The 288,358-nt window shown below is 41.9% G+C and overlaps 5 protein-coding genes across 17 annotated transcripts; all 5 read left to right on the top strand.

Moving 5' to 3' along the window:
• The first annotated feature begins 37,504 nt into the window (after positions 1-37,504).
• On the top strand, positions 37,505-42,288 carry LOC126354456 (cuticle protein 16.5-like). Its single transcript, XM_050004152.1, has 2 exons — positions 37,505-37,562; positions 41,962-42,288. Exons 1-2 carry the CDS (start codon positions 37,554-37,556, stop codon positions 42,226-42,228), a joined length of 276 nt encoding a protein of 91 aa, XP_049860109.1. The 5' UTR covers positions 37,505-37,553; the 3' UTR covers positions 42,229-42,288.
• Positions 42,289-72,199: 29,911 nt separating this feature from the next.
• Positions 72,200-150,531, top strand: LOC126355155 (cuticle protein 16.5-like). Of its 3 annotated transcripts, none has more exons than XM_050005359.1 (2): positions 72,200-72,231; positions 75,162-75,489. In XM_050005359.1, the coding sequence occupies exons 1-2, from the start codon at positions 72,223-72,225 to the stop codon at positions 75,426-75,428; spliced, it is 276 nt and encodes a 91-aa protein (XP_049861316.1). In that variant the 5' UTR covers positions 72,200-72,222; the 3' UTR covers positions 75,429-75,489. The 3 variants fall into 3 exon arrangements, with proteins under 3 accessions (XP_049861316.1, XP_049861319.1, XP_049861317.1); XM_050005362.1 differs by lacking the exon at positions 75,162-75,489 and adding an exon at positions 150,235-150,531 and having other exon boundaries at positions 72,213-72,231; XM_050005360.1 differs by lacking the exons at positions 72,200-72,231; positions 75,162-75,489 and adding exons at positions 148,827-148,845; positions 150,235-150,531.
• LOC126355153 (cuticle protein 16.5-like) lies at positions 99,413-269,972 on the top strand. Of its 11 annotated transcripts, none has more exons than XR_007565467.1 (2): positions 99,413-99,453; positions 102,007-102,109. XR_007565467.1 is itself a non-coding variant. In XM_050005356.1 (2 exons), exons 1-2 carry the CDS (start codon positions 99,445-99,447, stop codon positions 269,911-269,913), a joined length of 273 nt encoding a protein of 90 aa, XP_049861313.1. In that variant the 5' UTR covers positions 99,441-99,444; the 3' UTR covers positions 269,914-269,972. The 11 variants fall into 11 exon arrangements, 10 of the variants coding, with proteins under 10 accessions (XP_049861313.1, XP_049861314.1, XP_049861312.1 ...); XM_050005356.1 differs by lacking the exon at positions 102,007-102,109 and adding an exon at positions 269,650-269,972 and having other exon boundaries at positions 99,441-99,453; XM_050005357.1 differs by lacking the exons at positions 99,413-99,453; positions 102,007-102,109 and adding exons at positions 170,030-170,048; positions 171,251-171,546.
• Positions 123,122-126,174, top strand: LOC126355156 (cuticle protein 16.5-like). Its single transcript, XM_050005363.1, has 2 exons — positions 123,122-123,156; positions 125,608-126,174. The coding sequence occupies exons 1-2, from the start codon at positions 123,148-123,150 to the stop codon at positions 125,872-125,874; spliced, it is 276 nt and encodes a 91-aa protein (XP_049861320.1). The 5' UTR covers positions 123,122-123,147; the 3' UTR covers positions 125,875-126,174.
• On the top strand, positions 198,792-201,330 carry LOC126355154 (cuticle protein 21-like). The gene is made up of 2 exons (XM_050005358.1): positions 198,792-198,828; positions 200,972-201,330. The coding sequence occupies exons 1-2, from the start codon at positions 198,820-198,822 to the stop codon at positions 201,242-201,244; spliced, it is 282 nt and encodes a 93-aa protein (XP_049861315.1). The 5' UTR covers positions 198,792-198,819; the 3' UTR covers positions 201,245-201,330.
• Positions 269,973-288,358: the final 18,386 nt, after the last annotated feature.

Raw genomic sequence — 288,358 nt, 5'->3', positions numbered from 1 at the left:
ATTGGGAGCAATCAAATGAAAACGAGACAGATGAAAAAAAATCAAGCAAACTGTTTATTATTTTAATAATAATCGACATAATTGTGAATAGATTTATCCTACTGTGAGACAAGACAGTTAATGAAATTTCCTGGCAGAGTGCTCTACTAGAGAGCACTTGTCCGCGAAAGGCAAAGGTCCGAGTTTGAGTCTCCTTCCGGCACACAGTTTTAATCTGCCAGGAGGTTTCATATCAGCTGCTGAGTGAAAATCTCATTCTCAAGACAGTTAATGCTTTCATAGAAATATGAGTGCTGTTGCCTACGGATCAGTGACTGTACCCAAACGTGCACCTCTTCGTCTGAAGCAAACCGAAGGCCACGAGTTTCTTTCTTCAGTGTTATAAACATATGGAAAACGGTGGTGACAGATCTGGACCGTATGGAGAAAGTCTAAGGGCTTCCCAGCAAAACTTCCGCAGCGTAGTCGATGCAGCCTTGGCAACATGTGGGCAACCGCAAACATTTTTCCATGAAAGCATTGATTGCCCTGTCTTACAGACGGATAAATGCATTTACAGTTACGGCGATTACTTCTTAAATAATAAACAGTTCACTTTTTTCTCTCTGTCTTGTTCTCATTTAACAACTCCTTGCAGGTATTGTCAAAATGGGATATTTTAGTTTTATTCATGCTCAGGGATGAAATCTGTTTCCAGTTGCGTGTAATATTCGTTTAAATGACAGAGAAATGTCCACTCCATTTATTCGACTTCAGAAAAGAAAAAATTAGAGAAGCCTGACATTGTCAGGAAGGTTTATTAAATGGCTTGGTTCAAATGGCTCTGAGCACTATAGGACTTAACATCTGAGGTCATCAAGCCCCTAGAACTTAGAACTACTTAAACCTAACTAACCTAAGGACATCACACACATCCATGCCCGAGGCAGGATTCGAACCTGCGACCGTAGTGGTCACGCGGTTCCAGACTCAAGCGCCTAGCGCCTAGAACCACACTGCCAACCGACTTCACATAGTTCAAAATGTGAAAAAGAGGTGAATCTGCATTGGAAAGCGTCATCAGCTGCCGTCAAGCAAAACATACATTCGTAAATACCAAGACCGTTATTTTCTTCATAGTCAACCAATAATATGCATTCGTTAATACCAAGAAAATATAGTCTTGGTATTTACGATTGAGTGTTGTTGCATGACTACAGCTGATGATGCTTTCCAATGCGTGTTTACCACTTTTTCACATTCTGAACTATCTGAAGATGGTTGTATTTAGCAGCTGAAAGTATTTATCTTATTTCAGTTTTCTTAGGAATATTGCTGCCCAAACATTTTATCCTTTAAAAATCTTTTTATTTAATAAAAAACAAAAAACTAACATATGGTCACATCGGGAGAATAGGGTGGTTGGAAAATTATCTTGAACTGGCGCACTTTCTCCATAGGAATAGCCAATCCGCGAGAAACGTGCATACTCTTGATCCAAGAGCACCTTTTAACTGATTGATTTTGACCTCTTCTGCGTTTCGCCACTATGCTAGCGGACCGGCGCATTTCCCCTGTTTTGCTCTTTTCCAGTCACTTAAATTTCCGTTGTTGACACTGAGAAGTATTACTGTGGGGTATAATGATGAATCCACTTCTCATCTACAGTTTGAACGTATTATAAGCTACCAACACATTAATCTACTTGTACTTTATTTGGAAGAGGTATGCCGTAATATTTCCTACTCTTCCAGTCGGCTGTAAAGATCATAATGACGTACATGCGTTTTGTCCTACGTTTGTTGCACCCAGGTGCACGACCTGTAACTGTAAAAAAAAGACGATGGCTAATTCAAGTTGCAATTTGCTTGCCAATCTTCTTCGTGCAAGAGGAAAGGCGTTAAAACATTATGCAGTGGTACTATAGAATCTTAGTTACGTAGGAATGTAATCGTATGATGTAATTGTAATACAAGCAGCCAGTTACAACAGCTGAACTCAATACTCGAGTTCGCGAATTTTGGTTCATGCTCGTTATCCGGCAGGAGATGGTAGGGCGAATTATTTCGAGGAATTTCTGTTTGATTGCGGCGAGCAGACGTATCAGGTTATTGAGCTTTTACCAGGAACCGCGGAGCAATTATGAGGCACAGGTAATGCGAGTGGAATGGAGTACGAGTTAGAGGAGAATTACTTCGCAGTACACATCTTTCGTACAAATGACAACGGCTGTCTACTGCTGTACAAAACACATGTGTATTGTGTACAATACAAGATGTTGTGGAACAAGATGGGTGCAACAAACGTAGGACAAAACGCATGTACGTCATTATGATCTTTACAGCCGACTAGAAGAGTAGGAAATATTACGGCATACCTCTTCGAAATAAAGTACAGGTAGATTAATGTGTTGGTTGCTTATAATACGTTCAAACTGTAGTGAGAGGTGGATTAATAAAAAAATAGACAAACGTCAGGACAGTGGTTTCAATGCTTCAGGATTTATACATAGCCTCATACCTTGAGTGTAGGTTAGGTTAGGTTAGGATAGGTTTGCAATGCACAGAAAGTTCATCCAACTATGTGTAACTGTCAGTAAAGTTCTACTTCGAGATGTTGTTCAACTTGCGCTCAACATTGGCTTGAATGTTGTAATATTTCTGGCCTTGCAGCCATCATATTCAGCTACTCTCAGCTCTTCTTCGAGCAGTTCAGATGGCAGCAGTGGGAAGATGACATAACATGGTGAGTGGTACCGGTGACAGACGGTTTGTTCGATTCGTGAGAAAGACGGCCTATATTGTGCTTTTCCTCCTTTACTGGCTGCTGCGTTCGGAAGCAGCGAGCCGAAATGATAAACTTATGTTTTTAATATTAGGAAAACTAAACAGTGAATTTACTTGCATGTTATACAAAAGCATCTCTTAATAGCATGCTACCATTCTTTTATTTCAAAAGTGTTAATAACCAGTAAAACTGCTAAACTAAAAGGCGGACGAAGGATTTCGGAGATCTTCGGATCTTTTCTAACGTGGATGGCGGGCGATCAGAGCTGATTCTGCAGTCTCGGAAGGCAGAAGACATGTCTATCTTGGTCGGCATCGGTTAAGAACTTAATTAGCAGTCTGCGGTTATTTGGGCATGTAACTGAAAACAATTTGATAATAATCACGCAAATACGCAGTTCGTTGTTAAGTTTATTTTCTTTGAAATTGTGAAGAAAGAAAATTATTTGTGAGTCGTAAAGTGGACTATAACTGTGGAGTTCCTTGTTTTCTACACCCTCAAGATAACGGATTCACGACCAACGTGCTGTCTTCTGCGAGTGTACAACAGCTGCAGAATACTGCAGTTTGGTTCAAATGGCTCTGAGCACTATGGGACTCAACTGCTGTGGTCATTAGTCCCCTAGAACTTAGAACTAATTAAACCTAACTAACCTAAGGACATCACACACATCCATGCCCGAGGCAGGATTCGAACCTGCGACGGTAGCAGTCGCGCGGTTCCGGACTGAGCGCCTAGAACCGCGAGAACACCGCGGCCGGCTGCAGTTTGGTGAACATTAATTAGAACTTATGCATTCCACTCAGGGCAGTGAAAGCAAACAGGCATCTCGCTTGTACTGCCATCTTAATACAAATGAGATCAGTGACACGTCATCTGCGGCAACACAGAGGTGGCATGAAGGGGTTTATCATAGGCACATAAATTCCTCTCACCCACTATCTCTCTCTCCCTCTCTTTCCACTTGCCGTAACGACAGTTATGTTGTCAAAGCATAGACCCTTAATGTGTATTTCTGAACTATGTCGTCTTACGGTAGATCCGTATTGATAACATCAAATCTCGTCACACGTGATGTTTTTTCTGTATTCAAGGTGTGCGAGACAAACAACTGACTTACTTTTCTCATCTTCAGAACATTCTGGAGAATGTCTTGAACACTTCATTTAAGATGATGGTCCAAGGCGATTTGTGGCACAACAAAGTCGACACACTACCGCCGCACATGCGCTAATTAGCACTGCCTGCTCATGGCTTAGTCGATTCCATTTCCGTTGTTTACAGTTTTTAGTTCAAACTACTACCGTAGTTATTCCAGCAGATTGGCATAAACTCCAGGAATAAACTCAGTCTCTGAGTTTTTCGGACTGACGGTGTATACCATTCGGACTACAAAAAATACTTGAGGCATGGTGACTGATGATAGCAACTGACTCAACAGAAATCGAGTGAAACTCATGGGTATTGGTTGCTTTACGGAGGCTGTGAATGTTAACTAGAGGACAACACAAGGTTCGAGTCCTCCCTCAGGCATGGATGTGTGTGTTTGTCCTTAGGATAATTTAGATTAAATAGTGTCTAAGCTTAGGGACTGATAACCTTAGCAGTTAAGTCTCATAAGATTTCACACACATTTGAACATTTTTGAACAACTCAATGTTTAGTCCACGTACATTAACAATTGACGCCATCCGAGGCTTAGGCGGACACCGACACGTACAGAATCCCGGCACATTCTATAGCGGAGCATAACACATTTCACATGGCTAACAACGATATAAGATCGTCCTCAGTGCACACACGTCGCCCTTTATTGTATATTCTTGGTGCGGAGGAAACTCTCGCTCCTATGATGCTTCGTGTGTCGGCAGCACTGGTGACCCTGCACCTTTAACGACTACAAAATTATTTATATCGTTGTTAGTTGAAGACCTACAACTGTCCGCTCTCTAAGTAATGCGCACTATGTTTATATTGGAATTAAATTCTCATCCCGATAACTTTTAAACTTTAAATTGTCTAAACCATGTTATTTAGTGACATATTAGACACATTATATACTGTTTTGTGCGCTAGCCAAAGTACATAGAAGCTAAAAGAGATAAAATCCCAGACCAAAACTTCGGTTTGTATCGATTCAGGTACCCAAGGCAGCCACCTCGCCAAAAGTGATAGTATATGAGTGACATGTGTGTCCGAACGTCCCGTGCATTATATCAGAGATCATGCTGGCCTCTTCTAGCCTCCCTAAGTCGATTAATCGTGGCCTGATGAATACAAACATTATGTGAATCGCGATGCCATCAGTATGACTAAATGTTACACAGCGGCTGTACAGTCTGTCGATCTGTTAATATTTTCCATCCACGTCCAAATAACCTGCAGTTAAGAAACAATTCATGCACTGTGGACGGTGAGCATCAGATTCACGTGCTACAGGAATGGCTCTAAATCGCCGACCTAGAGTTCGCTTCTATGTACACTCACTTTTAACGGGCCACAGATCCTGAAGATTTTCAAAATAATAACAATATAGGCCTAGTGTTATTGTAGTATGAATACCTTCTATATAGTCTGCATATATCAACACGCTTACTACATCGATTCACTACAGCTTTCCAAGATATTGCAATTCTGATGAATCCAAAATCTGACAATAATTTGTCCAAAATTTGAGAAATATCTGTATGTTGCAGCTGTTTTAAGAACTACAAACATGTATAACTATTTAAAAAAGAAATAGAGGTTGTGGAATAATGTTTATTAACCTACAAACGAAGTGTTTCGCCCGGATAGAGCATCATCAGGTTATGTTAGAAGATCAGAAATTTTCTTTCAAAAAGCGTCCGTCATTAAGGCATGATGACGCATAAAATATACTAAAACTCAACCGCATGGAGGCGGCAACAAGAATAGCAGGGTAGAACAGGACCTCGCGCGCAAACTGTTAACAGCCGCACACCGCAATGGCCCTAGAGGCCTGACCGCATTCAGATAAAGTGTGCATATTCATATGGGTAGCTGTGTGAATACTGCCGGGTCTCTGGGGCGAGGCCCTGCTCTACGCTGCTGTGCCTGTCGTCGCCTCTGTGAGGTTGCATTTTAGCATGTTTTATGCCGGAATCATACCTTGCTGACGGATGCTCTTTCGCAGACAATTTCTGATCTTTTATCATAACCTGATGATCTCCTATCCGGGAGAAATTCGTCGTTCTTAAGTTAAGAAGAAACATTCTGCAACCTATGACAGTTTTTTTTCTAGTAGTAGCAATGGAACGTTGCTGTACCACTAAGCCAAGAAGGAAAGTAATAATTTTAACCTTTTATAACTTTGACAAACTCGTAATTAATGGGTACAAAATAGAGGTAAGCAAACACCATCACCACGTACGTCTGAGACTGCGGACACTGATGTGCATATTGCGCCTATGCGGGCATATAAATGCTGTATTTCAATGATATTCCCACGTTGGAGACAGCAAATCTTTCTGTTGTTTTTTCTCTTGCCTTCCCTCAACATTCTGTTCTTCACCGGCTCTATCTGTGGACTCACGACCCGTGTCAGATTCGTTGTTAGCTACCTGCTGGCTAGAAAGTTTTCTACACGCACTCAGTCCACCAAACCAGTTCACTTGGACTAACCCACAAGAACGGCAGAGAAACGTTTTAACCGAGATTTTCAATTCGTTGTAAACTCTTAATGTTTTATGGACCCTTAGTTCTGACGATACTGTGTTATCCGTAATTTTACATGGAAATTAACGGATGATTACCACCCTCTCCTCTAGATCCGCAACTGATAAATTGATATTAGAGCCCAATTTCATGCATTTTTTGATGCTCATCTTCATTTACAGGACCTTCAGATCTAGCTGCAGCAAGAGTACTTTAAGTCACCTAAACCCTCGAAGGCTGCTGCTCCTGTACGACAGTTGGAGTACTTTTTAATAAAATTTAGCAATATCGATCATTATATCAGTCAGGCACCGCGCTACTGCTACGGTCGCTGGTTCGAATCCTGCCTCGGGCATGGATATGTGTGTGATGACCTCAGATGTTAAGTCCCATAGTGCTTAGAGCCAATTTTTTATCATTATATTACAAAAGAATCTTACTTGCACATTAGCACTAATAAGAGTTAATGTCCATAATTTTCTGGTAGCAGTATTCTTTCAGTAGCTTTCTTTTCATGTCGAGTTATTTATACTACAACGAACATTTTACACTCACTAAGTTTGAGAAAAAATTGTCTATGATTGTGTCTTTAAGTGTCTCATATGATCCATACTTCCAATATACATTTTTATTTATAGTTATCTTGTGGTAGGTCTCTTCTTGTTCGCGTTTCCTTCCTAAAATGTAATAAGGAAATGTAGTTCTGCCATGAACAAACAAGATGGCGGAACAAATGAACGTCACACAAACAATGTTAGGAAGCTCTACTCAGCCACCCTGTTGAAGCATGAAAACGAGACATCTAGAAAAAGTAGGTACACACAACTACATACATAGTCCGCCGCTCTCCTCAGCAGTCACCATTTCAAAAAGCCTATTCACAGTCACCATATGGTCAACAAATTTTGAAAAACTAGTAGTACAAGTAAAAAAAAATAAAATAAAAGTAAGTAAAAAAGTAAAATAATGAATCTTTGTTTACATCACAACATAACGACAGTAGTGCTGGAAAAAGAGAAAAAAAGTGTCGATAACATCATATTAGGCCTAAAATTTGAAAAAATTTCAGGTATCAGACAGTGAACTGAACACTAATATGTAATACTGAGATATATTAAAATTTTCCCTTTTAATATTTATGTCTATAGTTTTATTAATGTAAATACGTGTAGTGTAAACTCACAAACTGGTATGCATTATAATTCATACATTCTGTATGTATTATTTTACAGAGAATAAATGAACTCAGTGAAAATGGAGAAACTTCTGCGAAACATGTTTCAGTATTAAAACAAGAAAAATTAAGTATTTTCAAGGCAGAACCACATTCCCTTATTAAATATTTATTTATCTTTATTTTCATGCTTTTGTCTTAATTCATGGGAACCACTTCATTTCTCTGTGTCTGGTATCAAGGGAGGCAGTAATGGGAAGTATGGCTAAGAGAATAAGGTTGCCAACAATAACTTTCCTGTCTGCAGAGTTGGTTGAGGTGGACCAGATCGAACTTGTCTCCTTTCTTTATAAAGGGTCTTGTCAGGTGATACGTGGCGCCTGACGTTTAGCATGAGTATGCACTTAACAAGCTGTGCTTGCAAAGAAATCTTTATAGGGCGCACAGAATTACTGAAGAATATCACCAACGTACACATGTTGCAGGATCCTGGAGTGCATTCGAAGTCCAAACATTGTGATACCCTACAAAAGTGTCAACGCGGATTCAGGGAAAGCCACTCAGCAGAGATTGTTTTACCCATTAGCATATCAGCAAAACAATGGTTCCAGGTAAATAGGAATATTCGACATTCCTAGGTTTCCGAAAGGCATTCGACACTGCACTACAATGTTGGTCCTGTAACCAATAACTACCATATGGAGTATCTTCACAAGTAATCTAGTGGCTTAGCGAAAACTTGTCTAATAGAACCCATTACATATGGGCGAAATGAAGGTAAAATTGTTCAAACAAATTTTGGGCTTGCAGCCGGTCGTCGTTCAGTACTTTGCACGATATTTCAACTGGGCACCTGCCACTCATCTTCAGGTGAGCCGTCGCAGACTGGCGAAAACGTCTTTTTTTCTTTATTGTGATTTCATTCCTCTGCCCCATATGGGCAGGGGAGGGCTGTCAGCGGCACAATCTGCCGCTCTTCAGCCGAGAGACACAACAACTAAAAGAAGAAAAAAAGATACATACATAAGGAGATAAAAAATGGCAACATAAAACAGAGTAAGGTGAGAAAATGGAGGTAAAATATACACTGACATGGTGACATTCATGGGGGACAGTTAAAAATGTCACTAGAAAGTTAAAAACACAGTTGGCCATTCTTTAAACACAGAGAAGACACTGAATGCGCAGGCACAGGTTAAAAGTCGGCCACAGTAATAAAAACACCCTTGAACAAAACACTTAAAACCCACTTGGAGCACACACGACGAAGAATAAAACTGCCAGGTGGGACCTGCCGAGGGAAAAGGTCAGAGAGTATGGAAAAGGAGGAGAGAGCATGGGGCAGCTGGGGAAGCGGCGGGATGAAGAGAGGAGGGGCATCAGTGGGTTCACGAAGAGGCAGGAGAGGCGGGAGAGGAAGAGGGAAGACAGGGCAGGAGGGAGTGCAGAGTCATTGGAAGGAGGCACAACTGATGGAGGGGGAGTAGGAGCGGAAGCCGCTCAGAAGGAGGGAGGGGGAGGAAAGGGATCCCTGAGGAGGAGGCAGGAAGATGGAGTTAGAGTTGGTAGGAAGGGTAGATGTCAGGGCGAAACTCATCATCCGGGAGGGGTAGATAGTGGAAGTTGTGTTGGGAAAGGAGATGGAGGATGTGGAGATGGAGAGAGGGTGGGACACAACGGTAAAGGCGCGGCAACTGGGTGGAGGTGGAGAGGATGGGAGAAAGCAGGGGGTGAGGGGGATCAAGGCGACGGACAATATATAGTGTGTGGATGTGTTCAAGGAAAAGGAGAAGGTGGGGGAAGGGGATGAGATAATAGAGGATGCGCGTGGGGGATGAAAGGCAGATGCGGAAGGTGAGGTGGAGCGCATGGCGTTCGAGGATTTGGAGGGCTTTATAGAACCGGGGAGGGGCGGAAATCCAAGCGACGGTGGCATAACAGAGGATGGGGCGGATCAAGGATTTGTAGGTGTGAAGGATGGTGGAAGGATGCAGACCCCACGTCCAACCGGACAGGAAGTCCGAGGCGGTTGTGAGCTTTGTTATGGATGGTAAGGAGATGGGGAGTCCAGGTGAGGTGGCGGTCGAGTGTGAGGCCAAGGAAGTTGAGAGTAGGAGTGAGGTGGATAGGACGGTCATAAATGGTGAGGTAGAAATCATGGAGGCGGAAGGAGCGGGTGGTGCGGCCGATGATGATCGCCTGGGTCTTGGAGGGATTAACACGGACGAACCGCTGGTTGCACCAAGCGGTGAATTGGTCAAGGTGGGTTTGGAGGGTACGTTGGGACCGTTGAAGGGTAGGATAAATTGCTAGGAAGGCGGTGTCATCAGCGAACTGGAGAAGATGAACAGGAGGGGCAGGTTTTGGCATATCAGCAGTGTACAGGATATAGAGGAGAGGGGAAAGGACAGAACCTTGGGGCACGCCGGCAGAGGGTAGAAAGTACAGGAGTTGGAATTGCGAAAACGTCCTCTGTTCCCCAATATATAGCGTACTGTAACTATTCTGCGCATGCGTCGAAAACTTTATAGTTGAACCACACTGCCCACCGGCAGCGCCCTCGCTGGTGGAATAGTGGAATTCAGTCACCCTCTGCGTTGCTGTTTGCCACGGCCGTCGACGCATTCTGTAGTCTTCGATTTGAGCAAATAATGGAGATGATGGGATTCCATGCACTGTCCAGCCGGTAGCCGCTGTCACGGTTTAACAGATTTTCTGCCAGTCGTATTTCTACAGATTCTTTAATAATGGAGTCCCAGAAATACGTTGCTGTGGACAAAATCATTGCTAAAATTGTTAGTAAGGAAATAAGTCTCTCGTAGGGGATGCAAGGGGTTTTTATAACGTTGTAACTAAGACCTCGAAAAAATAAATTCGATACACGCTGAATCCACTCGTGAAAGTGAGTAAGAAACGCGCTGGATACGCCATTAGAAAATGGCGCAAACCACTGATACACTACATTGGTGTACAAAAACATGGAATCATCGGAAACACATTACTACGTCTAATACACTGAAAGAAAGCCGTTAACATTCAAAACAGCCTCCAGTCGTCTTGGAAAGGATAAGTACAGATCCTGTATGACTTTAAAAGGAATATAATGCGACTGTACCTGCACAATAGTGGAAAGTTCAATTAACGACGATGGAGGTGGATAGCAATCGCGCACCCTTCTCTCCAAAGTAGATGACGCTCATAAGATGATACTCATATCAGTCCTTGATGATACTGCTTCCGTGAATAGGGGTCCTCTCCTCTTCAAACACCGAATCACGGTTAGAGAATAAATGTGCCATAGGATTGACCCGATCAGCCAAAATGGTCATAGAATAGTTGCCAGTAATGTGAACTTCCAGAGTAACTGTAGGGTCCATGGAATACCACCACATCACTGCCCAAATCACCACTGAACTCCCACCATATTCAATTTTGGGACGTGAACTCGGCTAGAAGTTGGAAACAGTATCGAAGAAGGCTCGTGCGACCATATGACATTATTCCATTGCAACAGAGTTCATGGTTTATGGCTTCAGCACCACGTTTCCTGCACCATTTGCCCCACTGAGGACTGGTTTTGGAATTCCAGTTCGCCCTGCAATTGCCTGATTGTGGAGCGTTGTTTTGGAGCTGAGAAGGCGCGCGAGCGCTATATCGAGTTCTACAGTAACTTTATCAGCTGCCATCTTCTTACTTCGGTTGCAATCCTCTTCAATGATAGTCTGTCGTAATCACTCAACACACACTTTTGTCCTCGTTTTGGATTTTCCTGTATGTAGTATTAATCTTCGATGCCAGGTCTATTGAAACACTGAACACTTCGCTTACCTTGTTTAAGGAACCATTCACCATATGAGCGCCAACAATTTGCCCACGTTTGAATGCACTGTGCTCCCACATAATACACTCACAAGAACACACGACATTGGTTCGAGCACGACTGACACTTGCAACCTATTCAGAACATTGCACAGCTGACTCTCGTGGCCAAATACCACAGCATCCTCATTTATGTTCAAGGATGCATTTCCATATTTTTGTCAACTATCGTATGTTATGACACTCACATGGTCACATGCATTATCGACAGGTGGTGTTGAACAATAGCTTCAGTACATTGGAAGGAGAGAAAGCATTGGTCGTATTTTTTGTTTTATTAACCGCAAAATCGATTTTAGGTCACTTAGTGAGCATCCTCTGTGCTGTAATATACCATGTAAATTGGTAGGCACTGGTGTCAGCAAGCGTAGATACACCTGAGTGTATGTGATCGCTCTAAGCTTGTTGACACCAGTGCCTACCAATTTACATTGTATATTACAGCACAGAGGATGCTCACTAAGTGACAGAAAATCGATTTTGCGGTTAATAAAACAAAAAAAAAAAAACGACCAATGCTGTCTCTCCTTCCAAGTATTTCCATTATCTGGTCGTGGTGCACAGGACACTCGATGGAGTCGCCAATCAATAAAATTCAGTATCTTGCTTGTATCATGTATTTGCAATTTTATAAGCATATATAAATCATTCTTTAGAGTGTCAAGCTACAATTCGTGTTCTGTACTTTAATGGTAGCAACGCTGCAAGAACCCATCTGTGAGGTGGTGAAAGTGAAGGGTAACCGTCATTTCGCACAGGGTATAACACTTCCGTCTGCTACTGCTGCACCATAACCTTAACGTTGTAGGCAGGTCGTGAAATAAAACTATCTTGCTAAAGCAATTATGGTATAAAGCAACAGAGCAGTGTTACCCTCTGAGAGGAATTTTGTTATGTTGACCGTGTTGTACCTAATAGAGGTGGCTTATCGGGATTGAAAGTCAGAATTACGTAAATATTTGAACAGTAACAAACAAGTTTTGCCTATCTGCACTGTTTAACGGATAAAGAAAACGGTCGTCAGCCTAACTAGGCAAGAGAATGATTAACATTCTCGTTCAATAAAATAGTTATTAATAACTTTAATGGATAAACACAACCTATACTTTGTCAAACGCGAGTGCAGTGAACTCTGACACATACATATGTTTACGGTAAGATTGAAACTAACAGAGCTGCACAAACTATTTGCAAAATTATAACAGATACCGAAACACTCTATTACTTTCAGGACTTAAAACTGAATGCTTTTTATAACATTACTATTAACATTCACTGCAGGATCATAAATTGGACATAGGTTAAGTCTCTCTCACTTAAATATTTTACTATTTGAAATGGAAGTGAATTGGAATCCACTAACAGGTTGCTTCTGACAATCATTTGAATAAAGAAATTACTGTTTTCATAAGTAATGGTCTTCCCATTACTTGTTACCTAGCACTAGCATAATAGACAAACTGTGGATCCTGTTATACTATTAATATGCATTTCCAATACACAAGGGAGACAAACAATTAGTAATCATGAACAAATAATTTTCTACTATTGCAGTTTTCCGCTTTCACTGCAGTGAAACACAACGTTGACAAAAATGCAAGAAACTGACTCATCTTTTAAAATTTACTACAAGTAGCATTATGATCATTGACTAAGTAAAACTTTATAATCCTCAATTTTAAGGACTTTAAGTTATAAAAGGAACAGCAAATTTTACTTTCAAGTAAATGATTAAGTAGGTGACTTTGAAACTTCACAAAACTACATTTACTGCCTCCCACAATTTCATTAAATCCACAGTAAATCTGAATATGCCCTTCTCATCAAAGATCAAATAACGTTATGTAATTAACTGTCTAACTTCGAGGCTTTCATTTTTTCCACAAAATAGGACAGTCGGTAATCGTAATTCAAATGGAAAGGAACCTGGGAGGTGTTGTGATGGGAAAAATCAAGGTATGTACATAAATTCAGTTATACGTTACCTTATATTTGTGCACACTAAATCGCCCAATAAGCTGATCCTTCACTGTACATTATTATAGCATCCGGATACAGTGATTGCGCAATGTGGTGGCAACTGCATATTGGTAGGTGGATTTGCAGGCAGAATTGCTGGACTCTGTCCCTTCTTGGTGGCGATGATAGATACCAATTCCAGAATCGTTCCAGCTATTTATCCATCCATCCGAGGCTTTGGAAAATAGCAGGAAAAGCCTCTCTCGGAACCAGCACAATATGCAACTATTACATGGCAGTGCAGAGTTTGATAGCTCGTCCCCAACTCGTAGCTCGTCCCCGACTGACTCTCAGTTCCACCTTTTCTACTTAGGCCAACCACAATTTGCGCGAGCTACCCAGTTCCGTTCCCGAGGGGAACCACAACAACTTTTATATACAGAATAACTAAGAACCCAAAGTGAGGATTAGCAGTTTACATAAAAGGAAACAAACATTTTAAATAGAACAGAACATTTCCACATATTAGTATTTCTACAAAAAATTATTCACACAGAAATTACAATTATGTATAGTAAGTTTTGTTCCCTCCAAATGGGACAAAGAATTTAAATGACAGATATACTGCACTTCATAGAATCAAATCGTGACATAAAATTTTTAACAAAGTAAGGAGTATACAATTAGGTGTTATCTATTCAATGAAACACATTTACAGAAGATCAACGATGTAACATTAAATAAAACAAAAGCAAAATAAATCAGAAGAGCACTAGAGTTATTGTGTTACAATGGTTTATGTGGTTGAGAGGCTTCCAGAGTTGTCAGACTAGTCTGACGGGCAGACCCTCTTACTGTGAAGAACCGGGTATGGCAAGAGTAGTGGAGGTCCTAGCGCACGAAGACCAGCATATCACATTTGAGGCGATAGTGGAAACAGTGAAAATCAGTCGTTGATCAGTTTTCAACGTCTTGAATGTTCTGAACCTTACAAAGACCGTCGTCGTCTGGGTTTCGCGTCTGCTCATACTCTTTCAAATGTTCGTCGAACTAAGACAGCAGCAGAAGTATTGCCACTTTCGATCATGTCTTCAGCAGCGTAATCGCCGTGGACTAGTGCTGGTTGTATCACTATGATTCCTCGACAACAAGTATCGGAAACTTAAGAATTCACCACCGATGAAAAAATGAAAGACCAAACCATCAACAGGAAAGGTTATGTAGAATGTTTTTTTGGGACTGCCATGCCATCATCAGGAAAGGTTATGTCGATCATTTTTTTGGGACTGCCATGGTATGGTACTAACCGATTACGCTTGTAATGGACAAACCTTCGTAAGAGCATGCTACCGAAAGTTACGGGAGGCCAGCTAGTCGAAGCGTCTTGAGAAATTGTATAGGCGGTATAATCGAGTGTTTTCCTTTCACGACAAAGTCCCAGTTCGCTCCGCCCATCCCATTTCGTTCCGCACAGGACGCTGCTACACGTGCTACTCACCTGGCCAAACAAATTTTGCCTCACCTTCATATTTTCGTGACATGGCAAATAGACATAACTTCTTCCTGTTTCTTCGAATCAAGAAGACATCGCATCATAGACATTTACACATTAATCACACGGTGATTTTCGAGCTGAAACGTTTTCTGTATAGCAACCAAAGTCTCCGATTTGTTATCCAACGTTGGGAAAAGTGTGTTTCATTGACGGGTGAATATACAGAGGAGGACTAACAGCACTTTTATGGTCGTAGCTGGATAAAAAGAACTCCAATATTACCCTACGTATGTTGGATGCAGTCCACATTTTAACACTAACATATTTTATTGTTGCCCGATATTCGTTTTTACTGTCATTACTAAACGTGTGACATGAATCACTTAGCTATGTGTCATAAAGCTTTGTGTCTGTTCAAAAAGTTAAACAGAATTATTAAAAGTTTCACACCTACCAACAGTGAAGGTCATAACAGATGTACCCACTACTTTTTGGAACATGAGGAGGCTAAGGAGGTACCGACTATTCTCCACGCATACTGCCTGGTGTTAATACAGTCAAATACTTCCGCCTTTAAACATCAATAACAATAATTATCATAAATTATTTACACTTATTCGACACAAAGTAACTGCTTATTTCTGAGTATTTTTTTACCTGATGAAACATATCTTCATTATATTGTCGTATCAGTTACGTACCAGTCTTTTACTTTCTCTTGTTGCGCAGCTAAACTGCGTGCTTTGGCACGAGTTTTGACGTATACCTCCGCTGTTTAAAGGACCTACTGTAACGTAATAGATCTTTAGAAATCCGTTGAGGATACGTTTCAAACCTGACGTAAAGAATGCAAACGACATTTCGCCTTGAGCAGTAATGAATACAACATGCCGTGTCCACAGCTAGCTGTCAGACTTAACAAATGAATAGTGACTGCGGGGTATAATGCGAAGAATACACCATTAAATTATTGTGTGACCTGGGCTTTACAGGATCTGAAATTAACTACACAGAGCTGTCGAATTCCAACACGAACTAGAAGACGTTTCTGTCTTATTCGTTGCGTAATACGACTTACTCAGAAACAATCTACATTCTCATGTGATATCTGAACGACAGAGCTGATGCAAAATATTCCCTTGTGTACAATAGGTAGATAGCATCCCTCCCAATAGCTTTATGCGGTTGGACTGAAATGTGAATTATTTGCACGTCAATTTGACGATTGTTGCATGTTGACTTCTTAGAATTGCGACTTCAATGGTCTTTAGTGTACTTTAGATCTTCTTCATATTAAACACCTCCGCCAGTCTGCTGATTGAGAGTAATCACACTGTAATATCATCATTAAATTCTGACACTGTTTGCTGACCTCTGCACTTGCAACAGTCTTCAGCAGTTTCATTTTGGTAAGCTAATGTAGCATTTTACTCTTCACTCGGAAAAGAATCCATATCTAAAGACTATAAAGTTTCACAGATCACACCAATAAACAAGAAAGGAAAACAGATGTAATCCGATGAATTACAGACTTATAACTGATATCCTTTTACAACATAGTTTTGAAACATTTACTATGTTCCAACATTGTAATGTTCAAATACTCTTGTGCAGTGCAGGAGCAGACGACATATTGATCAAAACATCTGTGTAAGTGAAAATATTAGCCAGCCCAAGATGGAATGGTAGCCTGAAACCAGTTATGGCACTGAAATAAAACGTTTTAAAAAGTATTCGTGGTTGGCTGCGTCACTCACCAACTACTGTGATACACCCCGAACAAAACGATGTAGTGATACACAACCAGCATAGCTTCAGAAAATGTACTCTGAAACACAGTTGTCCCTTTCTTCACTCGTAGTAGTGATGCATTCGACAGGGTATCTCAGACTGGTTCTATATTTCTAGATATTCAGAAAGGTTTTGACACCACTCCTCACAAGCGCTTTCTTATCAGATTACATCACTAAGGAATGTCGTCTCTGTTGTGTGACTAATTTTGCTGTCAGAAAAGTCGCATTGGGTGTAATTGATAGGAGGTTATCAAGTGAAACGAAAGTGAAATCCATAAACGATTCAGTAGATATCTGAACAGCCCTCTCACGTTATGGTGTGAAAAATGGTAACTAATCGTAAACAATAAAAAGTGTGAGGTCCTCAACATAGCTAAAAAATTCCATCGAAGTTTGGTTACACCGTAAATCACATAAATTTATAGGCTGTCGATTCAACCTAATACATAGCGAGTACAACAACGAACAACTTAAAACAGAACCATTCTGTGGAGAAGGCGAACCAAAGACTCGGTTGTATTGGTGGGACACTTAGAAGATGCAGCAAATCTTCTAAGATTTATGTTCCTCCTCTGAAGTACTGCTGTGTGGTATGGAATCTTTGACGGAAGATAGAAAAGTTCACAGAAGGGTAGTGAATGTTGTACTATCGAGGAATGCGGGACAGATTATCGGGGATGCGATACGTGGGTTGGGGTGGTTATCATTTAAACAAAGGGGATTTTCGTAGCAGTGAGGTCTTTCCACTAAATTTCAATTATCACTTTCCTCCCTCGTATGCGAAATTATTTTGTTGAGCAGCATCTACATAGAGGATATTGCACTAATAATGTTTCAATATCAACATTTTACTTTACTGTATGTGTTGTTTTTTTAGTGTTTGTATATTTTTGTCCACACCTGTACTGTGTCAACGGGTTGTGCCACTACCTGAAATGTAAAATAAGAGAAATCAGAGGTCGCACAGAAGGATTCAGGAGTTCATGTTTACCATGTGCTTTTCGAGAGTGGAGCAGTTGGGAAGTAGTCTGAAAGTGTAAGTACGGAAAACTGCAACCAGTCAATTTCTTTAAACAATTGTTTTGTCCGTAAGCGTGTTTTCCAAAACTTTCAGGTTCATCTACAGGTGGTGCGTAGAAGATTACACGACTATTTCATAGCGTAATAATCGGTGCTGGCTCTGTGGCAAGAAGATGGCGCATGCTTTAATGTATCGCTGAGAGCAGTGTTTATATGGCAATTATTTGTATACAACACTACTCAGGGTGATAGGACAAACCATGTTCCATCTTCTTGTCAACATTACGCTACGCACCACCTGAACATGTCCCTGAAAAGGTTCAAAAACCTGTTATGGAATAAACAGATATTTCAAATAAGTGGCTGGTTGCAGTTTTCTAAAAAGAAAAGAAAAAGGAGTCACCGGTTCTTAAGCATCCGTAACGCATAAACTTAACTAATCCGCAAGTGGTAACTGCAGAGTAGTCATGTAGACGTAGATGTGGGGTAGCGTTTCGTACACCATCTTAATAGTGGCCGTCACCACTGTTATTTCATTCAATGTAGGGGATATTTTTCTGTAGAACCTTAATACTACATACTTAACTTTTACTGGATCAGGCCCAACGAACTGCATGCTGCTACAACTTTCTTTTGCATCACCTTACGTGCATCACTGCCATCTGCCATCCATCCGCATTTATAGCTGACGGTTGCATGTCTTCAAACTGGCTATCCATCCACCTCTGCCTTGGCACTGACGGGTTTCCGTGACAACCTGTTGTCTTCTATCTGGGCTACATATGCAGAAAACTGTAATTGCTTGCATCTTATGATTCCTGATATAATAATACCTTGATACAATTCGTCGCTCGTCACGTGTTGGAGCAAGGTTTTATATAGACGAATCTTGCATTTGAACTAAATGTTTCTTTCGACATCAAGTACATGTGTCACTCATCACTAAAGTTAATGGATCTTCTGGAATACACTGAGCCACATTGACACTGTGACAACTAAACTGAGATCGAAGGACATGGAGATACGTGCTACACGTGGTACATCAGCGCGAGCCGTTCCACGTGCCTGCATGTGTGGGCTGAGGTATCCTAGATCTGACCAGATGCTTTATTCAAAACATTTAGGAATCACTGAGATAAATATGCCGCAGCGAACGCATTAGATGATATTAAGCGTGGCCTGAGCATCGACAAATTATCCACAATTTGACCAAAGTTTATGTGTGTTGGGTCGGTAGTTGTGGCTTCAGTTCGTTAGTGGAAGTCCTCAGACGTTCTCCGAGGTCCCTTTTCCATGTGACGCTTCAGCCTTCCTTAGACAATGTGCGAATACTGTTTTTGGTTCGTCAAGGTTATCTGTAACAATATTAACATTTGGCTTTCCGCTCAATGACGACAAACGACGCCGTGTATTGTGGGGTGTATGGCGAAGGGGTATCGATTTTGGAATCCCCGCTGGAAAATATCGACAACAACCGGCTACCCAGCGGCTCCAGTAACTAAATTGGACAGTACAATGGATGTGTCAGTCACCCGTTAGCAATAGTTTGGTGTCAATCTGGAGTACACCATGAAGAAAAGAAGATGGAGTTGTCAGAACAGGATCCCTTCAACTTCTCCGGTCCGAGAAATAAGTGACAGAGTGAGGTTAGTATGAAGTAATTGAAATATTTTAATTGCAGAACTATCCAAGCTTCATCAGTTACTAATGTATCTGATCTCCTTGTAACAGAACCGTCTGTTTCGACTCCCAAATAACTAAATGTTACGACTCTCCTCCTGTGGAAATTGCAACTTTCCTGTGGTCACCTAACTTCTACAAACGTACCTATATTGGGCTGTGCGTTATTTATATCGAAAATTTGTATAAAAAATAGGCCATTTTCATCCTACGGCTCTAAGGAAAAATTTGCACCCTTCGTTACCGGAAGTGAAGAATGTTGCAATTAATACCTCTTCTTTGCTAAAAAACCAAAGGGAAAGTCGAACTGAAAACTGCCGATAAGGCAAATGAGAGTATTAAAGTCTAAAAATATAGAAACTTACATTCCTTCTTTTGTTGACCACAAATTAGGAGTAATCAGGAAAGTGGATAGATAGAGAACTCGAAGAAGAAGAGATTTTGGAGGTCGTGTACTCTCTCTTCCCCGTTATAGGTGTTAGGAGGTTTACGAAGATATATGGTAAAGAGAAAATTATCAGACTGAAGACCTGTTTGTTAACCTTCGACTACCAAACCTTTTCAGCCGTATCGATATCCGGCACCTCGTGCAGGCCTATTTCTCTCCCTTTCTTTCTCTGCCTCGTGATGACTGGGTGTTGTGTGATGTCCTTAGGTTAGTTAGGGTTAAGTAGTTCTAAGTTCTAGGTGACTGATGACCATAGATGTTAAGTCGCATAGTGCTCAGAGCCATTTTTTTGAACCATCTCTTTCTGCCTAAATTATGAAACCTACAAAAATATTGGAATAGAACTTAAGATCAGAAAACTCCAGTAGATAAAGCTTGCAACGAGAATTATTGATTAGTCAGCCTTTTATCTTCTTGTTATGCGAAACATGGTCCAAGTTTCAGCTGGCTGTTCGGTTTCAAAAGTATTTCACCATGAAGGTAGACCGTCTCGATGGCAATGGTGGTATTGCTGTATCGATAAAAAATTCGTCGCTGCATCAAACGTACCAGCTCAGTGTAAGAACCGATGATATCAAATTAGTTGCCGTGAAGGTACAATCTGCTCTCAAAATCTTAACAGTTGTCTCACTGTGTAAAGCTTCCAACTATAGCACCGTGAATGATAACTGGAAACACTTAATAAGCCGGCTTCGGTCTCACATCATAATAGGTACAGACCTGAACTCAGATCATGCAGCGTGCGGAGGTGACATGACAGACTGACACGGCAGGGCTTTGATGAAAATTATCGAAGACAATTATCTAGAGGCAGCCGACGGCGGGGCTCCTACTGTGGTGTAGTAACCTTTCCCTAGACGTTCTTCAGCACACAAATTATACACCTGCCTTACTGAACCTTTTAATTAGAAGCTTAAAACAAATTCAGTGAAAGCCCATCATCTTTCAATAAAGTTCCAGATGAATATAAACGCTGAGTCTACACAGGTATATTAAGCTAATAGGAAGCCATCTGGGAGAAATATACTGACGAAAATAATATTGCGCTAGTAGCGCCACTATGCGAATGCAAGTCAGGTTTGCTTTGCATACAAGGCGTAACGGTCGTGAATGTCACTTACCTTTGAGGCTAGACGTGGTGAGTTGATGTTAGTCAAGAATGCCTTCAAGGCGACAAAGTCGCAACTATGAATAACTCATTGCGTTCGAACGAGGCCGTGTAATAGAGATACAATGAGTTTGATATTCCTTCCGCGAGACTGCACAAAGGCTTGGTGGGAATGTAGCCACTGATATGACTGTTGGGAGTGGTGATGGTAGAATTTACGGTCGTAAGAAGACCGGGCTCCGGACGGCCACGTGGCACTACCGAGAGGGAAGACTATCGTGTTCGGCGTATGACTCTGGGGTATCCTAGTGCGCCTGCAGCAGCGTTCTGAACAGCAGCTGGCACCAAAGTGACACGACGAACTGTTATAAAGCAGTTACTTCAAGGACAGCTCCGAGTCAGACGGTCTGTAAGGTGGATTCCATTGGACAACATGGTTGTGGAGATAAAGCAGTGATTAGTATCATTAATCGATTATTCAAAAACAGTCTTAATCGCATTTATTATTATTATACCGCCAACCGGTTTCAGCCCGACGTAGGGGTCATCTTCTGGGCGTTTACGCCATTGGTCGACTGCTGGTGGTGTCACTCCTGTCTACATAACGGATGGTAACTATGGGGTGACACCACCAGCAGTCGACCAATGGCGTAAACGTCCAGAAGATGACCCCTACGTCGGTCTGAAACCGGTTAGCAGTATAATAATAATAAATGCGTTTAAGACTGTTTTTGAATAACTGAATTCCATTGACCCCAAACCACCTCCGTTTGCGACTTCAGTGGTGTCAAGCGAGAGCTCACTGGAGGACAAGCAGTTGACGGACAGTCGTAGTAAAAACAATGTTGTAAACTTATGTTTGATTAATTTTTATGGTATTTGCATAATTATAATTGTTTTATATGTGTAGTAATTAGCAGTGTCAGTGTTGTATGAGTGAAGAAGAACAGAAGTAAATGAAAATTGTTTTGTTTATTCACAAAGTACCAGTTAAACTATACAGGGGATTTACTATAATTAAATGTGCTGTCAGATTATGGTACTAATAAATCGTGAGTAGAACTCAAATTAATCGGTAATTTCAGAAGGAGTAATTTTATATTTGATACTTTTCTAAATTTATTTATTTAGAAATTGCCATAGAAAGAAATGTTTTACTATGATTGGTAATTGAAGTAAAGCGCGGGTTAGCGCAGGATAATACTGCAACCTGATTTGCTGTTTGTGATATCAGCCAATCAGAAAAATGCAGGCTCGCGCCAATATACGCTGGGAACAAAGCCTTTGGTGTAATCTAGGGAAGTCGGGACTGAGGGTTCGAACTAGTAACATCTCATTGAAAGCAGTTCCTACGAAAGTACTATGAAATCGTGGAAAAACGCTAATTACGAGTTCGCGAAGTAGTACAAAGCGTATTTAAGTGAACAGTATAGTGGAAGTCGTGTGGAAGTTCAGACGGAATATCAAAATTATTGCTTTTGACTGTTAGTTAAAACCGCGTGGCGTGTTGTGCTGTCTAAGACTGGAACAGGTATTACGTGTAGAGCAGAGTGCACAACATTTGAGAGAGCATTTTCATAACTCAACGATCTAGTGAACTCTATTAACTTCGGTAACGGGTGTAAATACCATAAACTGGCTACGTGTGTGATTGTGGATTGCGTATGAACTTTACATTGTGTTTCACTTAGTACGGACTTGGCAGTATTAACTGTGATCTTTATCATAAAAATACACCTGAAAATTTACATTTTCCAAGTTAAAACTCTTTTTTCAGTACTAGCCACATCCCGGTTACCGGACAATTCTATGTATGTTGCGACCTGCAGCAGACAGTAGTGGTCTAGTATTTTTTACTACAGCTTTTAGCTAGGCAAATGAACATTGCTGGACATGGCAGGGCGGCAAAAAGTAACGTACCGCGCTGCGTCACTTACATATGGTAACTAACAAATGTATTCTCGAAACTTCGTTACTCTACGTTAATTACTTTTTCGTGTTCAAATTTTTTCCCGTTAGTGTATAAGGGCACAACTCGACAAACACCCGAAACATACGACCTGACATATGGAAAAAACGAATGAGTCTTTAACTAACGCTTCGGAATTCGCTACGAATGTCAGCATTCCTAAGAAAAAAGAGTTTATAGTTACGAAGCAACGTTCCCCGCCCTGGTGGTATGACGAAAGATCTCGAAAAGTCGCAAAACGGAGAACTGTTTTGAAATCCTGTCAACAGACTTTTATCTTGGATAACTTCTTGGAATTGCGGGGAGAGATGAGCACGTTAATAACTTCCTGGAAAAACAGCCAACTGCCTTTCCCTCTTCCCACTATCACCGCCTGATTACAGGAATTTAGCGATACACTTGCTCCTCTCTCAGTGCCTTCCGTCTCCTATTGAAGCTGATCGATATCACATCTTGCTCCGTCCTTTTAGTCCAAGTATCATGGAGAAGAGATTGCAAAAATTAATACCATAAACCCCCCCCCCCCCCCCATGAACCATGGACCTTGCCGATGGTGCGGTGCCTTGCGTGCATCAGCGATACAGATAGCCGTACCGTAGGTGCAACCACAAATGAGAGGTAACTGTTGAGAGGCCAGACAAACGTGTGGTTCCTGAAGAGGGGCAGCAGCCTTTTCAGTAGTTGCAGAGGCAGCAGTCTGTATGATTGACTGATCTGGCCTTGTAACACTAACCAAAACGGCCTTGCTGTGTTGGTACTGCTTACGGTTGAAAGCGAGGGGAAACTACAGCCGTAATTTTTCCCGAGGCCATCCAGCTTTACTGTATGGTTAATGGTGATAGCGTCCTATTGCGTAAAATATTTCGGAGGTAAAATAGTCCCCCATTCGGATCTCCGGGGCGGGACTACTCAAGAGGATGTCGTTGTCAGGAGAAAGAAAACTGGCGTTCTACGGACCGGAGCGTGGAATGTAAGATCCCTTAATCAAGCAGGTAGGTTAGAAAATTTAAAAATGGAAATGGATAGGTTAAAGTTAGATATAGTGGGAATCAGTGAAACCGGAGCGTGGAATGTAAGATCCCTTAATCGAGCAGGTAGGTTAGAAAATTTAAAAATGGAAATGGATAGGTTAAAGTTAGATATAGTGGGAATCAGTGATGTTCGGTGGCAGGAGGAACAAGACTTCTGGTCAGGCGAATACAGGGTTACAAATACAAAGTCAAATAGGGGTAATGCAGGAGTTGGTTTAATAATGAATAAAAAATAGGAATGCGGGTAAACTACTACAAACAGCATAATGAACGCATTATTGTGCCCAACATACACACAAAGCCCACGTCTATTATAGTAGTACAAGTTTATATGCCAACTATCTCTGCAGATCACCAAGAAATTGAAGAAATGCATGATGAAATAAAAGAAATTATTCAGATAGTGAAGGAGACGAAATTTTAATAGTCTGGGTGACTGCAATTCGGTAGTAGGAAAAGAGAGAAAAGTAAACGTAGTAGGTGAATATGGATTGGGGCTAAGAAATGAAAGAGGAAGTTGTCTGGTAGAATTTTGCACAGAGAACAACTTAATCATAGCTAACACTTGGTTCAAGAATCATAAAAGAAGGTTGTATACATGGAAGAAGCCTGGAGATACTGACATATTTGAGATAGATAATATAACGGTAAGACAGAGATTTAGGAACCAGGTTTTAAATTGTAAGACATTTCCAGGGGCAGATGTGGACTCTGACCACAATCTATTGGTTATGAACTGTAGATTAAAACTGAAGAAACTGCAAAAAGGTGGGAATTTAAGGAGATGGGACCTGGATAAACTGACTAAACCAGAGGTTGTACAGAGTTTCAGGGAGAGCGTAAGGGAACAAATGGCAGGAATGGGGGAAAGAAATACAGGAGAAGACGAATGGGTAGCTCTGAGGGATGAAGTAGTGAAGGTAGCATAGGATCAAGTAGGTAAAAAGACGAGGGCTAGTAGAAATCCTTGGGCAACAGAAGAAATATTGAATTTAATTGATGAAAGGAGACAATATAGAAATGGAGTAAATGAAGCAGGCAGAAAGGAATACAAACGTCTTAAAAATAAGATCGACAGGAAGTGCAAAATGGCTAAACAGGCATGGCTGGAGGATAAATGTAAGGATATAGAGGCTTATCTCACTAGGGGTAACATAGATACTGCCTACAGGAAAATTAAAGAGACCTTTGGGCAAAAGATAACCACTTGTATGGATATCAAGAACTCAGATGGAAACCCAGTTCTAAGCAAAGAAGGGAAAGCACAAAGGTGGAAGGAGTATATAGAGGGTCTATAAAAGGGCGATGTACTTGAGGACAATATTATAGAAATGTAAGAGGATGTAGATGAAGATGAAATGGGAGATATGATACTACGTGAGAGTTTGACAGAGCACTGTAAGTCCTGAGTCTAAACAAGGCCCGGGAGTAGACAACATTCCATTAGAACTACTGACGGCCTTGGGAGAGCCAGTCATGACAAAACTCTACCATCTGGTGAGCAAGATGTATGGGACAGGCGAAATACCCTCAGAGTTCAAGAAGAATATAATAATTCCAATCCCAAAGAAAGCAGGTGTTGACAATTGTGAAAACTACCGAACTATCAGTTTAATAAGTCACAGCTGCAAAATACTAACGCGAATTCTTTACAGACGAATGGAAAAACTGGTAGATGCGGACGTCGGGGAGGATCAGTTTGGATTCCGCAGAAATGCTGGAAAACGTGAGGCAGTACTGACCTTACGACTTATCTTAGAAGAAAGATTAAGAAAAGGCAAACCTACGTTTCTCGCTTTTGTAGACTTAGAGAAAGCTTTTGACAATGTTGACTGGAATACTCTCTTTCAAATTCAGAAAGTGGCAGGGGTAAAATACAGGGAGCGAAAAGCTATTTACAATTTGTACAGAAACCAGATGGCAGTTATAAGAGTTGAGGGGCATGAAAGGGAAGCAGTGGTTGTTATGGGAGTGAGACAAGGTTGTAGCCTCTCCCCGATGTTATTCAATCTGTATATTGAGCAAGCAGTGAAGGAAACAAAAGAAAAATTTGGAGTAGGTATTAAAATCCATGGAGAAGAAATAAAAACTTTGAGGTTTGCCGGTGACATTGTAATTCTGTCAGATACAGCAAAGGACTTGGAAGAGCAGTTGAACGGAATGGATAATATCTTGAAGGGAGGATATAAGATGAACATCAACAAAAGCAAAACGAGGATAATGGAATGTAGTCGAATTAAGTCGGCTGATGTTGAGGGTATTAGATTAGTAAATGAGTCACTTAAAGTAGTAAAGGAGTTTTGCTATTTGGGGAGCAAAATAACGGATGATGGTCGAAGTAGAGAGGATATAAAATATAGACTGGGAATGGGAAGGAAATCGTTTCTGAAGAAGAGAAATTTGTTAATATCGAGTATAGATTTAAGTGTCACGAAGTCGTTTCTGAAAGTATTCGTACGGAGTGTAGCCATGTATGGATGTGAGACATGGACGATAAATAATGTAGACAAAAAGAGAATAGAAGCTTTCGAAATGTGGAGCTACAGAAGAATGGTGAAGATTAGATGAGTGGGTCACATAACTAGTGAGGAGGTGTTGAATAGGATTGGGGAGAAGAGAAGTTTGTGGCACAACTTGACTAGAAGGAGGCATCGGTTGGTAGGATATGTTCTGAGGCATGAAGGGATCACCAATTTAGTATTGGAGTGCAGCGTGGAGGGTAAAATCGTAGAGGGAGACCAAGAGATGAATACACCAAGGAGATTCAGAACGATTTAGGTTGCAGTAGGTACTGGGAGATGAAGAAGCTTACGCAGGATAGAGTAGCATGGAGAGCTGCATCAAACCAGTCTCAGGACTGAAGATCACAACAACAACAATACCATAAAACAAATAATAATAGCGTGTAGGGAACAAAATTTTAGAGAGAGTTACTTTTTGATAAAACTATATCGTAGATGTCGAACGCGGGGAAAAAAATACTCAAGTTGCAAGAAACCGTTTTTCTTAAACAAGTAAAAAGCTATAGCTCCGTATCTAAATGCGTTAAAAGATAAAGTCGTGGGGACTAAAAATATCTATCGATTGATTTTTTATCGATTGTGTTCTTACATTTCAAGAAATCCTGCAAATTGGTTGAAAGTCGGTTCTTTATAAATATTTAACGTTCCCATTGCCATCCCCGCTATTTACTCTAAGTATAGCCCACGGTTTGTCAAAATAAGACTTTTTCTGAAAATTTATAGAATACTAGTTATTTCATATATATCGATTTTGTCATGAAATGGCGCATCTGATAATTGGTTAGATGTTCTCTCTATATGGTCGTAGAACAACGATTTTAGAATCATTTTCTTCCAAGAAGTTGTGCTAACATTCTACTAAATAATTTTTACGACTTCACTAATTCCATTGATCACAAAAGATTTACGAAAAACTTGCAGTGTTCTTGGGCGTATTTTCTAAATATCTTAATTTTTATTGTACGAAAATAACTTTTAAAGAGAAATACTGCTGACATTTTTTTACGAATTTTAAAAAAAAGTAACAGCTGAGGTCATAAGTCCCCTAGAACTTAGAACTACTTAAACCTAACTAACTTAAGGACATCACACACATCCATGCCCGAGGCAGGATTCGAACCTGCGACCGAAGCGGTCGCGCGTTTCCAGACTGAACCGCCTAGAACCTCTCGGCGACTGCGGCAGGCACAAAACTGTAAAGTTACTTACTAGCATGATAGCGCAACTCTATGTAATAAAAAGAAGACTAACACCAGTACTGTAGGGCTATCCACTGAGAAGATCGGGAGTGCGTTTCCTTCAAAAATAGTTATATCTCGAAAAATAATTAATTTCACTTTTTTATTTTTTAAAGAAGTATTTTTTGACTTACCGGGGCAATACGTACAGTAAATAACGGGTACAGGAGTATGAATGTTGACTAACTGTAGAAAAACGTTACAATGATTTTTTTCATTGTATCTTGAAACGCAAGAAAGGAATCGATAGTTTCAAAAAAAGACTCGATAGACCTTTTTCAACCCCATGACTTTCTTCTTTAACGTTTCCTAACCGGAGCTATAGCGTTTTACTTATTTAAATCATTTTTTGCCACTACGCGGATTTTTTTGACCGTACTTGCCATTTCGGATTGAGTTCCCTGAACAAGCAATTCTATTTAAAATTTAATGTCCTGTACACTCAATTTTTTGTTTACACGTAATAATTTGTACAACTCAACGCTAGGTTGTTGCAGAATGCGTGGACTATTTCTCTCAGAAAGAACTACATGAAGCTGTTAAATCACGCAGTGACAGCTGGCCTGGAATCGGTATTATTCATTACTTCATGTTTGCGAATCTGCTCATCTAATCGGAAATTTGGTTTTGTAGAATTTTACGCAGTATTGGATGCAGCAGGACCCAATGGCAACATGGAAGACACAGGTAACAATTTCAATTCTGAAAAGTGGAAAAGTTCCAAATAAGGCCTCTAAATATCGATCGATTACAGTTTTGTCATGTGTTGCAAAAACCTTTGCATGTACTTCCTAGCTGGAGCGAGAAACTGGTATGGCAGCTTGAAAATATTAATTGGTACTTTGGAGTCAATACATATTCCGGAAATAAAAAGGGGCAATGGACGATCTATATTCGTTTGCTATGAAGATCATGTCGGCCCTGAAAACGATAGAAACGGTTGTCGCCATTTTTCTTAACGTTAAGTGATCGCCTCGTCCAGCTACCGATTCTCTTGGACAAAATGGCGGGATTCGAAATTCTTTCAAGGATGATTATGGTATCAACCCCTAGCAGCACACAGAAAAATCTATGTCAGATTCAAATTCAAATTATTCGGACCTTTTCTTGTCTCCCAGGGCTTGCCGCACGGTGCAGTGTTAAGCCCACTCTTGTATAGTCTCAAAGAACTCCTTAAGTGTGAGGTCGCAAAAGGCTAATGACGTTTGTATCATTCGAAAACGCACATATCCTTTACAATGCAAGCACAATATTGGCAGCTAATCGCAACAGGGGGCGGAACTGGCCCATGGTGGGTGCGGCATGGGGCTACGGAGTGCAGTTGAACTGCTTAATCGACGAGTAACTCACAACAGTGCTATAGTGCTGATGATTTGACACAAATCAGAGCAATCGCAACAATAAACAAAGCAAAAATTAGACTGTATCAACATCAGTTGCCGAAGTTGGCATCTCATCAGAAAGAAATCCAAAGAATTTCGCAGTGGAAAGAAGTGGCTGATGATACACTCCTGGAAATGGAAAAAAGAACACATTGACACCGGTGTGTCAGACCCACCATACTTGCTCCGGACACTGCGAGAGGGCTGTACAAGCAATGATCACACGCACGGCACAGCGGACACACCAGGAACCGCGGTGTTGGCCGTCGAATGGCGCTAGCTGCGCAACATTTGTGCACCGCCGCCGTCAGTGTCAGCCGGTTTGCCGTGGCATACGGAGCACCATCGCCGTCTTTAACACTTGTAGCATGCCGCGACAGCGTGGACGTGAACCGTATGTGCAGTTGACGGACTGAGCGAGGGCGTATAGTGGGCATGCGGGTGGCCGGGTGGACGTACCGCCGAATTGCTCAACACGTGGGGCGTGAGGTCTCCACAGTACATCGATGTTGTCGCCAGTGGTCGGTGGAAGGTGCACGTGCCCGTCGACCTGGGACGGGACCGCAGCGACGCACGGATGCACGCCAAGACCGTAGGATCCTACGCAGTGCCGTAGGGGACCGCACCGCCACTTCCCAGCAAATTAGGGACACTGTTGCTCCTGGGGTATCGGCGAGGACCATTCCCAACCGTCTCCATGAAGCTGGGCTACGGTCCCGCACACCGTTAGGCCGTCTCCCGCTCACGCCCCAACATCGTGCAGCCCGCCTCCAGTGGTGTCGCGACAGGCGTGAATGGAGGGACGAATGGAGACGTGTCGTCTTCAGCGATGAGAGTCGCTTCTGCCTTGGTGCCAATGATGGTCGTATGCGTGTTTGGCGCCGTGCAGGTGAGCGCCACAATCAGGACTGCATACGACCGAGGCACACAGGGCCAACATCCGGCATCAAGGTGTGGGGAGCGATCTCCTACACTGGCCGTACACCTCTGGTGATCATCGAGGGGACACTGAATAGTGCACGGTACATCCAAACCGTCATCGAACCCATCGTTCTACCATTCCTAGACCGGCAAGGGAACTTGCTGTTCCAACAGGACAATGCACGTCCGCATGTATCCCGTGCCACCCAACGTGCTCTAGAAGGTGTAAGTCAACTACCCTGGCCAGCAAGATCTGTGGATCTGTCCCCCATTGAGCATGTTTGGGACTGGATGAAGCGTCGTCTCACGCGGTCTGCACGTCCAGCACGAACGCTGGTCCATTTGAGGTGCCAGGTGGAAATGGCATGGCAAGCCGTTCCACAGGACTACATCCAGCATCTCTACGATCGTCTCCATGGGAGAATAGCAGCCTGCATTGCTGCGAAAGGTGGATATACACTGTACTAGTGCCGACATTGTGCATGCTCTGTTGCCTGTGTCTATGTGCCTGTGGTTCTGTTAGTGTGATCATGTGATGTATCTGACCCCAGGAATGTGTCAATAAAGTTTCCCCTTCCTGGGACAATGAATTCACGGTGTTCTTATTTCAATTTCCAGGAGTGTATATTAGCTTCTCTGCAAGATGAGTCAGTGGAATTTGTGATGCCGTATACGGTCCGCTACGCGGGTAATGAACATGAGGAGTACAGTGATCACGATACGTGCTTAACAAGGGAAAGTGATAATGAAATAGGTGCAGAGCCATGTAGTTCATCACACTTGTTGGGCAGGGAGCCAGAGATCTCGTCTTCAGTGAATCATAGTAAAGGACAATCGTTGTCCAAGGAGCTTGTACAAAAAATAATTACATACGTGGAAGATAATCCGCAGCATAGTAAAAAAAGAAACCTTATGAACAGATTTCGAATACGTTCGCAGCAATATGACTGTGTAATGCGTAAGAAAGATTACAGATATTCAAGGGAGGTCAAGTTTGACCGTTTCAAGGCTGCTCGATAAAACTTACAGGATGTGCATGATAGTGACCTACTACATTATGCACATCCAAATGCGCGTGACACTGATTACAGTGATTTCAAGGGAAGCAGTGGATGGTTTCAGAACCTCAGTGCTACAGAACTGGAAGGCGTAAGATAATGAAATTTCAAACAAAGCGTCAACTTGACGATGCACAGTTAAACCGCGGAATCGGCGCGAAAAACTGTAGATGAGATAAACAAACTTATCCCATCGTTTAATAAGGAATTTTTTTTTCAACTCCGATCAGCTGGGCTTTGAAATTCATGTGAAAGGAACGCTGAAAATTAGAGCTACCAAAAGAGTTGTATCGAGATCTACCAACAGCAAAGGCTTAATGCATTCGTATACAATTATACCTACTATTAATCTGGATGGTAAATTAGCTGTAATCTTATTTATTGTTCTGCGAGAAGGTGGAGATAGTCTGCCTCCTACTATACTTTTTTGTGTGGGTGATCTTGCAAGGGCGGTAGAGAATCTTTACGTCACAGGTAGCAACAATAGGAAAATGGACATAAGAGAACTATATTTGTGGAATGAGCACTGCTTTTGGCCAATAGCTGGTCAAAAAACTTTGCCTTTGCTTGATTCCTTGCCTGCGTATAAAAATCGTACTCCTTTAGAGCAAACTGTCCCTCCTGAAAAGTACGTAACATTGCTGTTCATACCACCTAGAACTACTGAACAAATTCAGCCACGAGTTGTTTGTTTATTCCTTGCATAAAAAATATGTTATCGCACTACCTGAAGCTACGCTTTAAAGGATAGCCGATTCCATGATAAGCTCGAAGATGGACTGTGTAGTGGACAGGGAGTCACAGCTCCTTACTCACCATGTACTAGAGGATTATTCGATCTCGACGAGATTGCGATTGTCTGGGTGTATAAGGTTTATCTCTCTAAAGGGCATAATCTTCACTGCACAGCCATTCGTAGCTGTCCCGAAGCAGTGCTTTCTACAATCACAAATTTCCTTTCAGTAGAGGCAGGGGACATGCCCTTCATAGTTAGACGCCAAATTCTTCTTCTTTTGCTTACGCCTTAGTCTCTCAGTTTTCGCAGGGTCGGGGTGGTTACAATCGGATTTGGCAAGGTTAGTTTGAAGGGGTGGCGGATGCCTTTCCTGCTGCCACCCCTTACCCCATGGGACGGAATCAGTGTACCCCAGCTGGTTGCGTCTAGTGTAAATCATGAAATAATGCGAACGTGTTGTGAATGTCTGCGAGTCGTGTAACTGAGGTGTCACGTGGGGATCAGTCGTGAATTCACTTAGTGGAATGTGGAAAACCGTCTAAAAACCACATCAAAGCTAGCTGGCACACTGGTCCTCGTCGTTAATCAGCGAGGCTGATTCGGTCCAAGACCGGCGCGCCTACCCGCGTCCAGGAAGCAGCGCAGTAGCGCTCTCGGCTAACTTGGAGGGTTCAGTTAGACGCCAAATGGTGTCCAATAACTTTCATTTTCAAAGCATGGCCTCCAGGGACAGTTCATATGTAAAAATAGACTGCACTTACGGATCATGGACTGTCTCCTACAGAAGATAAACATCCACTCGTTAGTACCAGCTGTGATTCGTGGTTTCCTATCACACGTTTTGTGCGATCGTCATTGCATTTGCCTTTATTTAAATATGATCCTGGCATACTCACCTGATAGATTTCAGTCTATTATTTTATTGTGACCAGCTCGGAAAGTGTTGATGTAAATTGCAATTTTAATGGTTTCGTTGCAAGTCAGTGGCCTGATTATATGTGTATGTATACCGACGGATCCTAAATTCCGCAAGAGGATTATACTGAATTTGCTTTTCTATGCCCTCAGCTCCAATTCTGTAAAGCCTTCAAACCGCCTAAAAGTGCTTCTATTTTTACAGTGGCACCTTTGGAAACACTCAGATTTGTATCTTCAACTCCCCTCTCAAAGACACTAATCGTGTCTGCCTGCCAGAGCGCCCATAAAAGTACTGAACACCGGAGATGTGATAGATCAACAATTCTGTATACATTGTATGTGCTTTTGGAATATGTTCGCAGTACATGGAGAGGGCCAACAATCCAGTTGCTGTGGGTGCATTACCACATAGGTATCCGGTAGATTAAGGAAGTTGACGTATTAGTGAAGCAAGCTGCCTATATAGGCAGTGTCCTTAATCTGAAATTGCCGTATACGGGCCTCTTACGTGAAATGACCGAGCGGTTCTAGTCGCTTCAGTCCGGAACCCCGCGACTGCTACGGTCGCAGGTTCGAATCCTGCCTCGGGCATGGATGTATGTAATGGCCTTAGGTTAATTAGGTTTAAGTAGTAAAAAGTTCTAGGGGATTGATGACCTCAGATTTTAAGTCCCATAGTGCTCAGAGCGATTTGAACCGTTTGAAGTCAAGAGCTACGGAAAACATTAAAGGCGGGAGGTGTTGTAAGTGTTCCAACAAACAAAAGGTGATTCTTTGCGGCATTACAATCACGACTTCCCTCAAAGCTGTTCTTACGAAGTCCCATTGCGACCGATCAACGATTTCCATCATCATTTTACTTAGCTTCAACTACGTCTCTTTTCCACTCCACTACATCGTATCAACATTTACAGCTCCCCAGCGTGTGAGTGTGCTTGCGAATCGCAAACTTATTTAAACTGCACCTTGTTTTCGAGTCCCGATTTTGACTGTGGAAACATTGTTGATTATGGAATACCAGGTCCCTCAATCAGCTTGTTGTCTTTTTGTGCGTAAGACAGTTGCCTAGATGAAGAAAAGTGGGAAAATTCTGTAGGCTTTGACGATGTGCATATTTAATTTTTATATGTTTCTTGTGATGAAATTTCATAAATGGTGTATTTTAAAAATCACAACTGTGTAATTTACTTCTAAATCTATTGGTTAACAATTTATTTTGAACAGAATTATAACAGGGATGGCTGTTATATCTGTGAATATGGACTCATGTATTCTCTTCATACAGTTCCGTGTACATTGTCACCATGTGTTTTAGGTGGCTAAACGTAGTTCACACTCTGGTTGCCAAATAAAAAGAAATAGTTGTAGTGTCATATCCCAGCTGTAGAGAAGATTCGGATGGCAAAATGTAATGGCAGACAGGAGCAGACGATAAAACACCACAGCTCAGAGTTACGGTCAGTTCGTGCTTTAAGACCTCTAGCACGTATCTCACGTGCTGTGACTAAAGAAGCCGCGGCAGCCTTTGAGTCACACATTACCTGTCACACTTTGTATCACCGACTTACAGATTTTACTCAGCATTCTCGGCTACCCGACGCTACCGTCAGCAAATATGCTGTTTTAGGGACCTAGAAATAATAAAATAGTGCCTTTTTCAGCCAAAAATTTCAAGAACTCTAGTAGCCATGATAAATGTTCACCATGTTCTCTCCTAGATTTGTGAGTTTTCAGAAAAGGAAGAGACTTTTAGGAAAGATGATGTTTTTGGCTGATATATTTTGGGTTTGTAATATCTTTTTAAATTGGTTTTTAGTTTATTTTATATTTCAGTGTCGCCTTAATGTCAAGGGTTTTGTGCTGATGGTGGCTTGAGCAATCATTTCTTTCACGCATGCTGAGGGTTTTCCATCACACATTCATGGTTGTGTATTGTCTTATTTCTAAGGTTCACCTTACAAGTTGCAGTGAAAAGTAAGTGATAACGAACGAATACCTTACTCAAAATCAAATATGTCTACCACCCAAGATAACTTGTAAACAAGAAGTGAATACAATAACTGTTACGAGATAGTCTTATGTTGCACAGGAAGAAGATTTTTTAATTAAAGACTAGTTTCAGACTGATTGTTCATTATAATTTCAGCCTGAGGAATAAAACAAAGTAGATGTTACAGTATACAGCAATAAGGTTTATAAAAATGCATTACAGTAACAACACAATCTCTACAACACTAATGATTTTCAGAAATTGATGACACAATTGTTTGACACCAGTCATAGAAGTGGAAATTGGCCATAACATCATTAAGTGTGATAGTAGAGGTCACGTTATATATTATCACACTTATTGATATTATAGTCGATGTTTCACATGTGTGACTGCTGTAATGCAAGACTTTCATCAACTAATTTTGAACAGTATTAATGTTATGGAGCCTATGTTTCTACTTTAATGCAATTTTATATACATTACTGCTATATACTGTAATATCTAGTGTATTTTATCCCTCAGACTCGTTTGGTAACGGACAAGTACTCCCGAACTTCATTGACAAATAAATGTTATTCCTTAGAATTAAAGAAGGTTCTTATAACAGTTATTGTAGTCACAAGAAAGTTGCCGACCAATTCCAACCACGGCCTGCGGAAAATACGGAAATAAGTGAATATAGAGTCTCACAGCAGACCATAAACTGACTCGGGTAAAGTTTCGTAATTAGAGGAAAACCAGCTCACTACTGGACTCTCTAGCCGGTAGTCTCCACAAAACAAAAAAGGGCAACGATTTAAAATCAGTAGGAAGTAGCACTCTCAGTTTTTCACAGAAAGAAGTGTAAATTAATTTAGTTTCAATTAAATGGCGCCGAGTCCACGTACTAGAATGAACACTCCCTAAAGCTAGAAGCTAGATCTGCGGTCTCATGTAAGGATTCTGATTTCGGAAGACGAGCACGCTCACAAAACCGAAACACTTACCTGACAAATCGGAAGGTGCCTAAGCATACTTCAGTTCCCATGTACGGGAACGCAGTTTCAAATAATTATAGCCAACATATTCGTCTCGTGAGAACCAGGAATTCGTTGATTATGGTAATTCTCATTTATTGTTCAGTCTCAGTTGCACATTTTAATTGTATGATCTAGTTCGATGAATCAGGATTATCTTCATATCTTCAAACAAAGAAAAATAAGTATTTACCCTCCTATATTTTATTATGAGCAGGAAAAAGAATTGTACAAATTGTACATAAATGTAGAATTTACATAAGCAGTTTCGTCAGCAACCCACCTTGTCTGTTCAGAAACTCATATTGGGGTACTATGTTTTGCAACTGTGGTCAATGTGTTGGATTTAGGGGAGAGGGGGTGATGTAGAAGGATAAATGGAGTGAGAGTGAGGAGAAAGGAAGCAGGGAGTGCTTCCTGGGAATGTCATGAGTATAACGAGAGAGTATTGCTGAAATTATGCAGTGAATAATTATGTAAAAATCCCCATTAAAATATAAAGGATGTAGAAAAGCGGGAATGTCAAATGTAAACGGGAAAAACCAGCAAAAGTATGAACTTCCTCATTTCCCGTTTTACCAGTTCACCTTTTGTCAACATATTTTAAAGCACCTCGTTTCAAACGATTCGATTCTCAAATTTTCCAGTTTTCACATGGCCCATTTTCATACAATTCTGCACACCAAGTGCACATTCTCGTAAACGTCGTCTCCAAATTCAGACTGACGCTTGGTACTAATTTATATTTCCTTTGAACACGAATGCTCTCTTAGTCTGTGATAGTCTGCTCTTTATGTTCTCTTTGCTTCGCCCGCCTCGTATTATTTTACTTCCAAGGTGGAAGAATTTTATCACTTCATGGGTTCTGCTTTTTCTTTGGTATTAAGTTTGCTGTTAACCTTATTCCTGCAACACCTTATTGTTTCCACATTTCTTCTGTTTAGGCTCCAACCATAGTGCACGCTCATTAGACATTCCATTCCATTTAACAGGTTCTACAATTCTTCTTCATATTTAAAGGTTACCAGTGTCATTGAGATCCTTTCACCCTTAATATTATCCCTATTGCTGCAACTTTCTTTTTATTTCAGCCCTTGCTTTGTCCACGTAACGATTAAACAGTGGTGGTGAAAGAATGTTTCCCTGTCTTGTATCCCTCCTAATCGAACCACTTCTTTCCTGGCCTTCCACATTTATTTTTCCCTCTTTCTTCTTGTACATGTTACACATTACTCAACTCTTCCAATAGCATACACATATTCGCTGAGAAGTTCTATATCTTGCGCCCGCTTTGCATTGTTGTACGCTGTTTGTAGGCTTACAAATGCGATAACCGTGTCTTGATTTGTCTAAAGTCTAGTGTCCATTATCAAGCACAAGCTCAGAACTGCCTCTTTGGTGCCTTCGCCTTTCCTAAAACCAAACTGATCGTCACCTAACAGATTCCCAAATTTCTTTTCGATTCTTCTGTGTATTTCTATAGTCGGTAGCTACGAAACGTGATAGTGTCACATTTCTGCACTTACTGTTGTTTGATGTAGTGACTGCATGGTACAAGCAACCGGTCTGTCACGAATAAGAGATCTGCCTAGGTGCCACGTAAGGATGCGTTCAAGTGACGTAACTCGCTGGCCGCCTACCAAGGCAGCGTTGCTGCCATCACCTGCGAGTGCAACACGGCACAGCGATGCGTGCCACGCCTCTCAGGCACCCTATAAAAGCTGCCCGTCCCTCTCAGTGGCCATTGTACTGTGCTCACAGACGTCGCAAACATGTTCAAGGTACGGCGCGCATACTGCTGTTCACTACTAGCTAAGTATTTGAGAAAACATCTCACTATCGCTGTTTACTGTAAGAAATCATCGTCCATTTAAATTCATATTCGGAACGTAGCATATTTTTCTATATATAATAAAACATACTGTAATATGAGTTGCTTCACGAGAAAGTATATTGGTTTCATGTGACACGTTTCAATTGATATGTATTCTAGATGCAATGTGCAGAGGGGCACTTTAGCGTAATGCAGCTTTTGAGTTTGCACTGTCTACTGTAAGATGGGTTTCTATCGTGTTAATGATGTCACTTTCTCATTCTGATGACGTATGTTTATGCGGTATAATATTTCCCAGGTCTGGCTGCATGCTTGAAGTGTCACAAGCACACCATCTCCTCCTCATATTCGTGGAACTTAGGGACCAAAAGACAACATCAATTATAGTAGTGATCCCTCCAGAGACATAGCCACGAAATGCAAAATTACTCTACGCTTGTGTTCCTCTAGTTTCAGCGAAAAAGTAGAGGTCTTGTGTTCTAGAAATTAAAATTTTCTTTCCAGTTTTGATAGATTCCTTAGCATCGATGCATCCAGGAATCCAAAAATTCTATGACCTCGATTAACAAATCAAAAGAACTGGTCACAGAACAAGATGAGCAGAAATCACATGATTTGAAATATGAAACTTTTCTGATATGATTCATAATCATTAAATGCCGCTGAAGCGTCTCCATTAACTATGTAAATCATCTAGAACACGCAAAAGATATTTCTTATGTTTGCCAGATAGCTATGAAAATATTTTAGACTGACTAAATATGGTTAAGGTTGAAAACAGTAAATTCTGTCTATAAAAATTTCATATGCATGAAGAAAGGAAAAATGTTCATTAAGTAACTTTACAGTTTTGACCATGATTGTTATTTAGCGCCGGCCGGAGTGGCAGTGCGGTTCCAGGCACTACAGTCTGGAGCCGAGCCACCGCTACGGTCGCAGGTTCGAATCCTGCCTCGGGCATGGATGTATGTGATCTCCTTAGGTTAGTTAGGTTTAATTAGTTCTAAGTTCTAGGCAACTGATGACCTCAGATGTTAAATCGCATAACGCCCAGAGCCGTTTTGTTATTCAGCAACCGTATTTATTTTAATGGCAAATTATACCATCAGCCTGACGTCCTGGCGATAGGTAACCCAGTGGTAGGGACCTTGGCCGAATTTTTCAGTTCGCTGAAAGAGACATTCTTCAACAAATTTTTTAGCTGCTGATATTGTTAATTTGTCTTATGTCTTACGCCCGGTACTTAGATGACTTTTGATCATATGGTTCCCTGGAAGGAATTCAGCATTTGTTTGAAATTCTTATTAGTTTTCACGAAAAAATTAGCTTCACTTCTGAGTTAGAAAATAGCGACCGTCAACTTCATTACTTGGACCTCAGTATTTCTATTGAAAACGACCGACGTAAAATTAAAATCTTCTGGGGCATTAGGCCGCTTCATATTTCCGTCTGAAATAATCGACGTTCCAACTCCTCTGCTGGCTAGAACACTATCAATAGTGGACGTCGAAGATCCCAGCAGAGGGGTCGAAACGTCGATTATTTTAGAGGGAAATACGACGTGGCTTAACAACTCAGAATATTTGAACCTTAGTGACAACGGCCACGAAAACATACAGACTTACATAACACGACAGGCTTTCTTTCAGTATTTGTCGAAAAGCCACCAATACAGATCAAATTGCGCTCACTGGTTCAGTGCATCCTGATTCCCATGAGGAAGCATATTTCCATTCAGCCATTCACCGTGCATTCTCCGTGCCTTTGTCACCTGACAAGTTTAATGAAGAGATGAAGAAAATAAAAACTATTGCAGTTAACAACGGCTGTGACCCCACGTTAGTTAACAAAAGTTGAAACTGACGTTAAAGTGACCACTTTAGGCAGCAGCGCAATTCCTTACAGTAAGTAGTATAAAAATGTTTCTCGTTTTCATTTTTAGGCCCTATTTCATGTAATATTCATCGTCTTCTGATTACAAAAAATGGATTCGGAATTGCCTTTCTCACGAACAATATCTCACAAAAAATTATATCTTCAGTCTCAAAACCACAGTTGCTCCGATACACAATTCAGGAGCGTATAAAATCACTTGTGATACGTGTCCAGTTTATAATATAGGACAAACCGGAAGCTATTTTAATGTCAGGTACGCAGAATATTTATTGGTAAATAGAGGCACTAATGTACACAATTCCACTTTTGCTGATCGTGTGCTAGTTTCCGGAAACAAACCGAAATGGGTTGAAGAAATTTCCATTATACGCAGTGACAGGAAATACCATAGGTCGATGTACTCGAAGAGAAAGATATTTTCAAGCATATTTCTAAGAACGATGGCTTCACCCTCAAAGAAGTACGTAACATAAATTTTTTCATTGGTTTCAATTCACTGCTTGCAGAATTTGGATTCCTCTAGTTTTAATATATTTTCCTGCTTCTGGTTAAAGTTACGTCTATGCAAATATTTTCTGGATTGTACAGCTGTTTGTAAAACTTTTTCTGTGTCATTTTGTCCTTAACGAAATATTAATTTCTGTAAACCCTAACAGATGGCTCTATCACACTTAATCTGCTTGACTTCTGTGTTATTTCAAAAAGACATTAAGCTATCTTTATATTTTGTTTTTTTTTAAATAAAGTGTTTTTTAATTTATATTTGTATAATGTTTCAAATGGGCACTTGTAACTGGACACAGCTCACAGGCAGCGCAATGTGAGCCACTGGGCGCAAAAGTCTGAGATTGTTCCCAGCTGGGTGCACGTGGCAAGGGCTACAACGTTTCGTTTTAATTTTGACTTGAGCATAACTGTTCCAAATTCTGACTATTGCTTTTTCCGTAAGTAACCTTTGTGCGTCATGAAAATTGTCATCGTGGTTAGTGTGTTTTTCGTCATACCTATGTATTATTTTTTAGGATTTAGCAACTGTTCGTTCTGATGAAGGCACCCCTTGTACTTGTCGAAACCTAGGTCATTGTACCTAACCTTTATGTGTAACAGGTTGGCTGTTTAATCTTATATTGATGTTAATGAACTTTGCTGTTTTGGTAGACACATGTGTAAACCAGCTCAACCTGTGAAACGAAAGGAAGAAATCAGTGTCACGCAACTGAAGACTAACGTCCATAAATTAAATTTGTTAGCCATCATAAACCACGCGACTACAAATGAAGCCTTATGATTTGTTTCATCGAGACTTTTGTATATCTTCAACAATCAGTCTTCTAAATCCGTTGTTGGAGACTTCCTCCAGTGGCACTTATTCTTTACAAACTGAAATAATTTGTTGAGAAAGACACGACTAAACAAGTCAGAAAATGAAACTTCCTGACAGATTAAAACTGTATGCCGGACCGAGACTCGAATTCGAGACCTTTGCCTTTCGCGTTCAAGAGCTGCACTATCTGAGCTACCCAAGCACGATTTGGAAGGCAGGAGAGGAGGTACTGGCAGAAATAAAGCTGTGAGGACGAGGTGTGCGTCGTCGTAGCTCAGCTTGTTCGGTCAGCGGGTTCGCTGCCCTCTGTGAAAAAAAAAAAAAACTGAGTCAAAGGCTCAACACTGAACTCGAACGGGTGTACCTGGAGACCTGCACCGAACAAATGCAACGAACAACACCGAAAAAAAAAGGTAGAACACTTTTCTGCGAAAGAGAAAGGTCCCGAGTCACGGGCCAGCATACAATTTTAATCTCTCAGGAAGTTGCATTTCAGCGCACACTCCGCTGCCGAGTGAAAATCTCATTCTGGAAGTCAGAAATAAATAAAATTCTTCTGAGTACGTGACAGTATTAAAGCGTAAAATTCTCCGTTGTTTCGGCCACTGCTGCAAATGGCCTTCCTCAGATTGTTTTTCATAACAGGTTGCAAAAACACTCTGACTAAGGCCATTTGCAACAGTGGCCGAAATGTCGAGAATTTTAAACATAGAAAATGCGGTCAGTACACAGAAATGTGTCAACGGCAGCGGAAACCTAAGCTTACGTGTCACAAGAAGATTAAAGGTGACAAATTAAAATAGTGTGCTGAACTGGGACACGAAGGGGGAGGCATACCAACCTTTCGTAAACCATACACTACCAGTTTAGCACTTAACAGCGCCTAGAACAGAGCTTAAACCATGCGCTTCAATAACACAACTTTCATTGAAACTAGAAATGAGCTCTGCTAGTTTATTGTAGCGTTTGTATAACGTTAGAGAAGAAAAGTGTTCTCAAACAAAGCAGCTTGATAGAAATGCATATGAGTGTGTATTGGAAAGAACTGTCATTACAGTTACTGTGCAGTCCCTTGAAATTGCCACGCATGTATGTGCACAGTACACTATAATGCTTTTGTCTACAGATTGTGCTGTTGTTGGTCGCTGTCGCGTGCTGCGTGAGCGCCGCCCCCAAGGCGGGCCTCGCCCCCCTGGCCTACTCCGCCCCCCTGGTGGCCGCCGCCCCCGTGGCCTACGCCGCCCCCGCGCCAGCCGTCGTGACGGCGCACAGCTCGCAGTACATCGCTCAGAACTTCAACGGACTCGCCGTGGCCGCCGCCGCCCCCGTCGTCGCCGCTGCCCCTGCATTTGCTGCTGCATACCATGCCGCCCCCGCCATCTATTTCAGATAATGGTTTTGTCTCTGACACAGCTTCTCTCACTAAAGTGAAATAAAGTTATTTGCTAAACAATGACTACTTTTATTTAATCTCCCTGCTGATAACATTTCGTTACGCTGTTATATACTAAACATTACAATCACACAACACACTAGCCTGCTATAGTAAACTGAAGAATAAATCTTTCCCAGATGAACGCTTCGCCAAGGCTGAACTTCCCGTGTAGGAGTGTAGTGTTATGAGTGTCGATTTACAAAGATTGTTTTAACGTGCGTTCTTTAGTAACTTTTGTTAGGTAATAACTTCTGTATTCCACACATTAATTTTTGTTTAATAATCACTCCACAGTCTTGTCCGAGAACTGTACCATCACTGGTTTGAGACGGTGTGATGCGGGATTGCCTTCATTACTGTGGGAGCTATTTAAGACATAGCTGGCCATAGAAAATGGAGACGCCTGCTCACTAGCTCCATCCAGAAGATAAAGAATTCTGAAAATCTTACCAGACAAGATCTAAGTCATGTCGTTACCTGATGATCGAAAGAAATCAATGAATTCAATGAACTTATAGTAAAGATTAAATGTGAGACTGACGGAAAGGTATTGGCAGTTAAATGAAATGCGATCGCGATGTATGGTCAGACTTCATTTAGGCTTACGAAATAAAGTTTCAACCATAAATTAAGCCGGAGGTATATCTAACGAGTAAGTGAATAGCAAAAAAGGCCAGTTCTTTTTGATTCACGTAAATCAGTCAACATATGAAAATTCATGACTGATTGAAACTCTCTTGATGGGAGTTTTCTTCCAGTTGATCATACGTTACACAGTTACTACGCCAACTAGAGAATTCTGAGGAAGGAGAGTATCAGTATATCAGATTAGGCGACGGCTAGCATAAACCAACTACTGTCTCTTTCCCTCTCCAGAAGTGATCACCTGAAAAGTGATTTGAAATGCCATACCAAAAAACACAGCATTGCAAGTGCACCGCGTGAGGAGAACGAGTATTTGTTTTCATTCCTGGTTACTTCAGCGCACTTGTAATCTTTATGAATGTTACATGTAGGGTTCTAAACATTCATGGTTGTGTCTGTTTGTTCTATATCGTGTCTCCCTACCACTTTCGCGCAACGACGCTCTGAGCGGGATTTTTAGGGAATTTACTAGTTTGAACCTGGGACCTGTTGCTGGCATGGAGACGCCAGACCACACATGACATGTAGAATTCAGAAGAGTTCAGTGAGACTAGCGATGATATAACCAAATACTTAATGATCTCAGCGTCAGCTCCACCTCACTCCCTGTAAAAGAATCTTAATACTAACTAAATTTAGTGGAAGGGGTTCAAGGTTTTCCTATTTTTAGTTAGCTGGTAAAATAACGCCGAAAAAGCAGTTAAGTTTATCACTGGAAATTTTATTCTACTCACAAAACATTGTTTATAAATTGCGCTATTGATAAAAGGAAGTGGTTTAATACAGGATGGTAAAAACCAACTGCGTTCAACAAAAATGTGAACGAATATTCCTTGAATTGGTTTCCAAGTCCTACAAAGGATCGAAGGATGACCTATGCCATATCACATCTATAATCTAGGTTTAAATTAAGTTTCACAAAAGAGAAAACTATCAAAATGGTCTACAGTGACCCTCAATTATCTTTAATTACTTATCTAACTTGTCGTAAATTACAGTGGCTTATGTGGCTTCTCAATAACTATATAACAGAAAAATCATCGCGTTTCAGATCTTTACTTCAAGTGGCAAATGTGAACACCATGAGTTTTAATTAACGATCGACACTAGTATTACGCAAAATGGGGTGTAACAGATGAGACTTCTGCAGTTCTGACTGAAGCCTTATGGGCTCAAAAATGCGGCATCGCGTGCGTTCATTACCTTGTCGGTGTTTAGGCAGCGTCAGGGCAGCGGCGGGCAGCACAGCTCCGCTCACCTCGCCATCTCGGAACTAACTCTTTCTTAACTTCTCCTTACTACAATTTACCGAAGTTGGTTTAAAAAACACCATCTGGCTATGTTTTCATCTGACCAGTCAGGGTCTCAATGTTAACCTTAAGCTCCGCCTACAAAAATTCAGTCTATCCAATGAGAAACGTTATACTTGTCGTGGTGGGGCAATGTTTTTAAAATTTACAACGTAACAGAGACGCGAAAAAGTCTCACTCTAAAACCTGCAGCTGGTGTGGTCCTTTTAGCGTTATCGTAAGATCTATACTTTTCTTCTGGAGGGCTCTATCTTTTAACATGGGCTCGGGGGTGGTCCTAACGTACCAGAGACGCGAAAAAGTCTCACGCTAAAACTTGTGGGTGGTAGTGGCCCTTTTTGTGTTATCGTAAGATCTATACTGTTTTCTGGAGGGCTCTAGCTTTAACATGGGCTGGGGGGGTGGTGCTTGACGTAACAGAGACGCACAACAGTCTCACGCTAAAACGTGCGGGTTGTGTGGCCGTAGTGGTTAGCTGGCGACGTGGGTGTCCAGTCCGTCCTTTATCGTATGGCCTTCTAGCTTAACACGGTTCTGCTCTCGGCTTCTGTCCTCGTTTCTCCCCTCGGAACTGCGTCTGTCTCACGGTGGGAAGGTACGACATGCATTTAGGCATTCTTGTGTTAGTCTGTGGTATTCCATTTGCTCATGTTACTCGTTTTACTTTGGTTAATTTAATGTCACGATTTATTCGGAGCTATGTGACATACTACTTGATTTGCTTATCATGTCAGGGTTTTCATGGAAGGTGTTGGATTTGCCTGACACCTTACAGGGTTCCGTACGTCAGTGGGTGAAAAGGGAACCGTTATTTGATCGCTACGTTCGCCATCCGTCTGTTTATCTCTCTGTCCAAGTATTAAAAACCCATTTTTTCAGGAACCGATAGACGTGAAGTGTTGAAATTTATGTCTTAAGCTAAGGTCTATGGTTAGTTGGTATTAGAATGAATGTAAGCTGCTAACTCAATGCAATCAAAAGATACGGCCGTGCCTATCACATACTTCAATATTCGAAAACCAACTCATCAAAATCTATAGCGCACTTCTGCTTGGCCTAGAATCAAGAAACTTGGAAAGAAGCAAGGTCTCGCAGTTATACACATTTTGTTCCCTCTGTCTGCTGAAAGACACATTAGAAAAAGACACGACAGCACCTTGTGATTTAACTAGTAGGTTCAGCACGATGAAGCAGCCATTTGTTAGACTCACTGTCAGCGACGTCTGGTTTTGCAAACGCCACAATGAGAAAACAGGTGGATCTTTCAATAGCTCTATTGCGTCAACTACAGATATTAAGTTGTGATGAAGGAGAAGGCTGCTGGCAAAATGATATTGTCTCGTATCAAAGTCACATTCTTAGCGGGGCTGCTGAAACACTTTAGTGAGGCGGTGTTCGGACCAGAGGTCGCCAGTTCAAATTCCTGTGATAACAGAAATTTCTAACGTAAGAATTTTAATATCAAGGAGGAGAGTAGCGGGACGTAAAGTTAATGTTCACGAGCCATGCACCGATGTCCTCCGCGAAATCATAGCCTTTCTACGATAGTGAGGGCGTCTGTCAGCAACTATACTGACTTTTTTGTTTCAGATGTTTATGTTAAACTATAGAGCTACTTCTACATTTACTGTATGGAAGCAGGTGTTGTGCCTTACAGTGCCTTGTTTCTCATAGTATTTTTATTTCACGCTAATCAATAATAACATGAACACACCTTCCAAGCCCTCTTTCCAACCGAAACAACACACTTGATGCCAGACTCGAAGTAGGTAACTGCATACTAAGATCGACCCCAGGACAGAAATACCACATTCGTTTCTATAGCTTGAGTGTGAGATGTTCTTCGATTTTAATACAAGATTATTCAAAACAGTGTCGATATTTCACCTCCATTACCGTAAAACTGAAACTAAGTTATTCTCTTAGCAGCGCGCACAGTGAAGTTCTGACATTACACTCACAGCCGCAGTTACTCATCATCATCCTCGACGAGTTACCAGTTCGACTATTTTATGAATTCGCAGCTGACATCAATAATACTCGAAATTAGCTTGAAATGACGTCTAAGAACAGAAAACCTTAACTGATAGCATCTCAGATGTTTTGATGATCAAAAAGCATTGCTGCTTTCGTTGAAAGAACTCGGGAGAAATATTACTGCACCGTTAACTACTCGAGTCCCAACGATGTTTGAAAAAAATTAAGTTACATTTTTTTCACTAAATCGAGCTTTATCGTCGTAATAATAAGAGTACAAGAAGAAACTGGCAAAAAGTAAGCAATAAAATGTTTTAAAGTTGTGATTTCACTTTTGAACCTCTGCGGCTTCGTTTTAAACCACCCATAATTTCATGACATGTATTTAGAGGCATTTCCCATGTCTCGAATCTTCCATAAACTCTTAAACCTAAAACAAACTATAGTACTTAATAACAATAAAAAATGGGGCATCTCTTCTGGACGCATTTCCATGTCTCAAATCTTTCATAAGCTCCTAATACCTAAAACAAATTATTTTGCTCAGTAACAAACAAATATGAGCCTAAATATAATAAATTTATATCGAAAGTACGCACTGAAATGGTTTCCTTCCGAAACCTTTCGTAACAGCAGTAGTACAACTCAAATTTACGTCACGATAACAATAGAAATAATTCAGTGTACCAATAATAATAATAATAATAATAATAATAGTAATACAATGGTGGTTTCAGGCTGAAACCATTCGTACACAAAGGGTTTAAAGTGCAAGTCTCGCAGTCAACACTTTACGCGGGACGTTTTTCTATGGTCCACATCGGAGGAGTGATGGCAAACATATTACAGTTCAATGCATCGGAATAACTCTAGATTCAGAGTGTGCGACACTGAAAATCTGAATGCCGTACTTTATGCCGTACTTTATGCGCTCCCGTCTGAGGTGAAAACTGACAAATAGAAAACAGACAAATATAATTTTTTGTGTTTTAATTTGCCAGTGGTGGTGTTCTTCTATCCATGATTTTGTAGGTGGGATGGGTTTCATGTTGTCGTTAATGAGATGATTAGTGACGGTCTAATTTTGCAGCTTGAGCAAGTACACCGTGCACCGTTCAACCGGAAAGTTTGCTGCTGGATAAAACAAACAGCTCCCCGCTATGGGACCTAAGTAAGGCTATGGCTATCGTCTGAGGTGTTGGGCCTTGTACCACATGGACGTAGTGTCTGAGGTTGTTGCCATGACTGAGCTCCTTGGCAGACCACGAGTTGATTAGTCATAAAACGGACGTGAGCTACCCATTACATAATTGACCTTGTGGCTAAGCTAAATCCCATTCTGGTTAGTATAATATGTGTGGCAGAGATTATCTTTAGGTGGCTCTTCATACTTAGAATCTTGTTGACATGGGTGAGTAATGTAAGCCTTCAAATGTTTTAGTACTGATAGTCTGTTGACGTTCTGAGTTACGGTACGGCACGTACTCGAGGCCCTTGTAGTACCACCGAAGTCTCTTCACATGTCACGTCGTATTTACGCACAAACCTATATGAAATAACCACAGAACGGGCGTTATCCTTTAGAATAATAGGTGCGGAAGATGTAATGAACGAGTATTCTCAATAGTAACTCACCCAATGTGATGAGAGCAATCATGCCAACATAAGTAACATTCGAAGATGGGAAACATAGGGCAACATACTGGAGCAGTCGTTTGAAGTGCAAAGTAATGTGTAGGAGTCACTGCTACCCGAGCTCGATTTGGGGACGCGGTGTCGTCCCTTGGCAGACCGCACAAAGCGATCCACTTAAACCAACCTGCACCCTGATTGTTCCAGAGTAAACTGCATCCTAATGTGACAAAGAGATGCTGTAGAGCTAACAATCAAGCGTCCTTCATGGTTGCCCCTGCCGAGTTTAATCACACCAACACAAACAGCAATTGATACTGATATAAATGCGAATGTAAAGCTGCTTTCAAGACTAAACCGCGCAACGGATTTCTATGAAATTCGTTATGGAGATAGCTTAAAACCTCCGACAAGAAAACAGAGTGCTATAGAAAATTTAATTGTCTTTACATCTACACCCATGGTCTAGAGGTAGCCTCTTCGACTAACAATGAAACCTCCTCGGTCCCGGCCTCGAACCGTGCATCTATCTACCAGCTGTCTTGTCAACGAGGGCAGAGGAGCGGTCAGAGGTTCAGGGCACACTCTTGTACATTTGTTGTAGGGAACTGCCCCTAAAAGACGAAAGAATCGGCAGCGATCAACGGCATGAGGACGCAGCAGGCAATGGAAACAATTGCATTAAAAACTCATAATGTGTATCCGCATAGTATATGGCCCGTCACTGAAAAATTGTCCTGATGATCTCTCAATTGGCAAAAGATTCCAGACTAGTCCCCCATTAGCAACTCCGGCAGGCAACTGTCTAATGGGAGGTGAGCATGGGAAAAAGATTGAATAACCAACGAAAGGTAACGTTCTACGGGTGGGTGCGTGGAAGTTTGAATGTGGTTGGGAAGCTACAAAATCTGACAAGGGAAATGTTAAGGCTCAATCTATATATAGTGTGGGTCAGTGAAGAGAAATGGAAAAAATACAAGTATTTTGGGACGACGAAAAAAAAGGGTAACGGTGTACGATTCGCTTCGAATAGGAAGACAGGGCAGAGAATGAGTTACCTTGAACAGCAGTGACAGGGCTGTTCTCATTAGATTCGACAGTAAACCAACAGAGAATACAATAGTTGATGAATATATGTCAAGGTCGCAGGGAGAAGTTGAGATAGAGAGTTGTTGTTGTTGTTGTTGTCTTCAGTCCTGAGACTGGTTTGATGCAGCTCTCCATGCTACTCTAAAAAATTTTCTCCAGCATAGTGATACATTCACGCATATACACACATTTCATAACTCTTAAAGTACGATTCTCGGTTTCCAACATCCTTTTCACAAATCAGAGTCCCTAACCACTACTCATTATTTCTTACCATATTACACTTATATATATTCGTCGACACTTCTTCAATATTTCATCATAACAGATACGTAGCATAACCAAATAACTCATATAGCATCAGCTTAAACATATCTCAGCAGCATAATTCACTTAGTCATCGTAATAATAACATCATAACACCTCAATTAAATTCTCAAAACCGTTGTAGCTTCCTCCAATAATTTCAAAACCTAAAAAAAATTCTCTGCTCATGTCAAAAGTGTCATCTACCTCAAACGTACTTTAAAAATCATGATCCCATACCAAATACATCATTCAAAGCTCTCATAGTATCACAATGGTTCTGGAAAAATATGAACAGTTCACAAAGTACAGAAAAAGTACAATTTCGTAAGTGTGAGGTTATCCAACTGTGTAATTACGTAAACATCTGTCACTGATGTAGTATAATAAATGTTTGTTTCTCTCAGTTAAATGATCAGATAGCTATGTAATTTATGTGTTAGATAAATATGGTACCGATGTGTAGAGTTGTATAAGCAAATACCATATTAGCTAGGCCTCCTTGTGCTTGCCAAACACATGGTACACAAAGTAAGCGTGTACCCCCCTGAGGATTAATGTAATTATATCCTCAGGTGTTACAGATTACAGCAATGGAATGAAATGTATCACAGAAAACCTTTGTATCATTTTACTTCAAATATCTTTAAAAATAAATGTTTTAAGCACAAAATTAATCACTCAAATACGTGTACTGTAGCGATAAACTGTGCGTCTTGTTGTAAGATAATTATGTGGAAGTGTCGTAGTTATCGTCCTTTGTAAACAAAGTTCTGCTGAAGTCAATGTACTTACCTCGTAATAAACGAAGTGAATTGCTTTGCGTATAAATATCTTAGTTATTACGCTTATTGCCGTGATGAAGAAAGTACTGTGCTGTAACGTATTGTTATGCTACAGAAAAGGCTGTCTCATTGTAGCTATACCACAAAGTTACTACTAAAACATGTTTTACTTTCCAGAATAATACAGAAAAACTGTGCAGATATAAAACAGATACAGTGCAAAAGCAACATTGTAAATTGTCACTCATTAGTAGCGTCGTGATAAAATCGTGCACAAGAACCAAATGCTAAGTCATCTTTAATCTCACAGAAAGTACTTCAAATAAAAAATGTCTTTTCAACTAAACCAAAATGTTGCATTAAAACCTCATTAACAGTATATGTTCTAAGTATGTAAGCCTTATATTCGTTACGCAGTCGTGCAACTAACAAGCAAGAATGTACAAATAACAACACTGTGTCGTCTGTCCACTATAACCATGCATTCGTAATTTCTGTTTAAAAATATTCCCTAGGTTCTAGACTGGATAGTTAACTTCAAAACATTGTTGCATGTTAACAGTTTCTCAGTGTGACAAAGCATACTAGAAATGTGAAATGAAATGTTTTATGGCTAAGACAAAGTTAAAAAGCAGATTATCTTTCAATAAATGGTTTTACATGTGAAATGTGGTGCAAACCTTTACTCTTCCTCAGTATGCAGCAAATCAACTTGAAGTCAATCATCATGTGGTATACGGCAGTAAAGAACACTGGAATTTTTCTCTGAGCCAGCCGGCGCACGCGGCTGCCTGCGTGCGCCGGCTGCCTGCGTTGCGAGTCATTGTCTGTTTCTTTGTTGGCGTGCGTCGTTATTGGGATTAAGTGACCTAACTTCTACAAATTTACCTTGCCGAGAGGGCCCTGCTCTGTTTGAATCCCGCCAGTTCTGCTGGAGTTCAGGTCTGTCGTTACGATCATAGTTTCCATATTGTCTGTTTCTCTGATTGTCTCTGTGATAGTCATTACCGCGGAGAGGTGATCTTTCCCTGTAATAATTACTACTCTGCCAACGGTTGTCATACGGGTGGTGTCCGTTTTGGTCACGATTTACGTTGTACGAATAGCCTTGTCGTGTATTATTTCTGTCATCGCGGAATTGTGACAGGTGTGACCTGTAATTGTTGTGTTCCTGTTTTCGCGTTCCGCGATTGTCAGTGTCAATTTCCAGTTCTTGTAACAGTCCCTGAAAAGCTTCAATGTCGTCTTTGCATCGTCCTGCTAAAATAATCTGTCATAAATGTTCAGGTAATTTGATTAAGCAAATGCGGGTGAGTTCTGAGGGGCTGTATGGGTTTGAAAGATACTGATTCTTATGTAACATGTCTTCAAAATATTTGAGAAGACTGGAAAATTCAGATTGTTCGAAATGTTTCATCATTATGATGCTATGCTTTACTCGGTCTTGTGTAGCTTGAGACCAATATGCTGAGAGGAAGGCATGATAAAATTCTCCTTCACTATGACAATCGTGAATGACCGATCGAATTCTTACAGCTGGTTCATTCTCCAAGTAGCCACACATAAATTCTAATCTGTGTTCTAATGACCAGTTGGGAGGAAAACAATGAGAGAATTGATGGAGCCACGCTTGTGGATGAATGTCGTTGCCAGAATTCTTAAATGTTTTGAATTTACGTGCAATAATGAACAGCTTATAGTCAAAATCATCGTGTTGGCGGGTTGCATGTCGGTCATTGTTACGTCGTTTCGGCGGTTCCATCTCAAAATTCGGTGTACTTTGCTTATTTCTTTCATAATCTCCAAAGTGCCCTGTGTTATTATTTTGTGGCGGTTCCGTATTTTTCTGTCCCTCTTCCCGTATTGGTGTGCGAGAGTCCTCTGAAATACATAATTCTTGTATTACCTGTGTCAGCTGATCTTGTACTTCCCGGATTTCTCTTTGGTGTTGCGTATTAATTTGATTCTGATTTTGTTTGAATTTCCTAATTTGTTCGAACACTTCTGTGTCATTAAAGACTACCGGTTTTGTGTCATTCAGATTATCATCTACCTTCGTAGATAAATTATTTAGCTGATCCGAAAGTTCAACTACTTTCTCTGATAATGAACTAATGTCCTCCATGTGTCTTTCTGAACCAATTTTCATAGTATCTACTGTGTCCTTTAAGTTTTCTTGAGTTTTTGCAAGTTGGGTAACCGAATCGGTAGATGCAACTGAGTCAATTTTAGCTTGCAAGGTCTCATGATTTTCATGAACAATTGTTTGCAGTTCTTTTATGGCTGCTTCGTGATTCTGTAATGCATTTTCATGCCGCGAAAAAATAGGTTGGAAATGCTCACAAATTTGTGTTTTTACGTCATTACAGGCTTTTTGACATTTCTATTCGATTTTATGTAATTCAGTAGTTAAATCTTCACGTGTTTGTTCAAGCGTATGTTCCACTGAGTCTAACTTTTGAAGCTTTTGCTCCATTGCGTCTAACTTTTGCTGTGTTTGTCTCTGATTTTGTTCCATTGTGTCTAACTTTTGAAGCTTTTGTCCCATTTGTTGCATTAATTGTAATAACAATGCACTGGTGTCTGAAACATGTTCCTTAGTCCTATTCGGCAATGCATTTGCACCGGCAATATTCGCAGTTTGAAAAACAGAAAATGTGTCTTGACTTATTTGAGAAAACGGTGAGGACGCATAACCTGAATCTACAGTATTTGCAATATTGTGTCCTGTCATTTCGGATTCCTGAGGCGAGCTGTTGCCGACCGATCGATCGATAACGCTTTCCTGTTTACTAATTGTTTCACTGCCTACACCATTATTTGCAACCCGCTCCATTTCCCTATGCACAATTACCAAATTACTACTTTGAACATTAGTTAATTCATTACATGGTGGCGCTAACACACTGCTTTCGTCTTCACTGTCATTTCTCAGTTTACTTTGGAGCCTAGTATTACGTTTTTCACACGCCATTATTGTCACAATATTTCACACGACAACACAAAAAAAGCATAATTTGAAAAGCAAAAATAAGAGAACACATTAACATATCACTGAAAATAATATCTAGTTAATTGCAAGCGCAGCTGCGAAATACTTTGTGCAAAACTACATGCATGCCACAAGTATTTTGCTGTACAATCATGAAAGACTGCAACTACAAAGGAAATTCTCTCTATGATTACGCGCCAGCAGTAAACAAAGGCTACACTAACTACAGAAACTACATGAAAAAATCAGAAGATTCCAGTGAGGTATCCTTGGCTAAGGGTCGACATATGAAACGTCCCCTTTGAACAATTATACAGGACTGTGCTTAAACTGACACACAATATTTTTAGCGCAACGCAATCTGACTTCCAAAAATCCCTACGAAAGAATGGCCCTGACTAACATTAACCTATACGTTTCACAAATCACTTACCTCACAAAAATCTTCGTTACTCAAGCTACTGCAATACAGCGAGCGCCACTACTGCCAGCTAAATAAAAGATTCAAACTACGGAAGTCACTAACTACTGAGGCACAGTTAGCAAATGAAAGATTTTAATAGAGAACAAACAATGTATTTCCTTAATAGTCATAATATATATAGCAGTTCATGACATTAATTCTTACAAATTTCAAAATTCCGCCATCTCTCTCCCCACGTCCACCACTGCTGGCGGCTCACCTCCAACTGCGCAACGCTACGCGCTGTTAGCATCCAGCTGCCGCTGCCCAACACTACAATGGCAGACAACAATGCAAACTAGCCACAGACTGCACACGGCACAGCCAGTGATTTTTATACAGAGCGCTACGTGGCGGCGGCGTTACCAATAAAAAAAACCTAAACAGCCTACTTCAGTTGTAGACAGGTGGACATCTCTTAAAAGGTATTCACAGAAGTTGGCAGGAAAAATTTCATACAAAGAAGGCAATTTCGAAGAAACCATGGATAACGGAAGAAGTGTGGTACTTCAGTTGACCGACGAAGGGAGAAAGTACAAAAATGTGATGGGAAATTAAGAAATACAGCAATACACTTAAAAGCGAAATAAAATGGAAGTGCAGAGGAGCTAAGAGGGTATGGCTGTATGAAAAAAATGAAGAAATTGAAAAAGAAATTATTGTAATAAAGACGTATATGAAAGTCATATATAACATACATAAAAGTCAAAACAGTCGTTGGTGAAATTAAAAGCAATGGTGGCAACATTAAGGGTGCAATTGAAATTTTATGTTAGCATAAGAGCCAACACTGTGTTACAAGTGGAGGCCGAAATGCACGCGTTTTAGCTCACGCACTCTGGCGTGAGGAGGGAAGAACTATACTGACGCGAGGAATCGAACATGACAAGGAATGAGAATTCAGAGAGCGGACGTAATTAGTTTGATACTTAACTATAAACCATTAATGATGAACGTCGCTCTTGACGGTACATGATACACAATGTTATCTGTTCAGAATACATCCTTGAAAATAGCAAAATTTGTGTGTAAGCGTTGCCAAGGGAAAGTGGCTTTTGGCCATTCAAAGAATTTCCGCAGTGGTGCTGATTTTTATATAGCACACACCTTGCAAGAAGAGCACATAATTGTAATCGCAGCATCGATTCCGTACCAAGTACAGTGCAAGTACGAGCAAGTTGTTTCGTTCTCACTATACCCCAATGTCCTTGGTGGAGAAGCTTTAAGACAGAGGACGGTCCGGACGTGGGATCACGACCCTGGACTGATCATTATCAGAACGCAACAGCAAAACACCTCCTCGAACTAAAAGTCTCTCCTATTGAGCAAAAAATCGGCGAACCCACGGGTCCCCGATCCGTGACTTAGACAAGGTCCATTTCATGGCAATAAAACACAGAACGGTAGCAAGGTCAAGGTCGGCAGTTGTGGCTGTAGCAACACGACGAAAATCAATCGGAAACGATTCGACCACGTCATCGGTTTCTGAATCAATGAACATGCAAGCAAGTTCGGAGGAATCGAATTCCCTATCCTCAGCAACAGGCAAATGGGACAACGCATCGGCGATTCCGTGCTTAGCAGTGGACTGATACATGATATCGTAGTGGTACTGCGACAGAAAAATGGACCAGAGAATGAATTTCTACGCTGTACGTGGAGGTACAGGCTTATTCGGATGAAAAAGCGATGTCTAAGGTTTGTGGTCTGTGAGTATGGTAAAGAGATGACCATACAAGAAGTCATGAAACTTTGTAACACCAAATACGAGACCCAATGCTTCTTTCTCGATCTGTGAATAATTTCTTTGCGTAGACGAGAGCAATTTGGGCGCAAAGGCAATAGGGCGATCGTACAAGCCATCTTTGTGCACAAGCACAGCATCGATCCCGAAATCCGATGCATCCACCATCAACAAAAGGGGCTTCTGGGGATCGAATGGCGTAAGGCAAGTATTGGAAAGCAATGCCAATTTCAACCGGCGAAAGGCGAGTTCGCATTCCGTCGTGCAGACGAACGGAACACATTTACGGCGTAAGCGATGAAGAGGATCTGAAATGGAAGAGGTATGTGGCACATATCTGTGATAATAGTTGATTTTTCCCAGCACACTCTATAGCTGCTTCAAATTTTCCATCGAAGGCAAGTTTTGTATGGCACGGAGGTGCGTGGGACTGGGATGTATGCCTTGGGCATTGAGTACATGTCCCAGGTATGGCAAGTCACTAGCAAAAAACACACATTTGTCCTTTCGTAAGCGAAGACCATTTTGTCGCAAGATCTGCAATAATGTTCTGAGATTGGCTAAATGTTCTTCTTCCGCCTTTAAGGAGATCACAATATCGTCCAGATAGCTTGCTGCAGTAGGGACCGACGCACAAACAGTTTGTAGATATTGCTGAAACAATGCAGGGGCGGATGCACACCCGAATGGCAGTCGTTTGAATCGATACAAATCAAGATGCGTGTTAACCACCAAAACGCGCTGGGATTCTTCGTCCACCGGTATTGCAAGTACGTATCTGCTAGGTCCAACTGGGAAAAATATGTGCCTGGGCACAGTTTGTCAAAAAGATCTTTCGGGAGGGGTAAAGGAAAAGTTGCAGTCACTATTTGTGCTTTCACTGTTGCCTTAAAGTCCACACGAAGTCTGTTTTCCCAAAGGATTTGACAAAATTACTAAGGGTGATGCCCAAAGAGAAGCCTGCACACGTTCAATTACACCTTGTGTTTCCAAATTGTGTAATGTTTTTGCGACCCCATCACGCAATGTGTGGGGAAAATTGCGCGCTCTGAAAAATTTCGGTTTCGCGTTTACTTTCAGTTCCAAATGTGCTTTATAGTTCTTAGCGCAACCGAGATCCGGGGGGCAAAAATGTCTGCAAATTCTTCATATAGACGGGAAACACTGTGTGAAGGCACAGTCTGGTTCACTGATAGGACCTGATTTACTATAGACAATTTAAACAACTGAAACGAATCGAAACCAAAGAAGTTCATTGTAGAAGAAGAATGAAGGACATAAAATGACACAAGTTTTGTTTGTCCTTTGTATGTTGCAAGAAGGCTGCACTGTCCTAAACAGGGATCTCTTGACCTGAATAGCTAGTTAACATTTGCGGCATGCAACGGATGTGTGCCCAGCAGTTTGTAAGTGTCTTGTTTGATCAGTGAAACTACAGCTCCGGTATCGAGCTGGAACAGTATCATTTTGCCGTTAATATCCAAGTCTACAAGAAGTTTATTCTCCTGCTGACGACAAGAGTGACTGTCTTGTGCAACGTGAACTGATACTGGTAAAAAATAACTTGCGACTTGACGGGAGTTCCGGCGATGTCGACGCACACTATTTGTGGGACGAACACAGTCACTGTTAGAGAGAGTGGCACTGGGCGGAGTGGAATGAGCGACATGAATTTCCATGGGCGAATTTTCGCGAGCCTGAGTATCCTTGGTTCAATTCCGATTCCGGCGGGAAGCAAAAGAGAATGGAATGGTTTGGAGTCCGATCTGAGCTGCTTCTGGCAAACACTCTGAACATGTCCTTTTTTGTTACAGTAAAAGCAAATAGCTTGGCATGACGGGCAATTCCACGCGAATGTTTAGTAGCGCACCGCGGGAATGATTTGAGCACTGCATTTGCTTGCCGGCGCGGCACACGTAGCTGAGAGCCTGGCGGCAGCGGCGCGGCTGGGCGCGAGGGCTGTTCACTGCTCCGTGCAGCTCGCCCGGCGGGCCGGTTAACCTGACACACTGCTGGCGAAGTTTCAAATGATTCCTGACCAAAGTCAAGTGTGTCCTGCCGATCCAATATGTCCATCACTTGTTGAAGGGAGGGATTGACTAGTTTCAAAATCTGTTCCCTTATACGAACATCAGAAACGTTCTGTGCAATTGCATCACGTACCATAGTATCTGAATATGGGAGTCCACATTGACACTCAAAGGCACAATCCCTAGTAAGGCCTTGCAAGATTGCAACCCACTCCCGATTAGTTTGACCTGCCGTACGTTTCGTATGAAAATAGGTATACCGTTTCACAACTACATTGACTGATTGTTTGAAATACGCATCTAATGCAGACAAAGTTTCTTCGTAGGACAGAGTTGCTACGTCGTGTCGGAGAAACAATTTGACTATCACGATGTAGGTTTGCACACTGACGGCGACAAAAGAAACAGCTGCCACTCGTTACGTTGAATACTGGGCGCGGCGAGATGGAATCCAAATTGGCGTGACCACTCTGTCCAGCTTTCCATTGCAGCATCAAAAGGTCTGAAGGTCGGTGCAACCGCGTGTTGTGGCTGCGTTAGCGGACCCAAGGGCATCTAGTAATGCATGCATCTGCTGATACTGTAAGCGATAAAATTCGGTCAGTACATCTGGAGATTAGGCGAAGCCATCACACAATGAAATCAGGGCAGTCTCAACGACATATGTCAGTATAGTTAAGAACACCGTTTTTACTCCTCGTGCCAATTTTGTGTTAGCAGAAGAGCCAACACGGTGTTACGAGTGGAGGCCGAAATGCACGCGTTTTAGCTCACGCACGCTGGCGTGAGGAGGGAAGAACTATACTGACGTGAGGTCTGGAACATGACAAGGAATGAGAATTCAGAAAGCGGACGTAATTAGTTTGATACTTAACTTTAATCCATTAATGATGAACGTCGCTCTTGACGGTACATGATTCACAATGTTATCTGTTCAGAATACATTCTTGAAGTTAGTAATTATAGTAACTGAATATGGCGCCTTGCTAGGTCGTAGCAAATGACATAGCTGAAGGTTATCCTAAACTGTCGTCTCTGCAAATGAGAGCGTATGAAGACAGTGAACCATCGCTAGAAAAGTTGGCTGTACAAATGCGGCGAGTGCTAGGGAGTCTCTCTAGTTACTAGACCTACCTCGTGGCAGCGCTCAGTCTGCAATTACTGATAGTGGCGACACGCGTCTCCGACGTATACTAACGAACCGCGGCCGATTTAAAGGCTACCACCTAGCAAGTGTGGTGTCTGGCGGTGACAACAGAGGAAATTCCCTTGTTAAACGCTCAGGAGGGAATGGATAGATGGAAAAAGTACATTGAAGACAAAAAGTACATTGAAGACGACTTGAAATCAAATAAGGCGGACGGTATGTAAAACAGTCCATCGGAATTTCTTAAAGTGGTGAGTAAATTGGCAACAAAGCGATTGTTTACGTTGGTGTGTACGATCCATAAGATTGACGAGACATTATCGAACTTCCGGGAAATCATCGTCCACCCTATTACAAAGATAGCAAGTGCTAACAAGTGCGACAATTGTCGTACAGTCAGCTTAACATCTCTAGCTCATGTATCTAAGTTGCTGACAGGGATAATATATTGAAGAATGGAAAAGAAAATGAAATACGTATTAGATGACGATTAGTTTGACTTTAAGAAAGGTAAAGGCAGCAGAGCGGCAATTTTGTCGTTGACGTTGATAATAGAAGCGAGACTAAATACAAATCAAGAGGCATTCATTTGTCGACCTAGAAAAAGCGTTCGACATGTGGCGTCGCAACTAGTGCGAGCGCACAGTTTTCTATCAAATATTTACTGTGAAATGTAGACAGACTGTAAAGTAGCCATCAGATTAGCATATGTGCTGTAGCGGGCAGATTACCGGTGTCCGTTCGTCTGACGTCACGACCATATGGCATGTCTGTACCGTGAGAATGTAAGACCTGTGCGCTAACTAGCCGCGTGTATAACGTGGAACTTTCATCTTTAATAACTTCTAACTGAGGAACCTGAGGAAATTAAAAGTTAATATACTAGTTTCTGTTATGAATAAAAATAAGTCATCCAAATTTGAGCTTTGAAACCTGCATATTTTGGAAATTAGAAAAATCTTACAGAAAACGCAAATTTCTACAATTTTCGAGTCTAAATAAATACCATTATGTATAGATCACCTTCAGTGACCATCCAACTATGAAACAAAATCACCTTCCGTGCTTTTGTATTTATTTTGAGAATTTTACTTTTAGAAATTCACCTATAACTTTGTTAAAACCATAAATGTTTTGAATTTTTGTGAACAGTTATTTTATATGAGTAGGTGAGAGTGAATGAGTGTGCTTGAGTGAATGAAAGAGGGACATTCGCCATTCTTTGCAAGTGTATAAAATCTAGGTTGGAACTCGCAAGTGTTCAGACGATGTAACCGTGGGAACAGAGTCGCCAGTGGTTCCCCATCTTAGTGAATGTCGGATGTCCAAGAGTGTATGGTATTGTACAAGCAGCCAGAACGTTCGCGAGTATTTAAATAATTTCTGGAAATAAAGTAAAGTCTAGTTTTCCTTTCGGTTTGTTAAATTATACAGTAAATTTTGTGTAACAAGAAATCATGACGTAAATGATTCAGAAGTCATGACTGGTGCGTGCTAGATTTTGGCGCGAGGCGCACCCAAAGAGTTAATTCTGATTGGCTGTGGGATGTGTGAGCCAATGAGATGCGAGGACGGTTAGCAGACTAGGAGAGTGAGTCGCGAGTGGATGAAGAGTCGCGAAGGAACTGTGATCGAGAAGAGACATGCTTGATGTGTCCTCGCGAATAATGTGTAAAATGAAGTCATAAAACGGCTTCATCGGTTCGGTACTGTGCGATTTGAGACTGGAAGAGTCCAGTAACGCGTAGTGTGAGTTTGAGCGAGTTGTGACTTTTCGTTCCGCGAAAGACGCGAGTAACTTTAATAATTAAAAGCGTGGCGGTACTTCGTAAACTTTTACTAAGTGCTTATGGCGAGCATTAACGTTAAAAAACGAACTATTATTGAACATCGACTGCAAACGTGTATGTTAGAAAATCGTCTGTGTTGCAGTTAAGTAAATTCCGTAACTTTGAAAGCTAATTCTGGCGGGGTTTGAGTGTGGATAGAATTGTGAACTGAACTTTCTTCAAACGTAGATTAGCGGGCTGATGATCAGGCTTAAAGACAATAAAGAGCTTAAATAGAATTACCAACTTCGCGTTCTCGTTTGAGTAAACAATTACTACCATTCCAATAACTCAATTTATTTAGGAAGATTGCTCATAGATTGTATTTCAGCAAACATGTATCGCGGCCTCCGGTGAGCGGCTATTAAATTGCAGTTTCTTCAACACTGCTTTTCTGCAATTTTTCCAGTAGCTGCTATCAGGAGAGGCGAGTGCAGCAACTACCTAAGAAACGAGGTAGGTGGATTTTCTTTCAGGGAAAGGAAACTGCGCGAGAAGAGCCTGACCCGTCGCAAGTGGTGCATCGGCCGGGAAATAAAAATAGTAAATTCCAGTGAATTTCAAAAAAAGCAGTAGTGACAATTACCGGACAATACAGAAGTGCTCGCTATGTGTAGGAACTGTGTAGCGTACAAATTGATATCGCCACGTGAATAGGAAGGACAGTGAAAGTGTCCGTGAACTGTAATGTGTTGTACGGAACGGAAGAATTTTTCGGTGACTACGCGCCGATTGGAATAGCAGTCTACGACGGCGTCTGGCAGACGACGAGCTACGGAGACTACGCAGAGGCGACGACAGCAGTGGCAGTTGGCAGCGTTGATTCGAGCGGGGGCCCGGAAACTGGTACAGCATTGCAGTGTATGGTGAACGGACCCGCAGTTTCATCTAGCAGCAACGCAGCACGCCGAAGCACAAAGTTAAGTACAGTGCTTTTGAAAACTTTGTGTGTTTGTGGAGTCAAACTGAGAAAAATGGCTGAGTTTCAACCAAGTGACAAAAAGGCGGAACTAAGTTGTGATAGTGGGATGGAGACAGGGGAAAATGACCCCATGAATTTTAGTTTAGACGTGTCTCAACCCAATTTCAGTAGTAGTTTGACTGATTCATCCTATGTTAATTATAGTTTGGAGTCAGATCCAAATATGTCAGTGCCCAGTGAGTTACAGTTACCCATGCCGGTAGTTAATGTTAATAGGGACATTGTATCAGCAAATGAGGGGGCGAAGGATAATGTCGCCAGTATGCTGATGAATCTATTAACTAAGATGAACGTGTTGGATTCCAATATGTCAAGTAAGATGGATTCCAGTATGTCAAAATTGGAAACTAATATGTCAAGTAAAATGGATTCAAAAATGTCTAAATTAGGATCTGATTTAAGTAATGAGGTGACTAAAATGGGCGCTGATTTAGATTCCAAAATATCCGATCTCAGAGACTGTTGGAAGCAAGATTTAGCAGTGCTCAGTAGTAAAGTAAATGTTGAAATACAGCAGGTTAAACTAGAATGTACAGAAAATATTGTTCAAGTGCAAAGTGAATTGACGACACGAATCGAACAGGTTACTGAGGATCAACAGCAATTCAAATCCCATGTTGATGCAGAATTAGATAAAGTATGTGAGCACATAAAAGTGGTAGAGAATTCCAATGAAATTAATCATGCCGCCTTAGAATGTAAAGTAAATGATACCAAAATTCGGTGTGAGAAACTTGGAGAGCAAGTTGTAAATAAGGTCAATAATTTAGAGACTCACATAAGCCATTTCAGTGAAAGTGTGAATGAGCAACTTTGTGGGCATGAATGCAGACTAACCAAAGTAGAACAGTGTGTTTCTAACCATAGTGGTAGTATAATTTCCAGTGGAATAATTGAATCTACCGAGGTTGCGTATGTTACCCACAGACAGTTTTTAAAATTTGACCCAAGTAAGAACATGCACCCCAGAGAATTTTGGAACGATTTTGAAGACGTTTTGCCGAAAGTATGGAGCGATAAACAAAAGATAGGCTTTATCACTTCAAATTTGATGGGAGAGGCCAGAGTATGGGGGAATTTAGCCTCTGAAAAATACGCGAAATTGTCAGAATTTAAATTAGCGTTCTTTGAGGAATACTGGGGAAAGAGAAAGCAGATGGATGTTCTTAATCGGTTCTGGTCGGGAGAGAAGTATGACCCCAAGAGAGAGGGCATCAAACGATTTGTTCAAAGGTGGGTAACAACTCTGTCCTACCTTAGTAATAAGTTAGAAACAGAACAGATCATATTAGGGGTAGAAAATAAGCTACCGTGGAACTGGAAAACTAAGATCATATCTGCGCCCCGAGATAACATTGACAAGTTCGTACAGTATTTAGAAAGGGTTGAATCCGTCCAAAAAGAAGAAGAAAACATGAGGAGGGAGCATCGCCCGCCTGCTAGGCAGAATGACAATCGCGCGGATGTAAACATTAATAGGATGGGTGTTCAGAGAGGCGGCGGATACCGTGGCAGTTCACGTGGTAGAGGAAGAACATATGTTAACAGGTTCAATGAACGCGAGCAGTATGACAGCGGCCGACAGATGTCAGGAGGTGAGGCGGTCAGCTGGAGGCATAGTGATGACGCACCGCGCTCGGAAAACCATTAATTGTCTACGAGTGTGCTGGCGATCGTAGGCAACAGCGTTTAAAGTTAAATCCGCTGGCAAAACCATTCATAAGAAAGCAGCCTGAACGACCACCTAACATAAATGTTGTTGCTACAAAATTTAGGGAGGATAACGTAAAACAGACAGAGATAGTAGCTTTAAGTCAAGTGGAGGTTAATGAACCAATTAACTGTAAGAATAATCATAAGAAGCCACTTATTGAAGAACTAAGTACTAGTTATAAGGGTAATAATCAGAAAGACATTATGCACAGTAAAACTAATGAAGAGCTGTCGGATAGGGGTGAGAACAGTAATAATGGCAGGGTTGTGACTGTGCTTGATAAGATAATTGATGTTGTAGATAGTTACGAAGAAGAGGATAGATTAGAGGAGGAGGTAGAGGTTAATGACGACGCCTTGGATAGGGTCGTAGAAAAGGAGGTTAATGAGAAAGAGGGGGAAACATTGGAAAAGTGTTTTGACTTAGCAATAGTGGATAGGCTAATAGGAGCTGCCACTAGAATTGAGGGTGATAATAAGCATGAAATAAACCCTGTAAGTGTGAATGTGATTGCCACCCAAAAGACAGGCTTCGAAAGGAGAGAAATTGTGCAAGATTTATTGGAGGAAGCAGAACCCAAAATAAATAAAGAGTACTTAGGGCAACCGATAGTAGAGCTAAGAGTATTAAATGAACCAGTTAAATGTTTGATAGATACTGGATCGGAAGTCTGTGCAGTATCCCAGAACTTGGTAAATGAACTCCCTAACAGTAAACAGATTGTTAAGATGCCAGTAAGTGGCTTGAACATTGTAGTAGCAACCGGTAAGACTAAGAAGACAGTAAAACAGGAAGTGTTTCTACCCATAGCATTTAAGGAAGTAGAAATAAGACAGAACTTCTTAGTTATAAATGGACTGAGTGTAGACATATTGGTGGGGGCTGACTTTTTGAATAAATATGAAGGATGGGTGAATTTTTCTACCAATGATGTTATTGTAAAAATTAAGGGTAAACTAATTACTATACCTTTCATCGGTAAGCAGCTATGTGAGGATCCTGAGCAGAATGATTTTCCTATATGTATTTGTAAAACAGAGAAATTCTTGGAGGGCTATAATGAGTACGGTGGCAAAAAAGTTGAGGATCCGTCTGAGCTTGTGAGTGTCAGAAATAGGATCGAGGAGAAATTACTAGAATTAATTGATATTGATGAAGCAAGGAAAAACGATTTAAGACAAATACTAGTCAAACATGCCGAGGTTTTCTCAGATCAACCAGGGCTAGTAAAGGATTATGAGTGTTTTTTGACAGTGCAGAAAGACGCTCATTTCTTCAAAAAACCATTTGCAATCCCAGAAATACCTCAGAGAGCTTTGCACTCTTTGCAGAGCTAAGTGCGTGACGAGCACTAGGTCTCGAGTCGTTTGACAATATTTCTTCCACTTTCTTTTCCGTATTGTCAACCTACCTCTTCTTTCATTCAGAACTAAAATTCTATCGTCTTTCCTTCTTCTCTATCGTAGTTTTTAAGTGATAAAGTGTTTAAGTAATGAGTAGGAAAGAACCTCAGTGCAGTATAGGTTAAGCGTAAGGAATGAGTGTAAGAGAAAATCAAAAAGGATTAAGATACCTCAGATAAGTAATAAGTCTCAGTAAAGTAAATGTTTGGCCTAAGGTGTGAGTAATGCCCTTAGAAAGGTAAAATAACTAAGAAATGTAAGAGCCTCAGAAAATATGGTGACGAACATTGAAGCTGTTTGTTAAGTAACAGAACGATATGTTAAGACGTAGCATTAAGCTAATGTTTAGGAAAGGAAATGGAGCAGTACAGCAAAACTGTCTGTTCAATGAAGTCAGAGCCTCAGGAGGTGATTTAGTGGTAAAATGAGTAAAGGTACAGTGCAACAAGGTTGACTGTCAAAGGGGTAAAGGAAGTTAAGTTAAAGGGACAGTGCAGCAGGACTGACTGTCTAATGAAGAGAAATATGTGAGAAAAGGAGAAAGAATGAGCATAGTGTTTGGCTAGCTCGATATTAGGAAAAAGTGAGGCTACGAAGGTGAGTAAATAAAAAGCTTAATGTTGGTAACCAGAGGTGGCGTTTGTTGGTAAACAGAGGAGATGTTTGTAAACAAAAGGAAGTGAGGCTACGAATGTAAACAGAGCTGAGGCGACGTTGGTAACTCAGGAGGTGGATGTATGTTAGAAAGTATGGGTAACGAGGTTTCGCAGATTAGTAGGAAACGCTTTAACAAATACTAACCTGAGTGTGTGAAGTATGAGTATGAGAGTTGTAAATTAAACCCGAATGTGACTAGAGAAAACCTGATGTTGACAAGAAATTGAAGTAACTCCAGATATGTGAGATGAGGAAAGTACCCATGACATCGATTCCATTTTTGACCAGAGACACACAAAGCTCCCCAAGTTTGTCGTAGAGATTAGTATAAGGATTGTAGTGTTGATAAATGAATAAGTAAATATGTATTTTTCAGTGTTTAATTTATGATACAGGACTACAGGAGATTGCCTGGAGACAGAATTGTAATATTGATAATTTTGTGTATATTTTATATTGTTGTGTATTGTACAGGAACTGGAGAGTCACCAGTGCTGGCGGAGATTTATTATGTATTTGTGAACTATTTGTAGGAATTGTTTTTCTTAGTATTTCTTATGTAACCATAACTTGTTTGATTATGAGATGAAGAAGTAATTAAAGAGTAAATGTGCCACTTCGGTACTGCATTAGGAAAGTCAATTCACTTTTCATTTAAAAAAAAAAAAAAAAAAAAAAAAAATTGAAAATTGTACTTACTGTAAAGTAAATTTTATCAAAAATATGAGACTTTAGAGTCAAGCAGATAGCGCCATTTATCGCTGCTGTAGGTTAAGACGTAGCAGTTAGAAAGGGAACTGAGGCCAGCTGATGTTTCAGGTGCGCCGAAGTAAACAGAGGTGGTAGCACGAGACTTGAAATGGACCTCCCAAGCAGGACCCGGTCGAACTACGAGTGCTATCAAAATCTTAAGTGTAAGTGGTAAAAAAAAAAGTGACGCTCACCATAGCGATAGTAGTGTTAGTGTGCGTGTGACGTACATCAAGATAGTATTTAGGTTTGTTTTCTCTTTCAGGAATTTGTAAATAGAATTTTGTAATCTAAAAAATTTTTTTTTGAATGATGATAAAAGTGCATGTTTAGATATAAGATGTTTTGTAGGTCGTCAGCCCTAGGTATAAGTGGATGATTGATGTACAGGAACTATAAATGTTAAATAGCTGTTTGAGTAAATCTTTAATAGAAATTTTTTTAGAAAACTAAAAGTTTGTCATGAATGAAAAAATTTAGTTTCCTCAGGAGGTGTGTGGCGTCGCAACTAGTGCGAGCGCACAGTTTTCTATCAAATATTTACTGTGAAATGTAGACAGACTGTAAAGTAGCCATCAGATTAGCATATGTGCTGTAGCGGGCAGATTACCGGTGTCCGTTCGTCTGACGTCACGACCATATGGCATGTCTGTACCGTGAGAATGTAAGACCTGTGCGCTAACTAGCCGCGTGTATAACGTGGAACTTTCATCTTTAATAACTTCTAACTGAGGAACCTGAGGAAATTAAAAGTTAATATACTAGTTTCTGTTATGAATAAAAATAAGTCATCCAAATTTGAGCTTTGAAACCTGCATATTTTGGAAATTAGAAAAATCTTACAGAAAACGCAAATTTCTACAATTTTCGAGTCTAAATAAATACCATTATGTATAGATCACCTTCAGTGACCATCCAACTATGAAACAAAATCACCTTCCGTGCTTTTGTATTTATTTTGAGAATTTTACTTTTAGAAATTCACCTATAACTTTGTTAAAACCATAAATGTTTTGAATTTTTGTGAACAGTTATTTTATATGAGTAGGTGAGAGTGAATGAGTGTGCTTGAGTGAATGAAAGAGGGACATTCGCCATTCTTTGCAAGTGTATAAAATCTAGGTTGGAACTCGCAAGTGTTCAGACGATGTAACCGTGGGAACAGAGTCGCCAGTGGTTCCCCATCTTAGTGAATGTCGGATGTCCAAGAGTGTATGGTATTGTACAAGCAGCCAGAACGTTCGCGAGTATTTAAATAATTTCTGGAAATAAAGTAAAGTCTAGTTTTCCTTTCGGTTTGTTAAATTATACAGTAAATTTTGTGTAACAAGAAATCATGACGTAAATGATTCAGAAGTCATGACTGGTGCGTGCTAGATTTTGGCGCGAGGCGCACCCAAAGAGTTAATTCTGATTGGCTGTGGGATGTGTGAGCCAATGAGATGCGAGGACGGTTAGCAGACTAGGAGAGTGAGTCGCGAGTGGATGAAGAGTCGCGAAGGAACTGTGATCGAGAAGAGACATGCTTGATGTGTCCTCGCGAATAATGTGTAAAATGAAGTCATAAAACGGCTTCATCGGTTCGGTACTGTGCGATTTGAGACTGGAAGAGTCCAGTAACGCGTAGTGTGAGTTTGAGCGAGTTGTGACTTTTCGTTCCGCGAAAGACGCGAGTAACTTTAATAATTAAAAGCGTGGCGGTACTTCGTAAACTTTTACTAAGTGCTTATGGCGAGCATTAACGTTAAAAAACGAACTATTATTGAACATCGACTGCAAACGTGTATGTTAGAAAATCGTCTGTGTTGCAGTTAAGTAAATTCCGTAACTTTGAAAGCTAATTCTGGCGGGGTTTGAGTGTGGATAGAATTGTGAACTGAACTTTCTTCAAACGTAGATTAGCGGGCTGATGATCAGGCTTAAAGACAATAAAGAGCTTAAATAGAATTACCAACTTCGCGTTCTCGTTTGAGTAAACAATTACTACCATTCCAATAACTCAATTTATTTAGGAAGATTGCTCATAGATTGTATTTCAGCAAACATGTATCGCGGCCTCCGGTGAGCGGCTATTAAATTGCAGTTTCTTCAACACTGCTTTTCTGCAATTTTTCCAGTAGCTGCTATCAGGAGAGGTGAGTGCAGCAACTACCTAAGAAACGAGGTAGGTGGATTTTCTTTCAGGGAAAGGAAACTGCGCGAGAAGAGCCTGACCCGTCGCAGACAGTGTCGAATGTTGCAAGACATTCGAAATTCTGAGGATAACTGGGGTAAGCTATAGGGAAAGACAGGTAATATACAGTGCATACAAGAGCCAAGACGGTACAGTAAGACTAGAAGACCAAGAACTAAATGCACTAATTAAAATGAAAAGTTCAAGAGTGGGATTAAAACTCAGGGTGAAAGGATATCAATGATAAGATTTGCTGATGACATTGCTAGCCTGAGTGAAAGTGGAAACGAATTACAGGTTAGGTTGAATGGAATGAACAGTCCAATGAGCCTGAAATATGGACTGATAGTAATTTGAAGAAGTAATGGGAGGCAGCAGAAATGAGAAAAGTGAGAAACTTAAGATTATAATTGTTGATCACAAAGTAAACGAAGTTAACGAATGCTGTTACCTATCTAGCAAAATAACCAATGATATACGGGGCCAGGAGGACATAGGAGGTAGACCAGCACTGGAGAAAAGGGTATCCTGGCCAGGAGAAGTCTGCTTGCGTCATACATAGGCCTATATTCGAGGAAGAAATTTCTGAGAATGTACGTTTGGAGCACAGCATTGTATGGAAGTAAACCATGGGCAGTGAGGAAACCAGAACACAAGAGAATCGAACCAACTGAGATTAGGCCTACAGAAGATGTTGAAAATTATGTGGATTCATAGTGTGATGAATGAGGAGGTTCTCCGAAGAATCGTCGAGAAAAGGAATATATGGTAAACACCGAAAAGAAGAGGGGGGCAAGATGGTAGGACATCTGTTAAGAAAACAGGCCATAACTCCTTGCTCTTACAAGGGGATGGATGTAGAGGGCAGTAACTGTGGAGGAAGACGGAGATTCAAATACATCCATTAAATGCTGAGGACGTAGGTTGCAACTGTTGCTTTGCGACAAGAAGTTTAACACAGGAGAGATATACGTGGCGGGCTGCATCAAATCAGTCAGAAGGCTGATGACTCAAACAAAATTTATACAAAAATAAAAACTATTCACATAAAATCTTTTTATATATTACTAATATTTTTTAATTTGATATACTAGAGTGGAATTCAGAGGATTGTTGCTCGGTGATAGGCGGATTTTTGTGTTTATAGATTATTCCGTGACAGAGCGAGACATCCTGCAATCATGTGTTCGTTTTCACGTCACACGCAATCGATTCGGCAGGATCCACATTCATTTTGGTATGCTTATTTGTTTTGTATGATAATTTGCAGTATGCCGTTCCAAGGGAGCGGCGTATTCAATATGTATCAGAAACAAATTACCCTTGTCATAAATGCAGTCAACAACGCATCAACGACATGAGCCTTCAAGAGATACTGTGATAACCGAGACTTAAGACATGAATAGAATGTGGCGTAATGAAAAAGGTGGTGTATGGTGTCGAAGGATGTAGGTGACGCGTGGTACTAACTGGAATTAAGGAATACGTGGAAGGGAGGACCAACCAATATAACATCCTTTCCACAAAACCTTTTTTTTAAACAATATATAAGCTGTGTTTTACAAATAATCGAAGCATTTAACCATGAAAATTCTTTGACCTTAAACTTTAAGTTCAATAAGCTTTTAATCTTTGAAAAGAAATCTGAAGTTCCGTATTGTAAAACTGCAAACAATATGACAATGATGACAAGACGGCCGGACCTGCAACCCGCCTGTTTTCGGACGTTTTGTTATTCCATGCCAGATGTGTTATTGTTATACCACGTTTTATAGCGGACGAACGGGATTAAAAGTATCCTTTGTCCGTTTCCTGGTTCTAAACTACCTCTCTACCAATTTTCAGCCAAATCGGTCCAGCCGTTCTTGAGTTATAAATAGTGTAACTAAAACGACTTATATATGGTTAAACACTTTTTACACAATGAACGAAATCCTTCAAGAAAGATTTTATTTTACTGAAGCACTCAGAGCGTACTAGGCCAAAACCATAAACACGTACAATATCATGTTTCAGCGTATTTAAACGATAAACGTAGACCAAGCTTACCGCTAATAGGGCAACAGTGCCAAAGTCGTGATTTCCTTCTCACAACGAAACCACCATAAACAGAAACAAAAGTCAACATACGGTAAATGCACCAGAAAGCAATATGGCAGACTTAACACTCAATAGAGACGTGACGACAGCGGATAGCTAGTAGCTCGCGCATGCGCAGTGAGGCCACTTGTGCCGAATTTAGTACTGGCTTCATTCTTTTACCCCTAGAAATATCTCGCGTTGCTACTAACGCGATCATAATAGTGAACCTGTCCACACGATAGAAGTCCGCCTTTCACGCAACTGGCAGTCAATCGGTTACAAGTTCGTTCATCATGTGAAACGGGCATTATATTCCAGACAACTACCTTCAAAGAATAGATGCTAATATTTCAATTTACATTTAAAGTCTTATTGCCTTTCTGCATTTTATATTCTCTCTATTTTGACCATCGTCACACAATATTGCATGATTCAACTTGCAGAGTTTCATTTCCTAATCTAATTCCCACAGCATCGCCTGATTTAACTACATTCCTCGTTTAGCTGTGTTTATGTACCTCCTTAACCTCTTTCCAAGTCACTGTGCATTCCATTCAACTGACATTTCATTGTCAACGGACAACCTCAAAGGTTTTATTTCTTCTCGCTGAACATTAATACCTCTTCTTGTTTTACTATTCACGTCTTGTTCAGTATACAAGGAAGTGATGAAAGGTGAAGCCCCTGAAATTTTTAATGCGAAAATTCTTCCTGATATTTAAATGAAACAAATGATTTTAATATTCCTCTTAATTATTCTTCATGTCTACCTATTTATTTCTCAACCTAGTCACCAAGGCGACGAACATATATATGCCAGTGAGAAACCAGTTTGTTGATACTGTAGAATATTTGACTTTGTTGACGGAGTCTCTGCTTGCACCGATTCATCACTATCGTAAAATAGTCCTCGAAGGTGTTCTTTAAGTTTTAGAAACAGATGAAAATCGGATGGGGCCAAGTCGGGACTGTATGGAGGATGGTCGATGAGACTGAACCCAAGGCATCGGACAGTTGTAGATGTCGCAGCGCTCGTGTGTGGTCTGACATTGTCATGCCAGCGGAGACGGTGCTCCTAGTCTGGACTATTAGAATTCGAAGCTGGATTACAGCGCACTGTTTCTCCTGCAGCGATATAGTAACGTTACAAACCACCACGTCACATGCTACAATTATTTAACTGATAATTCGGTATTATTAACATACCTAATATCCTAAATTTTCTTTTCTGTAATGTCTTACAAAATATCTGTCATCTTACGGTGTGTCACAGGTCTCACATAATCTGCATATGAAGTGGAATACTTTTGTGTTGAATCTCACAAGGATCTCAGTAACTGTAAGGCTATTTTGTCCACTACATGGGCGATCTTCCGATTCAGATGTTTCAGTGCTCTGTTAACTTTTTCTCACCGTATCATAGCTCCTATATCATCGTCATCAACCTCCTCTTCTACGAGACTTTCTTAATGTTCGTTATAATTTTACGCATCATATGTATATTGCTTATGTCTTTTAACCTATGTTCCTTGGCACAGTACTACCTTGTAATTAGAGCATTTGTTCCATGTGTTTGCCTTTTTTCCAATGGTCTCTCTAATTTTCCATTAGAGAGTACCCAGCGTTCCAGTAATCATGCATGCTTCTACAGACTCAATGCTTCTCCAGCCAGTCTTATTTTGCCATTAGCACTGACTGTCATATCAGTTTTAGAGGTCTCTGTTCCCTTTTAAAATTTGCACTAATTTTATTTTTTCTCCATTCCTCAACTAAATTTATTATCTCGTTTATTACCCAAGGATTTCTAGGTTTGGTATCGTCTTTAAACAGCACAGTTGACTTCAAATTTCGCGTGACTGACACAGAACATGCTGAAATTTATGACTTGTCTGACCAGCCATGTTATTTGAAAACAGTCCATTGTGGAAGTATCGCTACCTCTAAGGCAGAAATCTACGAAAAGTCGGGAACTGTAGCACCCAGCAGATTTGTCATGATAAACGAAGCAATTAATTACTCATTTTTCGAATACAAGTAGCTCGTTCACTGGTTAATTCTGGCCATTAGGTGACGGAGCAAGGTGAAGCAGCTCTTCGCTGTGGAGAGATGTGTGTTCGTGTGATGCAAGGCGCTGGTCGCTTGCCAACGTTGGGCCCATCGCTGCCACGGCGCTAGCAGCTCCTTATAAAAGCTGGCCGCTTCAGCCACTGAGCACTGTCTTGTCCACTCAGACGTCGCCAACATGTTCAAGGTACGTCTAGCGCTGCTCGGCGCTTAGTAAGCTACAAGAGCTGTGTTCTGTAGCTGCACACTTAGTCAGCTATTACACCACTGCTTTTCTTAAAAGCCATGGTAAATTTATAAGGAAACTTATTGCAGGTGTTTTAATTGTTGATTATTGCGACTACGTGTCGCTCAGTATTACGGTGGTACAGATTCCATGATATACACTACTTGCTTTCCCATCAAATCGTAAACAGGAGAATCCATTATAAATCTGCTCTCTTCTCTCTACAGTTAATGATGGAATATTATCGGGCCATGAGTTGAAGGGAAGGGAGAATCCTCTATTGTATCGTTGCGTAATGTCCTATGTGTCGAGTAGAGAAGTCGTGCTAAGAAATGATACGTATAAGGAATACGTGAAGGATTACTTTTCACTGTAGTGGAAAATGATCAAAATATATGTTAGGATACTCACATGGTCATACTCCCTACCGACAAGTATCTTTGGACAATAGTTTCAGAATCTTACTAGTATTGTGCACATATAATTCATCATGCGTAAATGAATCATTGTGATTCAGACGTCGCCTTGGAAGAAAACACCCCATTCTCACTGCTGGTCCACGAATTTGGTCAGTATGCAAGAAAGGTCGTAAATACTGCCCCACCGAGCTATTATTTTCCTCGAAGGCTCAATGGAGGAAACAGTCGGTGGTAGCTACAACCTAAGATGTTAGATATCTTCCAGATCAATTCAAGTAATTAGGAAACTGTCTGCGCGAATATTGTCCAGCTACAAAAGCAGTTCCTCCGCAAAAGAGTACGCTGCATCTTTCATTGATGTATTCTTCTTAAGCGAATGCCTTAAGTGGGGAAATGGCTTGAGAGGTTACCGTTTGGAGTTAACCAACGATAAGCCGTAGACACTAGTCGAAGGTTATGTTCTGTGGCAACAAGGCTGGCTGCATCTGCTAAAGGAACAATATTATCACACGGAGTTTCAAAACTGCTGAAAGTAATGAAGTACTGTGCGGAAGCTGATACCTTGAACGATACGGGGCAGTCTGTGTTCACTTCTACCTCTCTGTGTGATAGTTACGAGTGTTCATACCCATAGTGACAACTGTTCGTGTATTGCTTAAGAGATTGTTCAGAAATGAGTGTTTAATTAACAGAAACGACGTAAACCACAACGACATTTTACCTTCAAACAAACCTGTGGGCGAGTCCTAATTATCATGTAGATCCAATAACGACAGGAATTGATGCAATATGTTACTGAATGACGCATTTTGGCAGTCTGCTTCATAATGGTGCAAGCCGCATACATGAATGATTATCACTTAACATCAGTGTAGCTTCAGCACGCATGGCTACAGACGACATTGTGCCATACATAAATCGACCCTGTATTTCACTGCTCTGTCAGAGGTATGTGACAGCAACCAGTTTCCTAGCTCATACACTTTCTGGTAAGAAACTTTTGCTAATGGTTCTGATTGACATATTCTGCTGTGTTCTTGAGAGGAGCAACACTGTCTACACATAACCATTACAGTACCATACACTTACACAGTGAGGTACATCAGATGTCTCACAAGTGACGGAAATTTTTTTGGTGCAGCGATCTCTTCTACTACGTAATCTTTCAAACTGTGAAACGCTGTTTGCTGAAAATAGTTCTAAATTGGATAGAAGGTTTTCATAAAGAGCGTTCCGACATGTCCAAATTATTTACAAATCCTGTATGACCCTCGTATCGAAATATTACTGTGTAGTAAATCAAATACGATTACACATATTAAGGCCACATATGTCGTACAACTCTTCAGTGACCTCAGTTAAAGTTTAATGAGCAACTGAACTTTAATGAAAAATTTATACTTTTTTTCCATTTTCTGCTAGTCTAATAACATCACAATGGAAATATTAGTGGTTAAAACATGTAATAGGAATCGTCTTTAAGGGTTGTAAAGTAATAGGAGATTTAAACTCCTCAATTGGCAAATTAGATTTATCAAGGTATGTGGTTCACGATCTCATAGGAACCATCACCAAGTAATGTGACATTTTCTGGAAGACTGAAACAGTATGCCGGAACCAGAGTCCAACTCGGGACCTTTGCCTTTCGTGGGCAAGTGATCTACTAGCTGAGTTGCCCAATTACGACTCACGACCCGCCCCACAGCTTCAGTTCCACCAGTACCTCGTCTCTTACCTTCCAAACTTCGCAGAAGCTCTCCTCATAAATCGTGCTAGGGTAACTCAGTTGGTAGAGAACTTGCTCCACAGAGGCATAGGTCTGGCACACAGTTTTAATTTGCCAGGAAGTTTCATATCCGTGTACACTCCGCTGTAGAAAAAATTTCATTCTGGAAACATCCCCCAGGCTGTGGCAAAGCCATGTCTCCGCAATATCCTTTCTTCCAGGGATGCTAGTTATGCAAGTTTCGCGGGGGAGCTTCTGTGTAGTTTGGAAGGTAGCAGACGAGGAACGGGCGGAAGTAAATCTGTCAGGACAGGTTGTGAGTCGTGCTTGGGTAGCTCAGTTGCTAGAGCACTTGTCCGCGAAAGGCAATGGCCCCTAGTTCAAGTCTCGGTCCGGCACACAATTCTAATATGCCAGGAAGTTCCATATTAGCGAACACTCCACTGCAGAGTGTAAAATCTCATTCGTCAAGTGACGTATGTAAAATTTCTGAATGTAAACATCTTACCTCACGAATTTTGCATATGATAGGACTTGGCTATTAATGTTATGAGTGAAAATTGCTACGGTACCCTGTATCTGTTCATGATCTTCATTATGATGCAGCTCCTATAAGACAATATCTTTTTTGTGTTTTCATTCTGAATACTCGGAACAGTGTTAAAGCAGTAGTTCAGCAGTAGAGTGATTCGTGCTTTCTCGGACTGCGATCACTTTCTGTATCTTTCCATTTACATCTGCTACAGCTTGTGCTGATCGTCGTTGTGGCCGCCTGCTGCGTGAGCGCCGCCCCCAAGGCCGGCCTCGCCCCCCTGGCCTACTCCGCGCCCCTGGTGGCCGCCGCCCCCGTGGCCTACGCCGCCCCCGCTCCTGCCGTCGTGACGGCGCACAGCTCGCAGTACATCGCGCAGAACTTCAACGGACTCGCCGTGGCCCCCGCCGCCCCCGTCGTCGCCGCTGCCCCTGCAGTCGCTGCCGCGTACCACGCAGCTCCCGCCTTTTATTACAAATAAATAGCCACTGATTGACACACCTATATTTAACAAAAAAATAAAATCATCTTATTATCAATAACGACTGATTTATTGTCTTCCATCTGAAACAAAACCAGAACAAACATGATATTCCCTGCATATCCATTCACTCTTTATTGCAATAAAATCACACTTAATAATAATAATAATAATAAGACTGACATATCATACCAAGAACACGGAAAGCTTCTCATTTTGATCCACAGATGTCTTTGGGTTTTAGATGCAGTATATAATAATAATAATTTTCCTGATCTGGGAATAAAAATCATGTCAGGAAGTCAATGATTTGTTAAGATTAAGTAAAAACAATTTGTCACAGGTGGCAGTAAAATATCAAATAAGTATGGGAGAAAGCACGTGTCAATGTAAGTGTTATTGCACTGAATTTGGCGGAACTTCCAACAGTAAATCAAGCAAAAGTATTTTTAGAAAGTCAGTTACAATGTGTTTCTTGTATATCAACTAATACACGAGCATTCACAAGAGACTGCAACTGGTAGCTTGGCAGTCGAAGTGGCTTACTGGACATTATAGGCTTCTCCCTCATACATAACAGCATACAGTCTGTAGATAACTTCGATAGTTCCACACAAGAAACAATATGATGTTTGGTAACTACTATGCTATGCACCAGCGACACCTTACTGAAATGAGATATTTTTTTACTACAGTATTGACATTTGGGAGATCACAGTGTAAAATTTGGTACTGATTTCTGTAAGTATCCATCTTCTCCTTCTTCTGCTGCCTAGGTTTGCCCCTGTTTGTATGCCTCATTCCGTAAATGTACTGCATTAGCTGCTGTTTCATCACTTAAGACACATCGACAGTCATTTCCCTCGTGGTTATCGATGTTTTGCAAATTTTAGCTAGTCTTTTGGCAGTCCATATATTTATTTCCATTTTTTCCACGTTGTTTCCTTATCGGCATATTTGCGCTTTTGCCCCACACAGTTACTATTTACATCTGTCTACCTACATTTCCACTGTCGTTAACTTTAGCTTCAGCTTTTTCGTTTCTGCTCAAGTTCCTGCTGCATATCTCACAACAGGAGCTGCAGTTGTATCTTTTTTGTTCTCCTTTGTTGTCATATATTTATTTCTCCATAGGATATTTTGCAGACGTCTGGCTACCCTTACTTCATTTGTCACTTGATTTTTCACCTCCATGATTGTCTTCACAGATGATGAAAATAGTCCGTAGACAATTAAAGCTCATTACTTGTTCAATTCAGACACCGTCATCACTGATGCGAATAGGGTATGCTGCACTGCCAGAAAATGTGACATCTTACATTCGACTGCAAGAAAGACTTTTTAATAGTGCAAGTTGTCCATTATGCAGTGAAGAGCGAAAGAAAGTGGTGCAGCTGCCTAATGTCGTGCAGGGCCCCAGTGAGTACGCAGAAGTGTCACAACATGATGTGGCATGGACTTGACTAATGTCTGAAGTAGTGCTGGAGGGAACTGACGCCATGACTCTTGCAGGGCCGTCGATAAATGTGTAAGAATACCAGGAGATGGAGATCTTCTGTGCAGCACGTTGCAAGGCATCCCAGATATCCTCAATAATATTCATGTCTCGTGAGTCTAGTGGCCAGTAGAAGTATTAAACTCATAACAGTATTCCTGGAGCAACTCTGTAGCAATCCGGGACATGTAGGGTGTGGCATTGTCGTGCTGGAATTGCCCAAGTCTGTCGGAATGTACGATGGACATGAGTGGATGCAGGCGATCAGACAGGACGCTTACGCACTTGTCACCTGTCAGAATCGTACCTAGACATATCAGGGGTCACACGTAACTCCATCAGCACGATTACAAAACCTCACCAGCCTCACCAGCTGACAAGCAGGGCCCATGGGTTCATGAGGTTGTATCCATACCTGTACACGTCCATCAGCTCGATACAATTTGAAACAAGACTCGTCCGAACGGGGAACGTGTTTCCAGTCATCAACAGTAAAATGTCGGTGTTGAAGGGCCCAAGAGAGGTGTACAGCTATGTGTCGTGTAGTCAACAAGGCTATACGAGTCGACCTTTGGCTCAGAAAGCCCATATCGATGATGTTTCGCTGAATGGTTCGCACGCCGACATTTGCTGTTGGTCCAGCATTGAAATCTGCAATAACATACAGAAGGGTTGCACTCCTGTCACGTTAAACGATTTTCTTCAGTCGTCGTTGGTCCAGTTCTCGGAGGATATTTTTCCGGCGGCAGCGATGTTTGAGATTTGCAGTTTTACCGTATTCCTGATATTCACGGAACACTCGTAAAATGGTCGTTCGGGAAAATCCCTATTTCATCACTACCTCGGAGACGCTGTATCCTATTGTTCGTCGCCAAATATATCACGACGTTCAAACTCACTTAAATCTTGATATTCTGCCATTGTAGCAGCAGTACCATATGGAGGTGGCGTTGCTGTGGAACTCATCCAGGAACTAGTCTTGACTAAGCCTGAGAAACCACAGGAAGCTATGCCAAATCGACAACTCTGATATTTAATGCCATTATCTTCCAGTGATAATTTGTGTATTACCACAGCAACACCTAATAACTGTTAGACATCGTCATATTACACATTTTCTTCATTAAAAGAAATATAAGAAATTGAAAGACGAGTTGTTGTTAAAAGAATATTTCGTTTTTCATAGATGTTAATAAAGATGAGGTACAATGCTGTAAGAAAAGCCCAGTTTTGAACTGGCCGAGTCAGTCCGAAAAACAACCAGCGCTTTAATTCATCTCCAAGAGGTCATCCTTCCGGGCGGCATAGTAATCAGCGTACGGCACCCGCATTTAGACGTAGTGAGGTTCAAAACACTCAAATACAAGTTTTCCTTGATATCTTCAGACTGATTCCGGGATGGCTTTTTATGCATATGTACCTACATATTATCCTGAGTTGCGAAGGGAAGAGCTCTTTGCATTGTATCACATATTGAGGTTTATCCCCGTTCCATATGTGCCTGGAGCACAGGAACTAAGGTAGCCTCCGTGTACACTGCAGGTAGTATCAGTAGTCCTTAAGGAAGCGATATCTATGGGTCTGAGCTATATTCCTATGGCTCTCACTTAATATAGCCTTTGAAACAATGTATACTGACTTCCACGAGACGGTTCCATCTTTCAGTTGTTTCAGTATCTCAGTCACACTCCTAAGCGGGTGAAATAAACGAGTGACTATCAGTGCTCCACTTCATCAACATTCTAGAATGGCTCGCATGAGTGTTTTGTAATCAAAACCTTTCAAGCAATATCCCTTGTAGAACCTTGCGTTGTCCCCTATCTTAGCAATGAACATTCCATTTCAGAATCATAGGCTATGATATTTGTATAAGTTGGGACAGTACCTCATTATGGAGAATGACATCATGTGCAAAACGTATTGATGAAGCACTGGATGGATACGTATATAGTAGAACAGTTCGTTTCGGGAGGTATGTTACATAGTACAGAGTCTCTGTGTAGAAATCTCAAGAAAACACCGACTGCTGCACAAAAGTTGTAAAAGAACACATGGGGCTACAGAAGTTTTATATATTATACTGTTAAAAGGGCAATGCGTGAAGCCTTCTATTCCTACCACCGTAAAATACAACCAAAGGGCCTTTCTCAACACAAAGAAATTCTGTTTATGTGACGGCTGTCTGTAGCACTGAAGTTAGAGCCTATCAGGTCATTAATATAAAACATGGATTGCAATAATTCCAATTCCACCGGGGAACGGCTAGAATAGTTTTTTACATCAGACACGTGACTCCATCCAAGAAATTATATACCTTCTATTAACAGAGATATCCACTACTCAATCATATATTTCCTTTCTTATCCCACATGGTCGAATTTTCGTAAATACATCATTACTTGGTACAGAATCAAAGGTTTTCGGAAGTCAAGAAATACTGAATGTACTTGATTGTTATGATCGATTGATTTCAGGTATCATACGAGAAAAGTGCAAGCCCATTCGTAGAATCTATGCTAGTTGCCATGGAAAAGATCATTCTGTTCGAAATACCACATTACATTTGAGCTCAGAAAGTGCTGTAAGATTCATTGATATTGGATTGTAGTTTTCTAGATCTTTTGTAACACCCTTCTCAGGACGAATGATTCTAACTCTAGCGCCATTGACAGCGTTTAGTGCTTACAAGAGCAGAATTTCTTTGGGCTTTTGAAAGGCCTTTTGTTCAGATTTTACAACGTTAGTAAGTGAAAGCTTCACACATTTCCCTTTGACAGTCAAATGTTTAAAAGTTCTGTAACACTACATATTCTTTTAAACCTTTTGTGCAGCAGTCGTCTTTTGCTCAGAAATTTCTTCAAACAGACTCTTTACCATGGAATATCCGTTCCAAAACAGAATGTTCTATGGGTACATATCCATCAAGTGCTCGCTCAAATGTTCTTTTAAACCTTCTCCATATTTCTTCTACATCCTCTTGTCTATAGTCAACAGATTAAAATTCCTGCTGAAGATAATACACATCCTATCCAATATGTTTCCACCATTATTGGGTTTTCCAGTTCCCAGTTCTACGTACTCTTAACATAAGGCATTTAGTATTGTTTCGCAGGATGTCTTGACAACTCCATATTTTGCAAACTCTAATTAACCCAATCATTTATTTCATAACTAAACTCTCCTCCAAATATGATTGTTTAAGTCTTAAAGGGCTTTTCTAAAAAAATTTCAGTTAAATCATGTGTCACAAAAAGGAAGAAAACAGACGACAGGTGGAGGGAATACAGAGGAAGGAAAGGGAAGAAAAGAGACGGCAGGTTGTAGACGAAAGACAGAGATACTAATTAATGAAATTATGAAAATTTAGAAGCGACAAGACAAGGAGGAAAAGAGACAGGGTGAAGTCAAGAAAGTGATTCAGGAAATTCAAAGCAGGGCTGATGAGTTTGTCGAAAAGTAAAGGACAGGAACAAAATAAAGGTAGTAAAAGGATAGGCTGAAGACATTATCAAAACGTCAGTTCAGTGGCGTGAAGTACCGAAAGAGTCCAAATGTGAGGCTTTAGGAAAGCCAGATTAGTAACACGAGATACTCAAAAAAATGGCCAAGCTGCGCGAGATCAGGCAGCGCTGGCAAATGTCGTAGTGAGCGCAACCAAGAAGGCTATTTCTGCTCTCAAAACACAATGGCAGAAAGTAGCTGAAATGACACACGAGGAAAAGTTAGAACTCAGAGACGCGTAAACACCTCTCACTACCCAGCAGAATGAACTGGCGCATGAGATGAGACAAATTTGCGAGTGGTTCGCTCCTGTAGAAATTCAGGCAGAAGCAACAGCATATCGCCGTGAGATCGTTGGTCACCAGGAATGTCAGAGACAAAGTGTTTCAACTAAACTCGTTACTACATCCCAGGCACAGGGCAACAAACGGCAGGAGCGCCAGCTTGACGTGGTACGACGCTCAGCGGAGCGCGTGCAGCCAGTGGCGTGTATCACCCGAGCCGGACCACGACTGCGCGATACGCAGACGTAAAGAAACTGAACTACATGACGCTGAAGGCGTGACACGAGGGTGCAAACAACATTCAACGATCGGTCGGCCACGAAATCCTGGGTGCACCCGTGGCAGAAGTTATACTGTTGTAAGTGTCGCGAAATGACGAATACTTCGACTTAACAAAATGTTCAAATGTGTTTGAAATTTTATGGGACTTAACTGCTAAGGTCATCAGTCCCTAAGCTTACACACTACTTAACCTAAATTATCCTAAGGACAAACACACACACCCATGCCCGAGGGAGGACTCGAACCTCCGCCGGGACCAGCCGCACAGTCCATGACTGCAGCGCCCAAGACCGCTCGGCTAATCCAGCGCGGCTCAACACATTTTATCTAAATTCAACGAAATAAGCAAGGTGCGTCTGACAGCAAAAACGACAGGCAAAACGCAAATAGAAACAGGGACATGAGAAACAAATATCAGGATCGATATTTAATAATGAGTCTCCGTGGAATGATAGAAGCAGATGTGGGACGTCGGAGGTAACTTTCAAGAAAACAGAAGTAGGAAGAGGAGTGACATTCAAAATTCTAAACAGTTCTTGCAGCCGATATGGAATTTAGAGCTAACAAGGAATGGTGGAGCGTTGGTAGACGAACTCCACAATATCATCAGATTGTTTTTGTGTTGTGGTCTTCAGTCCTGACACTGGTTTGATGCAGCTCTCCATGCTACTCTATCCTGTGCAAGCATCTTCATCTCCCAGTACCTACTGCACCCTACATCCTTCTGAATCTGCTTAGTGTATTCATCTCTTGGTCTCCCTCTACGATTTTTACCCTCCACGCTGCCCTCCAGTACTAAATTGGTGATCCCTTGATGTCTCAGAGCATGTCCTACAAACGATCCCTTCTTCTAGTCAAGTTGTGCCACAAACTTCTCTTCTCCCCAATCCTATTCAAAACCTCCTCGTTAGTTATGTGATCTACCCATTTAATCCTCAGCATTCTTCTGTAGCACCACATTTCGAAAGCTTCTATTCTCTTCTTGTCCAAACTATTTATTGTCCATGTTTCACTTTCATACATGGCTACACTCCATACAAATAGTTTCAGAAATGACTTCCTGACACTTAAATCTATACTCGATGTTAACAAATTTCTCTTCTTCAGAAACGCTTTCCTTGCCATTGCCAGTCTACATTTTATATCCTCTCTACTTCGATCATCATCAGTTATTTTGCTCCCCAAATAGCAAAACTCCTTTACTACTTTAAGTGTCTCATTTCCTAATCTAATTCCCTCAGCATCACCCGAATTAATTTGATTACATTCCATTATCCTCGTTTTGCTTTTGTTGATGTTCATCTTATACACTCCTTTCAAGACATTGACCATTCCGTTCAACTGCTCTTCCAAGTCCTTTGCTGTCTCTGACAGAATTACAATGTGATCGGCGAACCTCAAAGTTTTTATTTCTCCTCCCTGGATTTTAATACCTATTCCGAATTTTTCTTTTGTTTCCTTTACTGCTTGCTCAATATACAGATTGAATAACATCGGGGACAGGCTAGAACCCTGTCTTACTCCCTTCCCAACAACTGCTTCCCTTTTATGTCCCTCGACTCTTATTACTGCCATCTGGTTTCTGTACAAATTGTAAATAGCCTTTCGCTCCCTGTATTTTACGCCTGCCACCTTCAGATTTTGAAAGAGAGTATTCCAGTCAACATTGTCAAAAGCTTTATCTAAATCTACAAATGCTAGAAACGTAGGTTTGCCCTTCCTTAATCTAGCTTCTAAGATAAGTCGTAAGGTCAATATTGCCTCACGTGTTCCAGTATTTCTACGGAATCCAAACTGATCTTCCCCGAGGTCAGCTTCTACAAGTTTTTCCAATCGTGTTAGTATTTTGCATCTGTGGCTTATTAGACTGATTGTTCGGTAATTTTCACATGCTTTCTCTGGGATGATCAGATTCGTGTAGGAGCATCAGACCAACTAACCCCACAAACAGAAAGGCAGCAGAAGTCCACATACCAATTGGTAGTCAGGCCAAAACAAAGCCGCACATAATATCGGTCGGGGAAAATTGTACAGTTACATCATTACAGCGGATAAGATCTGACATGATCTGACAAGATTGTTATGTTTCACAGAGAGAAAACTATCTCGTGGGTAAAAATGTGCGGATTTCTCGGCAGAAACTGCTTGGGTTTATGATAAAAATTGTCGGTTTAACACATGAGCATTGCTATATTAGTAGCTTGCCTCACCATAGCAAAGGTTTTGGTTTGAACAGCGTGAAAATTGCATTTTTGTTTCGGAAGTAATTACACAATTCTTAGATACACAGTGCCTCTTAGAATTCGTCTAGGAACGTAATAGTTCGGTTTCTACCGTTAATATTCTGTGCATTGCCAGAGACAGCGAGGAGGCGATAGTGGTGCCACAGAAGTTGATCTGCGATCATATAGTGGATTGGAAGTGATTTTGATCACGTTACCGATACCGACGTGGGTATCCTGGGAGATGGATACAGGTTATCAACTTCTGAGTAGTGTTGAAGTTCCAGTGTTTATTTATTAACTTTTTGCTTTTCGCTGTGGTTCGATTAAGGTCAATGCCAGTGTAGTTACACTTATGAATAATCGCCTATGGTGTGATATTTTTTCGTTGGTGGTACTTTTTCTACTTTGGTTGTCGCCTATGGATTATCGCCAATAGTGCGCTTACGTTTGCCTTGTGGTATTTCGATTGTGGATCGCCAGCGCCAGAAGAGCATCATCGGCCAAGATTTGTATTACGTGGCGTGGGCATGTGAAGTGCGAGTCACGGTAGTACGTTTTTAGATACTGGGAAAGAAATGGCGAATGGGAACAGATTGAAACGGAAGATAATCCCAAACTCTTATACATTACAAGTTATAACAGTTGACGTTTATGTCCTTACAGCAGCTGTTATTTGATGATACCCGTAAATGCATTTTTCAGAGTTGCATATCACTTTCAGAGGTAAAAGTGAATTTGTGCTGAAGTCTGATCTCTCCTGACCGCCCAGTAAGGAGTGTTCATATGGCAGTGAGTGGTATTCAACATAGATTCTGCACCAGATGGATGCATCAGCGTCACCATCCAATAAGCTTGCATCATAAGTGGTATAAAAATCGAGATTAGCATAAAGCAGAAAGGGTTAGAGGTAGCTGGACGTGATAGTGGTTAGGGTATAATAAGAAGTAAGTATTGCATGGTGTGAGAGTGCTTGATATGAATGTGCAGACTGTGCCCGGTTAGCCCTTTGCAATGCATGAGTGGTGTTGGGAAACTAACAAAAAAGTGACATACACTACAGCAACAAGATTTCAACACTAGAAAACGATTAGTTTATGTCTTTTAGATATGCGATTGCTTATGATGTGCATTGAAATGAAAAAAATCTGTAAGGTATTATATCTTTTAAAGGACCTTAGTAGTAACATTGTTCCAGTAAAAGAAAGCAATAAGGCACGTTTCAATTTTTTGCGTTAATCACATCATAATGTTCCAGTTACACCCGGTTAATACTTTTGTTATAATTTTCGATGTATGTGGTTTTGTACGCATTAACTGTAAAACTGTAGGACTAAAATGGGCGCTAAGGATTGTGGAGAGGACTACAGCTTTCCAAATGGAGTGTGAGAAGCCGACCCTTGGCCGGCCGTGGCTCGCTGCTGTGCTGGCAGCACTCATCACAGCTGGAGAGACGTGTTGTGACCTGAGCTGACTAGTCAGCCATGGCATGTGCAACTGCCGTCGTGATACAACACATGGCTATCAGGTGGATCGAGTGACCAGCTCACTTGACAGCTCTACATGACCACACCAGCAACTGTTAGCTACAGGCAACCCATCCCACTTCTCCTTCCCCTGAGGTGACAGGGGCGGCAGCCGGCTGACGTGACTACTACAGTGGGGTAGTCCACAGACGATAGAGGTGTGCACAGAGTCCTTCCTGATCATCCCTTCACTCCCATCAACAGAGAGGTAAAGGAATTCAATACACTATGACGCATCAGTAGGGGAGACTTGCTTGCAGCCAGCATGCAATGCAGGCTCACCCAGACATCACGCAACCACCTAGGCCACAGCTGTTTGATGCAAGAGTCTCAAGGGAGTGGACTTGAATATCGCTGCCGGAGAAGAAAGGTATGACTAGAGAGGTCGAAACAAGCATTGACATTTCCTGGTACTCACCACAACATTGGCAACTGCTGCTGGTGGACTGTGATCAACAAGGGCTACACCATTTCTTGACTGTCAATGGTACAGATGCCTACCTGTTGCTAACATTCACAGAAGACAGGTGCAGCCACAGACTTCAGTGCCACCACTGATGACGTTAAGTGAAGTAGCACCCATCTATTAGCACCAGCTCACCCCCTCTAGCTGCCACATCAAACTGTTACACATTTCATGAGTGTAGTGCTACATTTATTTGCATGTTTAACGTATACTTAGTTCTTGGACTCTCTAAAGAGTCTTGGAAGAGAGCAGCACAAGACTTAAAATACATTTGTGTCCTTTTTTCTTACTTTTGTGTGCCTTGATGTTTTTATTTTACTAGGTGAAATGTAGTGTTTCACTTTTGTTTCCTACTATGTTGGTGATGAGGGACAAAATCTTTTGCAGATGTGTACAGGGGTGCAAGTTCACTCTTATCTAAAATTTTAGATTGACAAAGGATAACAAACAACAGATACACTAATATTAAAATCAATTTTTGAAACTGACTCATGTTTTTATTTTGTCTTCTGTTTTGTGTAATGTCTCACTGTGTTTCACATGTCATTTAAATGTTTATTTTGTGTTAACACCATTTACACTGGTGTACTAAAATAACAAAACGAATACCTTTCCTCTTTCCCATTTAGGTCAGATGGAAGGACGCTGGTTTGCAAAGCATTTTACCCAGGACAGGCAGCAGTCCATTGTGAAAGGGGTTGAGTTGGTGGAAAGTGGATGAAGAACCCATTTGAGAGAGATCATAAGGTCATAAGACTCTGTGCATTCTCAGAAGCTGGGATAATATGGACAGTGTGGCTGGAGTACATGTCTAGTGGAAACAGGACTGTAAACTCCACACTGATGCCAGGAAGACGGCATAATCTTTTAGTAGGTGGCAAAAACATTTATTTTAGGGACATGAATGCCCGGGAAGCTCAACAGCCTTCTTTTTGAAATTGGAATACTACAGCCAAGAAAGTTTAGATACTTCCATAAATGAGGGATTGAGGTCTCATCTAGGTAAATATTTTTTGCTAAATCATGACCATGTGTACAGTGAGAACGACTCCTTACTAATTTATAATCTTCTTTTTACACGCGAGAGAGATTCTATATTGCTGATTGACTCCTCTCACGATATGCAAAGTAAAGCCTTGCTACCCCAACGTGGGAGACCCAGCGTTATGTCTTGATTGGCTACTAGGTCAACAGAACAGTCAAGGGGAGAGATTCAGTCACTAGAATATCGAATCGATTGGCTTTTGCAATGTGGGGGCAGTTTCGTTTCGCTAGTTCCTCTCCTGTATTGGGGCTTGATGGAAAGTGATCATGATTATTTAGTTTCTTCGTCTTCTGGTCCTCCCCTGGTGCAGACTTCAGGTCTTTCCCTACTGGGTGACACTTGTGGTCTGTATGTGGTGGTGGACTAAGAACCTGTGGCAGATTCCAAATGTTCCAACAGTGGAACTGCATATGATCTCATACATATTGTGTGTCACGAGAGTGAACTCATTTTTTCTTAGTTGGCTCCTTGTGTTTGACAATTCCAGCATGCATCCTTTTGCGTGTGAGTCAGAATGATTTGGCCAGGCCAGCGAATTGATACACCTCACACTGGAATCTGACAGGATTTCACGTGTCTGATAGGGAATTTTCAAACGCTCTGATAATCAGAACGCCAGAACGAGTCAAAACATTACAGCTGCCGCAGAGACCGCTCCTCGTCAACAGAGCGCCGTTTTCTGCTGCAGCCTGAATCAAGATGAAAGGGTGAAGTACTGCTGTACTGGCGTAGGGTTGTCAATTGATATTCACTGATCATTGCCCTTAGGTGATCAATAGCATGTGGATAGTTGATCGTAGTTAATTCCAGTTGAATAGTTGGGCCTCCTAGAGGGTTCATGTAGACGAAGTCAGAATGCGTTGTAAAAGATAAATTGAATAGCTTCCACCCCAACGTATGCTTTACCTATCAAACACTCTTTCTTATCCGATTTGTCTTTGTCGTTTTTGTGTAAGATTTATCAGCTACTTGTCATTATTTCGTAAACTTAACCCCTTTCGTGGAACAATTAGATTGAAAAGGATACTGAATTATGTTAAGTATGACATAGTATTGCAATTAGTGGGTAATTACAATTTTGCAACTCGATTTAGTTTACAAACTACAGTTGACTCATACCAGTAAGTGGGAAAATATGAGTATTTTTCCCACTGCAAATTTTCGTCATGAGGGAAGATGATGACAATACGAACTTTCTTTTAATTATTCATTGTTATTTTCTCGTAAAATGACAGCATGAGTTGAAAATAACACACTATTGAATAAAAACAAATTATTTCCTATCAAACTGGTGAATAGATGGATCCACGCTCAATGGGAATTACTAGCTGTGCATGTTTACCGAGATCAGTGTTCAATCTGCTTACTGCTGATCTCATATAACTGCTTCCCACAATAGAATGATGGTTTCAAATCTGTGATAGCCTGATGTCCACAGGAACTACTCCCTTTCTTGCAAGGTATGAAGGTATTTTGCCTCGACGTTTCGTATTTGAATATCCAGCAATGAAATGTTGTGCTACTTTGAAACGAAGTGTTAACTGGTCGCCTGCCGGAGTGGCCGAGCGGTTCTTGGCACTACAGTCTGGAACCGTGCGACCGCTACGGTCGCAGGTTGGAATCCTGCCTCGGGCATGGATGTGTGTGATGTCCTTAGGTTAGTTAGGTTTAAGTAGTTCTAAGTTCTAGGGGACTGATGACCTGAGAAGTTAAGTCCCATAGTGCTCAGAGCCATTTGAAGCATGTTTTGTTAACTGATCCTTGTTTGTTGTAGAGCGTTTGTGAATCTTCCACAAGAAAAAAAAAAGCTGTTCACTATGGCGAGATCAATCAAGAAATAAAGAATTATATGCCACCATTTAACAGATCGACTACCTACAGCGTATCTTTCTATTAGTTGGTCGAATCTGTGAACTCCACCCATGCGCTTATTATAATCAGCCACAACTAATGGGCAGAATACAAGTGACCGTGTCCCATCTTTATGCTGGTGAGTGACTATTGTTGTCTCTCGTGGATCATGAAACGCAGACAGCAAAGTGACAGCACGGTTGTCCTTCCACTTCACAGCAGAGATGGCACCTTTCATTTGAAAGTGAAATTCTCCTCTTGATAACGTACTATTATCTTTCACCATGGAAGGGAGGCAGCTGCGGTTCACTCCGACAGTTCCACAGGACTAAATTCCTTTGTTCAGTAAGATAGACGTCAGCTTTCATGATGTAAAAATGTTATCAAACAGCGCATTTGCTGCCTTCAAATGCGCATACTGTGTTAGTTTTAGGACTATCCTTTTCCCTAGTGGGTATCTTTGCTTTCTTTTAATTTTCCAGTAATCGAAATTCAGTATGTACCCTGTGTCTGCGTCGCATCAACACCACATTTTTATCCCCTCTCGATAGGTTTCATCGGCATGCACTGCCTCATAGTAGAGCGACCTTTGAATGCAGTGATGCTCTCGTCAACAGAAGGAGAAGAGGAGTGGTCGTAATTTACTTCGTAAATCTCTATTGTTAGGAGAGGTGGCAGGTTGTGAAGGCTGTCCTGCTGAGGGTGGTCTCTACGTTTCTGATTGTCGTTGTTGGTGCAATGGATATTTTCAACAATCTCTTACTGTTCATTACTGCTGCCACTGCATCAACTCTGAGAATTGGATCCGAACTCCAAAAATTTGGCGGTGCTGGATGTTTATGAATGCCCTTAATAATAAGGTATCCAATGAACGCCTGCATCTCCCTAATATTTGTAGGATTCCACCTTTTTGTTGTATCAATATTCGCCCTATATAGAGCTCTATTCTGAGTAGCATATCTATTTGCTTCTTTTATGATTATGCTGAAAATATTGACATCAAAAGGTTTTGAAGAGTAGCATGGTTCATTGTCATCGTCATTGAAAACATGTTTTGAAGCATCACATTATACTGAATGACACCTGTCTCCATCATTGATAAGATCTTGAGTCCATGTATCATCTATAGTATCTGAAAAGTATCTACTTAAGACAGGTCCTCCGCACATTCCTCATGCACATAAGCACATGGTTCGCACGACTGTATTGATGTGGCATGAAAAGCTTCATTCAAGCTATGAAAATAGCCACTGGCACAAAAATCACATTCTACTTCAGAATCACTGATGTTGCCCGTCGGCTGTCGGGCAGGTGTGAAACGTCCCGTAAGCGGCACGCCCTCACAACGGTTTGTCGGTGCCGGTTGCCGGGTGCCGGATAGATGTGAAATAAGCCTATGCCGACACACACACACACACTCACACACACACACACACACACACACACACACACACATGACAACAGTCTCTGGCTTGTTGTGCCTATCTGCGACTCAGCACTCCGTTACATGGTGAGTAGCAACTATCCTCCTCGTAGTACTGTTACCTTCCATCCTGGATTGTCCATTGTTTAAAGAAATATATTAATATGTTTCCATAATGTATATATAGTTAAAACTTACCTTTAATACGAAATGTTATGAAAAACTGACTATTCTGACGAAACGACGCCACAACATAACATGTTCTAAAATTACACAACGCCGCAACACTCAGAAGCATTGGCGAGATACGAAAAACGGCTGGTGTTAGTAAGTTCACAACGGAGTCCCACAGGTGGCAACAAGTCACGATCGTGAGAAATCCGGACCCCAGGAAATCTTTTTCTTTATTTTTAAGCAGGGTAGTATAAGTCTCACAGAAGGGTTAAATAAGTCACTGTTTTCATTCATACGCCCTCTACTGTCCACGGTTTTCTTTTTATTTTTTTTATCCTGGTGGTACATGAGCAGCTTCACTCAGACCAATATTTATGATAAAGCGAGCGACGGCTTGCACATTTACATAAGTTATGACTTAACAATAAGGAGGTATTCAGGTTCATGTCAGAAATTCAGCCTATGTCACATAAAATAAATCCTACTGTAAGAACGTAGTTACTGCAATACTGAGGTTCTATTTTTTATATTGCTTTTGTTCTTCCACCTAATACCGGCTGGCTTATTTATGAAAAGTTTTCCCACCACGAAAAACCTGAGTACTATACTTATTTATGTGAGAAATAATTAGATGGCTTAGAAAAGTTAATAGCAGATTATGAAACTTCCTCTTTGAAAAAATATACGAGACTGTGCTTAAACTGACACATAATAATTTTAGCGCAACGCAATCTGACTTACCTTACCTTAATAGTTATAATATATATGAGTTCATGACATCCATTCTTAGAAATTTAAAAACTCCGCCATCTCTCTCCCCACATCCACCACTGCTGGCGGCTCACCTCCAACTGCGCAATGCTACGCGCTGCTAACAGCCAACTGCTGCTGCCCAACACTACAATGGAGAAAACAATGCAAACCAGCCACAACTGCACACAGCACAGCCAGTCATTTTCAGAGCGATACGTGGCGTTACCAATAAAAAAACCGAAACAGCCTACTTACATAGCCCCCATGCTGTTAACAAAAATTTTACAAATTGTTTTGAGAAGTGGCCAATACATATTTGTTAAAATTTTTAGTAATTATATTACAATAAGGAAGAAATCAAATGCACACACTTCTTGATACAATGTTGGTCAAATGCTATAATTTTTTCACAGTCCATAAAGACAGTCCTGATCGTTCATCACAGTAAAATCGCAGTGTTTTTCTCAATGTCTGAGCAGTAAAAGAAAATGTACATGGAAGTAGTGTATTTCCATGCAGTCTTGAAGAAGCAGTGTTGTCCTTCCAATAGAAAGACAGTACTGACAGGTAATGGGCCACAACAGAGCAAATCCACCATAGAGTCAGTCGAAGTCGAAGGATATCGTTTGGCAGGTCATCGCAGAGCAGACCCACTGTAGTCCTGGTAGAGAGTATGGTATTAGTGGGCCACCAGAGGTGCAGACCCACTGCAGTCCTTGTAGAAATAATGGTATTGGTGGGTCATCAAAGGTGCAGACCCACTGTAGACCTTGTAGAGACGGTCAGCAGCCATCTGTTGCGACTGTGCAGGTGCACAATCACCATCGAAGAGTCTTGCGGAGAATATAGCAAGTCCATGAACCACCACTTGTGTACTCTCAAATTTTTTTTTGAAATTTCCTTAGAACCAGCAATGCTGAATTATTAACACACTTGCAAACACTATCAGTCCCTACTACTCACATATTGTCCATATACTATGGCCAACAGAAATGTGTGCAGTGAAATGAAACTTGATTTGAAGAACTGCTTTCTATACAGTTATAAATTTACAACATAAGAATACAGTTACAAAGGTACAAAAAGGATCATTAAAGAACATAGCAATAGGGACAACATTTGCAGTAGTATAGGCTTTACAAAAGAATAGAAATAAACATATTGATCAGTGTTACAGGAATTATGACATAAGTAAATACATAAAATAATGAGAATAGTTTTCAAAACATATTCACACGTGAGCATTGAAACATAGCAGGATTAATAATGTCTAAACATCTTTACACAGAAAATAACATAGTATTTTAAAAATTCTACAACATAAATCTTATTAGCTAAACGCATAAAGACAGGAAGAAGACAAATACACAAGGGTACATAAACAAATAGCGGAATAATACAAAGCGAAAGACAGGGTTCGTGTTCAATGTAACATTTGGTACTGCAGTCCAACCCAAAACTTCATTCCATAGATCTTTCATCTTATTTCAGCATTTGTTTCCACCAAAACATCCTATCCAAGCATGCTTTCTGTATTCATATGTTCACATATTTCTTACCTCATTATTTATTTTCCATTATCTTAGCTCATCATTTACATCCAAGAAAATCCTACCTAAACGTGTTGTCTCTAAACCCTACTTTTTTGTTCATATCCTCTTTCAAAATAGTTTTTTGGCTAAACCATTTTCTTATAGCTTCTCAATGCATTTCTTCCAATTCATCACAACTCGTTCTCTTACATAGTCTACCCGTCTTAAGCTAACTTAAATCTACTTAGCTCAGATGCATAAGTAAGGGAGGGGCAATACAGCAGCACAAAACAATTAATACAAACAGGAATTTAAAGAAATGGAAATTGTCAAAGCATGCTACAGTAAATCTAAATTACCAAGCAATGCTACATTACAACTAATATGAGCCAATGTGCAGCAACAAGAAAAATAAATCAGTAGGAAAACTAGCTTAACAGAGTAATACAAAGTGAAACACTATGCCTGGAAAACAGCAGCAGCAAATGCAATAACTAATATCTAAACATGACAAAGCTCAAGCAGAAAAAATATTACAGTTTAGACAACAATGCAGAAAAGAGAAATGTCTATTCACATATTAATATCTATGTCATAAAGTGGTGCACCACAAAACTAATTCTACAAAAGATATTACCAAGTAGTTGAAAAGAAAATTAAGTATGCAGTAACTGTTATTAATCCCTTCTTCTTGTTCTTTCCCTTCCAAGTGCTCCATTTTCGAAGAACGTAGATCATAAAATGATTATTACATAGATCTGTTGACAGAAAGTGTTCACATTAGCAAATGCATTTAATTTTATTTTATAAAACCAATGCTGCAACACAGCTGGAAACCAGATATGAAATGAAATAAGTAATTACGCATAGTAAAGAATAAAAACATAATTCAATTGCTATGTGACATTTCATAAGTCAGTAGAAGTTCTCTCAACTGTCGTAGAAAGACACTTGTCATAATCAGAGGTGCAGATGTAAGAATATTTCCCATCAGTTCATAAGCATTTCAATAAGTAGCACAAAGTATGATATGTTTCCAAGTAATGAGCGTGTCGTATTTGCGATGCTTTCTCCAAAGAATGTCAATAGCGAAGTTAATAGTATCTCCTTTTTTTCCCACCTGTGCCTCTGAAAAGCACACACATATTTTTTCTCAAGACAGCTGGCACACCTGGCCGCTCACAACTCATTACGTCACGGTCACTTACCTTTCTTACCGAAATATTTTTTTGCGCTACTGTGACAGTCTCATATAAAAAATTTCACAAGTCGAGAATTTGCGTTACAAATGTGTAGAAACAAAATCCTAGAAATATAACAGACTCCAAAAAATTTTCACCAGCATTGTGATACATTCACAATATACATACATTTCCTAAATGTTAAAGTACGATTCTTGGTTTCCAACATTCTTTTTCACAAACCAGAGTCCCAAACCACTATTTATTACTCCTTACCTTATGACACATACACATATTTGTCGACAAGTCTGTTTTGCGTCGACACTTCAATATTTCATCATAATAAATACGTAGCTTAATAAGATTGATCGTATAGCATCAGCTTATTGATCATAAACATACCGCAACAGCGTAATACACATCGTCATCATAACATCATAAAACCTCAGCCAAATCTCAAAAAAGTAGTAGTAGCTTTCTGCAATAATTTCAAAACCTAAAAAAAATTCTCTGCTCATGTCAAAAGTGTCATCTACCTCAAACGCACTTTAAAAATCATGATCCCATACCAAATACATCATTCAAAGTTCTCATAGAATCACAATGGTTCCGAAAAAATATGAACATTTCACAAAGTACAGACAAAATACAATTTCATAAGTGTGAAGTTATCCAACTGTGTAATTACGTAAACATCTGTCACTGATGTAGTTCAAAAAATATTTGTCTCTCTCAGTTAAATGATCAGATAGCTGCGTAATTATGTGTTAGAGAAATATGGTACCAATGTGTAAAGTTGTATAAGCAAATACCATATTATCTAGTGCTCCCTGTGCTTGCCAAACACATGGTACACAAAGTAAGCGTGTACCCCCCTGAGGATTAATGTAAACTAAAACATGTTTTACATTCCAGAATAATACAGAAAAACTGTGCAGATATAAAACAGATACACCGCAAAAGCAATATAGTAATTTGTCACTCATTAGTAGCATCTTGATAAAATCGTGTAGCTGTCACTTAAACTAACCACTGTGTCATCTGGTATCTCACAGAAAGTACTTTAAATCCATGATGTATTTTCAAGTAAACCAAAATGTTGCATTAAAATCTCATTAGCAGTACCAGTATATGTTCTAAGTATGTAAGCCTGATAGTCCTTACGTAATCGTGCAACTAGCAAGCAAGAATGTACAAATAAGAACACTGTGTCGTCTGTTCACTATAACAATGCAAATTTCTGTTTAAAAATGTTCCTAGGTTCTAGACCGGATAATTGACTTCAAAACATTGTTGCACGTTAATAGTTTCTCAGTGTGACATATTGTACTAGTAGCGTGAAGTGAAATGTTTTATGGCAAAGACAAAGTTAAAAAGCAGATTATCTTTCAGTAAACGGTTCTACATGTAAAATGTGGTGCAAGCCTTTACTCTTCCTACTATGCAAAGCTCGAGCTTCAACGGAATTATCATGTCGTCTACGCAGGTAAAGAATGCTAAAATTTTTCACAAGGCTAGTGTCTTACGTTATTTTTCTCGGAGACAGCGGGCGCACATGGCTGCCTGCGGTGCGAGTCATTGTCTGTCTCTTTGTTGTGGCGCGTCGTTATAGGAACTAGGAGACCTAGCTTCTACAAATTCACCTTGTCGAGAGTGCCCTGCTCTGTTTGAATCTCGCCAGTTCTGATGTAATTCAAATCTGTCGTTACGATTATATCGTCTGTCGTCATGTCGGTAGTTTCTGTATTTTCTTTCCTGTCGGTTAAGTGGTGGAGGATTTCTCCCTGAATTATCACTGCACGATGGACCGTTGCGTCTGAAGTTATTGTGTCTCCCGTGTTAATAATAGTTCTGGTTGCCATATTGCCTATTTCTATGATTGTCTCTGTTATATTCATTACTATGGAAATGCGATCTTTCTCTGTAACTATTACTCTGCCAGTGGTTGTCATATTGGTGGCATCTGTTTTGTTCACGAATTGTGTTGTAAGAATAGCCTTGTCGTGTCCAGTTATTATTTCTGTCATAGCGGAATTGTGACGCATGTGACCTGTAATTGTTGTATTCCTGTTTTCGCAACCGCGATTGTCAGTGTCAATTTCCAGTTCTTGTAACAGTCCCTGAAAAGCTTCAATGTTGTCTTTGCAACGTCCTGCCAAAATAGTATGTCGTAAATGTTCAGGCAATTTCATTAAACAAATGCGGATGAGTTCTGAGGGGCTGTCTGGGTTTGACAGGTACTGATTCTTGTGCATGTCTTCAAAATACACTCCTGGAAGTGGAAAGAAGAACACATTGACACCGGTGTGTCAGACCCACCATACTTGCTCCGGACACTGCGAGAGGGCTGTACAAGCAATGATCACACGCACGGCACAGCGGACACACCAGGAACCGCGGTGTTGGCCGTCGAATGGCGCTAGCTGCGCAGCATTTGTGCACCGCCGCCGTCAGTGTCAGCCAGTTTCCCGTGGCATACGGAGCTCCATCGCAGTCTTTAACACTGGTAGCATGCCGCGACAGCGTGGACGTGAACCGTATGTGCAGTTGACGGACTTTGAGCGAGGGCGTATAGTGGCCATGCGGGAGGCCGGTTGGACGTACCGCCGAATTGCTCATCACGTGGGGCGTGAGGTCTCCACAGTACATCGATGTTGTTGCCAGTGGTCGGCGGAAGGTGCACGTGCCCGTCGACCTGGGACCGGACCGCAGCGATGCACGGATGCACGCCAAGACCGTAGGATCCTACGCAGTGCCGTAGGGGACCGCACCGCCACTTCCCAGCAAATTAGGGACACTGTTGCTCCTGGTGTATCGGCGAGGACCATTCGCAACCGTCTCCATGAAGCTGGGCTACGTCCCGCACACCGTTAGGCCGTCTTCCGCTCACGCCCCAACATCGTGCAGCCCGCCTCCAGTGGTGTCGCGACAGGCGTGAATGGAGGGACGAATGGAGACGTGTCGTCTTCAGCGATGAGAGTCGCTTCTGCCTTGGTGCCAATGATGGTCGTATGCGTGTTTGGCGCCGTGCAGGTGAGCGCCACAATCAGGACTTCAAACGACCGAGGCACACAGGGCCAACACCTGGAATCATGGTGTGGGGAGCGATCTCGTACACTGGCCGTACACCTCTGGTGATCGTCGAGAAGACACTGAATAGAGCACGGTACATCCAAACCGTCATCGAACCCATCGTTCTACCATTCCTAGACCGGCAAGGGAACTTGCTGTTCCAACAGGACAGTGCACGTCCGCATGTATCCCGTGCCACCCAACACGCTCTATAAGGTGTAAGTCAACTACCCTGGCCAGCAAGATCTCAGGACCTGTCCCCCATTGAGCATGTTTGGGACTGGATGAAGCGTCGTCTCACGCGGTCTGCACGTCCAGCACGAACGCTGGTCCAACTGAGGCGCCAGGTGGAAATGGCATGGAAAGCCGTTCCACAGGACTACATCCAGCATCTCTACGATCGTCTCCATGGGAGAATTGCAGCCTGCATTGCTGCGAAAGGTGGATATACACTGTACTAGTGCCGACATTGTGCATGTTCTGTTGCTTGTGTCTATGTGCCTGTGGTTCTGTCAGTGTGATCATGTGATGTATCTGACCCCAGGAATGTGTCAATAAAGTTTCCCCTTCCTGGGACAATGAATTCACGGTGTTCTTATTTCAATTTCCAGGAGTGTATTTCACAAGACTTGAAAATTCAGATTGTTCGAAATGTTTCATCATTATGATGCTATGTTTTATTCGGCCTTGTGTAGCTTGAGACCAATATGCTGAGAGGAAGGCAGGATAAAATTCTCCTTCACTGTGACAATCGTGAATGACAGATCGCATTCTTACAGCTGGTTCATTCTCCAAGTAGCCACACATAAATTCTGAGCTGTGCTCCAATGACCACTTGGGAAAAAAAACAATGAGAGAATTGATGGAGTAACGCTTGTGGATGAATGTCGTTGCCAGAATTCTTCAATGTTTTGAATTTACGTGCAGTAATGAACAGCTTATAGTCAAAATCATCGTGTCGGCGAGTAGCATATCGGTCATTGTTACGTCGTATCGGCGGTTCCATTTCAAAATTCGGTGCACATTGCCAATTTCTTTCATGATATCCGAAATGCCCTGTGTTATTATTTTGTGGCTTTTCCGTATTTCTGAGTTTCTCTTCCCGTGTTGGAACGCGAGTGTCAACAACGCATCAACGACATGAGCCTTCAAGAGATACAGTGATAACCGAGACTTAAGACATGAATAGACTGTGGCGTAATGATAAAGGTCGTGGTGTATGGTGTCGAAGGATGTAGGTGATACGTGGTACTTACTAGAATTGAGAAAAACATGGAAGGGAGGACCAACCAATATAACTTCCTTTCCACAAAACCTTTTCATTTAACAATATATAAGCTGAGTTTTACAAATAATCGAAGCATTTAACGATGAAATTTTCCTTAACAAATGAACAATTATGCAGAGTTTCATTTCCGAATCTAATTCCCTAAGCATCGCCTGATTTAACTACATTTCTCGTTTAGCTGTGTTTATGTACCTCCTTAACCTCTTTCCACGTCACTTTGCACTCCATTCAATTGACATTTCATTGTCATCGGACAACCTCGAAGCTTTTATTTCTTCTCGCTGAACATTAATACCTCTTCTTGTTTTACTATTCACGTCTTGTTCAGTGTACAAGGAAGTGATGAAAGGTGATGCCCCCGAAATTTTTAATGCGAAACCTCTTACAGATTTTTAAATGAAACAAATGATTTTAATATTCCTCTTAATTATTCTTCATGTCTACCTATTTAGTTCTCAACCTAGTCACCAAGGCGACGAACACATATATGCCAGTGAGAAACCGGTTTGTTGATACTGTAAAATATTTGACTTTGTTGACGGAGTCTCTGCTTGCACCGATTCATCACTATCGTAACGTAGTCCTCGAAGGTGTTCTTTAAGTTTTAGAAACAGATGAAAATCGGATGGGGCCAAGTCGGGACTGTATGGAGGATGGTCGATGAGACTGAACCCAAGGCGTCGTACAGTTGTAGATGTCGCAGCACTCGTGTGTGGTCTGACATTCTCATGCCAGCGGAGACGGTGCTCCTAGGCTGGACTACTAGAATTCGAAGCTGGATTACAGCGCACTGTTTCTCCTGCAGCGATATAGTAACGTTACAAACCACCACGTCGCATGCTACAATTATTAAACTGATCATTAGGTTTTATTAACATATCTAATATCCTAAATTTTCTTTTTTGTAATGTATTACAACATATCTGTCATCTTACAGTGTGTCACAGGACTCACATAATCTGCATATGAAGTGGAATACTTGTGTATTGAATCTCACAAGGATCTCAGTAACTGTAAGGCTATTTTGTCCACTACATGGGCGATCTTCCGATTCAGATGTTTCAGTGCTCTGTTAACTTTTTCTCACCGTATCATAGCTCCTATATCATCGTCACCAACCTCCTCTTCTACGAGACTTTCTTAATGTTGGATATAATTGTATGCATCATATGTATATTGCTTATGGCTTTTAACCTATGTTCCTTGGCACAGTACTACCTTGTAATTTGAGAACTTGTTGCTTGTGTTTCTCTTTTTTCCAATGGTGTCTCTAATTTTCCATTAGAGAGTACCCAGCTTTCCAGTAATCATGCATGCTTCTACAGACTCCATGCTTCTCCAGCCAGTCCTGTTTTGCCATTAGCACTGACTGTCATATCAGTTTTAGAGGTCTCTGTTCCCTTTTAAAATTTGCACTAATTTTATATTTTCTCCATTCCTCAACTAAATTTATTATCTCGTTTATTACCCAAGGATTTCTAGTTTTGGTATCGTCTTCAAACAACCACAGTCGACTTCAAATTTCGCGTGACTGACACAGAATATGCTGAAATTTATGACTTATCTGTCCAGCCATGTTATTTGAAAACAGTCCATTGTGGAAGTATCGCTACTTCTAAGGCAGAAATCTACGAAAAGTCGGGAACTGTAGCACCTAGCAGATTTGTCATGGGTGATAAACGAAGCAATTATATACTCATTTTTCTAATACAAGTAACTCGTTAACTGGTTAATTCTGGCCGTTAGGTGACGTAGCAAGGTGAAGCAGCTCTTCGCTGTGGAGAGATGTGTGTTCGTGTGATGCAAGGCGCTGGTCGCTTGCCAACGTTGGGCCCACCGCTGCCACGGCGCTAGCAGCCCCTTATAAAAGCTGGCCGCTTCAGCCACTGAGCACTGTCTTGTCCACTCAGACGTCGCCAACATGTTCAAGGTACGTCTAGTGCTGCTCGGCGCTTAGTAAGCTACAAGAGCCGTGTTCTGCAGCTGCACACTTAGTCAGCTATTACACCACTGCTTTTCTTTAAAGCCATGGTAAATTTATAAGGAAACTTATTGCACGTGTTTTAATTATTGATTATTGCGACTACGTCTCGCTCAGTATTACGGTGGTACAGATTCCATGATATACACTACTTGCTTTCCCATCCAATCGTAAACATCAGAATCCATTATAAATCTGATCTCTTCCCTCTACAGTTAATGATAGAATATTGTCGGGCCAGAAGTTGAAGGGAAGGGAGAATCCTCTTTTGTATCGTTGCATAATGTCCTATGTGTCGAGCAGAGAAGTCGTGCTAAGAAATGTTACGGATAAGGAATTCGTGAAGGATTACTTTCCACTGTAGTGGAAAATGATCAAAACATATGTTAGGATACTCACATGGTCATACTCGCTACCGACAAGTGGACAATAGTTTCAGAATCTTACTAGTATTGTGCACATATAATTCATCATGCGTAAATGAATTATTGTGATTCAGATGTCGCCTTGGACGAAAACACCCCACTCTCACTGCTGGTCCAGGAATTTGGTCAGTATGCAGGCAAGGTCGTAAATACTGCCCCACCGAGCTATTATTTTCCTCGGAGGCTCATTGGAGGATAGAGTCGGTGGTAGCTCCAACCTAAGATGTTAGATATCTTCCAGATCAATTCAAGTAATTAGGAAACTGTCTGCGCGAATATTGTCCAGCTACAATAGCAGTTCCTCCGCAAAAGAGTACGCTGCATCGTATGGAGTTAACCAACGATACGCCGTAGACACTAGTCGAAGGTAATGTTCTGTGGCAAGAAGGCTGACTGCATCTGCTAAAGGAACAATATTATCACACGGAGTTTCAAAACTGCTGAAAGTAATGAAATACTGTGCGGAAGCTAATATCTTTAACGATACGGGGCAGTCTGTGTTCACTTCTACCTCTCTGTGTGATAGTTTCGAGCGTTCATATCCATAGTGACAAGTGTTCGTGTATTCCTTAAGAGATTGTTCAGAAATGAATGTTTAATTAACAGAGACTTCGTAAACCACAACGGTATTTTACCTTCAAACAAACCTGTGGGCGAGTCGTAATTATCATGTTGATCCAATAACGACAGGAATTGGGGCAGTATATTACTGAATGACGCATTTTGGCAGTGTGCTTCATAATGCTGCAAGCCGCACAAATGAATGATTATCATTTACATCAGTGTAGCATCATCTCGCACGGCTGCAGACGACATTGTGCCATCCATAAATCGACCCCTGTATTTCACTGCTCTGTCAGAGGTATGTGACAGCAACCAGTTTCCTTGCTCATGGACTGTCTGGTAAGAAACTTTTGCTAATGATTCTGATTGACATATTCTGCTGTGTTCGTGAGAGGAGCAACACTGTCAACACATACCCATTACAATATCATACACTTATACAGTGAGGTACATCAGATGTCTCACAAGTGACGGAAATTTTTTTGGTACAGCGCTCTCTTCTACTAAGTAATCTTTCAAACTGTGAAACGCTGTTTGCTGAAAATAGTTCTAAATTGGATAGAATGTTTTCATCCAGAGCGTTCCGATATGTCTAAATTATTTACAAATCCTGTGTGACCCTCGTACCGAAATATTACTGAGTAGTAAATCAAATATGATTGCACATATTAAAGTCACATATGCCGTACAACTCTTCAGTGACCTCAGTTAAAGTTTGATGAGCAATTGAACTTTAATGAAAAATTTATACATTTTTTCCAGTTTCTGCTAGTCTAATAACATCGCAATGGAAATATTCGTGGTAAAGGCATCTCCTAGTAATCGTCTTTAAGGGATGTAAAGTAATAGGAGAACTTAAACTCCTCAATTGGGAAATTAGATTTATCAAGATATGTCGTTCATGATCTCATAGGAACCATCACCAAGTAATGTGACACCTCCTGACAGATTAAAACTGTATGGCGGACCGAGAGTCCAACTCGGGACCTTAGCCTTTCATGGGCATGTGGTATACCAGCTGAATTGCCCAATTACGACTCACTACCCGCCCCCACAGCTTCACTTCCACCAGTACCTCGTGTCTTACGTTCCAAACTTCGCAGAAGCTCTCCTCATAAGTTGTGCTAAGGTAACTCAGTTGGTAGAGAAGTTGCTAAAGAGAGGCATAGGTCTGGCACAGTTTTAATCTGCCAGGAAGTTTTATATCCGTGTACAGAGTGTAAAATCTCATTCATCAAGTGACGTACATAAAATTTCTGAATGTAAACATCTTACCTCACGAATTTGGCTTATGATAAGACTTGGCTACTAATGTTATGAGTGAAAATTGCTACGGTACCCCGTATCTGTTCATGATCTTCATTCTGATGCAGCTCCTATAAGACAATATCATTCTTGTGTTTTCCTTCTGAATACTCGGAACAGTGTTAAAGCAGTAGTTCAGCTGTAGAGTGGTTAGTGCTTTCTCGGACGGCGATCACTTTCTGTATCTTGTCATTTACATCTGCTACAGCTTGTGCTGATCGTCGTCGTGGCCGCCTGCTGCGTGAGCGCCGCCCCCAAGGCCGGCCTCGCCCCAGTGGCCTACTCCGCGCCCCTGGTTGCCGCCGCCCCCGTGGCCTACGCCGCCCCCGCACCGGCCGTCGTGACGGCGCACAGCTCGCAGTACATCGCGCAGAACTTCAACGGACTCGCCGTGGCCGCCGCCGCCCCTGTCGTCGCCGCTGCCCCTGCAGTCGCTGCCGCGTACCACGCAGCTCCCGCCTTTTATTACAGATAAACAGCCACTGATTGACACACCTATATGTAACAAAAAATAAAATCATCTTATTAGCAATAACGACTGATTTATTGTCTTCCATCTGAAACAAAACCAGAACAAACATGATATTCCCTGCTTATCCATTCACTGTTTATTGCAATAAAATCACACTTAATAATAATAATAAGACTAACATATCATACCAAGAACATGGAAAGCTTCTCATTTTGATCTACAGATGTCTTTGGGTTTTAGAAACAGCATTCCGCGACATGTAGGGTGTGGCATTGTCGTGCTGGAATTTCCCGAGTCTGTCAGAATGCACGATGAACATGAGAGGGTGCAGGTGATCAGACAGGATGCTTACGCACTTGTCACCTGTCAGAATCGGACCTAGACATATCAGAGGTCACATGTAACTCCAACGGCACGATTACAGAGCATCACCAGCCTCATCTGCTGACAAGCAGGGCCCATGGATTCATGAGGTTGTATCCATACCTGTACACGTCCATCAGCTCGATACAATTTGAAGCAAGACTCGTCCTACCGGGGAACGTGTTTCCAGTCATCAACAGTAAAATGTCGGTGTTGAAGGGCCCAAGCGAGGTGTAAAGCTATGTGTCGTGTAGTCAACAAGGGTATACGAGTCGACCTTTGGCTCAGAAAGCCCATATCGATGATGTTTCGCTGAATGGTTCGCACGCCGACATTTGCTGTTGGTCCAGCATTGAAATCTGCAATAACTTACAGAAGGGTTGCACTCCTGTCACGTTAAACGATTTTCTTCAGTCGTCGTTGGTCCAGTTCTCGGAGGATATTTTTCCGGCGGCAGCGATGTTTGAGATTTGCAGTTTTACCGTATTCCTGATATTCACGGAACACTCGTAAAATGGTCGTTCGGGAAAATCCCTACTTCATCACTACCTCGGAGATGCTGTGTCCTATTGTTCGTGCGCCAAATATATCACGACGTTCAAACTCACTTAAATCTTGACAATCTGCCATTGTAGCAGCAGTAGGCGGTGTAACAACTGCGCCAGACACTTGTTGTCTTATATAGGCGTTGCCGACGGCAACACCGTATTCTGCTTATTACATATCTCTGTATTTGAATACGCATGCCCATTCCACTTTCTTTGGTGCTTCAGTGTAAGATAAATATGACATTTTATATCAAAATATGACTTTAGTATCAGCCATTCAGAACAGCGAGGACCAGCATCTAGGTTATGAGTGTGAAAACTGAGCTGCGTGCAAATATAGTTTATAATGAAAAAATTTCATGGTTAGCTATTACGCTGTCGTCGATAATGTCGTAAGACGCGGACAAGGTTGAGGAAGGAGCTGGAGGTGTCGTTGCTGTGGAACTCATCCAGGAACTAGTCTTGGCTGAGCCTGAGAAACCACAGGAAGCTATGCCAAATCGACAACTCTGATATTTAATGCCATTATCTTCCAGTGATAATTTGTGTATTACCACAGCAACACCTAATAACTGTGAGACATCGTCATATTACACATTTTCTTCATTAAAAGAAATATAAGAAATTGAAAGACGAGTTGTTGTTAAAAGAATATTTCGCTTTTCATAGATGTTAATAAAGATGAGGTACAATGCTCTAAGAAAAACCCAGTTTTGAACTGGACGAGTCAGTCCGAAAAACAACCAGCGCTTTAATTCATCTCCAAGAGGTCATCCTTACAAGACGGCATAGTAATCAGCGTACGGCACCCGCATTTAGACGTAGTGAGGTTCGAGACACTCCGTGATATCTTTAGACTGATTCCGGGATGTCTTTTTATGCATATGTACCTACATATTATCCTGAGTTGCGAAGGGAAGAGCTCTTTGCATTGTATCACATATTGAGGTTTATCCCCGTTCCATATGTGCCTGGAGCACAGGAACTAAGGTAGCCTCCGTGTACACTGCAGGTAGTATCAGTAGTCCTTAAGGAAGCGATATCTATGGGTCTGAGCTATATTCCTATGGCTCTCACTTAATATAGCCTTTGAAACAATGTATGCTGACTTCCGAAAGACGGTTCCATCTTTCAGTTGTTTCAGTATCTCAGTTACACTCCTTTGCGGGTGAAATAAACTAGTGACTATCAGCGCTCCACTTCATCAACATTCTAGAATGGCTCGCATGAGTGTTTTGTAATCAACGTCTTGCAAGCAATATCTCTTGTAGAACCTTGCGTTGTCCCCTATCTTAGCAATGAACGGTAGTTTTTCATATGCTATTACCGAACCTATGTGAGCATTCCATTTCAGAATCATACGCTATGATATTTGTATAAGTTGACGGACCCCAACAGTCTCATAGGGGCTGGAGTCATAGGATAGTACGTTTCTGCGTTTTGTGAAGTAAAATTTTACATTTATGAATAGTTACTGCATATGCAAATCTTAGTACTACTCTCAAATATTATCAAGATTAGACTGAACATTAATGCAGCTTCTTTTCGGACAGTACCTCATTATGGAGAATGACATCATGTGCAAAACGTATTGATCAAGCACTGCATGGATAAGTATACAGTAGAACAGTTCGTTTTAGGAGGTATGTTACATAGTACAGAATCTCTGTGTTGAAATCTCTAAAAAACCAACGACTGCTGCACAAAAGTTGTAAAAGAACACAGGGGGCTACAGAAGTATTAAATATTTGACTGTTAAAAGGGCAATGCGTGAAGCCTTGAATGCCTACCACAGCAAAATCCAACCAAAGGGCCTTTCACAACACAAAGAAATTCTGCTCATGTGAAGGCTGTCCGTAGCACTGAAGTTAGAGCCTATTTACTCTTAACATAAGGCATTTAGTATTGTTTCGCAGGATGTCTTGTCAGCTCCATATTTTGCAAACTGTAATTATGCCAATCAAATATTTCATAATTAAACTCTCCTCCAAAAATGATTGTATAAGCCTTAAAGGGATTTTCTAAAAAGAAATTCAGTTAAATCCTATGTCAGGAAAGGGAAGAAAACAGATGACAGGTGGAGAGAATACAGAGGGAGGAAAGGGAAGAAAAGAGACGGCAGGATGAAGACGAAAGACAGAGATAGTAATTAATGAAATTATGAAAGTTCAGAAGCGACAAGGCAAGGAGGAAAAGGGACAGGGTGAAGTCATGAAAGAGATTCAGGAAATTCAAAGAAGGGCTGATGAGTTTGTCGAAAAGTAAAGGACTGGAATAAAATTAAGGGAGTAAAAGCAGAGACTGAAGACATTAGGAAAACGTCAGTTCAGTGGCGTGAAGTAGCGAAAGAGTCCAAATGTGAGGCTTTAGGAAAGCCAGATTAGTAACAAGAGAAACTCAAAAAAATGGCCAAGCTGCGCGAGATCAGCCAGCGCTGGCAAATGTCGTAGTGAGCGCAACCAAGAAGGCTATTTCTGCTCTCAAAACACAATGGCAGAAAGTAGCTGAAATGACACACGAGGAAAAGTTAGAACTCAGAGACGCGCAAACACGTCTCACTACCCAGCAGAATGAACTGGTGCATGAGATGAGACAAATTTGCGAGCGGTTCGCTCCTGTAGAAATTCAGGCAGAAGCAACAGCATATCGACGTGAGATAGTTGGTCACCAGGAATGTCAGAGACAAAGTGTTTCAACTAAACTCGTTACTACATCCCAGGCACAAGGCAACAAACGGCAGGAGCGCCAGCTTGACGTGGTACGACGCTCAGCGGAGCGCGTGCAGTCAGAGGAGGGTGTATCACAAAAAGTGCCGAGCCGGACCACGACTGCGCGATACTCAGACGTAAAGATACTGAACTACAGGACGCTGATGACGTGACACGAGGGTGCAAACAACATTCAACGATCGGTCGGCCACGAAATCCTGGGTGCACGCGTGGCAGAAGTTATAGTGTTGTAAGTGTCGCGAAATGACGAATACTTCGACTTAACAAAATGTTCAAATGTGTTTGAAATTTTATGGGACTTAACTGCTAAGGTCATCAGTCCATAAGCTTACACACTACTTAACCTAAATTATCAAAAGGACAAACACACACACCCATGCCCGAGGGAGGACTCGAACCTCCGCCGGGACCAGCCGCACAGTACATGACTGCAGCGCCCAAGACCGCTCGGCTAATCCAGCGCGGCTCAACTTAACACATATTCTCTAAATTCAAACAATGATACATAATGAACGAAATAAGCAAGATGCGTCTGATAGCAACAACGACAGGCAAAAAGCAAATAGAAACAGGGAGATAAGAAACAAATATCAGGACCAATATTTAATAATGAGTCTCCGTAGAATGATAGAAGCAGATGTGGGTTGTCGGAGGTAACTTTCAAGAAAACAGAAATAGGAAGAGGACGGACATTCAAAATTCTAAACAGTTCTTGCAGCCGATATGGAATTTAGGGTAAACAAGGAATGGTGAAGCGATTGGTAGACGAATTCCGCAACATGATCAGATTGATGTAGGAGAATCAGACCTCCTAACCCCACAAACAGAAAGGCAGCGGAAGTCCACTTACAAATTGACAGTCAGGCCAAAACAAAGCCGTACATAATATCGGTCGGGCAAAATTGTAGAGTAACATCATTACTGCGGATAAGATCTGACATCTGATCTGACAGGATTGCCATGTTTTACAGAGAGATAATTATCTCGTGGGTAAAGATGGGCGGAGTTCTCGGCAGAAACTGCTTGGGTTTATGATAAAAATTGTTGGTTTAACACATGAGCATTGCTATATTAGTAGCTTGCCTCGCCACAGCAAACATTATGGTTGGAACAGCGTCAAAATTTCATTTTTGTTTCAAAAATAATTGCACAATTCTTAGAGACACGGTTCCTCTCATAATTTGTCTTGGAACGTAGTAGTTCGGTTTCTACCGTCAATATTCTGTGCATTGCCAGTGTCAGCGAGGAGGTGATAGTGGTGCCACAGAAGTTGACCTGCGATCATATAGTGGATTGGAAGTGATTTTGATCACGTTACCGATACTGACGGGGGTACCCTGGGAGATAGATACAGGTTATCAACTCCAGAGTCGTGTTCAAGTTCAAGAGTTTATTTATCAACTTTTTGCTTTTCGCTGTGGTTCGATTAAGGTTAATGCCAGTGTAGTTACACTTATGAATAATCGCCTATGGTGCGATAGTTTTTCATTGGTGGTACTTTTTCTACTTTGGTTGTCGCCTATGGATTATCGCCAATAGTGCGCTGACGTTTGCCTCGTGGTATTTCGATTGTGGATCGCCAGCGCCAGGAGATCGTCATCGGCCGAGATTTGTATTACGTGGCGTGAGCATGTGAAGTGCGAGTCACGGTAGTACGTTTTTAGATACTGGGAAAGAAATAGCGAATGGGAACAGATTGAAACGGAAGATAATCACAAGCTCTTGTACATTACAAGTTATAAATGTTGATGTTTATGTCTTTACAGCAGCTGTTATTTGATGATACCCGTAAATGCATTTTTCAGAGTTGCATATCACTTTCAGAGGTAAAAGTGAATTTGTGCTGAAGTCTGATCTCTCCTGACCGCCCAGTAAGGAGTGTTCATATGGCAGTGAGTGGTATTCAACATAGATTCTGCACCAGATGGATGCATCAGCGTCACCATCCACTAAGCTTGCATCAGGAGTAGTATAAAAATCGAGATCAGCATAAACCAGAAAGGGTTAGAGGTAGCTGGACGTGATAATGGTTAGGGTATAATAAGAAGTAAGTATTGCATGGTGTGAGAGTGCTTGATATGAATGTGCAGGCTGTGCCCGGTTAGCCCTTTGCAATGCATGAGTGGTGTTGGGAAACTAACAAAAAAATGACATACACTACAGCAACAAGATTTCAACACTAGAAAACGATTAGTTTATGTCTTTTAGATATGCGATTGCTTATGATGTGCATTGAAATGAAAAAAATCTGTAAGGTATTATATCTTTTAAAGGACCTTAGTAGTAACATTGTTCCAGTAGAAGAAAGCAATAAGGCACGTTTCAATTTTTTGCATTAATCACATAATAATGTTCCAGTTACACCCGGTTAATACTTTTGTTATAATTTTCGATGTATGTGGTTTTGTACGCATTCACTGTAAAACTATAGGACTAAAATGGGTGCTAAGGATTGTGGAGAGGACTACAGCTTTCCAAATGGAGTGTGAGAAGCCGACCCTTGGCCGGCCGTGGCTCGCTGCTGTGCTGGCAGCACTCACCACAGCTGGAGAGACGTGTTGTGACCTGAGCTGACTAGTCAGCCATGGCATGTGCAACTGCCGCCGTGATACAACATATGGCTATCACTGGATCGAGTGACCAGCTCATTTGACATCTCTACATGGCCACAAGGACAGCTGTTAGTTACAGGCAACCCATCCCCATTCTCCTTCCCCTGAGGTGACAGGGGCGGCAGCCGGCTGACGTGACTACTACAGTGGGGTAGTCCACAGACGATAGAGGTGTGCACAGAGTCCTGATCATCCCTTCACTCCCATCAACGGAGAGGGAAAGGAATTCAATACACTATGGCGCATCAGTAGGGGAGACTTGCTTGCAGCCAGCATGCAATGCAGGTTCACCCAGACGTCATGCAACCACCTAGGCCACAGCTGTTTGATGCAGGAGTCTCAAGGGAGCGGACTTGAAGGAAATGTCGCTGCCGGTGAAGAAAGGTATGACTAGAGAGGTCGAAACAAGCATTGACATTTCCTGGCACTCACCACAACATTGACAACTGCTGCTGGTGGACTGTGATCAACAAGGGCTACACCATTTCTTGATGTCAGTGGTACAGATGCCTACCTGTTGCTAACATTCACAGAAGACAGGTGCAGCCACAGACTTCAGTGCCACCACTGATGACGTTAAGTGAAGTAGCACCCATCTATTAGCACCAGCTCACCCCCTTCAGCTGCCACATCAAACTGTTACACATTTCATGAGTGTAGTGCTACATTTATTTGCATGATTAATGTATACTTAGTTCTTGGACTCTCTAAAGACTCTTGGAAGAGAGCAGCACAAGACTTAAAATACATTTGTGTCCTTTTTTCTTACTTTTGTGTGCCTTGATGTTTTTATTTTACTAGGTGAAATGTAGTTTTTCACTTTTCTTTCCTACTATGTTGGTGATGAGGGACAAAATCTTTTTCAGATGTGTACAGGGGTGCAAGTTCACTCTTATCTAAAATTTTAGATTGACAAAGGATAACAAACAACAGATACACTAATATTAAAATCAATTTTTGAAACTGACTCATGTTTTTATTTTGTCTTCTGTTTTGTGTAATGTCTCACTGTGTTTCACATGTCATTTAAATGTTTATTTTGTGTTAACACCATTTACACTGGTGTACTAAAATAACAAAACGAATACCTTTCCTCTTTCCCATTTAGGTCAGATGGAAGGACGCTGGTTTGCAAAGCATTTTACCCAGGACAGGCAGCAGTCCATTGTGAAAGGGGTTGAGTTGGTGGAAAGTGGATGAAGAACCCATTTGAGAGAGATTGCTCTAAATTTAGATTTTGCGCTAATGGTGGAAAGGTCATAAGACTCTGTGCATTCTCAGAAGCTGGGATAATATGGGCAGTGTGGCTGGAGTACATGTCTAGTGGAAGCGGGACTGTAAACTCCACACTGATGCCAGGAAGACGGCATAATCTTTTAGTAGGTGGCAAAAACATTTATTTTAGGGACATGAATGCCCGCGAAGCTCAACAGCCTTCTTTTTGAAATTGGAATACTACAGCCCAGAAAGTTTAGATACTTCCATAAATGAGGGATTGAGGTCTCATCTAGGTAAATATTTTTTGCTAAATCATGACCATGCCTACAGTGAGAACGACTCCTTACTAATTTATAATCTACTTTTTACACGCAAGAGAGATTTTATGTTTCTGATTGACTCCTTTCACGATATGCAAAGTAAAGCCTTGCTACCCCTACGTGGGAGACTCAGCGTTATGTCTTGATTGGCTACTAGGTCAACAGAACAGTCAAGGGGAGAGATTCAGTCACTAGAATATCGAATCGATTGGCTTTTGCAATGTGGGGGCAGTCTCGTTTCGCTAGTTCCTCTCCTGTATTGGGGCTTGATGGAAAGTGATCATGATTATTTAGTTTCTTCGTCTTCTGGTCCTCCCCTGGTGCAGACTTCAGGTCTTTCCCTACTGGGTGACACTTGTGGTCTGTATGTTGTGGTGGACTAAGAACCTGTGGCAGATTCCAAATGTTCCAACAGTGGAACTGCATACGATTTCATACATATCATGTGTCATGAGAACTTATTCTTCCTGAGTTGGCTCCTTGTGTTTGACAATTCCAGCATGCATCCTTTTGCGTGTGAGTCAGAATGATTTGGCCAGGCCAGCGAATTGATACACCTCACACTGGAATCTGACAGGATTTCACGTGTCTGATAGGGAATTTTCAAACGCTCTGATAATCAGAACGCCAGAACGAGTCAAAACATTACAGCTGCCGCAGAGACCGCTCCTCGTCAACAGAGCGCCGTTTTCTGCTGCAGCCTGAATCAAGATGAAAGGGTGAAGTACTGCTGTACTGGCGTAGGGTTGTCAATTGATATTCACTGATCATTGCCCTTAGGTGATCAATAGCATGTGGATAGTTGATCGTAGTTAATTCCAGTTGAATAGAGTTGGGCCTCCTAGAGGGTTCATGTAGACGAAGTCAGAATGCGTTTGAAAAGATAAATTGAATAGCTTCCACCCCAACGTATGCTTTACCTATCAAACACTCTTTCTCATCCGATTGGTGTTTGTCGTTTTTGTGTAAGATTTATCAGCTACTTGTCATTATTTCGTAAACTTAACCCCTTTCGTGGAACAATTAGATTGGAAAGGATACTGAATTATGTTAAGTATGACATAGTATTGCAATTAGTGGGTAATTACAATTTTGCAACTCGATTTAGTTTACAAACTACAGTTGACTCATACCAGTAAGTGGGAAAATATGAGTATTTTTCCCACTGCAAATTTTCGTCGTGAGGGAAGATGATGACAATACGAACTTTCTTTTAATTATTCATTGTTATTTTCTCGTAAAATGACAGCATGAGTTGAAAATAACACACTATTGAATAAAAACAAATTATTTCCTATGAAACTGATGGATCCACGCTCAATGGAAATTACTAGCTGTGCATGTTTACCGAGATCAGTGTTCAATCTGCTTACTGCTGATCTCATATAACTGCTTCCCAAAATAGAATGATGGTTTCAAATCTGTGATAGCCTGATGTCCACAGGAACTACTCCCTTTCTTGCAAGGTATGAAGGTATTTTGCCTCGACGTTTCGTATTTGAATATCCAGCAATGAAATGTTGTGCTACTTTGAAACGAAGTGTTAACTGGTCGCCTGCCGGAGTGGCCGAGCGGTTCTTGGCACTACAGTCTGGAACCGTGCGACCGCTACGGTCGCAGGTTGGAATCCTGCCTCGGGCATGGATGTGTGTGATGTCCTTAGGTTATTAAGTAGTTCTAAGTTATAGGGGACTGATGACCTGAGAAGTTAAGTCCCATAGTGCTCAGAGCCATTTGAAGCATGTTTTGTTAACTGATCCTTGTTTGTTGTAGAGCGTTTGTGAATCTTCCACAAGAAAAAAAAAAGCTGTTCACTATGGCGAGATCAATCAAGAAATAAAGAATTATATGCCACCATTTGACAGATCGACTACCTACAGCGTATCTTTCTATTAGCTGGTCGAATCTGTGAACTCCACCCATGCTCTTATTATAATCAGCCACAACTAATGGGCAGAATACAAGTGACCGTGTCCCATCTTTATGCTTGTGAGTGACTATTGTTGTCCCTCGAGGATCATGAAACGCAGACAGCAAAGTGACAGCACGGTTGTCCTTTCACTTCACAGCTGAGATGGCACCTTTTATTTGAAAGTGAAATTCTCCTCTTGATAACGTACTATTATCTTTCACCATGGAAGGGAGGCAGCTGCGGTTCACTCCGACAGTTCCACAGGACTAAATTCCTTTGTTCAGTAAGATAGACGTCAGCTTTCATGATGTAAAAATGTTATCAAACAACGCATTTGCTGCCTTCAAATGCGCATACTGTGTTAGTTTTAGGACTATCCTTTTCCCTACTGAGTATCTTTGCTTTCTTTTAATTTTCCAGTAATCGAAATTCAGTACGTACCCTGTGTCTGCGTCGCATCAACACCACATTTTTATCCCCTCTCGATAGGTTTCATCGGCATGCACTGCCTCATAGTAGAGCGACCTTTGAATGCAGTGATGCTCTCGTCTACAGAAGGAGAAGAGGAGTGGTCGTAATTTACTTTGTAAATCTCTATTGTTAGGAGAGGTGGCAGGTTGTGAAGGCTGTCCTGCTGAGGGTGGTCTCGACGTTTCTGATTGTCGTTGTTGCTGCAATGGATATTTTCAACAATCTCTTACTGTTCATTACTTCTGCCACAGCATCAACTCTGAGAACTGGATACGAACTCCAAAAATTTGGCGGTGCTGGATGTTTATGAATGCCCTTAATAATAAGGTATCCAATGAACGCCTGCATCTCCCTAATATTTGTAGGATTCCACCTTTTTGTTGTATCAATATTCGCCCTATATAGAGCTCTATTCTGAGTAGCATATCTATTTGTTTCTTTTATGATTATGCTCAAAATATTGACATCAAAAAGTTTTGAAGAGTAGCATGGTTCATTGTCATCGTCATTGAAAACATGTTTTGAAGCATCACATTATACTGAATGACACCTGTCTCTGTCACTGATAAGATCTTGAGTCCATGTATCATCTATAGTATCTGAAAAGTATCTACTTAAGACAGGTCCTCCGCACATTCCTCATGCACATAAGCACATGGTTCGCACGACTGTACTGATGTGGCATGAACCGGTTCATTCCAGCTATGAAAATAGCCACTGGCACAAAAATCACATTCTACTTCAGAATCACTGATGTTGCCCGTCGGCTGTCGGGCAGGTGTGAAACGTCCCGTAAGCGCCTCGCCCTCACAACCGGTTTGCCGGTGCCGGTTGCCGGGTGCCGGATAGATGTGAAATAAGCCTATGCCGACACACACACACACACACACACACACACACTCATGACAACAGTCTCTGGCTTGTTGTGCCTATCTGCGACTCAGCACTCCGTTACATGGTGAGTAGCAACTATCCTCCTCGCAGTACTGTTACCTTCCATCCTGGATTGTCCATTGTTTAAAGAAATATATTAATATGTTTCCATAATGTATATATAGTTAAAACTCACCTTTAATACGAAATGTTATGAAAAACTGACTATCCTGACGAAACGACGCCACAACATAACATGTTCTAAAATTACACAACGCCGCAACACTCAGAAGCATTGGCGAGAAACGAAAAACGGCTGGTGTTAGTAAGTTCACAATGGAGTCCCACAGGTGGCAACAAGTCACGATCGTGGGAAATCCGGACCCCAGGAAATCTTTTTCTTTATTTTTAAGCAGGGTAGTATAATTCTCACAGAAGTGTTAAATAAGTCACTGTTTTCATTCATACGCCCTCTACTGTCCACGGTTTTCTTTATATTTTTTTTATCCTGGTGGTACATGAGCAGCTTCACTCAGACCAATATTTATGATAAGAACATAGTTACTGCAATACTGAGGTTCTATTTTTTATATTGCTTTTGTTCTTCCACCTAATACCGGCTGGCTTATTTATGAAAAGTTTTCCCACCACGAAAAACCTGAGTAGTATACTTATTTATGTTAGAAATAATTAGATGGCTTAGAAAATTTAATAGCAGATTATGAAACGTCCTCTTTGAAAAATTATACAAGACTGTGCTTAAACTGAGACATAATAATTTTAGCGCAACGCAATCTGACTTTCAAAAATCCCTACAAAAGAATGGCCCTGACTAACATTAACCTATACCATTCACAAATCACTTACCTCACCAAAAATCTTCGTTACTCGAACTACTGCAATACAGCGAGCGCCACTACTGCCAGCTAAATAAAAGATTCAAACTACGGAAGGCACTAACTACTGATAGGCATAGTTAGCGAATGAAAGATTTTAATAGAGAACAAACTGTATTTACCTTATAGTTATAATATATATCAGTTCATGACATCCATTCTTACAAATTTAAAAACTCCGCCATCTCTCTTCCCACATCCACCACTGCTGGCGGCCCAACTCCATCTGCGCAAGGCTACGCGCCTCTAACAGACAACTGAAGCTGCCCAACCCTGCAATGGAGACAACAACGCATACCAGCCACAGACTGCACACAGCACAGCCAGTCATTTTCAGAGCGCTACATGGCGTTACCAATAAAAAAAACCTAAACAGCCTACTTACATAGCCCCCATGTTCCCACAAAAATTTTACAGTATGTTTTGGGCAGTGGCCAATACATATTTGTTAAAATTTTTATAATTATATTACAATAAGGAAGAAATCAAATGCACACACTTAATGATACAATGTTTGTCAAAAGCTACAATTTTCTCACAGTCCATAAAGACAGTCCTGATCGTTCATCACAGTAAAATAGCAGTGTTTTCCTCAATGTCTGAGCAGTAAAAGATAATGCACATGGAAGTAGTGGATTTCCATGCAGTCTTGAAGAAGCAGTGTTGTCCTTCCAATAGAAAGACAGTACTGACAGGTAATGGGCCACAAAAGAGCAAATCCACCGCAGAGTCAGTCGAAGGATATCGTTTGTCAGGTCATCACAGAGCAGACCCACTGTTGTCCTGGTAGAGAGTATGGTATTAGCGGGCCTCCAGAGGTGCAGACCCACTGCAGTCCTTGTAGAAATAATGGTATTGGTGGGTCATCAAAGGTGCAGACCCACTGTAGACCTTGTAGAGACGGTCAGTAGCCATCTGTTGCGACTGTGCAGGTGCACAATCACCATCGAAGAGTCTTGCGGAGAATATAGCAAGTCCATGAACCACCACTTGTGTACTCACAATTTTTTTTGAAATTTCCTTAGAACCAGCAATGCTGAATTATTAACACACATGCAAACACTATCAGTCCCTACTTCTCACATATTGTCCATCTACTATGAGCAACAGAAATGTGTGCAGTGAAATGAAACTTGATTTGAAGAACTGGTGTCTATACAGTTATAAATTTACAACATAAGAATACAATTACAAAGGTACATAATATATCATTAAAGAACATAGTAATACAGACAATATTTGCAGTAGTATAGGCTTTACAAAAGAATAGAAATAAACATATACATCAGTGTTACAGGAATTATGACATAAGTAAAACATAAAATAATGAGAATAGTTTTCAAAACATTTTCACACGTGAGCATTGAAACAGAGCAGGATTAATAATGTCTAAACATCTTTACAAAGAAAATAACATAGTATTTGAAAAATTCTACAACATAAATCTTATTAGCTAAACTCATAAAAACAGGAAGAAGACAAATTCACAAGGGTACATAAACACATAGCGGAATAATACAAAGGGAAAGACAGGGTTCGTGATCAGTGTAAATTTGGTACTGCAGTCCAACCTAAAACTTCATTCCATATATCTTTCATCTTATTTGAGCATTTGTTTCCACCAAAACAACCTATCCAAGCAAGCTTTCTGTATTTATATGTTCACATATTTCTTACCTCATTATTTATTTTCCATTATCTTAGCTCATCATTTATTTTCAAGAAAATCCTACCTAAACGTGTTGTCTCTAAACCCTACTTTTTTGTTCATATCCTCTTTCAAAATAGTTTTTTGGCCAAACCATTTTCTTATAGCTTCTCAATGCATTTCTTCCAATTCATCACAACTCGTTCTCTTACATAGTCTACCCGTCTTAAGCTAACTTAAATCTACTTAGCTCAGATGCAAAAGTAAGGGAGGAGGCAATACAGCAGCACAAAACAATTAATACAAACAGGAATTTAAAGAAATGGAAATTGTCAAAGCAAGCTACAGTAAGTCTAAATTAACAAGCAATGCGACATTACAACTAATATAAGCCAATGTGCAGCAACAAGAAAAATAAATCAGTAGGAAAACTAGCTTAACAGAGTAATACAAAGTGAAATTCAGTAACACCGTGCCTGGCAAACGACAGCAGCAAATGCAATAACTTATATCTTAACATGACAAAGCTCAAGCAGAAAAAATATTACAGTAAAGACAACAATGCAGAAAAGAGAAATGTCTATTCACATATTAATATCTATGTGATTAAAGTCGTGCACCACAAAACTAATTCTACAAAAGATATTACCAAGTAGTTGAAAAAAAATTAAGTATTCAGTAACTGTTATTAATCCCTTCTTCTTGTTCTTTCCTTTCCAAGTGCTCCATTTTCGAAGAACGTAGATCATAAAATGATTATTACATAGATCTGTTGACAGAAAGTGTTCACATTAGCAAATGCATTTAATTTTATTTTATAAAACCAATGCTACAACACAGCTGGAAACCAGATATCAAATGAAATAAACAATTACGCAAAGCAAAGAATAGAAACATCATTCAATAGCTATATGGCATTTCATAAGTCAGTAGAAGTTCTCTCAACTGTCGTAGAAAGACACTTGTCATAATCAGAGGTGCAGATGTAAGAATATTTCCCATCAGTTCATAAGCATTTCAATAAGTAGCACAAAGTATGATATGTTTCCAAGTAATGAGCGTGTCGTATTTGCGAAGCTTTCTCCAAAGGATGTCAATAGCGAGGGTTAATGGTCTCTCCTTTTTTTCCCACCTGTGCCTCTGAAAGGCACACACTGACTTTTTCTCAGGGCGGCTGGCACACCTGGCCGCTCACAACTCATTACGTCACGGTCACTTACCTTTCTTAGCGAAATATCTTTTTTCGCTACAGTGACAGTCTCATATAAAAAATTTCACAGGTCGAGAATTTGCGTTACATATGTGTAGAAACAAAATCCTTATTACACATACACATATTTGTCGACACGTCAGTCTTGCGTCGACACTTCAATATTTCATCATAATAAATACATAGCTTAATAAGATTGATCGTATAGCATCAGCTTATTGATCATAAACATACCGCAACAGCGTAATACACATCGTCATCATAACATCATAAAACCTCAGCCAAATCTCAAAAACGTAGTAGCTTTCTGCAATAATTTCAAAACCTAAAAAAAATTCTCTGCTAATGTCAGAAGTGCCATCTACCTCAAACGCACTTTAAAAATCATGATCCCATACCAAATACATCATTCAAAGCTCTCATAGAATCACAATGGTTCCGAAAAAATATGAACATTTCACTAAGTACAGACATAATACAATTTCATAAGTGTGAAGTTATCCAACTGTGTAATTACGTAAACATCTGTCACTGATGTAGTACAATAAATATTTGTCTCTCTCAGTTAAATGATCAGATAGCTGCGTAATTCTGTGTTAGAGAAATATGGTACCAATGTGTAAAGTTGTATAAGCAAATACCATATTAGCTAGTGCTCCTTGTGCTTGCCAAACACATGGTACACAAAGTAAGCGTGTACCCCCTGAGGATTAATGTAATTATATCCTCAGGTGTTACAGATTACAGCAATGGAATGAAATGTATCACAGAAAACCTTTGTATCATTGTACTTCAAATATCTTTAAAAATAAATGTTTTAGTACAAAATTAATCACTCAAATACAAGTACTGTAGCGCTAAAAGTGCGTCTTGCTGTAAGAGAATTATGTGGAAGTGTCGTAGTTATCGTCCTCTGTAAGCAAAGTTCTGCTGAAGTCATTGTACTTACCTCATCATAAACAAAAGTGATCAAGAAAGTACTATAATGTAACGTATTGTTGTGCTACGAAAAAGGCTCCCTCGTTGTAGCTATATCACAAAAGTTACTACTAAAACAAGTTTTACATTCCAGAATAATACAGAAAAACTGTGCAGATATAAAACAGATACACCGCAAAAGCAATATAGTAAATTGTCACTCATTAGTAGCGTCTCGGTAGAATCGTGTAGCTGTCACTTAAACTAACCACTGTGTCATCTGGTATCTCACAGAAAGTTCTTTAAATCCATGATGTATTTTCAAATAAACCAAAATGTTGCATTAAAATCTCATTAGCAGTACCAGTATATGTTCTAAGTATGTAAGCCTGATAGTCCTTACGTAATCGTGCAACTAACAAGCAAGAATGTACAAATAAGAACACTGTGTCGTCTGTTCACTATAACAATGCAAATTTCTGTTTAAAAATGTTCCTAGGTACTAGACTGGATAATTGACTTCAAAACATTGTTGCAAGTCAACAGTTTCTCAGTGTGATATATTGTACTAGTAGCGTGAAGTGAAATTTTTATGGCAAAGACAAAGTTAAAAAGCAGATTATCTTTCAATAAACGGTTTTACATGTGAAATGTGGTGCAAGCCTTTACTCTTCCTACTATGCAAAGCTCGAGCTTCAACGGAATTATCATGTCGTATACGCCGGTAATGAATGCTAAAATTTTTCACAAGGCTAGTGTCTTACGTTATTTTTCTCGGAGACAGAGGGCGCACGTGGCTGCCTGCGGTGCGAGTCATTGTCTGTCTCTTTGTTGTGGCGCGTCGTTATAGGAACTAGGAGACCTAACTTCTACAAATTCACCTTGTCGAGAGTGCCCTGCTCTGTTTGAATCTCGCCAGCTCTGATGCAATTCAAATCTGTCGTAACGATTATATCGTCTGTCGTCATGTCGGTAGTTTCTGTAGTTTCTTTCCTGTCGGTTAAGTGGTGGAGGATTTCTCCCTGAATTATCACTGCACGATGGACCGTTGCTTCTGAAGTTATTCTGTCTCCCATGTTAATAATAGTTCTGGTTGCTATTTTGTCTGTTTCTATGATTGTCTCTGTTATATTCATTACTATGGAAATGCGATCTTTCTCTGTAACTATTACTCTGCCAGTGGTTGTCATATGGGTGGCATCTGTTTTGTTCACGATTTGCGTTGTAAGAATAGCCTTGTCGTGTCCAGTTATTATTTCTGTCATAGCAGAATTGTGACGGATGTGACCTTTAATTGTTGTATTCCTGTTTTCGCGTCCCGCGATTGTCTGTGTCAATTTCCAGTTCTTGTAACAGTCCCTGAAACGCTTCAATGTCGTCTTTACAACGTCCTGCCAAAATAGTTTGTCGTAAATGTTCAGGCAATTTGATTAAGCACATGCATATGAGTTCTGAGGGGCTGTATGGGTTTGACAGGTATTGATTCTTGTGCAACATGTCTTCAAAATATTTCACAAGACTGGAAAATTCAGATTGTTCGAAATGTTTCATCATTAAGATGCTATGTTTTACTCGGTCTTGTGTAGCTTGAGACCAATATGCTGAGAGGAAGGCATGATAAAATTCTCCTTCACTGTGGCAATCGTGAATGACCTATCGCATTCTTACAGCTGGTTCATTCTCCAAGTAGCCACACATAAATTATAACCTGTGCTCCAACGACCAGTTGGGAAACAAAACGACAGAATTGATGGAGCCACGCTTGTGGATGAATGTCGTTGCCAGAATTCTTAAATGTTTTGAATTTACGTCCAGTAATGAACAGCTTATAGTTAAAATCATCGTGTCGGCGATTAGCATATCGGTCATTGTTACGTCGTGTCGGCGGTTCCATTTCAAAATTAGGTGCACCTTGCGAATTTCTTTCATGATATCCGAAATGCCCTGTGTTATTATTTTGTGGCTTTTCCGTATTTCTGAGTTCCTCTTCCCGTGTTGGAGCGCGAGTGTCCTCTGAAATATGGAGTCAACAACGCATCAACGACATGAGCCTTCAAGAGATACTGTGATAACCGAGACTTAGGACATGAAAAGACTGTGGCGTAATGAAAAAGGTCGTGGCGTATGGTGTCGAAGGATGTAGGTGATACGTGGTACTTACTGGAATTAAGGAAACCATGGAAGGGAGGACCAACCAATATAACTTCCTTTCCACAAAACCTTTTTATTTGGCAATATATAAGCTGTATTTTACAAATAATCGAAGCATTTAACGATGAAATTTTCCTTAACAAATGAACAATTATGCAAAATTCTTTGACCTTAACCTTTAAGTTCAGTAAGCTTTTAATCTTTGCAAACGAAATCTGAAGTTCCGTATTGCAAAACTGCAAACAATATGACAATGATGACAAGACGGCCAGACCTGCAACCCGCCCGTTTTCGGGCGTTTTGTTATTCCATGCTAGATGCGTTATTGTTATACCATGTTTTATAGTGGTCGAACGGAATAAAAAGTATCGTTTGTCCGTTTCCTGGTTCTAAACTACCTCTCTACCAATTTTCAGCCAACTCGGTCCAGCCGTTCTTGAGTTATAAATAGTGTAACTAAAACGACTTTCTTATATGTATGGTTAAACACTTTTTAAACAACGAACGAAATTCTTCAAGAAAGATTTTATTTTACTGTAGCACTCCAAGCGTACTAGGCCAAAACCATAAACTCGTACAATATCTTGTTGAAGCGTCTTTAAATGATAAACGTAGACCAAGCGTACCGCTAATAGGGCAACAGTGCCAAAGTCGTGATTTCACATTAGCAAATCACTAATTATTAGAGAAAATTTACAAAGATTTAAAAACTTCTGTGAAAATATTTACGTAAAGTGCACAGTATTCACTTACTCAGAAACTTCCTTGTCACAACGAAACGACCAAAAACAGAAACAAAAGTCAACATACGGTAAATGCACCAGAATGCAATATGGCAGACTTAACACTCTATAGAGACGTGATGACAGCGGATAGCTACTAGCTCGCGCATGCGCAGTCAGGCCACTTGTGCCGAATTTAGTACTGGCTTTATTCTTTTACGCCTAGAAATATCGCGCGTTGCTACTAACGCGATCATAATAGTGACCCCGTCCACACGATAGAAGTCCGCCTTTCACGCAACTGGCAGTCAATCGGTTACAAGTTCGTTCATCGTGTGAAACGGGCATTATATTCCAGACAACTACCTTCAGGGAATAGATGCCAATATTTCAATTTACATTTAAAGTCTTATTGCCATTCTGCATTTTATATTCTCTCTATTTTGACCATCGCCACACAATATTGCATAACTCAACTTGCAGAGTTTCATTTCCTAATCTAATTCCCCCAGCATCGCCTGACTTAACTACATTCCTCGTTTAACTGTGTTTATGTACCTCCTTAACCTGTTTCCAAGCCATTGTGCACTCCATTCAACTGACATTTCATTGTCATCGGACAACCTCAAAGCTTTTATTTCTTATCGCTGAACATTAATACCTCTTCTTGTTTTACTATTCACGTCTTGTTCTGTATACAAGGAAGTGCTAAAAGGTGATGCCCCCGAAATTTTTAATGCGAAAACTCTTACAGATTTTTAAATGAAACAAATGATTTTAATATTCCTCTTAATTATTCTTCACGTCTACCTATTTAGTTCTCAACGTAGTCACCAAGGCGACGAACACATATATGCCAGTGAGAAACCAGTTTGTTGATACTGTAGAATATTTGACTTTGTTGACGGAGTCTCTGCTTGCACTGATTCATCACTATCGTAAAGTAGTCCTCGAAGGTGCTCTTTAAGTTTTAGAAACAGATGAAAATCTAATGGGGCCAAGTCGGGACTGTATGGAGGATGGTCGATGAGACTGAACCAAAGGCGTCGGACAGTTGTAGATGTCGCAGCGCTCGTGTGTGGTCTGACATTGTCATGCCAGCGGAGAGGGTGCTCCTAGTCTGGACTATTAGAATTCGAAGCTGGATTACAGCGCACTGTTTCTCCTGCAGCGATATAGTAACGTTACAAACCACCATGTCACATGGTACAATTATTAAACTGATAATTCGGTATTATTAACATATCTAATATCCTAAATTTCCTTTTGTGTAATGTATTACAAAATATTTGTCATCTTACGGTGTGTCACAGGTCTCACATAATCTGCATATGAAGTGGAATACTTGTGTGTTGAATCTCACAAGGATCTCAGTAACTGTAAGGCTATTTTGTCCACTACATGGGCGATCTTCCGATTCAGATGTTTCAGTGCTCTGTTAACTTTTTCTCACCGTATCATAGCTCCTACATTATCGTCACCAACCTCCTCTTCTACGAGACTTCCTTAATGTTCGTTATAATAGTATGCATCATATGTATATTGCTTATGGCTTTTAACCTATGTTCCTTGGCACAGTACTACCTTGTAATTTGAGCACTTGTTGCTTGTGTTTCTCTTTCTTCCAATGGTCTCTCTAATTTTCCATTAGAGAGTACCCAGCTTTCCAGTAATCATGCATGCTTCTACAGACTCCTTGCTTCTCCAGCCAGTCCTATTTTGCCATTAGCACTGACTGTCATATCAGTTTTAGAGGTCTCTGTTCTCTTTTAAAATTTGCACTAATTTTATATTTTCTCCATTCCTCAACTAAATTTATTATCTCGTTTATTACCCAAAGATTTCTAGTTTTGGTATCGTCTTCAAACAGCACAGTTGACTTCAAATTTCGCGTGACTGACACAGAACATGCTAAATTTAATGACTTATCTATCCAGCCATGTTATTTGAAAACAGTCCATTGTGGAAGTATCGCTACTTCTAAGGCAGAAATCTACGAAAAGTCGGGAACTGTAGCACCCAGCAGATTTGTAATGGGTGATAAACGAAGCAATTAATTAATCATATTTCGAATACAAGTAACTCGTTCACTGGTTAGTTCTGGCCGTTAGGTGACGGAGCAAGGTGAAGCAGCTCTTCGCTGTGGAGAGATGTGTGTTCGTGTGATGCAAGGCGCTGGTCGCTTGCCAACGTTGGGCCCATCGCTGCCACGGCGCTAGCAGCCCCTTATAAAAGCTGGCCGCTTCAGCCACTGAGCACTGTCTTGTCCACTCAGACGTCGCCAACATGTTCAAGGTACGTCTAGCGCTGCTCGGCGCTTAGTAAGCAACAAGAACTGTGTTCTGCAGCTACACACTTAGTCAGCTATTACACCACTGCTTTTCCTAAAAGCCATGGTAAATTTATAAAGAAACATATTGCAAGTGTTTTAATTATTGATTATTGCGACTACGTCTTGCTCAGTAATACGGTGGTACGGATTCCATGATACACACATGATATACACTACTTCCAACCTAATATGTTAGATATCTTCCAGATCAATTCAAGTAATTAGGAAAGTGTCTGTGCGAATATTGTCCAGCTACAAAAGCAGTTCCTCCGCAAAAGAGTACGCTGCATCTTTCATTGATGTATTCTTCTTAAGCAAATGCCTTAAGTGGGGAAATGGCTTGAGAGATTACCGTATGGAGTTAACCAACGATAAGCCGTAGACACTAGTCGAAGGTTATGTTCTGTGGCAAGAAGGCTGGCTGCATCTGCTAAAGGAACAATATTATCACACGGAGTTTCAAAACTGCTGAATGTAATGAAATACTGTGCGGAAGCTAATATCTTGAACGATACGATGCAGTCTGTGTTCAGTTCTACCTCTCTGTGTGATAGTTTCGAGCGTTCATACCCATAGTGACAAGTGTTCGTGTATTGCTTAAGAGATTGTTCAGAAATGAATGTTTAATTAACAGAAACGACGTAAACCACAACGACATTTTACCTTCAAACAAACCTGTGGGCGAGTCCTAATTATCATGTAGATCCAATAACGACAGGAATTGATGCAATATGTTACCGAATAACGCATTTTTTCAGTCTGCTTCATAATGGTGCAAGCCGCATACATGAATGATTATCACTTAACATCAGTGTAGCATCAGCACGCATGGCTACAGACGACATTGTGCCATACATAAATCGACCCTGTATTTCACTGCTCTGTCAGAGGTATGTGACAGCAACCAGTTTCCTAGCTCATGGACTTTCTGGTAAGAAACTTTTGCTAATGGTTCTGATTGACATATTCTGCTGTGTTCGTGAGAGGAGCAACACTGTCTACACATAACCATTACAGTACCATACACTTACACAGTGAGGTACATCAGATGTCTCACAAGTGACGGAAATTTTTTTGGTACAGCGATCTTTTCTACTAAATCATCTTTCAAACTGTGAAACGCTGTTTGCTGAAAATAGTTCTAAATGGGATAAAATGTTTTCATCCAGAGCGTTCCGACATGTCTAAATTATTTACAAATCCTGTATGACCATCGTACCGAAATATTACTGTGTGGTAAATCAAATATGATTACTCATATTAAGGTCACATATGCCGTACAACTCTTAAGTGACCTCAAGGTTTGATGAGCAACTGAACTTTAATAAAAAATTTATACATTTTTTTTCCATTTTCTGGTAGCCTAATAACATCGCAATGGAAATATTAGTGGTTAAAACATCTCATAGGAATCGTCTTTAAGGGATGTAAAGTAATAGGAGAACTTAAACTCCTCAATTGGCAAATTAGATTTATCAAGGTATGTGGTTCACGATCTCATAGGAACCATCACCAAGTAATGTGACACCTCCTGACAGATTACAACTGTATGGCGGACCGAGAGTCCAACTCGGGGCCTTTGCCTTTCGTGGGCAAGTGGTCTACCAGCTGAATTGCCCAATTACGACTCACGACCCGCCCCCACAGGTTCACTTCCACCAGTACCTCGTCTCTTACCTTCCAAACTTCGCAGAAGCTCTCCTCATAAGTCGTGCTAAGGTAACTCAGTTGGTAGAGAACTTGCTCCAGAGAGGCATAGGTCTGGCACAGTTTTAATCTGCCAGGAAGTTTTATATCCGTGTACACTCCGTTACAGAGTGAAAATTTCATTCTGGAAACATCCCCCAGGCTGTGGCAAAGCCATGTCTCCGCAATATCCTTTCTTCCAGGGATGCTAGTTATGCAAGTTTCGCGGGGGAGCTTCTGTGTAGTTTGGAAGGTAGGAGACGAGGTACGGGCTGAAGTAAATCTATGGGGACAGGTCATGAGTCGTGCTTGGGTAGCTCAGTTGCTAGAGCACTTGTCCGCGAAAGGCAATGGCCCCGAGTTCAATTCTCGGACCGGCACACAATTCTAATATGCCAGGAAGTTACATATTAGCGCACACTCCCCTGCAGAGTGTAAAATCTCATTCATCAGGTGACGTACGTAAAATTTCTGAATGTAAACATCTTACCTCACGAATTTTGCTTATGATAAGACTTGGCTACTAATGTTATGAGTGAAAATTGCTACAGTACCCCGTATCTGTTCATGATGTTCATTCTGATGCAGCTCCTATAAGACAATATCTTTCTTGTATTTTCATTCTGAATACTCGGAACAGTGTTAAAGCAGTAGTTCAGCTGTAGAGTGGTTAGTGCTTTCTCGGACTGCGATCACTTTCTGTATCTTTCCATTTACATCTGCTACAGCTTGTGCTGATCGTCGTCGTGGCCGCCTGCTGCGTGAGCGCCGCCCCCAAGGCCGGCCTCGCCCCAGTGGCCTACTCCGCGCCCCTGGTTGCCGCCGCCCCCGTGGCCTACGCCGCCCCCGCTCCTGCCGTCGTGACGGCGCACAGCTCGCAGTACATCGCGCAGAACTTCAACGGACTCGCCGTGGCCCCCGCCGCCCCCGTCGTTGCCGCTGCCCCTGCAGTCGCTGCCGCGTACCACGCAGCTCCCGCCTTTTATTACAAATAAACAGTCCTTGATTGACACACCTATATTTAACAAAAAAATAAAATCAGCTTATTAGCAATAACGACTGATTTATTGTCTTCCATCTGAATTAAAAAAAGAACAAACATGATATTCCCTGCATATCCATTCACTCTTTATTGCAATAAAATCACACTTAATAATAATATAAAGACTAAGATATCATACCAAGAACATGGAAAGCTTCTCATTTTGATCTACAGATGTCTTTGGGTTTTAGATGATGTATATAATAATAATAATTTTCCTGATCTGGGAATAAAAATCATGTCAGGAAGTCAATGATTTGTTAAGATTAATTAAAAACAATTTGTCACAGGTGGCAGTAAAATATCAAATAAGTATGCGAGAAAGCACGTGTCAATGTAAGTGTTATTGCACTGAATTTGGCGGAACTTCCAACAGTAAATCAAGCAAAAGTATTTTTAGAAAGTCAGTTCTATGTGTTTCTTGTATATCAACTAATACACGAGCATTCACAAGAGACTGCAACTGGTAGCCTAGCAGTCGAAGTGCTGAAGTTAATGGAAGATCTCTTTTATCTCTTGAGTGATGGTATTTTTATTAGTAAAACATCACCCAGTCATTGTCAGTTGAATAAGGATAAGGAACGAATTTGGACATTATAGGCTTCTCCCTTATACATAACAGCATTCAGTCTGTAGATAATTTCGAGAGTTCTACACAAGAAACAATATGATGTTTGGTAACTACTATGGTATGCACCAGCGACACCTTACTGAAATGAGATACTTTTTTACTACCTCAGTGTAAAACTTGGTACTGATTTCTGTAAGTATCCATCTTCTCCTTCTTCTGCCGCCTAGGTTTGCAACTGTTTGTCTGCCTCATTCCGTGAATGTACTGTTTTATCTGCTGTTTCATCACTTAACACACATCGACAGTCATTTCCCTCGTGATTGTCGATGTTTACAAATTTTAGCTAGTTTTGTGGCAGTCATATATTTATTTGCATTTTTTCCACGTTGTTTCCTTATCGGCATATTTGCGCTTTTGCCCCACACAGTTACTATTTACATCTGTCTACCTACATTTCCACTGTCGTTAACTTTAGCTTCATAGGATATTTTGCAGACGTCTGGCTACCCTTACTTCATTTGTTACTTGATTTTTTCACCTCCATTATTGTCTGAATAGCTGATGAAAATAGTCCGTAGACAATTAAAGCTCATTACTTGTTCAATTCAGACACCATCATTACTGAAGCGAATAGGGTATGCTGCACTGCCAGAAAATGTGACATCTTACATTCGACTGCAAGAAAGACTTTTTAATAGTGCAAGTTGTCCATTATGCAGTGAAGAGCGATTGAAAGTGGTTCAGCTGCCTAATATCGTGCAGGGCCCCAGTGAGTACGCAGAAGTGTCACAACATGATGTGGCATGGACTTGACTAATGTCTGAAGTAGTGCTGAAAGGAACTGACGCCATGACTCTTGCAGGGCCGTCCATAAATGTCTAAGAATACCAGGAGATGGAGATCTTCTGTACAGCACGTTGCAAGGCATCCCAGATATCCTCAATAAAATTCATGTCTCGTGAGTCTAGTGGCCAGTAGAAGTGTTAAACTCATAACAGTATTCCTGGAGCAACTCTGTAGCAATACGGGACATGTAGGGTGTGGCATTGTCGTACTGGAATTTCCCAAGTCTGTCGGAATGCACGATGGACATGAGTGGGTGCAGGTGATCAGACAGGACGCTTACGCACTTGTCACCTGTCAGAATCGTACATAGACATATCAGGGATCACACGTAACTCTAACAGCACGATTACAGAGCTTCACCAGCCTCACCTGCTGACAAGCAGCTCCCATGGGTTCGTGAGGTTGTATCCATACCTGTACACGTCCATCAGCACGATACAATTTGAAACAAGACTCGTCCGACCGGGGAACGTGTTTCCAGTCATCAACAGTAAAATGTCGGTGTTGAAGGGCCCAAGAGAGGTGTACAGCTATGTGTCGTGTAGTCAACAAGGGTATACGAGTCGACCTTTGGCTCAGAAAGCCCATATCGATGATGTTTCGCTGAATGGTTCGCACGCCGACATTTGCTGTTGGTCCAGCATTGAAATCTGCAATAATTTACAGAAGGGTTGCACTCCTGTCACGTTAAACGATTTTCTTCAGTCGTCATTGGTCCATTTCTCGGAGGATATTTTTCCTGCGGCAGCGATGTTTGAGATTTGCAGTTTTACCGTATTCCTGATTTTCACGGAACACTCGTAAAATGGTCGTTCGGGAAAATACCTACTTCATCACTACCTCGTAGATCCTGTGTCGTATTGTTCGTGCGCCAAATATATCACGTCGTTCAAACTCAAATCCTGATAATCTGCCATTGTAGCAGCAGTAGCCGGTGTAACAACTGCGCCAGACACTTGTCTTATATAGGCGTTGCCGACGGCAACACCGTATTCTGCTAATTACATGTCTCTGTATTTGAATACGCATGCAAATTCCACTTTCTTTGGTGCTTCAGTGTAAAATAAAAATGTCATTTTATATCAAAATATGACTTTAGTATCAGCCATTCAGAACAGCGAGGACCAGCATCTAGGGTTATGAGTGTGAAAACTGAGCTGCGTGCATATATAGTTATAATGAAAAAATTCCATGGTTAGCTATTACGCTATCGTCGATAATGTCGTAAGACGTGGACAAGGTTGAGGAAGGAGCTGGAGGTAGCGTTGCTGTGGAACTCATCTAGGAACTAGTCTTGACTAAGCCTGAGAAACCACATGAAGCTATGCCAAATCGACAACTCTGATATTTAATGCCATTATCTTCCAGTGATAATTTGTGTATTACCACAGCAACACCTAATAACTGTGATACATCGTCATATTACACATTTTCTTCATTAAAAGAAATATAAGAAATTGAAAGACGAGTTGTTGTTAAAAGAATATTTCCCTTTTCATAGATGTTAATAAAGATGAGGTACAATGCTGTAAGAAAAGCCCAGTTTTGAACTGGACGAGTCAGTCCGAAAAACAACCAGCGCATTAATTCATCTCCAAGAGGTCATCCTTCCGCGACGGCATAGTAATCAGCGTACGGCACCCGCATTTAGACGTAGTGAGGTTCGAAACACTCAAATACAAGTTTTCCGTGATATCTTCAGACTGATTCCGGGACGTCTTTTTATGCATTTGTACCTACATATTATCCTCAGTTGCGAAGCGAAGAGCTCTTTGCATTGTATCACATATTGAGGTTTATCCCCGTTCCATATGTGCCTTGAGCACAGGTAGCCTCCGTGTACACTGCAGGTAGTATCAGTAGTCCTTAAGGAAGCAATATCTATGGGTCTGAGGTATATTCCTATGGCTCTCAATATAGCCTTTGAAACAATGTATACTGACTTCCGCGAGACGGTTCCATCTTTCAGTTGTTTCAGTATCTCAGTCACACTTCTTTGCGGATGAAATAAACGAATGACTATCAGCGCTCCACTTCATCAACATTCTAGATGGCTCGCATGAGTGTTTTGTAATCAACACCTTGCAAGCAATATCCCTTGTAGAACCTTGCGTTGTCCCCTATCTTAGCAATGAACGGAAATTTGTCACATGCTTTAACTATAACCGAACCTATGTGAACATTCCATTTCAGAATCATACGCTATGATATTTGTATAAGTTGACGGACCCCAACTGTCTCATAGGGACTGCAGTCATAGGATACTACGCTTCTGCGTTTTGTGAAGTAAAATTTTACATTTATGAATAGTTACAGCATATGCAAATCTTAGTACTACTCTCAAATATTATCAAGATTAGACTGAACATTAATGCAGCTTCTTTTCGGACAGTACCTCATTATGGAGAATGACATCATGTGCAAAACGTATTGATGAAGCACTGAATGGATACGTATATAGTAGAACAGTTCGTTTCGGGAGGTATGTTACATAGTACAGAGTCTCTGTGTTGAAATCTCTAAAAAACCAACGACTGCTGCACAAAAGTTGTAAAAGAACACAGGGGGCTGCAGAAGTTTTAAATATTTGACTGTTAAAAGGGCAATGCGTGAAACCTCTAATTCCTACCACAGTAAAATCCGACCAAAGGGCCTTTCTCAACACAAAGAAATTCTGCTCATGTGAAGGCTGTCTGTAGCACTGAAGTTAGAGCCTACCAGGTCATTAATATACAACATGGATTGCCATAATTCCAATCCATTTTCCCCGGGGAACGGCTAGAATGGTTTTTTACATCTGACACGTGACTCTATCGAAGAAAATATAGACCTCCTGTCAACAAAGAAATACCCTAGTCAATCATAAATTTCATTTCATATCCCACATAGTCGAATTTTCGTTAATACACTATTACGTGGTAAAGAATCAAAGGTTTTCGGAAGTCAAGAAATACTGAATCTACTTGACTGTTATGATCGATTGATTTCAGGTATGATACGAGAAAAGTGGAAGCCCATTCGTAGAATCTATGCTAGTTGCCATGGAAAAGATCATTCTGTTCGAAATACCACATTACATTTGAGCTCAGAACGCGCTCTAAGATTCATTGATATTGGATTGTAGTTTTCTTGATCTCTTGTAACACCCTTCTCAGGACGGTTGATTCTAACTCTAGCGCCATTGACTCTAGTGCTTAAAAGAGTAGAATTTCTTTGGGCTTTTGAAAGGCCTTTTGTTCAGATTTTGCAGCGTTAGTAAGTGAAAGCTTCACACATTTCCCTTTGACAGTCAAATGTTTAATAGTTCTGTAACCCTACATATTCTTTTAAACCTTTTATGCAGCAGTCGCCTTTTGCTCAGAAATTTGTTCAAACAGACTCTTTACCACGGAATATCCGTTCCAAAACGGAATGTTCTATGGGTACATATCCATCCAATGCTCGCTCAAATGTTCTTCTAAACTTTCTCCATATTTCTTCTACATCCTCTTGTCTATAGTCAACAGATTAAAATTCCTGCTGAAGATAATACACATCCTATCCAATATGTTTCCACCATTATTGGGCTTTCCAGTTCCCAGTTCTACGTACTCTTAATGTAAGGCATTTAGTATTGTTTCGCAGGATGTCTTGTCAGCTCCATATTTTTCAAACTGTAATTATGCCAATCAATTATTTCATAATTAAACTCTCCTCCAAAAATGATTGTTTAATTCTTAAAGACCTTTTCTAAAAAAAATCAGTTAAATCCTGTGTCAGGAAAGGGAAGAAAACAGATGACAGGTGGAAAGAATACAGAGGAAGGAAAGGGAAGAAAAGAGAAGGCAGGATGAAGACGGAAGACAGAGATAGTAATTAATGAAATTATGAAAATTCAGAATCGACAAGACAAGTAGGAAAAGAGACAGGGTGAAGTCATGAAAGAGATTCACGAAATTCTAAGCAGGGCTGATGAGTTTGACGAAAAGTAAAGGACAGTAATAAAATTAAGGTTGTAAAAGCATAGACTGAAGACATTAGGAAAACGTCAGTTCAGTGGCGTGAAGTAGCGAAAGAGTCCAAATGTGAGGCTTTAGGAAAGCCAGATTAGTAAGAAGAGATCCTCAAAAAAATGGCCAAGCTGCGCGAGATCAGCCAGCGCTGGCAAATGTCGAAGTGAGCGCAACCAAGAAGGCTATTTCTGCTCTCAAAACACAATGGCAGAGAGTAGCTGAATTGGCAGACGAGGAAAAGTTAGAACTCAGAGACGCGCAAACACGTTTCACTACCCAGCAGAATGAACTGGCGCATGAGATGAGACAAATTTGCGAGCGGTTCGCTCCTGTAGAAATTCAGGCAGAAGCAACAGCATATCGCCGTGAGATCGTTGGTCACCAGGAACGTCAGAGACAAAGTATTTCAACTAAACTCGTTACTACATCCCAGGCACAGGGCAACAAACGGCAGGAGCGCCAGCTTGACGTGGTACGACTCTCAGCGGAGCGCGTGCAGCCAGTGGCGTGTATCACAAATGTGCCGAGCCGGACCACGACTGCGCGATACGCAGACGTAAAGAAACTGAACTACATGACGCTGAAGGCGTGACACGAGGGTGCAAACAACATTCAACGATCGGTCGGCCACGAAATCCTGGGTGCACGCCTGGCAGAAGTTATAGTGTTGTAAGTGTCGCGAAATGACGAATACTTCGACTTAACAAAATGTTCAAATGTATTTGAAATTTTATGGGACTTAACTGCTAAGGTCATCAGTCCCTAAGGTTACACACTACTTAACCTAAATTATCCTAAGGACAAACACACACACCCATGCCCGAGGGAGGACTCGAACCTCCGCCGGGACCAGCGGCACAGTCCATGACTGCAGCGCCCAAGACCGCTCGGCTAATCCAGCGCGGCTCAACTTAACACATATTCTCTAAATTCAAACAATGATACATAATGAACGAAATCAGCAAGATGCGTCTGATAGCAACAACGACAGGCAAAACGCAAATAGAAACAGGGAGATAAGAAACAAATATCAGGATCAATATTTAATAATGAGTCTCCGTGGAATGATAGAAGCAGATGTGGGACGTCGGAGGTAACTTTCAAGAAAACAGAAATAGGAAGAGGACGGACATTCAAAATTTTAAACAGTTCTTGCAGCCGACATGGAACTTAGGGCAAACAAGGAGTGGTGGAGCGATTGGTAGACGAATTCCACAACATGATCAGATTGGTGTAGGAGAATCAGACCACCTAACCCCACAAACAGAAAGGCAGCAGAAGTCCACGTAGCAATTGACAGTCAGGCCAAAGCAAAGCCGCACATAATATCGGTAGGGCAAACTTGTAGAGTTACATTATTACAGCGGATAAGATCTGTCATCTGACATCTGATCTGACAATATTCTCATGTTTTACAGAGAGAAAATTATCTTGTGGGTAAAAATGTGCGGATTTCTCGGCAGAAACTGCTTGGATTTATGATAAAAGTTGTTGGTTTAACACATGAGCACTGCTATATTAGTAACTTGCCTCGCCACAGCAAAGGTTTTGGTTGGAACAGCGTCAAAATTTCATTTTTGTTTCAAAAATAATTGCACAATTCTTAGAGACACAGTTCCTCTTAGAATTCGTCTTGGAACGTAGTAGTTCGGTTTCTACTGTTAATATTCTATGCATTGCCAGTGACAGCGAGGAGGCGATAGTGGTGCCACAGAAGTTGACCTGCGATCATATAGTGGATTTGAAGTGATTTTGATCACGTTACCGATACTGACGGGGGTATCCTGGGAGATGGATACAGGTTGTCAACTCCAGAGTCTTGTTGAAGTTTAAGTCTTTTGTTATTAACTTTTTGCTTTTCGCTGTGGTTCGATTAAGGTTAATGCCAGTGTAGTTACACTTATGAATAATCGCCTATGGTGCGATATTTTTTTTGTTGGTAGTACTTTTTCTACTTTGGTTGTCGCCTATGGACTATCGCCAATAGTGCGCTGACGTTTGCATTGTGGTATTTCGATTGTGGATCGCCAGCGCCAGAAGAGCGTCATCGGCCAAGATTTGTATTACGTGGCGTGAGCATGTGAAGTGCGAGTCACGGTAGTACGGTTTTAGATACTGGGAAAGAAATAGCGAAAGGGAACAGATTTAAACGGAAGGTAATCACAAACTCTTATACATAACTAGTTTTAAAAGTTGATGTTTATGTCTTTACAGCAGCTGTTATTTGATGATACCCGTAAATCCATTTTTCAAAGCTGCATATCACTTTCAGAGGTAAAAGTGAATTTGTGCCGAAGTCTGATCTCTCCTGACCGCCCAGTAAGGAGTGTTCATATATCAGTGAGTGGCATTCAACATAGATTGTGCACCAGATGGCTGCATCAGCGTCACCATCCTATAAGCTTGCATCAGGAGTAGTATAAAAATCCAGATTAGCATAAAGCAGAAAGGGTTAGAGGTAGCTGGACGTGGTAATGGTTAGGGTATAATAAGAAGTGAGTATTGCATGGTGTGAGAGTGCTTTATATGAATGTGCTGGCTGTGCCCGGTTAGCCCTCTGCAATGCATGAGTGGTGTTGGGAAACTAACAATGAAATGACATATACTACAGAAACAAGACTTCAACACTAGAAAACGATTACTTTATGTCTTCTAGATACGCGATTACTTTTGATGTGCATTGAAATGAAAAAATCTTTAAGGTATTATATTTTTAAAGGACCTTAGAAGTAACATTGTTCCAGTAAAAGAAAGCAATAAGGCACATTTCAATTTTTTTGCATTAATCATTTCATAATGTTCCAGTTACAAACAGTTAATATTTTTGTTATAATTTTCGATGTATGTGGTTTTGTACGCATTCACTGTAAAACTGTAGGACTAAAATGTGCGTTAAGGATTGTGCAGAGGACTACAGCATTCCAAATGGAGTGTGAGAAGCCGACCCTTGGCCGGCCGTGGCTCGCTGCTGTGCTGGCAGCACTCATCACAGCTGGAGTGACGTGTTGTGACCTGAGCTGACTAGTCAGCCATGGCATGTGCAACTGCCGCCGTGATACAACACATGGCTATCAGGTGGATCGAGTGACCAGCTCACTTGACAGCTCTACATGGCCACACCAGCAGCTGTTAGCTACAGGCAACCCATCACCCTTCTCCCTCCCCTCAGGTGACAGGGGCGGCAGCCGGCTGACGTGACTAGTTCACAGACGATAGAGGTGTGCACAGAGTCCTTCCTGATCATCCCTTCACTCCCATCAACAGAGAGGGAAAGGAATTCAATACACTATGACGCATTAGTAGGGGAGACTTGCTTGCAGCCAGCATGCAATGCAGGCTCACCCAGACGTCACGCAACCACCTAGGCCACAGCTGTTTGATGCAAGAGTCTCAAGGGAGCGGACTTGAATGTCGCTGCCGGAGAAGAAAGGTATGACTAGAGAGGTCGAAACAAGCATTGACATTTCCTGGCACTCACCACAACATTGGCAACTGCTGCTGATGGACTGTGATCAACAAGGGCTACACCATTTCTTGACTGTCAATGGTACAGATGCCTAGCTGTTGCTAACATTCACAGAAGACAGGTGCAGCCACAAAGTTCACTGCCACCACTGATGACGTTAAGTGAAGTAGCAGCCATCTATTAGCACCAGCTCACCCCCTACAGCTGCCACATCAAACTCTTACACACATTTATTTGCATGATTAACGTATACTTAGTTTTTGGACTCTCTAAAGGCTCTTGGAAGAGAGCAGCACAAGACTTAAAATACATTTGTGTTCTTTTTTCTTACTTTTGTGTGCCTTGCTGTTTTTATTTTACTAGGTGAAATGTAGTTTTACACTTTCCTTTCCGACTTTGTTGGTGATGAGGGACAAAGCCGTTTTCAGATGTGTACAGGGGTGCAAGTTCACTCTTATCTAACATTTTAGATTGACAAGGGATAACAAACAACAGATACACTAATATTAAAATCAATTTTTGAAATTGACTCATGTTTTTATTTTGTCTTTGGTTTTGTGTAAAGTCTCACTATGTTTCACATGTCATTTAAATGTTTATTTTGTGTTAACACCATTTACACTGGTGTACTAAAAGAACAAAACGCCTACCTTTTCCTCTTTCCCATCTAGGTCAGATGGAAGGGCGCTGGTTTGCTAAGCATTTTACCCAGGACAGGCAGCAGTCCATTGCGAAAGGGGTTGAGTTGGTGGAAAGTGGATTAAGAACCCATTTAAGAGAGATTGCTCTAAATTTAGTTTTTGCGCTAATGGTGGAAAGGTCATAAGACTCTGTGCATTCTCAGAAGCTGGGATAATATGGACAGTGTGGCTGGAGTACATGTCTAGTGGAAGCAGGACTCTAAACTCCGCACTGTTCCCAGGAGGACGGCATAATATTTTAGTGGGTGGCAAAAACATTTATTTTTGGGACATGAATGCCCGCGAAGCTCAACAGTCTTCTTTTTGAAATTGGAATACTACAGCCCAGAAAGTTTAGATACTTCCGTAAATGAGGGTTTGAGGTCTCATCTAGGTAAATATTTTTTGCTAAATCATGACCATGCCTACAGTGAGAACGACTCCTTACTAATTTATAATCTTCTTTTTACACACAAGAGAGATTTTATGTTTCTGATTGACTCCTCTCAGGATATGCAAAGTAAAGCTTTGTTACCCCAGCATGGGAGACCAAGCTCTATGTCTGGATTGGCTACCAGGTCAACAGAACAGTCAAGGGGAGAGATTCAGTGAATAGATTATCGATTAGATTGGTTTGTGCAATGTGGGGGCAGTTTCGTTTTGCTAATTCCTCTCCTGTACTGGGGCTTGGTGGAAAGTGAGCACGATTATTTAGTTTCTTCGTCTTCTGGTCCTCCCCTGGTGCCTAACTTCAGGTCTTTCCCTACTGGGTGACACTTGTGGTCTGTATGTTGTGGTGAACTTATTCTTCCTGATTTGGCTCCTTGTGTTTGACAGTTCCAGCATGCATCCTTGTGCGTATGAGTCAGAATGGTTTGGCGAGGCCAGCGAATTGATACACCTGACACTGGAATCTGACAGGATTTCACGTGTCTGATAGGGAATTTTCAAACGCTCTGATAATCAGAACGCCAGACCGAGTCAGAACATTACAGCTCCCGCAGAGACCGCTCCTCGTCAACAGAGCGCCGTTTTCTGTTGCAGACTGAATCAAGATGAAAGGGTGAAGTACTGCTGTACTGGCGTAGGGTTGTCAAATGACATTCACTGATCATTGCCCTCAGGTAATCAATAGCATGTGGATAGTTGATCTTAGTTAATTCCAGTTCAATAGAACCTTCCCAGAGGGTTCATGTAAACGAAGTCAGAATGTGATGTAAAAAAAAAATTGCATAGCTTCCACCCCAACGTATGCTTTACCTATCAAACACTCGTCCTTATCCGATTTGTGTTTGTCGTGGGAAATATGAGTATTTTTCCCACTGCAAATTTTCGTCATGAGGAAAGATGATGACAATACGTATTTTGTTTTAATCATTCATTGTTATTTTCTCGTAAAATGACAGCATCAGTGAAAATAACACACTATTGAGTAAAAACAAATTATTTCCCATCAAACTGATGGATCCACGCTCAATGGAAATTACTAGCTGTGCATGTTTACCGAGTTCAGTGTTCAATCTGCTTACTGCTGATCTCCTATAACTGCTTCCTAAAATAGAATGATGGTTTCAAATCTGTGATAGCCTGATGTCCACAGGAACTACTCCCTTTTTTGCAAGGTATGAAGGTATTTTGCCTCGACGTTTCGTATTTGAATATCCAGCAATGAACTGTTGTGCTAATTTGAAATGAAGTGTTAACTGGTCGCCGGCCGGAGTGGCTGAGCGGTTCTAGGCACTACGGTCTGGAACCGTGCGACCGATACGGTCGCAGGTTCGAATCCTGCCTCGGGCATGGATGTGTGTGATGTCCTTATGTTAGTTAGGTTTAAGTAGTTCTGAGTTCTAGGGGCTGATGACCTCAGAAGTTAAGTCCCATAGTGCTCAGAACCACTTGAAGCATGTTTTGTTAACAGATTCTTGTTTGTTGTAGAGCGTTTATGAATCTTCCACAAGAAAAAAATCTGTTCACTATGGCGAGATCAATCAAGAAATAAAGAATTATATGCCACCATTTGACAGAACGACAACCTACAGCGTATCTTTCTATTAGTTGGTCAAATCTGTGAACTCCACCCATGCTCTTATTAGAATCAGCCACAACTAATGGGCAGAATACAAGTGACCGTGTCCCATCTTTATGCTTGTGAGTGACTATTGTTGTCTCTCGTGGATCATGAAACGCAGACAGCAAAGTGACAGCACGGTTGTCCATCCACTTCACAGCTGAGATGGCACCTTTTATTTGAAAGTGAAATTCTCCTCTTGATAACCTACTATTATCTTTCACCATGGAAGGGAGGCAGCTGCGGTCCACTCCGACAGTTCCACAGGAGTAAATTCCTTTGTTCAGTAAGATAGACGTCAGCTTTCATGATGTAAAAATGTTATCAAACAGCGCATGTGCTGCCTTCAAATGCGCATACTGTGTTGCTTTTAGGACTATCCTTTTCCCTAGTGAGTAACCATCTTTGCTTTCTTTTAATTTTCCAGTAATCGAAATTCAGTACGTACCCTGTGTCTGCGTCGCATCAACACCACATTTTATATCCCCTCTCGACAGGTTTCATCGGCATGTACTGCGTCATACCAGAGCGACCTTTGAAAGCAGTGATGCTCTCGTCAACAGATAGAGAAGAGGAGCGGTCGTAATTTACTTTGTAAATCTCTATTGTTAGGAGAGGTGGCAGGTTGTGAAGGCTGTCCTACTGAGGGTGATCTCGACGTTTCTGATTGTCGTCGTTGCTGCAATGGATATTTTCAACAATCTCTTACTGTTCATTACTTCTGCCACAGCATCAACTCTGAGAATTGGCTCTGAACTCCAAAAATTTGGCGGTGCTGGATGTTTGTGAGTACCCTTAGTAATAAGGTATCCAATGAACGGCTGCATCTCCCTAATATTTGTAGGATTCCTCCCTTATGTTGTACCAATATTCACCCTGTATAGAGCTCTATTCTGAGTAGCATATCTATTTGTTTCTTTTATGATGATGCTGAAAATATTGACATCAAAAGGTTTTGAAGGGTAGCATGGTTTATTGTCATCGTCATTGAAAACATGTTCAGAAGCATCACTTTTTACTGAATGACACCTGTCTCCGTCATTGATACGATCTTGACTCCATGTATCATCTGTAGTATCTGCAAAGTATCTACTTAAGCCAGGTCCTCCGCACATTCTTCATGCACATAAGCACATGGTTCGCACGACTGTACTGATGTGGGATGAAACGCTTCATTCAAGCTATGAAAATAGCCACTGGCACAAAAATCACGTTCTACTTTAGAATTACTGATGTTGCCCGTAGGCTGTCGGGCAGGTGTGAAACGTCCCGTAAGCGCCTCGCCCTCACAACCGGTTTACCGGTGCCGGTTGCCGGGTGCCGGATAGATGTGAAATAAGCCTATGCCGACACACACACACACACACACACACACACACACACACACACACACACAATACACACACCACACTCACACACAAATGACAACAGTATCTGGCTTGTTGTGCCTATCTGCGACTCAGCACTCCGTTATATGGTGAGTAGCAACTATCCTCCTCGTAATACTGTTACCTTCCATCCTGGATTGTCCATTGTTTAAAGAAATATTTTAATATGTTTCCATAATGAATATATTGTTAAAACTTATCTTTAATTCGAAATGTAATGAAAAACTGACTATTCTGACGAATCGACGCCACAACATTACTCGTTTTGCATTATACAACGCCGCAACACTCAGAAGCATTGGCGAGAAACGAAAACCGGCTGGTGTTAGTAAGTTCACAACGGAGTCCCACAGATGGCAACAAGTCACGATCGTGGGAAATCCGCACCCCACGGAATCTTTTTCTTTATTTTTAAGCAGGGTAGTATAATTCTCACAGAAGGGTTAAATAAGACACTGTTTTCATTCATACTCCATCTACTATTCACTGTTTTTTTTTTTTTTAATTCTGATGGTACATGAACAGCTTCACTCAGACAAATATTTATGATAAAGCGAGCGACGGCTTGCACATTTCCATATATTATGACGTATTAATAAGGGGGTATTCAGGTTCCTGTCAGAAATTCAGTCTATGTCACATAAAATAAATCTTACTGTAAGAACGTAGTTACTGCAACACTGAGGTTCTATTTTTTATATTGCTTTTGTTCTTCCACCTAATACCGGCTGGCTTATTTGTGAAAAGTTTTCCCACCACGAAAAACCTGAGTAGTATACTTATTTATGTTAGAAATAATTAGATGGCTTAGAAAAGTTCATAGCAGATTAATTATAAATATAGTGATCTGTTTCTCACGACGATGTAATGCGGGAAACTGGTTTCGACATGACGTGCTAGCCGAACATTGTGCGTCACATTTAGTTGAAATTATCTCGTGTTAAAAATTTTTGACAGAAGTCTAACATGGAGTAGATGATGTATTCTTAAGATTTCATTCATATGGTGTGTTTACTTAGCTTTAATCACAAAAAAATTCCATTAAGTAGAAAATTTAGCCGGCTGGTGTGGCCGAGAGGTTCTGGTGCTTCAGTCTGGAACCGTGCGACCGCTACGTCGCAGGTTCGAATTCTGCCTTGGGCATGGATGTGTGTGATGTCCTTAGGCTAGTTAGGTTTAAGTAGTTCTAAGTTGTAGGGGACTGATGACCTCAAATGTTAAGTCCCATAGTGCTCAGAGCCATTTGAACCATTTTATAAAAGGCGACTGGTTGCAGTAATTTCTGAAAACCTTTTCACACCACAGTCGCAGTGTTCCACATCCACAATGGATAAAAGTCTTATAAAATTTTGTTGGGTTTTTCGAAAATGTCCATGTAACATCTTTATAATTCGTTACAGCAAATAAAACTAAAATGAAAACTTACTGCAACTGTTCCTGCCCATATCTGTTCGCTGAATAGTTTTTCTGTTTGTTCGAGTTGAACGAAGCGTAAGATTACGCTTGTGGTCCGTATCGGACGTGGTAACTCTCTTCTTTGCTTCTGCGGAGCTGTCAATAGCAAAATAACTTTCAACTGACCAAAATACCCGTCATTTTTTCCGCTGTGTTACTGTTGGGACCTCACAGCCTGAGGGCGACAGGTCCGCTACGCATGCGCGTTTCTTCCCACGGGACTCACATATCAGTGTTATTGTTTGTCATCCAGACTTATTTGCCATCCCTTTAATTACGATAGTAGAAAACTTTGTCTCACAGCACTTTATGCAATGTGTGTGTGTGAGAATCCCCCCCTCCCGATATTTGTTTCCTGCATGTGACCTGTCAACATTGCTAACACAAGTTTCAGTGGCACGGCAAATTTTCAGGCTTGGTGACGAAAAGGTGCTACCTGTCAGTTACGATATGCTACTGCAAGAAAGCAAAGCATATATTGCATAAACCGTTCATTATAAGAATAAACCTGATATAAACAAACACAAACGAGGTGATTGGTGAGAAGCCATATCACATGTACAGTGGTGTTGCTACGCTCTTGGAAATAGGTCCTACTTATGTATTAGATATTTTACTACTAAGTTCCGTGAAATGAATCTTTAAGATATTCAAATATATTAGCAACATCAACGTTTTTCTTAATCACGCTTTAGTTAAGTAGTTTTTATTTCTAATATAGTAAAGAGTAACAGCCTCTTCACCGTTCTGCTATGATTTTCGCGATGTTAACGCTCAATATAAAAATGGCGGAGGCTGCTTTCTGTTCCGTAGTGAAACATGCGCATGGAATAGCGTTCGAAAGTACTGAGAGATAGGCTGTTCTTAATGTTTTTCATAAATGCACGGAGATATCAGCTTTGAAGTTTTCTCGTAGTTGTATATACTGCAGTTGACAAGCGACATAAAATTGATGGTGTAGCGCAGTCGGTAGCGTAATGGAATACAAAGGAAATGCGGTTAGTCGTGCTTTGGTGTAAATCATCCGAGCATAATTTTTTCTCGTTCGATTTGACATACCTACATCTCATAATTATAATTTTTTATGAATAATGCACGTCTTCTTGTTTCTAATTACATCTGGACGCGATTTCCTGTTTGCATTTCAAAGACAAATTCTTAGTTATCAATTTTTTATGAATGTCTGTTTATAAAAGTTGTTTAAATTAAGTAAACATAACCAATTAATTTTAATGCAAAAATGAAAAACCAAATCCTCTTTATTTGGACTATGTCCATCGTTTTATACCACAGAGGCAGCTAATTATCGTAGAAATATGAAAAACAATCATTTTCACGCCATCGATCACATCACACAAATGCTGCATATTTACATTTGCTACAGCACCATTACAGTATGAACCCAACAGAGCTGATCTGGAGCTAAGCTGCGGGATGTCATCACACAAACGCTGCATTTTTACATTTGCTACAGTACCATTACAATACGAACCCAACAGAACTGATCTGGAGCTAAGCTGCGGGATTTGGCCCGACAAGCAACAAGACTATTAAGTTACCAGACGCAATGGAACTAACGCACGCACTTTATTCACACGTCACTGCCGAAGGCTGGCGGGATATAGAACGAGTCCTTATACAAGAAGAAGAGAGAATGCTGCGCTTGTTTGGCTCCGTGGATTCTGTTGTTGATAGCTCGTTATCAACTGAAATGCATTTCTCGGATTCGGGTGAGGAAGGAGCTAAGAGATTAACAAACGACTTACTGTAAGTATTACCTTCAGTGGCTTCAGTATTTAAATATACGATGAAATCCTTCAATACTCTCTTACTTTACACACAGTTTGTGGAGAAAAATTACCTTGTGGTTAAGTCAGGAATTTTCATAATTCTTGTTTTTAATTACAATAGTACGTTAGGTAAAAACGATAACATGTTGCGGTTTTCGTCTAGTCGTCTAAGGAGCGTATTGTGGGAGATTTGCAGAGTATTATTTCATTCTGCTTAAAAATTAAATGACATTCGAAGCTGTACTGCTCCTCTGTTCGTCTCTTTTTATGTATGAACTGCAGCGTCACTGCAGGCTAGCTGTACCAGATGACCAGTCAGTGCTGTCCAAGTTAAATGTGGCGGCAAAGCTGTGGCCCCGTATTATCGCTAAGTCGATGTGCACATAACTTACAGCACAAAACGCACCCTTATTATCGTATCTCACATGAACTGGAATCCAATGAGGTTCCAACAAACGCTGAAAAATACATAGTGCAATGTTTACGTCAGGTTTATTCCTATGATGAACGGATTATAGCTGCCATACGATGTATGATTCCGAAGATATAATCAATATGCCGGTTCAGTTTTAACTGTCGATCGTCGAGAGCATAAGCGCGTTGGTAGCAGTAGCTTTAGTAGTATTCGCGATTATAAAAAATTTCTTATCACGTTCTTGTTGATTATTTTTTCGACATAGCAACCCAAAAATATTCACTTTCTGTCACGTTTTCACAGCAATTGATCTTTGGTCCTAATCACATTTAATGTTCGAAGAGCCTATGATTTTTCACTAAAAAGAAAAAAAAACACAGGCTCACGAAGTTTCACTTTTAAACAATTATTGGCTTTTGGACTAGTTTCAGCTAACGCTTTTCCATAAAGTAAAAATATACAGCGACTTTAGTATACTGCTCTGCTGCAGTTGCTGTTGATTTATAGCTGTCACTTGAAAACTTATTTCACCTGTAATTTGATAAACCTTCGTTTCTGGAATGTTATGAATTTAGATTTATGTTTTGTATGCCTGTTAAAGACAATCTCAGCATCCTAGTCACAGTGAGGTATAGTCCATAAAGCATCAAGTCCGTGCATTCAACATTACAAATATAACATTGTCCCATATAATTAGATCTCCCGCTTCATTATGCTCACGTCAACTTCAAAAAATCAACTTCAATTAATCCACAATATATTCCACTCGAACTCAACTCGTAACAATTATCTTCATATAAACTGAGCAGTTCAAAGTTAATAACTTCACTTTTTATGCACTTTATTAGAGTGAAATCATACAGTTATAAATAGCCACGTGTCAAGCATTAACAACGTGGATGACTAAGTTTGCACCCATTCGTGACAATAGCTGAACATGAACTCCCTCGATCTTTGCATTATCAATTCCATACCAAAAAAAATTCCGTTTGTAACATTATTTTTTTCCATTACTACAGCAAGGTTGAACAAGTCGCTTTGAGACGTCTTCTCTGGAACTCGACCGTCGTTGTTACTTTTCTGATGGCCGCCAACTCTGCCTATGTGACAACATGAAGACCTTCCCTTCCGCCACTGCCACACCACCGCTTGTACGATGAAACAGAAATAAACACAAACATTTCTTCCAGTATCACAGTTGTAAGAACAAAATATAAAATTAATTTTACCATATCTACACATTATAACAAACCTACAGCTACTTACATTTCATGTGTCACGGGGCGGGAACAAATCAATCGTACAGCGCTCCAAAGGCTGTGTCATCACCATGTGTACAAATAGCAACTAGTAACAGGGTGTGAACGTCTTCACTGGGATTTACCTAGCTAGTGTCCCGTAATACTCACCAGAATGTAAAAAAGCATTCACTAATTAATTCTTAGCTGATTCCGCCTTTGAATTCTATGTGACTGACAAACTTCTTCTAATCACCTAACTGGGTCAGTGGCTGCTGCCGCTTGCAGAACAGGTGCAGTCCCGGTGCACCCATCCAGTGCGTTAATTGAAATTCACCAACATTAACGCATACTTGGCCGAGCTGATGGCGCTGCAGAACGTGCGTATCATCTGTAAGACACAGTTTTGATTAATACAACGAGTCTCCCACATTACACATAGTGTAACACTTTCCGTTATCGTTGTGTACTTGTAGGAGCCGCTAACAGAAGTCTATCGTTCACACAGAATTCAAAGAGGGAATCAGCTAATAACTGGATGGTGAGTACTTTATTACATCCCGGTGAGCATTACGGGACACCAGCTAAATAAATCCCTGTGAAGACGTTCGTACCCTGTTACTAGTTGCTATTTGTACCCTTATAACAGCAATATTGACAGGTCACATATAGGAAAGAAAAGTAGGGAGACGGGGCTTCTCACATAGACGCATTGCATAAAGTGTGGAGAGACAAAGTTTTCTACTTTCGTATCTAAATGGTTGACAAAAAAACTCTGAATGCCAAACAATAATACTGACATGAGTTTCCTGTGAGACGAAATGCGCATGCCAACTCGTCCCGTCGCCCTCAGGCTTTCACACTTTGTCTGACTACTCCTCTCCAGTGGTTCAGCACTCTTCAGGGATCTCTCCAGTAATTTCAGACAACGTCAAGACGCTGTACAGTGAGCATGATTATCAGAGACGGTAATATAACATATGCTCCTGGACAAATGAAAACTTTTGCCAGTGCTAGAATTACGCTTTAATTGTACTGTTACTCTAGAAACTATAGTTCTACATGTTCTCTAAAGTCATTACCAGTTGCACAGAAGAAGCAATGAATTATAGTCACGTAAAGGAACAAACTGACGTTATAAATATATATTGTACAATGCAAGTTACGAAAGACGTCATGGGACGCTGCAGTAAGTAGATAGCACTTTTTAATTTCAACGTTATCAGTAGTAACAGCCTTTCAGATCAAGGTGCTGACCTGGCAATCAGTGGTCGTTATTAGTTTCCGTTTTATACTCTTTATAGAAGATTGTATTTATCGCTTTCCATTGCTTTCCACATTATTTGCAATCTGTCTCAAACCCACAAGGCTCGATCGTCAGGAACATAATGCAACAAGCAATGTACAACACATCTTCAAAAATTTCATCTTGTTTCCATTCCTGTTGATTTAGGGATGAGCTGCATTGTTATAAGATGTTATTCTTACGAATATACTGTTAGAAATGGATGTATGGAAACATAAATAAAAATATAATGAATAATATTTATTTTAAGGCAGAAAAATGTTTGCAACTAATGTCTCCAATCATTCCATCGCTACTCAAACACCAGGGGGTTATCACTAATTCTACTTATGCTAGTATAATGGATGAAATACAATTCAGTTTTACGGTTGTCTTCATATATCACGAGGAAAGTGAGAAAACCAAAGTGTAAAGAGGAGTCAAGATAGAAATTTTTATTTTGGTAACTATTCTTATCGTTTCTGGATGAAGCATATAATTTTAAACCTAAAAACTTTGAAGTAAGCAATTTAATTGAACAAATGTTATCCTCTACTTTTTTATGATTCTCAACAATTTGCATCTAGCCTGAGTACACTAATCATGCGGAAAAACAATGTTTAATTACCATGTTCAAAGGAAGTTGTCTACAGTAACAGTAAAGTCATAGAACCATTTTGTGGCTTTTATATTTGTGGCACCTGAAGTCAAAAAATCGATCGAAAGAGAAATCAAAAAGTAAGAAAATGCCAGTGTGTGGTGTGTTCTTTTTGTGTAAACATTCTTTGAGTAATTTAACTAAAACAAAAGTTGAAACCTCCTGGCAGATTAAAACTGTGTGTCGGAACGAGACTCGAACTCGCACCTGTGCCTTTCTTAAAACAGACGTTACTAACGGAGGCGTACCCTAGCTTTATTCTTCACGTTTACACACTTATCTCTCAACGTAATTACCCTGATGATAATCACAGCTCTCGCAAGGTTCATCAATTTGTTGCTACCGTTGTTGTAGATTGTTTGACTTTGTTCACGAAGCCACAACCTCACCTCCGCTTGCGCCGCTTTATCGCTATAGAGTTAAGTCCTCGACGGTGTTCTTAAAATTCTGGAAACATATGAAAATTGGATGTATCCAAGTGGGGATATATGAAATACGATGGATAACAGTGATCTCAAGCCGTCGGATTGTTGCAGATGTCGAAGCGGTGGCGTGTGACGAAGGATGATTCGGAAACTATATTACACTACGCTGTTTATCATGCAATGGCATAGTTACATTACACACCGTCATGCTGCAGGCTACAATTCGGACCCCTGTAGTGGCAGAGGGCTGCAATAATATGAAGACATGAAGAATGAACATGTATAATGTTAATAATGTTTGGTTTTAATAAACAAGCTTCAAGAGTTATCACAGAAAAATTCGACATCGTTACATTCCAGTACGCCCTCTTAAATATAACCTCGGAGCGAACAAAAATGTGTGGAAAAGATACTCTGTAGGAATATCAAATCATTATATCGGTTTTTAGCATAGTAATTTTAATAGGTGAGCAAACGTCCATTCGATGATAAGATGAAAACAGATGGAGGATAAGGTCTGCTTGCACAAGGTCGGAGAAAGAAATAGGCTGTAATTTTTTCGAAGGAACTACATCAGCATTTGATTTAATCGATTTACCTGATTCACGAGAAATGAAAATGGAGGTGGCCAACTGAGATTTATAGACCCCGACACCCTTCCCCCCTCCCCCTTCCTCACAAATCCACCGGCGCACAATTGCGACGATTCAGACAGTTGTCATGATATACACTCCTCGAAATGGAAAAAAAGAACACATTGACACCGGTGTGTCAGACCCACCATACTTGCTCCGGACACTGCGATAGGGCTGTACAAGCAATGATCACACGCACGGCACAGATGACACACCAGGAACGGCGGTGTTGGCCGTCGAATAGCGCTAGCTGCGCAGCATTTGTGCACCGCCGCCGTCAGTATTAGCCAGTTTGCCGTGGCATACGGAGCTCCATCGCAGTCTTTAACACTGGTAGCATGCCGCGACAGCGTGGACGTGAACCGTATGTGCAGTTGACGGACTTTCAGCGAGGGCGTATAGTGGGCATGCGGGAGGCCGGGTGGACGTACCGCCGAATTGCTCAACACCTGGGGCGTGAGGTCTCCACAGTACATCGATGTTGTCGCCAGTGGTCGGCGGAAGGTGCACGTGCCCGTCGACCTGGGACCGGACCGCAGCGACGCACGGATGCACGCCAAGACCGTAGGATCCTACGGTAGGGACCGCACCGCCACTTCCCAGCAAATTAGGGACACTGTTGCTCCTGGGGTATCGGCGAGGACCATTCGCAACCATCTCCATGAAGCTTGGCTACGGTCCCGCACACCGTTAGGCCGTTTTCCGCTCACGCCCCAACATCGTGCAGACCGCCTCCAGTGGTGTCGCGACAGGCGTGAATGGAGGGACGAATGGAGACGTGCCGTCTTCAGCGATGAGAGTCGCTTCTGCCCTGGTGCCAATGATGGTCGTATGGCGCCGTGCAGGTGAGCGCCACAATCAGGACTGCATACGACCGAGGCACACAGGGCCAACACCCGGCATCATGGTGTGGGGAACGATCTCCTACACTGGCCCTACACCTCTGGTGATCGTCGAGGGGACACTGAATAGTGCACGGTACATCCAAACCGTCATCGAACCCATCGCTCTACCATTCCTAGACCGGCAAGGGAACTTGCTGTTCCAACAGGACAATGCACGTCCGCATGTATCCCGTGCCTCCCAACGTGCTCTAGAAGGTGTAAGTCAACTACCCTGCCATCAAGATCTCCGGATCTGTCCCCCATTGAGCATGTTTGGGACTGGATGAAGCATTGTCTCACGCGGTCTGCACGTCCAGCACGAACGCTGGTCCAACTGAGGCGCCAGGTGGAAATGGCATGGCAAGCCGTTCCACAGGACTACATCCAGCATCTCTACGATCGTCTCCATGGGAGAATAGCAGCCTGCATTGCTGCGAAAGGTGGATATACACTGTACTAGTGCCGACATTGTGCATGCTCTGTTGCCTGTGTCTATGTGCCTGTGGTTCTGTCAATGTGATCATGTGATGTATCTGACCCCATGAATGTGTCAATAAAGTTTCCCCTTCCTGGGACAATGAATTCACGGTGTTCGTATTTCAATTTCCAGCAGTGTAAAAGCATAAATGCACTTGCATTTACGACGTCCGAAATCAGTCTTTGTACTTAACAAAAGTTTCTTGCTTTTACCTTTTGGTGCCACTTTAGCACATTTTGAGCTAACATTGGAAACATATACAACAGAGATAGGACGTATGCCAACGAGAGGCCACAGTGCTATATTGTTCCAGCCTAAGCTCTATTGTGGCAGCTCCAAAACAATGTCCAACGAACTGAGACCTCTAAGTGCACAACACATTCGCAGTGAATGATAAACATAGTGATTTTTTTTTATTTCTCGAATGGTGGAAACGCGTAGATACTGGTTAAAGCTAATCCTCGGGTAACCATGGAAGGAAAAGCAAGCCTGCACTGTGTGGAGATGTGTAGTCCTGTGATGCAAGGCTCTGGTCGCTTGCCAACGTTGCGCCCATCGCCGCCACTGCACCTGCATTCCCCCTATAAAAGCTGGCCGTTTCAGACACTTAGCACTGTCTTGTACACTCAGACGTCGCCAACATGTTCAAGGTACGTCAATGGCTGGTGCGCTTTGAATGAGCTTCAGGAGCTGTGTTGAAGAGTTGTACATTTTCTCGGTTCTCGCGTGCAGTAGTACTGTAATGTCAGCAATACTATGCCAAATTCCTGAATGATCAAGTGGCATGTAAGAGACTATTCGTTTACTTGTGTAAAAGTCTGGAACAGAAAAATTCCTACACTAGAGAAATAATGTATCAAAAATAGTTTTGTAACAAGGACCAATCAATTTTGCTCATACCCATCAGTGCTGGAAAGGTTATGCTTTGTTCGTTTTGATCTGTAGGGCAGATAGAAGACATAGCTAAGATTTATCAGAGCCGATTTCTGTATCTCAGAGTTTCGAATCTGTTACTGTGAGGGAGCTATTTATTTTATTATTTATACTTCTGTGCCTACAGATTTCTTAGTTCTCGCCTATCAGTAGTTTGAAAACGTTCCGTTTTTATTGTCTTTCAGGCATACACTGGAAGTTAATCTAAATATATGGTATCATTCATTGTAGCGAAAAGTACTTAGGGTTTTATAAATTTCATAGTTTTTGAATGGTTCTCATTTCCTGTTTCCGAACCAGGTTGAATCTCAGAGCAAAATGAACAGTCTAAAGTAATGGTGTGACATGAAAGTAAACTATATTATTTTACAGGAAATATTTTGTATATCATCACAACAGAAGTAACTAATACACACTGTTTAATTTGTCGTGGATGAAAATCTCCATGTATCATGTAGACCAAAAAGTCACAGTGATACAAGATGTCTTCTTGGGAGATAGCAATAAAGGCTAGTTGATCTTCCTGTACAGCTGCTCGCGGGATGTTCCTGGTAAAGCAGACCAGATTAAACACTACCATGCTTATATGAACTTCTGCATAAGACTTTTATGCTTAGAACGTTCTTCTCACTCATTCAACGAGGTGACATCACTGGCTTTACCGCCCTAATTAGTGTATTCAGGTTACAAATGTACAGTGTATATTATTCATTTTCTACTGACCTGACAACAAGTTGTCTAACTTTCAAATACTTTGCTCGTTTTATGTGAATCATAGAGACACTGCGTTGGTCATAAACAGTGGGGATAAGTCATCGCCTGTTTTAAGCACAGATAAAATATTCGAGAGAGATTCATCACACATAACAATAGCAATAGCAATTTTGTAATAAGACTGTTGGGTACAATATGTGTTAACAATGTTACGATGTTTTCTTAGAATGCAGTAAAATGTGCCTTTACCGGCATAGTATCCACTGTACCTTCACACTCTGCTGACATTAGACAGTGTTAATACATTGGTCAATTTCTGTCAATTCCGCATATTGCATGCATGCTCGTTTGGGACGTTCTCTAGGATCCTCGTCGTTCTTGCTGTCCTACAGATTGCCCTGGTCCTGGCTTTGGCCGCCTGCTGCGTGAGCGCCGCCCCCAAGGCGGGCCTCGCCCCCCTGGCCTACTCCGCGCCCCTGGTGGCCGCCGCCCCCGTGGCCTACGCCGCCCCCGCTCCTGCCGTCGTGACGGCGCACAGCTCGCAGTACATCGCGCAGAACTTCAACGGACTCGCCGTGGCCGCCGCCGCCCCTGTCGTCGCCGCCGCCCCTGCAGTCGCTGCCGCGTACCACGCAGCTCCCGCCGTTTATTTCAGATAAACAGTTACCTGCAACCTCTTCACAAGAATAAATAAAGACATTTTAATTGAAAGTGTAGTGTTTATGTTATTACTTTTGTAAATATTCATTCATCCTACTTTCTGTACACTCTCTAGAGCAAATATCATTATTTCACATGTTATTAAAAGTACCACCTGTTGGATGACATCACTATTATTCTACAATGCTTTGTACAGTCCTCTGTGTAGGTGGCGCACCAGTCTGATTTGCTAATAAGAAGTGGTAATTAACCATAGAGAGGGTTACCAAAAGTTGTTCTTCTCAGGTAAAACTTTCAAAGAGAACAGGAAAGATAATCAAAACCAGTTAAAAAAAAATTTAGATAAAATACGTGTATGGTGCGAAAACTGACAATAGACGCTAAATTATGAAAGGTGTGAAGTCATTGACATGAGTAGTAAGAGAAATCCATTGAATTTCCTTTACATAATAATCACACAAATGTAATGACTGCAATTAAAATAAATGATTAGCTGTTACAAACAAGAATAACTTAAACTGGAACGGTCACATAGAAATCGAACTAAAGACTGCGATTTACTGGCACAACACTGAGAAAATGCCACAGGTCTACTGAAGAGACTGCTCACACCACGCTCCTCCATCCTATTATGGACTGCCGTTGTGCAGTGTGGGATCCGCATCAGATGAGACACATAGGCGGCAGAAAAAGTAGTTCAAAGAAGGGCAGCTCGTTTTGGATTATAGCGAAATAGTGGAGGGAGTGCCACGGACATGATACGTGAATTGGGATGGCAATCGTTAAACCAAAGGCGTTTTTTTTGCGTCAGGATCTTCTTTTAAAAATTTCAAGAACCATCTTTCTCCTCAGGGGTTGCGATAATATTCTGTTGGCGTCCATCTTCATAGGAGAAACAAACATCGTGAGAAAATAAGAGAAGTGAGAGCTCACATAGTATTATTTAAGTGCTCTAGAATCCTTGCGCCGTTCAAGAGTGGAACGTTAGAGAAATGGCTTGAAGGTGGTTCGATGAAACCTCTGCCAGGCAGTTAACTGTGAACTGCAGAGTTATCAGGTAGAAGTAGACTTAGATGAAAAAGAGACATTATAGTGCTACTTAAAGTAACCTCAACGAACAAATTTTTTTCAATCCTTAAAGGAGGACACTTGTCACTTTTGAGCACTGTTGATAGTATAGAGCTAGTGTTAATTATGTGACAATCCACCGCTAACATAAGCCGTAGCAGGCAGTGTGTAGTTGCCAGTCAGTGGTACAGAATCAGCGCAGTAAGAAGGGTTGCCGTAGAGACATGACTGATAGGTGATAGGAGCTACCTTGATTGGATGTAACCACGACCACATCATGAATGAAGTTTTCCTGTTCGTAGGAGTGTCAACAAGGACTGTCCAAACAAAAGGCAAAATATTTTGTTAACTTCCACCAACCTTGGGAGAAACAGCTGTCCTTTGAGCCTGCACAGCCACCATAGATGGGGTCACTTGATTTGCTGGGGTCGCCAGTGCAGCTGCCAACCACTCCCTGGAGGAGCCACGTGTATCACGCCGACTGTTCGTACGCCTCAGCTCACATCTATGTGTTGCGGGAATCCTAAAAACTGTCAGAAAATAAATGAAGAGGGGTAAATCATTACGTTTAGTCTTGCTAAAAACCTCTCCAACGTCGCTCAGGAGTGGTAGCAGTAACTACTTTATTGTTGCTGTTGTCATTCTTCTGCGTTAATCTATCCTGTCTAAGCCTCTTCATGTCTGCATAGCTATTGCAACCTACCGCCTTCTGAACCAACTTACTGAAGCCAAACTTCATTATCAAACTATTCTTGAATGCCTTGGGATGTGTCTCATAAATCTATCCGTTCCTTTAGTCATGTTTTGCCAGATATTTCTCTTCTACATAACTCGATTCAGTATCTCTTTGTTACTTAGCCGACTACACTTCTTATACTGTCTTATGTATACCTATTTAAGGTTTCTCAAATATTATGCATTAAACGAAAACAACATTCTGCCCTAACAACAGGATCCTCGTCACTCGGCAGATGTTATATCAATGAAAAAATGCTTCTTTATCTGCGAGTGTGGCTAAGGAGGAATAATATTTGCGGCTCAACAATATTTGAAAGGCATCGTTTAATCAACAGCCATTACATAACGTAAACGTGACACGAGGAAAACGGAAGATGCAGCGTCCCCTTAGGAGACATACAACGACATAATCTATTGTAATTCAATTTTTAAAGACTTAAGTAGGAAAAACAAGCTTTGAACTTTCGTATCAGTGAAATTCAACTATTCAGAGCCAGTGTATATGGAAGTACCGCTCATCTTGCTTCTACGAAATGGCAGAATTTCGTAGAAGTGTACGAGTAAAGTTCTGGAAATGTAGCAGGTGGAAAATTAACTTTTCTCATCAAGAATTCCTTACTAACGTTTGGATTTATGCGTATAAGGTTCTAGTATTTTAATAACATAAGGCATTTCGGTTTTTCTGCAGTATTGACGTTGCTTATGATCTTGCATACATCATTTATGTTCTGATTTGCATATGACATACCTGTCCCATAAAGTACGGACGAAAATAATTAAATGTGAAAGAATAAATAATGAATCCCGCAAATATAAGAATACTTTAGCTGTAAGTCCTTTATTTGTAGGCGCAACCAGTTTCGCAGCATTTTAGCTCCATCATCAGGATCAGTCTGTACAAACTAACAGACAAACACTCACTTAAGGTAGAAAGAAAACATAATTAAAATGAAATTTTATGTACAGAATGAACATACCCACAAAATCAAGTCTTGACCAGATGTAAAAAAAGAGAATGGTATTATCCAGTATTCACAGCCAGCAAGTTTTCAAATGGTGCAAATGGCTCTAAGCACTATGGGACTTAACATCTGAGGTCATCACTCCCATAGACATAGAACTACTTAGACCTAACTAACCTAAGGACATCACACACATCCATGCCCGAGGCAGGATTCGAACCTGCGATCGAAGCGGTCGTGCGGTTCCAGAGTGAAAGCGCCTGGAACCGCTCCGTCACACCAAATTTTGGTTAAGTAGTGAACGTCGAAAATAAATAACATGGAATATTCCCGTGATACCTATAAAGGAGGAAACTAATAAAAAGAAAGGAATCCTAATAATACTCTATCAGATACTACTACTAATAAACACCACTCACCCGGAGTGACAGTATCTGGTGAGCTAACAAGGTTCCTATGTGTCAAATGATAATCAAATAATCCAAAAACTGCGTAACAAACGAAGATGGATTAAAACAGTTATTCAGTTTGAAAGAGTAGTTAATTCCCCAAAAATATCCGTCCTAAAGCTATTTTAAAGCTTAATACGCGAAAGACATGAAGTAAATAACGCGAATGAATATTATCTCTTACTTACACACCTAATCGGCAGAAAGCAACACATAGCGGGGGCAGATAGCAGGAGGCTGAACTTATCTACAGCAACGCGGTCACCGAATCGTGTAGTAAGCGGAACGCAGTTGCAGCAGTACCAGCTCACGACATGGACAGAGCAGTCATGCGCCGTGCGCATGCGCATCTGCGAATAACTAGACGAGGAGTGATATCTGAACTGATACGAAGTCTAGGCAATTCCTTGCAACGCGTCTTTTTCCCGTTTTATAAGAAAATGCAAAAAAAAGTGTAAATTCGTAAAAACTGTTATTAGTGCCAATGATGCAAATGGTAGCCGAGGGAAAAACATCGCGTTAATTGCTACAGAAGAAAGCAACTACTTAAAGGTCATAAAACATGATATGTAGCGATACGTAGAGATCTAATAAATGCTAGGGTGTAGCCGTGATGCCCTGAACATGAATCACGCGTAATTTGAATTTAATTAAAAAGTATGGAGCATCACTAACAAGATGAAGTATTCTAAAATAGCACCAAAGCGAAGTTTGAATAAACCGAAGGTCATAGAGGGGGTTAGATGAAAGTGAATAACAAGATTTTGCCCTTAAAGTATCTAATCACCACAACGGGATGATACAACGTAATAAAACATAACGAAACGAGAAAAAGCAGGACGCAACTCACCGTGGGCATGAACAATAATTGAGCGCTGATGAAGTCTAAAGTTCTCAATAAACCGCCATGTCTCTCAGCTTGCCCATTGAAGGGACGTTCAGGGAACTTTTTCAGAGAACGCATAATTTCTATATCCTCAAGAACATACTGCCCTTTTTTGCCCTATGTAGGACCTGAATACAGTTGGGAAATGATAGCTATAGTCTGTCTTCTAACAGCTGCGAACTTAAGGCCAATTAGAATTTCTCAGCTGCAGGTGCTCCTTAAATCGTACATCAAAATTGCTACCCGTCTGGCCTATACATCTCACTGCGCAGTCATCACATCAGGTGCAATATAAGCTAATCCTTTTAAATTTATCGGAAATAATCTGTTCACTATGTCTAAAAACCTGAACCACACTTTTGGGTATAAAGTAAGCTGGTTGAATCTTTCTTGAGTGCAAATTTCTACCGATTTCTTCAGAAATTATGTCGAATTCTGAGACGTGCTGGTTGTCCTTTGTCCTTACACGAGACGTAAGAAGATCTTCTGGGAAATTACGAATATACAAATGCGGTTTCTGATTGAGGAACCAACTATGTAATTTCTCTTTATGTACAGATTGTAGATGCCGTTATTTGTACTTGCGTTGTGGTGCTGCGATGAAATGCTAATCACTTGCATATCCAAGCATGTTGTACACTTCATTCCAAGTTGACGTTTCTTGTATAATGTCTTCATAGCGTAGCATTTTGGTCGTCAGGGGTGTAGCTAGATTAAAAAGAAGAAGAAGAAGAATACACTGTGTTTCTTTCTCCAAGTGTGTCAAAAGCATCCAGATTTGAAAGTTAAATTCGATGATGATATTTCAGTATTCCTGGAGCAAAGAACTATCTCTATCGGCTACTGAACATTCACTCAGTTTCGAATACAAGCACTACAGAGATACGAGTTGGATGTCTGTTATAATGTCCAAGAATTTAACACGCAGCACAGTGTCTCACAGGAGACATGCGACCAAGTACTAAACTTGAGAGAAGTTATTACATCAAGGCTAAATTAGTCGCTAGCAATGAACGTAAGACTTGTCGTTCACAATTGTTTGTATTGACGCATTTCCGGCGCAGTCCATATTCAGAACTTCTGCCAACCCAAAAACCAAGTCTTAAGGGCAAGTATCATTTAGAAAAAGTTATCTATATCTACACAGGTAATCAGAAAGTCACTGTATGGTACGTGGTCGAGGGCACCATGTACTGCTACTATTCATTTCCTATACTGTTCCACTCGCAGATAGAGCGAGGGAAGAACGACTGTCTATATGCCTCTGTATGAGCACTAATTTCTTGTATGTAATCTTCGTGGTCTTTACGCAAAATGTATGTTGGAGACAGTGTATTTTCAATTTCTTTTACAAATGTATTTCATCTCATAATTTCAATCTATGTCATAGAAAATCAATATTACTGATTACAACATAATTACAGCACTACTAAGGCTGTGTTCTGTATACCGTGTTCTTCCTCGCCATACCAGTTAACTTATTTGAGATGAGATTTTCTACTCCTAAAATCCTGAAAAATCCTATTTTATATGTTAGACACAAGTAGGTATATAGGAAAACTTAATAAAAGATTCATTATAAACCTAGATTAATTATAAACCTAGTGATCAGTATGTCTAGAAGAATTAATGTGAGAGACCGGTTACTACTGGACAAGCGAGCCTATCACTCTGCGTCACATACAACTGAAATGGTCTCGTGTTAGAAAACATTGACAGATTTCCGGTTTAGAGTATATGAAAATATGGTGCATTCTTAAGATTTGCCGGTCAGTGTGGCCGAGTGGTTCTAGGCGCTTCAGTCTGGAACCGCGCGACCGTTACGGTCGCAGGTTCGAATCCTGCCTCGGGCAGGAGTGTGTGTAAGCTACTACAAATAGCATAGTGAACGCATTATTGTGGCCAAGATAGACACGAAGCCCACGCCTACTACAGTAGTACAAGTTTATATGCCAACTAGCTCTGCAGATGACGAAGTAATTGAAGAAATGTATGATGAAATAAAAGAAATTATTCAGATAGTGAAAGGCAGACGAAAATTTAATAGTCATGGGTGACTGGAATTCGGTAGCAGGAAAAGGGAGAGAAGGAAACGTAGTATGTGAATATGGATTGGGGCTAAGAAATGAAAGAGGAAGCCGCCTGATAGAATTTTGCGCAGAGCACAACTTAATCATAGCTAACACTTGGCTCAAGAATCATAAAAGAAGGTTGTATACATGGAAGAAGCCTGGAGATACTGACAATTTTAAGATAGGTTACATAATGGTAAGACAGAGATTTAGCAACGAGGTTTTAAATTGTAAGACGTTTGCAGGGGCAGATGTGGACTCTGACCACAATGTATTGGTTATGAACTGTAGATTAAATCTGAAGAAACTGCAAAAAGGTGGGAATTTAAGGAGATGGGACATTGATAAACTGAAAGAACCAGAGGTTATACAGAGTTTCAGGGAGAGCATAAGGGAAAAATTAACACGAATGGGTAGCTTTGAGAGATGAAGTAGTGAAGGCAGCAGAGGACCTAGCAGGTAAAAAGACGAGGGCTAGTAGAAATCCTTGGATAACAGAAGAAATACTGGATTTAACTGATGAAAGGAGAAAATGTAAAAATGCAGTAAATGATGAAGGCAAAAAGGAATACAGACGTCTCAAAAATGAGATCGACAGGAAGTGCAAAATGGCTAAGCAGAGATGGCTAGAGGACAAATGTAAGGATGTAGAGGCTTATCTCACTAGCGGTAAGATAGATACTGCTACAGGAAAATTAAAGAGAACTTTGGAGAACACAGAACCACTTGTATGAATATCAAGAGCTCAGATGGAAACCCAGTTCTAAGCAAAGAAGGGAAAGCAGAATGGTGGAGGGAGTATATAGAGGGCGTATGCAAGGGCAATGTGCTTGAAGACAATATTATGGAAATGGAAGAGGATATAGAAGAAGATGAAATGGGAGATACGATACTGCGTGAAGAGTTTGACAGAGCATTGAAAGACCTGAGTCGAAACAAGGCCCTGGGAGTAGACAACATCCCGTTAGAACTACTGACGGCCTTGGGAGAGCCAGTCCTGTTAAAACTCTACCATCTGGTGAGCAAGACGAGACAGGGGAAATCCCTCAGACTTCAAGAAGAATATAATAACTCCGATCTCAAAGAAAGCAGGTGCTGACTGATGTGAAAATTACCGAACTATCAGTCTAATAAGTCACGGATGCAAAATACTAACGCGTATTCTCTACACACGAATGGAAAAACTGGTAGAAGCTGACCTTGAGGAAGATCAGTTTGGATTCCGTAGTAATGTTGGAACACGTGAGGCAATACTGACCCTACGACTTATCTTAGAAGCTAGATTAAGGAAAGGCAAACCTACGTTTCTAGCATTTGTAGACTTAGAGAAAGCTTTTGACAATGTTTACTGGAATACTCTCTTTCAAATTCTGAAGGTGGCAGGGGTAAAATACGGCGAAAGGCTATTTACAATTTGTACAGAAACTAGATGGCAGGTATAAGAGTCGAGGGGCACGAAAGGTAAGCAGTGGTTGGGAAGGGGGTGAGACAGGGTTGTAGTCTTTCCCCGATGTTACTAAATCTCTATATTGAGCAAGCAGTGAAGCAAACAAAAGAAAAATTCGGAATAGGTATTAAAATCCATGGAGAAGAAAAAAAAAACTTTTAGGTTCGCCGATGACTCTGTAATTCTGTCAGAGACAGCAAAGGACTTGGAAGAGCAGTTGAACGGAATGGACAGTGTATTGAAAGGATGATATAAGATGACCATCAACAAAAGCAAAACGTGTATAATGGAATGTAGTCCAATTAAGTCAGGTGATGCTGAGGGAACTAGATTAGGAAATGAGACACTTAAAGTAGTAAAGGAGTTTGGCTATTTGGAGAGCAAAATAACTGATGATGTTCGAAGTAGAGAGGATATAAAATGTAGATTGGCAATGGCAAGAAAAGAGTTTCTGAAGAAGAGAAATTTGTTAACATTGAGTATAGATTTAAGTGTCAGGAAGTTGTTTCTGAAAGTACTTGTATGGAGCGTAGCCATGTCTGGGAGTTAAATATGGACGATAGCTAGTTTGGAAAAGAAGAGAATAGAAACTTTCGAAATGTGGTGCTGCCGAAGAATGCTGAAGATTAGATGGGTAGATCATATAACTAATGAGGAGTTATTGAATAGGATTGGGGAGAAGTTTGTGGCACAGCTCAACTAGAAGGTCGGATCGGTTGGTAGGACGTATTCTGAGGCATCAAGGGATCACCAATTTAGTATTGGTGGGCAGCGTGGAGGGTAAAAATCGTAGAGGGATACCAAGAGATGAATACACTAAACAGATTCAGAAGGATGTAGGTTGCAGTAGGTACTGGGAGATGTAGGAGCGTGCAAAGGATAGAGTAGCATGGAGAGCTGCGTCAAACCAGTCTCAGGACTGAAGACAACAACAACAACACCATGGAAAATGAATAAAACGTAAGATTAGGTGCGTGGTCCGTGTGACAAGTGACATTTCTGCTCCCTGATCCTGTCCCACTGTCAGTCCCAAAGTAATTTTGAACTGACTGTAGTGAACATAATTTTCCGTCAAGGCACTGATACCATGTTGCTGGGTAAACGGTCGCTGCCACTTGCAATGCCGGTGTAATCCCAGCATGCTAAACAAAATTCACCAACATTGGATCGTGCGTAGACGAGCCTAGATCCCTGGCACCACTCAGGTATGATCTGCCAATCGCCACTTTCAATAACACGACGAGTCTCTCACATTACACATAGTGCAAGAGTTTCCACTTCCATCAGTTTATTGTGGGAGACATGATTAGATGAAATTTGTATAGAATTCAAAGAAGGAATTCCGCCGGCTGGTGTGGCCGAGCGGTTCTAGGTGATTCAGTCTGGAACCACGCCACCGCTACAGTCGTAGGTTCGAATCCTGCCTCGGGCATGAATGTGTGTGATGTCCTTAGGTTAGTGAGGTTTAAGTAGTTATTAGTTCTAGGGGACTGATGACCACAGCAGTTAAGTCCCATAGTGCTCAGAGCCATTTGAACTATTTGAAGGATTCCCCTAAGTGCCAGATGGTGAACACTTTATTACGTCGTAGTGAGTATTACAGGAACCAGCGAGGGTATATCCCACTCAAAACATTCATACTCTGTTGCTATTTTTATGCTTGAGTTTAAAATCGTGATGGCTCAGTTTAAAGGCAAAAAGGCAACAAGTATGTAGGGGGTGGGGGTATGGGGCTATGTGGACTATGTTCACACCGCTGCGCTGCATAAAGTGCAGCATGATAAAAGATTTCTCTCGTCCTAACTAAATGGGTGACACAAAGTCTGACTGCATTCCAGATCTGGCCCGACTGTCAGACGGCTGTTGAGTGCTCCCTGTGAGGGACGGGAAAATCCCACCGTGGTTCAACAACAAAGTTAGGAAACTACTGCGAAAGCAAAGATAGCTTCACTGCAAGTTTAAACGCAGCCAAAACCACTCAGACAAACAGAAGCTAAACGATGTCAAAGTTAGCGTAAGGAGGGCTATGCGTGAAGCGTTCAGTGAATTCGAAAGTAAAATTCTATGTACCGACTTGACAGAAAATCCTAGGAAGTTCTGATCTTACGTTAAATCAGTAAGTGCCTCGAAACAGTATATCCAGATACTACGGGATGATTACGGCATTGAAACAGAGGGTGACACGCGTAAAGCTGAAATACTAAACACCTTTTTCCAAAGCTGTTTCACAGAGGAGGACCACACTGCAGTTCCTTCTCTGGTTGCTGTTAACGTATTACTACGTAGGCAATATAAAACATTGTACATTACCATCATTATTGAATATGGATGACGTAATTAGAGTTTCCAGATGATATGTCTAAAACTCGTGGCAATAAATTGACCAATGTACTATGCATCTCTACTGATGTAATGTGCGCACTTTTCTTAATTTTCTCCGTTTAACTGTTGATGGCCCAGGCAATGTATCTTGGGCCGTGTAAAGTCCACGTCAATGGTACTCGGCAATGTCATGTTCAAGCAAAGCGTCAGGGGCTGTTCATGGTCCAGGCTGAGCAGTGAGATGTTGCTGTTCTTCAACTGAAAAAATTGAATTGAATGATAAATATTATGATGGAGAAATATTGATTACTAAAGATGCAAAAGTCAACAAAATATTGCATGAACTGATACCTTCTGATGTTCTCGCAGAAGGGCAAAGATATCACTACTGTTCAGCGCATCCACCACCGATACCGCTCATCAGAATAGCAAACCCTATTAATGCCTGTCGTAGGAAATTATGTCTACGTTTATTTTTTGTGAGTGGTCATCAGCCGGCCGCGGTGGCCGTGCGGTTCTAGGCGCTCCAGTCCGGAGCCGCGCTGCTGCTCCGGTCGCAGTTTCGAATCCTGCCTCGGGTATGGGTGTGTGTGATGACCTTAGGTTAGTTAGATTTAAGTAGTTCTAAGTTCTAGGGGACTGATGACCACAGCAGTTGAGTCCCATAGTGCTCAGAGCCATTTGAACCATTTTTTTGAGTGGTCATCTCGGATAACACATGGGGGGGGGGGGGGGCACGATAAGTCACCCGATTGAATTTTGATCCTACAAGTATACTACTGGGGCAATAGCTTTCAAATTGTGCACTCAGTTTCGTGCCGTTCATGGAAATTACGCCAGATGTCGTTGCGAGTTCATCCCTTCCGTTGTGAGTCCGCCATTTCACTTTGCCGCGATGACAGACAAAGGATGGTTGACCGTCGCACAAAAAACGAATATTGTGTTACTGTTCGCGGCGATGAACAGCGTTACATTGACACAGACAAGCTTTCGTGCTCATTTCGGTAGACGGTGGGCACCCAGGCGACAGACAGTACGCAGATTACATCAAACATTTGGAGGTACTGGATCTGTTTTGGTGTCTCCGCGGCAACATGCATGTACCGTACGTTCTCTGCAAAACATTGAACCAGTTGGAGTGGCTTTGACTAGTAGTCCGAGTAAATCAAGAAGAAGATCCAGTGCCGAGGTGGGTATTTCACGACGATCTGTACAGAGAAATAGAGAAATATTCAATCCGACCTTCGCTTATAGCCATACAAGATGACTGTGGCGCATAAGCTTACAGCGAAAGATAAGGAGCGGAGACTGCAGTTTGCAAGGTGGGAAAGTTTATTTTTAAGTGAACGGTGTTGTGAACAAACAGAACGTTAGATTCTGGGCACGTGAACCTGTTGTTGTGGTTTTCAGTCCTGAGACTGGTTTGATGCAGCTCTCCATGCTACTCTATCCTGTGCAAGCTTCTTCATCTCCCAGTACCTACTGCAACCTACGTCCTTCTGAATCTGCTTACTGTATTCATCTCTTGGTCTCCCTCTACTATTTTTACCCTCCACGGTGCCCTCCAATACTAAATTGATGATCCATTGATGCCTCAGAACATGTCCTACCAACCGATCCCTTCTTCTGGTCAAGTTGTGCCACAAACTTCTCTTCTCCCCAATCCTCTTCAACACTTCTTCATTAGTTATGTGATCTACCCATTCAATCTTCAGCATTCTTCTGTAGCACCACATTTCGAAAGCTTCTATTCACTTCATGTCCAATCCATTTATCGTCCATGTTTCACTTCCATACATGGCTACACTCCATACAAATACTTTTAGAAATGACTTCCTGACACTTAAATCTATACTCGATGTTAACAAATTTCTATTTTTCAGAAACGCTTATCTTGCCATTGCCAGTCTACATTTTATATCCTCTCTACTTCGACCATCATCAGTTATTTTGCTCCCCAAATAGCCAAACTCCTTTACTACTTTAAGTGTCTCATTTCCTAATCTAATACCCTCAACATCACCCTACTTAATTCGACTACATTCCATTATCCTCGTTTTGCTTTTGTTGATGTTCATCTTATATCCTCCTTTCAAGACACTATCCATTCCGTTCAACTGCTCTTCCAAGTCCTTTGCTGTCTCTGACAGAATTATGATGTCGTCGGCGAACCTCAAAGTTTTTATTTGTTCTCCATGGATTTTAATACCTACTCCAAATTTTTCTTTTGTTTCCTTTACTCCTTGCTCAATATACAGATTGAATAACATCGGGGAGAGACTACAACCCTGTCTCACTCCCTTCCCAACCACTGCTTCCCTTTCATGTCCTTCGACTCTTATAACTGCCATCTGGTTTCTTTACAAATTGTAAATAGTCTTTCGCTCCCTGTATTTTACGCCTGCCCCCTTCAGATTTTGAAAGAGAGTATTCCAGTCGACATTGTCAAAAGCTCTCTCTAAGTCTACAAATGCTAGAAACGTAGGTTTGTCTTTCCTTAATCTAGCTTCTAAGATAAGACGTAGGGTCAGTATTGCCTCACGTTTCCAACATTTCTACGGAAGCCAAACTGATCTTCCCCGAGGTCAGCTTCTACTAGTTTTTCCATTCGTCTGTAAAGAATTTGTTTTAGTATTTTGCATCCGTGACTTATTAGACTGATAGTTCGGTAATTTTCACATCTGTCAGCACCTGCTTTCTTTGGGATCGGAATTATTATATTCTTCTTGAAGTCTGAGGGTATTTCGCCTGTCTCATACATCTTGCTCACCAGATGGTAGAGTTTTGTAAGGACTGGCTCTCCCCAGGCCGTCAGTAGTTCCAATGGAATGTTGTCTACTCCGGGGGCCTTGTTTCGACTCAGGTCTTTCAGTGCTCTGTCAAACTCTACACGCAATATCGTATCTCTCATTTCATCTTCATTTACATCCTCTTCCAATTCCATAATATTGTCCTCAAGTATATCGCCCTTGTATAGACCCTCTATATACTCCTTCCACCTTTCTGCTTTATCTTCTTTGCTTAGAACTGGGTTTCTATCCGAGCTCTTGATGTTCATACAAGTGGTTCTCCTATCTCCAAAGTTCTCTTTAATTTTCCTGTAGCAGTATCTGTCTTACCGCTAGTGAGATAAGCCTCTACATCCTTACATTTGTCCTCTAGCCATCTCTGCTTAGCCATTTTGCACTTCCTGTCGATCTCATTTTTGAGCCGTCTGTATTCTTTTGCCTGCTTCATTTACTGCATTTGTATATTTTCTCCTTTCATCAATTAAATTCAATATTTCTTCTGTCACCCAAGGATTTTTACGAGCCCTCGTCTTTTTACCTACTTGATCCTCTGCAGCCTCAACTACTTCATCCCTCAAAGCTACCCATTCTTCTTCTACTGTATTTCTTTCCCCATTCCTGCCATTTGTTCCCTTACACTCTCCCTGAAACTCTGTAAAACCTCTGGTTTAGTCAGTTTATCCAGGTCCCATCTCCTTAAATTCCCACCTTTTTGCAGTTTCTTCAGTTTTAATCTACAGTTCATAACCAATAGATTGTGGTCAGAGTCCACATCTGCCCCTGGAAATGTCTTACAATTTAAAACCTGGTTCCTAAATCTCTGTCTTACCGTTATATTATCTGTCTGAAATATGTCAGTATCTCCAGGCTTCTTCCATGTATACAACCTTCTTTTATGAGTCTTGAACCAAGTGTTAGCTATGATTAAGTTGTTCTCTGTGCAAAATTCTACCAAGCAACTTCCTCTATCATTTCTTAGCCCCAATGCATATTCACCTACTACGTTTACTTCTCTCTCTTTTCCTACTACCCTGTAGTCACCTGACCAGAAGTCTTGTTCCTCCTGTCACCGAACTTCACTAATTCCCACTATATCTAACTTTAACCTATCCATTTCCCTTTTTAAATTTTCTAACCTACCTGCTCGATTAAGGGATCTCACATTCCACGCTCCGATCCGTAGAACGCCAGTTTTCTTTCTCCTGATAACCTCCGCAAATAATAAACACGGAAGACTCCTAAAGTGATAAAGTGTGCCATGTCAAGCCATGGAATCATCGGTCCGTTCTTCTTCGATGCTACAGTCACCGGTGAACGCTATTTACAAATGCTGCGAAACCAGTTCTTTCGTCAACTCATGGCCTCATGTCTTCCATTGCAGACACAATGGTTCATGCAGGATGGAGCACGCCTCCATACACGCCAATGTTGTGGTTGATTTTCTTCACGAAAGACTTGGCCTTAGGTTATTGCTAAACAGATTTTCAGAACGTTATGCAGGAGAAGGAATGTGGCAGCCCCACAGACCGGACATTAACCCATTTGACTTCTTCTTTTGGGGGGTTTCTTAAAGAGAAGGTGAACCATAGAAAAACTGAAAATGCAGTGCAACTTAGGGTCATTATTGTGTAGTTATACCGCGCCGTTCCGGAAGGTTTGTGTCAGAGAGTCGTCACAAATGCGAGTTGAAGAAATTGTAAACCAAAACCGCAGTCATATTGAACATGTGATTCATTAGGTTGTATCTCCAAGCTGTATGCTTCACTTCTATATCAATAAATTACAAATGTTGTCAACAACAAATGTTTTATTCATGGAACAAGTGAAGTGCCTTATCGTGCCCCATCCTGCAGCTTTAGATACACAACCGAAAAACTGAAAAAAGGTGAGAATATTGATGTTTTTGCGTTGTTCGTTGCGTAGACAACTTCCAACATGTCAGTAAACATGTAATGCAGATTAAGCTCCCCAAAAAAGACATATAAAGGCTGTCATAAATGTTTCTGCAGTTACAATTTGACTGGGCCGAAAGTAAGAAAACAAGAGTTGAATGAGAAATCAAGGTAGATTTTTTTTTTCATCTCAGGAAACTACTTTATCGTCCCTAGACGAAGAATTTAGCATTTAAAACCCGTTAGACGTTGAAGGAGGCTAGTTAATTTGATAAATATTATTCTCTACCTTTTTATGATATTAAAAAGTATCCAATTTGCTTGAGAATCAGTCCTGGTTTCAACAATATGATGGTTAATTCACGTTATGAAAGAAGTTACGCCATAGAAACATTTAATGACTTTTGCACCTGAAGACAAAAAGTGAATGGAGAGAATAATCAAAGGAATAGAAAAGGAAACATCTACATCTACATGACATCTACATGACTACTCTGCAATTCACATTTAAGTGCTTGGCAGAGGGTTCATCGAACCACAATCATACTATCTCTCTACTATTCCACTCCCGAACAGCGAGCGGGAAAAACGAACACCTAAACCTTTCTGTTCGAGCTCTGATTTCTCTTATTTTATTTTGATGATCATTCCTACCTATGTAGGTTGGGCTCAACAAAATATTTTCGCATTCGGAAGAGAAAGTTGGTGACTGAAATTTCGTAAAAAGGTCTCGCCGCGACGAAAAACGTCTATGCTGTAATGACTTCCATCCCAACTCGTGTATCATATCTGCCACACTCTCTCCCCTATAACGTGATAATACAAAACGAGCTGCCCTTCTTTGCACCCTCTCGATGTCCTCCATCAATCCCACTTGGAAAGGGTCACACACCGTGCAGAAATATTGTAACAGAGGACGAACCAGTGTAGTGTAAAATGTCTCTTTAGTGGACTTGTTGCGTCTTCTAAGTGTCCTGATAATAAAACGCAACCTTTGGCTCGCCTTCCTCACAAAATTATCTATGTGGTCTTTCCAACAGAAGTTGTTAGTAATTATAACACCCGGGTAGTTAGTTGAGTTGACAGCCTTGAGAATTGTACTATTTATCGAGTAATCGAATTCCAACGGATTTCTTTTGGAACTCATGTGGATCATCTCACACTTTTCGTTATTTAGCGTCAACTGCCACCTGACACACCATACAGCAATCTTTTCTAAATCGCTTTGCAGCTGATACTGGTCTTCGGATGACCTTACTAGACGGTAAATTACAGCATCATCTGCGAACAGTCTAAGAGAACTGCTCAGATTGTCACCCAGGTCATTTATATAGATCAGGAACAGTAGAGGTCCCAGGACGCTTCCCTGGGGAACACCTGCTATCACTTCAGTTTTACTCGATGATTTGCCGTCTATTACTACGAACTGCGACCTTCCTGACAGGAAATCACGAATCACGTCGCACAACTGAGACGATACCCCATAGCTCCGCAGCTTGATTAGAAGTCGCTTGTGAGGAACGGTGTCAAAAGCTTTCCGGAAATCTAGAAATACGGAATCAACTTGAGATCCCCTGTCGATAGCGGCCATTACTTCGTGCGAATAAAGAGCTAGCTGCGTTGCACAAGAGCGATGTTTTCTGAACCCATGCTGATTACGTGTCAATAGATCGTTCCCTTCGAGGTGATTCATAATGTTTGAATACAGTATATGCTCCAAAACCCTACTGCAAACCGACGTCAATGATATAGGTCTGTAGTTAAATGGATTACTCCTACTACCCTTCTTGAACACTGGTGCGACCTGCGCAATTTTCCAATCTGTAGGTACAGATCTATCGGTGAGCGAGCGGTTGTATATGAGTGCTAAGTAGGGAGCTATAGTATCAGCGTAATCTGAAAGGAACCTAATCGGTATACAATCTGGACCTGAAGACTTGCCCGTATCAAGCGATTTGAGTTGCTTCGCAACCCCTAAGGTATCTACTTCTAAGAAACTCATGCTAGCAGATGTTCGTGTTTCAAATTCTGGAATATTCCATTCGTCTTCCCTGATGAAGGAATTTCGGAAAACTGCGTTCAATAACTCCGCTTTAGGGGCACAGTCGTCGATAACAGTGCCATCGGCACTGCGCAGCGAAGGTATTGACTGCGTCTTGCCGCTTGTGTACTTTACATACGACCAGAATTTCTTCGGATTTTCTACCAAATTTCGAGACAATGTTTCGTTGTGGAACCTATTAAAGGCATCTCGCATCGAAGTACGTGCCAAATTTCGCGCGTCTGTAAATTTTAGCCCATCTTCAGGATTTCGCGTTCTTCTGAACTTCGCATGCTTTTTCCGTTGCCTCTGCAACAGCGTTCGGACCTTTTTTGTGTACCACGGGGGATCCGTTCCATCTCTTACCAATTTATGAGGTATGAATATCTCAATTGCTGTTGCTACTATATCTTTGAATTTGAGCCACATCTCGTCTACATTCGTATAGTCAGTTCGGAGGGAATTGAAATTGTCTTTTAGGAAGGCTTCTAGTGGCACTTTATCCACTTTTTTAAATAAAATTATTTTGCGTTTGTTTCTGATGGGTTTGGAAGAAATAGTATTGAGCCTAGCTACAATGACCTTGTGATCACTAATCCCTGTATCAGTCATGATGCTCTCTATCAGCTCTGGATTGTTTGTGGCCAAGAGGTCAAGTGTGTTTTCGCAACCATTTACAATTCGCGTGGGTTCGTGGACTAACTGCTCGAAATAATTTTCGGAGAATGCATTTACGACAATCTCGGAAGACGTTTTCTGCCTACCACCGGTTTTGAACAAGTATTTTTGCCAACATACCGAGGGTAGGTTGAAGTCCCCACCAACTATAACCGTATGAGTTTGGTATTTATTTGTTACGAGACTCAAACTTTCTCTGAACTGTTCCGCAACTGTATCATCGGAGTCTGGGGGTCGGTAGAAGGAGCCAATTATTAACTTAATTCGTCTGTTAAGTATAACCTCCACCCACACCAATTCGCACGGAGTATCTACTTCGACTTCACTACAAGATAAACCACTACTGACAGAGACAAACACTCCACCACCAATTCTGCCTAATCTATCTTTCCTGAACACCGTCTGAGACTTCGTAAAAATTTCTGCAGAACTTATTTCAGGCTTTAGCCAGCTTTCTGTACCTATAACGATATCAGCTTCTGTGCTTTCTATTAGCGCTTGAAGCTCAGGGACTTTTCCAGCGCAACTACAACAATTTACAACTAAAATTCCGACTGTTCCTTGATCCAAGCACGTCCTGTAATTGCCAAGCACCCTTTGACATTGCAGCCCATCCCGCACTTTCCCGAGGCCTTCTAACCTAAAAAACCGCCCAGTCCACGCCACACAGCCTCCGCTACCCGTGTAGCCGCCAGCTGAGTGTAGTGAACTCCTGACCTATTCAGCGGAACCCGAAACCCCACCACCCTATGGCGCAAGTCTAGGAATATGCAGCCAATACGGTCGCAAAACCGTCTGAGCCTCTGATTCAGACCCTCCACCCGGCTCTGCACCAAAGGTCCGCAGTCGGTTCTGTCAACGATGCTGCAGATGGTGAGCTCTGCCTTCATCTCGTAAGCAAGACCGGCAGCCTTCACCAAATCAGATAGCCGCTGGAATCCAGAGAGAATTTCCTCAGATCCAAAGCGACACACGTCATTAGTGCCGACATGTGCCACCACCTGCAGCTGGCTGCACCCTGTGCTCTTCATGGCATCCGGAAGGACCCTTTCCACATCAGGAATGACTCCTCCCGGAATGCACACGGAGTGCACACTGGATTTCTTCCCCTCCTTAGCCGCCGTATCCCTAAGGGGCCCCATTACGCGCCTAACATTGGAGCTCCCATCTACCAGTAAGCTCTGCGATTGCCCGGACCTTGAAGGCTGAGAATGATCCTCTGAAACAGGGCAGGCGGCTGCATCTGGCTCAGCCAGAGACAGTGCCTGAAACCGGTTTGTCAGACGCACCGGGGAGGCTTTCTGATCAGCCTCCGGGGACGCCTTTCGCTGCCTGCCACGCCTTGGAACGACCTCCCAATCAACCACAGGCGAGGGCTCAGCCCCACTGCGGGCAGCAACCGGGGCAACCACAGCGGCGGACCGATCTGGGGACAGACGGGACGAGGTTGACATCCCCGTTACTGTGTGGAACGATACAGAGAGTGTACAAAAATGTGTGGAACAAATCCTCGTCCCGCCGACCCTCTGATCATTTACACTAAAATTTTCATAGCGGAAGCAAACTTAGGGTCAAACATCCACTCGACTATGAGATGAATAGAGACAGAAGACAAGTTCTCCTTGTACAATCCACTGTCCTTGTGCTACGACATCCCTTCCAATAGTAGATTAAAATGATTAAAAACAATACATGCAGTTGCATTTAAATTGTCTTGAATGAGCGTATGTACATCCTGATTTGAGTACTTCTTTACGTTTATCTTTGTGAAGACATATTCTAACATAGCATTGTTGATATACAAAGCTGAGGTGGGACTATGTCAACCAGAGGCCACAGTTGTACATTATTCCAGCATGAGGTCTTGTCTAATGTTGCAGTTCACAAAACACTAATCTGTAATGAACTGAGAGCTGAAAACTCACCATGCGCTACCAGGCAATGGCAAACATAGCGATTATTTTCTCGTTTCTGGGATGGAACCAACGCACTACCATTGGTTAACGCTGGTCCTCGGCAAGCCGCCCGAGGAGAAGCTCGCCTGTGTTGAGTGGAGATGCGAAGCCCTGTGACGTAAGGCGCTGATCACTTGCCAACGTTGCGTCCACCGCTGCCACCGCGCCTGCAGTCTGCCTATAAAAGCTGGCCGCCCTAGCCACTGAACACTGTCTTGTCCGCTCAGACGTCGCCAACATGTTCAAGGTACGTCTAATGCTGCTGGTCAACAAGTGAGCTGCAAAAACTGTTTGAATAAGAGCAATAACGTCAGCAACACTGTGAGAAATCTCTGGACGAATCAAGTGACAAATTGAAGACCATTTGTTTAAACGTGGAAAGGTCTGGAACAGACCAATTCTTACACTAGGGAGAAAAAATTTAAAGCAGTTTTGTAACAAATGCCGATGGATTTTGCTTATACCCTTCCGAGCAGGAAAGCGTATGGGTTGACCCTTTCGACCTTCCATCTCTTCAGCGCAGATAGAATAGAGATTGCCAGATATATCAGTGCCAATTTCTTTATTTCTGCCTGTGAGCTATTTATTTTATTACCTACATTTTTCTGGCTTACGGATTCTTGGTACTAATCTATTACAACTGGAAGACGTTTCGGATTCACTTCACTTCAGGAATGTAACAAAGGCTAACCTATATTTTGATTATCATCTAACGACAGGAGGTAACTCACACTGGATAATTTGTCTTGGACAACAATCCCCAAATCTTGCGCAATTTCAAGCAGAACAAAAAACCACAGTAATGCAAGACGTCTTTTTCGAAGACGGCATTACAGGCTACTTCCTCTTGCTGTGGAACTGGTCATGGGATGTTTCTGGTACTGCAGACTACTATAAACACTGTCTTGTTTCTGTCTCTTGCTACATAAGACCTTTGTGCGTAGAATATCCTTACCGGTCATTCAGCAGGATGGCGCTTTGCTTCACTGGATTTAATGCTCTAATTAGTCTTCGTCAAAATATTCTGTTTTCATTTTACAAATCAAAATTTTTTACTGGGCCACTAACAAGTCATCGAAATTTCAACCACATTGCTCATTTTATTATAACCATAAAAATTGTGACGATGATAATGAGGCAGTGTAAAAAAAGTTTACATATGCAATAATTTCAGGTAAGCTATTTACGAAAGACCCCTGATAAACAACTGTAGCATAGGCTAGAGCAATTTGATAATAAGACTAATGGGTACAACACGTGTTGATAAAGTTACATTTTCTTAGAGGGTAGTGTAATGTGCTCTTACCGACACAATATCCACTCTACCTTCACAATCAGCTGACATTAGATAGAGTTAATGCATTAATCAATTTATATCAGTTATCACGTATTGTGTGCAGTCTTGTTGGGACGTTCTCTAGGATCCTCGTCGTTCTTGCTGTCCAACAGATTGCCCTGGTGCTGGCTTTGGCCGCCTGCTGCGTGAGCGCCGCCCCCAAGGCCGGCGTCGCTCCCCTGGCCTACTCCGCCCCCCTGGTGGCGGCCGCCCCCGTGGCCTACGCCGCCCCGGCGCCGGCCGTCGTGACGGCGCACAGCTCGCAGTACATCGCGCAGAACTTCAACGGACTCGCCGTGGCCGCCGCCGCCCCTGCAGTAGCTGCCGCGTACCACGCCGCGCCCGCCGTTTATTTCAGATAAACAGTTACCTGCAACCCCTCTATAATGATAAATAAAGTCATTTTAATTGAAAGTGTCGTCTTCATGTTATTGATTTTGTAAATATTCATTCATCCTACTTTCTGTACATTTCTAGAGCAAATATTATTATTCCACAAGTTATTAAAAGTATCAACTGTTAGATGACATCACTATCATTCTAAAATGCTTTGTACATTTCTCTGTGTAGGTGGCGCACCAGTCTGATTTGCTAATCAGAAGTGATAATTAACAATAGAGAGTCTTGCCAAAAGTTGTTCTTCTCAGGCAACACTTTCAAAGAGAACAGGAAAGAATCATTTGATAAACCAAACCAATTACAAAATGATTTATATAAAACACATATATGGTACGGAAAGTGACAATAGACTATAAATAATGAAACATGGGAAGTCATTGATATACATAGCAAAAGAAATCCACTAAATTTACTTTACATGACAAATTACACAAATGTGATGAATGTGATTTATCTAAATGCTTAGCGATTTTAATCATGAGTAACTTAAACTGGAACGATCCCACAGACAACATTGAATGGAAAGCAAACCAGAGACTGCAATTTGCAGGCACAACACTTAGAAAATGCAACAAGCTTACTGAAGAGACTGCTTATACCACGCTTGTCGCCCTGTTCTTTAGTACTTTTATGCATTGTGGGATCTGCACCAGATGAGGCTGACAGCGGACATTGAAATAGTTCAAAGAAGGGCAGTTCGTTTTGTACTATCGCGAAAGAGGGAAGGGATTGACACGGTCATGATACGTGATTTGGGATGGCACTCATTAAAACAAAGGCGTCTTTCATTGAGGCAGGGCCTTCTATTAAAAATTTCAATAACCAACTTCCTACTTTAATTGCGATAATATTCTGTTGGCGCCCACCTATATAGGGAAAGATGATCATCATGAGAAAATAAGGAAAATCACAGCTCCCACAGAATGATTTAAATGGTCGTTTTCCCGCATTCCTTTCAAGTGTAGAACGTTAGAGAAATTTTTTGAGGCTGGTTCGTTGGAACCTGTTCCAATCGATTAATTGTGAATTGTAGAGTTATCACGTAGATGTGGACGTAGATGAAAGACAAACATTATAATGCTACTTAAAGAAAGCTCAACGGACAAAACTTTTTGCAATCCTTAAAAGTGGACACTCGCCGCTTTAGAGCACTGTAGATGGTATGGAGTTAGTATTAATCATGTTACAATTCACAGCTGACGTAAGCCATAGCAGATAGTGTGCCGTTGCCAGTCAGTGGTATAGTATCAGTGCAGTAAGACCATGAATGTAGTTGTCCTGTTTGTAGGTGTGTCAACAAGGACTGTCCAAGCGAATGGCAAAAAATTTCGTTAACTCCCACCCACCTGGGGAGAAATAACTGCCCTTTGAGTCTGCACAGCTACCAGGGGTGTGATGTGGTCACTTGATTTGTTATGTTCGCCAGTGCAGCTGAGAATCACTCCTTGGGGGAGCCACTTGTATAGCGCCGTTCCTACGTCTTTGCTCACACCTATATGTAATGTTAATCATATAAAGTCTCTCAGAAAATAAATAAAGAAGGTTAAGTTATTACGTTAAAATAAATCATTACGTTTAGCGTTCTTAAAGAAAAACTCTCCAACGTCGCTCAGTAGAAGTAGCAGTAACTGTTTTAGTGTCGTTGTTCTTGCTGTTGTTGTCGTTGTCGTGGGGAGACTGGTTTGATGCAGCTTTCGACATTGCTCTATTCTGTCTAAGCCTCTTCATGCCTACGAAGCTAATCCGCCGTAGCTCCTCCTGATCAAACTTACAGCAGTCAAACTTTGGTTGCCCTCTACAATTTTTACCCATCGCACTTACGTCCATCATCAAGCTATTACTTGATGTTTCAGGATGTGTCTTTTAGTCAAGTTCTGCCACAGCATTCTCATCTCCATTATTCAGTTCAGTACCTCTTCATTTGCAAGCCAACTACCCATCTTTTCTTTTCTGAACTATTTACGGTTTTGCAAATGTTGGGTCCATTAAATGGAAACAACTTACTACATGAGCACCTGTAAGCGTTCAGTAGTGGACGTCAATAATGAACTAACATGGAGTGCTCCCGTGATACCTATAGAGAAGGAAACTAATAAAAAGAAATCCTAATAATAATCTATCACATATCTAAAAACTAATAAACACCACTCACCCGGCGTTACACTATCTTGTGAGCTAACGGGGTTCACATATGCCAAATGATGATCAAATAATGAAAACATTGTGCAACTAACGCTCGAACACTTGCCTTAAATGGATTAAAACAGCTATACAGTGTAAAAGAGTAGTTAATCCCCCCAAAATATCCATCCCCAAGCTATTTTAAAGCTTAGCACGCGAAAGACGTGAAGTAAATAACGGGAATGAATATTATCTCGCACTTAAACAGCTCAATCGGCAGAAAGCAACACAGTGGGGGCAGATAGCAGGAGGCTGAACTTATCTACAGCAATGCGCTCACCGAATCGTGTAGTAAGTGGAACGCAGTTGCAGCAACACCAGCTAGCGATATGGACACAGCAGGATGATATAACGTAATAAAACATAGCGAAACAAGAAAAGGCCAGACGGAACTCTCCATTGGCATGAGCAGTCATTGAGCGCTGATGCAGTCTAAATCGCCCAATAAACCAAGATGTCTGAGCTCAACATACTCATTGGTGTACGTTCAGGGAACTTTTTCAGAGAATGCATAATCTCCACATCCTCAAGAATATACTGCCCTTATTTGACCTCTTTAGTACATGTATATAGGTGGAAAGGGGTAGGTACAGTTTGTGTTCTAACAGATGCAAACTTAAGACCAATTCGAATTTCTCAGATCTACGTGCTCTTTAAATTGTAAGTCAAATTGCTAGACGCGTGGTAAATACATACATCACATGAGGTACAATATACGCCAGTAGTTTTAAATTTATCGGAAACGATCTTTTCCTATGCCTATAAACCTGAATCCCACTTCTGGGAATAAAGTAAGTTAGTTGAATCTTTCTTGAGTGCAATTATCTACCGATCTTCTCAAACAAAACAAAAAACAAAAAAAGCACGATATACTAATACCGTGCGTCGACACATTCCACGAAGTTGGACTCTGAGCCTCTCTAGTGGAATCACTGGTTGTGTAGAATCTCCTTGCCAGAGAGGCTTCTGGTGCGAATTGGTCCGCGGCGCGGCGTGGCTCGGGTAGCGAAGGAGTCTTGACTTGGCAGCGGCACGAGGAAGGTGGCGACGGCGCCCTATGCTGGGAGGAGTCCATGTATGTGCCGGAAAAGTTGTAGTTGGGAAGCATTGTTCGGGAAGATGTAATTTGGTGAGGAGCTATCCATTTGGATGCAGGAGCGTTTCGGTTGCACAGTACTTGTGTTGCACGAAGGAGATAAGCAATTAAAGCAACCGTTCGATGTCTGTATAGCCGTCACTGTAGTGTGGCTACTCCCCGCTTGAATTGATACACGTGTACTGGATAATTCTACGTACAGCTGAGTTACATTATTATTGAGTACTTGCTCATCTGTATGATATAGTTGTTTGTCTTACAAAATTGTAATTGAGTTTTGCTCTTGTGGGGCATCATTTGTTTCAATTTTTCGTGACTGCTCCTTTGCTTGTTTTAACTGTTCGTGTTACAAGGTTGTCATTGTTTGTATGCATGTGTGGTACCAGTGATAACTGATTTGGGTCTCAGGTCTTATCACGCCACTTTAATGATGTGTATAATGCATCGCCGGGAAGTGTGCGGAAGACTGACGTGTGAAATAAAATGTGAGTACAAGACTGAGACCGTTAAGAGTGCAGATGGCGTTATTTGTACTTACGTTGTTGGACTGCGATGAAATGCTAATGACTTGCATATCCAAGTCTGTTATACACTGCATTCCAAGGTGACGTTTATTGTTTAATGTCTTCATGGCGTTGCAGTTTTGGTGGTCAGCGGTGTAGCTACGTAAAAAGATAAAAAGAAGAAGAATACACTCTATTTCTATCTCGGCGAGTCTCAAAAGCATCCTGATTTGGAAGTTAATTTCTATGACGATATTTCAGTATTGCTGGAATACAGAACTATCACGATAGGCAGCTGAACATTCACTCAATTTGGAATACAAGCACTACAGAGATACGAGATGGGTGCCTGTTATGATGTTGAAGAATTTAATATGCGGCACGGTATCTCGCAGGAGGCCTGTGACCAAGAACTAAACTTGAGGGTACTTATTACGTCAATGCTAAATGAGTCGCTAGCAATGAACGGACCACTTTTCGTTCACAATTTTTTTGTATTGACACGTGCCCGGCGCAGTCTACCTTCAGAACTTCTGGCAAACCAAAAACCAAGTCTTAAAGGCAAGTATCATTTAGAAAAAGTCATCTACATCTACACACATACTCCGAAAGTCACTGTACGGTGCGTGGACGAGGGCGCCATGTACTGCTACTATTCATTTCCCATCCTGTTCCACCCGCAGGTAGAGCGAGGGAAGAACGACTGTCTGTAGGCCTGCGTACGACCACTGATTTCTTGTATGTAACCTTAGTGGCCTTTTCACAAAAAGTACTTTCGTGGCAGAGTATTTTCATAATTTTTTACATATTAATAATGTCTTCTCAGCAACACGTATTTCATCTTAGGAATTCAATGTATGTCACACAAAATCAGTAGTGCTGAAAGCATGGTGCTACTCTTACGAACAATCCCAGACGCATAGAAGAAGCATTGAATTTATCCAAGCAAAGGAACAAACTGACATTACATATGTACAAATTAAAATAAACATAATTTCCTAAAATTTGATTTTATGACAAGCGGTATCGGAGAAAGAACGCGCTGAAAAGCAGCGATATTTTGGCCCTCCTATAAAAACTTAGAAAACAATCCTCCAACGCTCGAAAAACATACTTAACTCCAACAAAAACCCTACACAAAAAAGTACATTACAATTCCTAGAAGAGACGTGTATAACATTGTAATTTCACGAAAGAGGGTCGAGAGAAATCCCTTCTGTGTCCTACAGCTAAGCGACCCCTCCGACCTGTCTACATCTCATCGACGCACATTGGAAGCGTGTATTCGTCATCGCCATACTGGCGTATCCCCGGGTGTGATGATATGGGGTGCCATTGGTTACACGCCTCGGTCACCTCTGGTTAGCATTGACGGCACTTTGAACAGTGGACGTTACATTTCAGATCTGTTACGATCCTTGGATCTACCCTTCATTCGATCCCTGTGAAACCCTACATTTCTGCAGGATAATGCACGACCGCATGTTGCAGGTCCTGTACGGGCCTGTCTGGCTACAGAAAATGTGCGACTGCTGCCATGACCAGCACATTCTCCACATCTCTCACCAATTGAAAACGTCTAGTCAATGGTGGCCGAGCAACTGTATCGTCACAATACGCCAGTCACTACTCTTCATGAACTGTGGTATCGTGTTGAAACCGCATGGGCAGCTGTACCTGTACACGCCATCCAAGCTCTGTTTGACTCTATGCCCAAACGTATGAGGGCCGTTATCACGGCCAGAGGTGGTTGTTCTGGGTACTGATTTCTCAGGATCTATGCACCCAAATTGCGTGAAAATGTAATCACATGTCAGTTATAGTTTAATATATTTGTGTAATGAATACCCGTTTATCATCTGCATTTCTTCTTGTTGTAGCAATTTTAATGGCCAGTAGTGTATATTTATAAGATGGCAGCGAACAGAAAGATAAATATGAAATCTGTATGCAATAAAGTTATTTGTCATGAAATGAGTGAATAACGATCGCAGCACTCGCTCATCACTTTGAGTAGGTTCACCAGCTGGGCAAAGTATACGGAATTTTGTGATGGAATATTCATACAAAAGTCAGACAAGTTGTATAGTGACATTACAAGCACTGCAAGTTGGGTTCAAGCACATTGCCAAGCATCAGGAAGATGTTCACACTGCAAGATACAGCCCCTACTTGAGGTTCGGCGCACCTGTTTAACAGGTCATTGTCCATGGCCTAAGCAATTGCATCGAGTGGGACGTGGTAACACCCAAATCTGAAAGTGTGCAGAGGAATACATCGCTGATCATGTCGAGAGACTGCAGACAATTAGACTGCGATCTGCAAACAATTATTGTAAGTAACCAAAACGTGTGCGCTGCAAGCGGTATGATAGTATATCGAACATTCAAAGGGCAAGTGCTTAAATTTCAGTCTATAATGTCAGTTTGATGCAGTTCATACCAAAATAACATAAACAGATAAGAAGAACTGTATTCACTGAAGAGCGAAAGTAACAGGTACAGCTGCCTAACATCGTGTAGGATCCACTCGAGCATGCAGAAGTGCCACAACACGACGTGGCATGGACTAATGTCTGAAGTAGTACTGGAAGGAACTGACACCGTCAATCCTGCAGAGCTGTCCATACATCCGTAAGAATGCGATGGAGTGAAGACCTAATCTGAACAGTACGTTACAAGGCTTCCCACATATGCTCAATAATGTTCATGTCTGCGGAGTTTGGCTGCCAGCGGTGGTACTGGAGCCAATCTGTAGCATTTCTGGATGTGTATGTTGCTGCAATGTTGTATTGGAATTGCCCAAGTCTATCGGAATGCACAGTGGACATGAATGGCTTCAGGTGATCAGAGAGGATGCTTACGTATCTGTCACCTGTCAGTGTCGTATCTAGACGTATCATGGGTCCCGTTTCACTCCAACTGCACACGCGCCACACCATTACTGAACCTTCTCCCAGTTGAACAGTCCCCTGCTGACATGCAGGTTCCATGAATTCATGAGCTTGTCTCCATACCCGTACACGTCCATCCGCTCGACACTATTTGAGACGAGACTCGCACCACCACTCAACATGTTTCCAGTCATCAACAGTCCAATGTCGGTGTTGACAGGCCCTGTGGTGGTGTAAAGCCTTGTGTCGTGCAGTCGTCAAGGGTAAACGAGTGGGCCTTCAGCTGCGAAAACACACATCGAAGATGTTTCGTTTAATGTTTCACACGCTGACACTTGTTGATGGCCCAGCATTGAAATTTGCAGCAATTTGCGGAAGGGTTGCACTTATGTCACGTTGAACGATTTTTTTCAGTCGTCGATGGTCCTGTTCTTCCAGGAGCTTTTTACGCCCGCAGCGATGTTTGGGATTAGATGTTTTGGCGGATTCCTGATATTCATGGTACACCCGTGAAATGGTCGTATGGGAAAATCCTCACTTCATCGCTACGTCGGATATGCTGTGTCCCGCCGAGTGTAACATCACGTTCAGACTCACTTAAATCTTGATAACCTACCATTGTAGGAGCAGTAACCGATCTAAAATCTGCGCCAGACACTTTCTGTCTTATATGGGCGTTGCCGATAGCAGTAAAGAATTCTGCCTATTTACATATCTCTGTATTTGAATACGCATGCCTGTACTAGTTTCTTTGGCGCTTCAGTGTATAAGGGAAAAGATAAATAACATAAAAATAGAAAAGAAAGAATGCTGTGACCAGCCATACGGACATGCGTGGACTCTAGGATTGCAGAGGCACGAACATATCTGTGTGGGCGATGTACATGGTGTTGCAACAGTAGGTTTAGAGGTGGATATAGTTATAATTATTCAGCAAACCTTGATTTATTTAGAGGATGCCAGTAACATACCTAGTAGTATAAGCTGGAAGTTATTCATTTGGAACTTCAGTTAATCCCTTTTATTCTATGTTTTTTTATTGATTCTTAATTTTTAATGTTCTGTTTTACTTCTACGTATTACCGATGGTTGCTGTTAACATAATTTATTACTATGTACATAATATAAAGCACTGAATGTTACCATGATTATTGAATGTGTACGACGTGTTTAGAGTTTCCAGATAGTAGGCCTAAAATTCGTGGCGATAAACTGGACTGAAAAAGTGAACTGTCCATGCACGAAGAAATACCTGTACAGATGTCGTCACGTGCGCAGTTTCCTTTATTTTCTCCATTTAGGTGTTAATGGCCCAGGCAATATCTCTTGGGCCGTAGAAGATCCACGTGAAGGGTACTGGGCAATGTAAGATTCAATCAAAGCGTTTGGGGCTATGGATGGTCCAGACCGAACAGTGAGACGTTGCTGTTCTTCAACCGAAAAAATTGTAATTGAGTGATTAATAAGAGGATAGAGAAATGATGATTATTGAAGATGCACAATTCTGCAAAAATACTGAGTGAATTGATACCTTCTGTCGCCTCAGCTGATTCAGACAGTGGTACTGCACGAGGCTTGTCCAAGTCCTCTTCGCCTGCTATACCAAAATTGTTGTCAATCCGTCAGATAGCTGGCACTGTTTCGTGCAGAACAGTTCTGCACGCCTACACCCACATCGGCCTTGGCGGTCTGCTTTGCAGCTGGAAGTGATAAGCTAAAGAAGCTTGTCGGAAGCCGGAGGTTTTGTTGTCGTATTTGGAGACAACGCATCTTTTTCAGCGTCAACCCTCAGTAGTCTTGATCCAAGTAGTTTGAGATCCACTGCTGCACCTGATGGACCACTCTGAATGTGTGTTCCTGAGCTGCAGCTTCAGTGGGAGGTAAGGAAGCATGTTTCCTGATATCTTGTAACCTGATGTCACATACTGCTTATAAGTCGGCTTGTTCACTGTAGTCGTTGGGTGATACCACAATAAACGGTACTCAGATAGTTTTCCCCAGCAGCTGTTATTTCCTTTGGATGAGCTGAGGGATCAGTGAATTTAGTAATGTATGGTTCAAGATCCGGATTTTTGAAGAATGATTTGAGTAATTTAACTCTATCAGTGTTGAATACTCGGACGTAGAGTCGCAACAGTTCATTGAGTGGAGGAAGATCATTTGTTTAGCAACACTTTTGAACAGTGCACTTGCTGGATGGTAGAGGAGCTGAGGGGCTGTACCCCTCCCTTGATTGAGGAAATATACATTAAAAGGAGACTGGAGACCTATTATTATGACCCGAAGATTAACATCTACCCCATAATCGCGAACTCTTGTGAGCCAAATCCAGAGATTCCCGCAGTACATACTATCAGTGTGTCAGTATCATCAGCTGCGTGCATAGAGGCGATTCCACTTACATTGCACTTTGTCATCAGCATCGAGATTAGTCTATCCTTGTTTTTCACATTCAATAGAAAATTTACGTGTACATTTGTTGGTATCATGACGCTGCTAAATTATATCACCACAAACTGGTTTTTGCTCAACCTCTTCAAGCGCCGGATGGGGATGAAATGATGACGAAGACGACATAACATCGAGTCTCTGAGCGCAGAAAATCCCCGACCCAGCAGGGAATCGAACCTGGGCCCGTAGGACGGCATCCGTCACGCTGACCACTCAGCTATCGAGGCGGACACGACCATATAAATATGTGCAACATAGCCCTCATCAATCACATTCTTGTATCAAGTACAGTGGGAACAGAAATTCACAAAACGGGTTGTTTCTTATTCCCACAACGAAATCCCCGGCTCTCGTGAACCTTCTTCAGCTTATATTTTGAAAATGCAGGACAGACTGCCAAGGTAGGTGCGGGTGTAGGCTGACAGGACTGTTTTGCACGAAACTGGGCCAGCAGTGTGAAGGGTCCGGCTCAAACATCTACGACAATGTTGATAGGCAAGACTGTGACGATCTGGAGTAACCCCCTGCAGTCCCACTGTCTGAAGCATCCGAGGCGACAGAAGACCTTAGATCTGTACCTGCTAATGCCCCAGATACATTGCCTGGATCACCAACAGCTAAAAGGAGAAAATAAAAAAAAAGTGCACACATGATATCAGTGTAGGTATATATTCATTCATTAGGGTAAATCCGGAAGAAACGCAGCATGCGCTATATAGGATGATCCATTGACCGCGACGGGGCCAAATATCTCACAAAATAAGGGTCAAACGAAAAAACTACAAAGAACGAAACTCGTCTAACTTGAGGGCGGAAACCAGATGGCGCTATGGTTGGCCCGCTAGATGGCGCTGCCATAGGTCAAACGGATATCAACCGCGTTATTTTAAATAGGAAGCCCCACTTTTTATTACATATTCGTGTAGTACGTAAAGAAATATGAATGTTTTAGTTGAACCATTTTTTTCGCTTTGTGACAGATGGCGCTGTAAAAGTCACAAACATAGGGCTCTCAATTTTAGACGAACAGTTAGTAACAGGTAGGTTTTTTAAATTAAAATACAGAACGGAGGTACGTTTGAACATTTTAATTCGATTGTTCCAATGTGATACATCTACCTTTGTGAACTTATCATTTCTGAGAACGCATGCTGTTACAGCGTGATTACCTGTAAATACCACATTAATGCAATAAATGCTCAAAATGATGTCCGTCAATCTCAATGCATTGGCAATACGAGAAACGACATTCCTCTCAACAGCGAGCAGTTCGCCTACCGTGCACGTGCATTGACAATGCGCTGACGCATGTTGTCAGGCGTTGTCGGTGGATCACGATAGCAAATATCCTTCAACTTTCCCCACAGAAAGAAATCCGGGGACGTCAGATTCGGTGATCGTGCAGGCCATGGTATGGTGCTTCGACGACCAATCCACCTGTCACGAAATATGCTATTCAATACCGCTTCAACCGGCCGCGAGCTATGTGCTGGACATCCACCATGTTGGCAGTACATCGCCATTCTGTCATGCAGTGAAACATCTCGTAGTAACATCGGTAGAACATTACGTAGGAAATCAGAATACATTGCACCATTTAGATTGACATCTATAAAATGGGGGCCAATTATCCTTCCTCCCATAATGCCGCACCATACACTAACCCGCCAAGGTTTCTGGTGTTCCATTCGTCGCAGCTATCGTGGATTTTCCGTTGCCCAGTAGTGCATATTATGCCAGTATACGCTACTGCTGTCGATGATTGACGCTTCGTCGCTAAATAGAACTCCTGCTAAAAAATCTGTCATCGCCCCGTAATTTCTCTCTTGCCCAGTAGCAGAACTGTACACGACGTTCAAAGTAGTTGCCATGCAATTCCTGGTACATAGAAATATGGTACGGGTGCAATCGATGTTGATGTAGCATTCTCACCATCGACGTTTTTGAGATTCCCGATTCTCGCGCAATTTGCCTGCTACTGATGTGGGAATTAGCCGTGACAGCAGTTAAAACACCTACTTGGGCATCATCATTTGTTGCAGGTCGTGGTTGACGTTTCACATGTGGCTGAAAACTTCCTGTTTCCTTAAATAACGTAACTATTAGGCGAACGGTCAGGACACTTGGATGATGTCGTCCAGGATACCGAGCAGCATTCACAGCACACGCCCGTTGGGCATTTTGATCACAATCAGCATACATCAACACGATACCGACCTTTTCCGCAATTGGTTAACTGTCCATTTTAACACGGGTCATGTATCACGAAGCCAGTACGGCCATCTTGGTTAGCAAGGTCGTGGATTTGTAAGATACGATGTATCCCCCTCAAGATCGGAATACATGCAGAAATAAAATCCGCTTCATATTCCACGCACTTTTTCGTTAGGGATACTTGCCGAACAAATCAGGCAATAGTTTTAAATAAATCACAACTTTTCTGTTGATATTTTTATCACTTAGCATGCATTTCACACAGTCTCAGGAAGATCAAAGTACAAAATTATGCAATATTCCCAAATATATATAAATTACCCGATTACTTGTAATTTAGTCGCCAGATACTAACGAAGTAAGTAAACCCAATTTATAAATCAAATTATATTTCAAATTTTTAGAGCAAAACACCTTCTCAAACTAGTAGTTGTATGTGGTTTATTTTGGGCTTCATAAAATTGCCTACCTTTTGCAAACGGAAACCACAGACCAAACCTCGCGATCTTTGTGACCCTGAAAGGCTGAAGGAGGTTATTACCAGAATACAGGTGGGGCATATGTCTCAGTTTTAATGTTTTCAACAATCAATAAATTAACTAGTTTACGTAAGTAGTATGCAAACCAGTGAACTACTTATATATTCAAAGTTTATTAAAAAAACTGTTTTTAACACTATATTATTTGATCTTCACTCCAAGATACACACACACACACACACACACACACTGACACACACACACACACACACACACACACACACACACACACACAGTGTGTAAGGGATAGACGCTGAAATAAAAAGATGTTTTCATGGTCAGATATTACTTTTAATTGTTACACTAAAAAATATAAAGAAATTTATTTTATAGACAACTGATGTGTTTCGTTGTACACAAGAAGGTTTTACTATAAGTGCACCATCGAACATCATATATGTTATTTTGAAAATCTGTGCCATTTCTCCCGAATTTACCCTATAGTTCACCACACGACTTATATGTCTTTTATCTCCATATTCTAAATTCGTTATTTCTTTGTAGGCGGAAAGCCTACTGGAAGTCAGGACTCGAATTCATGACCCAGTCCTGGGCTCAATATCCGTTTTATGACACATGTACAGTACGATATATATATTTCATATTTAGCTTTCTATTCAGTGTCATGTACTTAATATGTCGTAAATATAATTTATTTATGTTTTAATCAACAACGATTTAACATATTTTCATTAAAAACAGCCAATGCACCGAAAGTATAGCGCTGATAAGAGATAGAGAGTTGGGTGGGATCCTATGTCTTTAGAGTGCAGAACACATTTTCCTTAATTTTCGCTTGTCTCTGTTCCTTACGAGAAAATTGAATGTTACAGACATCTCTTGGAGGAAATTTAATTTTTCCTCACGTGATCTAAAGTTTTTTTTATGATAACATGAATATTTTTGAAGTGATACAGTATGGGAGTGGGGTGTCTTTGACGTTTTCGCAGAAGGGCAAGGGATTGCTAATATTCAGCGCATTTAGCACCGATACTGCTCATCGGAATAACACACCGTATTAGTGCATGCTGTAGGAAATTCCGCGCCGGGTTCCCGGGTTCGATTCCCAGCGGGGTCAGGGATTTTCTCTGCCTCGTGATGACTGGGTGTTGTGTGATGTCCTTAGGTCAGTTAGGTTTAAGTAATTCTAAGTTCTAGGGGACTGATCACCATGGATGTTAAGTCCCATAGTGCTCAGAGCCATTTGAACCATTTTGTAGGAAATTATGTAAAAAATCTGTGGCAAGATCTTGTGTGACCAAACTGCTTAGGTCATCCGTCAGTAAGCTTACACACTACTTAATCTAACTTAAACTAACTTACTCTATGGACGACACACACACCCATGCCCGAGGGAGAACTCGAACCTCCGATGGGAGGAGCCGCGCGGACCGTGATAAGACGCCTAAGCGGAAATTATGTCTACATTAATTTTGTACAAAGTGGTTGTCTTCTGAGCCCACATAGTTTTCGTAATACAAGTGAGAAACTGAAAAAATGGTGAAAATATTGATTTTATTTTTCATTGTTAGTTCCTCAGCCGTACTCCAAAACGGCAGTAAACATAGAATTGGATTCAGAATTCCCCCCCCCCCCAAAAAAAAAACATATATGACCGCTCTCAAAAGACTTACCACAAATATCAGTTGACCGGCCTGAAAAAAAAAGTCCAGGTTTGAAAGAGGAGTCAAGGTCGAATTTTTTCATGTCAGGCAACTAGTCTCATCGTTTCCAGACGAAGGATTTAGCTTTTTAAACTGGTAAACATTGAAGAAGACAAGTTAGTTCCATAAATACTATTCTCTTTTATGATATTGAAAAGTATCCCACTAGCTTGAAAATCATTCCTGATGTACACAAATATGACATTTGATTAACATTTTGAAAGAAGATTGCGCAAAGTAAGTGTTAAAGCCATAGAGCCATTTAATGACATTTGTATTTACAGTACCCGAAGACATAAAACTGGGTGGAGGGAGTAATCAAAGGAACAGAAAAGTAAATATGCCATTGAGTGGAATAATAGACAGAGTGTACAAAAATGGAGGGAACCGATACCTAGTACGAATACATATAATCAAGTCCTCATCTTGCAATCATTTGCGTTAAGCATCCAGTCGACGATGAGATGAACAGAGAGAGAAGACAAGTTCTGCTTTCACAGTCCACCAACCTAGTGCGACGACATAGTTTCCAATCGTAGATTGCAATGGTTTAAAAGAATACAACAGTTCCATTTGCATTGCCCGGAGTCAACCCATATACTTCCAGATTTAGTATTTCTTTCTTATGTTTGTCTTTGTGAAGACACATTTTAACGTAGCACTGGGAAAATATAAAGGTGAGGTGGGACGTACGTCAACTAGAGACCATAATTGTAGATTATTCCAACCTGAGATCTTTTCTAATGTAGCAGCTCCAAACCAGTTCCAATGCCCAATTAACTGAGAGCTGAAAACCTACCACGCGACTCCAGTCAGCGACAAACATAGCATTTACTTTCTCGTTTCTGGGGTGGAGGCAACGCGTAACCATTGGTTAACGCTGGTCCTCGGCTAGCCGCACAAGGAGAAGCACGCCTGCGCTGAGTGGAGATGCGTAGCCCTGTGATGTAAGGCGCTGGTCGCTTGCCAACGTTGCGTCCACCGCTGCCACCGCGCCTCGAGTTCGCCTATAAAAGCGGGCCGCCCTAGCCACTGAACACTGTCTTGTCCACCCAGACGCCGTCAACATGTTCAAGGTACGTCTAATGCTTCTGATCAATCAGTGAGTTGCAAGAGCTTTTTTAAAAGCACATTAACGTCAGCAACACTGTGACAAATCTCTGGACGACTCAAGTGACAAATAGCAGAGTATCTGTTTACATGTGTAAAGGTCTGGAACAGACAAGCTCTTGCACTAGAGGAAAATTTTATTAAAATAGTTTTGCAACAACTACCGATCAATTTCGCTTATAGCCTCTACAGGGCGGATAGAAGAGACAGTTTTAGATGTGTCAGCACCGACTTCTGTATCTCAGAGTTCCGTGTCTGTTCCTGACTGAGCTATTTATTTTATTGCTTACACTTATCTGACTTACGGGTTCTTAGGTTTCATCTATCCATAACTGGAAGACGTTTCGGTTGCACTTTGTTTCAGGAATGTACCAAAGCTTAATCTCAAGATATGGCACCATTTAATGTGGCTACTGTACATAAGATTTTATAAATTTTATATTGACTGCATGTTTCTAATTTTTGGTTTCAGAGGCAAGGTTTTATCATAGAGAAAAATGAACGGTCTGAAATGATGATGCCACACAAAAATAAACTTTATTGAAATACGTATTTTAAAGGACATACTTAGTATATCATCGTAATCGCAGGAGCTAACTCACATTGGATAATTTGTCTTGGACAACAAACTCCAAATCTTGTGCTGTTTCGTGTAGAACAAAAAATCACAGTGATACTAGATGCCTTCTTGAAATATGGCATTACAGGCTAGTTGAACTTGCTGTACCGCCGATCAAGCACTACCATGCTGATTCGTACCCGTGCATAAGACTTTTGTTCTCACAACGTTCTTCCCACTCAGTCAACGAGGTGACATAACTGGCTTTACCAATGTAACAGATCTACAGGTGTACGTTGTTCATTTTTCACTGCCTTATTAACAAGACATGGAACTTTCAGCCACTTTGCTCGTTTTACCCTAATCATAGATAGAATGTGTTGTTGATAAATAGAGAGAATAAAAGAAGTCATCACATGTTTTAAATATAGATAAAGTATTTGAGAGAGACTCCTAACCTATAAAAAGAGCAGGCTTTAGAGCAATTTTATAATAAGACTGATGGGTGCAATGTGTGTTAACAAAGTTGTGATTCTTAGAATGGGGTGTAATGGTTTGCTTCAGTGTTTATTCAGACTCAACACTTTTCCTGTCGTACAGATTGCCCTGGTGTTGGCTTTGGCCGCCTGCTGCGTGAGCGCCGCCCCCAAGGCCGGCCTCGCCCCCCTGGCCTACTCCGCCCCACTAGTGGCCGCCGCCCCCGTGGCCTACGCCGCCCCCGCGCCAGCCGTCGTGACGGCGCACAGCTCGCAGTACATCGCGCAGAACTTCAACGGACTCGCCGTGGCCGCCGCCGCCCCTGTCGTCGCCGCCGCCCCTGCAGTCGCTGCCGCGTACCACGCCGCACCTGCCGTTTATTTCAGATAAACAATTACACGCAACCACTTTATAAGGATAAATAAAATCAGTTTAACTGAAATTGGAGTGTTCATGCTATTGCTGTTGTAAATATTCATTCACCCTACTTCCTGTACAGTCTCTAGAATAAATAGATAATTTGACAAGTTACTAAAACTGGCACCCGTTGGATGACGTCATTATTACCCAAAATGCTTTGTACATCTGCCTGTGTGGATGGCACAAGAGTCTGATTTGCTATTCAGAAGTTCTAATTAATCATAGACAGGCTTGCCAAGAGGTGTTCTTCCCAGGCAACACTTTCAAAGAGGATAGGAAAGAATCACCCGATGATCAAAACCAATTACAAAATGATTTAGACAAGATATACGTATGGTGCGAAAAGTGAAAATGAACTCTAAATACTGAAAAGTGTGAAATCATATACATGATTACTAAAATAATTACGCTTAATATCAGTTACACGATAAATCGTGCACATGTAAAGGCTATAATTTAACTGAATACTTAGCCATTACAAATATGAATAGCTTACACTGGAACGATCACATAGACAATGTTGTAGAGAAAGAATACTAAAGAGTGAGATTTATTGGCACAAGATTTAGAGAACGACAACTAGTGTATTAAAAAGAGTTTTCACACCATGATTATCTGCCCTCTTCTGAAGTACTATTGTGCCATGTTATATCTGCATCAGATGAGAGTGACAGGGGACATCGAAAAAGTTCAAAGAAAGGCAGCTCGTTTTGTGTTATCGCGAAATAGGGAGTTGAGAGCCACGGACATGATACGTAAACTGGCATGGCAATCATTAAAAGAAAGGTGCCTTTCGTTACGGCTGTATCTTGTAGTAAAATCTCTGCACACAACTTTCTGCTTCGATTCCGAAAATATTCTTTTGGCGCCATCCTTCATGGGAAAAACGATTATCATGAGAAAACAACAGAAATCAGAGCTTGCGCAGAATGATGTAAGTGCTCTTTTTCCCACGCAGCGTTCAAGAGTGGAACGTTGGACAAATTGCTTGAAGGTGGTTCGATGAAATCTCTACCAGGTAATTAATTACCAATTGGAGAGTTATCCCGTAGATGTATGTGTAGATGAAGGAGAAACATTGTAATGCTTATTAAAGTAATCTCGATGAACAAATTCACGCCTTAAAAGAGGATGCTTGTTGCTTTAGAGCACTGTAGATAGTACAGAGCTGGTATTAGTCTTGTGAGAATCCACCGCTGACGTGAGCCAAGCAATAGCAAGAAGTGTGTACTTGCCAGGCGGTGGTATGGACTCAGTGCATTAAGATGAGGCGACGTAGAGATATGACAAATGGAAGGAAGGAGCTACCTTGTTTGGATGTAACCACGACTACACTATGAATTAAGTTGTCCAAACTGTCAGTACGTCAACGTGGACTGTCCAACATGTCTACGGAGAATTAGGGACCACTCGCACACGTGTAAGATGGTGTAAAAGCAGCGCTCGTAGAAAGCTCACAAATCACAGGTTCCGGTTATGAGAGATACGTTTCTCATTAACAGTAGTTTCGAACCTGACAGTGGGAGCAGGTCTGTGTCAACCGTCTTTAGAGCATTCAAGTCAAAATATTTTGTTGACTCTCTCCCAGAAAGAAACAAATGACCGTCTTTTAAAGCTGGAAAGCCACCAAGTGTGGTTTGACGTGTTAGCGTCGTCAATGCAGCTGCGAACAATTCGCTCGAGACGGCACCTGTATTGCTCGAACTGTTCCCAGATCTCCATTCAGATCTTTCAGAAAATAATTAAACAAGTGTAAATCATTATGTTAAGCCTTCGAAAACACAACTCAAACATCGCTCGGTGGTGGTAGCAAAAGTAGCTGTTATTGTTATGTTTGTTGTTGCTGTTGTGATGGTGTACAGTCCAAAGACTGGTTTGACGGAGCTTTGTACGCTAGTCTATCCTCTCTTCACGTCTGCATAACTGCTGCAACGTACCTGCTTCTGAACCAACTTACTGTAGTGAGACTTCGGTTGCCCTCTACATTTTTTACCATCACACTTCCTTCCGTCATCAGACTATTCCTTGGTGCCTCGGGGCGTATTTTATAGATCGATCCCTTCTTTTATTCAAGTTCTGGCACACATTTCTCTTCTCCACAATTCCATTAGTACCTCTTTACTATGAAGCCAATTATCCATGTAGTATTCTCTTCTCATGTGTACCTATTTATGGTTTTATAAATATTGTGCATTAAATGCAAACAACATATTGCCTCAACAACCGGATGCACGTCTTTCAACACACGTTGATTCAATGAAAAAACGATTTCATGCCAATTGGTGTGCCTACGAAGGAGTATTTGTAGCTGCGTAATAGTTGAATCACATTGTTTAATCTACAGACTCTAAACGACATAAACGTGACACGAAAAAAGCGAAAGATGCAGCATTTTTTCCTGTATAATTTATCTATTCAGGTCCCGTGTATAAGGTCGAAGTAATGGAGTACCACTATAGTCCCAGCAGGAATAGAATGTTAGTGCACGTAATACCGTGGTGGAGTTTCAGCTGATTTTAAAGTATAATGAGCTAAAAGAGACAAGGAGTGAGCAAGTGCGAGATGCATGACTGGTCGCTTCCTAAGGCCGCTACCTCGCCTCGTCTCCTGGGATGTGTAGCATGAGACCGAGCACTCCGCTCGCTGTCGGTCTTCGCCCATTGGGAGTTCAGCCTCTAGAAATGCAGCCACGTCTTTTGGAAAATAATAGTAGCCAGCGTATATGATGCAGGAAAAGTGTTGTCTACAGTGAGAGAATTGTTACGTCCTCTTGTTCATTATAATCATAACATTTGACGCTTTATATTAACAATGGAAACAAGGGAGTTGATCAACAAATCATTAAGAAGAATAAGTTCAATGCATAATTTAAATACTGTTGCCTACAATGGCTCAGTTACAGACACTGTTGGCCAATAAAACTGCAACGCGATGAAGAACAGCAAATAATGAAACTTTTTTACTGAGTGGTAACAAATTTAGTACACATAGTTTCCATCTCTGAGACAACATTAGCCGTAACACCGCTGGGTATCGAATAGAACTGACACTAAACGACAGATACTTCGTTACATGCTGTTTCACTTACACGGCAGAGTTCATCATAGCAGTGGCTTGAGAGTTCTGGCGTCCAACCTCTGAAAGTGCCATTACTAAAAGTTTGCAGTGGGTGACAGATATAGAGGTCATGTTCACAAGGATGTCAAATCAAACACCTTTCAGCCGTCTGTTTTCGAAATTTATTTTATTTGGCTACCAGTTTCGACGCTTTACTACGCTATCTTCAGGTCCTTGACCGACGTGTAGGAAGATTCCACCAAGGTTCTGGTTAAAATAGGGGCCAGCAAGACTGTTTTAGTTGATTACTTCTTCCTATAGTGATCACTATCCTTCAGAATGAGATTTTCACTCTGCAGTGGAGTGTGCGCTGATATGAGACTTCCTGACAGATTAAAACTGTGTGCCGGACCGAGACTCGAACTCGGGACCTTCTTTGCGAATGATTTGCACAGCGTTGTATACTTCATCACAATTTCACGTTTCTCATGGAATTGCAATTTTAATAGTCAGTGGTATAGCTGTGAGGGGCCTTCAGTAAGTAAAGCAACGCATTTACTTTTATCGGCCAGTTTCGGTTGAAAAATGCGTAACTTGTTATAGGACACAGTGGAGCATTCCCTCTTTAACCCCAAAATGACGCCTGCAACCGAGGTACGTTCCAAGCAGAGAGGTGCACTAAATTTCTCTAGGTAGACAAATACTGTTTCCTACAGTGACTCAGTTAAACACACTGTTGGCCAATAAAACTGCAACACGATGAAGAACAGCAGAGCGGTACGGAGACCTGGCAGTGAACAAAAGCACGTTGAGTTGTTGGGCGAGGCGCGTGCCATCATATCAACAAGGTCGCGCAAACCTGTCCGATCTCTACGTGCTGGACGGCCGCACACTGCCGTAACTCCTTTTCAGAGTTGAAACTTACGAACACTCATTCGAGGTTATCGACGGATTACACTTAAACATGTCATTGCACAACTGGATGTCTCTGTAGGTAGTGCTGATACACTCGTCCACCAGTTGCGGTACCTACAGATGACCGCCCGATCGATTACTCACCGCCTAACAAAAGACTAGAAAGAGCAACGAAGGACCACCTGTTCAGCATAATTAAGGATGCACTCCAGGGAAAGCAGTAAGTTATTGATGCAGCAAGACGTTTGTTCCGACAACAACTAGTGGAGTGCCCACACTAGCCCTCCCAGTAAAGTTGTGTAACGCCGTTGCAATGGACGGAGATTGTGTTAAGAAACATGGTTTTCTAGCCAACAGAGTGCAGAATCATATGATGTATTGGAGTCCTTAATAAAACCAACCATCTTTCAAACGGAAAGTTGATGCGCTACTTATTGGAGGCCCTTCGTACTTAAGTAAAGATAATGGAAAAGTAGAGTACACACAACTTGTTTGGCTGTATGTGTCAAAAGCTTTCTGATTTAGAAGTTAATTTCTACGACGATATTTTAATATTCCTAGAAAACAGTATTGCGATCGCATACTAAACATTTTGGAGTACAAGTACTACAGAGATACGTGATGGACACCTGTTACTTATATCCTGCGACCAAGAAGTGAACTTGAGAGCACTTATTATGTCAATACCAAATGAGTCGTTAGAAATGAACGGATCACTTCTTGGTCACAATTTTCTTTATTGACTCTCCCCAAAAAAAAGGTCTCTGAGCACTATGGGACTTAGCAGGCCGGTGTGGCCGTGCGGTTCTAGGCACTTCAGGCTGGAACCACGTGATCACTACGGTCGCAGGTTCGAATCCTGCCTCGGGCATGGATGTCTGTGATGTCCTTAGGTTAGTTAGGTTTAAGTAGTTCTAAATTCTAGGGGACTGATGACCACAGATGTTAAGTCCCATAGTGCTCAGAGACATTTGAACCATTTTGTACTATGGGACGTAATATCTGAGGTCATCAGTCCCCTAGAACTTATAACTACTTAAACCTAAGTAACCTAAGGAGATCACACATATCCATGCCCGAGGCAGGTTTCCAACATGCGACCGAAGCGCCTAGAACTGCTCGGCCACAGTTGCCGGCTGACTCTCCCAAACACATTACGAAGACATGTACAGAAGCGTAGTTCAGGGAAGTAATTAAGAATAGAGATACAAAAGGTACTGAAGAAATATTCAAAAATACTCATACCAAATGGAATAGAATTCACAGAAAGTGTGGCGTCACATGCGTCCGTCGTCACCATCAGTGCTCAACTGGCGAGTGTCGCTGTTTCAAAATCTGATTACCAGATACTGCCAATAGGTGGCGTGGCTGCGCGAGTACAGTGGTGTTACTAATGTCCACGAAAATATATGAGCAACTAAATAACAGTAGTATTAAAAATTTTGCAGAAACAGAAGTCTAAATATAAAAATAAATACATAAAGCTATACACTGCAACATAATGCATATACGATTCAGTTGGGGCTGTTAGGGAAGGGGAAGGAAGGATAACAGGAAAAGAGAAACGGAGGTGGGGGAGAAACTGCATATTTGGAAAATAACAAGCCAACCACAACACAAAATTCGAACAAAAAACAAAAAAATTTAACGCAACAAAAATACCCTTAGTACTACATGACGTAACGCCCAAGTGGGAAGGTAGATAAGAAAAGAAATCAGGGGTTGGGAGAGTCATTACATAAAAGGTCCACAACACCGACTCAATATTTAGTAAACCACAGAGTTTTCTAGTAAACAAGAAATTTGCAAACAAATTACGCCCTTCCAAGTAACACAAACAATTTTTATAACACCTAATGCATTGGTCTATAAGAATATAAGATTATGTATATATGTATATATTAGTGGAAGACGAATAAATTGCGATGTTTGAGAGCAGTAATTTCGTGTGCTCAGGTGAATTTCATTTGTCTTATTTTAAACAAATTTTAATTTATTTGCACGCAATGGTTTCCGTTGCCTATTACATACCACAAGGCTGTTCATACTTCCACTAAAGTGCATCTCCTTTTAAACAAGACCGTCTATGACTTTAAGGTTGTAGAAAGTATTTTAATTTCATTCGTTTCTTAAAATTCGGTAAAATAGTCCTGATTGCAAGAGATGTTTATTATAGTTGGCAACCGGTTTCGGTCTATAATGTAGACCGTCTTCAGGCCGTAAGTACCACGATGGCGGCCGGCAGCGGTGGATGGAGCAAGATCCAAAAGAAAACAGGCGCAGCTGCTGTTGCTTCTTTCTTGGTGTTATTCTGTTTGGTTAATATAAGGTTGTTCACATATGTTATCTGATTCCGCGGATCCCATTGTCGCTACATGTGCTGTAACACTACATCATAGCACCTTTATGTCCCAGTTCTATTGGATTAGTGACACTATTTTTTGAGCTTCTTGATTGTTATACCTGTCTAGGCTACCAACGATCGAAAGTTGTTCGTCTTTTCCCAATTTGTATACAATTTGTCTCATATTCTGATAGTCTATAGTGTACGGATTTGGAAAACAATGTTATTCACTGTTTTTTGTCTTTGTTAACCTATTCGTAATTACGCTCAGTTTATATTTTGCTTTTTTACTTCGTTATGTAACGATGTTTAGTGTTATTTGGAAAAGGACGCGTTGCTTACGGACGCTTAGATTACTAGAAAACTCAGTGGCCCATTAAATATTGAGTCTAGGCAGTGTCACTATTAGTACCATGAAGATGTATCCCCTCCCCCCCCCCCCCCCAAATCCACGATTTCTTCCCTTACCTAGGGACCAACTTAAATATTTTTGTCATGAAACAATAACGATGATTTTGGTGCGTGTTTGGTTCTTTGTATAAATTATGTATTGTATTAGTGTCCCAATACGCTGCTTTTCTCCTCTCCTGTTATCGTTTCTTCCCTTTCCTTATCGGCCCTAGCTGAGCCATGTATGCGTTATGCTTGTGTGTGTAATGTTTTTGTATAATTCATTTACTTTTATTATAAGTTTTTGTTTCTGTTTCTATACAATTTTTAATACTGTTGTTCTCACGTAGTTCATTTATTTTTGTGAGCGCTAATAACGCCACCGTACTCATGCAACTTCACCTAGTGGCATTTTCTGGCAGTTAAATTTGAAACAGTGACTCGTCACCATTTAGGCACTGATGGTGACGACGGACGCATGTGACCCCGTACTTCATATAAAGATTATTCTGGTGCTGTGAATACTTTATTTTGGAATGTTTTAATGCTTTCCATATCTTTACTGATAATGACTTTTGTAAATTACGTTTGTATTTATGATTTTATATTTTGTTTCATGAACGTTCTGAACATGGGTTGCGCCAGAAAGGTGTTAATACCAAAGCTTTGGAGAGACAAGTGACCATTTCATTTCTAGCAACCCATTTAGCTTTGGACATAATGAGTGATCACAGAAATACATAGAATGAATTAGCAATTATCAATGAGACCCATAATCGAGGCTGCCATATCATCATGAACCACGCAAAGAACCGTGATATTCTGGTTTGTCTCTGGTGACAAAGGAAAAACATTCCTGCTTGATAGGATTATAAACAAAGTTTGGTCGGAATGAAATAGCTCTTTCTCTAGACTCGCCGGATATTCCAGCTACAATAATAGATGGTGAAATAACACTTAATTCTGGTTAGGAATTGTCCGCCAATGAACGTGCACTAGGATTCTAAATTTACGTTGCACGGAGAATGTCGACAAGTAGAAAAATTCTGACACTGTGCAGCGTTATGATCGGAAATGAAGGTACAATGATTCGGGTGCAAACATTTGAAGCAATGGATAAAATTCTTCATAATGAAAGAAACAATAACTGACTAATCAGAAGCGTCCCATTCATATTGTCATCATGATGTATACATCACGATGATAAACAAAGTTCAAAGGTCAGTTTAGAAGAAAATTTCTATTATGGTCATTTTTGTTCGCTCAGAAGTTAGGACATCTTAAAATATCTTCATTTTGCTCCAAATAATACAACTCAGAATGTACTTCTCAAGGCAGTGTTTCAACCATTTAATGTCATAAACTGAATGATCACCAGGTGAACGATCACCACCAAAGTTTCTTGAACTTAATATCACTCACACATCGCCGCTGTCCCATCGCTAACTCACTGTGAATCCACAACTGTTTGGAGTCTTATGCAGAGTATTTACACAATTAAATTCTTCTGCTTGCAACTCCTTATCACCTATTCTGACCTCTGAGAAAGCGAAATACTAGAGGCAAAATTTTCAGAAAAGCTACTTGTCATTCTAGATTTACCCTAACTACACTACTGGTCATTCAAATTGCTACACCAAGAAGAAATGCAGATGATAAACGGGTATTCATTGGACAAATATATTATACTAGAACTGACACGTGATTACATTTCCTCGCGATTTGGATGCATAGATCCTGACACATCGGTACCGAGAACAACCACCTATGGCCGTAATAGCGGCCTTGATACGCCTGGGCATTGAGTCAAACAGAGCTTGGATGGCGTGTATAAGAACAGCTGCCCATGCAGCTTCAATACGATACCACAGTTCATCAAGAGTAGTGACTGGCGTGTAGAGACGAGCCAGTTGCTCTGCTACCATTGACTAGACGTTTTAAATTGGTGAGAGATCTGGAGCATGTGCTGGCGAAGGCAGCAGTCGAACACTTTCTGTATCCAGAAAGGCCCGTACAGGACCTGCAACATGCGGTCGTGCATTATCCTGCTGAAATGTAGGGTTTCGCAGGGATAGAATGAGGAGTAGTCACGGGTCGTCACACATCTGAAATGTAACGTCCACTGTTCAAAGGGCCGTCAATGGGAACAAGAGGTGACCGAAGCGTGTAACCTATGGCACCTCATACCATCACGCCGGGTGACACGGCAGTATGGCGATGTCGAATACACGCTTCCTACGTGCTTTCACCGCGATGTCGCCAAACACGGATGCGACCATAATGATGCTGTAAACAGAACCTGAATTGATCCGAAAAAATGTCGTTTTGCCATTCGTATACCCAGGTTCGTCGTTGAGTACACCATCGCATGCGCTCCTGTCTGTGATGCAGCATCAAGGGTAACCGCAGCCATGGTCTCCGAGGTGATAGTTCATGCTGCTGGAAACGTCGTCGAACTGTTGGTGCAGATGGTTGTTGTCTTGCAAACGTCCCCATCTGTTGACTCAGGGATCGAGACGTGGCTGCACGACTCGTTACAGCCATGCGGATAAGATGCCCGTCATCTCGACTGCTAGTGATACGAGGACGTTGGGATCCAGCACGGCGTTCCGTATTACCCTCCTGAACCCACAGATTCCATATTCTGCTAACAGTCATTGGATCTCGACCAACGCGAGCAGCAATGTCGCGAAACGATAAACCGCAATCGCGATAGGCTACCATCCGATCTTTATCAAAGTCGGAAACGTGATGGTACGCATTTCTCCTCCTAACATGAGGCATCCCAACAACGTTTCCCAGGCAACGCCGGTCAAGTGCTATTTGTGTATGAGAAATCGGTTGGAAACTTTCCTCATGTCAGCATGTTGTAGGTGTCGCTACCGGCGCCAACGTTGTGTGAATGCTCTGAAAAGCTTTACGTATCACATCATCTTCTTCCTGTCGGTTAAATTTCGCGTCTGTAGCACGTCATCTTCTTGGTGTAGGAATTTTAATGGCCAGTAGTGTACATGTGAGGATTCGTCACGAAAATTGTCTTCTCATACTGTTAACAGTAACTGAGAAACAATTTCCACTCAGTACATTTATCAGGACAGAACATTCATCAGTGTCGTGAATATGCGAAATAAAAAAATCTTCTAAGCTCGTCTTTTAGGATTAAGTATTTGGACCTTAGTCTCCATTGTGTCATGTACTTCCCTATAGAATTTACAGCCATCGTATTGGGCGTTAACATCTCGGAAACATGTTACTTTGCTTTTACTGTTACCATACCCCTCTCGTCTTGTATCTCTCAGTAAAGGTAAGGATGGTAAAAGCAAGACAAGGCAATTTACGCGTTAAAATTCTGCAATTATATTACAAAATACTAGCTCTTATTACTTCAATGTGGCTGTATCTTACTATGAGACTAACCTTTATTCTTGAATTCCAGGATCAAAGTTGGATTTGTCGGATAGTACGGATGATATTAATCTTTATTTATGATAGCTTACTATCTGTGTCCAAGTGCGCTTTATAAAAACATGTTCTGAAGATTCTTCTTTGAGATAAACACTATTTTTTTGTTTTCTCTTCATCCATACTAGTCGCGGTGACGTTTCACCGACATAAATGGGTTTCCATTTTCTTCCCTCCAACTATAAGTAGATGTAAAGGTAAATAAATTCAGCTTGCGACTGTTGTTATTTAATTCAAAAAGTTTCAACCAGAATGTATACCATACTTTGTTGTTCATGTGTCTGTCTTCTGCAGTACAGCTGATGGTTCAAAGCAGTTTGTAATCTGCAACTTATAAGAATTTGCTATGCACTATGCTTTATATGGAACGAAATACATGTAGAACTACAACTGATTATTTTGGGCTATGTTAATGTTATTTATCACACTCCTGCTACTTATTTGTTGCTTCTACTGTCACACGTCTATGATAATTATATTTATCGTCTGTTTACTAGATTACTTTAACTGTCTACATATGTTTCTAATTTATTTGACTTACTTTTTGTGGTTACTATGTTTAACAGTACGAACGAGCACTGTACTACTATAATGCGTTCAAGAGGTGTGTGAGTGAAGAGAAAATAAACTGTGTTTTGCTAAAGGCATCTCACAATACACATGATTTTGTTTTTAAGCAACCAGGTTGTCCAAGCAGATGAAATAGCTGGGTCAACTTCTGAGCAGTACCTCATTTCAATAGTGTGCAGGTACAGAAGCAGAAAGTGCGCGTGGAGCGTGGTGCTGGAGACATCCCGGTGTCTTCACAGCATTACGTATGGCGCCGTTGCGCTGCGTTGCGTTGCGTTACGTTACGTTACGTATCGCATCCTCACGGCCTGGAGCAATACCCTGGCCGTCACCCAGCATGCAGGCCACGCCCGCGTCGCCACCGCCTATAAAGACGGGCCCCAGTCCCGGCAGCGCCACTGTGTCCTCAGAAGACAGCAGCTCCCCACACCGGACAACATGATCAAGGTACTCCTCCTGTCGGACGAGCAATCTTTATTTATCTTTCTAAGACACCTGTAGAGTGTGACGATAGTGTAAGCAACGAGGCAAAGGAAATTTTGGTGAATTATTTTGTTTTCTGCATGTACACTGTTTTTTTGTAAGTGGAAGATTAATACTCGGTGATACACACCTGCAGATCGCGGGCAATGCGCATGTGCCACCTGAATCAAAGTTTCGATCATTCACAGACTCAGGTACGAGTGATTGAAGAGTAACCTGTGCGAAGTTGAAGCTCTGACTCATTCCACGTGACTCCATTAGTTATTCGAATTGGCTACGCACAGTCAGTGAAAGGCAGGTATCAGGGATCGTATCAGGTCCAACAACAGGTTTAACCTACGCCGATTCTGAAACAGTGATTTCATCGGCGCAACATAGGCTTTGAACCTTGCCAGAAACTCTTCTGAATGGATGTGTATGAATTATAGCAAAACGTTAGTTTGAATAACCGGGAACAGAATCGTACTCAGTGGCTTTTCAATTCAATTTATATGCTAGCTCTCATGTAGAAAACGTTATAATGACATATTTATTATATTTGACTGGTTGCTCTAACTTCCACCCCGTGAGAAACGATTTACTATTATAATATTATCCCGGACACGGAGGGGACGTTTTTTAACACAGCAAACTTTTATCCGTTTATTATTTAAATTGAGCCTTCTTTCAGGAATTCACATTACAATGTGTGTTCTGATACTTCAGAAATAGCTTATCACTTGACTTGTATCTCACGCACACGAACAAACTGTAGACCAACAGTAGTACCCAAGGAAGAAAATGATGTCCTCTGCGACACTTAAAATTACATGAACTCAACATTTCTATTCCTTCATACTGTGCGTCACAGGAAATCATGTGTTATGTCTGGCTCTGCAGGTAACACATGATATACGCTGCTAAATAACAAAATTTTTCCAGGTGTATGTTTACGTGCAAATGGTCAGTTCGCTATAACGTCAGGAAACGAAACTCTTGAAGGAAACATACGGTACGTTTTACAGCTTTTAGCCAATTTATTTCCACGTCGTTCCTTGCCTACAGTAACTAGTATCACTAGACATCCTTTTGGTAACTTAGAAAACTATTGTATGGAACTGTGTTGCCTTCCTACTCTTCCCTCCTTGACTATGAAAAGTTATTCCGCTACCAGGATTAAACAGAGTTGCCCATGAGGAAAAGTTGCCCCACCCTTCAGTCCACCACACAAGATGTTTTAGAAACCTTGGTGACCAAGAATAGCTGTAAATCAAAGAAACATCAATAAATAATTTGAAGATTCCTACTCCATAAAATTTTTTCTAATATTAATTACCAATAGCCATGACTTTACTGTATTTTTAATTGTTCCTGGACTCAGTATGAATATTGCAGTGAAATGAAATGAGCGTTTTGCGTCATTGGCCAGGAGGCCCCTTGCGGGGCAGGTCCGGCCGCCTTGGTTCAGGTCTTATTACGTTCGACGCCACATTGGACGACATGCGCGCCGGATGGGGACGAAATGATGGTGACGACAACACAATACCCATTTCCTGAGCGGAGAAAATCTCCGACCTAGCCGGGAATCGAGCCCGTAGGACTGCAATCCGTCTTGCTGACAACTTTTTGATTTTTTTAAGCTCATTTTGTTCGGTATAGTTCGTTCCATTTGTTCGGGGGGGGGGGGGGAGGGAGGGGGGGAAGGGGACGTTCTATGACGTCCGTTTAAGTTCTTCGTTGTTCCATTCACTCATATTTTTTATTGCAGAGGGCAGCTAATTCTCTCACCGAGCACGCCGAGCTACCGTGCCAGCTTGCCACACAGGTATCGGGGTGGACAATATTCCAGTAACTCTACGTTAGGTATCGTTTCTAATAATTATCATGCATGATTGGTGTTTGTACTGCAATTTATGAAAACGTTTTACCACCATGGAATACATTTCAAGAGACTCGTCATAACGGTTTCCCGGAAAGATTCTGAGAGAGAATTCTGTTTCTTTCACACAGAAATTTGTGTGCGAACATGTGAGCAAAGTGCCACTATGTATGATGCATGTGTATTACCACTGTCAAAATACTGCCACACATGTATGTGCCCAATATATTACTGTATTTTTTCCTGCAGACTGTATTGCTGCTGGCTGCGGCCGCCTGCTGCGTGAGCGCCGCCCCCAAGGCCGGCCTCGCCCCCCTGGCCTACTCCGCCCCCCTGGTGGCCACCGCCCCCGTGGCCTACGCCGCCCCCGCGCCGGCCGTCGTGACGGCGCACAGCTCGCAGTACATCGCGCAGAACTTCAACGGACTCGCCGTGGCCGCCGCCGCCCCAGTCGTCGCCGCCGCCTACCACGCAGCGCCCTTCGCTGCTGCATACCACGCTGCTCCGGCGATACTCGGCTGATAAAATGCAGCAAATTCACTGTGTTAAAATATAAATGATAAAAAATAAATAACTAAACTGGAATGATCTCCTTTTTGTAAAAAAGATACACTTGTTTTTTTCGTAAGACCTTCTTTAGTCAGATTAAGCTCAAAAATGAGTAATCGTAGGAGATGAATCTACCATGATTATATTTGGACAATGGAGGGCAACTGTAGCACTGCATAACTTTCTCTTTCAGAAGCTACTGACTAAAGCTGGAGCACAGCCAACGATGATATATTCTAAGAACCATTGCAGGAAATTTTTAATGCAGGTTTGGCTTTTAGTATTCATACAGAGCTACACAAACAAAAGATAATCACAGGCGCTTTCCACATCATAGAAAATTTAGTGAGAAAGCCAAATAAGACTGTTCAGCAAATGATGATAGAAGATAGTGTGATGTGAAAATGGCTCACTGATATTAGTTTTAATTTTATGTTTTGTAGCAATGGTTTGCTTTGGAGGTACTATGGGACACATTGCTCCACAAATGGAAGCCAGGACGTTTGATGAGAGCCCCTATTTTTCATTATGCAAAGAGGCCAAGTACGCAAACGTACGCCTCAATCCAAATGCATTTAGGTGTCAGACAACAATTTTCAAACATTTAACATAGATAGTCCGCGTGACAAACGCTGTGTCCAAAAGAGCAGACACCATGTGCAATCCGCGGCTATGATACGTATTACGTCAATTAGAGGTGGAGGGGGTGGAATGGAAGAAGCTCCTCTGCAGAAACCAGCACGGTTTTAGGAAACAGCAGTCATGCGAGACACAGCTGGCCATCTCGGTCCATTATATACAACAGGCTCTAGATACCCGCTCCGAGGTTGATGGCAAATTTCTCAACTTAAGCAAGGCGTTCGACTCCCGCACTGTTGCTTTCTCCAAAAAGTGCCTATCCGATGACATAACCGGTTGGATACATAGTTTTTTAACAGAGAGGGAGCAGTATGTCGTCCTGAACGGGGCGACTTCAACAGAAACAAGCGTAACTTCAGGTGTGCCCATGGACAGCGTAATAGGTCCGCTGCTTTTTACGATTTGCATAAACGATCTGGTTGATGGTACTGACAGCAGCATTACACTGTTTGCCGATGATGCTGTAGTCTACAGGAAAGTAGTATCACACGAAAGTTGTGAACAAATCGATGAGGATTTGCAGAAAATAAATGCGTGGTGTAATGACTGGTAATTATCTCTCAATATTTGTAAGAGCAACCTAATGCGTATAAAAAGGCAAAAATCCCCATTAATGTACGAGTACAAAATAAATGCCCAGTCTTTGGAAGCGGTAACATCCGTTAAGTATCTGCGTGTGACTATTCGAAATGATCTCAAATGGAATGATGAGATTATACTAGTAGGTTGGTAGAATCCTGAAGCGAAGCAGTCCTTCAACAAAGGAAATAGCTTTCAATACTTTAGTTCGTCCAGTTTTAGAGTGTTGTTCGTCTGTATGTGGCCCTTACCAGTTGGGTCTGATTCAAGAGATTCAGAAGGTCCAAAGAAAAGCGGCAAGATTCGTGACTGGTACATTTAGCCATCGCGAGAGCGTTACAAATCTCATAAAAAGTTTGAAGTGGGACACACTTGCAGATGACGCGCTAAACAGTAGGCGCTGCTCACTAAATTCCGAATTCCGATCTTTGGCGAGGACGTAGAGCATATATTAGTACCACCAACTTTCAAATCGTGCAGTGATCACCATTCAAAGATAAGGTAAATTAGAGTTCGTACTGAGGCATTCATACAGTGATTTTTCACTCGCGCGATCGGGAGTGGAACAGACGGGGGAATGGGGGGGGGGGGGGGGGGATATGACTTTGGCTCGAGTTGTGCACTCCGCCACACACCGCTTGGTGGCTAGCGGAGTATGTGTGTAGATGTAGATGTAGAATGGAAAGAAAAGGAACTATTGATGTCAGCTGCAACGGGACGTTATGTGGTATTGAAAGCGATGAGTTAGAATGTGTGGTGGACTGGGACTCGAACCGAGGATCACATGATTTCTAGGCAGTTGCATCAACCACTGCGTTACCTTTCCACCTAGTGCCAACTATCCGCAGTCCTGGTCAAAACAGTTCCAATCGCTCTGAGCACTGTGGGACTCAACATCTGAGGTCACCAGTCCCCTAGACTTATAACTACTTAAACCTAACTAACCTAAGGACATCACACACTTACATTCCCGAGGCAGGATTCGAACCTGCGACCGTACAGCAGCGCGGCTTCGGACTGAAGTGCCTAGAACCTCTCGGTCGGCCAAACACAACACGAAGACATGTGGAGAAGTGTAATTCAGGGAATTAATTAAGAATAGAGATATAGATTTCCGCATTAAAATTCTGCGCTCGTATTACAAAATAGCAGCTCTTATTGCTGTATACCTCAACGTGGCTGTTTCTTACCATGAGACTAACCTTTATTCTTTAATTCCAGGATCAAAGTTGGATTTGTCGGATAGTGCGCATGATATTAATCTTTATTTATGAAAGCTACAACCACTCGGCTACAGCGGCCGGCTCAGTCCTAGTCCATGTCCTCCATGACGCTAATTTTAGATTCCACTGGAAGCCAGTTAGTATCTTGCATCTTCACTGAAGGTTGTCGATTCATTGCCCAACGAAAGAACATTTACTATGCATTCATATGACTGATTAACCTCGATGGGAAATGAATCCACAACCTCCAGTGCGGAGGCAGAATATCGTTGGGCCCCCAGCTGGAGCATGGAGGACATAGATGCGGATTGTGGATAGTTGGCACTAGGTGGAAATATGGGTCGCTGGGGAGCGTGGCGAGGCAGTGCACGCATTTGATATAAACACTGCGTGCGGATGGTGCAGTGGTTAGCGCAACTTCCTTGTGAGTAGCAGATCTCGGTTTTGAGTCCTGTGTGGTACACATTTTTCGGTCGTCGCCGCCGATTTCACATAAAGTCCTGATGCCTCAATTTACATAATAACTTTCAAGAAGTTTTTGTCCAGCTTCTACTTAATATTACAAGTTGTATATCATGGTGCATGAAACATTTTCGTTCATAAGGTTTCGTCCAGAACTAAGCTGGACATCTTCAGATTGCACTTCGTTCTGTTGAGCCTTGCCGATGATAGATCACACGTCAGCAGGCCACACACATAACGTAAAAATAGTTGCTTTAAAAGCTCACAGCACAGATTATCCTTATCGAAGACAAAATGTAATTATTCAATTGCCGTCTGTTATAGACAAAACATGCCTAGCGATTCTACCAAGTTATTTTCCATACAGATTCTTCTGCCCTCCTAAGATTACTCTCATATTTCGATGGCTTCTCTATTTAGCTGTGGATAGATAACGTTTTAATTTTGGAAAAATTCATGATTTCCTGACTGGAGGGCTTGCTCTGCCATATCAGATTTTTTTCTGGTAGGGGGTATTGGAAAGTAATGCCTCCGAATTTTTTATATGAAAGCTCTTAAAGCTGTTTATAAAACAAATGTTTTTAACATTCTACACCTTCATTCTTCATGTCTACATATTTATTTCACAACCTAGTGCCCTGGCTATGAACAAATTGTTCCCAACGAGAGACCAGTTCGTTGATACCATCACTGTACAATGTTTGACTTTCTTGAAGGAGCCTCGACCTCGCCCTTGTTTGCACCGCTTCATCGCTATCAAAGTGAAGATCTCGAAGATGCTGTTTAAGTTTTGGAAACAGACGGAAATAGGATAGCACTGTATGGAGAATGATCGATGGTAGTGAACCGAAAGCGTCAGACTGTGGTGATGTCGCAGCTCTTGAGTGTGGTCTGGCATTGTCGTGCTGAAGGAGAGAACGCTCCATGTGTCGACCAAATCTTAGAAATCGAAACTAGATTGCAGCAAGTAGTTTTTCACACGCCGACGTAGTCACGTTACACACCGCTATGTTGCACGCTACAATTCGGAGCCCTCAAGCGGCAAAGGTCTCCCAATATATAGACATGAAGGTTGAACATGAATGTTAATAACGTTTGTTTTATTTAAAAAGCTATGTGAGTTTTCACGTAAAAAATTCCGAGGTATTATTTTTCGGCACATCCTCGTATTTTCGTTAGTCTACAAATACTTTTAATGTTCCTTCATAGTTGTCTCTGAGCTTCCAATATAGATCTTACCACACGTAAGAGGAATTTTATATTCGCCGCATGCTGGCAATGAAGAGTTTTTACACTTTACATATCTGGGAGTTTGGCACACATCTTCTTTATTGGTCTGAAAACCGATCAGAGGTAATGGTTCTGTAAAATCTTCTCATTAAAATCAGTTAATTTTTTATAAAAAGAAGAAAACTACTGTGTTTTCAATTGTTGTGTTTTATCCTTACTCCTCGGCCTACCGTTATTTGATAGCAGAAATCGATGTACTACTTTTTATGAATAGCCATTTTTCTCTGAAGGCTGCTTCAGAAGTTTTAACTTGGCGTCCAGGCAGTAAAACGTGCAAATTCTCCGGACTCTTCCGGCAACACTTTTGATGGTAGGTTGAAGCTCAACCCATGTGGTAAAATATCGGACGTTGTCGGAAATTAACAGTATCTGCCCAACAATACAAATTTCGACTTAACGCGCTGTGTGTGTCTTGTCTGAAAACAAATTAATTCCGTTACTAACGGTCCTTACTGTTCACAATAATTCTGACGAGTATACCCTTCGCCTTCAAGCACACATTGAGTACTGCCCGGTTTTGCCTACTGTCTATTTAGCCGGCAATGTTATTTGTACGTCAACAGCGATGCACAACAATGTGGGTAGGTTTACTGGTCAAAAGCTGACCGATATGCACCTCATACGTGGGTTGACAAAATGTAGGGAAGGAGTCCCACAAGGATCTGTACCGAGTGATGAGTGAACTTGTTTCTCCTCAGGGTTGATATACTACTTCGAGTTTAATACTGTATGCTTGGTGGTTGGATACTATCAGTCTTTCCACTTTTTTTGAGGTTATTGAGTCTTCCGGCTCGCTTTTACCAAATTCTTTTGCGATGGTTTTCCTGCACCTTCTAGCTTCTCGGGCACTTCGAGTGTTCTGTAGATATCTTCCCGTCAGAGCGCGAGCGTGTTTAGGCTCATGTGCGTTGTTGTGGGGCTCTCTTCGGGAGTAGCACCGTGGGTTGCGTGGTGGTCCTTCGCAAGGAGTCGCGATTGACGCAGACGGTGACGACAGGCGCCCGCCGGGGCACTCGACTTGGTGTGTCTGATGTGGTTGTTACTTGTGTAGTAGCGTTATCCGGCGTGCTATTCCTAGACGCAGGTGCGTCTCCAAGAGCTCTATTAGCAAGAGCAGATAAGGAGACTATGTGTGCTATTTTGGAATTCTATGGATCGGGCTCTTGTAGAGTCTGCAATGAACTGGTGACGTTGTGGCAGACTATTTTTGGAGTCTTGTCAATTATTCTTACTCTGGTTTCCTACCGCCACCGTGTTAATTCTAGCTGGTCTAGAGAGCTAAGCTTTGTGCCGCCTGTTTCCTTCCATCGAGTCCTCCAGAAAGCGATGGGAGTTTTGGAACTACGTACACTGTTCCTGGGCCTTGGTTACATCTGAAATCCACATTATGTTTATTCTCACCTCAAAGTTTGAACAGTACTGTGACCTCAAGTTGAGAGTGTTTTGTTAACATTCCAATCAAGAGCTATTACACCTAAAAGTGTGTAAGTGCCATGCCTTATGTTTTAGTTATGTTAGTTCTTGTGGAAACAAATCTATGTTTCAGATAGTCCTACCCAAATGTTCTTCTTTATTAACGCACAGCAAAGGGCCCACCTTGCTGACTGATGTTTTGTTGAAAACCCAGCATGCAGTCATTGGACAGTGGGGCTTGTACCTGTGTGTTCTTAAGTAATCCGGCTTTTAATTTGTTGTGTTGTAGGCTAGTCATTGTTTTTCTTGGAACTACTTCTCTTTCTAATCAGATGCATCAGCTCCTGTACGTAAATACTATTTGAAAATGCTGTGTTCCTGAGATTTCCTCTTATCCTTCCCTTCAACGTTATCTATGTTTCAATTTACGTTATCCATAAATGCAGTCCCTACGATTTGGTGAAATTCACAGTTTTTAGATTTGTATGACTTTCTTGAGCAATTTCGAGGGGCAGCTTAAACCACTTGATAAAGCCAAGACCTTCTGTCCAAACTGTATTCCAGTTAGCTTCCTTTCAAAGCATGCTGATACAGTAGCTTCATCCTCACTTATCAAATACAACCGTTCGCTAGTTCAAAGAATCGCATCTAAAGACTGAAAAGTTGCGCAGGTCACACCAAGACTCAAGAAAGGAAATAGGTGTAATCAGCTGAATTACAGACTAACAGGATTGACGTCGATCCGTAGTAGAATTTTGGAACATACACTCATGGAAATTGAAATAAGAACACCGTGAATTCATTGTCCCAGGAAGGGGAAACTTTATTGACACATTCCTGGGGTCAGATACATCACATGATCACACTGACAGATCCAAAGGCACACAGACACAGGCAACAGAGCATGCACAATGTCGGCACTAGTACAGTGTATATCCACCTTTCGCAGCAATGCAGGCTGCTATTCTCCCATGGAGACGATCGTAGAGATGCTGGATGTAGTCCTGTGGAACGGCTTGCCATGCCATTTCCACCTGGAACCTCAGTTCGACCAGCGTTCGTGCTGGACGTGCAGACCGCGTGAGACGACGCTTCATCCAGTCCGAAACATGCTCAATGGGGGACAGATCCGGAGATCTTGCTGGCCAGGGTAGTTGACTTACACCTTCTAGAGCACGTTGGGTGGCACGGGATACATGCGGACGTGCATTGTCCTGTTGGAACAGCAAGTTCCCTTGCCGGTCTAGGAATGGTAGAACGATGGGTTCGATGACGGTTTGGATGTACCGTGCACTATTCAGTGTCCCCTCGACGATCACCAGAGATGTACGGCCAGTGTAGGAGATCGCTCCCCACACCATGATGCCGGGTGTTGGCCCTGTGTGCCTCGGTCGCATGCAGTCCTGATTGTGGCGCTCACCTGCACGGCGCCAAACACGCATACGACCATCATTGGCACCAAGGCAGAAGCGACTGTCATCGCTGAAGACGACACATCTCCATTCGTCCCTCCATTCACGCCTGTCGCGACACCACTGGAGGCGGGCTGCACGATGTTGGCGCGTGAGCGGAAGACGGCCTAACGGTGTGCGGGACCGTAGCCCAGCTTCACGGAGACGGTTGCGAATGGTCCTCGCCGATACCCCAGGAGCAACAGTGTACCTAATTTGCTGGGAAGTGGCGGTGCGGTCCCCTACGGCACTGCGTAGGATCCTACGGTCTTGGCGTGCATCCGTGCGTCGCTGCGGTCCAGCCCCAGGTCGACGGGCACGTGCACCTTCCGCCGACCACTGGCGACAACATCGATGTACTGTGGAGACCTCACGCCCCACGTGTTGAGCAATTCGGCGGTACGTCCACCCGGCCTCCCGCATGCCCACTATATGCCCTCGCTCAAAGTCTGTTAGCTGCACATACGGTTCACGTCCACGCTGTCGCGGCATGCTACCAATGTTAAAGACTGCGATGGAGCTCCGTATGCCACGGCAAACTGGCTGACACTGACGGCGGCGGTGCACAAATGCTGCGCTGCTAGCGCCATTCGACGGCCAACACCGCGGTTCCTGGTGTGTCCGCTGTGCCGTGCGTGTGATCATTGCTTGTACAGCCCTCTCGCAGTGTCCGGAGCAAGTATGGTGGGTCTGACACACCGGTGTCAATGTGTTCTTTTTTCCATATCCAGGAGTGTAACTTAAACTATCTTACGCTAAGGACAACACACAAACCCACGCTCGAAGGAGGATGCGAACCTCCGTCGGGGGAAGCCGCTCGGGCTGTGACAAGACGCCTCAGACCGCGTGGCTACATCACGCGGCTTAAGTTTTTGTATTGGTACAGCATATTCCATGATGGAAGTTTGCTCTGGATTCCACACAATGGTGAATGAAATTGCTGCCGTATCATACATCGCTAAGCTTTGGCAGTGAAACTATTTCCACCTAATTTCTTGAACATACTCACTCAGGTATTGAAGACAGTAAACCACATCCGATAAAATGGAACAAACACAAGAGCTCTCGAAGAGTTGTGTAAAGAGGCTATAGCCAAATTCGGAGCTGTCTTGTTCCATACACTAATACGGCGGCTCTAGTCTGAAGGTGTTTCATAGAGCGATCAGTCTTCGACAACAAATTTCATCTTTCCTGGAAATGGTGGGGATAGAAAAAGGGAAAGCCCTAACGTGTCAGAATAACACATAATATATTTATTTCCATAGTGGTACATCTTGGAGATTCTTTTGTAGAAACAAGTATGCTTAAGCTCTATTTGTCAGGAAATGTGATGAATACTTTGGCAGCACAAGATAAAACTACTAATGTTCCTCGCAGGTTGTAGTTTTACCCATGCAAGGCTGAAGTACAATACATTTTGAGATTCCGAGAAATGATGGTGATGGTAGACGCATACAAGGTACGGTTGGGACCACTAGCGAAAGGGAAGAAAGAACAGCAGGAGAGCAAAAACGGGGGCAGCAGCAGCAGTATTTGGAATGCTAATACAATACAAAATTCATAGACAGAACCAAAACGTCGACGCACAAAAATCATCCTTGGTATCAGATGACATAAATTCTGAAGTGAGTCTCTAGATAGGGGAAGAAATCATGGATGGTGAGAGGCGTCTTCATCGTGTTCATTTTTATCTGGTACAAACTGTCGGTATATGGACGGACGCAGACAATTTCACAGAGTTTCGCAATTTCCACGTAATCGTAACATATCTATTTTTATACTGGAAAAAAAGCTCTTTCACAGAAACTTGTCTATCGGTGACGAGCATCCATTTTATCAGAAAAAGTCTTGAAATAGAGATTCTTTTCGGCACAACGTATAGGCAGAGTTACAACTATAGTGTCAATGCTAACAAAAGCAAGGAACCGAGTGAGCTTCGAACATCATTTACGACGTACCTTTGACACGACCAAACCGAATACAAAAAAAATTTCAGAAGTAAGCAGTACCAACCAAATGGCATTCATTATTTATTGATTTAATGTAACATACACAAAAACAAATAAATTTTGTTTGTTGAACTTTAAAGAATTTTTTTATTATTTTCATCTAATTTAAGTTAAACTTCAGTCACGTGCTAAACTCTGTTGCTGGTGTTGGCTCTACATGATCTCGTTCAGGCATGATGGTTTCAGAAAGGTTTGGAAAGACTGTCCCACTAAGAGAAGCTTGAACTGACATATTCTTCAGGATAGAGAGAATGTTTATTGTAAGATGGATCAAACTTTGGACTTGTCATATCTGGACAGAGGACAGTGAGACACCCTAGAGCACAAGCTCCTGGCTCGGCGGTTAGGTATTGCAGCGCTCCACCTGTTGCGTGGCCATCGTCTGTCGCAAGGCCGCGTGGCTGGCCGCCTCCCAGCGCCTATATAAACGGCGGCTCGGTGCAGGAGCTGGTGTGTCTCCGTGCGACTCATCCAACAACATGATCAAGGTGAGAGCCGTCGTAGAGTTACCCGAGATGTGGCCACTGTATGACGATTTTCAAGTATATCGGATCTCGGATTTACCATCTACAATAGCGACGCCACTGCAGTAGTGTTACTGATAGCAACAACGCCAGAAGTGAAATCATGCTTTTCTAGTCGTGTGCGTAGAACGATATTTGGGTGTCTACATTTTCTCGTTAGGTGTTTTCACTTTGGCTCGTTATTGAGAAATCTGTGACGTAATGGAGGCATCTGCAGGGATATCCAGTGAAACGTCTGGTAGTGACGGAACCGGATTAGCAGAAAATGTAAAATAAGTGAGGCTATCAACTTGCAATCACCGCTAGGAATCAGTGATAGTGGATAACTCTGAAGGTAATTCCACTTGCTACTAAACGGTATTCTCGAGCTTTGCTTTGGGGATTCTTTGAGATTATATTCTGAAGCAGAGGTTCGGAAATGAGTCGACACAGTCTCGCGCTATCGTGTGAGAACTAATCTGAGCAATTAAACAGGGAAGTTAACATTCAAGCCACCAGTGATGCGTCAGATCGAAAGCTCACATTTTGCTGAGAACTGCATCACATTTAGTCTGCTGTAGATGCGAGAAAGGTGATTCGTGTTTATGATGATAATGTGCGGTTCCAGAAAAAACCGGAGATGAAACAAAAAGAAAATACTTCTGTTTCCCAGGTTTGATGTAGAAGCGCTTTCCCAGTACTACAGTGAATTGCTGTAGTAAAATAACTAATTTCTTACTATTCGTAAGCCCTTGTTTTGACGTCCTATAAAGACATTCACAGACTTTAGTCCAACTGACAGACAAGTAAAACCGATAGTATATAGCATTTATTTCAAAGAGCGTAACGCAGTGATTTTAATTATAGTTCAGCTGTGACAAAACATGTACCACAAATGTTTATGTCCAGTCCGTATCGAAGACAATGACCAAATTGATATCTGTATTCCGATACGCACAGTCACAGTGTTACGTTTTATATCGTCAGGCAACAACAAAGTCGTTATCTCTGCGTTGCGGTCATCTTCCCATTCAGTCCCTAACCACGTCGGGCCTGGAGTCTAGAGGGAAATCGCGCTCGTGCAATCGAAATGTCGCTGCATCGAATTCTGAGCGGTCCACTGGTTTCTCAGTTTGCCTCTTACACTAGCATTCACCTCTCAGGGATGTGGAGATTTGTCTGAAATGACACGTGGTTTGCCGGCTGGAGTGGCCGTGCGGTTCTAGGCGCTACAGTCTGGAGCCGAGGGACCGCTCCGATCACAGGTTCGAATCCTGCCTCGGGCATGCATGGATGTGTGTCATGTCCTTAGGTTAGTTTGGTTTAAGTAGTTCTAAGTTCTAGGCGACTGATGACCTCAGAAGTTAAGTCGCATTGTGCTCAGAGCCATTTGAACCATTTTTCGACACCTGGTTTGGATTCAACATTGAAGTGTACGCGCCCATTCCCTCGTTGAATAAATAAGTAGATTAGGGACACGCTAGTCACCGAAGTTCTATCCCATTGCAAGACTTGCACCAGGTCATGAAGCAACACGAATTTATTGTTATTATCTTAATCACAAGGGTCAGCTAATTGAAAACCAGCCCAACAACTAAGACTAAAAAGTTACCATTCATTTCAAATAGCATATGTACACAAATTTAACACAGATTTGTGCAAACCCAGCCGCATTGTGACTATCAGGTACAGTAAACCAACGATGATACGAGATGATCTCTCAGCAGTTAATTATTATAGTAGATGAAAAATTGCTATACAGTGCTGAGCAGTATCATATTTCTCGTTCATTTCCTTCTGTCATAAATTGGCACAATTGAAGCATACATTATCGGTGCTAACAATGTGAACAAATCCGTCGAAACTTACTACATATCTGAGCCGCAGAAAAGTCCACAGATACTGATGTGTAAGAGATTTTATTTTGTTCCGACATTTCCATTCTCAAACGACATATTCATTTCAGTTTAGAATGTGCTTAAGAAGTAAGTCTCTTTGTACGTTAAAAAGATGAGTGTTGTTTGTCACAATACTGGCCATTCATACAATTCAGCGGTACTTTAACTCAATAAGTCATTGTGCAATACTGCATATTTGTTTATTTATTTATTTATATCTTTATTTCACCTGATAAGTTTAGGGCTCTCAATCTATGCTTATATCTAACCAGACTTTATTGAATTAACATTACAGTTTGTATAGTATACATATTAAAAAAAGTTTTGCATCACCCCGGTTCCCAGAACTACTGAAGACAGACGTTGACTGTGGATATTGTATCACAGTGCCTTTGACTGTTCAGAAATGTCACTAAACCCGCCCAAAGATGTAAACAACCATGCATGAGAAGGCCTATTAGACGGAGGGGGTCCGACAGCCGTTCACTTCCAGTATTTCCACCGGTTCGATCACGTCCGCATTGTTACTTTGTGCCAGGAATGGCTCTCAACAAGGGAAGTGACCAGGCATCTCGGAGTGAACCAAGACGATGTTGTTCGGACATAGAGGAGATACAGAGAGACAGGAACTGTTGAGGACATGCGTCGCTCAGTCCACCCAAGCGCTACTAGTGCAGTGGATGACCACTACCTATTGATTATGGCTTGGAGGAACCCTGACACCAACGCCACCATGTTTTCGTTCAGTCACAGTACGACTCTAATCGTGCGCTATACGCTGCATGATGGCAACTTCACTCCCGACGTTCCTGGCGTGGTCCACGACACCATGCGGCGCGGTGCAGATGGGCCCAACAACTTGACAAATGGACCGCTCAGGATTGGCATCAAGTTCTCTTCACCGATGAGTGTCGCATATGCCTTCAACCAGACAATCGTCGTGTTTGGAGGCAACCCGGTCAGGCTGAACGTCTTAGACGCACTGTCCAGCGAGTGCAGCAAGGTGGAGGTTGCCTGCTGATTAGGTAGCATTATGTGGGGCCGACGTACGCCGCTGGTGGTCATGGAAGGCGCCTTAACGGCTGTACGATACATGAATGCCATCCTCCGACCTATAATCCAGCCATATCAGTAGCATATTCGCGAGGCATTCGTCTTCATGGACGACAGTAACGCGCCCCCAATCGTCCACATCTTGTGAATGACTTCCTTCAGAATAACGACATCGCTCGACTAGAGTGGCCAGCATGTTCTCCAGACATGAACTCTATCAAACACGCCTGAGATTGCAAGGGCTGTTTATGGACGAGGTGACCCACCAACCACTGTGAGGGATCTACGCCGAATCGCCATTGAGGAGTGGGGCAATCTGGATCAACTTGTGGATAATATGCCACGACGAATACAGGCATGCATCAATGCAAGAGGATGTGGTACTGGGTATTAGAGGTACTAGTGTGTACAGCAATCTGGACCATCACCTCTGAAGGTCGCGCTGCATGGTGGTACAACATGCAATGTGTGGTTTTCATGTGCAATACGAAGGGCGGAAATGCTGTTTACGTTGATCTCTATTCCAGTTTTCTGTACAGGTTCAGGTACTCTCAGAACCGAGGGGATGCAAAACTCTTTTGATGTATGCATATGAGAAGTATATGATGATGATAATAACAATGATAACTATTAAACCTAAAATTATAGTAATGAGTTGTGAAATGTAAGAAATGTTAGTCTTATTAGCATTAAGTAAATTCCATATTATATTCGTGTCGAATGTGAGTGGTAATATCTAACAAAGACGTTTGACAATGGCAGAGAAATAATCAATGTGTAGAAGAAGTTGGCTGGTCGGAGGAAGAGCAAGAAATAAAAGGGTAAGATTACCAGAAGAGACTGAAGGGAGGAAGCAGAAATACAAAGGAGCAGATGAAGATGATGATCATTGTAAGTCGGTAAAATCTTTGTGTCAAAAGATTATCCCCCCCCCCTCCCTTTACAAGCAGTTTAGATCGATATGAGTGTTTTTGTGATAAAAGATTGTTTTAAAGTCTACAAATTTTCAACAGTGGATCGCAGTGTAGTCAACTGTCATGTCACATTTCATCAGTCTGTAGAGAGTTCTGGTATTGACATGTACAAAACGTTTCCACTGCACCAAAAACTAAAGAAAGGAGCCTATCTTGCCATATAGTTGTACTCTCTGGAAAATGATTACTCACAATGTCATTATAACTAATTCAATAGTACCTGTCATTTAACAGCCACATAGATGGTATACATCAGTTGGAAAACAGCGGCAGAATCAGCAGTTGTTAACATCTCCATGGTAACACGTTTACATCGCTGCTCACATAGACTATGCTCTCCCTACAGATCGTCCTGGTCCTGGCCGCAGCCGCCTGCTGCGTGAGCGCCGCCCCCAAAGCCGGCCTCGCCCCCCTGGCCTACTCCGCCCCCCTGGTGGCCGCCGCCCCCGCGGCCTACGCCGCCCCCGCACCGGCCGTCGTGACGGCGCACAGCTCGCAGTACATCGCGCAGAACTTCAACGGACTCGCCGTGGCCCCCGCCGCCCCTGTCGTCGCCGCCGCCTACCACGCAGCCCCCGTCGTTGCTGCTGCATACCACGCTGCTCCGGCGATACTCGGTTGATGAAATACAGCCAAATAATTGTGTTAAAATGTAAATAACAAAAAAATAAATGACTTCACCTTACATTTACCTGTTTCTAAGCTTAAAAAACAATCTTTTGTTTATCTTTCTTGTTTGACGCTTTTCAGAACGAACCTAAGTACACGTTTGGATAAGAGGTTGTTGTGCCCAAAAACGATCACGAAATGAGAAATCTACAATATTATAAAAATTCTCTGCCAGAAACTGCCTTAAAATATCTGAGCTGAAACAACTTTTCTACAGATAAATTGACTAAAAAATTTGTGTTGAGATTGATGGACAAAATAAGAGTGCAAGCGTGTCCTTCTCGCTATGTAAAGTGATACCAATCCCTTAAAGGCGAAAGTGCATGGTTACTAGTGACACCAGAATTGCAATATTTGTTGATGAATGTCCTTATCAAAGATATGTATTGTGGAACACATTTTTCCGCACTAGCAGGGTAAGATGCGTGTTTGGTACGGCTCCATAAGGGTGGAAGTCCAAGACGAAGTGTTCATATTAAAAAGGGTGCAAGACAGGGATGTAGTCTTTCGCTCCTACTGTTCAGTCTGCACATCAAAGAAGCAATGATGGAAATAAAAGAAAGTTTCGGCAGTGGAATTAAAATTCAAGGTGAAAGGATATCAATGATATGATTCGCTGATGACATCGCTATCATCAGCGAAAGCGAAGAAGAATTACATTATTCACTAATGCATTGAACAGTCTAAAGAGTACAGGATATGGACGAAGACAATGAGAAGAGGCAGAAATAAGAACAACGAGAAACTTAGCATCAGGACTAATGGTCACAAAGTAGAAGACTTTAAGCAGTTCTACTACCTAGGCAGCAAACATAACACATGACGGACGGAGCAACGAGGACATAAAAAGCAGACTATCACTGGCGGAAAGGGCATTCCCGGTCAAGAGAAGTCTACTAGTATCAAACACAGACCTTAATTTGAGGTATCAATTTCTGAGAATGCGTGTTTAGATCACAGCATTATATGGCTGTGAAGGAAGGATGTGGAAAGGTAAGGAATGAGGAGGTTATGCGGAGAATCGGAGAGGAAAGGACTGTGTGGAAAACACCGATAAAGTGAAGAGACATTAAAGATAGGATATCGGTTAGGACATATCAGGGAATGATTTCTATGGTGCTGGAGGGAGCTGTAGAGTGTAGAAACTGTAGAGGAAGACAGACTGGAATATATCTAGCAAATAAGTGAGGACATAAGTTGCTTGTGCTACTCTGATATGAAAAGGTTGGTACAGGACAGGAATTCGTGGGGGGCCGCATCAACCCATTCGGAAGACAGATAACTCAACAAAAAAAGCCGTTAATTAGCGCACAGCTTTTCTTCAACGATCGCTAAAGGTGCCTGCCTGCGGATGTAAATAAGTTAGCTGGGCTGCATATTGTTTATAGGTAACACACATTTTATTTAATTAAGTAATCATTCTAACAGTGTTTTTGACATTTTTAGCAATAATAAGTCACTGTCTGCCTGAGAAATATACCAGTCCAGCGAGAACTACGTGTATCAATCCTCTTAGTGAGAAGGGTTATCACTTATGATAAGGAAATACCTTTGTCTCATTTATATCATTTATATTACCCGTAACAAGAGCATCCTTGGACTTTACTTTTAGTATCGACTTTTCCATATCTGTTTCATTCAGCAACTGTTGGTTCCATTACTGAAAAGCTGTTTCAGCTACTAATAGGAACTTCATTAACATCACTATCGGGTTCCGCATTCAATTAGGCCATTTCCAGATCCACTACAGACCATTAGAACATTTTCAGATCCATTGCAGACCTCTGCAGTGTCGAGGCGACGCTACAGAAGACATCGAGCGTTCTTCCTTGTTCACAGGAGTCTGATGCCATTTGCAACAAATGTAGCTGGTTCTACCAATAAAAAGCAGATTATGGGAAGACCTAATGTATTTAAGAGTATGTCAACTTGATTTTTCTGTTCTTGTAAGTTTTGCTTTTGGATGTAGTAACTGGATGACTGCAGCTACAGTTACAGATATTCATGCATATTTTGGTGGCTTTGAAGGAGTTGCTAACAGAGATAATACTTCATGGGAAACCTTTGAGATATCAGCCACAAAGACGTTATTGCAGAAGAATCGGTATGCATAGTCGAAGGACACAAACCACTAACCATTTGTACGAGAAGAAAGGTAGAGATAAATGGTGATGGGTCTATTTTTAATTAGTGTAAAGTTGGTAATGATAATCGTAAAGTTTATTAAGTCTATAATCGGTTTCGGTCTTTAATTAGCGCCCTATTCCGAAACAATGAAACCGACCTAATGTAAATGCTGTATGTGGTCATGGACTTAATAAAGGCCTTATTAGCATCTGGAGCCACTATTTGTGAATTTATTTTTAGTTTTTCAGTGGGTGTAATCGGAACATTAACATTGTAGTAAAATGCTTTAGGGAAAATAATGGGTGGTAGTAATAAGCAGGGCCGGGCGCGGCGTGCCGAACTTCACCCGTGTAGCGTGTGCGAGCCCAGACCCGGCCTGTCAGTGGTTTTTTTCGGTCCTTCTTGGAAGGACACTCATTTAGTACTGCGGTGCGGCATTTTCCGGCCGACGCAACTCCCTGAGTTCGGCAGAATCGTGAGGTCAGCGTTGTTTGTTCGTGATGTGAAGGACGTTCACGGGTTCAGTGGCTGTTTGCACAAAAAGAGGCAGTCTAGCGATCATCGTCACAATCCTTTAACATGAATGAGAATGACAGAAGAGAGGGATGAGAATATTCTCAGTTAGCATAACCAATGGGCACTACCTATTTGCTACGAAACGACGTTATAGTTCATGCAGAGAGACTCTAAAGTTTTAGATGACAATAAAAGAGCAAAAAATTACAACGGTCGACAGATGGGATTCATTGCTCTGTACATCAAGAAGCACTTTATGCTAAACTTGGAGGTATGGAGCACTTAAAGAAATTGATGGTACGAATAGTAGAATTTCTGAAGTCGCACCTGTCACTCAGCTTTCATTTGCAACAGTTTTCAATGAAAATGAACGAAGAGTATGGTGAGTTCGTTTCCGGGTAGGAAGGCGTGCCGGTCCCGGGCACGAACCCGCCCGGCGGATTAGTGTGGAGGTCCGATGTGGATGGTTTTTAAGGCGGTTTTCCATCTGCCTCGGCGAAGGCGGGCTGGTTTCCCCTCAGTTACGCTATGTCGGCAGTTGCTGCGCAAACACTTTCTCCACGTACGCATACAGCGTAATTACTCTACCACGCAAACACTGGAGTTACACATGTCTGGTGTGAGACGTTCCCGGGGCGGTCCACTGCGGTCCGAACCACACAATAACTCTGGGTTCAGTGTGGGGCGGCTGTGGGGTGAGTGGACTGCTGCAGCCTGTTGTGGGCTGTACACAACTGCGGGCTACGGCGGGGACGAAGCCTCTCCGTCGTTTCTAGCTGCCCAGTTCCATACAATACAATACAATGATGATTTCAAACATTACTACAAAGTACTTTGGTTAAGGCAAAAGGCATGCTTGGAAGTCTTTTTCGATTTGATTCACGTTAATCTTTAGTTTATTAAGGAAAAGTCAGTGCACGAACGAAAGTTATAACATCCAGAATGGATTGCAGACTCCGCATTTTGAGTGGACTGCCTAGGCCACTCACTGCCCACAGTAAGACATTCCAAGGTAACTTCCTCCTGATTTTATGGAGATGCAATTAATAAGAAAGTCTGACAAACACAATCCAGTTCTCTAAGCTCACTAGCGTTAAAGAAAGAGCGAAGTTTGAAGAATTCATTATGGCCTAGCATGAACTGCAACGTCACTGTGAATCTAACATCTCTTTCCGAGCGTTTCTGAGACCGTTTTACGTTTCAGTTGAAAGTGCTCCTGTGCATGTGCAGATGTAACTGAGCGAGCAACAAGGTAATTCCAGTTATAGTTACAAATAATTTTACACTGAAACTGTCCAGGTCGTCTATATTGCTTTTCGCGGGTATATTTCCCAAGTCTGCATAATGAGGTTGCAAAAGTGCTATAATGTACCGATCGACATATTTTGTGAAAGAACCTGTTTTCGGTTATAAAACTAAATAAGTCACGATTACATGGAAATTCATTGCGAAACTCTGAAATTGTTTGCGTCTCTCCATATACCGACAATTTGTAACAAATAAAAATTATATTATGTCTTCAGCGACCCAAAATTAATTAATTAATACCACAGAAACTTATTTCTTCGTGATCTGTGTTGTTGATAAATGTGAAATGTAAAACCAAGTTGTATGCAGCACTACTACACCGCCATTTAAGTGCGGTGCAAGAAAACTTTAAGTATCTTGTCGGCTGAAGGCCCATACAATTACTCAAGAAAAATCAAAGCCCACCTTAAGACAAACATTTACAGAACACGGCTGAAGGCCGTTTCAAGAATTCAAGATAATTTAAGTGAAACCTTACAGACAAGGATTTACATATTAAAGCCACAGATTCTGAAACAAACACGGCGCAAAGCCTAAATACAGAGAAACAAGAATTTAAAAAAAAAAACACGGCTGATGGCCTAATCTTAAAACAGTTGTCATAAACTCGGCTGAAGGCCATAAACTAAACATAAAACAGACAATATTAATACACGGCTGAGAGCCTGGCACAGTACGTGCGACCAAATAAAATGACAATCACAAACAACAAACAGTGGTGCTCAGAAGTGCTCCAAGGGTCGGCCTGGGGAGGAAACTCTATCCATAGTTTAGGTGAGCCAGGCAGCCAAGCGTAACACTAAACAATCGGGTGGCAACACGGGTTAGGGACGGCTGAAGAACCAACCAACAGCCTAATCAACTCCCTTCCACCCCACACACTCGCTGCTCTGTTTTAACCGACTGACTGACTACTCCAGCACGCAGATAGCGTTCATCTACTCACTGGAAATCACAGAAGCTACACACAGTTCCACGTAAACGCACCTGCACAAGAACTCGAACAGTCGTGAAAACAATCACTGTGGAACAACAAAGACGAATCAATTCGACACACAGTGAGTTTCCACAAGCTGTCGGTTACCAAATACACGTCGTCCGATGAGACGACCCGCTTAACCACAACCAACGGTCGTCCCGCTCCAATGTCCTTCCGTCGGACAGCTCATGTGTGTCGCCAGCGGTGGCTGAGCACTGGCTGTAGGCACCTCACTGGCGCTCCGTCCCAGACTTCACTGCGGTTCCGTCCCCCGACTGACAGGACTGCTGGTCCGTCCGCAACTCAGTTCCCCACACACGACCACCCGGAAATACTATCGGTTGTTCCAGAGATGGTACGACAGTGCACTGATCGATAAGCGCTGCTGCTGCCACTCACGGACAGTTAAGGTAGGAAGTCAGTGACGCCAGTAGATGGAATAAGAAAACGAGGCAGCAGTACCGTAAGAGAAGATGACAAACAATAAACGGCATGAACACGAGCCGCGCACGCCTCAATAGATACAGAACTTTTTTACTATTATAATGCAAATATCTTCAAGACGGAATGAATTGTAGTAAACATTGAAGTAAACTGTTAAATGTGGCGACTAATTTCCTGCATTTTACTTTACCAACAGTGTTCGGAAAACATTTCTAGGCTGAAAAACGATATCAACACTTATTACCCGTAAAAGTTTGTTTTACTGACCGCCGTAGCCACACGCTTCAATTAACTGAAATGTAAAAGATTAATATTTGGTAAATAATAAAGGAAGTTATGTTCAGATCTACCTGCGCTAAACTAATACATTTTCCTTGCAATTACGAATGTGGGAATTATAATACGAACACAGAGCTCAATTGTTGAACAGTGAGACACACAGTTCATTACACTTCAGTTAGTCTGGCGCACTTTGCGGCTCAAGCAGTGGTTTACAACTCAGGGGTGCACATCCGCTGTTGGTTAGGAGACGTATCGTGGGACATCTATTCGAAGATCACCAACTCTGTACCTCATTCTGCACCACAACTATCTTCTATTTTCTGAAAGCTTCTTTGTATGTGAGAGAAACGTCTGATAGATCAGATTATTCAGAGTATGGGACAAGTGTGCGTTTGCAAATAAATTCATTCTTCGACAGAAATTTGACGATATTTTGCACTTCCATTCGTGTGATGGCATTTTCAGGTTATTATCCTGCGTGACAGGTTCTAACTGTTTAGGGTCACAATGCAAGGATTGAAACGTAGCTCCGAGATCCCATCAAATTGAAAGCGAACTATTTACGTCTAATGACGTGGGTAATACGTCGAGCTGAATAGACGCTATGCATGCTGTGCAGACGCAACAGCTGCCTGAAGCTGGAGTCTGCAAAAACATGAGAAGTTGGGAACTTCTAACTAAGTGAGGCCTTTGCCATTCATCCAGCCCGTATTGCACGTCACAACAGGCGTCACACTGCTCTTGAACCCAAGCACATAGCGTCACACAGGAATGAAACTAGCCGTTTACAGATGTAAGGGATCTTTTCAAGGCAGAGATGACCAGTGGACACGTGCACAGGGCAAGGAACGTCAACGATTATTGAAAGACATTAAACTTGCGAAGCCAGAGAATACTTCTAGGAACAACATTCTTGTCAGCTGTGTGTGTGGTCTTGCCGTTGTGATAATTTTGGGCGCTACAATTAAGGAAGAGCTTCCGAAATAATTTAAACATGATCCGAACAATATATTAGGGAGAGATCTCTGCAAAACGCCAGCAGAGGGGTGGTCCTAGTGCAATGACTTCACTTGCATACTGCAAAGTAGTCATTTCCTGGTGAGATTTCATACGAGAGATTTCGATAAATTCTGAACTCACCTTGTTTCCGGAGAGAAGGCTACTTCTGTCCCTGTATACGAGGGTAAGTAAATTATTATCCGCAATTTAGTTATATTTTTGTTTGTTTTTCTAGTACCGTCGTTTTAGGTTGATGACGCATGCATTGCTTAATTTTTGTTATATCTTTGCAATTTTCAAGCTGCTAGGTTAGTTTCGTTATCGCTGCCGTGCTGTTAATCACGGCTGCTCCGCAGTCTATTTGCACCAGAGAAGAGCAACATTTAGTGATCCGTTTCTTGTGGTCGGAAGGGGTATCAGGGGTCGAAATTCATCTAAGGCTTTCGGTACAGTACGGGAACCGTGTTTTGTTACAACTGAGTGTCTACGAATGGATTGAAAAATTCCGAAATGGTCACACAACTGTTACGCACGAGAAAGGAACCGGACGAACCCCACAATTGAAGAAACCATTGAGAGTTCATGTGAAATGATTCTCTTAGACAGACGATTAACTATTGAAGAAGTTTTACTCGTCAGAAATTTATTGACGGTTCTGCCTATGAAATCATCAACAGACAAGGGTTTCATAAAGTTTGTGAAAGATGGGTCCCAAAACAACTCACACAGTTGTATGAACAAACGCGCTTTGACATCTGCAAAAAACATTTGTATCGCTATGGTAAGGAAAGGAAAAACGTCTTAGACAGGATCATTACTGGTGACGAAACATGGATCAATCATTACGAGCTGGAGAGTAAACAGCAGAGTATGGAATGGAAACGTCCAAATTCGCTGAGCAAGAAAAAGTTCAAGACCCAACCGTCCACAGGAAAACTGATACTTACGGTTTTTTGGGAGGCACAAGGTCCAGTACTGGAACATTATGGGAAAAAGGGGCACAACAATAAACAGTGTACGTTACAGGGAGATGCTTACTGCCAGACTAAAGCCTGCGATTCGAAGGAAACGCCGAGAATTGCTGTCAAAAGGCTTTGTGTTGTTGCACGACAATGCCCGTCCACATACTGCTGCCCACACTGCTGAAACGCTCGAGAAACTCAAATTTGAAGTACTGGATCATCCTGCGTATAATCCCGATCTTGCCCTTTATATCACTTGTTTGGTCCACTCAAACAGGCATTAAGTGGCCGTCGATTTGCCTCGGACGAATCAGTGAAAGGAGCGGTGCATTCTGGAGTGTTATTATGCAGTGTGGAGTCTGCATCACATAGTATTCACAGAGGACCAACAAACACTTATATGTTGATAGTATTTGTCAACCCAGAAAATTTTCTTAAATATTTATTCCATTGTCAAACATAACATCAGAAAGGCGCTTCTAGTGCGTTCACCTCTCCCGGTGCTAAACTGATCGTCTTCTAATAGATCTTCAGTTTTCTTTTCCATTCTTCTCTATATTATTCTTGTCAACAGCTTAGATGCATGATCTGTTAAGCAGACTGTGAGATAGTTCTCGCAGTCATCTGTCATTTCTGTGTACGCGATCTTATGTATGACGTTTATCCGAAAGTCTGGTGATGTATATCCAATCCACTACATACCAGGTAGTCATCTGGTTGCTAGTTACCCCAATGATTTTAGAAATCAACCTCTTCTGCCTGATTTCATCGCTAGTCTTCCAAAGCTCTGTCTTTAACAGTGGATACCCAAGGTTTTCACATCGACTCCCATTGCTTCCAACACTCCATCAGACAAAGCCATTTTCTCGTACAGCCCCCCAATGAACTTTATCCACGTAAGTGCTCTCTCCTCTGCGTTTAACACTGTTACCTTGGAAGCCAAATAACACGTGACTGTTGTATCAAGTAGAACACAAAAAGCAGATCAACACCGACCATGAGCGCATTCACGCCCAAGAGACGTCTACTGGTATCAAACAGGCCTTTCGTTCGTCCAATGTACGTTTGAAGCACGGAATTATATGGTAGCGAATGAAGAAGTGTTGGGAACTGGGAAATGAAGAGAATCGAAGCATCTGCCATATGGTGTTGTATAAGGATGTTGAAAATTAGGTGAACTGACAAAATAAGAAATGAGGATTTTCTCTACGGAAATGGCGAGAAGGGCATGTGGAAAACATTGACAAAAACATCACGAAATAACTTCCACGGTACCAGAGGGAGCTTTAGTGTTCGAAATCGGTAGGAGAAGGCAGAGATTGGATTACATCCAACAAATGAATGAGGGAACTGGATGAAAGTGCAACTCTGAGATGTAGGGGTCGGCACCAGGACGAAATTCGTGGTGAGAAGCACCTCACCAGGCTGATCACTGACCTCTTGGAAAAATAATGCATCTACACCTTTGGTACCTCGTCACCGAACAAAAACGTTTTTTATCAGCAACTTTATTACATGCGCAGATAGGCTGAAATCGGAGTTGATCAAATCTACGCTTTTGGTGAATTCTCCAACAAATGGTACTTCTACGAGTGCTATGTCAGTTTTCCCATTCTCAAGGCACTTCGTAAGTAGATGCATTGGCGTGATGAAAGATGATTTATTTATTTTTCAAATTAGCTTTGATTCATTGTTTCAGGAACATGGCAAACTATTATCCAGCTTTTATTTAATATGACGAAGAAACCACTTTTGCATCCGAGACAACGTATGCCACAGACTTTCCTGCAAATATTATGGACTTTATATTCTTCGCATTATGCGCTGCTATGACTGCTGTTTTCTGTCATAAGGTGGTGGCCTCACGTATCGTTCTGAGTTCAAAAGATGTACACGAAATAAAGTTTAAACCGGTTGTTTTCGCATTTGTGTTTCGTCAGTATGCTTAAAATTGTGGAGTTATTTTGTTCAAAACAATAATATAGTTAATTATTAATCTTACATCCTAACTGTTTTGAATGTAGTAACTGATCTCTATTATTAATTCAATCCATAGCAGAAAAATCTTTCTTAAAGGTGATTGATTACATGTTTGATACTTAAACACTTGTTTGACAGGGCGCCCCTATAACAGAAATTTAGTAACAACGAGAAATAACAAATAATATTTGCTATAACTGCGTCACAAAATTATACTTAACTGTGATACTGTTTGATGAGTGGACTTGATGTCCTAAGACTAATACAAAGAAATGTTCCTAACTTTGATGCCTCTTAGAGTTTTATGCTATTGTCGTATAAGTGACACTAATTACGCACACATTCAGTTACTGGTTCTCGGCAAATAGCGACTGCTAAATTGGGAGGTAGTCTTCGAAGAAGTGTACTGAGCGGGTTGCAGTTCCTGATCTGAGCAGTCTGCAGTAACTGCTGCTTCGTAACTGCCTGGGTGTCTGCACCACATCATGTTTGGTGCCTGAGGATTTCTGTGTCTCCCGGTGCACTGTCGTCCATAGTTAGCAACACTCGATACAGCTCTCGGTGGACGTATACGACGCACAGAAGGAAGTAGTAGGGAAGTAGGAAGAGGTCCAAGTTTGTGAGCATCACGCTGCACGGGTGTGAGAGGCAGCTGGCGATTGGCTGAGCGTGTTTTATGGCTGCCTCTCGTGTTATTTGTTGTGTACCTCTCGTCCTGTGCTACTTTGTGGACTTTTATCGATTTTATAATCAACTTTGGGATGTCCTTCACACAGAAGACCTTCAAGAGAAATAGAGATACGTTTTAATTAAGAGGATCACTAACTCTTAGCCGGCTGGAATGGCCGAGTGGTTCTAAGCGCTTCAGTCTGGAACCGCGTGACCGCTACGGTCGCAGATTCGAACCCTGCATCGGGCATGGATGTGTGTGATGTCCTTAGGTTAGTTAGGTTTAAGTAGTTCTAAGTTCTTGGGGACTGATGACCTCAGATGTAAAGTCCCTTAGTGCTCAGAGCCATTTGAACTAACTCTTACAGTCGAAAATTCAAATTTGTTAAACGTTAACTGAATATTGCGCAGATACTTGATGGAACGCAGTAAAAATAATGAAAATGAAACACGTACAAATATCGTTTCTCCTCTCTCCATTCCAACCCTTAAATTCTGGATACCCTTACCAACCCATAGAATATTTCACTATCTTCCCCTCCCAAACCATGAACTCTGCCCTGACATTTGCCCTTCCTACTAACTCTAAGTCTAATCCACCCATGCTGCATCATGAGGGCTTCCTCTCCCTCCCCTCCCCACTTATTCTTACCCCTATTTTTCCCCAACTGCCTTTCCACCCCCACCCCCCCCCCTTTTCCCCACCAAATATCAGCATCACCAATGGCTCCCCTCTACTCCATCCTCTCTTCTGTCCGAACAGTCACTCCTGCCCCAACACATCTGTGCACCAGTCTTCCATCCTGATACCGCCACGTTCTTATCTTCCTCGCCAGCCAACCTTTCCCCCTTCAACAGCAGACTGCCTACCCGAGGGCAGGTCATTGTGGTTAGTGACAGAAATGAATTTTTTTTAAATATCAGCGTATCACGTTTTTAAATGTGTGGTTTGGTTTTAACTTTTCGTATTACTGTTTTTCAAGTAAAATCTCTCATATATCTAAAAGCTTCTATTATATTTTTGACCCCTTAAAGGTTTTAAATTCAATATAAAGATCTTCCCTACGTGTTTCGTGTTCCTTTTTTGTTTCATCTCATTTATTTTATGCTGTGAGGTAGCTGAAGAGCGGGTTGACTGTACCTCTGGCAGCGCCCCCAGCACATCCCCAGCCACCCGTATGGGGCGCAGAGGATGAAATAACAATAAAGAAAGTAAATACCACACCCGAGCAAATGTGCTTTGTGGATAATAGCATGTACACTTTCACACACGTTCCATTCAGAATTATTGAGCTCACGTCGTTGTGTGAGATGAAACAACTTTGTAAACACTTTGTATCTCATGCACCTTCTGTATCTCTGTCACTGCGTCTGTGGCTGCTACATTCACTAGCTGATGATGGCGTAAGAATCGAAAACCCTTGGGGATAAAATTAATAATGTTAAGCAGAACATTTAACTACCATACTTTTTTCAAACTGTGTATAAATTCCTGCTAGCCACTGAATCCAGTGTAAGGAAACGCTTCGTTAAAAAATCTAAAAGACTAATCGCCTTATCAAACCGCCATTTGACAAACACGTACAGATGAATATACGATATTCTTAAGAAGAACGGTCATTTTCCTTGTAACATGCATAGATGTCCACAGAAACATAGCATCGTTATTTTTAAAGATACAGAAACTGCAGTATCGTACTTATCCCCCTAAACCAGGCAGCGGCTTTGAATTAAACTTCTGCCCCTGTACGGGAATCACATGTGGTTTGTACGAGAACAGTTTGTGACGCAGGAACGACGACATATGCCAATTTAGATCTGGCCTTGACTCACATACGGATAACCAAAACGGTTAAGGCGACTACTCGCGTAAAGCGGCAAATCCTGGTTCGAGTCTCTGTCTGGCACAAATTTTCATTGTCATCACTCTCTCATACAGCTGATGGTTGTTTGTGTTCACAACTGCGAATACATTTCATGGATGGATTTTGTTCACCAACTCCTCACCCTGGTACATTGGTTCCCAGCTTGGAGTAGTTGCTCTTTTAGGAGTTAAATGGAATTTTCTTGGGGGTGTAGAAACTGTAGGGGTCGATTACGGTTCAATCACGAAGCTAAACAGTTTTAAAAATCATTATTTCTACCTTTGCAGACTAATAAATTTAGGTACTCAACTAATTACAAAACTTTCAAGTATGTTCACTATCGCATGACAGACGCGGTGGAGGTTACAGCGAATGCATTAACGGCATTATTTGAAATTTGCTCGTTCTAAGCGATGATAACCAGCCGCAGCCGGCCATTTGCGTTGTGCGGCTAATTCATTATTTGCTCCACCAAGATACGGTATCGCACATTGTTCTCCTTTCTTTAGTCAGTCGTTCGCTCTCATCCAGTTCGACGGACACGTGAAATGAATGTCATAAGGATGCCTTCAATTTTACGTATTTCGGATTGTTAGATGAGCAACAGAAGAAGGTGAGCGAAAATTTTCCTGTTCTGATGACAACCACTGAGTAACGAAGTTTCTAATTTCAACAGTATCTTTCGTTTTCTATTGTACAGCACCACTAGAGCTGATGAAATTCAAGTAGGTGTGTCAGATTGTTCCGTATTTACAGTTGGGGAACCACTGAGCAACATTTGAGCCACGTTCATGGCCTATACAGTTACAGTCCAAAAGTTACTGTGCAGTAAGGATAGAAATGAATTCCTCATGTGCTTGAAGCCGGGCCTTTCACTGCAGAATAAAAGCCACCCACACATTTAAAACTTGATCATTTGTCACTGAGACACTTCCGCGCTAGCAACGTTACAGGATGTTGTGTCTGATTCTGAGAAACACATTTCCAGTAGCATTCACAATGTCTTCGAAATACTGTCCCGGAAACACAGTATTCAACATGCAACGTCACAGACTCAAGTCAGAGTGTCGCAGACTGACCTGAGTTGCTGTCCGCACGCGCTCTGCAACAGCAAATCGCAGCTTTGCATGCCAGTGTATCCCAGCTTACGGCTACGTAGCATAAGCTTTTATTGTCTCCGCCTCTCTCTTTCTCAGTCGTACACACATTTCTGTTATCCTGACAAGGTCTACCTTTTTCTTCTTCACGTAATACATAACACAATTTTGACATCCCTGTTGAACTTAGGATAATCGAAGTATAGCAATACTATACTGAGAATTTCGTCATGTAGTTCATACGCACATAAATGGCATGAGAAGCACGTAGATATGTATACCCTTTACGCTACGGAAAATGCTTCACAATGAATTGAGGTGAAACGCGTACGGTACGACATAATTTGCGTTAACTTAGTTGCAAATAGACGCAACTCCAAACTCATTAATATAGTAAACATCAGTTGCATTATACTCTTTACTAATAATGTTACATTTTAGCGTGTCGCTTCCTTTTCAAAAATGCATTGTGCTTTGCATCTTGCTCTTAAGTACTTGTAATTTAGACATTTTCAAAAACGACGTCTTAACAATAGGATTTTTACGATGACATTCGATAAAGCTAATGAATTGCCTCCAGGTGTTCTGTGCATTAACAGCAGAGAATAAAAAACCCAGAAAGTTAAAAAACCAGTTTTAAAGAAATCATGCAGAGTTCACTGGCAAATACGTTAATTTCTTTCAGATACGAAGAAATTACTCTGGGAAGTTCAGTTATGGATTAATCAGGCTTCTTTTTTCTAGTCACCAGAAGTTGGTCTTGAACTTTCATACGGACTCGCTCTTCGAATAGCTAAAACCTAGAAGCTTCATACAATAGAACAGGAACTCATCAAGTCTTTCTTACGAGATACGGCAAAGCTAGTTTCACATGAGCAACATGTGGGAAAGATGAACAAGATATTTCTATTAATAAAATCAGGAGTCCTATCGAAGATCAGAGCTGGAATGTTTTGGGCACGTTACTCAACGAAATGAGTTCAAGTCATTCCTTTCCACTCCAGTTAGAGGTATCGACCGACGTTGTATCACGTTCCCAGCTGCTTGTCTGCGTGAGATAGATAATAAATGGCTTTCTGCAAGAAGAATACTTGTTCCCTGCGTTACTAGATACTACCACATCGGGCAAAAATGTTTGTTGATCAGTGGACACTTTTGCTGACGGAAATGAGATGCAGCAATGTAGGTTGGTAAGTGTATCTAATGACGCAGCGTCTTGTACGTTGGATGTATTATCCGGAATCCACGCAATGGCGAAAGAAATTTGTACTGCATCATACACCGTTTTACATTTGCAGTGAAACTACTTTCACCTACTCTGTTGAATGTACTCACTCAGGTAGTGAAGATAGTAACAAACACAAGAATTCTCAAAAAGTTGTGAAAAGAGGCTGGAGCAAATTCGTAGTTCTCTTGTTCCACATACGATTCTGGCGCGTCTCACCTGTAGGTTTTGCATAGGACGATCGAACTTTCACAAAAAACTGCTACGTTTGGAAAGGACTTGCATGGAAAAGAAGAAAGGAGTAATATTTATTTCCAAAGTAGCATATCTTGGAGGTTTTCTTTATGTAACTAATTACGCTTAAGCCCGTTTTGCCAGAATATGTGATGAATATTTTGACAGCACGAGATAAAGTTGCCAGTGTTCCTCGCAGGCTGGAGCTTTGCCAACGTAAGGCTCAAGTTCAATGTATTTTGGTATTCCCAGAACTGACAGCTACGCTGCACGCCAGCAGTGAAAAATGCTCGTTCGCACACATAATCAGGAATGAATTTAGCCTGTATTTTCTTGAATTGGAGAAACGACAGGCAAATGCTTATGTTTCAAGTCCATTTCTTTGAGTGGGAGAAGCAGAAATATTTGCAGTATTCTTGATCTACAAACTGAACATAGATTCCTCTAAAACAAAACAAGCAACATTATGGAGAAAGATTTGTGACGAATATGCATTATTATCAGAAAAGAGGCTTAGTATCTTGATTCCGTTCCTGACAACGTTTAGGTGTGAAAGCATATTTAGGACTATGGTGGCAATGGAAACAAAAGCAAAGAATCAACTGAACTTGGGACAATATTTATGATGTGAATTGGCCACGGTCAAACCGAATATAAGAAAGAGTGTTAGAAAGGAGCAGTACGAACAATCTTATTGACATTCGTTGTTTCCTGGTTTAATGTAACACCCACGAAACATATAAATTTCATTTGTTGAACTTTAGATAATCTTTTCTGTTTTACTGTAGTTTCAAAATTGAGGATGTCCAGACAAGTTTTTTCCAACCTAACCCTCAAGTAGACACTAAGCTCTGTTGGAGATATTGGACTCTGTATCATCTCAGTCAGGGGCAATGCTATCAGAAAAGTTGGGAACCACTGTCCCACTAAGAGAAGCTTCAGAGGACACATCCTTCACGATGGATAGAATGTTTATTGTAACATGGATCAAACTTTGGACTTGCCATATCTGGACAGAGGACAGTGAGACACCCTAGTGCAGAAGCTCCTGGCTCGGCAGTTAGGTATTGCAGCGTTCCACCTGTTGCGTGGCCATCGTCTGTCGCAAGGCCGCGTGGCTGGCCGCCTCCCAGCGCCTATATAAACGGCGGCTCGGTGCAGGAGCTGGTGTGTCTCCGTGCAACTGATCCAACAACATGATCAAGGTGAGCGCCGTCGTAGAATTACCCGAGATGAGGGCACTGTATGACGCTTTTCTAATGTATCGGATCTCGGATTAACCTTCTAGCAAAGCTTCCACAATCCGGAGGTCGGTGTAGTAGCACTACAAATCGTAATTGCACCAGAAGTGAAATTATGCACGTCTAATCATTTGACGCGAAGGATATTTGGGTGTCCACAGTTTATCGTTATAGGAAAATTCACGAACCAAGGAGGTCTCCCAGGGCATATTCAGTGCAACGTCTGCTAGTGACGGAACCAGACTAGAAGATAATGTACGCCGACAGTAGTTTACCACCTTACGTAGTTGCGCTTGTTGCTCACGCGATGGTTCCGAGCTCCTTTGTGAGGATTGTTTCAGGTCGTTTTCGGATGGGGATGTCTGAAATAGGGTTGAACTCAGTCTTGTGCATCATTTAGGAATTAGGCTGAGTTATTAAATAGAAAAAGTAACATTTAAGCCACCACAGTAGCGTTAAATCGAAAGTTTCCACTATGCTGACAACTGCTTGGCTGCAAAGCAGATGATTAATGTTTACGAAGATAATGTGCAGTTCCAAATAAAGCAGGAGACGAAATGAAGGAAAGGCTGAGTTATTAAATAGAAAAAGTAACATTTAAGCCACCACAGTAGCGTTAAATCGAAAGTTTCCACTATGCTGACAACTGCTTGGCTGCAAAGCAGATGATTAATGTTTACGAAGATAATGTGCAGTTCCAAATAAAGCAGGAGACGAAATGAAGGAAAGGACCTTTGCTTTCCAGGACTGGATGTGGAAGAGCTGTCACAATACCATAGTGAATCGCTTCTGTAAAATAACTATTTTCTCAATGTTCATGAGACTGTGTTTTTCCTTTCGGTAAAGACATACACAGACTGTAGTCCGAATTCCGCCCGAACAGGCGTCGGAAGGCCCAACGGTGCCGAGTGACTGCCTCTTCATCCTCAGGCCGTTGGCGCCATTGGACGCGGATGTGGAGGATCATGCTGGTCAGCACATTGCTCTCCCGGCCGTTGTCAGTTTTGGTGACCGGAGCCTCTACTACTCAACCAAGTAGTTCCTCAGTTGGCCTCACAATAGCTGAGTGCTTACCAGTTGCCAAGATCACTCGGTAGACAAGAACGGTTATCCATACAAGAACTCGCCAAGCCCGAAAGCGCTTAACTTCCGTGATCTGATGGAAAGACTGACAAATACGTAAAACTAATACTGTAATGCGTGAATGTCAGTATTCCGATAAATACAGTTACATTATTACGCTTAATATCATCAGAGAGCAGCAGAGTTGTTATTTTCCATTGTGGTCACTTTCCTTTCTAATCCCTAAATATGTTGGGCCCAGCAGTGTAGCGGTAAAAACGCGCGCCTGGAACCGAAAGGTTGCAGCATCAGATTCCGATTGGAGCACGGGTTTTTCAGTTTGGCTTTTACACTAGCATACATCTCTCAATGATGTGGAGATTTCTCAGAAATGAGACGCGGTTTCGATTCTACATTAAACCGCAAGTCTCTTTCCCTGGTTGCTTACCTCAGTAGATTAGGAACACGCTGGTTGCTGAAGTGGCGTTCAAGTAAAAGACTTTCACCAGGCCATTAAGTCAGAAGAAAGTATTCTTATTGTCCTAATCACATCGATCAGGTAAAAGGAAGACAGTTAGAAGTGCAAAGCATTAAAACAAGGTTTTCACTAATTTCACAAATCATGCATATACAAATTTAACAGAGACTTACGCAAAATCAGAGACATAGGAATCTATCAGGCAGAGTAAATCTGGGGTCATACGGGCTAATATGTCAGCAATTAGTTGGCTAATTTCATTGAAATTTCAAGCCCTCTATGCTGAGACGAATTTCTTCATGATACTTTGTTCTTTTGTTGTAGAAACTCCTGTGGTGAATTATTCTGAATTATACATATAGAATGTGCATATTTAACTCCAGAGGAGCAATTTCACTGCTGCGCTCTTGATGATGTGCACTAGGTGTTTTTGTTTCTGTTGTCAGTGTACAGGATACATTTGCGACATTTGCTATTTGGACCATATCAGTCTGGCGTACAAACAATTACCTACCTGCCAATAAGGGTAGAGACTATCATACCCTAGACTTGCTTCATCGTCTTCTCAATCACTGCATCCCACTTATTTATCGTCAAGTTTTACATTACTATCTGAACAGCATAGCAAAAACACACGCTCTTAACACAGCAAAATTCTCTCTGTACCAGCACGTAACACTGCCGTATTCTCTAAATCATTCTCTGTGTCAGGGATGTGACTCTGAAACCATCTTCCGCAAAATATCAGAGATACGAAATTCCTTCCACGCTTCAAAAGACAGCTAATGGCCCACCATCTATCACAATAGCCATCTACCCCACACTCAGATCCGCAGCTTAGTCTCCAGATTCCCTCTAGCCCCCGTAACACCCCCCCCCCCCCCCCCCTCGGCACTCGTCACGGTCCAAGCTGCACCCGCTGTCGGAGGTTCGAGTCCACGGTCGGGCATGGGTGTGTGTGTGTGTCTTCCTTAGTGTAAGTTATTTTATGTTACATTAAGTAGTGTGTAGGCTTAGGGACCGAGGAACTGAGCAGTTTGGTCGCTTAAGACCTTACCACAAATTTCCAAATTTCTTATAACTCCCCCTGCCCCACTTGTCAACAGAGTTCTATATTTGTATTTTATTGTTTCCTGTCTTCTACTGTCACTGCAGTTTCAATCTTCTCCTACATCTATATTCCTTTGACTCCTGATAACACTAATCTCTGACTCAAATGTACTAAAACAATTAATATAATTCCTTATACCATTCACTACTATCATTATTATTATTAGTTTCAACGATTACCATTATTACATTTATCACTGCTAATGTTATTATGGCTATTATTACTGTGAAGTTCTATGTGAAATCTTTGTTATGAGTTCTTTCTGGTCGGATGTAAACGAGGGCCTTAAGGGCCTAATCTGATCAGGCTAAATGAGCAATAAGACTGTTCTATGTTCTACATATTTAGAACACTACATTTCATTGTACTTCTCTGTCATTACGTCACATTTCATTAGTCAAGAGAGAATTTTCGTACTAACATGTACAAAAGGTTTAGACCACACGAACACTGGAGGAATCTGTCTTTATATATAATGGGACTCTCTGGACACTGTTCAGTCGTACCTGTCAGATAATTGGCACAGAGAAGGTATATTTGAATTACAGCACTGCAACAGAATCATGTTAAATGTTTAGATGGCTCCTCACACTGATTGTGTGCTCTTCCGACAGCTCCTACTGGTCCTGGCCGCCTCCGCCTGCTGCGTGAGCGCCGCCCCCAAGGCTGGCCTCGCCCCCCTGGCCTACTTCGCCCCCCTGGTGGCCGCCGCCCCCGCGGCCTACGCCGCCCCCGCGCCGGCCGTCGTGACGGCGCACAGCTCGCAGTACATCGCGCAGAACTTCAACGGACTCGCCGTGGCCCCCGCCGCCCCTGTCGTCGCCGCCGCCTACCACGCAGCTCCCGTCGTTGCTGCTGCATACCACGCTGCTCCGGCGATACTCGGCTGATGAAATACAGCCAAATAACTGTGCTAAAATGTAAATAACAAAAAAATAAATGACTGCATCTTAATATTATCTGTTCCTAAATTGAAAGATCACATTTCTTTCCTTTCTTGATCATCGCATATCGGAATGAATCCAATAACACGTAAGGTAAGATGATGATGTGGGCACAGGTGATCGCCAACTGAGATGAGTGTTTCACGAAAAAATTTCTTTCTGAAATGAAACTTCCTGGCAGATTAAAACTGTGTGCCGGATCGAGACTCTAACTCGGAACCTTTGCTTTCACGGTAAAGGTGTGACGACGGGGCGTGAGTCGTGCTTGGGTAACTCAGATGGTAGAGCACTTGCCCGCGAAAGGCGAAAGTCCCGAGTCCGAGTCTCGGTCCGGCACACAGTTTTAATCTGCCTGAAAGTATCATATCAGCACACTCTCTGCTGTAAAGTGAAAATCTCATTCTTTCTTTCTGAAGATGATCCAAGATATCCGGGATCAAACAACTTTTCTATAGAAAAATCTGACGACATACTAGAGACAAAATTACCTACAGTGATTTGTTGAGGTCGATGGACAAAATAGGAGTGCAAGGGTTTCATTTTCCTGTTGTTCAGTGGTATCAATGTTTTACAGTCGAAAGTGTATGGGGACTAATGACAAAAGAAAAGCTATATTTGTTGTAAATGGAAGTTTTTTATATTTATGAGTGAAAATAAATTTTTATGAGCTTACAATGTACTGAAAGACCAGGCTGTATTGTAGAACAAATTTTTCTGTAACAACACGAAAATATTTATATTCAGTAGCACATCCTCTTCAATATGACGGAAAATGGCAGTATATACAAACACGTCCCATTAACCGAGGATGCAACCAGTTGTCAGCCGTCTATGAACTCACAGTTGGTCTTCAGCCTTTTCTGTACGTGCCTGCCTGCACAAGTCAACAATACTTGCTCAGCTATTAATTGTTTTATAGGGAACAAAGTTACGCAGTTGTCTTACATTGTGTCCTTCACTTTTTCTGGTAGCAATCAGCCACGGTTTGCTCTTAGCATAAATTATCGAGATATGCGATATGAAGCAAACGACAGGGATTGCGTCAGAAGAGCTTCTGCATAAGTGAGACTAAGTGATGACGTTCGTGTAGAAAACTGTTTTTTGTCCTCCAATCTGCGGCAGCGAAGTCTGGTTCAATACTTAAAATTCACACTTATGAGTTCACAAGTCCTGTATTCTGATTTCTAAAGGTCATTCTCCACTTGATACCTGACTTGTACGCCCCTAGACGCAACAGCATTTTTCATATCAAGAAAATTTACCACAAACATTGAAGATGTCGACTGACAACTCACCAAACAATGTCTGTATCTCTCAACCCAGCACGGAAAAGTATACTGCTATCAGACAGCATATGCCAGTGCAGTGATAACCGTGTGTTATTGACGCTGTACTGCTATTACACTCCACAAATATTATCCATATCCAGACGATATTAGAAGGCAAATAAGCTGACCTTTACGATAATCTATGAGATGAAAAGAATTTGTTCCCCTGGTTACCTCAAATCTCTGCCAATGGACATGTAAATGTACACCACTGTGTTTTATTTCTTAAAGTACCCCTATGTCGCACATCATCGTCCTGTTTATATTTCTACTATCGTGCATGAGGGAACGACATGAAATTATAAGGGGATGGAGGTAGGTGAAAGACAAGCCCAAATATAGAAATCAGTAGGCTTACAAAAGCACAGTGTGAGATAGATATGCACAGAATTTGACTCGAGTGAGACGAGAGTAGAGGTCGCAGACTGGCCGTGCTGTAGCTGGGCTTCGGTTGGTACATGGTAAGAAGTTGAAAACTGAGTTGCATCATTGTGGATAGGACTCTTGGTGTGTTATTTAGGGTTGATTTGGTTAGTGAAGTGTCAAGTGTTGATGTACTTAGTTTTATTTTGGCCGAATAAGGCGATGAGAGAGTAATAGTTGCAAACCGCCTTGTTCTTGTGCTGACCATAAGTAATTCATCTTACAGGAAGGGTTGAGAGTTAATTGGTGGTATTTGCGAAAGTGTGTGGATTTATTTCAATGCAAACATAATTTTGTGCTATGGAGGTAAGATTTGCAGTCGTTTTCTTGGTAATGGGATCTTGGCCACTGGTTTACGGCATTCCTGCGGTGGCACAGTAACTGCGGAGAATAGGTAGGTTTGAGATCGGTAGATGGTATCGAACATTCAGGAACGATAACAGAAAGCGGACTAGAGAGCTTTCAGTTCATTTTTGGACGATTTTGAGGCGCTTTCTTCGTGGCTAGTCGTGGGTACGACATCCGAAAGAAAGCAGTAAAGGTCAGAATACCAAGATTGGTGAGTGTTTAATGGTGATGAGGGATTATCAGAGGTAGCATGATTTGCGAGATAGATATTTTACCCAGCTACTTTGAGTGTTGGGTTGCCTCTTTTTGTGGTTCGTGATAGATGCGTTGTGCAGCCCAAGTGGTAGGCAGTGCCTTGAACAAGGGAGCCAACTGATAAGACTGTCCTAAAGCGTTTTCAATGTAATTTTCCATTTACTGCACCCCCCCCCCCCCCTCTTTCGACATCAGTATCAGAATCATAACGTTGTTGGCCGAGTGTATGGTTACATTCATGCAGCTTTTGCTTGACTGATACCAGTTCTGAGTATTCCCGCCAAAAGTGCATAATTCCACCCCCCCCCCCTCCCTTCCTTCCTCATCACGTGATTAGGTTAAGTGATAAAACATTTTCCATATTATTGATCGTAATCAAAGCCTTCTCTTTGAGTATATGTTTGCTCATTAATTCAACCTTTCCTCGTTCCACGAGCTTACATAAGTAATGCAGCCTGAGGCATCTTTCACGCAGAGCTTTAGCATGAAGCACGCTAACGCAATTAGTTTTATCAATAGCGCGCGGCTGTTTTCGATGTGCGTATCTGTGACTGTAATTGCACGAAAACGTTGTTCAGAGATCGTTTCCCCCTCTTGCCTTCTCGATGGTGTGACCGTGGGGTAATTCATGGGTAAGAGACACATTAAAAGAAGTTCATTTATCGGTAATTCCATATAACTGAAGATAAGATATCGCAATTGAGAAGTAATATTGGTTTGAATTCAGAGAGGATGTTGCTTGATACAATAAAAATTCTTTAATGCTGAATTACATGTTGCACATGACAATTCCTAACTCCCTCTTTATTAGCTGGATGATGCAAATCAAATACTATGTAACCTCCATGAAATAAAAGAATACGAACAAATTTCAAAGAAATTCCGATAGTTCAATTTACTGTCAGTTTTGCAAGGGACGTTTTTAAGGCAAGCGGTAACCTACCTCTATGCTAAATGCGTTACTTTGCGCGACTAGCGTAATCCGCTGCATTTCTCATTAATTCCAGAATTCATGAAAAGTAATTTAAAGTCGATCCACTGAGAATAATTACAGTCTCAGCGCCGCAACCTCAGGACATGGCAAGAGACAAAAATTTCTCTTAAGAAGCCCCATAAAACGGCACAGGTATATTAATGACTGCACAAACACAATGCTGCATGTACCTATAGCCAAAGTGGAAGGGAAAAGATAACACTTAATAATACCGAGTGCAACCGTGCATTATGAGTCCCTTTATTAATACGTTTTATAACGCATTATGAGTCTGTGTACCTCATTTACATACGCAACAACCGCAATCTACTAAAGGAAGTCTTTCTTGGAGGTTATATGTATTATGTCCTCCTTAACCGGAGAGCACTGATTCCGCAATTCTACGTTCGATTAATTAAAAGCCGCTCCAGTTACTAACAAGAGCTTAAGTCCAAGACTGGTTTCTATCACTAATTAGGCTATTTTAAGATCCATTGCAGACCTCTGCAGTGCCAAGGAGTCGCTACAGAAGAAATCAAGCATTATTTTCTGTATACAGGAGCCTGAAGCCGCTTACGATTGATGAAGCAGGTTGTCCAAGCAAACAAAATTATAGAGGAGGTTCTAATTTATGTAAATGATGTCAACTCGATTTTTGTATTCTTGTAAGTTCTGTTATTGTAGGTGGTACTTGGATGACTGCAGCTACAGTTGCATATAGTCATGACGATTTTGCTGGCCTTGAAGCATAAGCAGAGGGAGGCGTTATTGCAAGGAAGATCTCAACGACATCAGACACAACGCGTTTGTTTCAGAAGAATCTTTATGGAACAGTCGTAGCAGACAAACCAATAACCATTCACACGATGAGGAAGATGAATGGTGAGGAGTATATTTTTCTGGTGTATTGTTGGTAATAATAATTGCAAAATTTGTACGTCTACTACCGGTTTCATCATTTAATTAGACCATTGTCATTCCCACTGGAAATGGGCTAAGGTAAAGCTCTAACACGTTCGCGGACTTAATAAAGTTATTTTCAATAATTGCAGTGACTGTTCATGAATTCATTTTTGTTTCAGTGGGTGTAATTTGAACATTAATATAGTGAAAATTCTTAAGGAAGAAAGTGTGTCATAAGTATTTATCTTCTGAGATACTGAAGTTGTTATAGTTGCAAAACATGAACAGTTTTTCTTTTACGACACGTAAAGGAACGGTAGAATGGAGGTGGCAGAACATATGTTGCTATTTATGATGCAAATCTCTTAAAAATAAATGCAATAAAATAAACAATGGATCTAAGGATTGAATCAGGTGACTACTTTTCAGCATTTTAGTTTACTAGAAGGATCAGGAACATATTTTTATGGTTTAAAAGCGATAGAAACCTTTTATTATTCATAAAAGCTTTATTTTACTGGCCACGAAACTTACACACTTCAGTAACTTGAAATGTGAAAGATTAATAATAAAGCAAATAGTAAAGAAACTTGTGATCAGATTCAACTGTGGCAAACTGTTACAGTCTCAGTGCAGTTATGAGAGTGATACAGAGGTCAATTGTTGTAGGGTGCGATATACCGTTCATAACACCAGTTAGCGTGGCACAACTTTTCGGCGCAAATTGTGGTCTACATCTTAGGTGTGCATAGACAGTGTTGGTCAGGTGACATAGGACGGCAGAACTCTTCGAAGATCAACAGCTCGATACAGTCTCATCCCGATTGTCTCCGTTTCTCAGACCCGTTGTTTCCATGTGTCAGAAATGTCTCATCGTTCAAATTCTTGAAAAAATGGGATGAGTAAGCGTATGAGCTTCAAAATAATTTCATTCTTCGACAGAAATCTGAGGGTTTTTGCTTCCACTGTCATTCGTGTGATGGCATGTTCCAGTTATTACTGTCCTTGGCGAGTTTAGGCTCACAAAGCATGCATTGAAAGGTTGCTCTAAGATGTCCACTAAATTGAGAGACAACTATTTGCGTCTATTAAGTGTGTAAGACATCTACCAGAAGAGACGCTCAGCCGGCCATCCAGAAGCAGCAGCAGCCTGTCACTGGGACCGGCAAACACGTGTGAAGTCGAGGAGTCACTGGCTGAGGAACGGTCTTTGTCATTCCGATATATAACATATTGTGTTTGAGCTATTTTTACGCGTTATCCGTATCTATTACTATCGGTCGAGTTAGATTCCAGAGAACTTTCGTGCGTAATTCAAACATCGCAGTAGTCATTTCCTTTCTATTCCGGACTCTTAGCAAATACAATAGGCGGTTTTACGAATCCCAATTCAGCGACAGATTTTTCCCAGACGTACTTTAGCATTAGAGTTTACTGAATAGATCATGTAATATATATCTTGAAAATTATTTCATGTCAAAACAAAATTATTTCTCTTTGCAATATACTTACGTGGAATGTGTCGTAAGATGAAATATGATTACTATAAATAAAGTCATAGATAATTGCTATTAACTATACGTGTGAATTACTTACCCTCCCAACTGAATTATTTACGAGAGGTAAGGTATTAAAATCTGAAAAGCGTGTCTAAATTAAATCTCATGCACAAATTCTTGATTTTATCTGGAAGGATAACATTTCACAGTCACTATTCAGACTAATTTTTATTTTACTGATATAGGAACCTGCTATACATGTCAAAAACAATTTTTCAGATTTTTAAATGTCAGTGGCCGCCAGATAAGAGAACTGTCAATGTCGTGCTGAATACTAGCACTCGGAAACAAAACACTGTTTTCGCTACTCCCGTGGTAGTCGAAATTTTTTAATAGTACCTGGCACGGGCTACTACATCAGCCTGTACTGTTGTCAGAACGCGTGTCGCACTCATAGTGAACCAAAGTTGAATTTTCAGTCCGGAAAAAAGAACCGTTTATAATATAAATTTTCTTTTCAAGGCAGAGATGAGAAATGGACATAGCCACGGGACACCGGACGTTATCAGTTAGTAGAGGACACACGTCTGGCAAATAGAGGGAACGTCTTCTAGGAATATCTCCCTTGGAAGATGTGGGAATCATGAGCGGTACACTAACAGTTATAGAAGAGGCTGCAAAGTTATTTGATTCACTAGAAGAACAGCGCTACTAGAGAGGTGGTTCTAATACAGGAACTTTACTTGGAGACTGCAGAAGACATTCTTCCTGAAACTTTCTGGCAGATTAAAACTGTGTGCCGGACCGAGACTCGAACTCTGGACCTTTGCCTTTCGCGGGCAAGTGCTCTACTGGCAGAAGTAAAGCTGTCAGGACGCGGCGTGGAGTAGTGCTTGGGTAGCTCAGATGGTAGCGCACTTGCCAGTGAAAGGCAAAGGTCCCGAGTTCGAGTCTCGCTCTGGCACACAGTTTTAATCTGCCAGGAAGTTTCACATCAGCGCACACTCCGCTGCAGAGTGAAAACCTCATTCTGCACACATTCTTCCTGACGAGAATCCATATATTAGACTTCGAGAACTGTGGGCGGTAAGCAACCCGCATTGTTCGATGAGAGAAGTCTACTTACCTCTCATTATGTCAGATTTTCCGATATTGGTATCATCGTGTTTCATTTCATGATTGTATTTGTAGCAGTGTTCGATGACAGTTGATTTGCTTTGCTGTTCTAGTCGTGCGTGCCTCTGGCGTCTCTTGCGTCTTTTCCTCGACCTAATAGTCTGCACCACGTAAGACAGGCCACATTCGCATGACATGCGACGTACAGCCGGATTCAAGAAACGTAAGTCGGCTATAAGATTGCAAAGAAGACTTTTAGCTTAGGTGAAGGGAGCGAAATACACTAGGTGCCATGTTTCCGTAGCCAGCATTAAGTAGATAAGTGATTTTTAGGTTTTCTTCCTCGGTCTCAGCCTCAACGCATATCTCAGGCGTTCTTGATTTTTGACTTCAACGCACTTTTGATTTGACGATCTGGGTCCCCATTCTTTCGGAAAATTATTCGTAGGTTTTTTTTTCATTTCTTCGCTTTCTGGACGTTTCCGATCTCTACTGACCAGGATGTTTAGCATCGGATATCTTTATGACGGATGGTGATGGCTCGGGGCATGGATATAGGGTCGCTTGTCGAAATACTGATTACAAAATGAAAAAATAACTCATAAAAACACCCAGACGTGCTCCATTAATATTCGATATCACCACTTAGCTGTAAAAAGAATTTGTTTCCAGTAGATTTGGCGCAACGTGACCGAAGATCGAAAAAGACTTTAGTGTGAATCGGAGAAAGAATTTAATTACAAAAAATCGAATGAGGAAACGTAAAATTTGTTTCCAGTATCGTAACAGGAGAAGAAAGAATTATTCCTGTCTGCGGAATCGAAGCAGCATGTCAATTATTTTCAAGTTTCCAAGACAATCCGAAACCGAACGAAGTGCTTCGTTGGCGAGGCACTCCCAGAAAAATGGTCGTTTCATTTTCTGGATACACTGGACGTGCAATGAACATTGCTTAAGGGGATCGAAGAAAAGCTAATGCCCAATGGTAAGGAAGAATGTTTTGCGTAAACCGTGGACGTAATCAAGAAAAACATCTGGTAATGTCGTCTTCTTCATCATCACGAAAATGCCAGCTCACACACTACATATGGGGCAGTTGACATTTTAAATTAATATCTCGTTGTCAGTATTCACCTGATTTATTGACAAATATTTCTCTTATTTTTTAATGCAATGGTTTTCATAAAATAAAAAAATCTGTTGGATTCTTGAGAAGTTTCGTTTTTGAGACGTCAACATGCGGCTGGAAAAAAATTACAGAATTGATCAGAACAGATGCAATAGCCTATAAATTTTAAAGACGATTTTTTTGGACGCTAAAAGGAATTATTCGCACCAAAAACTATTCTTCCTTTATTGTTTTGCAAAAGCTTAAACGGAGGCATCTGTAGAAGCGAAATCCATTAAAAGCTCACCTTACTCCAACAATGCAGGCACAGCACAGAAGTTCTAGAATAGTTCCCTCTACTGAAATGAGTTCCTTAGAATCACTGTTCGAAAATTAGTGCCCTCTACCGGAATGACGTCCTTAGAACGTTTGCTCTTGGTACTCATTTTACGATGAAGTACGTGCTATCGACTAGAATAGCATGCTTAATTGAGACAGTCGCGACGACTACTGCAAACGTAAGTAGCTGCAGAAGAGAAGCAGTAATCTCATTACCTCTTTGTCTGCGACTGGGACACTTAAACGCCATTTCAAATTTAATGGGTTTTTCCGATGCGAGCAACAGATTTGTTACATATGCTGTGCGTCTAAGAACTGCGTTCACTTGTACGATTATTCAGAGAAAAGAGGACATGGACACAGTTTTTTCACTTTAGAAAGTAATTACTATTGGCAACATTTTTTTCTTTTAGTCATGTCTACGAGGGACAGTCGTAAGTTTTTATTACACTGGTGTGCATATCTTACGAGCGAAAGCTATTTTCGTATTATATGTCACTGCAAAGCAACATAGTTCGATGGTATTGGCACCATACATACAACGACATGCTACAGTATAGTCCAGAAGGTAACAAAGAAATACGCAGTCAGTCGAATAAAGCTGAAATTTTTATTCAAAGACAATAATTAACTGAAGTTACCGCGGTTCGTGTTGGTGCAGTCTCGCAATAACGTTGACCGGTCAGCGTACCTTTTTAAAAAATTTGGAGGTGACTGCGTCCATGCAACTTTATGCCTCCTCACATCATAACACATGGACCACCAAAACGATTATGTTCCACAATATTTCTGTAGGCATTGCGTGTACCCATCTCCCGCCAAACGAAGGCACCTCCACACTGTCGAATATGCTCGTGGTCGTTTAGGTGGCCTAGATGTTAATGTGTGCAGATACATAATGTTGCATAGACCTCCAAATCATTGGACACGGTACACTAAACGATTAACGTTATTTCGGCCCAGTACCCCTTCCCCATGCGCATCGTTTCGGAGTGTATTCGACCCTGACTCCTCCTTTAAGGTTCCATACTCAATGGGTAGAAACTGAACCCTCATAGGATCACTTCGTTGTCGTTCCATTCATATCTCTCTCTCTGGCTTTCTGTCTGTTAAAAACAGTTTTTCTCAGGAACAGGATGATAAAAACAAGTTCAAAGTGAGGGAATTCCTATGGAATTCCTATGGGATCAAACTACTTAAGTCATCGGTTCCTAGACTTACATATTACTTAAAATAAGTATTGCTAAGAACGACACACACACCGATACCGAGTGAAGACTCGAACCTGAGGCGCTTATAACCGGGCATCCCCTCCGCGCTGCGATGATATATCTAATTGGCATTTTCATCAGATACAAAGGTCTACGGTCTGTTGGTGGTGTAAGACATTAAAGCTTCCACGTCAATGTAATCGACAGATACGGCAATTTAAGTTACATATTTTAAAATTCGCAAGCTCACTCATCAAACCCTACAGGCTACTTCCCGTTGACCTAGAATCATGAAACTTGGCAAGAAGCGAGGTTCCGGACTACAAATTGAGGAATAAGTCCGAAAATTTTTATTTTGGTATATTGTCACACGAAAAAGTTTTTGTTGTTGCCTCTTATTGCTCAGCTGTCTCTCTGTTCGTCCGTTAAATATCCTTTTTGCCACGGACAGATGGACGTGTCAAGTTGAAATTTATGGCACAAATTAAAGTCTATGATCCCTTGATGTTGTTGGAAAGTTAAGTTTCCATCTCAGTGTAGTATGTTACATATTCTGAGTTCGGAAGCTAACTCATTAAAACGTATAGGGTACTTCCCGTAGACTTGGCAAAAAACAAGGTTTCACAGCAGAAGTAAAGAAAAACAACTGGCCAGGTGAAGTTCGGACTCGCGCTCTGAGCGTTCCGTACAAACTTAATTATGCATACGAACAGCTCATGCATCCCGGGAAATCGAAAATCTCGACTATTTTGGCCTATTATCTACTCTGATAGTGGCAAGATATGAATCTCAGGAATTCCAAGACTTCGAGAACGCTTTAATTTAATTTTTGATGTCGTAAAACAAATTACAAACGATTTTTTCTTGTGTTATAATTACAGAATCACAGTTTCATTCCTTTACTTGTGTTGTTAAACCATACTTCTTGCCAAATTTTATTATTCTAGATCAGTAGGAAAAATCCTATAAGTTTTGAAGAGTGAGTTTACTAGTATGAAAATATGTGAGTTTTGATTGCACTGACTTAGAAGCTTGGATTTATAACACCGCAAGAGGAACCGTAGACCTTACTATGTAAAATTTCAACTTTATAGTGTGACCACTCCGCCCAGGGTCTCTTTCACAGACTTACACCACCAGCGGCCCAGGAGAAAACCAACCAAGCCCCATGTGCCGAGGAATCAGGCAGTGGAGCCATTCTGCAATGACAAACGGGGTAACCACGTGGACGCTCTTGCCTCTCTTAAGAATAGACACGTTGCGGAGAGCCTTGCGGACAATGAAGAGCGTGCGGAAAACTTATGGACGCCGTCAACCATTAGGACGGAACGTGAAGAAAGTATGTTCGAAAGCATTTGAGTTCTTCTGGTCAGGCAGCAGTCATTTGACCTGCCGGAGAAAGCAGTAATGTGCCTACAATTCCAGCACCAAACAAGGACTGGGAAGAGCTTACACAAAGCGCTAGGAATTCGCACTGGCAGGCGTGTCAAAGAAGTCGGGCTTCTTAAAAAGATGTATTCTGAACAGTGAGGATGTTCCTTATAAATTACGGACCTTAGCAGAATCTGACACGAAGCCCAAACATGAGTCTGTCCAGATCTCAAGCAGTAATAGCGATTATAAAGAAATGTTGTGTGGCTGCTGCCATAACAATTCGGAAGGCAGAAAACATCGGAAAAATGTGAGAAAGACGCCAATTTCCTAGTCATACACCAATATCATATAATTTTCATATTATATGATGTCAGAAATGATTACCCCAGTTCACTGCAACACGTCTGCCTATTTGTGACAGAAAGGGTTTTTAACAGTTGTACAGACAGACAGAAAGACAGACGGGCAATGAAGTGATCTTATAAGGGTTCAGTTTCTATCGACTGCGGTACGGACGCCTAAAAACCAGTATTGTTAATATGTAATGATATCAGCCGAAAAAAAATTTCTTTAGTCATTTTTTATCCCTCTTCAGACTGAAAATTAGAAGATTCTCGAAGTCTTAGAATTCCCGGGACCCCATATGTTGCCAGTATCAATATCGATAACAGCAAAAGGTCGTCAAGGTTATGGATGCCTGGGATAGATAAACTGTCTGTATAAACGTTCGTAATTTTGTACGAAACTGTCAGGCCCTAGGGGGCTCACCATTATTTGGTGAGTATGTGCTTGGCTACCATGGGGCCCCAGCCTTTGCAGCATTACTTCGTCTTTCTGGCTTGCAAAGCTGCACTTAGACTCTCTCTTACCTCTTTTAGCTTTCCATCAGGTTGTCCTTTTGGTGGAGACCCTGCTAGGGCTTGGTTCATAGATTTGATCTTGATTCCTAGTTTCGGCCCCAGCGTTATCTTCACCTTCCATTAACGATTATATGGTCCCAATTGTTGGGTTTGACCTGCCATCTTTCCCAAATTTTATAGAAGTGCGTGCTGTGGAGGGAAGGTCACACATTATGGTGTATGCTCAGCCTCTGTGCCCTTCGACTCTGGCACCCTTTCTTCTTGTTATCGTAGTACACCGAAAACCCACCAGGGTTGCCATCCCATTGCGGGGGGTTAGGGACACAGAGGAGGGGGAGGGGAGGGGGATGTCATAATAGGGGTTGCACTCTTTGTGCCTGTGCTGCACACTCCCCATGCGTGTCATGGAGTGTGTACCTGTTATGACTGGGTCACAGGGTCTCCAGGCAATGACTCGCTGGCCAGGTAGCCATTTCTGGGTGACGCTCATCAGGACAGGTTCCATTCAGAGCAGATGACATCATGATAGATAGTTCGCACATGAAGTGACTTAAACTTTCTCCTGCTGGTGTTCACAGGGCCCAGTCTCTAGAGGTGGAACAAAGTACGATCCTGATGGATTACGTTCCCATCTCATGCTGTATGAGGAACACAGGACTAGATGAGAAAGAGCAAAATTCTTCCCCCAATACCTGGTGTGTACCAGGACCGATGGAACAACTTTTTAGCTTCAAAATCTTTTTTTTTGTGGAAAACGTTGAAGATAAATACAGGGAAGTTTCAGCCATGAACAGAGGTTTCCTCCTCATTAAAATGTGATCTCTTGCCCAGCCACAGGCGCTGTTCCTAGTGAAAAGTTGGGTGTCATACCCGTGACTGTCACTTCACACAACAGTGTCAATATGGTCCAGGGGGTCATCTTTCACCGTGATCTTTTTCTGCAATCTGATGATGTGCACTGGGCCAACTTAAAGCAACGGGATGTGCACCTCATCTGTCGTGTCAATAGGGGACCAAAGGAAAACATATTTGCTACCGTGGCCTTCATCTTGGGCTTGGAGCTCCAATGTCAGGCGCGTAATGGGGCCCCTTAGGGATATGGCAGCAAGACAGGGGAAGAAAACCAATGTGCACTCCGTGTGCAGACCAGGGGGAGTCATTCCAGACGTGGAAAGTGTGCTTCCGGTTGCCATGAAGGGTACATGGTGCACCCATCTGCAGGTGGTCGCTCATGTCGGCACCAATGATGTGTGTCGCTATGGATCGGAGGAAATCCTCTCTGGCTTCCGGCGGCTATCTGATTTGGTGAAGACCGCCAGTCTCGCTAGCGGGATGAAAGCAGAGCTCACCATCTGCAGCATCGTTGACAGGACTGACTGTGGACCTTTGGTACAGAGCCGAGTGGAGAGTCTGAATCAGGGGCTGAGACGGTTCTGCGACCGTGTGGGCTGCAGATTCCTCGATTTGCGCCATAGGGTGGTGGGGTTTCGGGTTCCGCTGAATAGGTCAGGAGTCCACTACACGCAGCAAGCGGCTACACAGGTAGCAGGGGCTCTGTGGCGTGGACTGGGCGGTTTTTTTAGGTTAGATGGCCTCGGGCTAGTACAGAAAGGGCAACAGCCTGAAAGGGTGCGGGGCAAAGTCAGGACATGCGGGGACCAAGCAGAAATCGGTATTGTAATTGTAAACTGTCGAAGCTACATTGGTAAAGTACCGGAACTTCAAGGGCTGATAGAAAGCACCGAAGCTGAAATCGTTATAGGTACAGAAAGCTGGCTGAAGCCAGAGATAAATTCAGCCGAAATTTTTACAAAGGCACAGTCGGTGTTTAGAAAGGATAGATGGCATGCAACCGGTGGTGGCGTGTTTGTCGCTGTTAGTAGTAGATTATCCTGTAGTGAAGTTGAAGTGGATAGTTCCTGCGAAATATTATGGGTGCAGGTTACACTCAACAACCGAGCTAGGTTAATAATTGGCTCCTTTTACAGACCTCCCGACTCAGCAGCATTAGTGGCAGAACAGCTGCGAGAAAATTTGGAATACATTTCACATAAATGTTCTCAGCATATTATAGTCTTAGGTGGAGATTTCAATTTACCAGATATGGACTGGGATACTCAGATGTTTAGGACAGGTGGTAGGGACAGAGCATCGAGTGACATTATACTGAGTGTACTATCTGAAAATTACCTCGAGCAATTAAACAGAGAACCGACTCGTGGAGATAACATCTTGGACCTACTCATAACAAGCAGACCCGAACTTTTCGACTCTGTAAGTGCAGAACAGGGAATCAGTGATCATAAGGCCGTTGCAGCATCCCTGAATATGGAAGTTAATAGGAATATGAAAGAAGGGAGGAAGGTTTATCTGTTTAGCAAGAGTAATAGAAGGCAGATTTCAGACTACCTAACAGATCAAAACGAAAATTTCTGTTCCGACACTGACAATGTTGAGTGTTCATGGAAAAAGTTTAAGGCAATTGTAAAATGCGTTTTAGACAGGTACGTGCCGAGTAAAACTGTGAGGGACGGGTAAAACCCACCGTGGTGCAACAACAAAGTTAGGAAAGTATTGCAGAAGCAAAGAGAGCTTCACTCCAAGATTAAGTGCAGCCAAGACCTCTCAGACAAACAGAACCTAAACGATGTCAAAGTTAGCGTAAGGAGGGCTATGAGTGAAGCGTTCGGTGAATTCGAAAGTAAAATTCTATATACCGACTTGACATGAAATCCTAGGAAGTTCTTGTCTTACGTTAAATCAGTAAGTGGCTCGAAACAGCATATCCAGACACTCCGGGATGATGGTGGCTTTGAAACACGCGTAAAGCTCAAATACTGAACACCTTTTTCCAAAGCTGTTTCACAGAGGAAGACCGCACTGCAGTTCCTTCTCTAAATCCTCGCACAAACGAAAAAATGGCTGACATCGAAATAAGTGTCCAAGGAATAGAAAAGCAACTGAAATCACTCAACACAGGAAAGTCCACTGGACCTGACGGGATACCAATTCGATTCTACACAGAGTACGCGAAAGAACTTGCCCCCCTTCTAACAGCCGTGTACCGCAAGTCTCTAGAGGAACGGAAGGTTCCAAATGATTGGAAAAGAGCACAGGTAGTCCCAGTCTTCAAGAAGGGTCGTCGAGCAAATACGCAAAACTATAGACCTATATCTCTAACGGCGATCTGTTGTAGAATTTTAGAACATGTTTTTTGCTCGAGTATCATGTCGTTTTAGGAAACCCAGAATCTACTCTGTAGGAATGAACATGGATTCCGGAAAAATCGATCGTGAGAGACCCAACTCGCTTTATTTGTTCATGAGACCCAGAAAATATTAGATACAGGCTCCCAGGTAGATGCTATTTTCCTTGACTTCCGGAAGGCGTTCGATACAGTTCCGCACTGTCGCATGATAAACAAAGTAAGAGCCTACGGAATATCAGACCAGCTGTGTGGCTGGATTGAAAATTTTTTAGCAAACAGAACACAGCATGTTGTTATCAATGGAGATACGTCTACAGACGTTAAAGTAACCTCTGCCGTGCCACAGGGGAGTGTTATGGGACCATTGCTTTTCACAATATGTATATAAATGACGTATTAGATAGTGTCGGACGTTCCATGCGGCTTTTAGCGGATGATGCTGTAGTATACAGAGAAGTTGCAGCATTAGAAAATTGTAGCGAAATGCAGGAAGATCTGCAGCGGATAGGCACTTGGTGTAGGGAGTGGCAACTTACCATTAACATAGACAAATGTAATGTATTGCGAATACATAGAAAAAAACGATCCTTTATTGTATGATTATATGATAGCGGAACAAACACTGGTAGCAGTTACTTCTGTAAAATATCTGGGAGTATGGGTGCGGAACGATTTGAAATGGAATGATCATATGAAATTAATTGTTGGTAAGGTGGGTACCAGGTTGAGATTCATTGGGAGAGTCCTTAGAAAATGTAGTCCATCAACAAAGGAGGTAGCTTACAAAACACTCGTTCGACCTATACTTGAGTATTGCTCATCAGTGTGGGTTCCGTACCAGATCGGGATGACGGAGGAGACAGAGAAGATCCAAAGAAGAGCGGCGCGTTTGGTCACAGGGTTATTGGGTAACCGTGATAGCGTTACGGAGATGTTTAGCAAACTCAAGTGGCAGACTCTGCAAGAGAGGTGCTCTGCATCGCGGTGTAGCTTGCTCTCCAGGTTTCGAGAGAGTGCGTTTCTGGATGAGGTATCGAATATACTGCTTCCCCCTACTTATACCTCCCGTGGAGATCACGAATGTAGAATTAGAGAGATTCGAGCGCGCACGGAGGCTTTCAGACTGTCGTTCTTCCCGCGAACCATACGCGACTGGAACAGAAAAGGGAGATAATGACAGTGGCACGTAAAGTGCCCTGCGCCACACACCGTTGAGTGGCTTGCGGAGTATGAATGTAGATGTAGATGTAGGGTGAAACATTGCTTGAGGAGGTCAAGTGACAGTCTATCAGTGTGACGTGAAACTCAATGTTTCTCCTCTTACGAGATACTTCTCATGTTTGGACATATGTCTTCCCCTTGCAACGCTATTGCTGTCTGCAGGAATTATTGAGGTCCACTGCATGCAAACGCTCCTCGATCCCTTGCCCTCCCCCAGCCCCCCCTCCCACTCCACATCTACACTCCTGGAAATTGAAATAAGAACACCGTGAATCCATTGTCCCAGGAAGGGGAAACTTTATTGACACTTTCCTGGGGTCAGATACATCACATGATCACAATGACAGAACCACAGGCACATAGACACAGACAACAGAGCATGCACAATGTCGGCACTAGTACAGTGTATATCCACCTTTCTTAGCAATGCAGGCTGCTATTCTCCCATGGAGACGATCGTAGAGATGCTGGATGTAGTCCTGTGGAACGGCTTGCCATGCCATTTCCACCTGGCGCCTCAGTTGGACCAGCGTTCGTGCTGGACGTGCAGACCGCGTGGGACGACGCTTCATCCAGTCCCAAACATGCTCAATGGGTGACAGATCCGGAGATCTTGCTGGCCAGGGTAGTTGACTTACACCTTCTAGAGCACGTTGGGTGGCACGGGATACATGCGGACGTGCATTGCCCTGTTGGAACAGCAAGTTCCCTTGCCGGTCTAGGAATGGTAGAACAATGGGTTCTATGACGGTTTGGATGCACCGTGCACTATTCAGTGTCCCCTCGACGATCACCAGAGATGTACGGCCAGTGTAGGAGATCGCTCCCCACACCATGATGCCGGGTGTTGGCCCTGTGTGCCTCGGTCATATGCAGTCCTGATTGTGGCGCTCACCTGCGCGGCGCCAAACACGCATACGACCATCATTGGCACCAAGGTAGAAGCGACTCTCATCGCTGAAGACGACACGTCTCCATTCGTCCCTCCATTCACGCCTGTCGCGACACCACTGGAGGCGGGCTGCACGATGTTGGGGCGTGAGCGGAAGACGGCCTAACGGTGTGCGGGACCGTAGCCCAGCTTCATGGAGACGGTTGCGAATGGTCCTCGCCGATACCCCAGGAGCAACAGTGTCCCTAATTTGCTGGGAAGTGGCGGTGCGTTCCCCTACGGCACTGCGTAGGATCCTACAGTCTTGGCGTGCATCCGTGCGTCGCTGCGGTCCGGTCCCAGGTCGACGGGCACGTGCACCTTCCGCCGACCACTGGCGACAACATCGATGTACTGTGGAGACCTCACGCCCCACGTGTTGAGCAATTCGGCGGTACGTCCACCCGGCCTCCCGCATGCCCACTATATGCCCTCGCTCAAAGTCCGTTAGCTGCACATACGGTTCACGTCCACGCTGTCGCGGCATGCTACCAATGTTAAAGACTGCGATGGAGCTCCGTATGCCACGGCAAACTGGCTGACACTGACGGCGGCGGTGCACAAATGCTGCGCAGCTAGCGCCATTCGACGGCCAACACCGCGGTTCCTGGTGTGTCCGCTGTGCCGTGCGTGTGATCATTGCTTGTACAGCCCTCTCGCAGTGTCCGGAGCAAGTATGGTGGGTCTGACACACCGGTGTCAATGTGTTCTTTTTTCCATTTCCAGGAGTGTATGTAAACTGCAGTGAGCTCCAATCTCTCTGCTTACCAAATTGCTCCGTTTCTAAGTGCTAGAAGAAATTCCATGAACCCATAGACAAATTCCCACACCGAGAGGCGAGAAAAAAGTATCAGTGTCTTAGTCAGAGACAAATGACACACTCTTACGCTACAGCTGCAAAATGATCGTCTTCTCTGTTGTGCCTCTTACCGTGATCCGCTGATACCTCCTCCCAATGCACTTGGGGTCCCTTCTGGAGCTTCAACTGCACCCACATGGTTTCCAGTAACTCAGATTCCTCCCCTTCATGGCTACTGAAGTTATTTCAAGAATCGTACTGACAATGAGTGGATACTATGTGCTACAATCTATATACATATACAATGACCTCGTGCCTCTCGATACACTATAGGAGGCTGTGACTGTTTGGGTGTGGGCACATCAGGCTTTTACCATTTGTAATGTTTTTCTTCCTCCCAACAATGATCACTGACATGGTAAAGACATCGAAACTTTAGTGGCAAAGCTCTTTGCCTCTTCATCTCTGGTGCCCTCACACACTTCATTGTGGCACACGGAACTTATTCGGCCATTGATTTCTCCTTGTGAAGTCCTGGTCCTCTACCATCTATACACTAAATGGCTCATGATGACCTATGTGTTAGTGACCACCTCCTGGTCTTCCTGTCCCTCCCTGAGTGTTGCTCCTCTGGATGCCCTCTAACTGGGATGGGTTCACCTCTTGTGTCCTCCTTAGCTCCCCAACGCAAGGCAGCATCGATGCAGCTGTTCAGCATACAATGGCAGCCATTCATTTGGCAACCAATCAACCCATCCCTCTTCCTCAAGATCCCATAGTCACATGATGGCACCCTGGTGGACCCCAGTGATCGTTGCAGTTATTAGTCTTTGTATTCGGCCTCTCCAAAATCACAAGCAACGCCCTTCACTGGAACACCTCATTGCCTTTAGACAGCTCTGTGCTTGCGTCCGCTACCTCATATAACGACAAGAACAAGAATCCAGGAAATGTTATTTCCACCATTGGAGCACATACCTTTTCATAACAGGTATGGGCCGAGATCTGATGGCTCTACAGCTTCCACGCCATTGCAGGTGCACCAAGTATTTCCTGCAATGGTGCCATTTATACTGGTCCAGAAGCTGGCGCCCAAAATTTTGCTGAGCGCTATGCTCAAGCATCTGCAACTAATAACTACCATACCTCCTTTCCGTTCATAAAACAGCAGGTGAAGCAAATGCACCTATCTTTTATTCCTGGAACCATATAATGTTCCATCAGTGGGAAATCAGCAGTACCATAGCCGATTGCCCTGATGTGGCCCCAGGGTCTGACTACATCAACAACCAAACGCTGAAAATCTTTCAGTGGACTGTCCACATCATATCCTTGTCCTCTTTACAAGGATCTGGGACTTCTCTCAGGGGATTGCCAGCATCATAGTTTTGCCCTCTTTACACAGATCTGAGGTGAGGGCGTGGCGCATCTCAATGGCGAAAAGCACTGTAGTTCTGGTACTAAAACCGTGTAATAACCCTCTTGAGATGGACAGTTAAGCCCAATTAGTCTTACCGACGCTGTCTGTAAGTTGCTCGAGGACCTGGCGAGCAAACTGCTTCGTTGGCTCCATGAGACTCAGGGCCTTTTGGCTGCATCTCAGAGCGGTTTTCGCAAAGACTGCTCCACTGCTGATAATTTGGTTCACTTAGAGTCCTCCACCTGGATGGCCTTCGCACCTCATCTTTATCTTTTTCGACCTACAGAAAGCTTAGCAGATGATGTGGAGTAACTACATCCTTTCTGCATTACAAACGTGGGGTTCCTGGCTTCCACTCCCGACTTTTATCAAGAACTTCTGTTGCACCATACATTCCAAGTTCCAGTGATAGCTTCTGTCAGTACCCCACATACCCAAGAGAATAGGGTCCCTCAGCGCTCTGTGCTGAGTGCCACCCCCTTCTGGTGACCATAATTCGTCTAATGGCAGCTATAGGGTCATCGGTGTCACCCTCCTTATATATCTACGATTTTTGCTTTTATTTTTGCTCCTCTAGTACATTGTTGCTGAGCGTTACCTAAAGGATGCCTTACAAAAGGTGCAGTCTTGGGCACTCAAGCATGGGTTTCGGTTTTCAGCCTCCAAGATTCATGTCATGCTCTTCTGTCATCATCATACTGCCCACCCGCACCCAGAGCTTTACCTCGATGATCAACAACTTCTGGTAGTTGAGAAGCACCGCTTTCTGGGAATAGTCTTCGATTCCCAGCTGAAGTGGATTCCCCACCTTCGCAAACTTAAGCGAAAGTGCTGGCGACACCACACTATGCTTCGCTGACTCTGTAACACGAGTTGGGGTGGTGGTAGTTCCACCCTTTTGCGGCTCTATAAAGGTCTGTTTCAGTCCTGCCTTGATTATGGGACTGTTGCATATGGAACGGCATCATCTTCAGCATTGCAGATACTGGACCATTCATTATTTTGGAGTCCGACTTGTGACAGGCGCTTTCTGAACTAGCCCTATGAATAGGCTACTAGTCGGTGCTGGAGTCCCTCCATTACCTATCAGGGGTTAACAACAACTGCATTATTATGCTACGCATGTTTGGATGTTCAGGGAAGTTACAAACTACCGTGTCCTTTGCCCTGGAAGGGAGCGCAGCCTCCGACAGCAACGACACATCAGTGGGTTTATAATTGTTGCATGCCTCCAATGTATTTGTTCGCAACTGCTACTTCCTCCACTACCACCTCTGCTACTCCGACCTCGGATTTGCCTCAAAATCTCCTTCAGTCCGAAATATTCCGCTGAATCCACAATTTTTGGCCACTTGTTCTTGGCTGCCCTGGACAAGTATCAAGAATCAGAAGTGTTGACCAATGACTCAGCAGTCAACAGACGAACAGGCTTTGCATACACAAATGCATGGTTCAGTGACCTCCACTCCCTGCCAGATGGCTGTAGTGTCTTCACTTCTGAATTGATGACCATTAAATTAGCTGTTAGTCATGTTCCTTTTTGAACTAACAAGACTATCCTAATTTGTTGTAACTCCCTCAGCACCATTTAAGCTGTAGACCAGGGCTACTTGTTACGGCCAGCCAGGATCTTGTCTGTGACCTCCTTCAAGCTGGGCAGCCAGTCCCATGTCATGTTGGGATTTCGGGGAATGAACGAGCTGACTGGTTGGCCAAGATGGCCACCAAAATGTCGATTCTGAAAATGGGGGTTCCAGACCTGGACTTTCAGTCACATATATGCCATTCATTGCTGGAAGTCTGGAACTCAGATTGGTCTGCCCTGATCTCAACGAACTGAGAACAACTGAGGAGACCACGACATGTGGCAATGTTCCACAGATGCTTATCACAGGGAATCCACTCTGTAGGCTCTGCATTGGCCATGCTTGGCTGACTCTTGGCCACGTCTCAGATGTGAGGGATCCCCCATACTGCCAGTGCAGATCCCTCCTAATGTCAGCCCACTTACTCATAGCCTGCCCTAATGTGGCTACTGTGAGGCCACACATTAATCTTCCTGACATACTACCTCTTGTCCTAGCATACAACACCAACTTGGCTGACCTGGAATTACGTTTTGCCTGCAAAGATGGTTGCTGTTCATTCTTGTAAGCCAGCTCATTTTGGCCTCATAGACCGTAGATCGACTAAGCGGTTAGTGGGACAGCCCTCTTTAAAGGGGTCTCTTGGTGGCCCAGCTTGGCTTTCTCATTTCCATCTCCTTATTGTCTTTATTATTTTTCATTTCTTGCTTTTAACGCCTTGCCTTGAATGATCTTTTAACGACTTGTCAGTGCTGTCTTTTTTTTGGGCTGTCTGTTATTGTGCTAGTTACATTTAGGCTATGATTGTCTTTCACCTCTTTCCTTTGACAACTACTCCAGGTTTGCCACTTAGGGGGATGAAGGGGTTGATAACCTTACACTTTAGTCCCTTTCACTCCAAACTCAATACCCAACTGGAAACGTCAGAGCACGAGTACTACCGGCGGCTGAGTATTTTTATACATGACAATGCGCGTCCGCACTCAACTGCGTCCGTGGAGAAACTGCTGGAATGGGACGAATTTGGCGAATGGACTGGCCCGCCTGTTCCACCGCCTTCAATTCCATCGAGTGTTTGTGGGATGAACTGGGGAGACTTACTGCAGCACGTCTATTCTTACCAATGACTATCCAGCACTATACTCAAAAGTAATTTCTGGTGATTAGGCGGCTAAAGGCGTCATCTGGAGAGGCCAAAAGAACAGTGATATTTCTGCTGCCTACATTCAGAGAGCTTTTTGAATGGCTATGAGCAGTCTCGCAACCCAGTGGCGACGACTTTCTATAAGTTCAAAATATTGTGCTAGACGTAGAAATTTTATCAATGACTGATTTTCACTTTTTCCACTACCGATTCCACTGGTCTGCGAGCACTAGGGTGCTCACTTTTACGATTACAGTACTTCACAGAGGTGGTCTGCCACTAATGCTGCAGATGATCTACATTTTAATCTCTTGGTTCCTCTAGCCGAGTGATACGGCACTGTCTCTGGAACTACAATGCATATTAGGACTGCGGGCACGTAACGTGTAAACAAAAACTAATATTTAAGAGTATTTCTTCTCGGTGATAATTAAAGTTATTGGTTAGCCCTCGTAAAATAAGAGTAGCAACAGTAGTCATAATCTTTGGAAAACCTACATCTACGCATGTACTCGAAAAGCGCATCGTGGTCTGTTGTGGAGGGTATTACTGTCACTTCCCCCCTTATCTTTCTACAGTCGCGAATCGGGCACGAGAATAACGAAAGCCCCAGAGCCTCCATGTTATCTTAAATCTCTTCCTTTATAACTTCATGGTCTCCTAGGAAGGCATAAGTAAGAGTAAACAATAAACTGAGGGATTCTGCTAGGAACATACCCTTTCGAAATTTTAACAATAAACCACACCGCGACCCATAGCCCGCAACCAACTCTGGGTTGGTTAAGCATCTGCGCCATAGCTTCGGGTCTACGAAACACGTCTGTGACGAAATTCGTTATTCTTGTCGAAACTACTCAATTTCCTTCAGAAAACTATCTGGTGACGATCATTGACTGACGTATAATACTCAAACATCGCTTGGAAGAGAGTTTTGTGATTTTGCTGCTTGATGGATGGTCTTATGTTGCTGAACAATCTTTCAATGAATCTGAGTCTGGCATCCGCCCTTCATATGGTTCATTTTCAGGTCGTTCAATTTTACATCACTCCTTACCAATACGCCCAGGTAATTAATGGCTGCGGCTGCTTGCGGTGACTATTCAACAGCCGTCGATCTATCTTTATACAGGGAGTATCTTAAATGAATGTAGAAAATGAGAAGGCTGGTAGAGTGGGCCATAACAAGCATATTTCAGAAAGCAACCCACGTCCACATACTTTAGCGTATGGCGCTAGGTGTCGTTGAGAAGCGTCACACACTGCCAAGAATGCAAACATGCCATACGAGCCGTAATGGTAGCAGGTATGCAGGGCAGCGTCTTCGTATATTTGTCGCATCAAAATAAATGAGAAGTCGGGGTGAAGGTTTGTAACCTTTATTTCAAAATCCTTACAAAGGTGCTCAAAATTACGCCCTCCTGCTTGCATGCAAGCCGTGCAACGACGATGGAGTACCACAATGCTCGCTACCAGCTATTAATCACTCACAATGAGTGTTTCATAGACAACAGATTTCAGGTTGCCCAGAAGAAAAAAAATCGAAAATCAATGGGCATCAAGTCAGTGGAACGTGCCACCATCCCACCGCTCCCTATCCAGTTCTCATCAAAGGGTTCATCCAAATGCATGTGTACTGCATGTGCAAAATTCGCCGGCGCACCATCGTGTTTGTACCACATTCGCTGTCTAACGTTGTGTAGAATATGTAGCAACAACTCTGGCAGAGTTTCTCGTAAAAAACCAAGCATCTGTTTGCGTTCAGTCTGAGGGGTAACATGTATGGACCGACAAGATTATCGCCAGCTAAGCCAGGGCAAATGTTGACTGGGAAGCGATCTTGACGACAACGAACAAAGGCAGCGTGTGTATTTTCCAGTGGTCACACGTGTTTATTGGAGCTGTTGAACGTAGCTCCTCGTGTAAAGGATACCCCATACACAAAAAGTGCATGGTTCGGAAAGTCCAGTTGAATGGCACACCCTTGCAAAACCCACTGACAGGATTCAGTTCGACATGAAAAATCGTCTGGGTCAAGGATGTGATTTTTCTGACGGTGGTAGGGGTGCAAATCATCTTCATGCCAGACGCGCCAAATTGTGGAATGGCTTACACCCGTTTCACCTGTAACACGCCGCAAGCTTGTTGAGGGAGTGTTTTCCAGCAGAGCTAACGTCTCCTATTCAAGTCCTGGTATAAGCACTGACCGTTGACGACCGCGTCTGTATGGCTTTCGCACCTGTTACAAAATGAATAGCGAGTTTCAAAGTAGGCCATAAATGCTCATGTGCCATTTCGAGAACTTACCTCAAGTGAATCTGTCTGTCCTACGTACCTGTGCACGGCACTAAATGTGCATGGATCTGGCACTGGATGGTTTGGAAACAGCCGTTGGACAGCGTGAGCATGCTACCGTGGCGGCTCGAACGCCATGTTGTGTGCCTACCCTCCTGGCGGCGCGCGACACTGTTCAACGAATCTAGCGCAGTACACTGAGAAAGGAGGACATGAAATGCTACGTGAAATATGATTTTTATGACCTGCTTTACCAGACCACTCATTTTCTACATTTATTTCAGATACACCCTGTGTATTAATAAAAGTGTCCGTTTGATCGTTTGTAATTCACACCAATCTATAATTTCATTCCGATCTCCATGAAAGTTTGGACACTGTATCCTCAAAACAGGAGAAAGGTCTCTGTCTGAATAAAATTACGTAATCTGAAATGAAACAACTGTATTAAGTCAAAAGTTCTTGGCTGATTTATTTGAAATATATAAAGGAGAAAAGTTGCTATCAAACATTTCGAATCACCCTCGATCCATTTACTTTAATGAATTTCTACATTCAGATGGAACAATGAAGAGAACTAATGAAAAATTAAATGCCAAACAAACGACATATGTCGTGGTAAATGACTGCGATCCCCATCGAGAGTATAAATTAGAGCGGCAATATCTGTCTTGCAGATAATACCACCAGATATCATTAAATCGGGGAACAAGCGAAAGCTGTAAAATTTGACAGGAACGCGAACGAAAAGTCTTATTTATTGACTAGTTGGCGTTAGTACATATGCAACAACAAGGCTGGCCGTGAAGAACCTATAGCCAAACTTAGTAGAGGCCACCACCATCATGTGGTATTCGGCAGGCGAAGACGTATTCATTCTGTTGACATCCAGTGATTTCAATACACCCTTCGATTTAAAGCGATTTCAGTTTCCCACGCGGCTTACGTTCGCTATATCTATCAACAACCCAGAGGGCAGTCATTTTGTGTTGCAGATATTAAACATCCCTGGCAAAGCAGGGGCACTGCAGTTAGTGTTATTATACGAATAAGAGTTTTTCCAACTTATTTATCACAACACGCCTCAGTTGTTTTTTTTTTGTGGTCAACTGCACCAAGCGTCGGTCCTCTGCAGGTTGAAAATAGCTCTAAGTACTACGGGACTTAACATCTGAGGTCATCAGTCCCCTAGAACTAATCTAAGGACATCACACACATCTATGCCCGAGGCAGGATTCGAACCTACGACCGTAGCAGTCACGCGGTTCCCGACTGAAGTGCCTAGAACCGCTCGGCCACACCGGCCGGCGGTCTGCAGGTCTTTCTGCATTTGTCTACAGTTTTCTAGCTTTGCGACTTCTCTGTACGGAATAACATCATTCGCGAAAAGCGTCAAGGAGCTTCCGTTGTTATCAACGTTATCTGACCTCGTGTCACATTCCACGTGGTAAGCAACTGTGCAGGATGTGACCGCTGCTCCACGTAACTCTTTCGGCACTCCACCTGTGCTGTTGCGTGGCCATTGTCTGTCGCAAGGCGCTCGGCTAGCTGCCTCCCAGCTGCCTATATATACGGCGGCTCGGCACTCGAGCCGGTGTGTATGTCTGCAGCTCATCCAACAACATGATCAAGGTAAGACTGTGTGTAATCTATAGCTGCAGGTACGAGGCAAGGTGGACATCTCTGGGCATGGCCGTAAAGCACTATCTTATAAGCACAAATGGACATGTATTTCGACTAAGTCTTCTATTAAACCAACCTTCTTTGTTCACTTTTTTCCTGTAAATGCAGTACATCGTTAACGTCACGTTCAAAAACGTCTACAAAATGTCAATATGTTCACTAGGCAAAGTCTCTTCGGCACAGATATTATAACACGTTTGATGTACTCCAAGGGTGCCAAAGGTAGTGAATATAGGTGACGGTCCAACTATATGATCATCAGATCTCTGAATTATCTTTCAACCACATGCATTCTCCAGATTTTTTTCACACATTACGTCTAAAATTTTATCCCCGTTCTTTGCAATAGATGGCAATAGCGGCATGTGGTGGTGCAGATGATAGGTCTTAAGTGTCATACATTAATGCTTTTGCAAACACAACGCCATCAAAATATTAATCGATTCGCCAATGCGTCTTAATGTTATTCTTGACTGAATGTGTCAATTTATCGAGCCCAGTTCTCACCATATGGGAAGTTTTAATTTTCTGCTTTAATATTAATAAATCTGTAGCTGAGATTCATAAAACGCTGGGGAAGACCTATATCACGCAGCGATTAGTGAAAGAACGTGCACAGAATGGTTCGAATGTTTCAAAAACGGTGATATTGACGTCGAAGATCGACATGGTGGTGGAAGAGAGGAGGTTTCAGAAGTTACTGAAACCTACGAAAATAATCACAGAGGTCGTTATAGAAAGCAACTGGTGCATTTCAGAACTCTATGGAAAATCCTGTCAAAAATACTTGGAAAGTTTGGAACGCGAAGTCCTACATCACCCGCCGTATTCTCTAGAAATTTCTCCCTCTAACTACCACGTTTTACGACAAATGGTACACATGGTGACTGACCAGCACTTCCAGTCATATGTAAAAGTACGACATTGGTACGATTCATATATGTCCTCAAAAGATACCCAGTTCTTGCGCCGCGGGTTTCGTATGCTGTCAAAGATGGTAGGAAGTAGTGGCCAATGATAGCCAGTGCTTTGAATCGTAAATTTTTGTATGTTCTTCACAATAAAGCCTCTAATTTCGAGGAAAAACTATAGAAATAGACCTAATATTACTTTATTTCAGTTCGTACAGATTGCTTGTATAGTATTCGCCATTTGTTTGTTTTCCCATCCCTGAAACTTCTTAACATAGCCCTTCAGGCACATGAAATCAATTTCGCTTGTTCTGGAGTTACGCCAACAGAAAAAAATTGTTCAAATGTCTCTGAGCACTAAGGGACTTAACTTCTGAGGTCATCAGTCCCCTACAACTTAGAACTACGTACTTGAACCTAACTAACCTAAGGACATCACACACATCCATGCCCGAGGCAAGATTCGAACCAGCGACCGTAGCAGCCGTGTGGTTCCAGACTGAAGCGCCTAGTACCGCTCGGCCACGCGGCCGGCTGCGTCACCAGAGTTCCACTCCCTACTTCTATTGCTGTTTCGTTTTGGGTGTGTTGTAGGAAGCATACTTGATTGAATTTTCAGGTATTTGGGGAGGGGTGGGGGGAGGATAATAAGTAGGATGCGAAATTTAGTACTCAGAATTGTCACCTAGTCGCTTATCTGGCGAGCATTCCTTGCTCGGCATATGTGCAGGTTAAACTTCAAAATGTTATTCCTGCTGAACCTCTTGATGTGGTTTATGGTTACCTGACTTGCTGGATTAACCTCAGTTAATGTGGAAATGCTTTTGTTCTCAAGTTGCTACGGAGAAAATTCTCTGAGCAGGCGTGACGTCAGGTGATGTAATACTGAATTGTCCTGAGGCTGCTTCCAAGAAAATTATTCTTGCATCAGCTCCGGCCGTTGTGTTGTCGGCCTGCGGTGCAGTTGGTGGCCCAGTTCAAATGGTTCAAATGCCTCCCAGCACTATGGGACTTAACATCGGAGGTCATCAGTCCCCTAGAACTTAGGACTACTTAAACCTAACTAACCTAAGGACGTCACACACATCCATGCCCGAGGCAGCATTCAAACCTGCGACCGTAGCGGTCGCGCGGTTCCAGACTGAAGCGCCTAGAACCACTCGGCAACGCGGACAGGCTGGCCCAGTTCCTAGATGAGGCGAGCAGTGTGTCGAAATCTGTTCCGCAACAATGGGATGCCTGTCTCTTCTTGCAGCAGACGACTTGAATATAGCCTGAAGAGGCGCAGTGCGAGCTTAAGAGCCCGGTCCTGACCGTCTGCAGCTCTATGATGCAAGTGTCAGCGGCTCTTCTCCACACAACGACCGCTTATTCTGACACCGGTCTGAACAGAGTTAGGTGGATCGTAATATCGTGGCACGGATGCAGCAATGACCGAGGGTTAAACAAAGGATAGAAGGCGCGGAGGCGCCCCACTGCCTTTCGTCTGACGTCACTTATCATGTGAGCCTCTCATAGTTCGTCACCTTATGGCAGCAATAATGCCTTTAAAGCAATGGGGTATCGAGTCGAACTGAGCTTTAACAACACATTCTGGTACGTCATTCCATGCAGCTTCAAATCTGTACCAGATTGCTTTAATCGTTCAACTGGCGATTGTTGGAGTGCTATTGTATTGCAAACAGTTACTTCATGTTGCCGTGAGAGATGTAGATGACGTTCTATTTAGCCCAACAGTCCACACATTCTGTATCAAGGAATGTCTTATATTGCCTTGTTGAAAGATGACGTCACAGATGCCTTAACGCCTCAGACATTTAACGTCTGCTGACCAGATTACCTGGTTTGCTAACCAGAGGTGACCGTTCTGGGCCTGTTGACCACTGACGTCAATAGTCAGCATCCCCAGAAGGCCACCTTTTACTAGCAAACCAGGTAATCTGGTCAGCAGACTTGTGCAAAAGAACAGACACCATCCGTTCAGATAACTGATTTGCCTAGATGGGCAACGGACCCATCTCCTCAGTGGGGATGCACAAGTACGTCCGACCTCCTGCGGGAATCTCAGAGTAGAGTGCATGGAGGTGAAAATCTGTGACTGCAGATAGGTGACGCTCGGTGGGAATGTGGATCGGGCGTCAGGACTGCGGAGGCGGTCCGCGCAGTTGTGATAACACTGTGTTCCAGATGAAGCAGTGGTTAACGCACATGCCTACTAAGCAGGATATCCCAGCTTCGAATCGCAGTGTGGTATACATTTTCACCCGTCGCCGCTGATTCCGCTTAATATCCCGTGGCAGCTGGCTTCAGTAACACCTTCTCTTTCCTTTCCTTTCTCGCCACCACCACCTTCGGACATATCCGAAAGAACAGCCATACAATTTTTCATGATTTTCCATTGACGATAAATCGCTCAGAATAAAGAATTGAATGACTGCGTGGTATCTACAGAAAGATCAATCTAGACGCCTGTTTTAAAAGCTGTATAGAAAACATTATTCCTTTATTTGCTTTTATAGCTTCTGCAATATCACAGTTTGCAGACATCTTATTTCGGAGGTCAAGTGGAAGCTAAACATAAGTTTCTGCACAACGAGTACGTACTTGAAAGGAAATAATATGAAGTTTCTACACGTCGTCGGGGTGAGAGATTCTATCCATACATTCGTGCTTTGATTTTGAAATGGATCAGTTTTCATGTTCACCGTCTACTGATGCATCCACGCAATTAAGGTCACAGTAGTAGAGTTCCAGCTGGTAATGGCAGCACAAGTAAAATCTTATAATGCCCGTCAATATCATTTCGTCTTCCTGTCTTCTCCTTTGGCAAGATATTGTGCACCAAGTGTTAACTGGGTCATCGGTGAATCTCAGATTGGATTCAGATCTGCTACAGATCCTTCTGTCAACTAACAATTCACAACTAAATATGAATTAACAGTTTTTGAGTCATAAATATGCTGCTCGATATTGCGAAGAATTAGAAGCATTACTTCTTTTACCTCGGTTAATAATGTAATTGTTTTCAAGTTATCACAAAGAATGTTTTATGTTCAGTTTTATTAGGTGGGCTGGTAACTGTGTATTTCAAGTAGTTTGTGCAGAAGAAGGCGGTTTCAATTACAAGAAAGTGAACCCACTTTCGAAATGCAGCTGTTAATACTTACTGGGATGTCAGGAGAAGCAGTCACGTGGAGAACTCTATTCAGACAGTGCAACGCTATTGACATAGCCAGTGCAGTCCAGCGAGACAATAGCAACGAGAAAGCGTCAGGCATATTAATGCACAGTAAGCCTACGTGGAGGACATGAGGGATGAAATATTTGTGCAAGACTAGACAAATTTCTATTATGATGTGTAAAAGTTATGCTTCATATCAAACGACAATTAAAAATAGTTATGCTTACATTCTGGATACTCTACCAGACAATATCTAGACCAACGATTCGGGTAGTCTACATTCATTCACATATAGCGCCAAGTTTATGGTATTAAACAGTAGCAAATGAATAGTCAGTTTAGGTGTGATGGAAGCACAGAAAAATATATGTAATAATGCAAAATTGATTTAGAAGCGATTACTACTGGTGATCAACGTAAACAACAACGTTATTTCGAGCCCATTTGTACGAAACTAATTCGTTAGTTGGACTGAATATTTGGCAGATACAATGTAAGATATTGGAAAGTACTTATCTGCATGGTGTTGGATTGTTGTGTTCTAGAAACCATAATACATCAACGTCTTTTTTAGTTGTTCCACAAAAAATTTGCATATGCATGATTAACAGATGAATTCTGAGAACTCACTTTCATTGCACCTTTTTTAAATGCATTTGAATACGTAATACACATCTACATCCCTAAGTACATGATTACTCTGCAATGCACACTTAGGCCTAAGTGGCACGCAGAGGATCCAGAGAACTACCTTCAAGCAATTTTCTACTGTTCCAGTCTAACAGGGCGTGGGAAAAATCGAACCCTTAAATTTTTCCGTGAGAGTTCTGATTTCTCTAATTTTAATATTGCCATCATGTGGCCCGATGTAGGTGACCGCCAACAAAATATTTTCGCACTCGAAGGAGAAAACTGGTGATTGGAATTTAGTAAGAAAATCTTGCGGCAACTAAAATCGCCTTTGTTTTACTGACCCCTCCCTGTAATTCACGTATCATATCCATGGCACTTTCTCCCCTGTTTCGCGAAAGTACAAAAAGTGCTACCCTTCATTGAACTTTTGCGATGTCCTCTGGTGCAGATCTCATACCGGGCAGCAGTACTCCAGAAGATTACTGACAAACGTAGTGTTGGCAGCCTGTTAAGTAGACCTCTTCCGCAGACACGCAGTCGCTGATTGGTAGGTCAATATCGTAACCGTGAATTTCAACGACTATTATTAAATTTGGTCCATTTAGTTCAAACTCTTATTTCGGCGTGACGTGTACTTCAATGTTTGGTCTTTGATTCACAACACCTGTATTATAGCTGTCATGCAATCCACATCTACCCACAACGATGAGAAGATGTTGTGTGGTGTGAGTATGTTGTAAGTGACTAAGTTCTTCTACACACATTTTATCTACTTTTGTACTGCACGATGTTGTATTTGGGAAAGGTCGCAAAGTATCGTGAACTGTTTGGGCAAAAGCCAAAATCACACAGCATAGAATCGCCTGTGGGTGCGTTACATCACACGCGATATTAAACGTGAACGATTTTTCTCATAAGACAAGAAATTTTACAGATTCCAGCGCTACAGAAAACTTCAGCCTACATCTGTAGGGTACTGTAGGCGTGTTTCATGGTAGGATGGATGACGAACAACTTATTACTTCAAACAAACTGTCTGCCGTTGCCTTATTGAGCGTATTTAGCAATAAGTACGACCGAAGAACAATCGTTGTACAATACCACATGCTCCCTAACGTTCTCTCGCAGCCACCAACCGAGAAAGTACGACACACGTATTAACAATGCCAACATTAAGCTGCCAAACGCCTAACTAGTTACTCCACCGAGCATGAGGACGGTGCAAGGACGTAAACACAAATTTACACTCTTTTCGTTTCGGTAACTCCATGATCATGCGGAATATGTACTTCCATTCCAGAACCAATTTTAGTTTACCTAAGAGAGAGATGAAGTGTAATTTGAAAGTGTAAACACATTCACTGAAAACGTAGCATCTTGTACAGGCTACCTAATATATCGACAGACAGACATGAAATTAGGAAGGATAGCAAAGAGCGAAGGGTCAATATTGTTCATATACTGTACATTAAGAAGGATGGATAATGAAATTTTATGCTATTTGTGAGTATAGATGGTTTAAAAAATAATACACAAAGCCGTCACCTCTACCTGTAACAACGTTCCACATCCGTCTGAGCTGAGCTTCGATGACGGATGCACTTACGTCATTCCATGCACACCGGGTCACAGAGGTACTGCATGTGCTGTAATTACCGGGCGCCAATGTAACTTGGCAGATACTCTAATGCGTTAGTGGAGAGCCTATTTACGCCTCCGTGCCACAGATGGAACAGTATTTGCAACGACGCGTATTTCGATAAAGGACGCTTTTCTGACAGCCACCAATGCTCATGCGTTTCCGCGCCAAATTTTCGCTCCAAGCCAACACCGTGAACTAGCAATCTCCAGTGCCGGACACTCACCTGAAATGGCTGGACGGTTGTCGGACGAAATATTGGGGCAACAAGTCAACAAGATCCGGCTGCAATATCAGAACCTCATAAAATATTCAGTACGCCGGGAAAACTTCAAGAACCACAAAGCACGAGGTCAGAAATGTAGCAACAGCAGTACAGACGGCATGCAAAGCGAACAGAAGATGATATGCCGTTACATCAGATACTGGGCTTGTACCACAGTGACGAATGCCATCTGGTAGAGTTCATTCTTTACACATGGATTCATCCATGATGTTGCTGTACACAGAACCGGGACTGGCCTAAAAATACCACGTCGTGCAACTCTTGTGCCCATCTTTGTCGATGGTTGCACCATCTCTCTGCAGTGGCGTCGTGGTACTGACAGTCTGTGGTGCTCCATCCTTCGTCGCACTGTTTGCAGGGCTCGTTTCTGCCAGCAAACAGGCCCATTGCCCAACTCAATGCACGTGACTTGGCTTCACTAAGCGGCACGTCCAAGTGAATAATACGGCTGTCCTCTTAGGCTTTAGGACCGCTGCACTACAGAGATTCTACGTGGCTTTAAGTATGATCTCCTGACCCCACTGATTCGTTTCTCGCATGACAGCTGGGGGATCCCAGCTACGTAAGCAGCAGCACCACACAAGGATAAACCTCCGTCTCGAGAGACCACGATCCTGCAGTTATTAGTTTCCACTACCTGCTGATACACATACATGCTGATACACGCTTCTCCTGCTTACAAGGGGCATAACACAATCTTGCAACAAGCAACCAACATTCAGATACGATTTCTGAAGGAAGCATTTACTGCGGAGTCTTTCCCTACATACAAAATTTAGATAACGTTACTCCTACCCATTGGGTATGGTTGCACTGAAATGCCAATCATTTACATGCCCAAGCATGTGGTACATTTCATGGCGTTTCTTCTGTATCAGCAACGGTATCCAGACTGGCGACACCCATGTAATCGATATAAGTTCCCTCTCAGAGCTTTGAACGGCTGTTAGCAAACGGAACCATACTGTAAAAAACACAAGCGAGGCTTGGCCACGAGGTGCGCGGTATTTTTAGACCAAAGTGTACTGATAGAAATGTCTCCAGCCTCTCTTTGTGTAACAAGCAGCGTATGCATACCGGTTCTGGATGTCTCTGAAAGTTCATTCAGATTATAATACTTAATCATTCATAAATAATTCAGGGGTCATATACAGAGAAGTTGTTACATCCATGCTTCCATTATTGATGTCTCCTGTTAGTCGGCGTTTCCAATTAAATGCTACAAATGGAATAAACTTACACAGGAATCCAAAACCTATATAACTACACTGGTGATAACAGGAAGGAAGGTTGGAAACATTTAGATACGTATGGCAGAAGTCAGGTATGTCTTGCGCCAAAAATACTGTGTTACTCATGGCCGCCGGCCGTGGTGGCCGAGCGGCTCTAGGCGCTCAGTCCGGAACCGCGCGACTGCTACGGACGCAGGTTCGAATCCTGCCTCGGGCATGGATGTGTGTGATATCCTTAGGTTAGTTAGGTTTAAGTAGTTCTAAGATCTAGGGGACTGATGACCACAGTTGTCAAGTCCCATAGTGCTCAGAGCCATTTGAACCATTATTCATGGCCAATCCTCACTTCCGGTTTTTTGAGTATGATCCCGATTTCTAACAGTCGCCCAAAGTTCCGAGAGGAAACTTATACGAATTACACGGCTGTTTCCCGTCTGGATACTGTTCCTCATGGAAACATAGTGCAAGTTGCATAAAACGAATCGGTAGCGACATCTGAATCAGCCTGTATGCCGATACTAGTCGTTAGAACATTTTATAGAACACGCTTAATTAGAACATGTTAATTAGAAGTGCCAGTCTTACACTACAATGTATGACATGGCTCCAGACGCCAAGAGCTCGTGTCAGCCAACAACTTCATTCCATGGACATTAGTTGTTACAGGGTGTGAGGTCACTACTTTACTAGCTCTTGCAACTATCTGTTACGTGTTCTATAGACGGATTACTTCAGTATGTTATCAGACTCAGAAGACAATGGTAACTCAACACTTTTTCTGTCTTACAGATTGCCCTGGTGCTGGCTTTGGCCGCCTGCTGCGTGAGCGCCGCCCCCAAGGCGGGCCTGGCCCCCCTGGCCTACTCCGCCCCCCTGGTGGCGGCCGCCCCCGTGGCCTACGCCGCCCCCGCGCCGGCCGTCGTGACGGCGCACAGCTCGCAGTACATCGCGCAGAACTTCAACGGACTCGCCGTGGCCGCCGCCGCCCCCGTTGTCGCCGCTGCCCCTGCAGTCGCTGCCGCGTACCACGCCGCCCCTGCTGTTTTCGTCTAGTGATGGCCGTCTTCCTGCTACTCTAACAATGCAAATAAAACCACTTCCTCATGAGAGTACTCGAATATTTTTATTCTTCCATCGTTCCAATTCCCTTACACAATGGAAGGTCACCGTGGTGTCTCACACGAAATATTGGCAGGTATTGCCAGATGAAATCTTAATCTTAATCGTCTCTCGGTTTCCTTGCTACCACCACCGCTAAAGTGACAATGTATATGTGCTACATGCCATGGTATTAAAAAACCAATAAATTTATGTGAATTTCATTAATTACAGTAAGTGCAGTGTCATGATAAAGCATGAGGCCAATGCTAACTTCAAATAAATCCAAAATACACAACTTATAAAAAAAAACAAAGTGCAAGGTTTGTTAGCGTAGACCCAAAAGTTGCACAACATCTGGACTCCTCTGCGTCTCAGGTCTGCAACAACTGCTTTTTCATGCTGTAATATACCCACTTGCTGGCTGAAATACAGAGTGATTATAATTTAAGTTAAACGTTCAAACCGCTGTAGAAATAACACCACTTGTCAGAATTACGTCAAATTGCAACGGAGTATTATCGCAGCAGGGGAAAAACTTATGACAGAAGAAAAGTAAATAGTTACAAAATGTAGCAATAGATGGCGTTCGCTGTAGCAATAGATGACGGCAAGGTCATATCACATCGGATGGGGAAATCGGTTTTTAATTGTCCTGAGGCCAAAAAACCATAAAGAGCATCACTCAAAATCGAATCTAATTATTAATTTCCGTGCGACTGGCGCAAAAGATGTTCAGTACGCTGTCCACCGTTTTCTACAGCAAGTTGAAATCGAAAAAAAGCGTGTTCTACAACTGATCGAAGAGTTTCCGGGGTCGCGTTCAGAACGTGTTGCGCAATGCCTGTCTTCAATGCGGCTAAGTTTGCAATCTGAGCACAGAACACAACATTTTTCAGATAGCTCCACAGCCAGAAGTCATACGGATTATGATCAGGTGATCGGGACGGCCAGGCTCTAGGGAAATGGCGGTTGATATTTCTAGCATTTCCTAAATGGCGATTCAGCAGCTGCTTAACTAGATTTGCAATGTGCGGAGGTGCGCCATCTTGCATAAAAATGATACCATCCACACATCCACGCTGTTGGAGAGCTGGAATGACGCGTTTGCTCAAAAGACACTCATAGTGCTTACCAGTGAAGGAGCGGGTAACAGGGCCGCAAGCACCGGTCTCTTAGAAAAAATATGGCCTTATATGATGCCGTAAACCCGCACCGCACTCTAATCTTTTCAGGATGAAGCGGTACTGGTTGATTTGTGTGTGGATTTTTCGTTGCTCATATTCCACAAATCTGTGTATTGACATATCCAGTCAAATGGAAATGGGCTTCGTCCGTCCACAAAATCTTCCAAGGCCACTCCATTTCCATGCAAGCAAGTAATTCTAAAGTAAAGCTCTCTCTTGCTCGCAGGTCAACAGGACGCTACTGGTGCACAACGGTAACATTGAATGGATAGCAAAGAAGGATGTTTAAAATGTTCGAATGTATGTGAAATCTTATGGGACTTAACTGCTAAGGTCATCAGTCCCTAAGCTTACACACTACTTAACCTAAATTATCCTAAGGACAAACACACACACCCATGCCCGAGGGAGCACTCGAACCTCCGCCGGGACCTGACGCGCAGTCCGTGAGTGCAGCGCCCAAGACCGCTCGGCTAATCCCGCGCGGCAAAGAAGGATGTTTCGTAGGACTTCGCACACCGTGCTCACGGGTTTGTCCAATGTTCTGGCAGTTCTCCGTGCACTACACGTTTGCACACCACCACTCGTCTCCTCCTGCATTGCTGTAGCCGCTGCTTCCATGACGTCGAATTAATTCGTTTCTTCCCTCGACCAGGTTGCACATCAAAAGAACCCGTCCGTTCGAATTTCCGAATCATTTTCTCCAGACCCACGGCAGTCATCGGACCAACGCCTTTCTTCGAACCCTTCAGTGTCCGGAACTTCTGCCGAGCGACGTGAGCACAGTTATCAGTCTCGTCGTATAGGTTTACAAGCAGAGCGCGATCCTGCATTGAAACAGTTATGGCGAACGTCGCATACGCGAAAGGAGGAAAAGTAGTGTACCCAGCCTGTTTACCTGTATATCAACTTCAATGTCTCGTACACAAGACAGGTGTTTTTATTTACGTATTCTGGCTCATACAGCACCATCTGTTGATCAATTTCCATACTTTGAGTGTTTGAGGTTTCTTCCTGTTCTGCTGAAGAACTGGCATGTAGTTTTTCTCTTGAATAACAATCCTCATCTTCTTTACACTTTTTACATAAATACTGAAGTATGCCGTACTGACTATAAAAGAGGCCATATACTGGAAGAATGTGTTTTGTTGTAATACCTTCGTCTTTTTTAGCTACATGTAGAAAGCAGCTATAACAAAAGTTTTGATGATTTTTTAAGATTATTGAATATGAAGTTATGGAGTAATTAGCAGACATAGTTAAGATCGTATTTACACTAAAATTTCATTAAATATTATAGAGCACCGGCATTGTGAAAGTGTACATAGAAAATGAACAACCAAAGAAGACTTTTGAACTATGCGTTAATCACTAGTTTTCGCAATAGCAGGTTTTAGGCATTGACAGATTCCAAACATAGAAAAGTGCCACCTGTCTTACACTGTGCAATAGCATCCTCTTCTTTCTTTGTAATAAGCCTTAATAGGTCTTTTGTAAAACTGTTGCTTACATTCAAGCTCCTTATATTCTTCCATTTTAAGTCTTGTAATAATTTCACATCAAAAGTCGCAAATGTCAGATTCTGGTCACCTGTAAAAAGCCTTAAAATGTGCATGACATTTCATGTTGACCTTTCCGCCATGCATTAAATGGTAGAATTTTTAAAGAGAGTAAACAATATATTGACATTCAAATTAGGATTATTGAAGTACAACTCGCTTGCTTCAGATGCAGAGTAACGTGAATTTGAGTGTGCAATGGTCAATAAATGCTCATTTACACACACTTAAACATCATCTTTTATTTTATGGGTCGTATTTTCGTGCTTATCTCTTCTTTCTTCGAAACAGTTCTCTGGAATAGCTTTCTTCTGGACAGTTGTCAACCGACTTTCTGATACGCTGAATACATTTAAAAGAAAGTATCTGCAGACAGCCAATTTACAACACTGGCCAGACAGTGAATAAACCCCACATGTTTTCTCTGTGGTTACGTTTGGGTGCCTTGGTTATCTCTTTAATCTGCTTTCTCTGACAGCATCCTGATCGAAACGCATCATGTTAAGTTTTATCACTGGAACTATAAAACAGACGAAACATACAAAACATTTTCCTGGACATTACAGGTCACTGCTACATCACATTCCTGTCGAGTAGTAAACTGAAAATTTCTTTCTGCTATAATAATCGCTTTCTTATTCCTATAAATGCTACCACCATTTGTTCTCTTCTTGCTGTCTTTAAAATCATTCTCCGACTCTGGTTCATTTATTTCACTAATTTTTTTAATATAATTGGTAGAAATATTTTCACTGTAATTACGCCAAAACAATAGGTAACAAAATGGCGACAAAGAAGCTGAAAGTTAACTGCCATGCACCACCTTTTGAAAGCGATTTCTCGGGCTGCATGAAAGGTATAAAGCCAAAACTGTCAAGGAGGATAATTCAGACAAGGATGAATCGAATCAGCATTTGGGTGGAAAAAGGACATAACGACACTTATTCCCTTAAGTCCATCAAACTCATCAATTGACATGGTCACAGACCACACAAAACAAAAGAATAGCACAAAACATCCTTACGTAAAATCTACAAGCTGTATTCAACAAATATTATCTGAAAACGAGAGTTTATTCTCATTTCTGGTTGTGAGAGGCTAGTCGTTCATGTTTCTACTCGTCGACAAAGTTCCGTAACGTGATCCACCTTTCACAACGATAGAGCCCCAGCATTCAGCATGTGGTTTTGTCAGCTTTTTTTTGCTAGGAAGAACGCTGCGATAGTCTGTTTTCACAAGACAGAGTGACAAAGATCTGCCTATATGTGCAACAGGCCAGCAAGTAACCGCCTGCTGCGCAGCAGACATGTACATTTCGTGTTGAAGAATGCGGAATATACAGTCATCTTTCAACATCTCTCACGTTTTCTATATTACTTCCTACCTAATTTATGCGGTTTAAGCAGCTTGTATTGTTGTTTTGGTAGCCATTATGCCAACCAGAAGCATCAGATTTAGCTGCAGATGCGGATAGGGACAGTTACGTGCTGCAAGCCGAAAGGTACTCAGCTGTATTTCAAAGGAACAGTCGTTCATGAAATTTTGAAGACCAATACAAAATAAGGTTCGCAGGAGAGCTTCTGTAAAGTTTGGAAGGTAGGAGACGGATACTGGCAGAAGTAAAGCTGTGAGTACCGGGCGTGAGTTATGCTTCGGTAGCTCAGATGGTAGAGCACTTGCCCCCGAAAGGCAAAGGTCCCGAGTTCGAGTCTCGGTCGGGCACACAGTTTTAATCTGCCAGGAAGTTTCATATCAGCGCACACTCCGCTGCAGAGTGAAAACCTCATTCCGTCAATACAAAATACTTTGCTACCATTACAAACAAAGGAATGAAGGGGAGGGGAGGGGAGGGGGAGCTCGGCTGTAGGGTTAGTGCCCGAGCACCTCAAAATCAAGTTATGAATGTACTGCAATGTTGTGCCGGCTATATGACAGCGGGCATTATCCTGAAGAAAAATGACAATATTTGTAAGCTTCTGCCTCTTCTCAGTTTTGTTTTATGCTTCGTACCTCTCAGTAGTCCACAGCAGTGTCCCAAAACCCTGTCATCAGCAGCTTTTTGCTGTAGGTGAAGAAATATGATTCAGCACCATAGTCTGCCGTTTACAGTAGTGATGCCTGCACGTCTCAACAGTTATTACTGTCCGTCAGTGAAAATCTTCCCCTTCCACTTCATAATGTTGTAAATTTGATGACAAGAGTTCCCATAGTTTCTGTTCGCGTTTGTCTATTGGTTTTATAATACCCAACGAGTACAGACTCAGCGGTAGTTTGAAGAAAAACGGACTTTGTAAACGCTGAACCTTACATAGTGCTCGTTTCATGCCCCATATCATTAATTCTAGCACGCGGATTATCACCAAGCAATCTCTCACTGGTCTCAGTGCTCTTTTTAGTAGTGGATGATCTACTCAAACACTCTTCGTCGCTGAGAGAGACAGGTCCACTTTGAAATGATTTATCTACCAGTAAATATTTCATGTGCTAAGACAGCTATCATCTTATTGTAGCTGCATTCTGCGAATAATCTCTGAAGCTTTAGTTCGTCCAGAGTGCAGAAACCGATTAACTCCTTTCATTTCTTACAGCAACAAGACACTCAAAATCTCTAAAAATAAACTTCTTCCCCGAACGTACACAGTTAAAAGAAAAAGAACACGAATGAAGTTAAGGAATGTCACAATTCAGCCATTGCGGTCAACTAATAGATTGGAAAAACAATTTCCTTCCCTTATTGTCTTGCCCTCGTAAATAACAACAGTATTGTATTCGCACTAGGTTTTAATGTAGATATGCTCCAATGAATATAAATCAAGTATTAAAATAGCTCGTTTGAGACGTTCACAGTAACCGCAGTCCTTTTCTGTCGAACGTGACTGACTTATTTTCCACGTCATGAAATGCATAACTGATTTTGCCCAATCAGCTCGACTCTAATACCAATTTATGTAATACTAGCGACCGGCCGCGGCTTCGCACGGGTAAAGCGAAGTGTATACTGCCTCACGACATGTCTGGTGGTGCGGTACAAATCTTCCCTGTGAATCAGTCTATCCATTATTGAAAACCGTATAAAATCCCACCATTAGTTATACTGATGAGCCTTCACATACAAACACGCGGCGTGGGTCTTTAATTTATAATATGTATAGATATAGATTCACAACATTCCTGCATAACTACTAACATAAAGGGAGAACGTGAAAAGCCGCAAAATCAGACGAACACGCTAGCAACGCAACAAACACCACTCAACCTATTAAATGTTTAACAACGTCGGTAGTTATGTTTACTCGTACCTGGGAATAAAATGTGCATGCATAATCCAGAGGTTTTTACATCCAGTAGGCCCATAAAAGTGGAATGAAGAAAGTTTATTAATCACGAAAGATTTTCCATCTGAGTCGGCAACATGTGTCTCCTAAATATAGTTAGGCTGCCCCACCTATGTTTCTTGGCAGAAGAAGAGGCCAGTGAAGACAATTATCAACCATATTCAGCCCAAATTACCCAAAACCATGGCTTGCGACGTCCAATAATAGTCGTATGAGGGTTCTGACAGTCCCAGCAGGGCTAATGTAGGTCTCCTCAGTGAACAACAATTATGTATCGCCAGTTGCACCATTATAATTGCCGGCCGCGGTGGTCTCGCGGTTAAGGGGCTCAGTCCGGAACCGCGCGACTGCTACGGTCGCAGGTTCGAATCCTGCCTCGGTCATGGATGTGTGTGATGTCCTTAGGTTGGTTAGGTTTAAGTAGTTCTATGTTCTAGGGGACTGATGACCACAGATGTTAAGTCCAGTATAAAAAGAAATTAAAAAAGAAAACATTATAATTTTGAAAACCAAAATGTCGCTTACATTGCATATGGCATCGTCCTACTGTCTCCGCTTCCTGGACCTTTCTTAGCAAAAGAAAAATTTACCGATCCATAAATCGATTTAAAAGCGGACGTGTATTTCTCACCGAAGAAGAGTGTCTGGCTGTGTCATCCACTTTGATCTGTTGTAGATACTTCTGTAATACTCCTTATTAACGTGACTTAAGCATATCGCACATGCCGAATAATGCGTACCTATAAATGACAAAACCAAATTTATCTGTCGAGACACCTTCATACCCCGTATTCTCACATCACACCTTCCACTGCAGACTCTTAGAAACAAGAGTAGATTTTTCCCCATGACGTCTAAAAAAATGCAACAGAGCACTATACAGTGGAATTTTCCTGTTAAGGGAAGTTTGTAAGAGAGGCGAGAGTATCTTTCATACACCATGCTTAGAAGAAACACACGATCATTACAAAGAGTTCAAACAAGTTGTATCTTATGATTAATCCATAACCTCACAAGCAACAACGACAACAACAACAACAACAACTACTACTACTACTACTAAAACGCACTGAAGCCTCACAAGTAGATTGATTAATGCAGTATGAATTGTGTGCTGTGGATCGCCAAACCATTGTGTATAACTCATAAGCTCAGCAGGCAATATACCAGACACCCAGTATGCAGATTGCATTGCAGCGCTGTAGATGCAGTGCTGGAATTAAAAAGGGTGTAAGACAGGGATGCAGCCTTTCAGCCGTGTAAGTCGAAGAAGCAATGACGGAAATAAAAGAAAGGCTCAAGAATGGGATTAAAATTCAGGGTGAAAGGATATCAATGGTAGTAAGATTAGCTGATGACATTGCTAAGATCAGCGAAAGTGAAAAACTACAGAAGCAGTTGAAAGGACGGACAGTCCGGTGAGTTCAGAATATCAATTAAGAGAAAACTGGAAAAAGGAAAAGGTAATGAGATGTATAAAATATGAAAACAGAGAAAAATTAACGTCCAAATGTGGGCGATCACGAAATAGACGAAGTTAGGGAATTCTGGTGCATCTGAAGCAAAAATATTCATGACGGAAGAAGCAAACAAGTTATGAAGCACGATTAAAGAGATCATTCCTGGCCAAGTAAAGTCAACTGGTATGAAATGTAAATCTCAAATTGAGGGAGAAATTTCTGAGAATGTACGTTTCGAGCACAGTGTTACATGGTAGTGATACATGGACTATAAGAAAGCTGGAACAGCACAGAATCTAAGACTTTGAGATGCAAAGCTGCAGAAGAATGTTGAAAGTAAGCTGGACTGATGAGTTAAGGAATGAGGAGGTTCTCCGCAGAACCATGAAAGGAACACGAGGGAAACACTGACGAGAGGAAGAGATAGTATAATTGGAGATGCGTAACAATATCAGGGAATAGCCTCCATGGTACTAGAGCGAGTTGTAGAGCCCAAAAACTGAAGGGGAAGTCGGAGACTGGGATACATCTAACAAGTAATTCAGGACGTAACATGTAAGTACTACTCTCAGACGAACAGATTAGTGCAGGACAGGAATTCATGAAGAGCCGCATCAAACTAATCAGGAGGCCTGTGATTTAAAAAAAGAAAATGCTCTCCTCTGATGTAGGGCTTCTTGGGAGCCACCACATGTGTCGTAGCTCATGGCAGGAATTGGTGTGTGTGTGTGTGTGTGTGTGTGTGTGTGTGTGTGTGTGTGTGTGCCAGGCGGTTGACTGGTATCAGCGCAGCCGAGCTGGAAATGTGATGGATTGACAGAAACAAGTTATCGTGGCCGTACGTGCGCTTGACCACACCTTCTATCAATGGATGCAGGTTCTGAGCGATCACAGCAAGAGTAACTTCATGCAGTGGGAATTAGGAGTCTGACACCTCTCGACAGGCCGTTGCTCGAGCGGTATTCAAAGCTGCACGTCTTCAATGTGTGATGCTTCATGGACATGCCATGCCATTAATATAATCTCAGCCCTTGTATGCAACACACACACTTATTGATATCAAAACAAGACAACTCTGGAGATGTGTTATTTTATAATTACTATTTGCTCATCTCTGCTTCTCAAAAAAATTTGTGTGACTTCCTGGGGGACCAAACTGCTGAGGTCATCGGTCCCTAGACTTACACACTACTTAAATTAACTTAACGCTAAGGACAACACTCACACCCATGCCCGAGGGAGGACTCGAACCTCCGGCGGGAGCGGCCACACGTTTAGCGACATAGCGCCTCTAACAGCGCGACTAATCCGCGTGGCTATGCTCCTCATACAAAGAAAACCCGTGAGGGACCAAAATAAGTTGTAAACCTCTCATTGATTACACAGGGTAATATGGGTATAAGTGCAGATATTGTGAGCATTGTTACCTTAATATGTACCCATTGTAGTGTGTTAATTATTTTTTCTCTGTGACAAAGTGTTCCCCCAGACACGTCACGTAATTTACACCCTTTGACACCTGCCCTGCTGTCACGTGTACTTTGAGGTACTAAACAACCTAAAAAATACTACTACTAATAGCGTTAATTATTAGTCGCCCGCATCTCGTGATCGTGCGGTAGCGTTCTCGTTTCCTCACGCCCGGGTTCCCGCGCTCGATTCCCGGCGAGGTCAGGGATTTTCTCTGCCTCGTGATGGCTGGGTGTTGTGTGATGTCCTTAGGTTAGTTATGTTTAAGTAGTTCTAAGTTCTAGGGGACTGATGACCTAAGATGTTAAGTCCCATAGTGCTCAGAGCCATTTGAACCAATTATTAGTCTGCAAATGAATTAAATACTGAGGCAATTTTGTTCATTACACTATCCTCAAGCTCCAATAAAAATATATTTGTACATAACTCTAACACCCTGTGCATATAGATATTATTGTTGTGGTCTTCAGTCCTGTGACTGGTTTGATGCAGCTCTCCATGCTACTCTACCCTGTGCAAGTTGCTTCATCTTCCAGTACGTACTGGAGCCTACATCCTTCTGAATCTTAGTGTTCTTCTGAATCTTAGTGTATTCATCTATTGGTCTCCCTCTAGGATTTTTACCCTCCACGCTGCCCTCCAATACTAAATTGGTGACCCCTTGATGCCTCAGAACATATCCTACCAAACGATCCCTTCTTCTAGTCAAGTTGTGCCACAAACTCCTGTTTTCCCCAATTCTATTCAGTACCTCCTCGTTAGTATTGTGATCTACCAATCTAATCTTCAGCATTCTTCTGTTGCACCACATTTCGAAAGCTTCTATTCTCTTCTTGTCCGAACTATTTATCGTCCATGATTCACTTCCATACATGGATACACACCATACAAATACTCTCAGAAACCACTTCCTGACACTTAGATCTATACTCGATGCTAACAAACTTCTTTTCTTTAGAAATGCTTTCGTTGCCATTGATAGTCTACATTTTATATTCTCTCTACTTCGACCATCACCATTATTTTGTTCCCCAAATAGCAAAACTCCTTTACTACTTTAAGTGTCTCATTTCCTAATCTAATTCCCTCAGCATCATCCGACTTAATTCGACTATATTCCATTATCTTCGTTTTGGTTTTGTTGATGTTCACCTTATATCCTCCTTTCAAGACACTGTCCATTCTGTTGAAATGCTCTTCCAAGTCCTTTGCTGTCTCTGACAGAATTACAATGTCATGGGCAAACCTTAAAGAATGCTAAAAGTTGTAACCAGAAAAAGAAACAGTATTACTCCTTCTCAATAGCTCATGAACTCAAGCTCTGCAGAAATGCTGCGGTTTTACATAATTGAAATTATCATACTGGTTTACTAATATATTCAGTACTTTTCCTGATAATATGGAACCTCGAATCTGTTCTGCTTCACCCAATCATACGTTCTGCCTCTGAAAACGGTTTCCGTTTGCTACTTTAAAATTAATAAATGAACTAATTAATTAACGTTATTCCGTAAGTAGCGAAGACGGTTCCATTTCCTGCTTCTCATTCCTTTTGAACATAGAACATTAAATAGGGGTGGGACGGGGGGGGGGGGGCGATATTACATTGTCACTAAACCATCGTAAATTTTATTACTACATATTTTATTCAAAGGAAGCCATAATTTGTAGTTTATGCACTAGCTAATTATAATTATAAGGTCTCCAACGCTATGCCACATACAAAATAAGTACAAAATGTCCTGTTTTACTTCCTATTCTAACAGCACGAACCTGTCGGGAAACGCAAATTGGTACAATGGCAACCGTATATTTTGTGAGTCTTTAATAATCTAGGATTAAATGAATACTGTGGTTTCTTTCAGTAATTTAAACAGGAAAGAGAGTATATTTTATTATCTTTTTCATTTATTTTCTTACAGTAATCACTTATCAAAATAGCTTTTCAAGTGAACAGCAAATTTTTTTAATTATTTTTTTATTCTGTAATGCAGTATTCCCTTTTTGTTTGTTTTGGTACAACATAAGCCAGTTTTCTTCGAATATCACGCTATTTCATACAGTAAAGTTTCGTTGACATTTCCAGAAAAATAAAAAGATTAAAAATAATAAAAGTTAGTTAAGACTGCCCTTACGCTGTTTCTTAAACACGGAAGCACAAAAGTAGTCCAGTTGAGGTGTTCGCGTTTCACTACTCGTAAATATCCTAAATAACTCGTTACAAAAATGGTGGATACTCGGAGCAGCATAGTCTTTAAATAGTAAATAACGCCGTTCCCTGCTTTCTACAGTTTTAAAATATCTGCTTACTAATTGGGTATCAATAAGCGAACGTTTCTAGCAAGAGGATGCTCTCTATTCTGAAGATAATTACTTCCTTGTTACCAGTTAAACTATCATACGCTGCCGACCAGTACAAGCAGTTGACTCCAAACTCTAAACAATATCATATTAATTCGTAATATACAGGGTGGTCAGAAACAGTCTCAGAAGCTTGGAAGGAAGTCGCAGAGTAGGTAGTGCCGAGAAATAAATCAGAAGCAAAAATCTGAATATGTTGTCCCATTTCAGAGTTAATTAGAACTGAAGTTATCCACCAGGCCTTTGCACGCTCGAATTCAAGCGGGCAGCCAGATACAATTAGTGTGGCTCGAACAGTTCACCAGTGTACTGCCGGTTCGTAGTGTCAAACGGACACAATATTTCGGCGATCAGACTCGTCGTCAGGTGCGCTGACGAACTGAGATCCTGAGGGCGGGCGGCCGTCCTATATCCCCTCCCCCCGAGGCGTTCTCTCCTCGATGCGCGACCGCGGATGCACGTCGGCGGTCGCTGAGAGGCTGGCGTCGGCGTCTGTGGTGGCGTCGATGTGACTGCCTCGTCCCCCCTAGTCGCTCGTTCGTTTTATTTGCTGAGCCTTTTTTTAATTAGACTCGGTGCTGGTTTCCATGCCTTGCTTAGGTTATAAACGCAATCTCTGTTGATGAGTCCGTCCCTGGTACTACATTCGATAGCCTCTCTAACGACGCTGTCCCAGTATCTAGAGGTCTGTGCCAAGACCCTGGTATGTTGGTAGTCTGGTAGTCTAATTTCGAATTTCTGCTTGAGGTCTAGCTTAACGTGTATTCATTTGGAAGCTAGGATAAGGAACTGTAAGGGAAGTCACAATGTGAAACGTGTACAGCATTCTTTAACGATGTACTTTACCCATACTTCAAGAAACTTGTTCGCCATACCATGAGCAGTGTAGCTGCCATAAGAAACCGCCATACCCAACGCCTACAGTCAACAGGCTACGAAGAGTATAATTAGAACTGTAGAAGCGTGAACCACTAATTCAAAATTAATTTCTTTAATAATTATTGTGTTGAAACGTAAAATTTGGTTCACCCCCATATTTATACCTAATCATTCACCCATAGAGTGTACTCCACGAGGACAGCCGCGAGCGCTAATGCGCAACTTACTGGACCCGAGTAGGCGCGCTGGCCCCGGATCGAATCCGCCCGGCAGATTAACGACGACGGCCGGTGTGCCGGCCAGCCTGGATGTGATTTTTAAGCGGTTTTCCGCATCCTACTAGGTGAATACCGGGCTGGTCCCCACGCCCCGCCTCGGTTTCACAACTCGGAGACATTTGCAATACATCCCCACTATTTCACGATTTGCACTAGACGCAGACAGCTGGGGTGCACTACTTCCGTCCTGGGGTGTATGGGGTAGCGGCAGGAGGGGCGTCCGGCCACCCCATGCCACATCCGTACTTAACCCTGCCGACCCTGCGCACAATGCGGGATCAAGGCAGTAGCGAAAGAAGATTCCCTTACATAGGGTACTTTCCTGGTGTTTGATTATTGCGAGTAAATCTGTTTTAAGACATTGGAATTGCTTTATTCAGCATCTAAAAGCACTGATTTTAATCTTTGAATAAACGTCTGAATATAATTACTGTGAACCAATTTTTTAAAGTGAAAGTGAGTAAATAAGTTTTGAGTAAAGCATAGATAAAAATCATTCAGTAGTAAATAAAATTCAGTAATGTAGCTTGGTAATACTGAAGTACGGTTGCACATAAACGACCAAGTACAAAGAGTGATGAACAGAAAATTACTAATGCTTTTAGAGCATTTAAGTATTTAATTTGTTGGCTATACAGAATACAAACAGAAATCTCCCAGTTCAAATTTTTCCCACACGTAGGAATGATTAAAAATTCGTGGTCTTTGTACATCAGAACAGTATGGGTGTAGCAGCTAAAACATTCCTGTGTCTATCTCAGGGCCATATCCTCAGAGCTATATTTATTTGTGAAGTTATGTTAGGGTTTCCTGAAATTTAACCACTTTTTGCCTATATAGGCTTGTGACCTTAAATCCATTAGACAAGCTATGTAGTGAACTTGGTAAAGAAAGGTCCTAGATTCAATATTATTCCATTTTTAACGCGTTTCCTTATAGCAACTAGAAACCTCTTAGGAAAAGGAACTAATAGTATGATTTTCGTATGCATTAGTCATACGTCACGGTAAAATCCCGTAAAATGGGTAACATAACATATACACAATTCCGCGTACAATAGTGTTAAGATGGCTTTTACATTAGAAGGACTATTTGTTCTACTGAAGTATAGCGTTATACGTGGATCAGAATGTCAGAACATTCGCTTGTTTATTAAGCAGTAAAAATCGTTTAACAGGTGTAACATTATCGCAACAATACTGATATAACATCAGCTGATAGTGTTATACGACGAGGTTGCTGAGGCAGCTGGAAGAGGTACGCGTCCCACACCGACTTAAGTTATTGATGAGGTTGCTGTTACTGTAACAGACCACGCAGCACGTTCCCTGGCAACTGCTAATGATCGTGCAGCATCACGAGAATTGTACATCTCGCGGCCAACTGTAAGGAAATATTTGCGGTATATATTTCACTGCTACCTGTACAAGATCAAGACACAGTAGCAACTAAAACCTCATTATTCGTAGCACCGTTTTCCTGAATTTAGCCTTCGGTTTCTGGCACGTTCCAAATTTGACGGCATATGGCCGGGCGATATTCTATAAACTAACGAGGCACATTTCACACTACATGGCACAATATATTCGCACAACTGACCAATTTGGGCTACTGTTAAACCACGTATTGTGGACGAAGGGCCAAGCACTTGCTTATGTGCCTGTGTGGTGCGGATTCACAAGCACCTTTATTCTCAGTCCATTCTTCATTGAAGAGACTGCACCTAGAGGAACTATCAGGTGTACCGTGACGACTACCCGTTACCGTGACCTTCTTGTAGAACATGTGATTCCTGCTTTGGAAGAGCGCAACTGTGTGGAAATCACAGTTAACATATAAGATGGGGAAACACCTCGTGTCACCAGCTGAAGATCTGCCTAATGCAACGTTTCACGAATGTGTTACCTCTAGACATTTTCCAGGTGCGTGGTGTGATAAATCATATGATGTGAATCCATGTGATTTTGCGATCTGGTGATATATAAAAGAACGTCTTTACCAGGTATACGTTCGGTTCAAAAATGGGTCAAATGGCTCTGAGCACTATGGGATTTAACATCGATGGTCTTCAGTCCCCTAGAACTTAGATCTACGTAAACCTAACTAACCTAAGGACATCACACAACACCCAGCCATCACGAGGCAGAGAAAATCCCTGACCCCGCCGGGAATCGTACCCGGGAACCCGGGCGTGGGAAGCGAGAACGCTACCGCACGTATATGTTCGGTCTCTACCTGACTTCTGCAGGAGCACGTAGGTCAGATCCAACCAGAACTGCTGCAAGCAATCTTGGATCACTTCGTATCATCTAGTCGATGTATCTGGTGCTCATACTGAACAAACTGTGTAAGTGGTGTTTAATAATAAAATTAATATTATGAGTTCCTCACTTGTCTGACTTTTTCTACCCACGTCCCGTTCCTAGTACATTACGTTCCTACACGTCATTCTTGCAATCACAGCGCCAGAGTTGCACTTGACGGCCAAAATTAGAACTAATGATTTTCCAGGTTAAATCAGTTCCACACTAACGCATTGGAATATCTACCAGGTTTCGCTGCCACACGATAAGGAAAGCGCACCTTGGTATATTTCTTTATTAACTTTACCTGTGTTAGTAGCTGCACTTTCATTACAACCACCTAGTATAAAAGAAAAGAGGAAACAAGAGTATCATTTCAACGTTGTGCTCGAGCTTGGCAATTAGCAGTTCCACGCGTTTATTGTTTTTTTCTCTGTCCTAACGACAACGGTAGTACCAGGATACGTCTTTTCTTCCCACAGACATTCACAGAGCAAATAAGCTGCGTGACTGAATGCGGAGGAACAATAGTAACATATGCTCGGCGTAAATGAAAAGCGACGTTACGTTACGTCAACAAACATAGTCTCGCTTTTCGTTCGCCTACTCTAAGGAAATATGAACAAATTATTTTTCCGGAATATTATCGCTCCAGTTCAAGCGAAGAACGCATTTACGGATAAATACACTCTGTCACGTATAAACATCTAATAAAGAAAAATAAACAAAACCATTGGCCACTGATTCTTTGTCACGATCTTCTATACCTTCAACTGAAGATGAGTAGCCAGCATAACAATACAAGCTGTAATGACAATGTCAACGGGCTCTGTCTGTTCTGTTAGTATAGACAACACTGAAAGACAGGAAAGGCACTCGTAAATGTTATACTCGTGGAGCTAATGTTTAATGTTTCACAGAATGTGCAAGATTGTATTTGGCTATGGTAAACATACAAATTTTATTGTACCATAAAGATTTTATTGTTCCTTCCAGATATTCGTTAAAGAAATAAAGGTTAAATTTAATGAACGTATCAGTAACACGACATGTGTTTGACATCAAAAGTAAGAAAATATAAAATAAAAATACACGAAACACCAAGATAGATACCAGACTTCCTACGGTGGAGGACTTTAGGAAGAATGGAAGCACCCGATGTTTCCTGACATCGTCAAGGAAAAATACAGAAACTAAATATATTTTTAAGACGCTTAAGAAAATGCAATAGCGTCCAGCCATTGGCTGCTACGTCGCTGTTTTCCACGAATTTCTCGTTACGCGACGCTACGACCCGGGTTCGGGGAATGGATATGAAACTGAATGTGAGAGGCAGACGGTACAACGTACAGGCGTCGGGTTAGATGGAAGGAAGTCTGAGAACGACAGAAAAAGTCACATGTTTTTCAGTTGAAATCGGTTCTGACATTATTCCAAATTTATTGGCGATGTTATTCAAACTTAGACGTCTTGATTTTTTTTTAACGATACGAGTTAATAAGTAGTTAAATTACATAATTTTCGGGTAGTTGTAGCTAGGACAGCAATAGAAGCTTGATGTAAGATGTTGACAATTTTTTTTCGACTCAAAAATATAGACAGCACTATATCCTACACTAGTATACACAATTAAAGCAACAAACTTATTTCCCAGTGTCCAATTCACGATATTATCATACAAACTGTCAACAGATGGTCGTATGATCGTGCTCTGCACGGAAGATAGCATTTCGGTCAACGGAAAACCACACCAACGATGCCTGGGAATTTGTCAAACGGAATAGCATTTGCCGGGTAATCCATATCCACAATTGCTGTGAACACGTACCAGACTTCCTACGGTGGAGGACTTTAGGAAGAACGGAAGCAGGGCAGTCGCAAACTCATGTAGTCCGATGTCATAACGAGAATCGTTCTGTTGTTTCTCGGATGTGGCGACAGTTTGTAGGGACCGAAAAGGTACCTTGAAGACCAGGGCAGGGCCGACCACGTGTGACATCAGAAGGAGAGGACCACTATTTGGCTATAAGGGCACGACGGTAGCGCCTTTGTGTGAGCAGCAACTGGCATCTGTCCTCACAGCATCCACTGGACGCGGTGTATCGAGGCAAATGGTGTAGAGAAGGCTTCGCCAGAGTGGCCTTTGCTGTCGGAGACCTGCTGAATGTGTGCCTCTGAAGCGTCGTTACAGAAGGGAACGCCTAGAGTGGAGTCGTCATCGTGCCACCTGGACAGTCGAGAAGTGGGCCAATGTTCTTTTCACAGATGGAGAGTGGTCTGGAGAGTGGTTCTCGGCACATTCGTATTTGAATGGAGTGTGGAACGCAATTTAAACATTCCATATCGATAAGGTTCGCTAATGGACTGGGCAGGAATTACGTTGACCACTTGAAAATCTCTTCATCAAATTTTACGGGTGAATTGGAGAGGTTTAACCGCTGTCACGCATCGTGACACGTCCTTGGGACCTCATGTACGTTTATTACGAGGTGCTTTGTGTCCAAACTTCGTACTGATGGACGATAACGCTCACCCTCATAGAGCACGTGTTGTTGATGTTTTATTGGAAACGGAATATACGCACCCTTGCGTGGCATGCTCGCCCTGCCCGTTTGAATCCCATACAGCATGTCTGGGATGTACAAGGGAGGCAGGTTGCATCACGCCAGCATCCACTCTCCAAGGCTTGCGAGCAGCTCCGCTGGAAGAATGGACGTTATTTCCTCGACATGACATTGATGACTTTATTCACAGTATGCCGTGTCGTTGTCAGGCCTATATCGCTGCCAGAGGAGGAGGAGGGGGTTAGTGTTTAACGTCCTGTCGACAACGAGGTCATTAGAGACGGAGCACAAGCTCAGATTAGGGAAGTAAGGGGAAGGAAATCGGCCGTGCCCTTTCTAAGGAACCATCCCGGCATTTGCCTGAAGCGATTTACGGAAATCACGGAAAACCTAAAGCAGAATCGCCGGACCCGGGATTGAACCGTCGTCCTCCCGAATGCGAGTAGAGTGTGCTAAACACTCCGCCACCTCGCTCGGTCGCTACCAGAGATGTTCTTACCTCATAAAGAGCAGAGCACATTCACCAGTTGTCGAAAAGTGTGTGCAAACCTCTTAAGTTGCAAAAAAACGAAGAACATTTTCGTCTGTTGTTCTGTATGTTGAAGTAGTTTACATTCTTCTATTTTCTATCACCTGTTTATACTGTTTTGTGGCAAAATAAAGGCAAAATTGCAAAATTTTCGTTTGTCGATTTCATTTTGGGCGTCAGTGTATTTCAGTTAAACATATTTTTCTAAATAAAGATTAGAATGAGTTCTCATCTTTTTGATTTAACTACAGAAATGAAAACAGCTGAACGTGAGACATCCTCCTTAATACAACTGTCGCAAATTACAATAAACACTTGAAAATTACATGTCTAACCAGTGACAAACTTATTTATTTCTGTGTGTATTTTGCCTGGCAAGGTCAATTTTCTCAGGCAAACTTACTTCTAACATACCATGTTAAAATTTGAATGCTCTTAGTCCATGATTTACGAACAATAATAATAATAATAATAA

Source organism: Schistocerca gregaria, chromosome 3 (genome assembly GCF_023897955.1).
Source record: "Schistocerca gregaria isolate iqSchGreg1 chromosome 3, iqSchGreg1.2, whole genome shotgun sequence".
Lineage (NCBI taxonomy): Eukaryota > Metazoa > Arthropoda > Insecta > Orthoptera > Acrididae > Schistocerca > Schistocerca gregaria.
This window is presented reverse-complemented; position numbering and strand designations above follow the sequence as displayed.